Here is a 288,358-nt window from a genome sequence, read left to right as displayed (position 1 = left end):
TTCCTCTCTTTTTAATTTCCCAGCGGCCTCATTTTGGCTACAATTCTGTCAGCACATACCAAATGAGTTTGCTTTTAGAACTGATGGTGTTTATTAAGTGCTATTCATGAGTGTTGCGGCCTCTTTGAACGCCTAATTCTCCACAAGGCCAGTCTCCTTAAAACTTCTGCTTGGTTTCTTCAAACCAGAAAGGGAGGTGCCTTTAAAGCAGGGGGGGGATCACTTTCAGCCCAAGGGCCACATTCCCTTGTAAACAACCTTCTGAGGGCCACATTCCAGTCATGGGTGGGGCCAGAGGCAAAAGTAGGTGGAGCAATGAATGGCATTTTTGCCCCCTTTGTATAGTAGGTTATTTTTCACACCCATATTCACACATCCCTCTCTTATCCTCCAGGGCCAGTAAGAAATGTGGCCTTGAGAGAGCTGTTTGGGAGAGCCACATTTCGTTCCTGGGCCTAAGGTTCCCCACCCCTCTCTGAAAGATACATATTCAACAAAATCCAATTATCCTAACAACCACAGCACCACCACGAAATTGGTTGTGTGGTCTCTTTTCTGCCATAGTTCCTGATCCTGGCTAGGCAATGTCCACACCTCCAGAATGCAACATCAGAGGCTTTGTGGGAAATGTAAATGCTGCCTGGCCCCCGGGAGTCTGGGAGATCTCATTTAAATTTCCAACAATGCCCCATAGCAACACTATGTCACGAGATGGCAGAAAACCAGGGTTCAAATCTCCAAGCAGCTATGAAGTTCACAGAGCGGCCTTGGGGCCAGTCACTACTTGCATACACATGACTCTTTCCCCACCCCCTGCAAAAAAATTAATAAATCCTGGGGACTGTGGTTTACCCCTCACAAACCTACAGTTTCCAGCACCCTTAACAGATTACCCAGATTCTTTCAGGGGAGGCCATGCGCTTTAAATGTGTGTCAAATGCATGGTATGTATACAGCCACTGTCCCTCATCCTAACCTACTTCACAGGGTTGTTGTGAGGGGGATGCCCTGACGGGGGGGGGGCGGGGGGACGACGACCTTGTATGCGATGTTGTTTGCTCCTTGGACCAAAGCTGGGATACAAATGTAATAAGTAAATAAATAAATACCTGCCACTGGGATGTAAACCCACATGGCACCAGAGGGCCTTCTCAGATCTGGAGCCAGCCATCCTCTCCCACATCCTAGCTCCCAAACATTCTGCATCTTTAAGCAATCCTTGAGCAGAAAGCTGTTGTGTGTAACCCTTTTATAGACACCATGGATGGCGTGAGCCCATTGCTGGCAAGATAGGAAAACACACACACACACAAACACGCACGAAAGAGAGACCACCCATTAAGTGGGATTTACAAGATGCTTCTGGCGCAGGCTTTGGCTCCCAGCACGGACTGTTCCTGCCCCAGACAAGCGCAAGCAGTTTTGCCCCATAATTCTTTCTTCTTTCATCTCCCTTGACAGGTCTCGGCCATTCCTCTTCCCAAACCACATTTCTTTTGCATCATCAGGACAGTTTAAAGACTTGGAAAAGGTGGGATTTGCTTAGTCTTCCAATTAGCAGCGCTGAAGGAGTTTTTGTGTGCAGGGGAGTGAATGAGGGGGCCTCTCCCTGCTGTATCTACCGGTTGCTTTGTGACCTTTCTAGATCACTCCCTGCCCAGCAAACAAAAGGAATTTCTTTTCAAAGTACCCTAAGTGTGCCTCAAACCATTTTGTCTTTTCTTCATCCGTTTATGTGATGCTTTGTAGAGTGGAAGAGAATAGGTCCCTGTCCCAAGGAGGTCACAATCTAAATATCTGAACAGGGCAAACTAGAGCTAGAGAGGAGACTTGGAGAAAGGGTAAAGTAAGAGAGTGCATTGGTTGGGGGGGGAGAGAGAGAGAGCAATGTGCAGCTGTTTCCTTTTCACATGCTTAGCCTTAGAGCAGATGTGGGGAACCTCTGGCCTTCCAGATTGCTGCTGAGCCACAATTCTCATCATCCCTGGCCACTGGCCATGCTTGCTGGGGCTAATGGGGGTTGTAATTCAGCAGTATCTGGCGGGCCAAAGGTTCCCCACACCTGGCTTACATACAGATTCATTTCAAACAGAGAATGGAAACATTGAGCACCATTGTTTATTGACTGCTGGGATAGCTCAATTGGTAAAGCATGAGACTCTTGAGGTCAGAGTTGAGAGTTCAAGCGCCGCGTGGGCACAAGATTCCAGGGAGCTGGAGTTTGTCCACCGACAGCTTTCCAGGTCATGGGGCCAGCAAGACTAAACCACTTATGGCACAACGGAACACCGTGACGGAAGCCAGAGCACATGGAAACGCCGTTTACCTTCCCGCCGCAGCGGTACCTATTTATCTACTTGCACCAGCGTGCTTTCAAACTGCTAGGTTGGCAGGAACTGGGACAGAGCAACAGGAGCTCACTCCATCGTGGGGATTCGAACCGCCAACCTTCCAATCAGTTTAGACCATAGCACCACCTGCGTCCCAGTATAAAACACTGCTAGTGTGTTTGTTGGGGGGACGGGGACTGGCTGGTTTCTCACAAACAAATGAAAAGAATAGTGACTGTAACTTGTTGCCTAAATATAGCTCAGGTTCTACAGATGCTAAACATGCACTCTCTCTTAAAAAAGGGAAGGAAGGAAGAAACCAGGGAATCTGGAGATTATGGTTCATCCAAGGGGGATTCCCTCCCCCCCCATACACATACACCATATCACCCTGTGGACACCCATGATTCCTGATAGTAATGTGTTTTATGAAGAACTCATTCCCAGATTTGCTTGTGTTCCTATTTCTTCCTCCCTCCCATTTTGCTCTTATCTTGTAACTATTACATTTTAACCCTGAAGGCAGGGACTGTATAGTTGTCGTTTTAACCTTTGTAGAACACTTAGCCTGCGTGCACATTACCAACCTAAAAAACAGCAAAGTCATCGTTTTTCTCAATTTGGATTGAAGCTGGTTTGTTAGGGGAACTCATAAAAATGCAGTATTTCATAAGAAACAAGAGGTATGGATTTTGGTTAATGTGCGCACTCCACTTTCCAAACTGATGGTGGGAACGCAATGAGTGTAAACAGGAACCTGTAAACAGGACCCTTAGAAAACTTAAAGCAAGAAAGAAGGAATGCCAGTGCAACAATCTGCAACAGAGGGACAATATGATGACATGGGCAACTCTCCTGCAACACAGCTGTATCCAAATGGCTTAGTGTCTAAAGGAGATAGCAGTCTGTGTCCAAATGGGAATTTTCTCAAGTGTAGAGTGCCATTTCATGATGATGAAATTCCCTCTGCCGTGCAAACTAATTGAAGTACACAACCAAATTCTTGCTATGCAGGGGTCATATTTGCAGATCTACATTCGGCCACTGGTCCATCTAACTCAGTATTGTCTTCACTGACTGCCAGCAGCTCTCCAACATCTCAGGCAGAGATCCCTTTCCCAACCCTGGTGCAAAGACCCCTTTTTCTTATCTTTTGAAGTGGGGGCCTGATGGAGTCAGCTGTCAATAAAATAGCACCTCCTTCATTTATAGTCAATAGCCGAACAACACCATTATTGTTACTAGCATTAGTAGTAGTATTAGTCTGATTTGCAACTTTATAGTGCACAATTTATGCACCTGAGTTATCATCATATAAAATAATACATGTGCATGCATGGATCTGATAACCATGCCACACGTTGTTTGTCAGATGGGCACCAATGCTACACCTTCTTTCACAAAGGAAAAAGGAAAAGAAAGCGAATGCCAGTTTTCAGAGGAAGAATCTTCTATGAAACTAATGAAGCTTAAGCTTTGGGGATGCTAATCCTGGAGAGGCCCAAGTAATGACTTTAGCCCACATTGCCTTAAAAATTTGCTTTAAAAAGTGCCTAATGCATGTATATAACACTTCCCTAATTCCCCCCCCCCATACCTCAAAAACTGTAAGGCATAGGGAGTTTTTTATCCACACCAGTGTCTTGGACATGTAAGATAATCCAAGACAATTTCAATCAAAATCTTAATTGTAGTAGTTACTATCAGGGGTGTCTTACCCATAGAGGCTAGTGGTGCAGGGTGCCAGGGTTCCAAGTTCTGGAGGGCGCCAGGGAAGAGGTGGAGGCTGGACGCGGCGTCTCCTGGCATCAGCTCGTTGCCCTCGCCTGCCTCCGCCATGCCGAAGCAGCGCCACACCCGGAGCCTCCGTCTGCCGTGGCCACCATGGCATGAAGCGGCCAGCCTCCACCTCTTCCCCACAGGAGGAGCCGCCCTCCAGCCGATGTCCGCCTCCTCCAGCCCCACCAGCAGCACCGCCCTCCCTAGAAAACTCTGGGAAATGGGGGGGGCAGGGCGGAGGGAACTTTGTACCATGGCGCCGGATATTCTTAAAATGGCCCTGGTTACTATTTTTTAAAAAAATTATGGTGGTCTGTCATGGAACAACCCCATTGAAGGAGATAACAGTGGTTGCCCAGACCTTGCTGCTGGTTGTGAAGGGGCCCCCGTAACAGTGCAAACTTCAGGGCCCCCCAAAATGTAGGTCCGCCCCTGCCAGTGTGGCCAGCTTTACAAGGAAACTGTTCATGCTACCAGTTTCGGCTGCTGAGTAAATATTTGAGGAGACAGCCTGTGATAAGTACGCTCCCCTGCTGAGTCTGGTGCCCTAGGTCAAATCCCTGGCATCTTCAGGTAAGGCAGGGAGAGAACCTTGGTCTGAATCCCTGGAGGTCCCATCCACACTTCCGTTTGTCCCTTAATGTCAAGTCACAGGTCTGAGAGGTGTTCCACCTCTGTGGAATCATAGAATTGTAGAGTTGGAAGGGACCCCCAGGGGCTATCTAGTCCAACCCCCCTGATGTGCAGGAATCTTTTGCTGAATGTGGGGCTATAGAACCCACAAGACTGAGATTAAGAGTCTCATGCTCTGCCGACTGAGCTATCCCAGGTACGTCCAGCTGCTTTCCCTGGAAACCCCAAAGTTTACTGCTTTATTGGAACAAACATAACTCAGTTGGTTGGATCATGGTGCTGATAATGCCAAGGTTGCAGGTTCGATTCTCGTATGGGACAACTGCATATTCCTGCATTGCAGAGGGTTGGACTCACTAGATCAGCACTTCTCAACCTGTGGGTCCCCAGATGTTGGACTACAACTCCCATCACCCCTAGCTAGCAAGGCCAGAGCTCAGGGATGATGGGAGTTGTAGTCCAACAACATCTGGGGACCCACAGATTGAGAACCGCTGCGCTAGATGATCCTCAGGGTTCCTTCCAACTCTACAATTCTATGATTCCGTCAACCCAGACTGCTGAGGCACAGGTAGAAGAAAGAATTCAGCGTACCTCAGCAGAGCATCCACCCAAGCTACCGAAGGAGACAGGTGAGTAGCCCGCCTCTGCAGATTTACCTGTGTTCCATGGTGTTCATCCTCATCACACGCCAAAAAAGGACCGGACCATCACAAGATCTCTGCTCCATTCAGCTACAGCCTGAAGAAGGGAAGAGAGGCAGCCCCGACACTTGCTTCCTCACTCACTGGAAGGAAAGCTACGCTGTGGGAGTGGCAAGACAGGAGGGCTGGGGGAGGTGGCTGTCGGAGGAGCAAACACTCCTTTCCAGACACCCACGCAGGAAGGGAAGGCAGAAAGCAGGAGGGAAGATGCAAGCCGGGGGAGTCAGGTGGTGCCAGGCCCAGCCACCCATCTCTGCCTGGTGGTGCAGTGTGGAAATAGGAAACTGCCACATGGAGCAGGAAGCGGACACATTTCAAGCACATCAAAGAGATAGACATGATTATATTATTGGTTTTCGCAATCACACTTTTTACATGTGTCTGATTTTCCCAAATTAAATTAATTTTATTGTATTTGAACATCACTCACTCTAATAAAATGATAGAAAGGCAGGAGTTGGAGGGGACCACAAGGGCCATTTAGTTCAATCCCCTGCAGTGCAGGAATCTTTTGCCCAACACGGGGCTCAAACCCACAACCCTGAGATCAAGAGTCTCACGCTCTACCGACAGAGCTATTCCAGTGTCCTAGTTAAGTCAGGCTGTGAATTCTGCCAAAGATTATAGTGAAAATGGCGGCACTGATATGTTGCTGGACTACAACTCCCATCAACTCCACCCAATGGTTGAAGTCCATTGGAGTGTAGTTCAAAATTGGGAGGGTACCTAGCTGAGGAAGGCTGAAACAGAGCCTAGAGAGAGTCCAACTTCTCCCACGTATTTCCAATTGAAAATCGTTTTTTATCTTTTCTTCCCATAAGGGCTTGAAATGACAAAACGAAACGAAACTGACACTCCATTGATTTGCACCGCATGCAAATAGGCGTATGTGCATGAGAGCAGTAGAGAGAACTGTGTCACATTCCAGTTGACAATCAAGACAACGTCAACATTTCCAGTGACAGCCTTTGGCCCTCTCGGATTACCACGCTGTTCTCAGCAGAGGGCTTCACAGCACAGAATTAGGAGACAGAGGCGGCGCAGTGCAGGTGTGTGACCTTTCAGGCCCAAAGCGAAATGACCCATTGGAGACCCCTCCTCCGGGGCCAAGCAAGCCCACACGTGGTGAGCCAGAGTCCTGCATTTCCTGTCTCAGCGCCAAGGCACGCTTCCTCTCTGCCAAAACCCACACCCCTTGGGCTGCCCATTGGACCAGAGCCTGCAATCTGGAAGTGATTTTCTTGCTCGGCTCAGCCTGGCCTGCTTGGGAACGAGCCTCTGGCCCCCACAAATTCCACTTGGATGGAAAGATCTTCTTGCTTTCCCTCCAGTTGGAATCCACAGCCAGCCACGGATAACAAAACATGTTTCTGGGCAGAACTGCAAGCATAGTACAGCACCAAGTCATGTAGTACGTTTATTGCAGATTTGTTTTGTCCCCTTACGAATAGAAAAATAAGCATGACATGCTTCAGTACGGGATATTGGGAGACACAAGACTTGAAACATACTGAAAATTACAGTAGTTATTTCTAAAAGAAGCATCCATATGTTCACATGCACAAAATGGGCAGGGCCAGAGGAAAAAGGGAGCCGAGCAATTAATGCAGTTGTTGCTTCTCTACAGACCTCTCTCTCTTACCAACTTCAATGTGACCAGAGTTCAAGGCCACATTCCAGCCAAGTGAAAACATTTAATGAGGTAGTTAGTAGGGCCTTCAAGGGGTGTGGCCTGGGGGAGGGGGTGTGGCCTGCCAATTCCAAGAGTCTGACAGAGAGGCCTAGATAGCTGCATTTGGCCCCTGTGCCAGAGGTTCCTCACTTCTGCTTTTTAAGCTACTTTCACCCAATACAAGCCCCCTCTCCCAAGCCCAACACATAAGGCGAGTTTGTATTGCATCCTTATTTATTCAAGAACTGCACTGGAGCATTTGGGGAATAAAACAGCCTGTGGTTTGCATAGGTCAGGGAAATGGGAATCAGTCCAATTTGTATCAAAATCTGCAAAGATCAAATTCCTCAAAGTTCTCCAATAAGGAAGCATTTCCAGCCTTTAGCCTTCTTCAAGTGTTTCCCTAGTTCAGGCCCTTCAGTGCCTTTTGAAACGTTTCAAGGGAAGGCACAAAAAAAGAAATAAAAATGTAGTATAAACACCAACAACTGGGAAACACTGGCTGCAAGCGCTCCAATTGGAGAACAGCCTTTACCAAAGGTGTCATGGGCTTTGGAGAAGCTCGAACTCAGGACGAAAGGGAGAAACGGAAGGGGAAGGCACATTTGGCAAACCCTCACCGTGATCAACTCCTGCCTGGAAATCTATGTCCCCACTGCGGAAGGATGTGTGGATTCAGAACTGGCCTCTGCAGTCACTTATGGACTCACTGTTAGAACCGTGTTCATGGAAGACAATCTTACTCAGCTACGAGTGATCGCCAAAGAAGAAGAAAAGTGCCTAAAGGAAGGAACCAACCTCCCTGGGGAGAACATTCCACATTCAACAAATGGAATATTTTACAATAATTTATTTTAAATACCATCACTCCCTTATGCCACAGGTCCTCAAGGAGGCTTACATACCAAACCTAAAAAGCAAAACAAAAAAACCCTCACCAAATTGTTAAAATGCAGGAAGCAGATTAAACCATGAAACAGGGTACCACCACAGAATAGGCCCTGCTCATGGAGGTTTTGTTTCTCACAGCTGGAACAGGACCACCAATGATAATCTGGGCAACCAGGTGCATTCATGCAGGAGGAGATAGTTCTTGCTTTTCTCTAGCATATCAAGATCTGCAAAGCTTGCCTAAGATCCCAAGAGCTGAATTGCCTAAATTCAGAGCAAAACGTTTTTGCTTCAGTTAATGGTGCTTTGTAAATCAAAGTGTTTTCGGAAGGACCTCAGCTGTGTGGGAAAGAGCTTTGCATAGCTCCTGCAAATCACTACTGTGATCTCTCAGCCAGGCTTGCTGCCTAGAATGAAGATCTACAGAGTGTGACCTAGCGCTCAAATTAAGAGGAAGCCTTGCTGAACTGAGCTGCTTTGTCTTGAACCTTATTGTGGGAGACACTCAGGGCTTATCCACACTTACCTTTCTTCCATGATTTCCAGGCACACTCCACACTTTAAAGCTCTTTTTTCTTTTGCTCTGGAGCTTTTCCCGCAAAAACCTGCTCTTTAAATCTGAATCAGAGCAAACAGCAATCCACAAAAAAACCAAATCGCAGTTTGTTGTGCTTCACCTGTGTCTGGAAAGAGCAGAGCAAAATTTAAGTGTGGATAAGCCCTCAGCCCACAATGCACACATCCAAAGCATTATTCTGACTGCTTTGATCCTTTTGCTGTTAGCATGAGCCTGAAAATTTGTCATGAACTCGAGCTACATCCTGCTTGGAAGTAACTTAATTCAAGCTGCACGCCCATAGTATAGACCATGTTTGGAAAATGCAGCTGACTCCTTTATTCCCTCTTGTTTGTTCCAGACCTCAAGCCTGCAAAGTCAGAGGGCACGGAACGGCTGGATTTTTGCCACTAAACACCAGTAAACAGTTTATTTCAAAGAAGGCGTGGAATAGGCTTCTGAATCCAGTGCTAGGAGCAAAGGAGATTGACTCATGCAGAATTAGCTGTTCTTTTCAGAGTGGGGTGCAAGAGGAGGAGGAGTGCTTTTTCAGCCAAAATGCAATTTTGAAGATGGTGGGAGTCTTCTTCTGTGGGTGGGATGTGCAATAAATTAGGGATATGTGGGGGAGAAACCTGCAACCAAATATTGCAGTGCATCACCATCCTCAAACAAGAATGCTCCTGTTCGGGGGTCCAGCCAGCTTTGAACCCCTATAGCAATAGTCATGCCTTGAAGGAGAAAAGAGAGACTGTTCTTGGAATGGTAGAAGGGATGGACAATATGTTCATTTCAGGTGGGGGTTTTGTCCAGTTTCACATTCCTCTTCCACCCCAGTTTTAAATTCAGTCCTCCACATTTCTGCATAGGTTTGTTTTTATTTACCCCAAAAAATCACCAAAATATTAGTGCATTTCCCCCTAATATACTGTTGTATATGCAGCTTTGCTTAATATAGTTTTTCATTTTATGGAAGCACATATAACATAATCCAGAAATGCAAAATTGAGAAGAACAGAGGAAGTGGCAGACTCTGAGTCCACCTAGCTCAGTACTGATCGCACCAGTGTCTTCCACCTTGGGTCCCAAAATGTTGTTGGACTCACCCATCATCGCTAACCATTGGGCAAGCTGGCAGTGGAACGTGGGATCTATAGACCAACAACATCTGGGCACCCAAGATTGAAGAACCCTGGCCTATGATGACTGCAATAGTACTCCAGGGTCTCGGTCAGAGAAAATTCTATCACCTGATTGTTTTTAAACCAGAGATGCCAAGGACTGAACTTGTGTCTTCTGCACACAAAGCATGAGCTCTGCTACTGAGCTACAGCCTTGATCCCTATGCATACAGGGCACCACAAAGATCTCCACGGCATTTCAGAGTATGCTGCACACCTCTGTTCCTTGCATAGGTAAAGGGACCCCTGACCATTAGGTCCAGTTGTGACCGACTCTGGGGCTGCGGCGCTCATCTCGCTTTATTGGCCGAGGGAGCCGCCATACAGCTTCCGGGTCATGTGGCCTGCATGACTAAGCCGCTTCTGGCGAACCAGAGCAGTGCACGGAAACGCCGTTTACCTTCCTGCCAGTGCGGTACCTATTTATCTACTTGCACTTTGACGTGCTTTCGAACTGCTAGGTTGGCAGGAGCAGGGACTGAGCAACGGGAGCTCACCCCATCGTGGGGATTCAAACCGTCGACCTTCTGATCAGCAAGTCCTAGGCTCTGTGGTTTAACCCACAGCGCCACCCACGTCCCGTTCCTTGCATACAGCGGTCCATTTATGACCTCTCTGCCAGGGGGCCTTCAGATCCTGGGACCAGCAGAGCTAGGGAGATTCCCAAATTTGCCCCCCCCCCCCACATTCTGGCTCAGCCTGCTGCAAGCAAGAGTGTCAGGCTGCTGCTTTTTAAAACTGCTTTCCCACCCCCACCAGAAACCTCCCCACTGCCATGCAGGTTGGAAAGCAGGCAAATCTCTCCAGAACGAGCATCCACTCACGGCATACAGAACTCACCCAGGATGCAGAGCCAAAAGTTCCACTCTGACTCAAACAGTTACAAGGGGAAGGAAAATAAAAGAGACAGCACAATAAGCAAAGTCAGCACCTTTTTTCCGCCTCGCAGCATCCTGCCTTCACCAAGGCCTTTTAAGCAGCGGGAGAGCTTCATCCTGTAACACTGTATTTGTTCTGGCCTTCAGGAGGGACAAGGCATCCTACTGACTAGGACCAGGAGTACCTAGTTTCCAATTCAAGCACAGAAACCCTCCTTTCCATAGAATGTCAAGGGCAAGGGAGAGGGTGAGAATCTGTTGGCCATCAGCCTCTGTGCCAAAACAGCTTTTCTACAACTGGTGCAAACTGAGCCCTGCTTGAGTCTTGTCTGCACTATTCATTTAAAGCAGTATTTTGTCGGCATCCATCTGTCTTGAGAAACAGTGGAGTGCACCTCTGGGGGTGGAGTCAAACCTCTCTGTGTTAGCAGCACCGCAAGTGACCGCCCTGGGGGCCGCAAGGCTGGGCAGTGTGTGTGGAAGTTATGGACCTGCTTCTCAGCCTCGCTGAGAAGAAAGAAAAGCAGAGCAATTATGTTTGGCACCAGCTTGGCTGAAGGAGTTGCTGGAAAGGAGGCGTACAAGGTGCTATTCAACTGGATTTGTGTAGGGTTTCCTCCTTAGCCTTTCCTTCCTGTGAAAATACCCTGCAAGGCCACCGAAGTTTAGGATCAGAGTTGTCTTCCTCCTAGATGGGCTACCTTTCCAGGTTGACAAGCCCCTCAATTCTCTCTACGGCATGTGTAGAAACTGCCTTTTTGAACCCACTATTGGTCTTGTCCACTCAATCTACTAGTGCCTATCTTTGCATACAGGGGAATATGACACCACTTAAAAGAGTCATGGTTTCCCCCAAGTAATCCTGGGAGCTGTACTCAGAGTTGTTAAGAGACACACACACCCCAGTCTGTACCCCCTACTTCATTATTCTTAACAATATTTAAAAATGAAAACATCAGTTTGAGATACAAAGTACTGATTCCTTTTCAGGGGTGCCAACTTGAATAAAATATTGTGGGGGCCTAGGTCTTCTTCTTCTTCTTCTTTGGCGATCACTCATAGCTGAGTAAGATTGTCTTCCACAAACACGGTTTTAACAATGAGACCTTAAGTGACTGTGGAGGCCAATTCTGGATCCACACGTCCTTCCACAGTGGAGACATAGGTTTCCAGGCAGGAGTTGATCACGGTGTGGATTTACCAAGTGTGTCTTCCTCCTCAATCACATGACACGGTGCACACACACCATTTGAATGGCAATGCCCATCAACCGGGGGGGGGGGGCGTGGGGGCTCAGATATTTTATTGCAGGGGCCAAAGCCCCACAAGCCCCTCTGGGGGTTGGCTCCTATGTTTCTTTTAGTAGCAGTTCAACAACTTGTCGCCCAAAACTTTTGAGCATTTGCAAATGTCACCATGGCAACAGAAAGTTTGGACTGCAGCACATTCAGAACAACTGACCAAGGAAGTTAAAGCCTTAGCAAGAAAGAGAGAGGAGGATGGTTTTATAGAGGCATTGCGTCCTTTCATCACATACTCAACAGAACATCAAATACAGTGGACTCACATCGGAAACTTTGCAGTAACGTTTTCCCTTAGGATTCTGTGCTTTGAGGGAGGGTGGGAGGGTAAATGTATGTTAATAGGGGTTATGTTCTCATGTTCCTTTTGAAAAACCAATTAAAAACATTTATTTTAAAAGTGCTACTCCCCCAGGATGGCCTCACGATGCATTATGACTTGCTAATTTTATTCCGATACAAAACATTTTATTTCACTGTACTAAAAAAAATAAATCCATCTTTTTCAAAGCTAAAAGAAAAGAAGCACGAACGCAAGAAGGGTCCTGCATTTTCAGACCAAAGGCCTGTTTAGTCCAGCATCTTGTTTCTCATGCTGGCCAACCAGATGCTGATGTGAAGCCCAGAAACAGGACTTCATCGCAAACAGCTGTCTTCTCTGGTGAACAGTATTCAGAGGCGTGTGGTGTTTGAACGCTGAGCTACAGAGGGGTGAATTAGATTAGGATAACAGCCAGGAGTTTAAACACCCGCTTCCTTGGCTCTGATCAAAGTGATCCATTCCTGACCAGCTGCTGTACAATGAGTAATTAAATAATTAAAAAGATGGGAGATAGGTCTTATAGGTCTATGACATTGTGCCTGGCTTTGCCCACAGCAAAAGTTCTTCACATCTGGAATGCCCTTCTCAAACAGATCCAGCAGTCTCATTTTGGTTCATTTTTCTCATGCAAACAAATACATCTTCTTCAAAAAGGAAGATTGGTGTTTTTATAAAGTTGGCTTATGGATGTTTTGTTTGATGTTGTTTTATTTTAAACAGAATAGGTTGTTTCATGTGTCCCAAGTTTTATTGTTTCAGCTGTCGGCTGATTGGAGGTATCTTCTTGAAAGAGAAATATAAATTATGTAAAGAAATAATTTTGAGCCAGTGCTCAGCGGAGGTTATCCCCTAATCTGCTTCACAGTTCCAAGGCTCAGATTATATAAAACAAAAGGGAAGAAGAGTGCCTTTAAGCATATACAGAATGTTCTGGGGGGAGGCATGGTTTGGGTCTTCCAGATTGTCCACTGCCCCAGAAACTCCTGTTTCAACAGTGGGGTTGACTGAACCAAAATGAAATACTTTTGGAGGCTGCGTACACACAATACGTATATTTAAAGCACATTTAAACTACATGACTTCCCCCAAATAATTATTGGAATGGTAGTTTACCCTCTAACAGAACTACAGTTCCCAGCAACCATAACAAACTACCTGATCCTTTGGGTGATACCATGTGCTTTAAATGTATGGTTGTGTACATAGCCTAGTCTCATTGATTTATGTAGGTGAGTTTTTAGCACATAGCTTGTTTTCCAACCAAAGTGAAAAGGACTTAAAAGTGCTGGAACTTAAGCTGGATCATGTCCTACATGCTTTGCAGTCTTTGTATGATTTTATTCTCTAACTGCCCTGTGGAATTGCTTGACATTGTTCCCATTCTACAGATGGATCCTCTCCAATCCAGCTCCCTGTCTCCACATGGCTGACTTCACAGTTTTGCAGCGGACTGTGTATGCAGGCTCAGGGGAATAAGGGATTCACTTTCCCATTTCCTGTAGTTCATTCCCAGACTCCAAAAATTTAAAAATCTCCTCCAGTTTGTTTCCAAAGCCGTAGTCCAAAGCTGGAAACTCATCCACTCTCTGCCCTGTGTGAAAACAGTTCCTTCCTGTATGTTGGATCCAATTTTAAATGGTGTTCTTGCTTTAGATTTCACATTTGCTCCCACTCATAACTTCCTGAATCTGAAAACCTATGAATCAACCCAAACCTCTTACACCCCTATATTCCAGAAAAGCAAAAGGGAGGATCCAATTACAAGAGCAGACATTTGGCCTTATACATGCACAGCCCAGCCTGAGCCATGGCACATCACTGCTTGTTTCCAGAAATAATTTATAACATCCAGGTTTCAATCAAACAGAGCCGTCCCTACCATTAGGCAAGATGTGGGGAACCTTTGGCCCTCCAAATGCTGCCGAACAGCAAGTCCCATCAGCTCCAGCAAGCATAGACAATGATGGACATTGTAACAGTCCAGCAATAATCTGGAGGACAAAAGATTCCCTACACCTGGTATTTAGACCCCGTTCCCTCCGAGGCCTGTTTCTGTCATTCCCACCTTGTCTAGGAGACCTATTTTGTCTAAAAAAACACCACTCCCATTTGCTCCATCAGTAGATCTCTTTGGTAGAGCTGTAGAGTTCCTCTGTTCTTGGTGTGTGTGTGGGGGGGGGGTTAGCTATCTCATTTGGGGACAACCTGAGCTAGCCAAGCCAGGAGCTTGAGGGCTTTACGTCCTGGTTGGCCCCTGCCATGTCGTACACCAATGGAGGCTGGGACTGAAGGTCCGCATCTATGCATTTGAATGAGCCTCCAGACATCCTCTTGCCAACTAGACATTTTGGAGAGAAGGACCGCAAATGTGGCCCTGCCTTGGCCCCATTGTGAGCATCCTTCCCAGCCAATCTGTTTCTTAGTGTTTCTAATCTTTCCAAAATTTCAGCTTGTGCTGAATGACCAAAATCGGCTTATTACAGCATTTTCTTCTGTAGGGAAAATGTCCTTTCGCTCGCTCATAGGGTATTGCGAGTCATATAGGGATGTGCCTTTCCTTTTTTATTTTGGTGACTCTTGTTTATGATGGTCAAGCTGGACCTTTTGAGGTCAGTTTTCCTTTTTAGATTTTTTTCTGATCCTCATTTGCCATTGGCTTGTTGCCCTTGGCATCAAAGAGGGAGATCTTTGGTACCCTATTTTCGAAAAATCTTAGTATTACTATCCTTTTCTTTATGAGTAGATGTCTTGCTCTGTGGATAAGGTTGGTCAGGTTTTGATCATGGAAGGTGATCATTGCTTGTCCCGAGTGACCATCATAGTATAAATACTCTATAGAAGCTATATCAGTTGGCTTTACTACACCTGGCTGTGTATCATTTAAGATGTTCAAGAGATGCTTTATGCGATCTATCCGTGGGACGAAGCCCTTCGGTTTTGGGTAGTTGGCAAATACAAGTTTTTGGGGAATTAATATCTAGCTTTAGCCTTTTTTCTGGCTCAAAACTTGCCGGACCTGTAGTATGTTCCCATCAATGTTATGGGTCACCACCTCTCTACTACTCGTGTTGCCGTTTGGTATCCTTCCAGGGCTCTGGGAAGTTACTTCCATCGTTACGTTTGTTTCAGAACTCTGGTTCGAGTTTTCCTTCCTAGATATAGACTGGGGCTTTGCCTAAATCCAGCCCTGCCCAAACTTCATGGAGGAAGGAGGGTTTTCAGCTCTAAGGCTCATTTCAAGGCAAGTTTTTGCTTTATAACCAACCCTCAGTACTTGTTTTTATCCCTCTCTTCTATTTTACTTTTTAACTTCTTTTAGTGCTTCCTCTAGTGCTGTGTCTTGTTGTTTTAACATTGTTTTATCTCGTTATTTTACTGCTCTAACTCCCCCATATTGCAAGGCTGCAAGAAGCTGGGCCAGGCTGGGTTGAGCACTTCACCAGGCACTGCTGAACGAAAGGTCATGTCAAACTTTATAAGATACAAGCTATAAATTAAGGAAGATAAACACCCTAATTGTCAGAGTTGCTGATGAGCCCAAGTGGCAGATACAGTGAACCCTCAAAGTGTTTTTTTTTTCCTGCTGGATGGCACTGACTGGCCCTGCAAATTCAAGGCCAATGTATTTGGAGATAATTGACTTCAGCAAACCGTTGATAACCAACTATATTTACTCATGCCAGTCCCGTTAATCAGTTCCCCAGAACCCCAAAGGAGGCAGAGTAAAATTACAGTGGTACCTCGGGTTACATACGCTTCAGGTTACAGACTCCGCTAACCCAGATATATTACCTCGGGTTAAGAACTTTGCTTCAGGATGAGAACAGAAATTGTGCGGCGGCGGCGCGGCAGCAATGGGAGGCCCCATTAGCTAAAGTGGTCTTCAGGTTAAGAAGAGTTTCAGGTTAAGAACGGACCTCCAGAACGAATTAAGTACTTAACCCGAGGTACCACTGTACTCATTATTTTCTCCAAAAGGAAGAGAGAAAGAGGGACCTGAATGGGTTAATCTTAGATGAGGTTATTCCTCCATCTTCCACTGTGCTGGATTGGTCAGCTCATCTCAAAGAGCTCAGACAAGATCCCGATAAGTTTTTGAATGTTGGAAATTCAAATTGGCTGCCGCTGTTTTAAAAAATGGCTATCCTTCAGGGACTAAAGATGACCTCCAGCAACTACATCTACAAGAAACACTGACAGAATGTTTCTGTGCTTCATTTAGCAGCTCATATTATTCAAGAACTGCAGTGTTTAATTGTAACTCTGTGAAGGGTAAACTATAGTTCCCAGGATTCTTCAAGGAAGCCATAATTTTTAAAGTGGTATAAATCTGGGGTCAGGGTTATTTTATTTGAAGACTTACGGTCTTCAAATAAAAACATCTTGAAGGTCCCAGGCCACAGAGAAGTTAGGCTGGCCTCAACTAGAGCCAGGGCTTTTTCGGCTGTGGCTCCGACCTGGTGGAACACTCTGTCACAAGAGACCAGGGCCCTGCGGGACTTGATATCTTTCCCCAGGGCCTGCAAGACAGAGCTGTTCCACCAGCCCTTTGGCCAGGGCACAGCCTGACTCCCTCCCTCGGCAATCTTCGCGGAGCTCTGGCCCAATGGTGGCCAGTGGCTTGAATTTAATTAATTTTATAATGAATGATTTTAGAGTGTTGTTTGTGTTGTACTTTTGTACTGTTTTATTGTTGTTAGCTGCCCTGAGCCCGGCTTCGGCTGGGGAGGGCGGGATATAAATAAAATTTATTATTATTATTATTATGTCACAAAATTGTTTTGAATTACTTGCTTAGTTTTATGAATTTTTGATCAAAAATATTTTGATCTCTCTTTGGGCATAGTTTCATTCTCAGTGAGCCAAAATAGTGTAAGGTGGTAGAGTTCCAGACCAGGCCCAGAGAGGCCTGAGTTCAAATCTCCCATCAAACATGAAGTTCATTGGATGATCGTCTTAAGCCAGCCTCTCTCAGCCTAGCCTGCTTCACAGAGTTTCTGTAAGGATGAAAACAGGGAATTGGGGGACCTGCTTTTCGGAGCAGAAGGCATAGTTCACAAGTATGCAGACCACTTTTACCCCATTTGCAGATGTGGAACAAATGCTGAGAAAGAAAACTCCACAGGGAATAGGCCCATAAGTCCATGACCTTGTAGGTCCATTCAACTCTTTATTCAATGTTTGCTTTCAACCCCAGTTAAATGGCTAAACAATCCAATGTGTGACTCTTAGAACTTCAGCAGTACTCCATTGACTTAATCTCTCAATACACTGGTTTGATATTTTTATGGAACTGTTATTAAAAACACATTGGTGCAAGAAGATTGATCATGACCAAAATAACAGCAGCATTAAAGGTATAAGTGATGGGAAATCCAATTGCGCACTCTAGTACATTTTAAAATACAGTGGTACCTTGGTTCTCAAATGCCTTGGTACTCAAAGAACTTGGAACCCAAACACTGTAAACCCGGTAGTAAGTGTTCTGGTTTGCGAACTTTTTTCAGAAGCTGAACATGCTCCATTCTGAGTGTTAGGCTTCCGATTTGAATGCCACACTTCCGATTTGAGTGTTATGCTGAGGTCTGTTTGTTTTTGCTATTTATTTTGCATTTTTGTTTTTGCGGCTCTTTTTGTTTTGTTTTTGTGACTGGGTGAAACCCAGTTCAGCTACTGAATATATTGATTGTGTGACTGCAGTACATTGTTTATTACTTTCATTTTATGGATCAATGGTCTTGTTAGATAGTAAAATTCATGTTAAATTGCTGTTTTAGGGGTTGTTTTTAAAAGTCTGGAATGGATTAATCCATTTTGCATTACTTTCTATGGGAAAGTGCACCTTGGATTTGGAACGCTTTGGTTTTGGAATGGACTTTCGGAATGGATTAAGTTTGAGAACCAAGGTACCACTGTACACTTGGCATAGTTTGTTCAATACTGGAATAATGCTAAGTCACAAGAAAATGCTTTTTGGTCTACAGAATAAAAGCTCATCCCTAAAAGTTGCTTTTGGCTCACTCTTGACATGCGCGGGGGGGGGGGGGGGAATGGCAGCCCAGAGCAGATGGAGAAGCAAATGGCAACAGCAGGAGAGCTTGCTGGGCACTGTCAGAACAGTTGAAAACACCCTGCAGTTACACCGGAACTGTTCTCTAAGAAGGCATACTTTTTAAAGGGTCCTTTAAAAAAACACACCTTTGCTGAGAAATCTGAAACACAGGCCCCATGATTCTTTTTCAAACCCCTCTGGTCAGAAAACCCAGCGGAAAACATACCAGAAACCAACAACAGATTGAGGGGAAGGGGGAGGGGAATAGACAACAAACTGTAAATTACACAATCAGTTGGAGGGGTTTTATAAGATCATCTTGCCAGTGGCGTAGCGTGGGGGGTGCAGGGGGGGCCGGCCGCACTGGGCGCAACATCTGGGGGTTAGGGTTAGGGGGCGCAAATCCACGGGTTAGGGGGCGCAAATTACTTGCCTTGCCCCGGGTGCTGACAACCCACGCTACACCACTGCATCTTGCCAACCTCTGCTAGAGTTCCCCCAGCAGACGGCTCCCTAGCTTCTGGCTGGAGACCTTCAGCAAGGGACACCCTTAGGCAATTGGTTCCACTGTCAAATTCCTCTTGATATATTTCCTAACGTTCAACCAGAATCTTACCTTTCCGTAGCTTAAGCTCATTAGATGTTGTTTTGTCCTCTGAGGAATTAAGAATACAAGGCTATGAACACATTAGTGGTTTAAATCACAGCAAGGTCATTTCTCCCTACTGCATTTTAGATCTCATTTGGCACCCTGCTGTACACACCAGAGAAAAGCAGGTGGTCACCTGATGCCCATTACCTCTCCCCTTGCAACCCCCCTCCCCCAAACTCCTATCACAAAGCCTTCACCTGAGCATATGCTGCCACCCACGCAAGTGCAATGGCTGTGAAGGGAACATGGCTTAAGCTATCCTTTCAGGTAAGATGCTGGTTTGAGAAGAAAAAGTATGATGCAACAATATTTCTCCAGAAACTACAGGGTAGCTTTAATCTGAGCCTTTGAAGCTGATATCTTTCCTTGTCTGCATCTGTGCTGGAATTGTTTTAAGCTTAAGATGTTTTACATATTACTGGCCACTCTGGGCTCCTTTCAGAGGAAGGGCGGGTTATAAATTTACTATTTTATTATTAATATCATGAGTAACATCAGAGCCGGCAAAGCCATTAGGCAGGGTGAAGCTACTGCTTCAGGCAGCAGAAGCCCCCCCCCCCAATACCCATGGGAGAAGCCCGCTGCCATCACAGTGCTGATTTGGGGGGCAAGAGCATGTCCGTTTTGGGCAGTATCTCACCTGAAATTGTGCAAGATCTTCCCATTTTTCCACAAGTGGTGAAATGGGACACATCAGCCCTGTGTAACATGTAAATGTAAAGGCAAATGTACCCCTGACCGTTAGGTCAAGTCGCGGACGACTCTGGGGTTGCGGCGCTCATCTCGCTCTATAGACCAAGGGAGCCAGCATTTGTCCGCAGGCAGCTTCCAGGTCATGTAGCCAACATGACTAAGCCACTTCTGGCAAAACCAGAGCAGCGCATGGAAACATCATTTACCTTCCTGCTGGAGTGGTACGTGTTTATCTACTTGCACTTTGACATGCTTTTGAACTGCTAGGTTGGGAGGAACAGGGACCGAGCAACAGGAGCTCACCTCCTCACGGGGATTTGAACTGCCAACCTTCTGATCGGCAAGCCCTAGGCTCAGTGGTTTAACCCACAGCGCCACCCGTGTCCCTTGTGTAACATGTACGTGGATTCAGATGCTAACAGTGGGAGTGCATTGGAGCCAGAGTAGAAGTCCAATATGTAAACAGTCCACGTTTTCCCTTCTCCAGGCTAAACAGTTGCAGTTGCAGCCAGTTCCTTCAGCTCCCTTCCCCACAGGAGACATTTTCCTGCCTGTGGGCTTCTTGAAGTCATGTGCTGGACCACAGTAAGAACAGGAGGATGGACTAGATGTGCCTTTGGCCTGATCCAGCTGGGCTCTTCTTTCGTTCTTATATTCCCTACACCTGATCATCTTCACTGGCCTACTCCAAACCTGTTCCAATTTGTTTTCAGCATCTTAAAGTTTGGGACCCAGAACTGGGTGAGGCCTAAATACCAGATAAAGTTGGCTATTGAGGCCTAAATACCAGATAAAGTGGGCTATTACTTCACCATGATTTAGAAACTATTGTTCTATTCACACATCATTATCCTGCTGCCTGGGGCCTTTGGATCCTGCCTCTCTACAGAAATGCCTGTGGATTAGCAGCTATTGCTATCAGCCAAGAAGGCACATAACTTCCCCCAAAGAATCCTGGGCGCTGTACTTTGTCTGGGGTTCTGCGAACTTGTAGCTCCATGAAAGGGTAAACTATAGTTCTCATTATTCTTTGGGGAAAGCCATGTGTTTCCAACATGCCAAATGTGTCAGAATCGCATCCCCCCCACCCCCGCAAGTGCATCTTGTTTCGAACCATTTTAAATTTTGTGCGTATCATCTTCTTCCAGCTACGTGACCTATCTTTAAAAATATAAGAAGAGCTCTGCTGAACCAGCCCAAATGCCTGTCTAGTCCAGCTTTCCATTATCACAATGGACAACCAGAAGTCTGTCCACAACCAGGTAAACAGAAGCACTACTGCCTTTGACAATGAAGGTGGAGCGTGGCTGCGAAGTTGCAGCAAGTAAGCAGGGTCAGCAAAACCACCACCACTGTCATGTTAGCAAGCCCATCGGAAGCCTTTGCATTTCCAAACTAGGAAGAAAAAGCCGGGGAAAGAGACAATTCTTTTCTTTAAAAATGCCTCTGAGCATGGGCAAAGGGCCTATTCTCTTTTTTTTCATCACAGGATGTCCAGGACATAAATGGTGGATTTCAGAAAGGATTGAGACTGACATCTGACTCTTTTGAGAGTTAACCCCTTCCTTGACACCCCCACCCTCTGGGTCTGCAGAGAGATACTTGGGCAGACTGGCTACCTACTCTACTCTACAGAGTAGACCCCTCCATTCAAATGGCTGTGAAAGGACAAGTCCTCTATTTCAAGGAGTCCTCTGCTTGAAACACTGAGCTCCTGTCCGACCCCTGCTTTCTACGCAGGGCACAAGGAAAGTGTGGATGAACCCACGGTCCGACTCAAGTCTGGTTTTATGATAAGAGAACTTAAGGAGGGAGAGAAGTATTGAAGTTGCCCGTCACAGTGACTGCCACCCAGAGAACACACCGACCAGGCACAGGCAGGTCACCTGCTCGCAGTCTTCACCACTAGCGTAAGCTGCATTGCATTTGGGTGACGCCTTTCCTCTTTTAGTGTGGGGGGGGGGGGGTAAGTAGCTGCCTTACAGCAAATCCCTCCCGCCTTCTCCGCCTTGGAAACAATCCGCGCGCCCTTCTAGGAGCGGCCCACGTGCTATTCCCAAAGAGCGCGGTGGCCCTGCCTCGACGGGGCGGGCGATGACTTTTCTTTCTTACCTGCCTCTCGAGACGCCCCGGGGCGCATTAGCCCGTGGACTCTGCAGAGGCGGCTTCGAAGCCGGTGGGCGCGGCGGGCCAGTTCCAGCAAGCGACCCTCTAGGTCCGCGAGCAACGCCGCCGAGTGTCCGCAGAGATCGGCCAGCTGCCGGAGCAGCGCCAGCGTCGCCAGGCAGCACACGTCGTGGAGCTGGGCCAGCGGCAGAGCAGCCAAGCGAGGGGCGACGGCAGCGGAGGGGAGCAGCCGGCGAGGTTCCACCGTGCGCTTCCAGAAGGGCATCTTGTTGCCCTGGTTGCCCTCCGGAGAGGAGCCGCTGCTGTCCGGCCGTCCCTCGGAGAGGATCTGCTGCCTGGAGGTCGGTCGGCGCCAGGCTGCTGCTGCTTTTCTAGACAAGGAGGGACGGCCGCTCGTCCGACGGGGCTTCCCAGGAGCGCTCCGGTTCTTCCTCCGCTTGCCCGGGACTTTGAGGCAGTAGAAGTCGAGTGCTCCTGAGCTGCTTCCCGAGCCTGACCAGCCTGGGGAACGCCTCGCCTCGACGGGGAACCCCGAGGAGGAGCTGCTAGTATAACCCCAAGGGATTAGAAGGGGCGGCTCTCCTATTTTCCCGAGCAGATTTATTTTGGAACCGGCCGACTGTCGGTGGTAGCAGAGTTAGCAAGAGAGAAGCGAGAGGCTGTACTGACATCATCAGTTTGGTTTTGCAGCCTCAGTTCGTGAGTTGCTCTCTCAGGCCCACCCTGAGAGCGCGACCGTCCCCTTGCCGGAGCTCAGAGCCAGCCGGATCCGATGCTATGTCACTTCAGAAAAAAGTCCTCCTTGAATGGGGCTCCACTCCGGTCAGGATGGCGAAGCCTTACTGGGCGCGTGTTCCTCACACACGAATGCCAAACCGAGTGTACATTAATGGATGGGTGGGGGAATTCTCCTCTGTTTGGCTTTCCGCCCCGCGTGAAGAGCAACGTGCACAAGAAAACGTGCACAGTTCCACCACAGATAGTTATGCTTCTCCCATTGTTTTCACCGGGAGAGTTAGTTAAAACACCTGCGCTTTTGCCAAAGGCAAACATGAGAGGGAGAGAGAGGTGTTATTTTCATCAGAAGAGAAGTGTTAGGCTCCCATGCATTCCGGTCCTGGTCCTGCACTAACCTTCGCTAACTACTTGCACTTCACATTCAAAGACACATTAACTTAGGTTTGACTGCAAACTGTTTACACTTCACCTGAGACTATAAGTCCGTGTTCACATTAAAACCTTAGGGTGCAGAGAAGTTGTCCGCCACCCAGTGCTTGCTAGCCTTTCAGATTATCATGATTTCATTAGTGTCCGATTCGTTTCTGTTTGTGTACATAGTGTTGATGGGGCAGGGATACTTTTACCCTATGCAAAGGTGTTCACACCTTGGTTACAGGTGAATTAGGAAGAGCTTAAGGACGCCTGCCAATGTTAAGCTCGTTTTAGAAAGGAAAACATCAAACAGTAATATTTTATAGCAAAATACAGGATACATAATGCGTTTTGAATAACATCATGTGAAAGCTTAACCCAGCACTGGAAGCATTGTGATTGTACAGTAAATGTGAGTGTGGACACAGCCTAAATACCATTGACCCAAGTTGGACTAAATGCTGAATAAAGATGCACAGGACTGAGCTGTGTGTGTGTGTGGAAAGCAACTATAGGGTTGCACTCTGTCACCTCAGCTTTTGGCTGAAGGCAGACTGGGAAGCTGTGGTGGGAAAGATGTGTGAACTTAACTTCCCCTTAAGATCTGTCCCCGCCCCCAACTGCAGAAAAAAAGCTAGAAACCCTCTTGAGGGTTCCTTCCTAGAAACTGTAGGCATCTTTAATTTGAAGAAGAACGCCCCACTGTAATCAATGAACTATTATTCCCAAAGAAGTATATATCTGATTGCAGAAACATGGCATTTCCAAACTCCTAAAGTTCTTATATCTCTTCCCCTCTAAAACAAAAAAGAGCTAGTAGGATTTTCAGAGTTTGTCTACCCTGGAATTTAATGTGTATTTGTAGCTATTTGCACTCCCATTTAATTTGTGTCATTCACATGACGTTACCCTCAGACAACACCAATCTCGATGCTTTGTCAATTCAGATTTTATCTGATGCAGGGATAATCCAATAAATTGGAGAAAAGCATCTTGAACACACTACTCTCGTTTGTTTCCATGGCTTTCAGTGAGTGGATCAAATGTCACTTATAACTGATGTATTGAGCAGCAATCTGAAAAGTATGGTACGTGCTGAGAATTTACAAATGTTCTCATTTCTTTTCCAGCATGCTAGTAAGGGCAGGGCAGGAGCTCAGATAAGCACACTTTTGATCCCTTAAAGGTAAAGGTACCCCTGACCATTAGGTCCAGTCACGGATGACTCTGGGGTTGGAGTGCTCATCTCGCTTTATTGTCCGAGGGAGCCGGCGTACAGCTTCCAGGTCATGCGGCCAGCATGACTAAGCCACTTCTGGCAAACCAGAGCAGCACATGGAAACGCCGTTTACCTTCCCGCCAGAGGGGTACCTATTTATCTACTTGCACTTTGACATGCTTTCTAACTGCTAGGTTGGCAGGAGCAGGGACCGAGCAATGGGAGCTCACCCCGTTGCGGGGATTCAAACCACCGACTTTCTGATCGGGAAGCCCTAGGCCTAGGCTCAGTGGTTTAACCCACAGCGCCACCTGCGTCCCTTTTAGTTGCACAAAAGTTGCAGAAAACAGTACAAGTAAATATACAATGACTGGTATACAATTGCCTGACTACAGTATGTGCTTTAGCACACTTCTTGAGTGGAGAGTGTGTTTTTATATATTTAAAAAGAAAAAGACAAGGTGCATGCACAGCTCTCTCTTTTTTTGCACACATGCCCTGCCAGTACTTAATTGGCATCATAGAATCAACAACCAAGAAGGCAGCAGACACAAAGGAGAATGCCTGCTGATATGAACGGGAAAGAATGGAGTTGCTTTTTGTACACAAATTCAAATACATATTAGTGTCAACTACTCTAGTCTAATTTGAATGGTGGGGGAAATGGTTCAACATGGTCAAAATGGTCAAATGTGGAGCAGCAATAAAAAGTTAAAACTTCTCTCTCACACACACTACCTGCTGGGTGCTCACCTGCCCCCTGAAGTGAAAATGCTCTAATGTTGAAAACCACCTTTGTTTTTAGAGAAAATTATATGGTAGAAGGAACACTGTAATTCCCCAGAACCTGCTACCTTTCCTCATTCAGCAGGCACTTCCAGGCAGTCACCATTTTTCATTGGGATTCAGTCACATACTGGCAAATTAAAGTGGCACAAGTAAAGTTTATTTAAAGCGCTTAATGTAACAAACCCACCCACCTGAACTGGGACTGTTGGCAACAAGAAGGTGATGGAGGAGATGCACTGACTGAATGTTCAATAGATGACATCATCTGAGCTCCCCACAAATGTGCGAACAAGGATGAATGTTCAATAGACGGGACATCTGCGAGTAGCCACTATAGTAATTAATTTTGCATGTGAGCCTACTCCCACAGGCATATCCTAACTGGGTGTGTATGTGTGTGCTGTGCTCTTTCTTAGTTGTAGCACATTGTTATGTGAGCAGGTGTTAACACAAAACACACCATCATTTGCACATACTCTGGTAACACCAGATCCTTGATATATCTCAAAAGCATACATAATGGGACTGCTGATGGGTCATAAGATGAACTTCATTTACTATTACACTTCAGAAAAATAACTATTTTAGGGCAGGACCATGTCAGCATTTGGTGCTTTGCAGTTCTATGCTATATTATCAGTTCTCTATACAGTATACAAGTTTCTAACAGGTGAACTACTTATTGAGCATCCATCCTGATCTGCTTGCACAAAGCTTATGCAGGGGTTAGATTATGCCCAGACTTGATTGAGGATTACCACTCCCACCCCCAATTTGTTTCCAGGGAGCTAATGCATCAATTAACACCCATTCTAATTTGCTTTTGTGCTATTTCTACACCTTCCTAATAATCATTTATTCATCACACACTTTTCAGAGCATTTTCCCATTGCTTTCCTGACATCAAAAAGTCCATTAAAAAAAAGGATTTGCTGCACTAAGCTGATAGAGCACTTTTAATATGCTTTAATTGTGCAAACCTAGATATCTGGTATGCACTTGAATCCCTCCCACAAAATATTGACCAGCTGGAGGCTTGCAGGTGTCAAATACCAGCAAGCTATCAATTTATAAAAGCTTTCCTTGAGATTCATGCTCACAATTTGTTGCTGGATACGTTGACAGGTCCAGTTCCTAATGTCTGTGGGGATATATTGTCCCAATTCCTTATCCTACCAATATTAATAGGCATAGTCTTCATAATGATGCTATATACTTTAATCACTATTTTTTTGGTTTCTGTTCTTTCGTCATTCTGTTATTTCTGAAAGACTGCTGTATTTCCTTATCAGGCAATAGGCCTGACTTGAAAATATTGGAGCAAATAATAACATTGCCCTATTCTGTTACTTACTTCATTGGATTTGAAAACACCTGTAATCTTCAAGGGCAGTGAATTCCAGTAAGTAGGTGCCACAACCCAAAAGGCTGATTCCTATGTTATGTGATACAGACCTTCTGATAAGATGGTATCTACAAGAGGCCCTCATCTGCAAAGTGCAGTGATCAATTGGGTCTGCAAGGGGTGAGGGAGAATCTTTCAGATATCCTTGTCCCAAGCTGTATAAGGCTTTTCATACCAAAACCAGCACCTTGAACTTAGCCCAGTATTTCTGCTCCAAATGTTGGATTTGTCAGATTGTTCAAAATCTTTTATCTGCCATTCTTTAGTTAAGCTACTTTCTGAAGAATGAAACATCCTGCTTCATTTTTAAAGACTCCCATTTTGGTAATTTCAGGAGGCATGTTTAAAAAAACTCAAAAACTTGTGCACATAGGAGCCAACTCCTAAGGGCTGTGGGGGCTTCAGCCCCCCCATAACATATTTGAGGAGGATACCGCCCCAAGTGGATGTGCATTGCCATTCAAATAGTATGTGTGCACTGTGTCATGTGATCAATTATGCAGGGTGGGTCTCTGCTCCCGGAATCTTTTGTTCAAGTTGGCGCCCCTGCTTGTTCAGTATGACAGTTAAATATAGCATGCTGCCTAATTTATGTAACTTCAGTAAATTATTTAATTGTCTGTTTCCAAATTGCATATTGCCATACCTTCATTCTATTGGTTGAATAAGACACAATAATGCACGCACACACACACGCACACACACACACACACACACACACACATTGTTGGGGTATAATGTTCTGCACCACCTCCACTGAAGACTCCAGGTGTAAATATGTGTACAATAAGCCATATTTCTTCGAGACACTAGCCTCTGCTGTGCCTTGATTTTCCCAATGGAAACACAACCCTGTGTGAGCACCTGGAACTTCTTGGATCTTGCTATGACTCAATGGAGATTGTGAGTGGTACACAACCTTTGTAACTTTGTATTATTTATGTGTACTTGCTGTGTGCTTTGTACTTGTAGTATGCTTTGATAAATGAGTAAAAAGGCTACAACAGAGCATGTGCAAAGTACAGTGGTGCCCCGCAAGACAAATGCCTCACAAGACAAAAAACTTGCAAGACCAAAGAGTTTTCCGTTTTTTGAGGTGCTTCGCAAGACGAATTTCCCTATGGGCTTGCTTCGCAAGACAAAAACGTCTTGCGGGTTTGCTTCCTTTTTCGTAAAACCGTTAATACCTGGGGAATCCGCACTCCGCAAGACGAAAAAATTGCAAGACGAAGCAACTCGCGGAACGAATTAATTTCGTCTTGCGAGGCACCACTGTACCCCCCCCCCTCTCTCTCTCTGTACAGTTCCCAATGCTCACAATTAACCCTCATGGCCACAATTCTTTGATAATTTTGTGATGATTTTTAGCAGGTTTTGTCACATTGGCTCAAGCAGCCATATGGCTGCTGCTGCAATGGGCACATCTGGAAATGTGAGTGTGGATCTGATTTTAGCACTCTAGTGCCTCTGCACAAGTTGCATTTGTGACTGAGGGTGCCCATCAAGAGCTGCATGGCCTGAGAGCCAATGCAATGTCAGAGTGTTGATGAGGACTGGGTTCAAATCACCACTCAGCCATGCAGTCATTAGGTGACCTTGGGCTAGCCATTACAGGTTAAGAACTTAATTTGCTCTGGAGGTCCGTTCTTAACCTGAAACTGTTCTTAACCTGAGGAACCACTTTAGCTAATGGGGCCTCCTGCTGCCGCCGCTGTGCAATTTCATCCTGAAGCAAAGTTCTTAACCAGAGGTACTATTTCTGGGTTAGCAGTGTCTGTAACCTGAAGCGCCTGTAACCTGAGGTACCACTGTATTTCTCATTCTAACCTTCTTCACCACTCCCTCTGTGTGCCCCTTGAGCCCTCTGAAATTGGCTGGGGGGAGGGGGGAGGTGTTCAGAAAAACCCCAGAACTTGCATGGGAGTCAGCTCCTAGCAGCCAAGGGGTCTTTGCCTTCCCCATAAAATATTTGAGGGGGCTATCCCCCCCCCAAATAAGTTGATGGACATTGCCATTCAAATGGTGTGTGTGCACCGCGTCACATGATTGATTGTGTGGGGGCCCCAATATTTTATTCAAGTTGGCCCCCCTGCCCAGTGTAGGGCAAGGAGAGCGGGGGATTGTTCCATCTGACAAATGGAAACGCTTGCTCAGACAAAATAATGAGAAGAGCGCAGCATTGAATTCCGCCCATAGTAATTAAAGTTCACTTCAGATTGAGACTGTGCAGCTAAAAGCATTACTGAGGAAATGTGGGTGCCACATTATGAGGTAATTCTGTGAAGGGTGGTACTGTGGTCTAAACCACTGAGCCTCTCGGGCTTGCTGATCAGAAGGTCAGCGGTTCGAATCCCCACGAAGGGGTGAGCTCCCGTTGCTCGGTCCCTGCTTCTTCCCACCTAGCAGTTCGAAAGCACATCAAAGTGCAAGTAGATAAATACGTAGGTGGCGCTCTGGTGGGAAGGTAAACAGAGTTTCCGTGCGCTGCTCTGGTTCACCAGAAGCAGCTTAGTCATGCTGGCCACGTGACCCAGAAACTGTCTGCGCACAAACACCGGCTTCCTCGGCCTATAGAGCGAGATGAGCGTGCAACCCCAGAGTTGTCCGCAATTGGACCTAAAGGTCAGGGGTACCTTTACTTTTACCTTTACCACCAGTTAGCACTTTGTATGTGCTCAGAATTCCAAGTCCCTTTTTGTTCTTCTTTCTGCTGTCATTCAGATAGGGGGTGTCGATGGGGGCCTGTCCTCTTATACTCCTTAAAGCACCAAGCACATTCATGGTGATACACAAATACTAAGTGAAAAACAACAGTGGCCTTGTTTCTTTTCACATTTCCTAACCTCAGCGTGGCGGGGGAGGGCGGTGGTGGTATAGGGGGAGGGCAGTGGTGGTATATCATTTCAATAGGTCCTTCCACTGCTATTTCTGCTGGATCCTTCCTTTTCCTCCACATCCAGCCACCTGCAGGTTGACTTCCAGCGTGATACTTTTAGAACAATGCATACTCGGGAGACAAAAATGCAATCTTCCAGTGCACAAAGTGAAATGAAATGAGAGGGCGATGGTTATAATTTATTGAACAGTTTTAGATTGCCGTCTGCTGGCCATTAATATTAAGGCAAGTGGTACCTTGGGTTAAGAACTTAATTCGTTCCGGAGGTCCGTTCTTAACCTGAAACTGTTCTAAACCTGAGGTACCACTTTAGCTAATGGGGCCTCCTGCTGCTGCCATGCTGCCGGAGCACAATTTCTGTTCTCATCTTGAAGCACAATTCTTAACCCGAGGTACTATTTCTGGGTTAGCGGAGTCTGTAACCTGAAGCGTCTGTAACCTGAAGCATCTGTAACCCGAGGTACCACTGTATCCCAAACAGCCTGGCTGGCTAGCTGAGAGCTGAATAACACCCCCCCCTCTTTATTTCATTATTCACATGATTAGGGATTAGGAAGAAATTCAGTTAAGTTCACATTGAAAGGCGAATCTATCTAGGGGCTCATCCAGACTTCATTTTGTGGTGTGTTTCTAGGAACAGGTCCCATACCCTCCAACATTCCTCAGACGAAAATAGGGACATTTTTCACTCCACCTCCCAACAGACCCTCCTCAACCACCCTTCGTTTTGTGTCCTCCCCCTCTGAGCATTTCCTATCGGAATAAGGACAAATGACACCAACACTTCACCAATGGGACATGCACACACATCCTCCACCATTGTGGATCCATGAAATCTCCTAAACAGGTGACAGTCAAATACTAATAATGCTAGCTTTGATTTCAGCACTTAGAGGCCTAGGGCAAGGGTACCTGGCTCCCCCCACACCCTGCAAACACCTACAAGGTGTTGCTAGTAGGATAAAAAGCTCTCAACAGCTTGGGACTGGTTTACTTGTGGGATCAACTTGCCCGATGTATGCCCACTGAAACACTTCAGTCTGTGGAACTGGCACTGTTATGGATGCCAGACAATGCTAATTCCACGCTTGTAATAAATACATCTTTTTGAGTGGCAGCACCTACACTTTGGAACTCCCTACCCATTGAATTAGACACACACCTTCACTGCATGCTTTTCAGTGCCTGCTTAAAGCAGTTTTTGTTTAGGCAAGGCTATCCAGACCTATAGAAGTTACATATATTTTATTTCTTTTTTAGCTACTGTTGGTTTTACTCATCTTTTGAATATTTTAAAATGCCTACTTTTCCTTTTGTTTTAAAAAAACACATTTTAACATCTTATTTTATATTTTTGTAAACAGCTAAAAGGTTTTTTTATAGAAGCAGTATATATGTGCATGTGTGTGTTTTAAATAAATAAAATAAAAAATACATCTCCAAGTGAATTCAGTGCCTGCACTGAGAATTTATATTGCAGTAGTAAATTTGAATTTTACCCAAAACTATCACCCATCTAGGGATGCGGGTGGTGCTGTGGGTTAAACCACAGAGATTAGGGCTTGCCAATCAGAAGGTCGGCAGTTCGAATCCCCGTGCCGGGGTGAGTTCCCATTGCTCAGTCCTTGCTCCTGCCAACCTAGCAGTTCAAAAGCATGTCAAAGTGCAAGTACATAAATAGGTACCGCTCCAGCGGGAAGGTAAAGGACGTTTCCGTGTGCTGCTCTGGTTTGCCAGAAGCAGCTTAGTCATGCTGGCCACATGACCCGGAAGTTGTACGCCGGCTCCCTCGGCCAATAAAGCGAGATGAGTGCTGCCACCCCAGAGTCGGTCACGACTGGACCTAATGGTCAGGGGTCCCTTTACCTTAACCTATCACCCATCTATTCCTCAAGGCAGATCTTATGAAGAATAATTTGAATTATTCTGCACCAATAATTAAACATGCTAACATGCAGTAGGCCAGAAATCTCTTCAACACTTTACTCTAGTTAAATAAACAGGGTAGATTGTAATACATCTAAAAACATACACAGAAGGTGCTTTTCACTGTTGTGATGTTTACAAGGCCCTGAATTTCTGCACCCAAAATTAGCATTGCTCTAAAGGCATTTAAAATTGGGCAAATTGATCCCATGAGCTTAAATTCTGAGAGTCTATTTAAGGCAATTTAAATATGCAAGCAACTGGTTTCTGTAGAAAAACTGTATACCAAGACAGAAGTACAATTTCACCTGCTCTATTTCTTTAGAGCATTTACCATTTGTGCAAAGTTTTTTCTCTTACCAAAGACCACTACTTTGGATTTAGCACCATTAATATCTAGAATCGGTTTTGTACAGAAAGCAATAAATGTCTCAATAACTTTCTCATGCCGTCTTAAGATGTCAAAAATAAAATAATATCATCAACACAAAGTACGTAGTACATTTACAAGTCTGTCCAGAATCTTGGGCGTATGGATTTTTTTATACGAATGTAGAATTATATTTTTTCATATAAAAATGAAAAGACAATGGATTTAAAATCCAGCCTTGTTGAACTCATTTACATGCAGGAAGCTCTGCAAGAACACATTTCCAGCCTGTTTGAACTGTCAAACATGTTTCTACACAAAGCACCCTTATTTTAGAAAGGAAGACTCAAATCAATATTTGCTTTTAAAAAATAATTCCTCCTAGAGACAACTTCTATTTATAGAATCAAAACTGCGCTTAAATCAATAAATGCAGCCGGGCTGCCTTTTGCCGTATATTAGTTATAAAGTGGAATACTGTAAAACAATCATCTTGCTATTTTGGAGTCAAGCCTGCTGTTCAACATATAGGATTCTCTTCTGCCCAGGTCAGTAATACTTGAAGGACATTCTTCACATCGTGTTTAGATGATTTATCAGTTAGGCTGATTTGTCTGTAATTTCTAGGATCTTGAGAGTTCTTAAGTGTTGGTACAATGCGGCCTGCCAGGAGTGGACAGCATGGAGATCCACTCCCCTGACCTCTGGTCATTTGTGTCTCTGTTGCTTACCAGGAAGTAGAGAGCAATTGTCAAGGTGGTGGCAAGGTGCGAACACAGCAGCAGAACCAATCCTGTTCTCCTGCTGCTGCTTTTGCAACCCTCTGCTTCCTCATACTAAGTAGCAGCAATGTGACCGACTGGAGGTTAGTTGCGTGGTGGTACCCTACCATGCTGCCCACGACTGGTCCTGACTCATTCAAGAACCCTCGTCAAGAAGAGAAGAACCCTCTGTTTGGCACTCCAGTTCCTTTCCTACAACTAGTTAAGTCTGTGTGTTGGGAGTGAAAAAATACAGTAGGTGCTTCCAAAAACCCAGATCTCCAACAGGTGGAAGAATAATGAATTGCACCCCCTTATTTAGAAATTCACCATCTTGTCCCTTAGAAGGAAACAGGGAGTAGGCACTAATATAAGCTCCTCCTCCCAAGACTTCGAGCCTCTCCACATCATCCATGATGATACAGTATGTGATATCAGGATGGTTTTTACACTACCCCACTTTCAATATGGTTTGTGCCCTGCAAATGTTTTGGAGGTGGGCATACTGCTTTGTTCCTAACTGGTGAACATCCCATAGCTTCCTGCTGATCACCACCCACCACTAATCATAGAATTGTAGACTTGGAAGGGACCACTAGGGTCATCTAGTCCAACCCTCTGCAATGCAGGAATCTTTTGCCCAATGTAGGGCTTAAACCCACAACCCTGATATCAAGAGTCTCACGCTCTACCAACTGAGCTATGCACTGTTATTGCATTAATCTGTTGCAGAATGCACCTGCAAAAACACACCAGTGTGGTGGGATATTTTTTTTTATCTGATCCCAATCACTCTCAGGCATTGACCTGAGATGCCATTTAAAGTGTGTAAACGTAAGTGCACTTGAATCCCTCCTGCAAAATACTGACAGTCTGGAGGTCATTTTGAGGAATCTTTGGAAAAGGACAAATTGCTGGATGACCTGATGCAAGAAGTAGATCTCTGAGCTGTCTCACAACTTACCAAATATAAAGGAGGAAGTGATAATTAATCAATGGAGACAAACAAAGTGAGTGACTTACCAACTGAGGGTAAGTCATTATGATAATGAAGGACCTGGAACTTGTTAAAAACCTTTTTGTCTGAATGTAAGGAGCTGTTCACTACACAAATGGAAAGTTGTAAAAATAAGGGTTTGTGCATGGATCAGGAGGAGACTCTTCCCAAGACAAGCTGCTGATTTATAAATCCTCCGACAAATGTCTACAAAAGAGTTGATGGGAGGAAGGGGAGTAGCAAGGGGGAAAACATTTAAAAAATGTAAAGAAGGATGAAAAATAATCACAGCACTATAAGAAAATTATGTTGGGGGAAAAAACATTTAAAATCTGTTAGAGGGAACTCCAAATTCTGGTGAACAGAAGCAGTTTAGAAAAGAGAAAAGGGAAGATAAGAGAGAATAAAACCAGAGTCCAGAAATATGGACAGGCCTTATCTGTGTGTGCTTGATAAAAATCTGGAGACACAAATGCAGGATCCTTGGACATGTGCACTTCTGGGAAGTAACTCAAGGAGTAAACAGGAAGGTTCAACTGCAGGGCACAAAAGATCTGGAACGTGCCACAGGGAAGGTGTATGCAGTTCTGCAGCCTATGTGGTGAGGCACAGCCACCCTCCTGAGACTAAGGTCATTGCAACTTACCTGGATGGTGCAAGCAAGCGCTGAAATGGAAAGAATCAACATATACCAAGCATTTGCAGGAGGTCGTCTACAACTCCAAGGAAAGCGTTCTTTTAGGCTCCTTTTTATTATTATCTTTCTCCCTCTAGAAGCGCAGAATTAGTTTTTAGAGAGACTTGGAATCCAGGGGAATCATTTAGATACAGCTGCAACTTGGGTTTGGATTTGGTGGCAAAAGATAAGCTATTACATGGGCAGAGTTTAAATGCTGGGTCAACATACTTTATTTTTTTGCATCTATCCTTCCTCAAAGACTCTAGGGCAGCTTCCAGGGCCCTCCAGTTGTAGCTGGACTGCACCTCCCACCAGCCTGTGTATGCATCATGCACCCAAAGCTCATTTTAAGCACACCCCCACAAGAATCCTGGGAACTGTAGTTTGTTCAGGGTGCTGGGAATTGTAGTTTTGTAATGGGTAAATTATGCTTCTCAGTATTCCAGTGAGCTTCATGGCTGAGTCAGGATCTGAATTTAGCTGTCACTCTAAATCAGGTATCTTTGATCTGATTCCTTTTCTTTTCAATTTTTCTTTGGCTAGCAATATTTTTTGCAAAGGCTTCTGTTTTGAATTCACATAGACAATGCCTATTAATGTGAGTGGTTCCTTGGGATGTCAGAGAAGGACAGAAATCTAAATGGGAGTGGAAATTGCTGGTGTTGACCTATTCATCTCTCCTCCAGAACGGAAACCAATCCAGCAAATATGATCAGTATTTGCTGTAGTTGTTGCTTTCAGTCCCCAAATGACACATAATAAATTACTTTTACCCACATTTGTGTTGCTTTCCCTTTGAAATGAATGGGATGGAATAACGTAATGACAACCTAAGTTATGTAATTAATTATGGAAATCGTGTAGGTTGTGTAATTTTGCCCCATCGGAGAGCAAGACAAATTATATAATTTCTGGTGGAATACAAACTGCAGCAGAACGGAAATAGCTCTGCATGCAACAACTGTGGAAAAGGAAACAAAGCTTTATCAGTATTTGAAAACTGGTGTATCCATGCAAGAGCATTATGCTGGTTTCTACTTGCAGAGAAAAGAAAGGAAAACCTTATGTTATAAAAGCAGCAGCCTCTTCCATAGCTCAGTGCAAGACAGACGACCAAGCCTCAGTGAAATGTGATCACTGTTCCTGCGTCTGGGGCCCAGGCAGGAACAGCACCTTTTGCTGCAGCCTCCTTTGAGCACTACTTTGATTTTCTCTCATTAGCATGCGGAAGGGAGAGAAGTGTCACTCAATGGTGATCAATCAGTGTCAGTTCTGCTTATGGTGATTGAATGCAAGTCAAGTGAGCACCTGGGTCCCACAGGCTTTTTTTAAAGCACGATGAGCGCATTTAGAGGTTGGAGCACTGCATGGTGTGCCACGTGGGGCTCCCCTTGAGGAATGCTGACACGCTTCGGCAGCGAGACCACAGGAGCACATTACACTGATGGGCCAATATTTGCATTAGCCTCAGACAGGCACCAGTGAGAGAACTGGTTTTGATTTGCTAAAAGCTTAAATCAGGGGTGAGGAGCCTTTGGCCCATGGGCCAAATCTGGCCTGGCACAGGTCCTGATTTGGCTCGTGATGTGCTTTCCTCCAAACAACGACCCACCTTCCCTTCAACTGATATAATATGTGACGGCAGAGATGCAGCGGAAAGTCAGGGTGAGGGGGGTCAATTCAAGCTGCTGATCAACAGTTGATGGTCAATGACTTCCTGCAAGGAACCCCATTGCACAGCTGATCCCTGTAGTCCACAGGCTGCACTATAGTTCCCAAGCACCCAACATTTAACTGGTTGTCGGGTGTTTGGAAAATACTGCACAGAGGACAGGCTTTCAAAGTTGGCCTGCACCAACCCCTATTCTAAATGATTGGCACCTGACTATTGGCAGAGTACCTGCTTTGCATGCAGAAGGTCCTTGGTTCAATCCCTGACATCTCTAGTAGGACCTGAAGCCTTGGGAAGCTGCTGCCAGTCAGTGTACACAATATTGACCTTCTCTGACAAGGCAGCATCCTTTGTTCTTCTTTCCACCATCTGTAAGGGTAGCATCAGACAGAGTGCCTATGTGGAAGTAACTGCGGCCAGCTCACCCATGTAAATAACTGGTTATGAAAGGAATCTAATCACATCAGTTAGGAAATGCCTGGAGGTGGAGACACAGAAGATTGCACTTCCTATGCCACAATTAGGGGGGGGGGGACTGCATCTTCGAAGTTCCGTAATATTTCAGGGTACCCACATTTCACACAAAGAAATTCACCTTCTACCTGATCAACCTCTATGTCCATTAACCAGATCAGCCTCTTTCCATCCTGATGCCATCAGCTCTGACTGACAGGTGGTTCAGCAGGGTTTCAAGAGGAGGCCTTTCTCAGCAGTTGCTACTGATATTTCATTCTGACTCAAGATGGCAGAAATGGGAGCTTCTGCATGGAAAAGGTAAAAGCTAAAAGAACCCTGCATGGTTAAGCCCAGTTAAGGGCGACTATGGGGTTGCAGCGCTCATCTCGCTTTCAGGCCGAGGGAGCCAGCATTTGTCCACAGACAGCTTTCCGGGTCATGTGGCCAGCATGACTAAACTGCTTCTGGCACAATGGAACACCATGATGGAAACCAGAGGTCACGGAAATACCGTTTCCCTTCCCGCCACAGTGGTACCTATTTATCTACTTGCACTGGCATGCTTTTGAAATCCTAGGTTGGCAGGAGCTGGGACAGAGCAACAGGAGCTTACTCCATTGCGGGGATTCAAACCGCTGACCTTCTGATCAGCAAGCTCAAGAGGCTCAGTGGTTTAGACCACAGCACCACCCGCATCCCATACTGATCAGTTTCCCTAAACTTTCATGTTATAATTTTGCTGCAGGTTTTTTTCCCCTTGGGAAACTTATATTTCAGTTTCGAAGGTTTACTGGCCTGGCAATCCAATGAAGTTAAAATTACGTCCTCTTCAGGTATTGCTTCTCCCATGGCAAGAGGAAGAACAGGGATGTGCTGACTAGTTCTGCACTCTTTGGTGCACTGTTCTAATTCATGCAGGGAACCTCAATAAATACAGCAGACTCTCCACATTTGTCCTCCAGTACAGGAATCGGGGTAGGAGGAAGAATCAAACAGGGAGATTGGGGAGATCACGACCACCCTCCTCCCTGCCAGCTTCTGCTGCCTCCCCCACAATCACTGTCCAGCAAAACCTCTTGTGAACAGCACTGACTGCTGTTGTTACAAAAAACAGCCTGGAGTAACCTTTTTTTGGGAAGATTGGCATTACTGTTTGGTTCTCAGAGGATGTTTGAATGGATATTCCTGTACCGGCCAGTAGGTGGTGCTGGCCATCTATTCACGAAATCACCTTGCGCATTTCACAAACAGGTTTTTTGGGGGGAGATTAAGTGTTTCCCCCGACGTACCATATGTAGTTGCCGTTTGAGCCAACATTTTATGGAGGGAATTTGTAGCTCTGTACCTGTGGTCGCACGTAGCGGCTATTAGAGAGTTGTGTTTTGATTCCTACACGAGTGGTTGCTTGTGTCTGAACTGAGAAAAGTTCTGTGGCTGTAGGCACACCGCTCAGGTACCCAGGTATTCCTCCAGCCAGTAAACGTCAGCATTATGAGTATGCACGCAAGGATAGCCTTTCTATATCTTCTTTCCCTGTTTGTATTTAATGCCCAGTGCTCTAAAGAGGAACAGAGTGTTTGTCCGAGCTATGGCAAACCTGGTTATTGTGATGTAATTCTGTTGGAATCTGTAATTCTGCAGATAACGCTTGCTATCGTGAGCAGTGCTTTGATCTAGTTGCCGTCGCCTCTGTCTGCCACATCTCTCCTCTGAATTGAGCTCGCAAACTGACAGCCCAGACCTGTGAGAGGGAAGTAGCATGAAACAGGTGTTTCCAAAACACACCCACCAATCCAAAAACAAAAAACAAAAACAAAAACAAAAACCAACCAGGACAGTGTTTGTATACATGCCACTCAAATGAAAGCACTGAGGATCCATTCCAGATCTTTCACAAAATTTGGATTTTTTGGTGCTAGAAGAAAAAGCTGCTTTTTTATTTTTTTAAATCACATTATTCCAGATTATTATATTAATAGATATGATGTCACATGACAGCGTACCAGAAAGAAAACCTGGGGAGAAACAGCAGCTATACCACTCTTAAAGGTAATAATAATAATTTTTTTATATACCCTGCCCATCTGGTAAGTGTGGAAAAGTCCACTGGCTATGTTTTATATCTCAAAACAGTGACAAAAGCATATTCTATGAGTTTTATTCAGACCTGTAGTGCATAAAACCACTCTGTGGAAAAAATGGCAATGCTCAAACTTTTTTTTTTTTTTAAGGTGGGGGGAATCAAACATTCAAACTTTTTTTGGCCACAACGTATCTTGAATTGCACTTAAATGCAAAGTGTTTTATATTAATTTGAAGCTTGAGATATGTATTCTGGATGGTGTTGGGTATGTTTTTCAAATATTTCATAGGCAACCATTCCTGCTCTTGAGACTTGGAATGAAATTTTTGCAAACAGTGCAAAATTGGACAGAACTTCATTCAGGATTTGAACCGACATCTGATGCATGAAATTTTTGTTTTGTTAAAAAGAAAAGAAAAGAAAATCCAGTTTTAAAACAGTTGAAACGTAAGAACATAATCCCATCAAAATAACACATATTCATTAAGCCCCGTTTTATTTTGGTGGGCATATTAAGCACATGCCTTCTCCTTTGCCATCATAAGAGCCCTCAATCAGCACCTGAGCACAGCAGCACTCTCTGCACTTTCAGTTCCAGCAACTGGTGTTCAAACCATACTGCCTCTGACAACAGAGAGAGCATAGCTGATAGCCTTATCTTCCATCAATAGAATGCATTGGAGCTTCACACTTTATTTACAGGATTTACTGCTACAATGTCATGGGCTGGTTGAACTCAGAGGAACGATGGGAGGATCCAGCTGGGAACCCCATGGGAAGAAGGGTCAGTGCGTGGGGACTGACGGTGGGACAACCATGTGTGATCAGAGGGAGAAGACTGGGAAGAGGACGTGTCCGAAGCTGAAGAAGGAACAGGGCTAAGTGAGCAGGGGGAGCCTGTGTTAGAGAGCAGTCTAGAAGCAGGAGAGTCAGAGGAGGGAGGCCAAGAGGAGTCAGGCTGGTGAAGAGTCAGAGGTGTTTCCCCCTCCTGCTACAACAAGCTCCTTTCCCCCTGATCTCCCAGAACTAGGCAAGGCATGAAAAGGGTGGAGGAAAGATTGGCAACGTGCAGACACAGTTTCTGATTGCTTACAGAAAACCCCAGAGAGGAAGAGACTTAGGCAGTTGTGGGAGGACTTTGCAACTGCCTCATAGGAGGCAAGATCTACTGGGAAGATTTGCTGAGCACATCCTGTTTTTTTTCTAATAAAGAGTTAACGTCTCCTACGCCATGTGATTTACTGCTGGCTAGTTTCTGACATACAAATATCAACATGTATCAAACAGCCTGGACCATGTAAAGTGTGACTTGGTCCCAGAACATATTGACTCCTAAGCAGGTTAGAATCCATTCCTTTTATCAGACAGGGGTCAACAAACTTTTTCAGCAGGGAGCTGGTCCACTGTCCCTCAGACCTTGTGGGGGGGCTGGACTATATTTTGGAAAAACGAAAGAAAGAACAAATTCCTATGCCCCACAAATAACCCAGAGATGTATTTTAAATAAAAGCACACATTCTACTCATTTAAAAACACCAGGCAGGCCCACAAATAACCCAGAGGTGCAATTTAAATAAAAGGACACGGTCTACTCATGTAAAAGCACTCTGATCCCCGGACCATCTGTGGGCCAGATTTAGAAGGCTATTGGGCCGGATCTGGCCCCCGGGCCTTAGTTTGCCTACCCATGAGATAGAGCATTGCCACTTCCCCACTCTTAGATTAGAGATGCCTGCAGGGTAGGGATGGGCAAGAAATTTGATTCAGTTTGCATTTAAAGGTGAGCTTATGCATCTGCATTTTTTGAAACACTAACTAGCCTTCAAAATAAGCTAGCTTTCAAAATGCTCCCCGCCCCTGAATTTTGCAATGCAGTTCTCCAGCCAAGGAAAGTGTAAAAAATAATAATGCATGTGCTGAAGTAAAGTGTGCATATAAATGCATATATTCATGAAAACAATATATAGAAATGTATTATATTAGAGAAGATTGCTTTGCAAAAAATGTGTAGTCAAAACTGCATATAAAACTGTATAGTAGGAAAATGTCACTAAAATGCTGATGAATTTTCATGAGCGCTTTAAAAAAAAATATATGCAAACTGATATGGAGAACAGAACTGGAAAAATGAGAAACTAAGAGAAACTGAAACTGACAGATTCTTCCAGCCCTAGCTATACTTCTTCAGGTAGGACTGGAAAAGATTCCTGCCACCCAGAGTAGACACTATTGGCATAAGTGATCTGACTCAGTATAGCATACTTTCATACGTTTGCTTAAACTCATCTTAGTAGTTTAGTGGTATAGCACATATTTTACATGCAGAAGGTCTTGGGTTCAATTCCTGGCATCTTCTGGTGGGTCCTGGAGTCAGTAAAATGACCAAACAATGCTTCCAGATCACCTGTCCATTGAGCATTCATTTTGATTGGTTTGCATAGAGGTTACACAGCATTGCATCTGGCAGCTGCTACCCCATATTTCCCAGTGTGCATTTCTCTTACCATTTTCCTCATTGTAAAAAGCCTACCTTTTTATGGGTGGGTTTCTGGTGCAAGGAAGGGAGAGAAACCCAAACTGACACATTTGCTGATCCCTCCTAGAGGTGGGCATTTGGTCCCTGAGCTGAAACTTCTGTACCCCGGATCTGAGTGTTCTTCATGAAAGCTCGTTGCAGACAGATTATCTTGAGATGAGAAGAAGGGGAAAATACATCTTGGTAATGTCTCTTGGCTGGCTCACCCTGAAGAAATGTATGTTCTATGCCTTTGCTAGAACGTTTTCTGTTTCACTGGTGGAGGGAGGATGGCGAAGCATAAGGCAACTCTGACGACGATGACAACTGGAGAAATGAAATGCATTATCTCGCTTCCTTCTCTCTTTTCAGTCAGTATTAATGCTGCCTGATCTTCCTTGGAGGTGGGGGAAGGGGCGGGAGCGGAGCCGTCCTCCCAATATAGAAGCATTTGATGGTTATCTCTGGAATTGAATAGGACTCCGTCAATCCTCATTAATGTTCAGTAATGAGAGATTATACAAGCTCTCGACTTACCTAACAGAAAAACTGCAATTTTCATTTCCTCCCCCTTTTTCTCTTTTCCGGTAGATGAACTGCAAAATGTTATTGTTTCTGTAATCTATTCTTATTCCATTATTGGGTGCTAATTATCTTCCCAGCGCTGATCGTTTACCAGGTTTAATGAGCTCTGCACAGCACTGAATGCAAAGCAAATGGGTTTCGTCAAAAGTATGCCAGGCCCCAAACAAACATAAGAGACCCCCTGAAAGTTACATTTTCAAACCATTTGCACCCAGCATCCTGCACACAGATTAGCCAAGCATAGCATCAGGGATGCCATATATTCCGGAGCTGGGATAAACTTTTATTTATTTATTATATTATATTCATATACCGCCTTTCTTCCAAGGGACCCAAGGTGGTTTACAATTTTAAAATGGCAAAGCAAAATGCTTGATATGAAATATAAACTTGACTCTGAGGATAGGGTGGGGGACATTGTGACTGGATCACGTTCAAATGTGTATTATTATTATTATTATTATTTTAAAAAATTATTAAAGATTTTCCTCAAAGCACGTGCATTGTCTCTTTCTCTTGTGTTTTCTACAGATCAGTTACATTTGTTGTGAGACATTGGTGTTATATGCAGTATAGGGTTGGGGAGAAAAGAGGGAGGGTACAGGAGAGAGTGGGTGGGGTGGTAAAGCTTATGTTCTTTTACTTAGTGTATGCATTGGGTTTTTGTGTCAGCGTTACTTGGGTAGGTGTTCTTTTTATTCGCTTGTTATGTTTCCTTGGTGATGAGAGAGGTTGGGGTGGCCTGGGGTGTGGCTGATTGTCTTTGGCTGGCTGCAGTGGGATTTGTTTGTGCGTGGGGTGGATTGTTGCGTTAAGTTGTTGTTTAGTCGTTTAGTCGTGTCCAACTCTTCGTGACTCCATGGACCGGAGCACGCCAGGCACTCCTGTCTTCCACTGCCTCCCATAGTTTGGTCAAACTCATGCTGGTAGCTTCGAGAACACTGTCCAACCATCTCGTCCTCTGTCGTCCCCTTCTCCTTGTGCCCTCCATCTTTCCCAACATCAAGGTCTTTTCCAGGGAGCCTTCTCTTTTCATGAGGTAGCCAAAGTATTGGAGCCTCAGCTTCATGGTCTGTCCTTCATGGTCTGTCCAATGAGCACTCAGGGCTGATTTCCTTAAGAATGGATAGGTTTGATCTTCTTGCAGTCCATGGGACTCTCAAGAGTCTGCCATATCAAATCATATGCTATCAGTGGATTTGTGCTGTTGTCTTGTTGGGCTGTGCATGTGATAAAGGGGAGCCATGCTGAAGTGAAGGCATCCTCTTCTATTTCTCCCCATGTCAGTTTCAGTCAACTGGTTAGCTTTTCTAGTAAAGCTGTTTCCCATACTACTTGACATCAGTGTTCCATGTTTATTCCTGACAGGTCCTTCCAGTATCTGGCTATGATGTTTCTTGCTGTTGATAGTAGGTGGCTTATGAGATCTTTATAGTGGGCATTGTTATCTTGGAAGATGTCCAGTAAGGCCAGTACTGGGGAGACTTCTATTACCTGTTTAGTTATTTTGCTTATTTCTTGTATGATTGCTGTCCAGAAGAGTTGAATTTGGGGACATTTCCACCACATGTGGAGGTAAGTGCCTGTAGAGGTGCAGCCTCTCCAGTGTTTGGTGAGGTTCCTGGGCATATCAACGCCAGTTTCTGTGGTGTTAGGCACTATCTGTAAGTGAGTTTCAGAGGCTTGTGTGTGTGTTTGCCTTTCTTTAGGGGAAGGTAGGGAATGCAATTCAGTTTGCGTTTGAAGGATAACTTACCCAATTCTCATTTTCTGAAAGACTTTATGAATTGAAACATAGCTATCCTTCAAAATCTATTCTGACCTAAATCTTGCAGTGCAATGTACAAGAATGCATACACTATGGCAATGCACATATTAGTGGACATAACTTACAAAAAATGCATTATATTAGGGGAAATTGCTTTGCAAAAATGTGTATTTCAGTCAGATTGCATATAAAATTGTGCATAGCAGGAGAACTTTTCAGAAAAATGCTGGGGCATCTTCATGAGAACTGGAAAAAGAAAAACTGATGCAGAAATGTGGAGTACTGAACTTAAGCTTGGAAAAACAAGAAATTTCAGTAAACTGAAATTGATGTATTTGACCATTCCTTCTCAGAGGTAACCTCAGCCTGGAGATGTCCCAGGTGCTTCCTTCTCAAAAAGCTGCCAGAATGTGGATGGGGAATGTTTTGCTCTCTGCACATGTTGCTGGGACTCCAACTCCCACCAGTTCTTTCCAGCTTGGCCAGTTGTCAGGGATGATGGGATTTGTAGTCCAGCAAAATCCAGAGGGCCACCGGCTCACTATCTCTATGCTTAAAGGCACCAGAAAGCCAGAAATGCGAACACAATGCACACCTTCTCCAACATCAGGTGTGGCTCTGAGAACTGAGGTTTTGATCTCAAAACTGAGGTTTTGATCTTCATATGGTACGCTGGGTACTTTCCACCTTCTTTAGATGTGCCTGGCTACTCTGCTCTCCTTCCACCACTGGGCACAGAGGAGGCTGCTGAACCAGTGTTATTAATGTCTCTCCCTGAAGACTGAGCAGAGGTAATAGTTTAATGTTAAGATCAAAATTAATTAACTGCCCATTTATGTGTGTTGGCAGCTTGATTTAGAACGCACAAATGTTATGGAGAGCCAATGACTGGACTATTAGTGTCCTTTACAAGTGGAATGGGGAGGGGATGCAATTTAAGGCATTTAAGTTGCCAATTAGCCTCTCCAGAACCTACTGAAGGATTCTTTTCCTCACACGGTGGTGCTGGGGGACTCCAATATCCATGCCAAAGTTGCCTCAAATGGGCTGGCTTGGGACTTCATGGCATCCATAGCAATCATGAAGCTGCCTCAGTTCAGCAATAGTCCAGCACACCCTCAATCTAGAGCCATGGACACAAACGCTCCTGAATACCCTTGTGTCACAGGAGCCTGCTGGTCAGTAATCACACAATTAAAAGTTGGAGTTAACTCTTCATTAGCAAAAACATGATCTCCACAGACTTCTCTGAGTGTCAGGTCTAATGAGCACAGCAGCTCATTATTACTCCATGAAATCCGTTGCCAAGACTGGAAGCCTCTGCCTCCTCACAGCCATCTAAGTGTTCGCCTCTCCAGGGCTTTCCCCAAGCAATCAGAAACTGCACCTGTGTGCAGTCAACCTCTGCTCCACCCTTTTCATGCCTCTCTGGTTGTGGGTGACCAGGTGGGAAGGGAGCTTGTTACAGCAGGGAAAGGAGAGACACCCATGACTTTTCACCATCCTAACCCATCTCTGCCTCTTAACATCCCTCTTCCCATCCTCCTGCTCCAGCTTCTGATTCTCTGCCTTCTCTCTGCCACAGACTCTCCTAGCTCACTAAGCCCTGTTACCTCTTCAGCTTCCAAGACCTCCTCTTCCCAATCCTTTCCCCTCTGACCACTCATTGTTGCCCCACCAATCCCCGGGTTCTAATGGTAGCCTTATTTCCTTGAGAGTTCCCAAGCTGGTTCCTCCCATCATTCCTCTGCATCCAGCCAGTCCATGACACCTTGCCATTGCCATTGCCTGTGGACTACCTTCCTTTCTGGGTGCCTAGATAAAAGTGTGTTCCCAAGAGGCAAGAGAGAGGCCAATACAAGCCAAATAGGGGCCAGAGGTTTGGGCCAGACTGGCATAGCCATGGCTCTAAAGATAAGTATAGAACAAGGATGCTGGTGCTGCTCTTAGCAACCGACAACTCAGCTCCAGCTCAGAAGTCAGGATGCTATATGCATACATAAACTGGGATTGGCTTGTGTGCTCAGCTGATAATTAATAGCTGGCACCTTTGCACTGCTTCACTTTGTGAGCTATGCAGTGAGGCAAAACCCTGGTTGTCTGCAGTGAGCAATTAGTGTGGTGCACACCAGTCTGGACTGTCCAAGACGAAATGCTCAGAGGCACTGGAGGGTGGCCTTTTAGGGCAAATCACGTCACTGCCCCGCCAACCTCAGTCTGCCCTTAGCCAGACCCCACCTGCCTGCCTTCCTGCTTACAACCTGTCCAGGAGGTGTCCCCAGCTGCAAGCTTCCTCCTCCTTTGTCTCAGTGTTGTCTTTGTAGAACTCAGGGCAGGAGGTTGCAGCAAAGGGAACAGTTCCTTTCCTTTTCTGGCAATTGCACTGGGGAGCAGTGGACACTGGGATTTGGCTTGGGTGTATGGGCTAATTTCAGAAATTTTGAAACGAAAGTGTCACTGAAGGCAGGTGCCATTAGGACAAAAATGGGGCCAGTGTCCCAGCTCCTTGAAGCCCACCTGCCTTCCTATTTACAAGCTAGCCCGCAGGTAGCCTTGCCAATCAGTTTCCTCCTCTGCAATCTTTTTGTAGAACTCAGCAGGGACGAGGATTTGGGCAAAAGAAGAATTAGTCGACTCCATTTGCTGTTGGCTCAGCCTACCACTGCTGGCCAGCCTCTCCTTTCAGCCTACCATTAGGCACTGGCCACCAATGGAAGGGACGCGGGTGGCGCTGTGGGTTAAACCACAGAGCCTAGGACTTGCCAAACAGAAGGTTGGTGGTTCGAATCCCCTCGACGGGGTGAGCTCCCATTGCTCAGTCCCTGCTCCTGCCAACCTAGCAGTTCAAAAGCACGTCAAAGTGCAAGTAGATAAATAGGTACCAGGTCTCTGGCGGGAAGGTAAACGGTGTTTCCGTGCGCTGCTCTGGTTCGCCAGAAGCGGCTTAGTCATGCTGGCCACATGACCCGGAAGCTGTACACCAGCTCCCTCAGCCTATAGAGTGAGATGAGCGCCACGACCCCAGAGTCAGCCACAGCTGGATCTAATGGTCAGGGGTCCCTTTACCTTTACCAATGGAACCTGTGCAAGGTTTTGTGACAGAGACTGCTGCCACAATACCCAACTCTACATTAGTTCATCTCTCCATCTGAAAGGAAGTTGGTCTCCAGGCTTAGGGTCAAATCAAGCATAACATGTGAGATGCTCTGACCTTTTAATCTCCTTTTATTTATTTAAAGCATCCAGAGGGGGTCAAGGCGTGACAAAAGGGGAAGGGATGTTTAACCCTTTTACCCCTGTCAAGACTAAATCACCACACCTGCAAAAACTGCTTTTAACCTTTTGGGGGTGCAAGTACAGGCATGGCACAGCAAGGCAGCAAAATACAAATGCATAATATAATATTCAATCTAATGCAGAATATAAGTAACAATGACAACTGTGTAAGAAACATAGCTAAATGAATATTTAATGCGAGAAGATATCAGACAAAGCATTAAAATAACTGGATGTCAGGAGACATTCGTTTTTAAGTACATTCCTTTCCTTACGACTTAAAAAAAAAAAAAAAAGGAGAAGCACTTTTCATAGAAGACTCTGTTTGACAGTCCCTGATGGCATTAGCTGTCAGGAAGGAGATCAGTCCTTTACCGCAGTGTCTAAACCATGCTCTTGTCATGGTTTGATCCTTTTTCTCAAAATATAACATGGAAAGATGGATGAGGAGTAGAGCCAGGCTGGTGTCAGCAGTGCAGGGAGTGAGTGAGGGAAAGGGGACAGCAAAATAAAATGGAAGCTGATCGGTGGGTTTTGTTTTTTTTTTTAATGCACACATAGCCTCAGCTCTTATATTGTGATATAAGATATTGTGCAGCGGATCCTTCACCAAATGGATTTTTGAGCTCCTACTTCTCGTTTTGTCCTGCGGATCCACACCCACACCCACATACCTCTCCCATATGAGCACAGTAAACATTTTACGTATTTATTTGATTCCAAACTAGATGAGGCATTGAGTGTCTCTTTGCATTTAATGTGTGTATTATATTGTTACATGCCACCCCAATATCCACAGCAGTACAAGATTCTGGGAAGTTCCAGATGCTTATCTGGGGTTTGCGTTTTCTGTTGGACAACGAGGGACACCAGAGACTTAATGATATATTGTTTATTCACACATATATACAACCTGAGCCTACAAGGCAGGGGCTCACAGCACTCACATTCCAAGTGGTTCTAGCTTTTCCCATAGAAGCAGAAGAATCCCTGTTCTGCAGCTTGCCTTCCTAGGTCACATTATGTGCAGTTTACTCTAACTTTGCTGAGCCTAAGCTCTAGTCTTTTCTAACATAGGGAGAGGCCCCACTCCTTTAATCCTTTATGTTTCTAATGGATCCTTATCCCAGGCTATTACCTCAAGCGAAATTAGTCTGACTCAATTAACACTTAACGCATGTTGATTCCCTAGGATTAAAGAGGTGTCTAATAAACAGTTTAGGAAGTTTGTCCAGCTTCATAAGCCCTCCACGCACGATAATTCCAGAGGCTTAGGAGTGGGTCCAAACAAACTGCTTAATACACATGGGTCTAGTTAACGTTCTGACACTTGGTAGTCTGACACGCAATTTTAACACACAAGCCCTGATTAAATTCTAACAATTACTGGACCCAAGAAAGCACCTACAAACCCATAACTAGATTATAGAGACAGAGAGAGAGAAGCTGATGGAGTGTGATAGTTCTTGGAATAACAGTAGATGTGGAAGGGAAAAACTAACCCTGCCCTAATTTGATATGGTTCAGATGAACCTCCACAGCTGCTATTTCAGGCTGATGGGAGATTTCATCCTAATGTAGATAAGAGTTTCTGGAGAGGAATTTGCAACACAACCAAACCAACAGAAGCAATGTTTAAACTTCCCCTGCCTGTCTGCTACAATCCCAGTTAAATGTTAAATGCAAATACAGTGGCACCTCTGGTTACGTACTTAATTCGTTCCGGAGGTCTGTTCTTAACCTGAAACTGACCCGGAAAAACTGTCTGCGGATAAATGTCAGCTCCCTCAGCCAGTAAAGTGAGATGAGCACCACAACCCCAGAGTCATTCGCAACTGGACTTAACTGTCAGGGGTCCTTTATCTTTACCTTTACCTAGTCTGGGGTATACATAAACAAGAAGAACATTCAGTTCAGTGCCAGCAGCTTGAAAGGTAGGCTATGATCTGCATTCCAGGTTCTAGGAATATAAATTGGCCAGCACTGCCCATCAGGCAAGCATCTCCAGCTATCAAGCTCTACCAAAGCCTAGCAAGATGGCCATTTTGCTTTGCTTTGCTTTGCTTTGCTTTGCTTTGCTTTGCTTTGCTTTGCTTTGCTTTGCTTTGCTTTGCTTTGCTTTGCTTTGCTTTGCTTTGCTTTGCTTTGCTTTGCTTTGCTTTGCACAACAGAGCAGCACAGTTATGATAGGGCATGGATTAAGTTGTCACCAATTAGCTTGCCAGGCACACACTTTTAAAGTAAGAACTTTGGTAGTTTGGCTGCACAAAACACATTTTGTACTTATTATAACTAACTAAAACTACATACATACAGTGTTCTTGCCAAACTCCATTGGATCTTACTCATGTGAATATTAGTTCATAGAATCATAGAGTTGGGAGGGATGCCAAGGGTTCAACCCCCTGCAATGCTGGAATCTTAACCCATGGTCTCTCATCCAATTTGAAACCATACTGAACACTGCTTAGCTTTGAAAATGTGCCAGCAATTTTCTTGCTGCACCACATGAGCAAGATTAAACTGCCCTTTAATTATTAGGCATTGCCAATGGTGACTGGGTCATTAGGACCAATGGGGTACTGCCCCATCAACCTCAGCCAGCCTCAGCCAGCTCCCACCCACTGGCCTTCTTATTTTTATCTAGTCCAGGGTGGGGGTGGCTGCCAGCTTCCTCCTCTTCAGTCTCAGTGCTGCCATTGTAGGACTCGATAGGGAAGACCAGTGTTAGATGGATCCGTTTGCCATTGGTTCTGCCTTTATCTATGGTTGGGCAGTCTACTTTCTGCCCCACCTTGGCACCCACTCCAGGGGTCAGCAACCTTTTTCAGCCATGAGCCGGTCCACCATCCCTCAGACCATGTGGTGGGCTGGACTATATTTTTTGGGGGGGAGGAAGAAATGAACGAATTCCTATGCCCCACAAATAACCCAAAGATGCATTTTAAATAAAAGCACACATTCTACTTATGTAAGAACACCAGGCAGGCCCCACAAATAACTCAGAGATGCATATTAAATAAAAGCACACATTCTACTCATGTAAAAACACACTGATTCCCGGACCGTCTGCAGGCCGGATTGAGAAGGCGATTGGGCCAACATTGAGTATTCTCTCTGGCATGGAGTGGTGGTGACTTTCCAACACCAAGCGGAAGGGATCTTCTGCTAGCTGGTTCTGGAGATGAGGCACAGGAGGAGAAATTGGTCTTGTCATTCTTAAGCACCCAAATTTGCTCAGTCTGATCAATGACAGATTTAAGGGAAGTAAGTGATTTGTCCAATAAGTGTCTGCAAAGAGGGGGAACGTCTCCCAGCCCTCAAAGATGATCACAGGGAAGAGGATTTAGATGCTTTAACTGGATTCAGATGGATTATTTTGGCCAGATTAAGCAGCGAAAGCACTTTGGCAAGACTGCAAATGGGAGAAGCATCTGTTAAATCAGACATTATACAAACTCTATCATGCGTTTGTGGGTTGGATCCAGGTTAAACATAGGCCTGTTTATTCATAATGACAGCCTGCCAAGTTTAGCCTGTGTTTTTAAGAGAAAGTGTGGGAAATGCTTAAATGGACACAACGTTTATGCAAATTGCATCCACATTTCAAGGCTGATTTCTTGGGGGGAACTAGTTCACCTTTCTGGTATATGTTGACTTATGTAATGAAATGTTGGTTAATGTATTGCTCTTTGCCATTGAAAAAATAATAATCAAATAAAATCCCCCTGAAACCAACACTTCTTAAATGGCAATCCTATATTTGCTTACTAGGAGCAAGCCACATTGAACTAACAAGACTTCCTTTTGATGGAGCAGACATATATAGGGTTGCACTGTCAGGCTTAGAGCTTATGTCTCTCTCTCTCCCCCTCCCCCCATTAATTGCAAAGGAACTTGAGGCAGTACACACATTAAACTTTTTAAAACAAGAAAAAGAAATTTGCAATAAATCTGCAGTGTTTGTGCATGGGAAATGTAGGTTCTCAGCTAACTGTAGCATACTGGTAGACATCCCAGCGAGATGGGCTAAAATATTTCCTCCTCCTTTACGAGTTGTTGGCATCTGTCTGTCTCGGGAGACAATGGAAGAATTCGCCTTTGGGGCTGAAGTCAAACTGTTGGAAGGTTACAACACCTGCTGTGGCTGTAAAGAGGGATACAGGAGAGACATGTCTTGTGGCAGATGAAGGTGTCTGGTTGTGCTGCTGCACAGCTTTTCTTCTCTCTGCACTCTTCCCAGCTGTTATTCCTTCTCTAGTCACTGCCAGGGATGCACAACCTATCTGTCTATCATTTGCAGACATCTTTGTAATGCAGAGATGGTCTGGCAATGGTCCTGGTGCCTGAAGCCAGCTCCCCGTAGAGCACGTCCTTAGGGCAGAGCACGCCCTTAGAAGTAAACAAATATACTTACAAACATACTTAGGACACTGTGTGGTACTGTTGCTGGCTTGTACCACCATGGCCTTTCCAGAGTAGCAAGTTGGTGCTTGCAAGGGCAATTATTGAAGTCATGCAATGTTTTTGCAGAAGTGCAAAGATTGATAAAAGGGAAAACCACACATTCCAATGCCTAAACATTTCCAGATGAAAAGTAGTCTCCAAGGGCTACACTTTTTATTTTATTTATTTAAATAAGTTGATGTTTTCAAGGACGATGGTTGAAGTCACAATTTTTCTGGAAGTGCAAAAGCTGATAAGTGTGAAATGCATTCTACTGCATGGCACTCCAATCTTAGAGTGGTGTGAGATCCCAGGGGTTCCAGTTTCCTCAGAATGACAGACAGCAGAGACTGTGGTGTCTTTATGATATATAGTTTATTTACACATATATACAGCCTGAGCATACAGTGGAATGGCTCACAGTATTAACACCCCAGAGAAGGTCTTGCTTCTCCCACAGTCACAGCCTTGGATTCAAACAGAAACCATGCATGACTTTGTCTCTCTGACTTCTGCCTGCTTCTAGGTCACCTCACATACACTCAAGCTCCAACGTTTTCCCAGTGAAAATGCGGATGTCCTAAGGAAAAGAGGGACATTCCAGGATCAAATCAGAAACCGGGACGGCTTCTCTAAATCAGGGACATCCCTGGAAAATAGGGACACTTGGAGAGTCTGTTCACATTGCAGTGATGAAATTAAAGCCATACCAGGACTGCAAGGAGCTGTTCCTTGTTTGATTGAACAGGTAGACTTATTCCAGCCCAGACAAGAGAGCTGGCAGAGGCTGTGGTGCGGGACCACTGAGGAGTATGGCCTGGGGAAAGAGTGTATCACCTGAGGAAAGTCCTGAGAGTCAGACTGAGAGGCACAGAGGGATTAATTACCCCACCACACAAGACCTGAAGTTCCCCATCCCTAGTCTAGGGAATGGGTGGACAACCTACAGTTCTATGGCTCTTTTCAACCAATCAGTCTAGCAAAAGCCACATGTCTTTCACCTGGTAGTCTGTTGGATGGAGGGAAAGAGGGGTGGGGGAGGGATGGCTCTCTCCACCTTGGTCTCTGACTTTGGCCCTCCGCACCACTGGCACATGGGCATCCGTCCCGCCCCCCAACACAAATTGCACATATGTATGCACACCTGGGAATGCATCTCTCAACAGGATAAAAAGGTTTTCCCACTGCTGGTCTTGGAAGACTAACTCTTGCCTGCCAGTAGTTCATTTATATGGGGCTCAGTGCCTGTTTGCAAAAGTGAGCTGACAGTTTATGCTTGTTGTTGTTTGTTGTTTTTACTTTCTCTCGCACTCTTGCTTTTTAGTTCTTCTACCCTCCTCTCTGCAATTAATCAAATCAATACATGGAGATGGTGGAGCATCGCAGCAAAACAGTACAGTGCCCTCCTACTCTCAGGGGATTCCAGGAGCAGATATTTTATTAAACTGTTTTCAGAAGGTTATTGGAGTTATGAACAAGAGAAGTGCCAAGATGTGAAAAATGGCCCTGTTTTTCCAATACAGCTTTTCGCTACTTGCCTGTTTATAAGAACTCTGGGTTTCTGTTCATGCTTAAATACACACACACACACACACACACACACACACACACACACAAACGGCAAAATGCATTGCAGAAGCCCAGAGATTTTGTTTAAATATAAATCAGCCCCCTAGGGCTGCAATTATTCTTTTTTTGTGGGATGAAGAAAGCAGGTTGGCTGGCCCAAGACCATCCAGAAACCATCAAGTCAGAGCAGGGATTTGAGCTCAGGTTTCCTATGTCCATCGCCAAAACTACATCTATGTTGCACTTAAAAAACTAAATGATTGTTACCTTTCAGCAGGACTACAAGAAGTAGTAGCATAAAATAATTGTCCTGCTTAACCAGTTGCTTAACTATTGGAAGTTTTGGTGAAATTCTTCTTCTTCTTCTTCTTCTTCTTCTTCTTCTTCTTCTTCTTCTTCTTCTTCTTCTTCTTCTTCTTCTTCATTACATACCCTTCACCTTAAAGTCCAGGGGTGGGTTCCACTATTAAAAACAATATTAAAAACAATTAAAAACAATTTGCATGAGGGGTTATAAAAGATAGAGCAAGGGACCTCCAGATTCCCAGGCTATCCCTGTACCTTTGGCCTCTTTGCTGACTTTAAAGGCATCTTTAAAGTTAGGCTGGTGCCTCTTAGGTTGTAGCCTCCTTACAACTCCCCCCCCCCCTCCTCCTCACACTTCTCTCTTAGACGTCAAGTTAAGAGGTCAAAGAGGTCACTTTTGATCGATCCTGGGAGAACGAAGGCGCAAGCATGGCTGCATTTGTCTAAAGCAGATTGTCTGGCCATCTGTTCCAGATGCTTTATCTGAGATCTCCACCCCCACATTGCAGGGGGTTGGACTAGATGACTCTTGGGGTCCCTTCTAGGTCTACGATTCTATGATTCTATTCAGCTCAGTTTCAGTATTAACTCTTTCCCCAATACCCGTTTTCTGCTTCCAGCTCCCTTCCCCCACCCCTGAGTATTGCACTAGATACCTTAACTAGCCCTGTATCTGAGGAGAGCCAGCTTGTGTTATATTTTGATCAGAAAAGTGACAGGGAGAAAAATGATTAAGCACCTCTTAATCCTCCCTCCACGACTCCTCTATGCCACCAGCTTAAAAAATTCTTGATTAGGTGAGCCTACCCAGATATTCAATTTTGTTAGATAAATCAGTTGAATATATTATTTAAGAAACAAGAAAATGCACCATAATATAGAGACTAGAAATGTGTCTTTAAGGAAATCAATGAAGAATTTAAACAGAAGATGACAGGAATTCAAATTATCTGTATGATCCAAGGTTATCGACTGCAGATACTGAGCAGCAATTAAGAGACTGGTAAAAGTAGAAAATTATGTTTCTTTTCTTATAAGTGACCACAAGTGTATAAGAAATGTTATGCACTCCATTTCTACTCCAGTTTGCCATTAAAACAGCCACGACTTGAATTATAGCTATATTTTGATATTATGTCTACTGTTTTTAATAGCTATTTTTATTGCTATTTTTAAATGAACATTTTAAAATGATTTCAGTGAACTGCTTAGAGATATTCTTTTGATCAAGCTGCATATAAGCAAATAAAATAAAATTTGCAGTCTCCAGAGGGTGCTTTTTATCTAGAAATGTTGGGGCATTTATATTGTGAGGAGGGTTTTTAAAAGGGGGTTAGGGTTGCTTGCATCATGCACGAGTCCTTTGTAATTCTTGGGGTCTCGGAACCAACAGGGGTTAAAACCTAAAGGAGGTCTCCATTGTTGAACTAGCTAGGCAAGCTTCTTCATGAGTTAATGGCCTATGTATGGGTTGTTAGTATAACAAAGGAAGCTGTTCTGTACTGGAATGGCCCCCTCCCTGATGGTTAGTGAGAAAGACCCTCCAAGTGTCCATATTTTCCAGGGACAGTATCCCTATTTTCACTGGAGAAATGTTGGAGGGTATGGAATTATCCGACCCCTGAGCCGTCTGAAGGCAATGCTCCACAGGGAAGGATTTTTTTAATGTTTAATGTTTTATTATGTTTTTATGTTTGTTGGAAGCTGCCCAGAGTGGCTGAGGCAACCCAGTAAGATGTGTGGGGTATAAATAGTAAAATTATCCCTATGGAATGGGACGTCCCTATTTTCATCGGAGAAATGTTGGAGGGTATGTGTGAAGACAGATTTAATAATAAGAATGGTGACGGCAAAACATTACTATGCAATGGCACCACCTTCCCTAGAATTACGAAAGAGTAAAGGAAAGTGAGAAGCAAGCATTGCGAAATCAGGACAGTTATGCTGGGTTTGGCAAAATGCAGTTTTGCTTTATTAGTTTATATAAATATACAGGCTGGTGTCAGAAGGCTGCCAGCTACCCTTGAGTCTTTCAAGACAGAATTGACCTGACATGACTGGATATTTTGTGGGACTAATGGAGCTGCTCTGTGGACTGAAGAAACAGCATGAAATGTCGAAACAGTTGCTGAAGAAGATGGGCAGGAATGGAGCTCTATTTCTTGTTCCTTTTGTTGATGTATTGTTGTTATATCTATACATAAAAAAGCAATACAATTTTATATAAAGAAAGAAAGAAACCGAAAGAAATAAGTTTCACATACAAGTAATTACATTTCTGCAGCCAGGTTCCTCTATGTGCTGCTTCAACATTTTGACCATTCTTCCTTTCATTTTGTCTGCCCTGAGCTCTCTTGATCTCCATTGGGCATAGGGAGAATGTGCCCCCACCTACCCACCCTAGCTTTTGTTACCATGTGGATAGCGGCAGTGAACAGTCTTGGCTTTTTAATAAACTCCAATGTGTGTTTATTCAGTGCTTTTCCAGCCCTTGACAAATGCAATTTTTGAGCTTTCTTGCAGCAGCTAAGAGCACTGTTTCCCCAATTATGAGCATTGCCCTTTCAAGCTTGGCATACTTTGCTGCTGGGCTTTGACCAATTCTAAGCCGCCCTCAGATAAGCAATTTTACAATGCATTTGCTCTATTTATCACATTAGTATCCTGCCATTTGACCAAGGGACACAGGAAGAGATACATGCCATTGACCCACTTCATCCCATGGTACAGTCTGTACACTTTGGAGACATACGATAGAAGTAGCTTTGCCAAAGCTAAGCAGATTTGGTCTGCTCAGTGCCTGGGTAGGAGAGTACATGGGAAATTCGTGAACAGCATTATGAATTCCTTGGTAGAAGGAAAGAAGGGTGTGAATGAATTAAACAATTTTAAATAGTGTTGAGGGTGCTGGGCATTTTGCTCCTGCCAGACATTTCTGGGTGTGACCTGGGGGTCTCCTGGGATTCTCTTGCAGCTGTTCCATAATTCTGAGATCTCCTGCATATGCTTGAAAATCCCCAAGATCTTCATTCAGCCTTTATTACTAGATCTGGAGAGTGTTAAGCTGGCTGGCTTGAATTTATCTGGTTGGTGTCCAGATGGGAGATTGCCTGGGAAACCCTTGAGTTCCATGGAAGAAAGGTGGGATTTAAATGTAATAAATCTATACCGCCATCCTGCAGAAGTAGGTCAGGTTGAGAAACAATGGCTGGCTCAAGACCTTCCAGCAGCCTTCAAGCCAGAGCAGGAATTTGAGCCCAGGTTTCCCTGGCAAATGGCCAAATCTAAACCTGCTCTCTCACACTTAAAGAACAAAATGATTGTTACGATTCCTTCCAACAGGACTACAAGATGAGGTAGTATAACCTAGTTGGCCTCTCCTGCCCCAGCTAGCTCTGAGCTTTTAGGAAAGTGAGCTACGTTTGCAGCATCTCTTGACTAAGTAACCTAGCAGCAGATGCATTAGAGTCATATTCAGGCAGGTGAACTTCCAACAGGTAAAGCAGGTCCAGACTTGGCACGTAGAGCAGAATGAGGCTAGACGTAGACAGGGCTAATTAGATCCTTGGTGGGGAGTTAGGGAAAGTTTGATTCAGTTCCCATTTAATGATAAACTTACCAAAATTCACACTTTTTTAAAAAATTGGAAAAAACGAGACACTGAAAGAAAGTTATACAGCAGAAATTCCCTACCTTCCTGCTGAAATCCTAAAACATTTTATGCCGCAAATGTTCTGAGGTGTGCAAGAGTACCTCTCCAAACTGCAATAATGCAGAAAAAGATAGGAGAATAATTAATAAAGCAGAACGACATGTGGACAGTCCAGAATAAACCTGCCACTGATGCACTATTATTGCATCAGTGACACTTTGCAGAATACACCCATTGAAATACAGAAGTCTAGAAGGGCCTGTGCTGTGGGAGATGTGGGCTTTGGCTATCTGTTGGAATTTCAAGCTGTGTCTCTCTCCATCAAAGCTTAAGCTGTATATTCGTTCACATATGCAAATATCACAAAGAGACAATAAGCCTCCAGTGATCTCCTTCCACAGGAAACCTAACTTCATCAGGTGACAACTCCTGGAATTTTTCACTGCTTGTGGTGCTGTGCAAACAATATTCTGTGTTTGTAAAACTGCTCTGTTAACACTGCAATTTTGTGACTGCTTTACTAGCAAGGAAAGCACACACACACACACACACACACACACACACACCACTTACATCCTTCTCCTTGAGAACAAAGAGGGAGAACCAAACAGAGGAGATCAAAGGTGCAGTAGATAACAGCCAGGACAGATGGGAGGAGTGACGCTGGCCGTTTTCAAAATGGAAAGAAGGAATGGGGTCCTGTCTGATGTTTGGATCATAAACCCTTCCCAGCAGCCTTTTGAATGGGGACTGAAAGAACTCGAGAATGCCCACCAAAGCCAAGACTGTACTTGGATTCCTCTGATCTCACCTGAGCATCAAATTCAAGAAGGATGCTGACAAACTGAAAAGGATGCTAAGAAGATGATAAGGGATCTACAAAGCTAAATCCAATGAGAAAGGGCTAAAGAAGCTGGATAAGATTGTCCTTCAGACTGAAACTCAGCTGTCAGAGAATATGAGTTTTTTTGCTTCTTCTTTTAAACACAGCGGAAGAAGACTTCAAAAGACATGGAAGTACTTGCTTCAGCCTCGCAAACTGAAGAGGGGATGAGGGCTAACCCTCCCCACTTAAGATGCAGGACAAGGCTGTAGAAATATACAATTCTTCTCAAAATATCTAATAGGGGGAAAAAATCCAAAATAAGGGGAACACACACACACACACACAGCCATAGGGCTTCTTTGGCTGTAATCATGCTGGAGACTGCCAGCATAAGAGAACAAGGGAGACGTTCATGGTGAGTTCTGGCACCGCTTTTTTTTAGAAAAACAGCACTGAATGGCACCCATTCTAAATATGTCCTCTGGCATAAAAGGTGTGGCAACCGATGCTCTATGCTAATCTCTTACAAACAATAGTAAAACTTGAAAGCCATTCATTTACCAGAGCAAGGTGGCTTTTGTCAGTTATCCTTGTGATTACGCAGAAGAAGTAAGAAGATAATAAAGGCCTGGAGTTATTCTCTCCCCCACATTTCCCCTCCACTACAGAACTGCCAATATTCCTTCCAAGAGAAATAAGGAGATGGACATACACACTCATTGCAGACATCCTTCGATAGTTCAAAAGCAACTCTCGCTGCAAGATGCTCACACAAGAGAATTATCTATTTCCTTGTCGACAAACTCATTCCTTCCGCCCCCATGAAGCATGGTCAGCTACTCCTTCCCATGCCTCAGTATCCTCAATTTAATAAGAAGTCCACATAACATCTTCAAAAGGTATGGCATCCCTGGGGGAATTAAAATTCATCCCCTTGCTGACAACACAAGAGGCAGCAGGTTTAATCAAGACTGGGGATTTCTGGGTCACTACAACTAGCTCTGGAATTCAACATGTAAATGCAAAATGCTTTGCAAAATGTCCATTAGCTGCAAAGTCAACATTTTCAGCCATGCACCTGTAATGTAGCTGGGCAAACATCCCATTATCAATGGAACAGATGTTTTCCGCTTTGTAAATTGGCCTATTATCAGCACGGTAAAGAGGTTCAGTCACTGCTCACTCAATAATTCTGCTGCGTTTCCAGTCAGCCCCTAAGAACTATGTCTGAGGACTTCATGGGGGACTCATATAGTCAGGTGCATAGAACAAATCTGTGGGCGGAAAGAAGGCAAGAAAAGGAAATCAAGGACCCTTACTAGTGACCAGAGCTGTATCAAAGTATAACATATTGGTTAGGTTTTTATTGAAGTGGCTATAAGAGAACTGCACTGACATCTTTGTCAATATGTGCTTGTAATGCCCTGCCAGTTGGAAGTTGCAACAATGGAGACATTAGCAGGCTCACATGCTGCGTTGTTCAAAACAAAACAGAAACCAAACATAATAATTTATCCTAGAAAATGGTGGAGCAAATCAGAGCATTCCATGGCAGACTTCAGGGCACTGGAAAACCCCAACTTCATGCACTAATGTAAACTTAATGAATATCTCTGACATTCCTATCCTAAAACATAGTTTAGCATTACGCAAAGTTTGGAAGCTTTTGCTTCCACTTTTTATTCGCCTCACCTTGCCATGTAATTTAAACAAGCTGGACAAAATGTGGTTGATCTTAATGATGGTTGGCGGAAACAAGCCAATTTCAAATCACAATTTGCAAAGCTTTCCTGCTTTACATTAACCATAGCTAAGATAAACTTCAGTTTATCTCTTCCAAAGGAAGATTTCCTTTTCTCTGTTTTTATACTTGCATCAAATATTTTTTTTTAAAAAAAATTGTAATGCATGTGTATTAAAATTATTCATTGAAAGTTTTGTCAGAAATTGGTGCAGGGCCTCAGCAAATTCATTGCTCACTATTAGGTTTTACAGCAGCAAAAGTGGCTTGTTAATCTTTCCAATTTTCCTTTCACCAAAGTCAGCAGTTGAACCATAGGTTCCAGCAGGTTGATGCTCAGTGAAAAGAGGGCAACTTTGTTCCTAGACATTTCAGGAAGGAAACCTCACATGAACATGTTGCAAATTGGCCAAGATTCAAGTTAATGGAGGATATCAAATACAGGTCTCCAACCTTGCAGCAACAGGCCAGAGGACACTCAGCTGACCTAGTTTTCAGTTCTGTGCCTGGCAGCTTCCTCTCGGGGACAAAATTGTATTTGTGGTAAATTTGCTGCACCTCCCTGCTGATGCTTTTAGGCACTCAAAGCCAGCTCAGAGGCTGCTGGATGTTATAGAAGTGACTAAGAAGTTAATTTTTCTCAAGACTAAGTGATGGAACTAGAATCTGGGACCCAGAAACAGCATGTTCAATTAAGCAGACTCAACCCCCACCCCTCCAGAGAATTCTGTGGTGCTGTCCGCTAAAGCAGGCACAAACACACTGGCATGCTTCTAGAGTTGCTGGTTCGAATCCCCACCCCTTTCAGGACAAAACATGAGGGAAGGGTTGTAGTGGAGTAGCAGAGCACATTCTTTGCATGCAAAATGTCCAGGCAGGACTGGAAAGGCCTTCTGCCTGACACCTTGGAGAGCAGTTGCCAGCAGTAGCCAGATGTCAGGGACTGCCTGGATGAAGAGGAGTGGTGGGAGGGCAAAGAACATCCTAAGGAAGCAGCAGTGGTGGAAGACTCACAGCCAGGATCAGGGTGCACTGGCAGAGAAAGAGGGGTGCGGGGGGAGCACACCGCCCCCCGCAGCGCGATCCCGGTGGGGTGGCTATTGGCACACCTGCCTGCTCTCCGCTCCCCGGTGCCGGTGCATGAAGGTTCGTCACTGTCAGGGTGGTGGGATTCTGAAGACAGGTCAGAGGAGGAGGAAGTCTGGGAGGCGGAAGAGGTGACAGGCTCAAAGGAAAGAGAAGAGCCAGAGGCAGAAAGCCCTTCTAGGGCAGCACAGAGTGCAGAGGGAGACCTGAAAGAGAGGAGATGGGGACAGAAGCTGCAACAGCTTTGCAGCAGCTGCCTAGTCCCACTGTAGTAAGCTGCTCTCTCCATTTGACTCCAAGGTCCCACAGGACTTTGCATGTAGCTGAACAGAAAGCTCAAGAAGCCTATGGGGGAGGTTCTCCCCACCAGAGTTTATTCCAGCTTGGGATATATCTGGAGGAGGAGGAAGCAGGGGGCCCCAAGGGCAAGTCTTGGCAATGTCACAACTGAGTGCAGCCATGCCTGTGCACTCGCTTGTATACTATTTTCTTGAATGAAACACTGGCTTTCCTTTGAGTCTCTGAGGCTCCATTCTGCCCTGCCCTGACATCAGAGGGCACAATTTCATTAAGTGCCCACCCTGCATATCCAGCAGTAATAGGAGCATTGGCTGTGCAGCAAGTATGATTTCTGGAGTGGCGGGGGGCACCTCCCACTTGCCCAACTCATATATTTCTGGAAGAAGCAACGTGTAAGTGAGAACTACAGCAAAATGTGGTGGTGTGGAGGAGCGCTCATGTTCAGAATTCCAGGCCAATAGCCATGCTCTTTTTCGGGACATTCCATTCCACCATCACCACTACCAGTTTTCCATTGCCTTCCCCCAAGGTACATCATTCAATGCCTACCAAGCATGCTTGGTTCTCATCCAGCTGTTCTGGTCCCCACCCCACCCCACTGGGACTCCCCAAACTCAAATATTTTGTGTGTGGTATGTCTCCAAACCATGGTAGTCCTCATAGCCTGCTGCTATGGATGTATCACGGATGGTGCCATTTTGATTATATAAGGGGTGCATTCAGACGTAGCAATCTAGGATAGCTCAGTTGGTAGAGCATGAGACTCAGAGTTGTGGGTTCAAGCCCCATATTCAGCAAAAGTTTCCTGCATTTCAGGGGGTTGGACTAGATAGCCCTTGTAGTATCTTCCAACTCTACAATTTTGTGATTCATATATGCCAATAAAGGTTTGAGAATGCGAGATTCCATGATTCTATTATTACTGTGATAGTTTTCCTGAATATACTGCTAGTGCTCCTATCCCAAATTCTAACTTTCCTTCCAGAATGTAGTTCCTGTTGAATGATGGAACTTTGACTTTTCAGTTGATATACTGTGCCATCATATCACACTAAATTTTAATTCGTGGGAAGGAACTGTGTGCTGGAATACTGTACCAAATTTCAGCACGTGAAAATACAGTGCAAAAATATATATACTGTATGCGGTTTTGTGGGTTAATGGGCTTTGCATGCTATTTTTGTGTCTTCTGGAAGCAAATAACACAGAAATAAGTATTTAACCTCCTGCTAGATTCAGCTTGTTCTCCAGAAGTGTTTGTGTGAAAGAACACATAAAACATGGAAATTATTATATAAGGAAATGTTGAGGAAAATATTGAGTCTTTTAATATAAAGGATATATGACTATCACCATAAAATTCCCATTATTCTTCCCTAGCAAGTAAGCTGACGTGCTAAAATATTAACTGAAACTTCACATAGTTTAGGGCAGGCATCGGGCAGGGCTTTTCCAGTCATGGTCCACATACCCTTCTGGCATGCTGGTGGTGGACAGTGCCAGAAGCAAAAGTGGGCAGTGCAGCCCACCTCAGTCATCCCCCCAAAGGCCTTAACTTCCGGAGGGGCCTGCACAACAGAGGACAACAGCAAAGACAATTCCAACAGCTTTTCCGTACCACAATATGGAGAAGAGTCAGCCAAACAATATTATTTTTGCATTCGCTTGGTGAGGCTAATGCTGACAGACAACCTATCATCTCCCCCTGATCTGTTAGCGTATTTTACTGTCTTGTTAAATCTCACAGATGTGTTTGCATGTCACTGTTAACAGAGGTTTCCTTCAGGTTCTGATGGGTTGAGGAAGAGTTTTGAGTTTTCACCCTGGCAGGTGGTTGAGGTTATTATATAACCTTGTGAGCCACAGAAGGTTGCTGAGAGGGTTTATGGTTTACCCTACAACGTCTTTCTTAGCTTCCCCTCAAAAACAAGAAAATAACACCAGTCCTTAACACACCCACACCCACACACCAATTTCTTTCAGTAATGACCCCCCTCCCATCCCTAACAATAGCTTTAACTACCTATTTAGCAGCAAACAGCAACTATAACGTATAAGTAAACCACTTACAACCCCTCCTGCAAACAAGAAGAATTCAGATAAAGGACAAGAAGGAGAAGCAAGGAGCAGCTGGGGGGGGGGGAGAGAAGTTAGATGTGTTGGAACATAAGAAGTTGGTAAAAGACTCTGCCAATCTAGCAGTTCAAAAGCACGCAGTGCAAGTAGATAAATAGGTACCGCTCCAGTGGGAAGGTAAACGGCGTTTCTGTGTGCTGCTCTGGTTTGCCAGAAGTGGCTTAGTCATGCTGGACACATGACCCGGAAGCTGTACGCTGGCTCCCTTGGCCAATAAAGCAAGATGAGCGCCGCAACCCCAGAGTCATCCGCAACTGGACCTAACGGTCAGGGGTCCCTTTACCCTTAGAAGACTCTGCAAAAATCCATAGCTGGGCAATATATGGATTCTTTCCCTCAAATAATTCTGGACACTGCACTTCGCCCTTCATAGAGTTTCAAATCCTAGCAACACTTAACAAGCAATAGTGCTCAGATTTTTTTTTTTTGAGGGAAATAATGTGCTTTAAAGGTTTACAGTGGTACCTCGGGTTAAGAACTTAATTCGTTCTGGAGACCCGTTCTTAACCTGAAACTGTTTTTAACCTGAAGCACCACTTTAGCTAATGGGGCCTCCAGCTGCCACCGCACCACCACCGCATGATTTCTGTTCTCATGCTGAAGCAAAGTTCTTAACCCGAGGTACTATTTCTGGGTTAGCGGAGTCTGTAACCTGAAGTGTCTGTAACCTGAAGCGCCTGTAACCCGAGGTACCGCTTTAGTGTGTATGCAGACTTTTCTAACACCAGCTAAAGGCAGACACCATAGCTTCTCTGTCACTCTTCCAGCTTTTTCTCCCTCCCCCGCCTCCTCCCTCTCCTCTTCTTTGCTCTGATGAAGTGTTGTGGAGGACTCAATGTCTTGCTTAGCATTTTGTGACATTTTGATTGGCTCTGAGTTAGGTCCTGACTCATATTTAGGAGGGGGGATAGGGCATTCAGAAGTGGAACAAATGGAGGGGGCGGATGGCAGGAGGTGCCCCTCACTTTGAGTACCAATCGGTCAAGTGCTAGCTTTGTGTGACAACATTTGCTATGCTGGGACCCTACAGAGTTCGATAGTGGCCCACCATAAGATATTATTATAAGCAGCCATATCCTGGATGGCATAGCAGCACCCACACAGCTTTCTTAATTACTTATATCTTCTTTATTAAAGGCACCATTGCCCACCTGGAGATTTAAGCCCTCCACCTGCCACCTGAAGGTAGCCAAGCTGACCTCAAGACTTAATTTACAGAGCCTCCAAGTGTCCCTATTTTGCAGGGACGTCCATGATTTAGAGAAGCTGTTCCTGTTTCTGATTTGATCCCAGAAAGTCTCGCTTTTCCTTAGGATGTCCCTATTTTCATGGGAGAAATGTTGGAGGGTATGGAGTTATCCGACCCCCGAGCCATCTGAAGGCAATCCTGTATAGTAGTGGTGTCCAAACTTTTTCAAAAAGGGCCAGATTTGATTAAGTGAAGGGCCGGGAAGGCCAACCAAATGGCCAACTAAAGTTGTCAACCTTTTAACCTTTTTTTAGGATTGAAGTAGTTGAGGTTTAGGATTTTACCCCAGGAAATAAACTGCCACAGGGGTCAGATTAAACCAACCGGCGGGCCAGATTAGGCCCCTGAAACGGACTTTGGACATGCCTGCTCTAGGTTGCTCTTTTTGTCCCAGCCAGGCAGAGAAACGTGACAATAGGCAGACAGCAAGGAGTACATCTTTGTAAGAAGAAGCAAAACATGAAAATTAAGTGAAGAATTAACATCGGAATAGTTTATTGACTAATTAAGAAATGCAATGTGATATTAGATTATTAGCACTCTGCGAAATTCAGAGCTTAGGAAGCCAGCCAAAGATATAGAATTTGGCATTTATATTTGGCTTTTTTATTGTGTTGTAATTTGGAATGTTTTAATGTGGTTCTTTTTGGATTATTAAAATGGAAAACTTAATAAATATTATATACAAAAATAAATAAATAAATAAAATAAATACTCAATGACCTGCCTTTCAAATAAGCAGAAATGAAGCAGCTGGTTGCCATGGTGAAATTGTGATGACACTGTCACTCTGTAGTGGCAGTGATGAAGTCATAAGTCAGATCAAGGGGGAATTTTCCTCCAAGACCCTGCCTACCAGTTAACAGTGACATGAAATGGTGCACACGCTATATCTTGTTCATGTGCTTAGTTCATAACTTTTCTCTTAGTTAAATAAATAATAATGATATTTTATTACTTATCCCCAGCTACTATGGGCGGCTTCCAGCAAAATATAAAAAATAATGTCAAACATAAAAAACTACCTGATACAGGCTGCCTTCAGGTATCTTCTAAAAAAGTTCTGTGGTTCTTTATCTCCTTGACATCTGATGGGGGGGGGGAGCATTCCACAAGGAGAGCGCTGCCACTGAGGAGGCCCTCTGCCTGGTTCCATGTAAACTCACTTCTCGCAGTGAGGCAACTGCCAGAAGGCCCTTGGCGCTGGACCTCAGTGTCTGGGCAGAACCTGATGGGGGTGGAGACGCTCCTTCAGGTATCCTGGGCCAAGGCCGTTTAGGGCTTTAAAGGTCAGCACCAACACTTTGAATTGTGCTTGGCAATATACTGGGAGCCTTTAGGATTGGTGCTATATGGTCCCGGTGGCCAGTCCAGTGCTGCATTCTGGATTAGTTGTAGTTTCCAAATCACCTTCAAAGGTAGCTCCACGTAGAGCGCATGGCAGTAGTCCAAGCAGGAGATCCTGCTTGTCATCCTAAGAGCTGTGCTTCTTTCTTCCAGTTCTATGCGGTGAAAGCGGACTATGGCAAGCTGAAAAAGGAGCACCCAGATTTCTGAAGAGCAAATGTTCCCCCTCTACAAGCTGCACAAGATGAAGTGGTTTAGATCTTCCAGAAGCCATCCGCACAACTCATATGCTTAAATCATCCAGGAAATCTTAAAATTGATTGCACAATTTGCTTAAAGTCAAAGAGTTCAAGAGAAGCAGAGAAGGGGGTGCTGGATACTGAGTGCTGGATACCCCCCCATGCCGCTTCCGTTGGAAAAGGGGCATGGTTTAAGTAGCCCAGTCGCCCCGCCCCTTCCCATTGTGCCCTGCCCCTTTCCCTGCAAGGGTTCAGGTGAGTGCAAATCGCCTTGGGGTGCAGCAATCTTTGGGGGAGGGGAGGATGCAATGCCAGTGGGATGATGGAGGGGGAGATAGCAGGCAGGGAAGCTGCTGGGTAGGTGGGGGAGGGAGAGCGACCCTCCCCCCCCACCAAAAAATGAAGGGAGGTGGAAACAGTAAGAAAGACTTTGTATCTCATGCCATTTTGAAATGTCTTAACTTGAAATGCCAATAAAGGTATTTGTATTGTATTGTATTGTATTGTATTGTATTGTATTGTATTGTATTATGATTAACATGGGAAGTGGAATGGTAAAATGTTAATGAGGCGGACATGATACTTCTGTAAACTGGCATGCCCCTTCTTGTGGGCGTGGAAGGAGGGACTTGCGGGTGGACAAGCAACTTTATAAGATTTGTTTTTTCTGATGAAGCTGTGCCTGATCTTGGGTTACCCCACTTGCAAGTGTGTATAATAAAAAGGTTTCCTAATTCACCCATTTTGTCCAGATCACTTTATTTAAAAGGATCCAGAGACCTTAAGTCAAAGGAACCAGTTTATTTATCTCTCACAAAGGGCAAAATAAATAAATAATACCAATCCCTCAACTGCCAAAACAAACAGTCTTGCAGCACTGTAAAAACTAACAGATTTTGGGAAAACTTTTTAAAAATGGGTCAGGGGGCCTGGGTGGGTGCTAAGGAGGGTTTCTGAGGGTGCCATGGAGTCCACATGCCACACGTGTCATAACGGGGGAGGGGCTCCTCAGTCATCATTTCTTTATTAACAAGTGCCGCCCCCACCCTTGAGGCCTAGTTTCCCCAGCCCTGTCTATGTATGGTCTCCTGTGATGTCACAAACAGACATAGCAACTGAGGGGAAAGAAGCAGTTTCTTATTCTAGAATTTCAAACACAGGAGGGCAGGAGGGGGACATTTTTCAGCCCAGTGGTTGCATTTCCCTCCACACAACACTAGTCAAATGTACAAATGAACAGAGCAATGAAAGCAAGCCTTATCTTTGCACAGGAAGGTGTTCAAGGAATGACATGCAGAGAGAAAGCACCAAACCCAATTAAACCTATTAAGAAATAGGTTGTCCAACCCCCTGAAATTCAGGAAACTCAGCTGAAATTTATGAAACGCTTGTATTTCTGCATGTGTTTATAGCATCCATATTGCTATTCGGAATACTCTAAATGGGGGTGGGGACCTCAGCTGCACACCCACCTCCCTTCATTTTTTTGGGGGGGGTCCTCCCTCCCCCACTTGCCCAGGAGCTTCCCTGGCTGCTATCTCCCCATCCATCATCCCACTAGCATTGCACCCTCCACCAGACCCCCCCAAGATTGCTGCGCCCCAAGGCATTTTGCACTCGCCTGAACCCTTGCAGGGAAAGGGGCAGGGCACAATGGGAAGGGACGGGGCGATCAGGCTGCTTAAACCACACCTCTTTTCCAACGGAAGTGGCATGGGGGGGTCAGTATCTAGCACCCCCTTCTCTGCTTCTCTTGAACTCTTTGTCTTTAATAGGGAAGTTTTATTACAAAAAAGTTTAATGTTTTATTATGTTTTTATATATGTTGGTGCAACCCAGTAAGATGTGTGGCGTATAAATAGTAAAATTATCCTTATGGGATGGGACGTCCCTATTTTCATCAGAGAAATGTTGGAGGGTATACATTTCAGACCCGGAGGCTTGGCAACCCTAGTTCCCTCAAAGACTTTCGTCTTCACCTGTGTATTGGGGAGGTCAGGAAAATGACAAAATGGCACAGCACTCCCAAGCGCAGAAGCAAACCTTTCTAATCTTGGGTGGCAAGTGAGCTGGGGAGGCCACCTTTCATGGGGGCGAAGATCACAATTGAATCACACAGTTAGCTGGCCAGCCTGAAAGGAAGGCACAGAGAAAACCTCAAGACATTAACGATAACTAACCCCAACCCAGTGATCATTAATTTATTCCCTCAGATGCTCTCCCCGCTTCCCTGCCCCAACTGTGGGAAAGAAATGGCCTCATCTGCATGACAAAAGGAGTTTGTGTGTTTTGTGTTTGTGTGTAAGGGCATCCAAGCAAGAGGGGTAGAATTAAAATAGTGTGACATAAGCTCAGCTTTCATAATTGGCGAACTTGGCGTTGTTGGGGCCTGACAAGCTGGCAACGTGTGAGTAATTATCTCATTAACCTCAACCAAGCGAAGGCAGTGAAGGGGAATCAGGAGCACATTCCTCCTCCTTTAACTAAAGATTCCCTCCTTTTTCCCAGCAGGTTTTTGAAGGGCAAGTGGCTTGCAGGGTGTGTGAGAGAGGGAGAGGAAGACAGTTCAAGAACCCAGAAAGTCAAGGGACAGCTGACTACCTTTTCTGGTGTGTGTGCTGTTTTGGGGTGGGGGGTGGGGAAGGCAAGAGGCCTCACAGGGAGCAACCCACAAGGGCAAGTTGGGAACCCGGATGAGGCGCCTCAGGGCATGTTGACTGCGCAGGAGGGTTTTATTTGTTCGCTTGCTTGTTTCGAATACTTGACATCCCAAAAAGAAAACTTCCAGGGTGACTTACTCTACCTCGTTGTTAAAACAGTAAATGGATATAACACTAGTAAAATAACGGTGAAAAACAGCAGTGTCTGCCTTATGGCTTTGTGTGCCTGCGTGTAAAATGATCCAACAGCATTAAACAGCTCTGGGGTTTACCTCATCTCATCTCCAGTTAGATTACAATGACATATATGGGTCTTTTTTCCTCCTGTTTTTTCTTCACAACTACCCTGTGAGGGAGAGTAGGTTGAGAGTAACAGGTCACTCAGAAAGCTTGGTGGCTATTTGAGCTCGGGTTTCCCCGGTCTTTAGGTTATCCGCACATTATATGGCTTGAAACACAGTGAGGTTGCTTTTCCGTTGTGTGTTTCAAGTTCCATTTTTGTGTTTCCTGGGGGGGGGCAGAGTATGCGTGTCTTCAACTGATGCCCATTACTTGCATTGCTTCCCCATGCTGAACTGTAATTCACTGAAGCTGAGCATGTGCGATGGCTGATTTGAAATGTTACACATCTCATAGAATCATAGAATTGGAAGGGACACTGAGGACCATCTAATCCAACCCCCTGCAATGCAGGAATATGCAGCTGTCCATTATGGGGAATCGAACCTGCAACCTTGGCGTTATCAGTACCATGCTCTAACCAACCGAGCTATCTGGTTTCTACTTTACCACAGCTTATATTATATTATCGTAGTGAATGGAAGCTGCTATGAAGGGAAACGCAACAAATAGCAGCATATCTCAAGAAGCCACATCTGGATGGTTGGCTAATGTCATGTGTATCTCACTGCAAACACCAGTGGTGGCAGCACACTGGAGTTAACAGTAATGTGTACACAACCACAGCTCAACACTCTTAATTGCTACACCATATTGGCTATAACGTAAGATTTGGTGCCATGCAAGCCTCTCTGAGGAGAACATATCAGAGCTGAAAAGCATATTACACTCAAAACGAGTCACCACTTGCTTCACCTGTGTGAATGTACCTTCCAGGGGAAAGCCTCTGGAGATCACCAGGTTGGACAGGTTTATGGATAGTAGGTTGTATCATTTGGGCATTGCAACACTGGGAAGCTGCCTTCGGCTTTAATAATCCACTATAAAAAACAGTGTGACATAGTGGTTAGAGTGCTGTGTTAAGTGTCTGGGAGACCAGGGTTTAAACCCCCCATTTAAACCCTAGCCCCTGGCCCAGATAAGCTCATGATTGGGGGAACCTGGTTTTGCCTCACTAACCAGCAATCTTCCTTTCCAAGTTTCTGAGACATTTGAGGGTTCGAAGTACCACAAATACATATGATTCACATTGTGGCTGTTAAATGTTCAGAAAAAGTCAGAAGCCCAAGGCAGTATAAGTTCCTCAACTAAGTTTATTCAACATTTGTCACTGACAACAGCTCACTCATAGGAAAACAAGAACCAAACTGACTGGACAACGCAATAATGATGCCAAGCATGAACTGACCGTCAGTTGACAGTTGACAGTTGAAAGAGCATGCGCTTGCCATTAGAATGTTCATCTACCAATGTTTCTACGATTGGTTAGAACGCGCCTTGTGACATAAAATGTGTTAAACCCAATACATAACAGGGGCTACAGCTGCACACTAAGCATTCAGTTCGCATGCAAAGCTATGTGCATACCAGCCCCATAGCCTGCAAGTGTCCTGGAAAAAGCAAGATATCCAAGTTTTTTCCTTCAAGAGCACAGCAGCCATTTGGGATGCCATGTTTTTGCACCGAGATCTTTCCCACCCACCCCAAAAAAGCACTTTTCAGAGCCGCAATATCATGGAGCACTCCAAAACAAATGTTTTGGGGCAATGTGAGAGCATGCCCCCTCCACAAAGTGTGCCTTTTGGGCTCTATTATCTCACATGGGTCATGTGACTTGTGCAGGAGCACGGACAGAAAGACATGAGTCCCAGTTTTGGAATTCAACATGTTAGGAGGGTTCTCTGATGTGAAGTTGTACACATATGCATCAGTAAACACAAGGAGCCCCTTCACACACCAGCCGACTGTGTAGATCAGAGCTTTCAACATTCTTCATGTTGGTGACACACTTTTTAAACATGCGTCATTTTGTGACGCAGTAATTCAGTTTTACTAGCAAAACAGAGGTTAAACGAACCCCTTTCCTGCCCCGGGAGGAGCGTGGGGAGTGTTTGCACGATGTAGCTACACACTGCAGCTGACACACTAATGTGTCGTGAAAGCTCTGCAGTAGATGGTGGTTGGTGTTGCCACTGCAAACACTGGTGACAAAGGTGATCCACCCCCCACAAAACCACCCACATTTTATTTTGTTACAGTAAATCTGGGTGCGAGGCTGCTCTGCCACCCAGCTCGTCGGACTAAGTCCACGGGTCCCTGCGGAGGAAAATGAGCTCAGCCAGAGACAGGAGCAAGCTGCAGAAGATCCAAGTTTATTGCGCAACAGGTTCAAGGCGAGATTGAACAGCGAGAAAGGGGTGACATGAACTTTTGAAACTTCCCTCCATGTCCCAGAATACAGTGCAAAATACATCATGGTTACATCATGAATACATTAAAGAGAGGTTGGGTTACACAGATTACATCATGAATACATTAAGAAGAGGTTGGGTTACACAGATTAACATATGGAGGAGGGAGGGGGGAATATGCAGAGCTGGAGATATGCGCAGATAAGCACATCCTGAGTACCGGTGATGAGAAGACAATGGTCCATGTGCGCATAGTCTGTCACCTGGCATTGCCCGGAGGAAAGGCTTGGCAGAGTGATTTGACAGGATTAGGGTCTTGACACCTTGCTTGAGGGATTATGGAGGACAGGGGAGGTGTCATGGAGTCCTAGAGAAATTGAGCAAATTGGCACATTGAGTTTCTATGAATTTTATAGATTTTAGTCCCTTTTGACATTGACAATTGGAAATAAATGGATATATTGTAGCGAAGAAGAAGGTGAGGAAGGCATGCCCCCCCTTCCGTATCAATTTTATTGTATGCTGAGCGGTCACTGGACTCCCCCACTGCAGTAAAATGTAGTGATGGCAACACTATTTGTGCCAGGTCAACTCCTTAGGACAGTTTCCCCTTCCTTGCCCCAGACAGCAGCCATCTTGGATCTAGTAAAATGGCTACCAATGCTTCAGGAACCTAAGCACTGTGTATGGCATCACCCCCACCCCACCCCACTTCCCCAAACACTCATTTAGAAAAACAGAACAAATCTAACCTTCTCTTTTCCATACTGGGCCCGGCATCATTAGCACACAGTGCAGTGTCCTGCAATAATTGAGTCATGCATTTTGTGTTATGAGTAATTCTTTTCCCAATTAAGAGAGCTGTGTGTTTGCAGCTTGTTATTGGGGGTAATTAGCACCTTTCCCTGACTTGGCTTAATTAACTTCTCATGCTTGCTTCCATGTTGAGTATTTTTTTGCTTGAGAGACAGACAGTATTGGGGCTCCCTGCAGCATTTAATTACCTCTCTTACTGCTCTTCAGAACGGTCCATTCAATAGTTACCTTCCTCGCAATAGTCCTTGTTCCTTTTTATGTACTTTAATCTTCATTTTTCTTTTCACCCTATAAAATGGTAGATGTGACATTCTTAAGGGCACATAAACATGAAATATTGGGATGTGCATAATCTGGATCAGTGTGATGTCATAATAGAGACATGCTAAATTTAAAAACAGATTGTAAGTGTCTCTGTGGAAGCAGCTTAAGGCTTGAGACAATAGCTCTGTCTCTTGATTTATTTACAAGAGTCTTTAATCACCTCATGGCTCATGTATTGTAAACAACTGTTTGATGTATAAAACCAGGGATGCAAACACGAGCATGAAAACTGCACAGCAAATTAATAAATCCAGATTAAACAGCCAGCACGTGAACCTTTTGTTTCTAAAGCAGTCAGCCCTATTTTAAAGTTTTTTCTACATGTAGCTACATTTTAAAGTGTTCCCCTGAAAGCGGGGCCATGGAGAATAAGTGAAGTTGGAAATGACCTAAAAGGTCATCCAGCCAAGCCCCTCCCGGTGCAGAAAACCTGCTCCTACAACATCCCTGATAGGCAGCCATCCACCTTCTTATTAAAACCCTTTAAAAAAAAACCCAATAAGAATCCATAACTTTTTGAGGCAGTCTGTTCCACAGTTCCCCAGCTCCTACTATCAGGAAAGTCTTCCTAACGTTCAGCTGAAATCCCCTTTCGTCATTTGAACCTGTGATTCGGGTCCTAGGCTCAGGAAAGCCAAAGGAAATCCATTTTGCTATGTGACAGCCTTTGGGATTTTGAGTATTGTGACTCTGCCCTGCAATGTCTAGTCAATCAGTCCAGGCAGATTAATCAGTGTTAAAACTTGATAAATGATAAATGTGCCCCTAGTTAATCAAGCATCTACCTACCTACCTATCTATGATAAAAATTGCAAAGGGCAGGATTTTCCTCAGAATAAGCATTCCTCATATTTTCACACACAGGAGGCAACCGTGCTTGGTTCAAATGGGCAAGAAAGATTTCCCATTGGGAGCTTTTCTTTGAACATCGAAGCCCTGCAGAAAGCTGAATTGACCTCCCCATGCATTATCAAATATGTGGGGAGGTCAATCCTGCATTGTTTTGGGTGCAGAAGATTCCCAAGCACCCAACAGCCAGCTGGCACCCCTTGGAGTTTCTTACTGCTTGTGTAGCGTGCAACAACAATTTTATTGTTGCAACTGCTTCCCTTTCATTGTGCCTGCATTTGCTTGGCCATGATGATACTGCCAGCAGCTCTTTTATTCCCTGCTTCCTGTCCAGCCTACCTCTGCCAGCAGCATAAGGATTTGTAGGGCCAGGGCTCCCCCCCTACCCCCCGCTAGAATGCCCTGGAGCGCAGTTCTGGCGCTCTTTTTTTACCCTGCTTTGTCCAAGAAGTCCACTCACCCAGCAAAGAAAATCCCCGAGGTCACATGGTCACAAGGGGGGGCGGCTGAAGTGGCCTGAGCAAGGGGGGGAGCAGTTAGCCCAGCGTCTTTGGTTTCAAGATGGCGCCGTTGTCTGGGTTGGCAGCTGAGGCAGTGAGTTCAAGCCAGGGATGTGGGCCGTGATGAACCAACTGCTTTAGAGGGTTGGCCCTCTGAGTCCTGGGGCAACTGTACTGTTAGGTTACTCCACTCATTCTCGCCAACCCCGGCCGTTCACCAGACATCACACTGTATTTCCTCTTATCTGATACGGATAGTCAGATAACAGAGAAGGTCGCGAGGTACATCGAGAGAGCTATGAAATTGAGGGCCACCATCTGAGTGACAGACTTGTTCATCTGACGGACCTCCTTTTGCTCGTTCTTTTCTCCCTTTTATCCTTATTTCTATTTTTAATTCTTGTATAGCTGTGGCCTGTTGGCTTTGCTAATAAAGTTTTGATTTGATTTGTACTGTTAGGTACAGTCATACCTCGCGTTGAAGTAGCTTCGGGATGAATATTCTTGGGTTGCACTCTGTGGCGACCCGGAAGTAACGGAGCGCATCACTTCCGGGTTTCACCACTCGTGCATGCGCAGACACTCAAAATTATATCATGTGCATGCGTGGAAGCGCTGAATCGCAACACGCACAGATGCACAGACACAGGTTGCGTTCACTTCTGGATGCGAACGGGCCTCCACAACAGATCCCGTTCGCATCCAGACGTACCACTGTACTAAGCTTGGATCCAAGAACAATAGGCAAGTAGGGTCCTAGAATGCAACAACTGAATGCCTTGCAGGAATAAACCAATCAGGCTCCAGGAGGGAAGCAGAATCAGCCAATCAGACAGAACTCATTTTGTAAATAATGTATATAAAAGCCTGAGGTTTGGGTGGGAATTAAAATCACTGTTTACAAGCTGCAATAAAGAGCATGAAATCATTACAGGACTCTGAGTATATTTCATGTACATTGTTTCCTACTCCATCTACAGGAGCAGAATGACTGTACCTCTCCATTACAGTGCGAGTGCTTTCCAGGGAACCCCCTGACAGCGTGGCACTGAGTCTTTTGAACGGATGGTTCTAAATGGGGCAAAATAACGGTGGGACATCAGATGTTTCCAAATGCCACTTGATTGCACAGCCCTGCTTCATTTGCTGTGGGCAAACTTTGAGCTTTAATTACCTTTCTTCAGAATCGCCTCTCTCCCTCATGTATATCTTTTTATTTAAATTCTTGCTGGCCAGGATTAAGTGCTGCTGGATTCTGCTCCCAGCTTGGGGGGGGGGGGGAATGCACAGGAAATGCTGGTCATGGAATCCTCATGAAATACCACCCTCTGTATACCAACAGGAAACCGAATTCTATGAGTTCCAGTCCTTAGGTAGCTGAAACAGCGCTATCCACAGAGAAGCAGGTTTGGGGGAGAACCCAAAGAGTACAAAGGAAATATGTAGGAAACAGACTGTGGGGATGTGGGGCTAAGGCAACAGACCAGTGGGGACTGGTCTTGCTCAGTGGAAACTTAATGCTGACTTTTGGTGATTGTAAAATGGTGACAAACAGGGAGGGAGGAGGAAATGTAATGGAGAATCCTTAGCAGAAGCATACCACAGCTGCAACATTTTGTTGCAGATCTGGCTTGTTCCCTCTATTTCCAGTTTCCAGGATGCAACTGCCATTGGTTGGGTTTTTTTTAAAGCAAAAAAGCACATGGATCAATAGGCTTTGGGGATCACTGAGGTCTGTTGAAGTACTAGAAAGCTTTAAGAAAGCTTTAACACTTCAGGCAAAGTGATACACCAAAAACGGCTCATAAAGGACTGAGTTTGCTCAGTGGGAGTGGGGAGGAAAACTAAGATGTAGGGGGAATGGGGTTGAGCAGACAGGGTGGAATCCTGAACAGGGGCTTCTGGGTGCAACTGGGAAGAGAAGGAGGTGGATAGACCCTGAGCTCGTTTTGCACAAGTCCCACCATAGTGCTGGCCCCAGGTTGTGTGAATTGCACAGCGACAACATTTCCAGGAACTCTGAGTCCCGCCAGCAGGCTCTCCTGGCAAACCTGACACTGGAATCCTGAAGCTTAAACAACTCGCTCCTTTGGCATGGCTTCCTTGCCCTCACCTTGCGCTCAATTCCATTAAGTAAATACTCCCTTCACAGCCCGCTGGCTGAGGGTGACATGCATTTAATGAACAGCTGCAGGGCCCCTAATCACATTGGCAATTAGGGTTGTAATTAGAGCAACTTGCAAATGGTTTCCATGCTGATAAAACATGACAGAACGGAACATTTTCACTCACTGTCAGCTGCCAGACAATCTGCTATCCATCTAATGGCAATTTAATTACTATTCCATCACTACCTTTGTTTTCGACTGCCCTGCTCTATGGCTTGGGTGGGCCTGCATGAGCACAATCCTATCTGACAGCAGGGCTAATAGCTGTGAATGAGAAGCACTGGACCCCCTCTTTGCAGAAAGCTAGGTCAGCAGCTTAGGTTGGGGATGGTGATTAGATCTATCAAGATGCCTGTGCTCAGACATCAATGAGGGCTGTAGAAATGCAGCGTTCTCCAGAAGGGTGAATTAAAGAGCAAGGGGAGGGATTCTGAAATGTCCTTGAAAGCAACCCAGTTGGAAGGCGGTGTAATGTAATGACCAGTTAAGGCCAGGTAAGGTTACTAATGGACACCTATGTTTTTAGGAAGCAGCATTAGCTTTTGGAACACATTATGATCAATGCCACAAGAACCACCAGTTGAAAATTTCAGGGAAAGCCAAGTTGAGGAGACATTTCCTAACACTGAAAGCTTTCCAACAGTGGAATAAACTAACACCAAAGCTGCCAATAATAGCAGCAGCAGCAGCAGTAGTAGTGGTAGTAGTAGTAGTAGTAGTAGTAGTAGTAGTAGTAATAATAATAATAATAATAATAATAATAATAATAATAATAATAATTTATTTATACCCCGCCCATCTGGCTAGATTTCCCCAGCCACTCTGGGCGGCTTCCAACAAAGTATTAAAATATAGTAGTCTGTTAAACCTTAACAACTTCCCTAAAGAGGGCTGCCTTCAGATGTCTTCTAAAAGTCTGATTGTTTATTTCTTTGACATCTGATGGGAGGGCATTCCACAGGGTGGGTGCCACTACCAAGAAGGCCCTCTGCCTGGTTCCCTGTAACTTGGCTTCTTGCAGTGAGGGAACTGCCAGAAGGCCCTCGGCGCTAGACCTCAGTGTCCAGGCAGAACGATGGGGGTGGAGACGCTCCTTCAGGAATACAGGACCGAGGCTGTTTAGGGCTTTAAAGGTCAGCACCAACACTTTGAATTGTGCTCGGAAACATACTGGGAGCCTTTCAAATTCTTCAATCCAATTATTCTAATACTTACCAGGAGAACCGGGCAATGCTGTTTCCTGCCATCATCTATTCTCACTCCACCCCTTTGGTGGTCAAATTCCAAACCTGTTTTACTGCAGCTGGAACATTTGCAGAAGCAAGCAATGGGGTTTATCACTTGAGCCTGAAGCTGCTGCCATCAAAGATTGATGGTGTGTGTGTGTGTGTGTGTGTGTGTGTGTGTGTGTGAGGGTGGGTGGGTGGGTGGGTGGGTGTGTTTGGGAGAAAGAGCTTTCTCCTGTCAGGACAATAAGCCACAGCAAGTTTTTCTTTTCTAGACAAAAACTGCTGCTAACAAACATCAGCCCAGTCCTTCTGTTCCATTGCAAAAGCCCAGTGGGGGCATCTGTCAGAAAGCCAGTCAGAGTGTGTGAAAAGATTTAAAAACCAGGGACGTGAAGAAGCCACAGGGAAGACAGCGGAGGGATTGAAGAGGAGCGATGCCTTTAACTGACATCAGTCTCACTGTATCATCCCCCCAGTCTTCTTCACTTCCTCCTCCAAGCTTAGGTCTGCTCCAAGTTCAGTGGGCAGATTTGGAATTAGACTTGCTTTGACAAATTAACAACCATTATAGGCGCAACTCAGAGAAGAGGATGGGTTCTTCCATTTGCAGAGCTGTGCTTTATATAAAAAAAGCTGCCATATGCTCAGTGCTATATGGATCATCCAACAGAAAGTTCAGGAAAGGGCAACCCAAATGATGGGAGTGACTTCCCTGTGAAGAAAGGTTGCAGCTTCTCAGTCTATTTAGTTTAGGGGGAAAGTGAGGAAGATGCGACAGGGTAGAAATGTGTAAACATTTGCATGGCAAGGAGAAAGTGGATAGAGAAAAGTGTCCCCCCCCCCTCTAAAAACACCAGAGCAGGGTTCAGCAACCTTTTCCAGCTGTGGGCAGGTCCACCGTCCCTCAGAGCATGTGGTTGGCCGGACTATATTTTTTTTTGGGGGGGGGGGAATGAACAAATTTCTGTGCCCCACAAATAACCCAGAGATGCATTTTAAATAAAAGCACACATTCTACTCATGTAAAAACGCTAGGCAGGCTCCACATATAACCCAGAGATACATTTTAAATAAAAGCACACATTCTACTCATGTAAAAGCACTCTGATTCCCGGACTGTCCGCAGGCCGGATTTAGAAGGCAATTGGGCCGCATCTGGCCCATGGGCCTTAGGTTGCCTACCCCTGCACTAGAACTTGTGGACTTCTAATGAAGTTGCATGCTGGAAGATTCAGGACAGACAAATGAAAGGACTTCTTCATGCAGTGAGAAGTTAAACTATGGAACTCTCACATGAGGGAGTGATAGCCACCAACCTAGAAGGCTTCAAAAGCAAATTAAACAAATTCCGGGAAGAGAAACCTATTGATGACTACAGTGGTACCTCTGGATGCGAATGGGATCCGTTCCGGAGCCCCGTTCGCATCCAGAAGCAAACGCAACCTGCATCTGCGCATCTGCACGTGCGCAGGTTGCAATTGGCTGCTTCCGCGCATGTGCATGACATCGTTTTTACTGTCTGCACATGCACGAGCAGCGAAACCCAGAAGTAATGTGTTCCATTACTTCCGGGTCGCTGCAGCGTGCAACCCAAAAATACTTATCCCGAAGCTACTGCAACCCGAGGTATGACTGTACTAGCAATGATGGCTATGTTCTGCCTCCATTGTTGGACACAGTAATGCTTCTGAATACCAGTTTCTGGAAATCACAGAAGGGAAGAGTGCTGGACTCCACTGGACTCCAGCAAAACTATACCAGAAGAAAATAACAAGTGCAAACAACTGCTGGAGATGTGGGAGTAAAAATGTGAACTTAGTACATATGTTGATTAACTGCCTGATGATAAGATCATTTTGGTGCAAGGTGAGTATATTTATAGCAAGAGTAATAAAAAGAAATTGTTATTTAGGGAACTGAATTTAATTCTAAATTATATTCCGGAAGCATGGGAGATCTCAAGGGGTCAAAAAAAATGGATGTTCTGTTCTATATTAGAAGCAAAAAAAGCTTGTTTTGATGAATTGGAAGAGCCGCAAAAAGATTCCATTGAGCACATGGATTGATAATATGGACAGATTAGCTACATAAGAACGAATTGCATGTTGACGCAAAATATAAATGGATAAATATGAAGAAATCTGGAAGGAATATTTAAGCGGTAAGGCGGATAGTGGTGGGAAGTAGGGGGAGGAGAGAGAGGCAGGAAAATATTGTTAAAAAAGGTGTAGTCATAGGTATATCAGTGTATTCAAATCTGAATTGTCAAATTGTGTTATTAGTGTTATTATGGTTTTTGTTGTATGTGTCTTTTGAGGGTGATGTTTGAATCGAAAAGATGATGAAACAAATTTTAAAAAGAAGAAGGGGAGAGGGCTGTGATTTCCCCTCGGGGCATTTGGTCAGCTACTGTGAGAACAGGATGCTGGACTAGATGGGCCTTTGGCCTGATCCAGCAGTGCTCTTCTTACATTCTTATGTTAACAGGCATGGGGTGCTTCCAGATGACTTATTTATTGAGCTTTTTTTATGTTTGCAGGGAGATTATATGATGTTGGCTATTTATCCTTATTTGTTTCTGGGGAGGTTAGATTATGTTGTGTCAAAGCAAGTGTTATGCAGTCATCCCCAATGAATTTCCCTATCATTTTCTTTACCACAAAAATATTTTTTGGGGAAGTGGGTATGTTGTGCCAGGCTGTCATAAGCAACATTAATTGCACAATGTGAGCTTGCTGACAAGTGATGGAATCCCACCTCAAAATAGTGACAGTTTGGAAGCGCCCATGCTGTGTGCAGATGGAACCAAGGAAACTCTGCTCACCCCATGTCAAAAGCACAAGTTCCTACTGTTCCTACAGTATAAGTTCCTACAGTATAAATGTGAAGGGGAAATGGAGTCACCAGAAGACTCCAACATTTCTGTTGGGCCGCCACTGAACAGTGGAACAAACTAAGGAGTACATACTAGATAAGAAGAGTTACTAGAGCAGGGGTCGGCAACCTAAGGCCCATGGGCCACAAGCGGGCCATGGGGGTCGTTTAACCGGCCCCCAAGCCGCACCTGAACCGAGCTGACCACTCGGCGAGTCCCCACTAAACTAGCGCAGCACGGCGCAGGGACTTGCTTTCACGGCGCTGAAAATTGCGCCTGCACAGATGCCGAAAATCGCATCTGCACAGACGCAGATGCCGGAAATTGCAGGTGCGCATGTGCTCACGATCCGGTCCACGGAGGGATCTCCGCTAGAGTGAACAGGCCCAAGCAAGGTAAACCATGTCGATCCCTGTACTAGAGATGTCCATTCTTACAGTTTAAGGCAGGAGCCAGAGGTGTAGGGCTGCATGTCACCTCTTGAGGATATTTATTTATTTAAGTTTAGTTCTTTAAGTTTCTGAAGATATGCTTGCAAATGTATGAGCCAGTTCCTGGTGGAGCTAGCTTAAGGACCAAACAGACAATGATGGGATGTCATTGTTCCATGCAGTTCTTGGTTGTGGTCCCTGAAATCCATTACATAAGAGATGCCAGGAAATGAGCCTTGGGCCTTCCTTTCAGAAGGAAAGCATGTTCTCTGGCACTTAAGTAAGCAGCATGCTGTTTGCTATGCCCATCGTCCAGCATTTGGCCTGGGTCCAAAACACAGAAGCTGCCACTTGCACACAAGAGGCGACTGCTTTCTGATGTCCCTCAATAGCTTTGTTGGAGGACTGATTTGCTTGACCTATTGTGCAAGGCAACAGCAGCCAGTTGCAAAAAATGCATTGCTTCAGAATGTCAGAAGAATGAGAACAAGCACTCCCTCCTTAGAGCAGAGACAGATTGCAGGAGTTGAATCATTCATGCCAAACTGTTAGGCTACTCTGAGTACAGACCAAGCCTGAGAATGCATAGTAACTGGGAAGCTGGCTTTAAGGGCCTGGGATATTATGGAAGGTCATATGAAGCTGCCTTGAGTCAGAACATTTGCCCCTCTATCTCTGTATTGTCTACATTGACTTTTCAGGGCCTGGAGATGCTGAAAACCCAGTCATAGAAACTTCATGCATGTTGCCTTGAGCTCAACTGTGGAATAAAAGAGGAGCAGTAGCTCAGTAGTAGAGCATATTTTTATTAGCTTGACATGATAGGCTTGTTCACACATTACACTCAACACAGGTACCACCTGTCTTAACACATCTACAGGTATTTGTGTGAAAGAGTTTGCACTTACGTATATAGTTCAACCGTTGTGCACACTTGTTGAATGCTACATATGAATAACTATTTTCATATGCAGGTACACAAATTGTGCACTCAGTAAATGTAATGTGTGAACATTCTTATGTGGCACATACAAACAAGGACACTGAGAGAGGTCTCTGCAGTGGCATGAGGTAGCAACTTTCCCTTATACACCTGAGTTTTCTAATCTTAGGAGTGAAAATTGGTTTCCTTGTAGTCAGTGCCAGGCCTCTTGCCAGGAACTCATGAAATAATGGGTGCCCCAAAGCTTATTTAGAGTTCTTTTTGCTTTTGCTGAAGAACCTCCAGTCCCCAAGCTTAAGCAGAGATGGGCAAAGGGAAGAGATCCCTCTGCCACCTTTGGGAAGGGCTGCAGGTCAGTGGTAGAGAATGTCTCACACGCAGAACTTACCAGGTTTAGTTCCCAGCATTTCCTGATAGGGCTTTCCCAGCTGAAACCCTGCAAAACCATTGCCAGACTGTATAGACATCTATTCCTGAGATCATTGGTCCAATGGTCTGTTTCATAAGGCAACTTCCTATATTCCTATGTTCACCTCTTACTTTTAGAAAGAAAGTTTGGACATGGCTCAAAGTTACCTGGCTTTTTCTATATTAATCCTTCTTTGCCCATCCCCAACCAGAGAGAAAGGGGTAACCCCTAACATCTTGCCATCCCTATTCAAAATGTGCAGTTGGGTTCTTCATAGCACAGGAGCCTCAGTTGCTGCTGTTCTGAGCTCAGCCCTACAAACAGCCTTTGAAAATGCCGTGGATTCATCCCAATAATAGCAGCAGCTATTTGATCCTTCGCCTCATCTCAGAGATTAATGTTTCATGGGAGAAAGCCCTGAGCAAAGAATAAAGAAGAAAAAAAATGTTTTATATTTTGTGTGGGTTTGCACCATATGTTCCCAACTTTATAAATATTTTACAAACTTAAGTTCAACCAGGCTTAGGTGGCATCAGAGCATCTCATTCCCCAAAACAGCAGGAGCACCACTTCTCCCTCCCTCCCTCCCTGCTAGCCAGCCAGCCAGCCAATGTCTCATCCAGGGAAGACAAAGTTCCTTTCACTGATTGCTTGCATGGCAGCCACAGCCCAAACAGTGCCTGGATGGTTTGGGAATGCCATCCAAGAATATTTGACTGAGCAGGGATGTGAGCCAGGAACAGCACCATCTGCATCCCCAAACACCTGCATACCTGTGAGGAGGACAGGATCCTGTTAATCAGGTCAAGAATCTTTATTAAGCAAAGGTCTCCTTGTTGCTCAGAACAGCCTGACAGGATCTTTTATAGTGAAAGTGGAGAGTTACTCCTTATCATATATCTTTCTCTGGCCTATGTCCTTCCTCCTCTGTGGCCAAGGAATGGTGGTGGCACTCTGATGGGATTACAGACAATTGTGGGCTCAAGAACTAACTCTGGCTGGTCTAGGTGTGTGTGTGTGTTGCCGTACCTGCTCTGGCTCTCATATGACTTTCTGGGGCACCTCAAGCTCAAGAGCTCAGATGCTGTTCTTTGTGGTTATGCTGGTGTATACATGGGACAGTACATTAAGCAAGGTGGAATGTTCAGCCGGGTCAGGGATGGGGGACCTGTGGCTAACCAGTGCTGTGGGATTTCAACTCCGATCATTCTCAGCCAGCATGGCCAGTGGTCAGGGATGCTGGAAACTGTACTTCAAACAGCATCTGGAGCACCAGAGTTTTCCTGTCCCTGAACTAGGTGAACGGAGAGGAGGAATAAAAAATTAAAAAAATAGTCCAGTGGCACCTTAGAGACCAACTAGGTTTGTTCTAGGTATAAGCTTTTGTGTGCATGCACACTTCTTCAGATACGAGAGAGAAGGGTTCATCCTTGGATTAGGATGGGCGAATAAGTCAATTTTGGTTTTTCATTTTTCTAATCTTAAATTCAGTTCTCCACTTTTCACATAAAAGACATAAAAAGGCCATGAAAAATCATCAGTATTTTAATGTGGATTTCTCCTAATATACACATTTGTACATAATTTTGTCTGATATACTCATTTTTCCCCCGGTGTCATTTTCCCTAAAATAATGCACTTTTGTATGTTACTTTCACCAATATGGGTATTTTAATGCAAATTTTACCCTAGTAAATGCATTTTGCAAGTGCACATTGCAAGGCTGGAGAACAACATAGCAAAATCCAGAGAGGTACAAGTTTTGAAGGATGGCTGTGTTTCAATACTTGTATTGTTTAAGAAAGTGTGGAACAGGTAGGCTTGCCTTTAAATGCAAAGTGAAACAAATTTCCCCACCATTCCTCTCTTGGATTAGAGACAAGTGAAATCATGCATCCACTTTCTTGTGCAGTGGCTGTTATTACAGAGGGTGGCGATGCCAGGTATGATTTGACACTTGCAGAGCCAGAAATGCCCAAAAGCTTTTAGTGACACCACCCATCTTTGGGCACCCATTAGTCACCTTCATCCCAGCAGGAAATCAAGGAAGGATACATGGAGTAATGTACATTTCAGTGGCGAGTCTGAGATGGAGGCACACTCAATATGTCTATGAAACGTATCATGTTTTCCTCTGGATCAAGCTTAAGTGGAACCTGTTTTTGTGCTACAAGCGAGATGGATTTGCACAGCTGACCAACCCTTGCATCAGTCCTGAAACTTTCTACTCTTGTCCTCTGACTAGGGCTGTGCACCCTGTTGATAGGCTGGCTCTTCTGTCAGTCATGGTTCCAAATGCCCCTCCTTCTGCGAGAGGTTGTGAAAGTGTAACCAAAACCCATGCACATTCTCTGTCTCTCCCTCTTGTGTGTGAAGCCCTTTTAAAAAAGCACTAAACAAAAACATGGATGCAAATAACCAGTGCATGGAAATAAAGCAAGCATAGCAAATAACCCCCCTGGAACATGAAATGGTGTGTGTGTGACATCTTTTGATCTTGAGGCTGTACATGTGTCAGTACAAGAGGGAAGAGAGGGAAAGGCAAATGTCTTCCCATAGGAACAAACCTACACCTATTCCTGTCTCCAGGTAAGCCTGCATGTAGGCTGTTTCTGCCAGCAAGATCCAATCCCTCTTCTCCTCTGTGGCTCTCCTATGTGTGCATGAACAGGACTCTGAGACTGATGGTGAGGATTTTTGAGCATGCATCTCTTGATGTGTGAAAATGTACACTAGGCTTTGCGAAAAAGAAGACCAAAACGACTCCTCTGCCCTCATTCTGTTCTTATATGAGGAGCTTCTCTGAAATTACGATCCAGCTATGGAGAGCACATTAAAAGAAACATTTCTTGGGAGAGACATATCCTTTCCCGGCCCCTCCCACCCATCCTGTAAGTTCCAAAGTACCCAAAAAGAGATCACTTTGAGCAACCCTCACACTTTACCTATGGGCTTCCCTGGGGCACCCTGGCTGGCCACTGCATGAGATGGGATGCTGGACTAGATAGGTCTTTGGGCTAATTCTGCAAGCCTTTCTTAAGGTGGGCAGAGAACACAGCTTCAGGTATCAATGCTAGGGGAATTCAGATAACCACACACCCTTGCAGGATGTGTGCTTGGGCTAGCCCTGCACCCAGTAGCGCTTGGTGTGGAGGGGCAGTGGCACATACTTAATGGTCCCATCACTGCGATGTTCTAGGAGGGAGAATTGATGGGGTGGGAAGTGCATGGTGCAAACATGTGAAAGGGAGTACTGTGCCAAAATCCCTACCACCTCACCTCTGACAGAAAGGACTAGTGACTCCAGTAATGGGAGGTCACGTAAGCGCTGCTGCCCTTGCACACCAGCTGCTACTGCCAGCACCCTCTCACCCTTGGTTGCTGTGCTTCTACAATCCAAAGCATGTCAGGAGCAGTTCAGTGTGTGCACCAATGTAGAGCTTCTCAGCACAAGTGGGGAAGCAGGTGGATGCCCTCTCCTGCAGAGGAATTCTACATGTGCGTACATCAAAGCAGGGCGGCTTAGGGAGCTTTATCCAGCAGGCCCTAAATCTCTTGCCCCTTCTCCTTTTTTAAACTTAATTGTATGTGTGTGTATTTTACTCTGCCATATGGAGCAGTTGGGGACATACTGCAAAGTGCAGTGCCCCAGGCATTCACCATATTAATTTTCCCAGAAACATCTATAATATAAAATAGTACATGCAAATTTGTCTCATGGGCATTGTGCCCTTTAAGTATTTAGCAGCTCTTCTGCATCAGTCCAAACATGGAGCCCCTTCTGACATGCTCAAAATAGGCTGTGCTGCCACAGGTCACATTGAGCCAGCATGAAAAAAAAACAGAGTTGTTGTTGATTTCAACACGAGAGAGGCCTGTGAATCATCTCTCCTGTTTGGATACTATCAGATGTTGACTGTGGCTAGGGGTTGACAGAGGCTTGATGTAGCTGGATTGGGGCCCTCTCTTCCTCCTTAGAAGCTGGAGAGGGGGCAGCAGCCACGGCAGCAGTGTAATAGTTGAAAAATCAAGGGGAGGAGGGAAAGGAGAAGGAAATTTGCAGAGTACTCCAGGAAAGGCTCAATGATGAGAAAAGTCCCAATACTCCTATACTAAGAGGTAAGGGCTCACTAAGACCTCTTTGAAGGAAAAAGATTTGGTGCTCTGAGGACATTCCTAGTTGCCTGCTCTGATCTGGAGATGGGGAGTCTGGAACAAGAAGGATGCTATGGATATTTAGGAAGCTGCTTTAAACCCAGAGCTGTCTATTTACCTCTTTGATCCCGCCAACGTGGAGTGGGCAGAAGAACACAGGAAGTGTTGGGAACCAATTGGCGAATGTGTGTGTGTGCGCGTGTGCTTGTGTCCACACAGTCCCATTTAACACTGGTTAATCTTGGGCATGCCTTTTGCCATCAGGGGATGAAATGTCTGCACCCGAAATATAACCACACAATTTAGCCCAAATGCCCAATGTTCTGCTGCACACAAAGACACACCTGGAACGTATACATATATATTATATATTTTATGTATATATATATATATATATATTTATATTTTATATATACACATTAACAAAAAAAGCTGCAAAACCCCCGATTATGTTACATATGAAAAGAAAGTCCGACAGGTTTCACGGTAACCAAAATTTCACCACATCCCCAAAATCAGATTACAATGCAGCTAACATGATACAAGTAGCCAAGTGCACCACAGGGTCAGGGGTCAGGGAAGAGCCAACAGATGTCTCCAGGGGGAAAAGCTCTTTAAGGGGGCTCCATATTACTCCACTTCTTTGACCCCACCGAAGTAAGCAGGGGTTGAATGCAGAAGTGCACCCTGTTATGACTGCAGGAAGCACTGAGGGCCTTGCTATTGGCCGGGGTGGGGTGGTGTGGTGGTGCTGTTTCATGTTTAACGCTGGGCTGTTTCCACCAATCAGACAGCTCCCTAAAGAGTGGGCTATGCACTGCTTGATCAATAGCATGAGTCACTTTCCAGTGGTTCTGCTACATGGAAACGCCATGCAATAGTTCCCCCCCCCCATGCCAATAGTACACAGCCCTCTGGTCCCAGGGATTTCTGTCATGGACACAGACTCTCTCATAATCACCACTGGGTGTTTCCACATCAAGAGGATGCTACATGTTAGGTGTGGAGCAATTAACATGCAGGCTGGCTGTTAGGGACTGAGGTTGCATCCACATTTAAAGCACATTTAACATGGTTTCCCCCCCCCCCCAAATAATTCTGGGAACTATAGGGTGCTGATAACTGTAGCTCTGTGAGGAGGGGTAATCAAGAACTTCCAGGATTATTTAGGGGAAACCACATGCTTTAAATGCATGGTGCAGATTTGGCCTGAAGCTGTAAAGCCAAAAGCCGTTGGAGAAATAGTGATGGAGGAAGTCGCAGGTACCTTTCCCTTTCCCTCATATATTTGCTGGTACAAAACACAGCTGCAGCTTGGATCCTAGCAGACAAGGCAAAGGAAATAGACATTTCCTACTAGCTGGACTAAAGTCATAAGCATCACCACTCAGCCATCACCACCCGTTGCCTCTTCCCTTCTGCTACCTGCCAGAAGACTGGCTCTATCCAGTGCCACTTTAATCAGTGAAAAACTGATCAAGTGCCATGCTAAATGGTCCTTCTGCTCAGCCCCTAATGGAGGCCATGTGCCCTCTCTGGTAGTCCTCATCAGTGCCGCTGGGGCGATCAGAAAACAAGCCCGCCCTGTCACCGCAACCTCAGCCAGCCACACATGCAGGCATTTTGAGCTGGAATGTTGTGACCAGGCACTCCAAGAGAGAGAGAGATAGAAGACTTGAAGCACCAGGTGATGATTTTTATTTGTTCTCACTGCATTTGGCTGGAGAAGGAAAGAGGAAGTCAGGGTGCAAATGCCTGTGTGACTGGCTTGTGATGCTCTCAGACGCCCAGCCTGTTCCTTCTCACCAGTGGTCTGAGCAGATGTTTATTTCCCAAAGATGCTTGCACACAGAAACACAATTTCCCAACACATGACAGGGAGGTGTCATTTGCTTGCAGCTGCAGTGTGCTCTCCTGCTTTCATTAAAGTAGCCAGCCTCAAAAACTCTTTAAGAGATGTAGAAAACACTGTGCTAGGGAAGCGCTCCAGCTCGTTCTGATCTCCTGCTCCCAGGAGAAGCTATTATCACCCTGCTGCCATTAGCACAGGCAATTCAGAGTTGATGAAAAAGCATCCCTCACTGCAACCACAGCAGCCAGCTTCAGAAAAACATTCCCCCCTTGCCCCGAGAGCTGGAATCAGTCAAGGCCCTGGGTTGGACTCTTGGACCCTTTGGAGGTGCTCAAAGGCCTTCACAGCCAAAACCCCAAGAGCAGCTGCATGGGCTGTGAGATGCTGCAATGGACAAAAGAGGCAGAAGGACAGAATGACAAAAATGGGGTCCCAAATAAAAGTGCCTGCGATGTAGGGAATCGAGCCTCTTGGATGGCAGAGGGAAGACAGGCAGTGCAAAACAGTCCAGACAGGTTGCAAAAGGTCATGTCAGGCCCCCCATCACCGGTCACCTCTTGACTTTAGAGCATGCATTATCTATAGCAGCAGTCATCTACATTGCCTATTTTCTTGTAAGCCCAAGCCTTCAGTAAAGCAGCTCTAGTGTTTAGGTAGGGGGCTGTGGCTCCCCAAATACTGCTTGACACCATTCCATCAACCTAGACCATTGGCTCTGAGGTTGATGGAGTCCAATGTTTAGAGTCCTGCATCCACCACCACCCCTCTGCGCAAAGAACCATTCATTGAGGTTGTGAAAACCAAGCAAAATACAGACTGGGGCTTTCTTTAGGATGACTCTCCCTTCCCCCAAACCCTCCCCTCCCCAACCCGGGAAACCTGCCGGTCTGATTAATCATATTTTTCAAAAAAAAAGAAAGAAAGAAAAAGTTAAATAAATGTTAAAGAATATCTTTTCCTGTAAAGGCCTTTAGTGTTAATCTGCTCTTACTGGGCAGATAATTCCTTCTCCCCACTGCAGTGACAGGCTGCTTGCTGTCTGAGCTGCATACTGTGGGCCTCAGGTAGGCAATCCACAAAACAAAACAGAAAACAACAAAAAGAAAACAAAACCAAAAGAAAAAACCAAAACAAGCATGTTAGAGAGACAAGTTCTGGCACATTTGTTGTGCACATCCAGGGAATTTGTATGGAGGAGCATTTAGTCCATGGACTCACCTTCCAAAGTGGTACTGCCTTAGTTAGGATTGCCATATTTCAAAAAGTGAAAATCTGCTGTTGAGCTTTTTCTTTCTTTCTTTCTTTCTTTCTTTCTTTCTTTTTTGACAAAGCTGTTGAGCTTCCAAATGCAGTATTCCAGGTATGTCTGCGAAATTCCGGGTGCATGGCAATCCTATCTTAGGGAGGTCACTAATCCATTCCCCCTGGGAGCCAAGGATGGATGAGCTGGAGGTCACTCCTGAATCCTCCAACTTGGTCTGCTGGCAAACAGAACACTCACTTCTCCCATCATGCCTGACACACACCTGGAACGCCATATTGTGTTAACACACAGTAGAAGGGGAGGGGCAGGGAAAGAGAGCAAATTCTTCCCTTCAAGAAGAGAAAATTTTCAGGGGATGGATGAAAAGGAGAGGAGTGGAACACCCCCCCAGCACAGATGCTGCTGTTCAGATAAGATATCCAACTCCCTCCCCACAAACTCTGCATAATTTACTCTGACTTTAGATTGTGCTGTTTCTTGATGCAAATGCATTATTACGTTTGAACAGAGCGCTTCCTTATCTTGCATAATGTCCCAGCTTTAGTAGCTCAATCCTAGCACTGGGAATTTCCAGAAGGTGTTATTTTCTTTTTGGTGTGTGTGTGTGTGTGTGTGGCAGGGGAGGGGAATGTTCCCAGAAAGTGGGTAATGCAAGGAGACATGAGGATCTGTTGTGGTCCAGAAGCACAATTGGAGGACACACGGCAGAGAAAGAAAAGCCAAGAATGAGTATTCTACCTCTCAAATTGTGGCAATCTCTGTAGATTTTTTTCGCTCCCATGCTTTCAAATGTTTCTGTGACTATTATTTGGTGACTAGTTACCCTTTTATCCCCCTTTCTCAAAGAAAGCTGAGATACTCAGAAATTCAAGCCAGATTATTGGATTCTGTGCAAAACCATGCACCATGGAATTGAAGGTGATAAAAGAAGAACTATATATTAGCATTAAGGAAGGTGATCCTGGATTTCTAAATGCAAAATCATTATGAGGATGTGGATTCTTTTCTTCTTCTTTTGGCGGTCGCGTGTGTGTGTGTGTGTGTGTTTTCTAGGTTCACTTGTTCCCTAGGTAAGTAGTCTTCACCTTTTCCAGACCCAGGACCCATCTTAACCCAAACATGCATTTGGGGATTTAAAAAATAATAATCTATATATATCTATATACACTGTCATTTATTTGCATGGTACTGGTGCTGCTGTTGTGACCCATCTTAGATCTGATCCAAAAGGGAATCTCAACCCACCAGCTGAAAACCAATGCTCTAGGTCTCCTTTCTGGAGTAAGCAAAAAACAAAACAAAACAAAACAAAACAAAACAAAACAAAACAAAACAAAACAAAACAAAACACACCTCTGTTTTTAAAGCTGAGGTCCATATCAATAATACAATTGAAAGAAAAACTTGGAAGGCAGTCATGCCTTGTGAATCTGGCAGATAAATTCAGCAGCAAACACAAGAGCGTGCCTCAGGATCCTGCCAGTAGCCCTGAGGCAACAAAAACTAAATTTACTTAAGCCCACTTTAAGGCCATCTAAGCACCGTTGCTACCATCTTGCAGTTACCAATTTCGCAGAGAGGAATGCCACTCACTTGCTGGGCACAGGGTCTGAAACTGACAGGAGTTGAGCCTGTACATTCCACTCCTAGGATTTGTTTGCTTTCTTCTACTGCTACAGGCCACAGAACCAACACCAGCCACTCCCGAAAAGAAAGCATAAACAGTGCCATCTTCCCTCCGCTTACGCTGGGCAAAGGGGGAATACCTTTCACTCTGCTCCATCCAGTGCTTTTGCCTAGAATTCCCACCCAAAGCCCCTTCTTTGGGTTGCTGTGTCATCTGGCACAACGTCTCTGGAAACAATAAGGAGCTCCTGGCTGTGCTCTAAAGGCTCTAGTTTACTCTTTGCAGACTGAAAGCCAATGACGACATTTGCTACACACAGGATATGGTCTTGAAAGAAGCAGGTGCCACTGGACAAAGAAGTAGCCTCTACCGGTTGGGATCCCATATTAACAAGTAAACCACTGGACTACAGTGTGCGCTAAACTTTCCTTCTTATGTTTTAAATGTGCGCGGGTTTTTTAAAACAACCACCCCCTTCCCCTGTGATGAAGCTCCTGCCAAACTCAGACAGATGCTTGAAATAGTCCCTGTTGTCCAGGGAGCAAAGGGAGACACCACTGCATCTCAGAAGCCAGATATGGCACAGTAGTCATGGTCTTTCAGGCTTCGTGGACTGCGCCACCCCTTTTCTGAACGTAGCATGTTCCTTGTGATACTATGGACTGTTTCATACGTTCACAAAACCCTTACAGGAAAGGCACTTCTGCTCAGGGAACAAAATAAATCTGCCAGTAAAATGCCACATGGGATCACCAGAGCCTACTCGGGGTGAACATGCATGGACTTGCTGCGACTCGCCAAGGCTTTCCAGCATGTACACGTTCCATTTATACAATAATCCTCTGCAGATGATGCCTCCATGTCTTTTATCACAGTGATGAGGAAACTGTGGCTTCGCAGAGGTCGTTGGATCCCAGCTCCCATCAGTCCCAGCCAGCATGGGCAGGGATGTTGTGAGCTGTCATCCACCAACTTCTGCAGAGCCACAGGATTCTTATCCTCACAGCACAGAGCTCTTTCAGATGACTGGGTGATGTGTGGAGGATTGTATGTAGGACTTTGCTTGTTGGTTCCGGCCCTGAAATGGTGCACCCCAGGGAGGTGCTTGCCATATGCATGCTCAGTGCAATGCCTGAGGAGCCAACACAGCAGTACTTGTGTAGGTCCTCACGTGATCAGAGCTCCAATGGCGTAGAAGGCCTATGGCCCTTTGCAGACCATGTGCTGAGTTCCCAGACTCAGGTATATAGTATTGTGAGTGGGTATATCAGCTGTGGTCCCGTTTCCTCCTCCACACACAGTCCAAACGCATGGAGGCAACACCTGCAGGTGGGCAAGACGACCCATCTCTAAGATACCTGTGACGCTAAAAATGTGTGACAATCTTGTCTTTTCTAGGTAACAGCTTGGGTTCCAATTCTGTTTGGCACCCTCTCAAAATGGCGGGCTGGGAACTACTAGGTGTTCCAAGAACACTCTTTCCACACAAAAGAAAAAAGAAAAGAAAAAAAGGGTCTTGCTTTTCAACTTCCTGGCAACCAAGAAGGGACCGACCCACCCAAAGCCCTGCCATGACACCCTTTTCCCCACCAGAAATGAACAAGGCATGCCAACTCCCATCGGAGAAAATTCAGTAGTGCTACCAAACAAAAACAAAAACAAAATCCAGTTCACAAAACACCACCCACACTCCTCCAAGAGGGTGTGCCAAAGAGGTGGGTTTTCCTTAGGATATAAGCTAGCCCAGGGTGGCAAGATGCTGCTCACCACGATAGGAAGCAGAAGCCCACCTTCCAGCCTAGTTGCACAGAAGTTCCTGAGGCTTGGGCTGGAAGGGAAGGGCCTTTCTGACTCAATGGCAGGTTTTCATCCCTGATACGTATGGGGACTCTTGCGGTCGGCAGTTGCATTCTTGCTGCCCGGGGTAGTCTATGAAGTCTGGGGCGGGCAGACCTGATATGACCATTAAAGATTTGTTCCAAATCGTGAAGGTGGGGCAGACCGGCAGGATGAAAGATATCTCGAAGGTGTGCAGGTGGAGAGAGTTGGCTGGGTCGTAGAAGGACAGCACATTGTTGTCATAGTCCAGGAGGATGCCCAGGCGCTTCATCTGCGGGTGAACGTCCACCAGCATCTCCTTGTTGTTGTGCCGCACCACAAAGTTGTTGTTGCAGCGGGAGAAGACCCAGGAGGAAGAGTTCTTGCCAATCCACTCATTCTTGGGGGCTGATTTGTAGGCGATGCCAATTGCATACCTGGAGAGGCAGAAAAACAAACAAACAGTGGCATTCAAGAGACTAGCTGAAACAAGAGATAAGAACCACCATGGGCTGGTGGTGCAATCTTAAAATTAACCATGTCTACCCAGAAGTAAGCCCATTCAAGTTACCTGGTTTACTTCCAGGTAAGTGAGTAGGGTACTGCTGTCTAAATCAATTCAATCAGTCTGGCATAGAGTCTAAGGCTGTGTACACACCTTACAGTTAAAGCATATGATTTCCCTTGGAGAATTCTGGAGATTGCTGTTTACCCCTCATGGAGCTATAATTCTCAGCACCCTTAACAAACTACAATTCCAAAGATTCTTTGGGAGAAGTCACGTGCTTTAAATATATGCTGTGCATGCAACCCAGGTGCTGGACTTCAACCAGGGAAGACCAGATTCTAAATCTCCACTCTCTTTTTGAAAATGGAGAACCATCTCAATCGTGCAACTCAAATAAGCTGCTTGCTTTCATCCAACTGTACTGTTGTCGTCTCACCCGGCCCTACCTGGAGATGCCGGTAAGTGAACCTGGGAACTTCTCCATGCAAAGAAGACGCTCTGCCACTGAGCTGCAGTCCTTTCCCACTCTAAGCCTTTGTAGGAAGGTTACAAATCAAAACCCATTGATCAAACTTACCACTGAAGCACCTAGCTAAGGCTCAGTGACAATACATGCAATGAGAAGCCAGCCCTTAAGTCAGCAAAGTGTAAACAATGGGCTTGCGCAAAATTTGAAGTGGTTCTCTGGCCATGGACCAACCAGGTAGAACCCAGCGCTTTTTGTTTCGGGTGGGGACAAAAGAAGAATGGCTGCTGGCTCAGAGGAGGGCAATTCAATTGGAAAACTGGTGTGTGTGTGTGTGTGTGTGTGTGTGAGAGAGAGAGAGAGAGAGAGAGAGAGAGAGAGAGAGAGAGAGACTATGTTTCAGTGGTAACCATTGGAAGATGCAAGTCCACCCCCTGCCCACCCCCCACTGTGCCTTTGATCAATGCATTTCTGTGTGACACATGCCCCGAGGCTCACTTTGAATCACAGCAGCCGTTCCCTGGCTCAATTATATGTGCCCTCCCTCCCTGCAGCGCAGAGTGAGCAGCGCCGAGGCTCACGTACCTGGAAGAGTACACACACAGCCTGCGCTGCTCTCGCTGCCGACGTGTACTTTTAAATGAAGCCCTTCAGCAAAAGAGACTTGATGAAAACGGCATTCTTAGAGGTACACGTTTTCAAAGCAAGAGCAGTTCCCAACAGCTTCTGCTGCCCCTATGCAGGTGTTGCAAAGGGGACTTGGCTGGCAGGGCCGTTGGGAAGTAGCAGGTTCCTTGCTGATGGGCACAATAAACCAACAATCTATGCCTCGACTATAAGCCTGGGGACTCAGCTCTCCGAGTAAACGAAAGGGAGACAGGCCCACTCCTTCTTCCTCCCGGGCACCGTGCCCATGCTTATTCTAGTTTAGGCTCAGCACCAACAGCAGAGCCACTTACCAGGTGGAGGAGCCGACTGTCACCTCCCAGTAATGGCAGCCGCTGTCAATGAAAATGTTGCCTGCGGCACCATAGCATCCTGTCCCGCTGAACCTCTCGGGAGTGTGGCTTTTTTTCAGGGAGCTCTCGTCCTTCTCCATTTGGAGCCCATCGTTGGAGATCTTCAGCTTCTTGTGTGCCATTTTGGGGTCCAGTTTGAAGGGCTGGCCTACGAGGACCAGAAAGAGAACGAAGGTGACGCAGGGCAAAGAGAAACTGTAAAAAGGTACAGAGGCCCCCACCCCTCCCAGCAGCTTGCTTGTTTTGCTTATTTCCCACTTTCAGAGCCCAAAAGAGGAACCCAGAGCTGCTTACAACCATAGTAATAATTGTAATGATAAGTTTTGTTTTAATTGATTGTAAGCTACTCAGGGAGCCTTTTTGGCTGAAGAGTGGTGTACAAATATTCTAAACATACATGCATACATACATACATACATACATACATACAAAAAACAAAACCAATTTAAGAGAAGATAGCTTAGTAAAGGTTGAATAATCATAAACATGCTCTGGGGATAAGACAGTAGCATAAATAAATATGGGTAATGCAGTATTTCTGGAGGCTGGCTGAGAAGGCGTATGAGCCTCCTAAGACAACGAGTTCCAAAACTCCCAGGTTTGTTTGTTTGTTTCATTTCCAATCAGAACTATTGTCCCTGTTGGCTTGGCTTTAAGGAAGGGAATGCAAGTGCCCACTTTAGGACTATAGAAGGCTCCCTATAACCAGCCCTGGTCAACAATCTGGCTACAGCTCTTTGAGCCAGCTGAAGTTTCTGAGCACTTTTAAAAGGCGGCTCCACATGTTACAGTAGACCAAAAGGATGTAACTAAGGCATGCTGGGATACCTCAAGTCAGTAGAGCATGACACTCTTAATCTCAGGGTCATGGGTTCGAGTCTCACGTTGGGCAAAAGATTCTTGCATTGCAGCAGGTTGGACTAGATGACCCTCGTGGTCCCTTCCAACTCTACAATTCTATGTGTCAATGTGGCCAAATCAGGCATCTCAAGAAATGAGTGCAGCTGGCACACCAGCTTTAACTGTACAAGTGCATTCCCAGCCACCACAGAAACCTAGGCATCCGTGCTCAGGGCTGAGTCCTGGAGCAAGCCCAAATTGCAAGCCTGTGTCTTCAGGGGGAGGGCTACCCCATCCAGCCTAGGCTGAATCCCTATTCCCTGCTCTGCCTTCCAGCTGACCAAGAGCACCCATCCTGTTTGGATTAAGTTTACATTTGTTCTCACATTTCTAAGGATCCTGTCCACATCCTCAGGCTGTACAAATTGGAATGTATCATTAACACTGGACAAGCAGAGGCCAAAGTTACATCCACCAGACCTGTATCAACTATAGTGTCCAAGCCAGAAGAAGAAGAAGAAGAGTTTGGATTTGATATCTCGCCTTTCACTCCCCTTCAGGAGTCTCAAAGTGGCTAACATTCTCCTTTCCCTTCCTCCCCCACAACAAACACTCTGTGAGGTGAGTGGGGCTGAGAGACTTCAAAGAAGTGTGACTGACCCAAGGTCACCCAGCAGCTGCATGTGGAGGAGCAGAGATGCGAACCCGGTTCCCCAGATTACAAGACTACCGCTCTGATTTTGTCAGAGAAGTGCTGAGCAAATTGTTCACAGCAGGCCTTTGAGTGGTCTAAATTCTCCTTATGTGGGCCAGAGTGTAAAAGATCCCTGAGCACTGAAAACAGCTGTGCTGGACAGCTCCTCACTGATGCAATGGAGGCATAGAGAAAAAGGTTTATTCACAGTTCACACTGCTACAGAACAGGTCTTCAAAGATACTCCAGCCTGCATTCAGTTGGACTCATTCTGAGTTTTCCACCAACATCACTCTAGTTGCCGTCTCATGCAATTCATTGTCACTAGCTCCCCAGAGAACCAGGAGGCTGGTTTGGATCCACTTCATGAGAGGGGATGATCAGAAGCGATCATGTCCACCATCCTGGTCATTTCTCCATTCCAGAGATGCAACAGGGCTAATATATCTATCAAATCTTGCATGTGGTCTAAGCTTCATCCAGGTGGTCCACATGTGTCTGTTGATTTGTAGCTGAAGAAGGGAGATGGCACACGTCCATTGTATTAAACATTAATGTTGATTTTCAATTGTATTTCTATTGCTTCTTTTATTTCTTCCTGGAAGAAGTCTCTCCCCACCTGGAGATGCTGGGGACTGAACCTGGGACCTTCTGCATTGCAAAGCAGATGCTCTGCCACTGAGCTACAGCCTCCTCACATTTTTAAAGACAGATCTTTCTGCTCTGGGGTTGCTAACAGACAGCCAGGGAGATATTTGTGCAAGGGACAGAAATGGAGATGGAGACCCAGCAAAGCAGGGGAAAGTCGGATCTAAGTGAGTTCCTTAAGGGCTTTATTCTCTATTAACATTAATGGGAGTTATTCAGGCACATTGCAGGGAGAGCACAGCCCCCTTAAGTGCTGGTGTAATAGTCTTACAAAGCGGCAGAGACCATCAATGCATCATTTAGTCGTTCTCGCCCACATCCACAGTCACTCCCCACAACAGACGCTCTGTTATTACATCCTACAGGAAAGCACGCCTTCGCGGCTTCACAGTAATTTTTCCAGCACCGATGGAAGGTCTCGCCTTCAAGGGACTTTTCCTCACACGCAGGCTCAGGCTGCAGAAACCAATCAAAGGCAGAAAATGAGGGGCTTTTTTTGTAGATTCTGCCAGGCGACCGTGGCAAGACTCAGCCCTCAGCCATCAAAGTACACACTTTTCAAACCTGTGCAGAACACTGGGAGGGGGGAATACTCCATTGCTTAAGACAGTGGCCCCGTCTGCACTACACATTTAAAGCAGAATAATGCCACTTCAAACTGCCGTGGCTTCCTCCAAAGAATCCTGGGAACTGTAGTCTGCAAAGAGACTATGAAGAGTCCCTTCATGGAGTTAAAATTCTCAGTGTGGCTTAACCCCTCTTCCTCAGCCTCTCTGCTTCTAGGTTGTTCCTTTGCTGCATGCCTAGCATCCTTTCTACTTCCAAGTACCTGCTTCATCTCCAGCCACTGGGAGCTGAACCTCTTGAGCACTCAGATCCAGGCTCCTAACAGGTGAACCACATCACTTGCAGAACATTCCCTTACCGGTTCACTCATAAGAGCAGCTTGGCTGGATTAGGCCAAAGGCTCATCTAAGCCCAGCATCTTATTCTCACAGTGGTCAACCTATGGGAAGTCTACAAGTAGGATCCGAGATCAATACAGCTCTCCTCACTTGTCGAAACAAAATAAAAAAATTCCTTCCAGTAGCACCTTAGAGACCAACTAAGTTTGTTATTGGTATGAGCTTTGTGATTACCAAGCTTTGTGGTATGAGCCTTGTGATCACTTGTGATTACCAGCAACCAGCATTCAGAGACATACTGCCTACCACAGTGCAGGTAGAACGTAAGCATCATGGCTAGTAGACAGGTGACCATATTCTTCATGAATTTCTCTAGCCCTCTTTTTAAAGCCTTCCATTAAGAGACAGAATGCAACACGGGTTGGAACTTTGGTCAGCTCCAGTAAAAGAAATTCTCATGACAGCAGTGGGGAATCTCCAGCGCATGAGTCTAAACTATGCCCACCTGCCCCCTAAGGATGTAAGACAACATCATTTTCAGGTGTCCTGTATTCATGGCATGTGGCACAGTTTCCATGCCTCTGCAGTTCGTCCTCCATAAAAATCCACTTTATTCATCTTGTTGCCTGCTGTGGCAAAGTTACCTAACCTATGCAACTTATTATAGAAATTCTGTTAAGTTACATTGCCATTACGTTATTCCACCACACTCATTTTAATGCAAAGGAAACACAATGCAAAATATATATATATATATATTGTATTGTTTGGAGGCAGAAGGCAGCAACCATAAATACCAACTCTTGTTTCCATCAGAATTCTATCTGCTCCACACCTGACGTTGGTTCATGGGGGTGGGGCTGTTGGGCAGATCTATTTCTCCACCCACTTCACAAGATTCATTGCAGCCACCATCTCCACTGCAATCACTTTGGGAAAGACTGTGCAACCTGAGGAAAGCACCACCAGACAGGCTGTTCTGAGGGGGAGGGCAGGGCTGCCGCCCATCTGCCGGTTTGGGCCATCTGCAGCTGCACATCTCAAGAGTTCCTCAGAACCTATCCTGGTTAATATGCCGCTGATGATAACAGGCAGGTCTCTAAGCCCAGCTGGCACTGCAACATGCCGGCTCCCCCTCGAGGGTGTTCTTGAGCTTTGTGGAGTTACTGACTTCAGTTGTAGCCAAGTTCTGCAAATTCTTGAACAATTATATGACAGGAGAGTGTACATGTGCATTTTCTGGAGGGGCAGAAACAGAATACTTCTATTGCTCAACAGAAGCAGATGTGCAGACAAAGCCCACCTGAGCATATTTCTGTTGGTTTTCTGTGGGGGTGGGGAGCTGTCAGACTCATCTACGGAGGGTGGGGGGCTTTTGAGCATTAAAGCTGTTGAATGTTTATTTTATGTGTTTTTTTCTTCCTGTTATCAATGGCTTTTACAGACTTTTGACATTGCAAGAGTGCTTGTGCTCACACTCTTCCCTGGAGTGCAGAGAAGACAATATTTTAGGAAAAGATGAAAAATACTAAACACATAAATGAATGCAAGCCACAAGTACAAAAACAGGAGATATGTGGCAGGATTGGATGACAGTGATTTATTTCAAGGAGGGGGAAACATATCTTCTAAATATGATGAAAACTAGGTATCCTACTCTCCCAATTACCAATGGCAAGAAAGATGTGGTGGTTCAGCAATAGTCACAAGGTGGCATGCAGAGAACAGTTCAAAGTGCCCTGCCAATTGCCCATGCATAATTCAAATCCTGCCTTCTGGGAAAAGCAAGCACTGGGAGTGCTTGAAAATAAGGCGCAGGCAAGCTTTGGGCGGGGTATGAATGGCTCAGTTGAGCAAATCTTGCTCCTTGAGTTCAGAATGGTCTCAGTGGAACAACTACTCTTTGCTTTCTATCCAGTTACCCCGACAAAAAATCAAATGCAAGCATCTGCAGCCCACCTAGGAACATCATCCCAAAGGAAAATGGCCAAGCTACCTATCACAAGATCCTGGCATCTGGCAAAGTACCCTTCTGGTTTGTGGAACTCTTTCTTGCAGATGTGTCCTGCAGGACCCCTTGGAACAACTTTAATTAAGAGGCCGGGTAACATTAATTAAGAGGCCACAATAGTGACTGTGCATCTCTCCATTCGAATGCCCTTCTACTCATCCCCTCGGGGGCTGGAAGATGCCAGTACAGTTTCAATGGCCAAGCAATCTTCCTGGCGTGACAGCGGGGTGGGGTGGGGGTGAGGAGCAGCGCTGTTTCTGCAACAAGACTCTTTATTTCAAATCAGCAATATAATCGCTAGGCTTGGAATTTCAGCAGCACGTTCTTGAAATCTCTTGCTCCTTATTTGACAAGCGTAGGAAGTCAAAAGCTGACAGATCCACAGCAAAGAATCTGAACCAAGCCTTTGATTGCGTGCTCAGTTAATCTAGCAAATGGAGTTTCTCTGTGCAGAGCACTTAGCTGCATCCTAATCTCTCAGCTGACTGGCAGAAAAGGCGGTTGGCCTAGCCACCCCACCTTACCCATATCCTTAATTCTCAGCAATTTATTGACGCATGTTTACTCCCCTCCGACGGAGGTGGTCTGTTAGCACTCAGCTTATCTGTCAAGCTAACAATTCAATCCTCTTTGGAGCCCACACAAAAATCCAAGTGATTAAAATCATAAAAAGAGAGTGAGGTCTATGGTTTGGTTTTTCATCAAAGCTGAGCCATTTGTCTCCAACATGCGGGGCAAGTTTTGTTTGGTATTTATATCCACGCAATGTGCCTTCTCAGGGAGTGATGGGAGTGGTAGGAAGCAATAAATCATTTTAAAACACCCAGTCAAGTACAGCAGGTAGGACAGGATTGAAACATCAAGCAAAACAGAGAGAGGCAGAGCTTCTGGAAAATTGGGGGGGGGGGGGTTCCCCACAGAAAATTCAGCTTCTGCTGGCCGTGCAAGGCTGTGCCAAATTATAAGACAGAGCATGGCGCACCAGAATTTCTTGTACAACCTTACACCTTCCATTGCTGCCTCTGTTCTCCCTACATGCATCACCTTCCTTCACACTACTGTCAAAAGTCTAGTGACTTGGATCCTCTTATAGAAATTCATAGAAGAAAAGCTTCCTGTCTCCTCTTCCCCAATGCAGCCAGCTGTGACACCCCAAATGCCTCTGTGGAAGAACTGGGGTTCCTATTGAGTAAAGTGAGATGGGGAATGGGGGAATTTCTGGAAAGGAAGGAGAAGAGGAAGGGCCAGAGCTCTGTGGTTGAGCTTTGCATGCAGAAGGTTCCAGCTTCAATTCCTGACATCTCCAGGTAGGACTTGGAATGTCAATACTGAACTAGGTGGGTCAATGGTCTAATCCAGTGTAAGGCAGCTTCCTACACCCCATGGGAAACGTCCCTCCCATGAACTTCCTTAATTTGAGGAAGTCAATGTCATAATAATGGCACAATTACTGCATCCATCTAGCTATGTGCAGAGACCCTTGAACTCAGCCTTGCCCAACTTGGATGTTTTCGACTACAACTCCTATTAGCCTAAGCCAGCACTGCCACTGAATGGTTCAGAGTCTGGAACCTAGAATGTTCCAACTGGAAATTTATGGAGAAGCAGCACTATTTTCACCATCCATTTACTCATGCCCAGTGTATTTCAGGCCCTTGGTTGTCACCATGTGTCTCTGTTCCCCTGGCCATTTCATCCCAACACTGCCTTCCCATCCCCTTTTGCAGCCAGCAGGGGTATCTTCGCCCTTGTCCCCACCTTGCTTTCGTCTACCATAAAAGAACTAGCAAGCCAGCAATTGGGGGCCACAACAATCCTGCCAACAGAAGGAGCCCAATGCAGCCTAAATCAAGACACTAAGTGAGCCCAGCATCCCTACACAGAGATCCATTGTTCATGGAGCCTCAGTAGCGGCCAAATATCCAGGGACCAGGGCATCTCTAGGAATGAGTTCTGAATAACTGGCCACTTTGTAGAAATTGCCGAGATGGACAGGGTTCCCCAAAGGTGACACACACTGCAGGGGGGTTCCTGGGCTAAGACTACAGCCCTGAGCAAAGCATACATCTGTAAAGGAGCTTTGAATGCAACCCATTCACACCATGACTTCCCCTCCTCATTTGCTGCTTGGAAGAAAGGCATGCCTGGAGACACGTACTGTTTGTCTTGAGCCTGGCGGGTTCGCTGTTCCGGCTGCCAGCCTGGTTTATCGCCTTGACGAGGAAGATATATCTCGTGCCACTCTGCAGCCCATGCACTGTGTAGTGATTCTGCTTGATGTTGGGGACGATCATCCAGCTGTCCATAGAATTGTAGAGGCCTGCAGGAGGGAGCACAGAGGATATCAGAAAAGGTCTGCAAAAGGCCCATTGAGAGTAGCATCCTGCCTCCCACAAGGGGCGACAAGGTGGCTCTTGGAAGCAAGCAAGCAAGCAAGCAAGCACCAGATGCTCCTCAGCGCTCATTCCCCAGCAACTGGAATTCCAAAGCATCCTCTCTCAGGATACAGAAGTTCCAATTAGCTAGAGAGGGACAGATCAACCAATTTCCGGACCATGTCAGTTTTGCAGGTGTTCAACCGTTAAGTTATTTCTAACCTGTTTCCCACCCATCCCCATCCTGCTTTTAAGCCTGCACAAAAGCGAGCATTTAAATGGCACACATTTTGCCCCAAAACGTGCATTTTGTACACATTTCTCCCTCAATGATACATTTAGCCTGCAAGATATGCATTTTGGAACACTTTGTTTTTGTTGTTTAAAAAACCTGATACCTGCATTGCAAAATGTGAAGAGTGCCTGCATTGTCAGTATGGGAAGTGTAGATTAAGGCTGGTTCACTTAAAAACATGGACCAAATTACATTATCACCAGCATCCCTACAGTTAGCTATCATGGCCACTGCCTGTTGCTGGAACCTACCCCCCCCCCAATAAATCTGTCTAATCCGGAGAGTGGGCTAACATCTGGTAACAGAGACAGAAAGCAATGGAGGAGGCAAGTGCAAGGCAGGCTGGGAGTGCGCATCTTTTCAGTTGATTTAATCTCTTGCCTGGCAGGTTCAGAGGAGCCTGCAGGAGGGAGAGCAAAAGAAGCAGCAGAGAGTGGCTCGTTTCATTATGCCATGGGAACTAAGCTCATTAAGGCCAAGCTGGCCCAGCCAAGAGGGCCCCTTGGTGGCCAAACGGGCTGGAGGTCACATCATTGGCAGCCTGTTGTCGTAACTCTTGCTTGAGAAGAAAACATGCAAGAGTTCTGGAGACGGATCAAAAAACATTCCAGGGAGGGCTGCTGTTTCCATGCCCTGCTTGGGAGGCTCCCAGAAACATCTGGCTGGCTACTTTTGGAAACAGGATGCTGGCCTGATCTAGCAGGACAGTGAAGCATCTATGAAAGTCGGCAGGGAGATAACAAAGCCAAGAAGAAGATAAGATGTGCAGGCTAAATGCAGGAAGTGGATTATCTGGCTCTGCCTACAACCTGAAGGGCCCTGGAAGAAGTGCAGCAATAGGAGATAACAGCTGTATTATTTTTAACTGCCTGGGTCAGCAGACCCAGCAATACTAATTTCTTCCTTCCCATTGTAACTCTGGATCATGTAACCCAGTGAGACCCAGAGGGTGATACAGCCATCAAGCAATGTATGCACCTAAAGGAATCCAAGATCTGGGTGAGTTCTTAGACACACACACACACAAAAAAAGGGGACATGCAAAAAACGTACAATATTTTAAACTGCAAAATGGAAATTTCATTACGATTGTTTGTTTGTTTGTTTGTTTGTTTGTTTGTTTGTTTGAAAAAAGCAACATCTGCATCAGTAGTATCTTAGTGTTAGGCAGCAAAAGATCCAGTAGTAGCTTAATACTGATTTCCCTGTCAAAGGTAGAAATACTAATGATGTAGGTATCTTGAAAAGAGTGTGATTCTTCAATTCTATTCCCATTTATCTAGGATTAAGTCCCACTGCACTCAATAGGGCTTAGTAGACATGATGCATAGGGTTGTACTGTATCTCCCTCTGTCCTCCTGGGCACAAATGGATGAGTGCAGCGTCCTATGTAGAAGTGATGCTGCTCATACTTTCTCAAAGCAAAGGGATATGGGATAGACACATGTTCGCTTTTCAGCCTGGGTGCAAAATTGTTTTTATCTAATTCCCAGAGCCTGTATCTAATTCCCAGAGGCATGGCTGCAGGAACTGTACATAAGTGAAGCACTTTATTCCTTAAGTTAAAGGTAAAGGTAAAGAGACCCCTGACCATTAAGTCCAGTCGCGGACGATTCTTGGGTTGCAGCGCTTATCTCACTCTATAGGCCGAGGGAGCCGGCGTACAGCTTCCGGGTCATGTGGTTAGCATGACTAAGCTGTTTCTGGCGAACCAGAGCAGCGCATGGAAACAGCATTTACCTTCCCGCCGGAGTGGTACCTATTTATCTACTTGCACTTTGACGTGCTTTCGAACTGCTAGGTGGGCAGGAGCTGGGACCGAACAATGGGAGCTCACCCCGGTACGGGGATTCAAACCGCCGACATTCCGATCGGCAAGCCCTAGGCTCTGTGGTTTACAGAGCGCCACCCACGCCCCATTCCTTAAATTAGGGTGGCATAAACACTCATGCAGGGTGTTTGAAAGGTTGCTGCAAATATAACCTGGGTTAATAATGAGAGGGTGTACAAGCTGGAAGAGTTCAGCCTTGGCAAGGAGACAAGCCTTAACCCAAAAGTAGGTAGTCCAAAGCTGTGTATTCAGATAACACAATGCTGGGCTCCAAAGCAGACTGGCAAACGCCCCACTGTAGTCGTGATCCAGAACTGCTATGTCCTATCTGGGAGGCAGCGCTTGTGTGGCAGAAAGGCCTGCATGGAAAAGTGCTGCTTTTGTCTAGCACAGCATTGCTCTGTGTAAAAGAAGAAAGTATTTCTAGAGAGACTTGATGTTTGCTAATGTGCGCCCACACCTAGGAACTGTAGTTTGTTAAGGATGTTGGGAACTGTAGCTCTGCAAGGCTTTAAACTACAGTTCCTAAGATGGTTTTGTTTTGTTTGTTTTTTTGAGGAGGGATATGCTTGAAATGTGATCTATATGTATGCTATGGGTATTAAAAGTTAATGGAGCTGCAACCCAATTATCGGAATGTTAACAGTTATATCAATTAAATTAGTTATCAATTAAATTGCACAAATTTGCATGCTAATAGAAACAATATTTCTGAAGTATTTTCTTTGTTTTCAGGTGGTGTGCATGTACGCCATGCATTGCCTTACAGGAGGCAGTTGCTTGTCTGGCAACAGCTGAGAGGTTGCCTCTAAAGATGGCACTAGCTACTTCCAGTTTTTATAAGCACTTGCTTAAAACATTTTTCTAAAGTCCCTGCTACTTGATTAAACAGGAACACCTTTTCAGCCATTCCAAAGGTTTTTTAAAAATTGATTAACCCAACTGGTAGGACACCGAAGTCCCTTGTTATATATTGGGTTTGAACTAGCTTTGCGGCTGGCTCTCTTGCAAAGATCAAGTAGTAAAACAAAATAAAGGGGCAGATGTCGAATTCTGTTAAGGGATCTGCTTTTTTTAGTCAATTAGACTAGCTAATTAACAAACTGATAATTGTACACACCAGTGTGCCTGGAGTAAGCTTAGTGGCTCACAAACGGGGTGGGGAGAGATTCATTGCCTTTCCTACAGTCCTGGCAGGGCAAGTCACAGCTTTAAGTGGAAACAAAGAACTTGGCTTGGCTTGTGCGTATATTTTCTGAAAATTCTCACCAAGCCCTGCTGAGGTCTTCTTGGGGTTCTGTTGCAATATGGCATGAGATTTCTCGGAGGGTGAAGCTGGGTTCCACAACAGTACCACCATTTTTTATTTTGCTCTAGGCTAGGAATTTGAAACCTGGGGGCTTCCAGATGCTGTTGACTACATTTCCCACCATCCCTGGCCATAGGATTGGCACACTAAGGGAGTTGCAATCCAATAACATCTGGAGGTTCACAGGTTCTCCATTCCTGCTCTACAAGGCTGTGGGCTCAAGAGACCCAACGGGAAATTTCACACAGGTAAGTGAGTGGCAGAGAAAGACGGAGTGCTCTGTTTCTTCCAGAGAGGCACAAGTTCCCCATCCCTACTCTAGGTCAGTCTTCCTCAACCTGGTGTCCTCCAGATGTTTTGGGCTACAACTCCCATAAACCCTGACACCATGTCCAAGGGTCAGTTACAGATCATTCTCTGTGCCAGGCTGAGAAAAGCTACAGTGGCCAGAACCCTTAAAAAAACCAACTACAATTCCCAGGATTCACCATGATGGTTAAAGGTATGAGAGTGCTTTCAATGGTGTGGATATGACCCGAGCTTCAGAACAGGATGGAAAATGGGTTTCCTGGCCTGACAAGGTAGAAGATGACTGTGGTCAAAATTTGGGGCTACAGAAGTAGAGCAAAGTCAGCCAATGAAACAGTCCTGTAAATGGAACTACTGGCCATACTTTTTGCATACCTGCCTTTCTGCCTCCCCAAATATAGGATACAGAGATCAAGACATGGAACCATAAGGTGCTAATTCCTTGCTCACAGGCTACACAGTATGTTAAGCGATGAGGCATTGGCAGTTGTCACTTGCAACCTCTTGTTAATCCCTTCCCTGCCAAACAAAGTTTCCGCAGGAGTAATTAGACAAGAGAGACGTTTTCTATAAGAATTGTGATGTGATTCGGGGAGAAAAAGTAAATCGATCCTAGTATTATTAGCTGACTGTAAGCGCACCTCTAAATGGGCTGTAATGCATGCTTGCTGGTACAACTCCCTGGACGGCTGGTCTCCAGAGACTAGGTTTCATTACATGGAGTGATTCACTGGACCACCCACCACTGTGTACATGCAACAATTAAATTGGGTTGTCAACCCTTCAAGAAGCAGAGTGAAGAGCAGAACTTCAGACTCTTTCCTCCTCTTCATCTTTTTTCCCCTGGCTGCCTGGATTTGTGCTCCCTGGAACCCTTATTGAAGCTTCTTCCAACCTCACACTTCCCCTCACTAACACACCCTCTCTGCTAAGGTTGCCTTGGGAGTGGCCAATCGTCAACGGAACAGAAGGTATGCAATCTTCCCACTGGTTGAAAGAGAGAAAGGACAAGGAAAGCATAGAAGAGGGTCTGTTCATTCCCACAAGTCCCAAGTACGATCTGTTCCCAAATATTGTAACCATTATTTCCTCGCACTAAATTGGTGTACTGCTCTACAATGTTATGTCTGCACCACAATGGCCACATGCACACCATACAGTTAAAGCACATTCCCACCTCCACCCCCAAAGGGAAGTGGTGCCGGGAATCGCGTGATTCTTTGGTGTATGCACAACGGATACCTAGTCAATGTTTCAGCCAGCCAGCCACACAAGCGTTCAGGAAAAGACGGTACAGACATTTCAAGAATGTGCCATTTCAGAATGCAGATAGGAATTCACATGTTCAAACACTTCTCCATGTTGAACCTCTCCTTGAATACAGGAATATAGCAGATTGGGGTGAGGCTTCAACCATGTGGTTTACTCTACCTAGGTATATTCTAAAGCAATATATTCTTTTGAGGACGACACTATATTAATTTCCTCCTGAACATCTGAACTGACTTTTTTTTAAAAAATAGTTTTTATTAAAGATTTTCTTGTATAACAAAGAAAGAAAAATACATATGGCGTCTTTTCACGTTATCTAAAGTGACTTTTAACTAGCAAATGAAAAGTTTGCTTGTTTGCTTAACGAAAAAGATTTTTAACTGATGAGAGACAGGCAAGGAAGGGGAGGGATAAAAGGGATATGCAATAATAGAGTTTGAAGCTGGCTGTTCTGTGGACATGTTTCATTACCGATAAACAACAACTGTCTTGGGAAATCAGTGTTCCTGCCCTAACTCCATCACATCCTGTTAACCTGCGGCCGCTACACTTCTCTGCCCAGCAGTTTAACTCCATTACTTTCTTGATGGGCTATCTTGGAGACAAACTATTACAGACCAGAAATAAAGCAAGCTACTCAGAGATTTGCCTTTACAATATTAAGTTTAAATTCTCACGAACAACACCATCTTCTTTCCACTCTGTAATCACAGTCATGCAATATTCTGGCCTTGCTAAGGGGCCGATTCACAATCAAATTGCTGTGCTGAGAGTCTTGAGTTGAGTGCAGAAGCCACTGAATGATGCCAGCTTCTCCAAGCGCCAACAGAACTGTGTTTACCACAGCACCACTCAAGTTTTCAGAAGCTCAGTGATGGTACAGAAGGCCCAGGTCAAATAGCAAGCCTCCGACAATCCCTTTTCCATGTGTCAAACTTTGCATGCACCCCCCTCAATCCACTTTCAACATGCTGATATTGTTGGGTGAATTTCCTCTGGTTTACACAGCACAGAATGTAGTTAGGAAAAAAAATATAGACAGCTTAATAAAGAATACCTCATGCATTTTTAGGTTTGCTTCAGATATTTGTTCTAGTCATGCGGTTGCTCTGCGGGCTTTGCTCAGAATTGATATCTGCTTGTATAAAGCAGGAGAGACATGGCTCAAAGCCAATTTTAACCATGGTAAGTAAAGATTCTCATAGGCAACCATGTTGAGCAGATAACCTTCAAGCAGATCCTGTCATTGGGACATTAAGGCTAAAGGTTTACTTGGTAGTCTTGCTAACACTCACCCTTATAGCCTGACCCAGGGCTTCCTCCGAGTTTATATACTCCAAACCTTTCAGTGTGTTCCCCCATCATCATCATCATCATCATCATTATCATCGCCACCACCAAAGGTTCACCCACACTTCCTTTTATGTTGCATTTCTAGGCGCAGGTCTGGGTTTCCCAGGTCCACATCTAAGTGAGGTATGGTTTCTTCTTGTTTTTTTGATCCCAGAACTTTCTCTGGGAAAACCTGTGTTTTACCACTGACTGAGAGCAAATGGAAATCAGGTTTTGAGTGGGTTGCTGTTGCTCCAATTCAGTGGCAAAACACAGCTTTTCTGCTCTAACTACTCAAACACAGGCCTGGAAAGCCTTTGCCTAGGAAGTGCAGAGCAAAGCTAAGTGTGGCTGAGCAGCAGGACTTGAACTACTTAGGGGTGGGGGAGAGAAAGACTTTTCTACTTAAGACCCCTCGGGACGTCCTTTTTATTGTGCATTCATGATTATTTGTTTTCATGGTTGCATTGGGTCAGTTATACATGAAGCCACGTTCGATACTGTTTGTTCCTGCAAAGGTTTTTGGGGTGCACATACAGTATTACTTCCAACTGCTGCATGCCACATAGCCTCCTGCTGAAATCCTGACACACTTCATTCCACAAATGTTGTGGGGTTTTGAGGGGGCGGGGTTATATCTGTTGTATTACAGTGCAAGAGCATCCTTCTAGATTACAATAATGTGGCAACACTGAGTAGTCACTTAAGAAAAAAATGTGGACATTCCAGTATAAATCCACCACTAATTTACTATTAGTCAATGGTACGTTGCAGAATATACCTACAGAAAAATCAGTCTGGAGGGGCCCTTAAAGAAAAGAGTCACACATATTCCATATACCCTTTCTCTCCTTAGGAATCCCTAGTCACTTACTGAATCTCTTACTGGACCTCTGTCATTTCAACAGCTGTTTGCTTCAGCAACAGCAGTCCTGACCTATCTCAGTTTTCTGAATTATAGCCTTGGTTGCTCTGGATCCAGAGGATTTGCAAAAGGTGTGAAAAGGTGAAAGTATAAAACACAGGAAAATACTGCAGGCCCATCTACAATGAGTTGAACTTCATGTCCAGGAAATAGATGCTAGCCAACAGCTACTTACTGATGAAGTTTGCCTGGCCAGTGAAGATGGTGTACTGGAGCTCATACGAGCTGACGCTGAACTCATCATCTGAGATCCAGTGGACAGTGATGGTGTCATGAGAGGCAGTGCAAAGCTCTTCACGAACCGATGGTGGGTTGGGTGCTGTGGGGGCAACAGTTGACATAAGAGGCAGAAAGTTAGCAGCTTCAGAGATGCCTTAAAGAAGTCATGTTAGCCACCAGAAAATATAGAAAGCACTAGAAATGGCGAAAAAAGGTTAGAAGTGATCCACTTAGATTAAGTATGTTATTTGAACAGCCCAGCACTGTTGAAATTGTAATCAATGAGTCAAAATTCAGGTGAGCAGTTTACTCTTGCAGACTGAGTTCACGGAAGACTTGTTCTGTCAGACTGCAACAGAAGCTAGTTTGGTATAGCACTGATTGGCTTGCAACCATTCCATAGCAAACCACCACCTCCCCGCTCTGCAACTCTTTTAACATAACTTTTCCTTTTTTAAAAAAATAAAATGATGGACAAACATTTAACAAAATACATGAAGGACTAAAATAAAATATAAGGGGTGTCCACAGGAAGTATATAGAGGTGGGGAGGAAAACAGAGGAGTAAACCATCATGATGGTGGGGGAAGAATGGGGCTGCCCTCTCAACAATTCTTCAGAAGGCTGCAGGTAGCTGGGAATTTTAAGTTCTCACAGGATGTCACTTTCATTCACAATGATAAAAAAGACTCATTTAAGCAATGCTGCTCTATGTAATTACATGCTCCTTTAATCAGTTAATTGACAGGCTCTTCAGCTTCTAAAGCTAGACATCTAATTTGCTTAAAGTTGTTTAACGGGCAGATTTCCAAACATATCATTTCCCCAAAGACCTTATCTTATGCCATTGTTACCTGTGATATGTAGGGATAACACAGGGCATTCAGACACCAGAGGAGAAAAATCCTAATGGCACCCTGTATGTCCTACTAGTTAAAAACAGAGCACAATGCCCTGGGAAGTTCTCCTGTGAAAGTCTTAGTGAAATGAACAAGAGCTGTGCCAGAGTACCATTGAGCAGACCGGCTTGTAGCTCAGTTTAACATGTGGAAGGTCCCATATTCAAGCTCTGGCATCTCCAGTTTAAAAAACAAACCCCAAAATCAGATAGCAGGTGATATGAAAGACCCTCACCTGAAAACTTGGAAAGTTACTGTCAGCCAGAGGAGCAAATACTGCATAAGGTAGGCCAGGTATAATGTAATTCCTCTGTTCCCAAAAGATTGTGTCCTTGCCTCAGCATTGTCTGAATTTCTTAATAAAGGGGGTGAAGAATTTGGGGCTTCCCATATGGATTACTGCAATGCATTTCATGTGGGGCTTCCCCTGCACTTGACCCAGGAGCTGCAGTTAGTAAAGAATGCTGCAGCACAGTTGTTGAAGAGCAAGACCCTTTAACATCTGTGCTCAGAGACCTGCACTAGTTGCCTATTTGCTACTGAGCCAAGTTCAGTGTGTTACTCTTGGTATATAAAGTCCTTAGGGAAGTGGATGGCGCTGTGGTCTAAACCACTGAACCTCTTGGACTCGCCGATCAGAAGGTCGGCAGTTCGAATCCGCGCGAGGGGGTGAGCTCCCATTGCTCTGTCCCAGCTCCTGCCAACCTAGCAGTTCGAAAGCATGCCAGTGCAAGTAGATAAATAGGTACCACTGTGGCTGGAAGGTGAATGGCGTTTCCGTGCACTCTGGTTTCCGTCACAGTGTTCTGTTGCACCAGAAGCAGTTTAGTCATGCTGGCCACATGACCTGGAAAGCTGTCTGTGGACAAATGCCGGCTCTCTCAGCCTGAAAGCAAGATGAGTGCCGCAACACCATAGTCACCTTTGACTGGACTTAACCATCCAGGGGTCCTTTACCTTTATATATACCATATTTTTTGCACTATAAGATGCACTTTTTTCCTGCTAAAAAGTAAGGGGAAATGTGTGTGCATCTTATGGAGCGAATACAGGCTGCGCAGCTATCGCTGAAGCCAGCAGAGCAAGAGCAAGAGCTGTGCAGCACCTCTTGTTCTGCTGGCTTCCCAGCAAAGCGGGATGAGGGATGGAAGGCGCTCCGTAAGGGCTCCCTTCCATTCCTCATCCCTCTTGCTCTTGCTCTGCTGGTTTCAGCGATAGCAGCGCAGTGCCTCTTCAGCGAAACGGGAGGAGGAATGGAAGGGAGCTCTTACATATCCCTTCCATCCCTCATCCCGATTTGCTGGGAAGCCAGCAGAACAAGAGGCGCTGCGCAGCTCTTGCTCTGCTAGCTTCAGCGATAGCTGTGCAGCTTGCTCTGGCTTTTCAGGGAGGTGGGAGAAGGGACGGAGGGCAGCCCGTCAGTCCCTTCTCCCACCTCCCGGAAAAGCCAGCAAGAGCCACTCTATCTTTAAAGAGCTGCGCCGAGTGAGCGTGTCTGTGGCTCTTTCTGGCTTTTCTTGTTTTCCTCCTCTATAAAATAGGTGCATCTTATGATTGGGTGCATCTTATAGAGCGAAAAATATGGTATATATAAAGTCCTTAATAGCCTGGGACCAGATCACTTGCCTTACCCCATATATGCTACCTTGACCCCTTTGATCTGTAGAGCTGGCATTTTGACAGGTGCCACATAGTACTTTTTGTCTACCACATTGTCATCAGGCAGGCTTTATTTTCTGGCTTTCCCTGGATAATGCCAGCTCTCTTAGCCACTTGCTTCCTTTCCCAACCCCTCTTTGGTGGATCTACTACTATCCATTTAACTCCAGATATTAACACACTGCTTAATTTTCTCTCTCTGCAGCTTCAGTCCACTGGGAAATTTCACCAGAATCAATCCGTGGCCCCTTGCATAATGCGACAGATGGCTGGGAGGGCCTCCTGTCCACGAAAGACAGAGAGATCACATATTAAGGCTGAAACAATGAAATACGACTCAAGACATTTGGACATAATCAGGTTAATAAACTAATTAAAGCCAAGCTGTCCTGTCAAAACTTGTGTGTGAATGTCTCTCTCTGTGTGAATGTGTGTGTTTTAATAAAAGGAATTTTAAAAAACCCAGATTTTTTTAATTGAAACCCTGGGAACAAGTCACATTCCTCTGCACTATGCCAATTTTTACATGCCCTGCTACAATAAACAATTGGATTTACAGACTGAGAGGCCTAAGGGCTTCTGTAGAATTTCTCCTAAAAGATGCATGCTTCTAAGGGAGCCATAGAGAGGCTGCACTGACTAGCAGTGGCTCTTCAGTGTCTCAGGCAATGAGCCCTAGGAGATGTCTTTGACTGAATATGCGACATTCTGCATGCAAACAGGTGCTCTGTCAGTGAGCTATGGCCTTGGTCAATGTCCAACAGAATGAGGTGATATGGTAGACTGAGCACAGGCCCCCTCAGAGGCCCAGAGAGACCCGGGGCCACGTACAGTTTTGGAGGCCCCTGATCATAATAAAAGCTTTTTTAAAAATGGCAGCACTTGAAAACAAAATAAGGCACCAAAAAAGAGTAAATAGCTTGCTTACATAATCAGCTGATTGAGAAGACATGCTCATCACAATCTTGTGCCATTGGAAGTGACTTTTCAGATCAAAATTTAGAGACGTTTTTAGCTCTTTAACACGACAAATTCTACATCAGTTTACAAAAAACATGTATGTTTTTTACCAAATTAAAATGTTTGCTTAAAGCATTTGCTCATATTTACAGTTCTAAGCTGACAGAACACATAATGTTTTAGCTTGATATGCATAAAAACAGGTTGCAAAACTTATTAAATCCCCCCACATTAAGAAGTGTCTAAATTTGAGGACCCCTTTGAGGTTGAAACCTAGGACAAATGACCCTCTTGTCCCCTTTGAGTTGGCCCTAACTCTACCATCTCAAGATGAAAGTGAGGAAAGCCCCATTTTGAAATGCTCCTATGCAGAAACCCAGCACAGCAAGAAGAGGACTTTGCTTATATTCTACTTGCAGGAAGTATTATATGTAGGGAAGCATTCAAAAACACCATATGCCCACCCATCACCTCAAGTGGATGCAGGACATTTGCATACATGGACCAGGTCCTGCAGGCCTGGATAATGAACTTAAGTGGCACCTGCTGTTTGGAGTAAACATCACCCACCTACTCCATTTCTTGGCTAACAAATACAGCAAAGGTGTGTGGCTATGAAGCTGCTGATGTTACCAGCTCCGCAGGTAAGCAAGCCTCCTCTGCTTACCAGAAACCTATTGCTACTATGGCTGCCAGGAAGCAGAACAGAGTCTCCTCTTAAGGATGAGTCAAAAGACATTGTTAGCCAGCCCCTGGGACTCTCTTTCTCTCTCCATTTGTGCTTGAGTCTGGTGGAAGGGAATCTTGCCCCCTTCCACAGGATTTCAAAATAAGCAGAAGACGAGTCAGATAACATTGTGTTCTGCACTTGGTGGAATCAGAGCCCCCGTGAAATGCCAACTGAGCTGTAATATTGGTATTACCCAAAAAGCATAAGAAACAAATGATAAGGAAGCCATATCCCGCCCCCCAGCCCCCAAATTTCCACTGACAGGTTTACAAAGAAAGCAGGTCAAATTGGGAGCAGGGGAAAGTTTGGGGATGTGCGGAGGGTGAGCTGGGATTGCAGAATCGGCACAAACCTGTTAGATAATCCAGCCCCTCCAGCAGTTTCTTCTCTCTGGAAAAATCTAAAGCAAAGTTTTCAAAGGCATCATTTAAATTGATATCGGGTATCAAAACTTGAGAGGATGCTGTTGCCATGGCGACCCTGAAAGACAGAAGAGAGCATCAATATACATTAGGTGGTGTTTGTAACTCCCAGGCGGCACTTTGATTTTTGATTAAAGAGCTGAAAACAGCCTGGCAGTGATATAACCACCAGCAGGAAGAGGAGGGGAGGAGAGACGCCCAGGCTTCAAATGCAGGACCTCAATTGCCCGTGCAAGAGTCTGGTAGCTGGAAGATTGTGTAATGAGCTCCCCTCCCCAATTCCCAAATCTTTCCTTGATCTCCACAAGAGCCATATGCATCCCATTTGCTTGGAGAGGTGGTAGAAATCAGAAGCCCTTGGAGGCTCAAATCCTCCAGATCAGTAACCATCACCTTTTCAGATCCTGGTACCACATTTAACTTCAACCTATAATACTTCACTTTTAATATTTTTACCCTACTTCCTTTTGCTTCTCCTTCTCTCTCTCTCTACCACAATCTTTCCCACTGTTCCCCCATCTTTATGTCTCCCTTCCTCTCCTTCACTTAAAAACTTTATAAAAGAATATAAAAGAAGAGAGTGACCATGGTGGAACTCATCTTAGAGCAGGTTATGACCCAGTTTATTTAGGCATTTAGACTAGATGACTCTCAAAATTTATAGCAATGTCAAATACTTGTCATGTTCCCCTTCCCCACCAAGCTCCCAATACCTTAACCCTCACTATGGGATGTTTTGAATCCCTATATTTGAGTCCTAGCATTGACTATAGGGGGAGGGGCACCTTCCTTGCATTCAGAAAGTCATAAGCTCAACCCCCTGGCATTGCCAGTTAAAAAGGATCTCGAGTGCTGGCAAAGCATCTGCCCGGAGCCAGAGGAACCTACCACCAGTTAGAGTAGAATAACTTTTTCCAACTTGGTACCCTCTGATTATTTTTTTTTAACTACAATGACCATCATTTCTGAGCACTGGTCATGCTGGTTGGAGCTGATGGGAATTGGAGTCCAACAGCCCCTGGAGGGTACCAGGCTAGGGAAGGCTGGAATAGATATTGCTGGATTTGATGGGCCAGTGCTCTGGGCTTCACACATAGGCTCCATCTGTGCTGAACATTTAAAGCTGCATGTGCTGCTTTAAAGAGCCATGGCTTCCCTTCAAAGTATCCTGGGAACTGTTGTTGGTTAAGGGTGCTGAAAACTGCTAGGAAGCCCCTATTCCCCATCCCGGAACTACAATTCCCAGAGTTCCCTGGGAAGAAAGAGAGATTGATTGTTTAACTATCTGAGAACTGTAGCTCTGGGAGAGGAACAGGGGGCTCCTGTCAACTCTCAGCATCCATAGCAGACTAGATTTATTTTTATTCTTTTGTGGGGGAAGAAGCCATGACTGTTTAAAGTGTTTGATACTGCTTTAAATGTATAGTGCAGATGAAGCCATATTTTACATCCAGGGCCTGGGACTGATTCAAGAGTGAACCATGTCTCAAACTAACCCATGCTTCAAAGAAGAACTGCAATCCAGTGGACAGCAAGAGTAGCCATCCCAAAATCTGTGAACATATGAAGTTAGAAGGAAAAGGAACTCTCAGAGCATTTACCTTCTCACAACACAGGATAACTAAAAATAACTCCTATGTTCCAGGGGTATAAGGCAGGGTTTCCCTGTCCCCTAACAGCCTCCCAGAAGGTGTTGAGCCCCTACACCCTTTTTGTTTTTAGATACTACCCAGCGACTACTGTGGCTTGCTCATGGGATGACAGTGAAGAGTCTGATCCTGTTTGGCAGCAATCAGCCTAGCATATTTGCACTAGCGCTTGCGGTCTCTTTCCCTGGCCTGATGGGGGGATGGCCCACTTCTGCATTCTCTCTGATCTCTTTGGCGTTTTGACGCTGCTGCAAAAGCAGCTCCCGCTCCAAGCTGTTAATTTGGCCGAGCTGGAGGCGCTCTCGTGTACTTAAAGAAAGTTCACATTAAATCTGTAAATAATTGAAAGCAACAAAACCCAAAACTCCTCCTTCCCTTGTGTGATAGAGTCTGGGGGGAAAGGAGAAGAACTGAAAATAAACCGAAGTGCTTGAAAAGATTCAAGGTCATGTACAGACATCCGTGCAAAGGTGGATACCTGCCCAGAGGAGCCCTCTACTGCCACTGGAGGAAACTCTTGTTGCTATAGTAAGGATCACTAACACTAGTGCCTGCCCTCTATGCAGCTTCCTCCCCATCCTTCTTCAGATTCAGTCCTTTATTTCTCTAGCAAACAGATGAAATCCGCCAGGGCCCCTGGGGGAGGTAGTCTCTGGTGGGTCTCCTCTGCTGTCATTGGGCCTGGGTGGGTCTTGTGGGACACTTAAAGGGTGGTTAGATGTAGCTGCCTGATGCTGCTGAGTTCTGGGCCATTGGGGGGCAGGGCAGGCAACCAGCGGTGAGTCCTGGCAGCTGCCCAAGGATGGCATGTGCTGATGCTGGTTCTGAATCCCTCTAAAGAACACCTGCAGCTGCAGCTGTCATCCCAAGACCATTGTGCTTTGAACCCTAAGAAAAGCTTTAGGCCCTGGGGCAGGCAGATGAAACACAAACATTGAGGCCGCCGTCACCCAAACAGCTGCTTTCAGTTTTAACGGATCTTGAGCATTGCTTTAATTCCTGTGACATTCTGTCTGAGGCACTGGGTCAAGGTGCGGAGACAGCAGGAGTATGGGATTCTCATTAAATCAACCATTAAATCCTGAATCGATTTGCAAATACCTGCCAGATTCTGCCACTTCCACTCCCTCCATCTATGGTGGTTCCATCCACAGAAAAGGGGCTGTAGGCTCAGTGTTTGAGTGCATATTTTTCATGTAGAAGGTCCCTAGTTTGATCCTTGGTCAACTCAGGTAGTGCTGAGAAAAACCCCGTCTTGAAACTCTAGACTAAGAGCAGCCAACATGGTGCCTGATCACAGGCTAAGTATCTTCAACCTTTTCAGACCCACTTTTAACACAAATGTCCACTTGGGGACCCATTTCTTAATCCTTCGCCATATATCTGTAGGGTGCTAGTGCTCCTGTTGCGACCCACCTTGGATCAGGCCGCAACCCACTAGTGCAGCGGTTCTCAACCTGTGGGTCCCCAGATGTTGTTGGACTACAACTCCCATCATCCCTGAGCTCTGGCCTTGCTAGCTAGGGGTGATGGGAAGTGTAGTTCAACAACATCTGGGGACACACAGGTTGAGAAAGGCTGCACTAGTGGGTCCCAACCCACCAGGGGAAGACCAGTGTCATAGGCCAAGCCAGCTGAGACTGATGGAAGTTGTGGCTATATTTGATTTTTATTTGATTTATTAGATTTATATACTGCCCAAAGATCCCAGGGTGGTGTTCAATACAGCCTCGCCAGCTGGGGCTGATGGGAACTGCATTCCAGTAACATTTGCAGACCAATACACTGGTTATCCCTGCCCTAGGCACTGTGTACTGAGCTAGATAAATTAGTGGTCTGACTTGAGGTAAAGACTATTTCTATGTTCAACAAGAGGGACAAAGCTCACTGGTAGAGCATGTGGGCATTATTTTGTGGGCCAGATAGGTCTGCATGCTGTCCCAGTCATTTTAAGGAGTAAAAGGCCATACCTCTCTGCCACGTTCTTTGCTGTCTGCAGGAACCGTGCATGGTCATTCTCCTTCAGGATGTGGTCAGCCTGGTTGATGAGGACAGTCGACCGCTCCAGGCACTGCCGGCAATTGGCTACCTGCTGGGCCAGCTTTCTCAGCTTCATCACCTTGGAGAAATGGGCAGACGGGGAAAAAACAACAGGTTTTGCTGAAGAAACAACTGAAGCCTCATTAGTGCACAGGGAAGCAGGCAGGTGACATTCAAAGGCAGTGGCTTATATCACTGAAATACTGGCAAGCACATCAAAAGTAAAAACCATGGGATGGGGAGAGAGAAATGAAGTGACCTCACAAGGGAGGTTGCAGAATGAACAAGCAGATGAAAAGAACTACCATGGGAAGAGGGGAAGTATTGTGGTATCCCCAGGCAAGGTCTTTCTCTGTGAGGAATTTAGGCCTTGGAGGTCCTACTGGAAAGAACAGCTCTTAGAGGCTCTGAGGATATCCACATCTATATGCTTGGAATCAGAATAGGCCGCCTCAGCCCCCTGCTGCTCACTCAGTGTTCATCTCTCCAGCATCTTCAATGGCAAAGCAAGTCAATAGGACCAAAATTGTATAGGACACAGCTACTCCACCACTGGAAATCAACAAGAAGAAATACATTGAAATGGTTGCTGTATAAGACTGGTTTCCTTTGCCCATTTCATGCCAAGCTTAAGGCCAAAGAAAACATGGAACTATTCATGCACCTAAGAACCCTCACCTCACACTTGCAATTTACATTAAAAATAAAGCAGTTCAAGTGATTGCTAATTGTGTGAATGGTACCACATCCTAGTCTAGCCTTCTGCCAGCCTGTTCAGACTGACTGACCTTCAAGTTTCATCCTTCCTTGGCTGCCTTAAGCTCAAGCAACGTAGCTGGATCTCTATCGTTTTGTCTCTCCCTTTTAGGCTGTGTCTTCTGTGTTAATTATTCATTATGCTCAATTAATTATGTACATGTGCCCAGAGGCAGCTGCACATGAAGTCCATTTCAAGGAAATATGGTTTAAAAAGAGAAAAGTTCTGGACACACACCTGCTGGAAAATAGCTACAGGTGCACATACACCGCATGATTTTTTTAAAAAAGTACTGACACTAGAAAGTGGACAAAGGTTGGACATGAGCTGTCCAGTCATGTCCCTGGGAGAAAAACATGAGAATTCTCTTCCTGCTGCAAAAGAACTCTTGTCCCATTCATACAGCAGAGCCAGTGTGGCACATTGGTCAGAGGGCTGGGCTTGGAACAGTGGAGACACAGCTTCAAAATCACCCCTTGGTCATGAAGATTCCTGGGTGGCCTTGGGCCAGTCACTACTATCGCGTATGCCACTTTCAGCTCCTTGAAGGAAAAGCAGGATCTAAAACAGGTGGAGAAGCTATTTCAGCCCATGGTCTGCATTTCCTTATGCAAACTTTTCCAGTGTCCTCATATCAATGGTGGGCAGGACGAGAACTGCCCTACACCCTCCCTTTCTTACACACGCATGCCCCCTCCCCATTCAATTATTTCTCTTGTCCCCTTCTCTCAATAAATCCATCCTAATGCTGTCTATTTTTCAGACTGCAGTAGCAGCTGGACAGTCTGAATGCTGAAAAGGGATGCGCTGCTTGACCCACACAGATGGCTTGTTCTGATTCCCTCCCCTGAATTATTTGGGTACTTCTGTGTGCCGTGCAGAGCCCAACCAAGCCCAAATGACAGCAGCTCTCAGCGCTCTTCCTTGTCAGCTTCTAAATCAGAGCTGGAGTAGCTGCCCTGGGGCAGCCTGTCAGTTTGAAGCCCTTCTCTGACAAGTGAAGGGAAGATGGCAGAGCCCCCACCGATGATGGGCAGAAATGCTGCAGTATTTCTCTCTCCCATCCTCCCCACCCCACCGTCTCTCTGGATGCCTGTCACTTCCATCAAGAAAGGGTATAATTAACCCCTACCCTGATGCCAACCTCATCACCAGCAATCCATTCCAAGGATGCACTTCCGCTGCACTGATCCAGCCTTCTCTCCTACTTTTTTTGCAATCTCCTGTTCAGGAATTTACATTCAGGTACCCAACATTTGCTAAAGCAAGAATGAACCACCAACATTTCCAACTTCAGAAGAGTAAAGGGCAAGAAAGCATGCTATATCCGATCCTTCCTCACCAGTCCTCAAGGGGCCCACCCTGTAACAAGAAATGAATCATAGAATCATAGAATCATAGAATCATAGAGTTGGAAGAGACCACAAGGGCCATCGAGTCCAACCCCCTGCCAAGCAGGAAACACCATCAGAGCACTCCTGACATATGGTTGTCAAGCCTCTGCTTAAAGACCTCCAAAGAAGGAGACTCCACCACACTCCTTGGCAGCAAATTCCACTGTCGAACAGCTCTTACTGTCAGGAAGTTCTTCCTAATGTTTAGGTGGAATCTTTTTTCTTGTAGTTTGGAACCATTGCTCTGTGTCCGCTTCTCTGGAGCAGCAGAAAACAACCTTTCTCCCTCCTCTATGGTGCTCCTCTAAATGCTGTCTACCTATTACAGCAGGTGGGGAACCTCTGACCCAAGGGTCATATGTGGTGCTCCAGGCCTCTCTACCCTGGGGCTCTCTGCTGGTCACACTCCTTACACAGCCTCACTCTAGATGCTCCAGGAGTGTTTTTGCCTGGCTGGAATGTGTCCTTGAACACTGATCATGCCTCATGCTTACCTGGATGGAAGTATGAGAGTCTGAGAGGTATGTATAGGTGTGCATACAAAACCCGTGACTTTTGCATGGCTGGAATGTAGTCTGCTGTATAGAGGCAAGAAGCGCATCTATTGCCCTGCCTGCTTTTACTGCTGGCTCCAGATAATGGTCATGGGGGGAAACAGCCCTCAGAACAGAAAAGGTTTCCCAGCCCTGAATTATAGAGAATGAAATCCCCAATGCAACAGTAGCACAATACATTTTTTAGGCTGAATAAGTATGTCACAAAACAGTGAACAGACTTTAGAATTCACAAATATGCCACCATCACATTGTGATAGTTTATTGTCTAGCCTGAAAAAAAGTGCTGCTGAACTCAAAACTTGCTTAAGTGTCTGGCTCTGATAAAAGAACCAACGAGTGCTGTTTTTGGATTAGCTCTAAAAACAGAGATGGGGAACTTGTGGCCCTGCAGATGCTGCAGGAATACAATTCCCACCATTCTGACTACTGGCTATGCTGGGGCCTATTGCTTATGCAGAGGTAGCTGTTAGAGCACAAGTCATGGTTGGAGGCTCAATAAATCCAGTGGGCGGGGGGCAGGGAGCTAGAAAACCAACAACTAAAATGTCAAGAAGCATTTAGTACGGGGAGAGAAATAAATGATATAAGGGGGGGAAATACATTAAACAATTGATTAAACACTAAAATCACAAACACCCAAAGAGTGCAGGCAACACATAAACTAAGAATCTTACACAGATGTAGAATTTAAGTGGGGAAACCTCAAATCTGTGAACTTCTTCTAGGCAAAATAGCCCTGAAGCCAACAGACTCAGGTTCGACCTAGAGAAACTTCCAAATTACAGTTCAGGTTTTGTAAAGGTCTCATCTGGTTTGAGTCTCTCTTCTCACACACATCAAAAGAACAGAGGTTGAACTATATCGAAACCAGGAATAAACCACCACCAAGGCATGGCACCAGTGTTAAAAGACCTGCTACTGGGCTCCATTCAAGGTTCTTGTACCAGTGTACTAAGTCCTGAACAACTTAGACCAGAATATCTTAAGGGCTGTTGTAATTAAAACTGGGATATAAATTCTTTAAATAAATAGATTTGCCGATGATGATGATGATGATGATGATGATGATGATGATGGATGGGACCAAACCTTTGTTTTTACTGCATGGGTTCATCCCACAGTTTCAACTTCCAGTTCAAAACAGGGACCATACTACCGGGGAATTCTAAGATGTGATTAAATAAATAAGCAAGCCTCACATGCTGCCTGAATCCTTCTCTTTCAGAGTGAAGGATGCATGGAAGCAGGCACAGGTTGTGCTGATAGCGGATGTGCTCTGGGAGCGAGCTGTGTTCACACCAGATGACAAGTTTGATTTATGACTGATATTTCTGCCATTACTTTGGCCTGGGGTAACAGTGCTGCCCAGTAATAGCCCTGCCAAACTCAACTAGCAAGAATTTCATACATGCAGAGTCACTGGCTGTTAAGTCAGAGCTGTCTTGTTCGAGCTCTGAGATGGAATGAACGCTGGTGTCAAATGCGCTGTGAATTCGTAACTGCGTACTGCAACACCCCTGGAGGGTTACGGAGGAAGCAGCACAATGGCAGGCTCCCAAGAAAATGCTTGCCGGCCACAGGACCGTACGTCCTCCACCACTGCAATGCATTCCAGCTCAGCAACAGCACATGCAGTGATGGTTTTCTTCCTGGAAGAGCAATTCCTTTGCAGGAAGGAAGGTGATAGGGAGGACCTCTGCTGGACAGCTACTGTCAGTCACTGTAGGCAACCCTGGGCTGGATGGACAAAATAGTCTAGTGTGGTATAAGGAGAAGACTGAATTTACAGGGAGCAGGGCTGTACTTAAGAGCTTGGGCTTTCCTTTCCTAGGATATGACCTGATTTTATATCCTGCAGCCATCCCAGCTTGAAGGTGCCTTTGCATTAGCAATCACCACTGGAACCACTACTGAATGTTGTCTCTACTACAATAGGGTTCCAATGATTTTGGGGGGGGTGCAGCTCCCCTTTCTGAGATGACAGAATGGGGAGGAAAAAACCAAAGCTAGCTAAGTGCAGAGGTGCAGAGCAATTAATGCCTTTCCCATCTCCTTGCTGCCACGCTTTGCTCCTGCCAATCTTCCCCTGCTCACCTTCATTCATCATTACTGGAAATGTCAAAGCCGATGCCAAGCAGGAGCGAGAGGGAGTGAGAGAGACGCTCATTCCAGCTAGCAGTAGGCAGACCAGAACTTCAAATGGTTGTTTGCACAAGGAAATGACTCTCCTGCTGGGATTTAATGGGCTGATGGATGGTTCGTTTATGCCCAGACTCATCAAGAAAACGATCAGAAGGAAAGAAGGGGGAAGGAGGGCTTCCAAAAAGCAGAGGCTGCAAACACCTGGCATGGTGAGGAGGTGAGTGGCACAGTGCCCAGCTCTCCCTCCTCCTCAGAGTTGGGTTGCTGGGCAGGGAAGGCCCTGCAAGAAAGGTAACAGGGGCAGAAGCAAGAGTTTTTGCCTTGTCATTTCTGGAGCATCATAGGATTAAGTGTTGGACATTGCAAAGTTCAGTCTTCTAAGAATTGAGGTCCAGATTCCTCACTAAAAGGCAGCTTCTTAACTCAGCAAGTTGCTACTCAAATCAAAGCCAAAGCACATTAACCCCAACCAATCTCTCACTCTGTTTTTTTTTCCCTTTGCACCATCTTCACATATCAGAGCTATTTTGCTATGAAACACTACTCAGCAATCTCACTGAGCCTCTTGGGATTCCGATCAGAAGGTTGACAGTTCGAATCCCCACAATGGGGTGAGCTCCCGTTGCTCGGTCCCTGCTCCTGCCAACTTAGTAGTTCGAAAGCACGTCAAAGTGCAAGTAGGTAAATAGGTACCGCTCCGGCAGGAAGGTAAATGGCGTTTCCATGCACTGCTCTGGTTTTGCCAGAAGCGGTTTAGTCATGCCAGGCACATGAACCAGAAGCTGTCTGCGGACAAATGACGGCTCCCTCGACCAGTAATGCGAGATGAGGGCCACAACCCCAGAGTCGTTTGCGACTGGACTTAACGGTCAGGGGTCCCTTTATCTTTACCCAAGGCCAGGTTGATGTATGCATTCCCAGCTAAAAGACAACATAAAAATCCTGTGCCAACTCTACCCCCCACCCCACCCCAGCTGAATTCTGCAACCTGGATAAATTATGCATTTTTTTCTTAATTCTTTGTAGACTTTATTTAATTCATTTTGGCTTTGCTAGTCATGGCAGGGAGATAATAATGGGAGCTGAAGCCTAGCTCATGACCACTGTCAATCTTATTTAGCCAACTCTCTGGCTCCTGAGATTCTACTGGAAATTCACATGTAATTTCAATCAAATCTTTGCATTCATAAGGAGTGTGTGTGTGTGTGTGTGTGTGTAGATGATATAGATATAGATATAGATATAGATATAGATGATATAGATATAGATATGAGAGAAAGTGATGAGAGAAAAAAACAGAGTTCTTTTCCAATACACAATCTGCGATTTTTGGGTACTGTCTATATAATTAGGACACACACAGACCCACACCCACACACACCCCTCTGCTCAAGGCCTCTAAAAGCACTGTCCATGGTGGGGGGAACAACCTGTGGCAGGGCTTTTATGTTCCTCTCCTCATCCTTGTCATAAATTCACAATTTTAGACTCTGCAACATATGAGGTGTAATGTCCACCCAATATTGCACAAGGATTAAAGGAAGAATAAGATGTTTCATGGACTGTAAGCAGCTACTCTTCTATGAAGAAAAGGGTCCTGTGCACTTAATTAATAAATATGCACCTTCTTTCTTTCTTTGACTTGCAGCCCACTCCATCACAATGGGTTGATGTGGGTCTCAGAATGCTCATTATTTGCTACCTCAACCCACCCTTATCTCTGGCCATCAAAGGCAAGTTTGATAGAAAAGATCTGCTTCCCTAAATATGAGTCTGAAATGCTGTGTACACACCATATATTTAAAGAATCCTGGGAACTGTATTTTTTAAAAAATAACTGTTATTGGTAAACTACAGCCCCCAAGATTCTTTGGGGGAATCCATGTATGGTGTATCTTCTTCTTCTTTGGCGATCACTCATAGCCAAGTAAGATTGTCTTCCCTGAAAAAAAGTCTTAACCATGTGTCCGTAAATGACTGTGGAGGTCAATTCTGGATGATGAATACACAGCATTTTATTCCCATCTCAGTGGGAAATTTGGAAAGATATACAGCCACTGAAAAATAAAGAAATTAATTACACAAGCAAATGGTTCACAGAATTAAGGGTGACGTAACAGGTCATACCAGAGTGCAGAGGGGCAACAGTAAATTAGGCAGCATGGTCCTACCTTTGTCTCTTTGATCTTGACGGCAATCACTTGCTTGCGCTGACGGATGATCTCCATTAGCTCGTCACACTCCTCCATCAGTTTGGCCTCATGCATGGCTGTGTTCACCTAGCCGAAAAACAAGCCAAATGGGAAGAATGGAACAGGATTTTGTTTCTCATCTTCATGGAGCAAATGCTTCAAGGAAGAAAGCCTTGACTTCAGGTGTTATCCAATGCACTCATTCTATTAGCGCAAGGATTTATGCTTGCTGAGCAGAACTTTCACCCACTCTCCAAATCTGCTCCATAGGATTGGTATTGGGGAACCAGAACAGACTGGTTGTGTGCCTGTACAGGGGTAGGAAGTTCCACTGCACAAGTGTGAATCATTGTTGATTTGGTCTTCTGCTAGAGTCACAGTCTTTTGGTTAGAGGCCATCAGCAGCATAAATATGGATCTGGATACCTCCTTGATATTTAGGGCTTATCCACACTTACAATTTGCCCTGCTACTTTCAGGCACATGTCCATGCTTAAACGTTCTGTGTCTGAGCATTGTTCCTTTTTTGCCCTGGAACTTTCCCTGCGAAAACCTGTTCTTTAGCGCTCAATCGAAACAAATGTCAATTTGGGTTTTCTGCAGATTGCCATTTGCACTGACTGAGATTTAAAGAGTGAGTTTCCATGGTAAAAGCTCTGGAGGGGGAAAAAAAAAAGGGTACTCAGGCACGGAGCTTTAAAGTGCAGATTGTGCCTGGAAAGAGTGGAGGGAAGGTAACTGGGCATAAGTCCTTACAGATGTTACTACACTACTGAGTTACATACCAGTCCTTTGGAACTTGTCTTCTAAGGGACTGGCTTGTAAGAGCACTCATGGTCTAACAACTAACCATTAAAGATAACAAGAAAGAGCCTATTGCTGTGATTGTGCAGCGCACAGAGGACAGGACTCAGCTGGCAGCATATGAGGAGGTGACCTTCTGTAAACACAAGAAAATGGGAAGATATATGGACTTCTTATACAAAGCTATTTGCTTGAATGTCTGAGTACTGGGGTGGGGTGGGCCACCAGCCATTCCCCCCTTCTCCCCCTAACTCACATGCATAGTACACATTGTCTTGATTTATTCAGTTTGTATTTTTTGACTGCAATTGTTTCTGTTTCCTTTTTGGAAAATTCAGTTTAAAACTATTAATAAAAAAAGGGGAGAAATCCTTGTGCCAATGGAATGAGTTACTTAGTGCTACATGGGATAAAGTCTCTTCCTCCGACTTTTTGGAATGGATGGACAAACAGACAGCTAGGGAAACAAACAGCCTACATAAGCCTTGGCTTGCCACTGATGCATCACCACAAAAGGGGAATATATCAATAGGACAAAAGAGTGTGTACATTTGGATGATATTTGCATGTATTTATTTTAAATGTATTGATGCAAATTTAGAAGAATTATAATTTAAATAGAAATACAACATATCTCACCATATTGGCGAAGATTTTGACCAGGTGACCTGTTTTGCTTGCTCAGTTTGCTGTCCAGGTGCTGTTGATCGAGAACTTCAAGACTCTTTATTTTTAAACCAGATTTGGAGCAGACTGCTCTTCAAACAGAGGATTGTCCTCAATAAAGCAGGACTCATGGCCACCCTAGATAAGGCTCAGGAGGTGGTTATTTTGAGCAGAGGAGTGGTGGGGGAGAGAGAACTCTTCACTCTTTCTCTACTAGCTGTTTTCCACACTCAAAGCTGTGCAATGGTACCCCTGTGGTATATTCCAGAAGTATGTGTGAGAGTGATTTTATTTGTTTATTCGGCACTGTTACAGGTGCCACAAAACATTCATCTGGCTTACACGAAGTCAGTTTTTTAGTGTGGCAGTAACTGCACTTTCTAAGTTCCTGAAATTTTGTCTCCCTGCACACACTTTTGCTGCACCTGCTGAAATCCCATTTTTATTTAGGTAAGTCTATCCAGCTACCGTATGTAGAAGTTGCGTGTGTTTCATTTCTTTGAATTACTGTTGATTCTAATCATCTTTTGAATGCCTGATTTTAACTGTTTCTTATCGATAATTTAAATGTTCTATTTAACATTTGAGGGTGTCTTACAACTTTGAGGATGTCTTACAACACTAAAATGGTATATAAATTTAGCTAGGCAAATAAACAAATGAAATTTAAGGTATTCATAAGCTGCTTTTCAGGCAACCCTAACATCAATTTTTAGTGTAGTTTTTTTTAAATATATATATATATATTTTTATAAGAATGTTTAAAGCATCAATCAAAACTGTATAATAAAGCAGCAAGATGAGGTACAATGAAAAGAGCCGGGCTCTCTCTGCCCCTTGAGGAAAGGTGCTTCTGGAGTAGCCCTGTGGCAGGAGTTGGGGAAGTCAGAGGCCACCAAAGAGCCCCTTGTTTTATTGTAGGTGCATCCTGCGACAAATTCTTGACACAATAATAGTGCATTCGTGGCGGATTATTTCTGTTTTAGTTTGCTTGCTTGCTTGCTTATTTATTTAATGTATCTATATCCCTTCTTTCTCCCGAAATGGGATTCATGGCGGCTTACAGCATTTAAAAATGACATTATAAACTGCAAAGTAATAAAAATAAACTAGATAAAAACAATAATTAAAATACACCAGAACACATTTAGAACCAGAAATTAAAATACAGTTTGCCCTGACAGCAACCCAGTGATCAGCACCGCCTGCACCTTTCATTTTCAAAAGCCTGTCTGAATAGGAAGGTCTTAGCCTGCTGGCAAAGGGATAACAAAGAGGGAGCCATCTAAACTCTCTTGGGAAGGAATTCCACAATATGGGAGCAGCCACAGATAAGGCTCTCTCTTGTGTCACCACCAACAGTGATGCTGATGTTGGTGGGATTAAGAGAAGGTGCTTGCCCAAGGACCTTAGCACCCTGGAAGATTTGTATAAGGAGATGTGATTTTTCAGGTAGTTTGTTCTTCAAGGCATCCCCAATGCTACCATATTATTGGTGTCTGGAGGGGCGATAGTGCAAAAAAAGTGGGGCAACACCGCCACCAGGAACTTTTCTGGTATGGTTAAGTCACAGGAAGTTACAGGATATGCACTAAATGAAAATGAAGCAGTGTGACTACCTCAGAACTTTTGCAGTCACCAATAGTGTGACCCAAATAGCATCATGACCACATATCATGAATACAGATAGGTAGCCGTGTTGGTCTGCCATGGTCAAAACAAAATAAAAAAATTCCTTCCAGTAGCACCTTAAAGACCAACTGAGTTAGTTCTAGGTATGAGCTTTCTAGGTATGAGGTATCTGAAGAAGTGTGCATGCACACGAAAGCTCATACCTAGAACTAACTCAGTTGGTCTTTAAGGTGCTACTGGAAGGAATTTTTTTATTTTGTTTTGAACATATCATGAATGCACAGTAAAATAAACCTCTACGGGGGCCTTCCATATGAACAGCATAAGTGAGACAGGGGGCCAATCTCTATGCTGTTCTTTCTATCTTCCCCCACAGGGCAATAGATTTTTGAGCCATTGGGAACATCCCCTTGTCCCCCACTGCCAATCTGCTCAAAACTGCACTCCCCCATGGCTGCTTTTCATTGAAAATCAATTTGTGCTTTGTTAGACAAATTGCTATGTAATGTTTAGTTTGCCTCTTAGCCAGCTTTTCATTGGTCTTCTTGTCAAAAGTTGAGTGCTGAGGGGAAATGAGAAGGCAGTTACACAAAAGAGGTTATTTTTGTTGTTGTTGTTTTGTAGTCATTTCTGCAAAATGTGAGAGAAGAGAGGGTTTTTTTAATGAACACTGTGGGCTATGGTTCTGGCTCTTACACAAGTGCACTGCAACATGTCTGAACCTCTTCTACCCCACTTACATGACTGCTGAAAATTTCATTCATTCATTACATTTTTAGGAGCAATCCCTTTTACGAGGTATCCCTGGTGTCTATCCTACATTTTGTCCTCCCAACAGCCCTGTGGGTAGGTTAATCCAAGACACAACATCTGATATGAGATCACCCAGTGAGCTTCATGGTTTGCTCAGGTCTCCCAGGGGTAAGTCCAAAACTTCATCCACTACACTGAATTGACCCTGTTTCCCAGACATAATGTTCCTGGTTATTTTTCCAATTTCTCAACAATGATTATTCAAATGTGAATATGTGAAGTTCCCTGTCGCAGCCCATGCACAGCTTTGCATGTTCTCTGCTGGTGCTCTAGCTTCAGTGGCAGCTAGAAAGCCATAGTTTTATATGGGTAAAACATGGATGGCTCCTGACATCACATTTGGAGCCAAATTAGCTGCAGGAAAACAGGAAGGTGCCTTAAACCAAGACAGACCATTAGCTCAGTAGTGTCTACACTGACAGTTTCAGGCAATGATCATTCCTAGCTCTGCCTTGAGATGCTGAGAATTGAACCCACAGCCTTCTGCTTATAAGGCAGATGCTCTACCACTAAGCTACAGTCCACCCCCACCCCACCCCCCGGCAGGTGTGCATTAACATGGCTAAGTTTGCTGATGACACCCAGTTATTCAAGCTGGTAAATATAAAGTGGGATTGCAAAGAGCTCCAACAAATATAAAGTAGGATTGCAAAGAGCTCTGTCCAAATGGAGTGAATGAACCTTAAAATGGCAAATGGGATTTAATGTACAGTGCAAATAAAAAATACTTCCTGATGCCATGACAATAAAAGCATCTTTGAATTTAACATGCCCCTGCTGTGTGTACTCACACACTGATAATTATCGGGACTGGAGCAGGCAGAGAAGTGGAGTAATCTTAAGTGTGGTATTGATGAAAATTGCTCATTTGAAGCTTCTGTTTGCATCAGGAGGTAATCCCACACTGACCTTTCATTATATGCTGTGCTTAATTGACCAGTGGACAAAAAATTAAATGCCAAGGCAATACTAATCTGGAATAGAGAAGGTGCAGCAAAGAAGGGAAACCAGGTGAGAGGAAGCAGGAAGAAAGGGGGCAGGAGAAAAATAATAGCATAGCTTTGTGCAATGGAACAGAGAAGGAGCAGACTGGGCATTAAGGCTTCACCTTCTCTGCAAAGGGTGCCTAAATCCAAAGTCAGGTGTGGTTGTCGGGTAAAAAGCAGTAGGGGAAATAAGAGAATTAAATCATTTTAAACTGTTATTGCACCTTTCCTCCAAGTGGCTCAAGGTGGCACATATGGTTCTCTTCTTTTTACCCTGATAACAACCCTGTGAGGTAGGCTAGGCTGACAGAATCTGACCAGCCCAAGGCCACCTAGTTAGCTTTATGGCTGAGCAGCAATTAGAACCCAAGTCTCTCAGGTCCTAGTTTTAACCACTACACCACCAAAGAAGCAGAGATACGTAGTAGGGTTTCTCCCCAGCTTTTGAAGATATTTCCTGCTGCCTCATTTTCTGCTGGCTTTCAGGCCTTTGCATCCGACAACTGGCAAGATACAAGCTCCCTAAGACGGAAAATGTGCATTTCCTTGGCTGCACAGGCTGGAAGGCGTGATTGGCAGAGCTTAAAGCTTCTAAATGAAATGGAAAAATGCAGCCTGGGGTTGGAAGGGATTCTGAAACTTCCCAACTGAAAGAAAATAGCAAATCAAATCCCATTTGGTGTGCTTCTTATAGGTCTTGAGGCAACATGCAGCATCTGGTGCATGGGAAGAAGCGGGGGAACATGCATGCATGTGCTCTCTTTCAATGTAAGTGCCCAGAAGTATGAAATGTTAAGGGCTAAAGAGAGATTTGGCTGCCTATTACTTACAGAGGGAGAGTCAGATATTCAAGTGATGCTTGATGAGCAGCATGGGCCCTGTATCTTCTCAGGAAGGGCCTCTCCATCACCCCTGTGCGGAAGGACAGTGACACAGTGGCAGAGCATCTCTTTTGCAAGGTCCCAGGTTCAATATCTGGCATTTCCAGGTAGAACTGGGAGAGAACCCCGGAGAGTCACTGCCACTCTGTGTATGCAGTGCTAAGCTAGATGGATCAATGGTCTGACTTGATATATGGCAGCGTCCTATACTCTCTGCTTCTGCAATTAGGCCAAGTATCCTAGGAAATTCGGCAGAGGGCTTCAGGTTGCACATCCCTGGAGTAAGTAGTCCTTTAGACCAGTGATGGAGAGTCTCAGTTCCTGGAATCAAATGTGGCCCTCAGGCCTCTCTGCCTGGCCCCTGGGACTCTCCACAGGCCACACCCCTCAGCAGTCCTGTTTTGTACCCCCTTTGAGTGTTTCTGCCTGGCTGGAACGTGTCATTGAGCTCTGGTAATGGTCTTGCTTGCTTGGATGGAGGATAGAGAGCAGTCTGTGAAAATGGGTTAAAACTACCTTATTGCACAAAGAGAAAAAGTATGTTCTTTGCTCTGTCCACTTTTGCCTCTGCCCCACTCACTACTGGCATGCAGCCCCCTAGGGGGCTGCCCAGGAAAAAGTTTCCCCACCCCTGCTATAGATGCTACAGTGTTTTGTGGTCTGGAGGGCAAACTCTGTCACTGGAAAGCTGATTCCAGAGTAGAACTCTGATGCTCAAATCAATCCTACCTTGCTAGCCTTCCCTTCTCTTTGTCTGCCACAAGTGACACGGGAAAGCAAAGGGCTAGCACTGTTGCCAGAATGAAAACAGCTTCAGAAGCACAGCTAAAAGCCAGAAGCAGTTAAGAGGGGGAACTGTTTCCCCTTTGGCTAGGCTGCCCTCTCAGCAAGACTAACGAGAGGAAAAGGCTGCTTGGATCCCTTTCATCTGCTTCGCTTTTGATCAAGTTGCTGGGTAAGCAGAAACACAAAGTGCGGCAGCCGCTTTCAGTGGCAGTTCATGGCCCAGGACTCAGAGCCACTGGAAGATGATGCCTCAGCAGGAGGAAGATGAATCTCACAGGTGGCTTGGAAAGCAGCTGAGTAGGAGGCAGTATGATCATATATATACACACACACACCAGGAGATGCAGATGGAAGGAACCAGCAAGTTTTAGTGGCAAGAATGTTGAAATCTGGGTGGCAGTAGCCAGGGTTGAAATCTTGATCAGCTGCCAGGCCAGAGGTGAGCCAATGTTCCTTAGCCTGGTGCAACATAATGTTAAGGGTTTGTGGGCACCCTGACCTCTTCTAGGCTCCTGGGCGCTGGGGCTTAATCAGTGCTTTGAGAATTAAGGTGAGATGACAGGTGTTGGCTTTAGCAATGTAGAAATGCAGACTAAGCTGGCCTTTCCTGCTGGAGCAACACCTGGGCATAAACCATTAAGAAATGCAAAGATGTTGATGCCCAGTCTTCAGCACATCAAGGGAGGACCCTAGAATCTGTGAGTTGCCAGGGTTACAGTGGGCAGAGAAAGGTTTAGGATTCCAGCTTGCATGACATAGGCTGAAGGAAAAAGAAGAGTGGCTGCATGGAGCCTGGGCTGCGTTTCGCAAGGGCTTTTGGGAAGAGGATGAATGCAGCGAGAACAAAATGTGTGCTGGGTGGGAGAGGCTGCACCACTGTGCCTTGACTTTCTAACAAACCACAGTCTTGGGTAAGCACCTGGACTCTCAGCAGAGATTGAGGATGGAGTGCAACAGCAATATCTTATGTTAAAACAGCCTTCCACCAACTTGCTCTCCTCCAGGTATTTGGGGCTATATTAAAGTGTTGTCTGGGGCTGATGGGAGTTGTAGTCAAAAACATTTGGAGGGCAGTGGAAGTGGGGATTGGTCCATTGGTACGAATGGAGCACCATCCCACCAATCTCAGTCCGCCCTCGGCTGGTCCTCACATGTTTCTTACTTGCAACTAGACCAAGAGGTGGCATTGCCTGTTAGCTTCCTTCACCGTAGTCCCAATGTTAACTTAGCAGTGTGTAGGAGGATGGGGATGAAACTTGAATGTTTAGTTGCCTTGCCTTGGTTCTGGCTACACCAGCTGCCGCCCTGCCTCTGGGTACCAGCCACTACTGACACCTAGTTAGAGGAGGCTGTTTTAAAGAAACCGCTGTACCTCTGTGAACAACTACCCTGTCCAGTATGTCCAGAACCGCAGATTGAAGCATCTTCTAGGCTAAGGCACTGAAGTATTCTCAGCCTCTGGATCTGTGCCCTCCACCCAGGTTGGCTATTGAACCTTTCTGGACAGGAAGGGCTATAATAAGACTTCCCGTCTGGGATAGGACTTTGCTTGAGAAACAATGGTCTTCCTAGATGTGATGGTGTTTTGATGTGCTCTTTGACTCTGGCTTGGCTCTGACTTCTGAACTGGTCCCTCAACTCTTGACACCCCAGCACAACTCTTGGCTCCTGGTTTCCAGCTCCTGGATTCCTAAGTCTATGACTTAATCCTTATACTTTACAGATCCTTTATCTGGGATTCTGAAGTCTTCCTCTCTCCTTGCTTCTACTCATCTCTTTTTCTGAGTGATGCCCATCCAATATGGAAAAAACCCATAAGAATTACAAAAAATACTAAATAATAAAACCCATTCAATTGCAAATTTTAAAACCCATTGGCCAGTAAAACATACGATAACCAATTCTACCTGCAATCCAGCCAGGGGGAAAAAAAGAAAGTATTCAATGGAAGCCAACTGAAAGAGACCTTCCAAATGTCTGGAGTCTAGCAACTCACTGCAAATCTACAGGGGAGGAATTCCAACACTGTGGGGCCATGACATCAAATGTCCTGTTTCTCATGGCCACCAATTCCACACATCTAGGAGATGAGCACAGGATGGTACAGGTGCAGACAGCTTAACAAATAATTGAGGTCCAAAATGTTTAGGGCTGACCATTGGCCTTAGCTAGCTGGGACTGAAGGGAGTTATAGTCTACAACATTTGGAAGGCACAATTTTGCTTACCCCTGGGCACACCTTTCAGGTGCAGCAGCTGTCATGGAGGATATTCTTATCCTCCATGAATTTATCTCATAGTCTTTTACAGCCACTCAAATTGGTGGTCATCACTGCCTTCTATGCGAGAAAGTTCTATAGTTTTATCTATGTGAAAGCGTGAAGTACTTTCCTTTTATCTGTCCCGAATCTTCCAACATTCAGGTTCATTGGATATCCACAAATTCTAGTATTGTGCGAGAGGGGAAAGCTTTTATCTCCCCCCTTTCCCCATGCAACGCATAATTTTACGCAACACTACGATGTTGCCTGTTGCTTGCCTTTTATCTAAAGTAAAAAGCCCAAAATGCTTCAAATGTTCAAAAAAATAATAATTAAACAAACAGAAAGCACGAAGGGCAGGTGTAAAGATACATGTCGGGGAATGCAAGTGAGCAGCTGAATTTAAGTGTGGGCAGTGCACAGGAGTTAAAACAGCACAGAAGGTTTATTAAACTGAAATAAGCAGGGAAATGTTGCCAAAGACCAGTAGGCTGGCTCAATATAAGGCATTTCCTTATGTTTCTATAAACCACACCACTTCAATGGCACATAACTGCCCTCCTGTCAGTAGCCTCTTGGGGCCAATAAATTCGTTTGTGAGATTTGAAACTGCGTGTCCTTCCCTCCTGCTTTGGGCTGGCACTTAACGATTATTTCATTTACTGTATTTAGCTTTACAGCCTGCCGAAGGGTCTCGGGACACACATTTTGACCACTTTATGGTGAGAAGTTGGAGAGAGTTGGTGATGGGGAAATGAGACTTATACCTCTTCCACGACGAGCTTTGTCTGAAAATGAAATTGCTGCAAATATTAAATCCTTTCCCAGAGGACAGAGTGGCAGAAACTGGGAGATTTTTACTAGGAGGGGACTGGCATTGCTTTACAAGCACAAGGCATTCCTCAAGGGAGTGGTGGGCAGAGACAGTAAAAACTGCAGTGGTGGCAGAGATAGCACTGACATCCAAGAGTCTTGTGGAACTCCCATTTATTTTGCACCCACTGCACTCCCAGCACTGATTTGGGAAGCAGTGTTCACCCAACATGAGTCGCAATCCATATCCATCCTGCAGTTACCTGGGTGTTTCTTAGGAAATATACAGATGCACCCTAACTGCATTTTAAGGCAGGAACGCGTACATAGCCAAACACATAACACATTTATTGAGGCATAAGGTTTTGTGAACTACAGCCCATTTCATCAGATGAATGAAGTGCTATCCTGAGTTGCAGATATAGTACATACTATAAGTGGGGAATTGTAAACAGCGAAGTCAGAAGTAAATGCAAAAAGAGTAAAGACAGCAATAATTACATTATTTACGTGTTTACCTAGAAAGAAGCCCAACTGTGTTTAATGAGGCTTACTCCCAGTTAAATGAGCTGAAAACTGCAATTTATGTTGATTAATCCATTAGATTAATAGCTTTTTGACCAACTAAAAAGGCATCCTGATTAAATATATATATATATATATATATATTAATACAACTTATAAAGCTGCATGTAGAACAAGTATCATTTTAAGGAGCGTTCTGTCCTGTGCTAAAGAGAACATGCCAATGCCTCTGCTAACAGGATCTTGGCTGAAACAAATATGTGCATTGTTTAAAAAGTATGCTATCTTCAGAGCTATTAGTTTTGCCCTGCTGCATGTAAATCATCAAAATACCTACAACCAAACTGATTTAAGATTTCTTTAATTGTGTGTCAATCCCTAGGTGTTATTTTAAGAGTGCTATCATTGCACACTGAGCTTTACAGGGCAAGGGAAGACAATGTTTTTTGCTACTGGACTCCAAATCCCATCAACCCCTGCCAGCATGGCCAATGACATGGGATAATGGGAGTTGTAGTCCAACAACATCCAGAGGGATGCTTACTACCCTAGTTATTGGGTAGGTTAGAAGTGGAACAGCAGGAACTTAAAATTTAAATGTTGACAATAAACAACAACAACAAAGGAGAAGAAGGAATGGGATCAAACTAGGTTAGAATGTATTGTGGTTTTTGTTCCTGTTGGGAAGAAGGATTAATTGGTCACGACAAAGACTTTTCAGGAAAGTTGTGTTCTGAGGAAGGATTTGGGCAGAGAGAAACGTGGAATCACGTCAATCAGCCCACTATCCGCCAACTGTTCTTTAAAATTTACAAAGTGAAAATGAAGACTCTGGATCTCTTGACAGTTAAGGTATTATTGGTCTCTGTTAAAGTGATCATGTGTACACACGCCCTTGGCATAGAACCTGTGGGGCCGTCCAGACTCAACTCCCATCAGATCCCAGCAGCATGGCCCAATGGTCAGAGGTGATGGGAGCTGGAGTCCAGTAACATCTGAAGGGCAACAGATTCCTCATCCTTCTAAGGAGGATCAGACAAAGAGCATTTTTTACCACAGCCCCAGCAACCAACAGGCATTGGGTAGCCTACTGGAAACTGACCAGTGGCTGACCACTGGACCACAGGCTACTTACTTTCTTTCTTTATTTATTTGCAGGTTTATAAACTGCTTCACAACCAAAGGTCACTGAACAAGCAAGATCACAGCGCAGCTTCATTTGATATACCTCCGGTTACAGATGCTTCGGGTTGTGTGATTTCGGGTTGCGCACCGCGCCAAACCCGGAAGTACCAGAACGGGTTACTTCTGGGTTTCAGCGCCTGTGCAGAAGCGCTAAATCGTGACCCGTGCGTGTGCAGACGCGGCGCTGCACTGCGGGTTGTGGATGCTGTGGGGTGCGAATGTGCTTCCTGCACGGATCACATTGGCAACCTGAGCGACCACTGTATATATTTTCTCTATCCACTTTCTTGATGCTATGTATGCTTTTACGAACATCTATTATGTCACCTCTTACTTGCCTTTTTCCTCTAGCACCTCTCCTTCCTGCTTATCCCACACCCAAGTATCTGCCACTTGAGGCAGCCGCCTCACCCTGCTTAATGGTTGGGCTGGCCTTGTTAGGAAGATAACAGGTGGGTGTGCATGCAGAGGTGGGGAAGGTGGCTTCTCCAGAGGAAACTAATTCAAGTAAACTAAATAACCAGTTATCGAACTGGATTCCACTGCAATAGATCAGTATCTCTACTTCCATTATTAAAAAGAAGAAGAAGAAGAAGCTTGTTCAAGGAACCGCTTCTTAATTTAGTAACTGAAAATCAATAGCCCATTAAGAAGAAACTAATTGCTATGGCTTCTCCCAGTGTACTGCCTTGGTAAACAAAGCAGCGAACTAATTCACTATTAATTGTTCTGCCTTTGGAAATAGTACAGCATTAAAGTGCTCTCTTGCCTTCAGATGTACTGGATGAGGGTTCATTGTTGATGAAGTCATGGCTCTTGCTGCTTAATAGCTACAGGGAAGTATTAATCTGTTGGCATCTGGTTTTTACAGGGTGTAATGAGAGGGCTGGGAGCAGCTAGAAAAGGCATGTGGTAGGGGAGACAAGACACCCTTAGAAAACCAAACAAAAGGTGCCTGATTGGCATCTTCTGAGACATAAAGGCTTTCAGAGGCTGGCTCCCAGAGCCCTCACACCTCCTTCCCAAGGCCAATGATACCCACTCTCCATTTATGTATTTGTTCCCCCACCTTACCCCCGTAAACCTGAGATCATGTAAGTGAAAACGGTGCAAGTTCCAAGTTTACTATAATAATAAAAATTTTAAGATGTTCTTATCATGTCCATATTTTATTTTAAATTGCATTGTTTTGCTGCTCTACTGTCTGCTGCCTTGGGCTCCTTTGGGAGGAAGGGTGGGATAGAAATTTAATAAAGAGTAAGAATTTCCTCTTTCCTCCCTTCCTGCTTCGCATGCTGCTGCTTCCCTCTTGCCTTGCTGTCTAACCAAACTTCCACTCCCATCTGAGCCTACACACTGTGTAAAAGGGAAGGTTCTGCTTCTTGCATCTGTTGGTAGCACAACTTTGTGCTTTGCATGCCAAGGTCCCTAGTGTACTCTGCAGGGTTGTTGTGAGAAACGTACAGTATTTTTCGCCCTATAGGACGCACCAGCCCATAGGACGCACCTAGTTTTTTGGGGGGGAAATAAAGAAAAAAAATTTATTCCGCTACCCAGCTGTGGCTTCAGCGCGCCCCGCACTCCGGGCAGCAGGCTGCTATCCGCAGCCTAGGGAGCCCTGCGGGAACTCCCACGGGCTCCCCAGGCTTGCTGATAGCTTCCTGAAGCCTGGAGAGCGAGAGGGGTCGGTGGGCACCGACCCCTCTCGCTCTCCAAGCTTCAGCGAAAGTCTGCATTCGCCCCATAGGACACACACACATTTCCCCTTCATTTTTAGAGGGGAAAAAGTGCGTCCTATAGGGCGGAAAATACGGTAACTTCTACCCTGAGCTCCCTGGAGCAAAGGAGGAGATATAAACGTAATATATTTACATAGGGACCGCCAGCAATGGTAGGAGCGGAGCAGCAGCTCTACAACTATAGAGCAGGCAAACTTTCGCCTTCTCTTCCTGTTCTACATTTGCTGCTGCTCTCCCTGCAGGGAGAGGACAGCCCATGGATCATCCCTGGATGAGGACCCCCCCCCCCATGCTGATTCACAGCAGCTGGACTTGCAGCATGTGGGTTGTTTTGTTTTATTTTATATATTTACTTACTCTTCCATAACGGAACCTGAAGCGAGGCACAGGTCCATCCAGACATTGAACAGACCTGCTAAGCTTCAGCAAAGGTGCTGGCCTTACACCCTGGGTTACGTGGAATATGTTCAACAGTTGTCCATGATGGTGGAACCAGCTTGGAAGGGTGCCGCTGCATACTCTTGCATCACACTGCAGAAAGTCTGGTGAGTGGTCTACAGTGTAGTTTTATCACCCCCCCCCCCAAGCAACTGCTCTTCCACCTGATCCCCAACACACATACAAGACACACCAACATACCCTCACCATCGCAAATTTGCAACCAACACATACCTCCACCTGCTGGCAGATCTGTATCAGTTTGGCCATCTGATTTTCTAGTTCGCTATTGCGTTTAACGAGGTTGGTGAGGTTCATCTCCAGTGTTTGCTGCAGGCACAGAAAGGAGAGGGGAGACAAAAGGTGGGGGGGGGGGACAGAACAAAGAATAAACATCAATAAGCCACAAGCAACAAGATCAATGAAACAATGGGCCCTGGAGACTCAAATACAGGGCAGCGAAATATGGGCAGTTATATATAACAAAAATATGCATGTCTTCTTAAAGCTCCACTTTCTCCTGCTATTGGCTGAGCTGCTGTAATGGAATATTCTTTGGATGTGCTAACTTCTGAGGGTAAAGGTTTTACAGCATTAAACAATTTCAGTTCTGGAAGGAAGTGAGGGGTCAGTTGGCAAAGGAGGGAAACAAAAACCTACACAATGTCATATGAACTGTGGGCTGAGTGCTAGGAAGCTATGTAAAAATGGTCCAGGAAGAGGACAGGGATGTCAGAAGTGAGGAAAGGAAACAGAGTAGACAAAGCTTTGAGAAGAATTTAAGAACTCCTTACAAAAAAGAAGTAGTCAAGATGACTGAACTACGTAGCCCCCCACTGTCTATTCTGATGGTTAGTATCAGCAGAAGTTCTTTTCAACCCTGATTAGTCCCCTTCTGACCTACAGACTTCAGATTCTCCCTGGATCAAAAGATGTGATGAAATTACATGGTGTAAAAATACAACGTAATAATAAATGGATCTGAGATATGCTTAATTGGTAAGATTGAGGGAAAGAGGGAAGGACAGGCAAAGGAGAAAGGTGGTCTGAACTTTCTTTTTTTAAGACTTCTCAAAAGAACTAAGAGCAGAAATAGGGAACCTTTGGCCCTCCAAAAGTTGCTTTCCTACAATTCCAAGCATAGACAACGACCAGTTGTAATTCAGCAACATCAGGAGGGCCACAGGTCCCCCAGATGGGGCCAAGAAACAAGAAGGAGTACCCCACAACCTGACAAGGCCCAACACTGATACCTGCCTTGGGTCCCCATTTCAGCCTTCCTCCCCCACAACACACACCAGGTAGCTGAGTTTAGGAGTGGCCATTTTCATTTCCCACAATGCCCCAGACAAGGCTTCTCCTCAAGAGAGTCTGGGACTTGCCAGTTAAGTTTTCTCACAATCCCCTTGATGCTATGTCATGTCTGCTCCATTAGGGTCCTTCCGCTGCCTGCCACTTCTGAGCCACAATGTACGCAGAGTTAAAGGAGATTAACAGAGGGCAGTTTACTGAGAGCTCCCTCAAAATTTAGAGTCAGCCCTGCTTTGATGCCTGTGAGTCAGGAAGCCACAGGAATCAGAGGGACCCAAGGGAGATAAAAGGTGAATCTAGTTTTTGATCTCAGTCCAAGGCTGCAAACACACCATTCTGTGAAAGTGCAGTTATAGCATACCCCCCCCCCAAATCCTGGGAACTGTAAAGGTAAAGATACCCCTGACCGTTAGGTCCAGTCACGGACGACTCTGGGGTTGCGTGCTCATCTCGCTCTATAGGCCAAGGGAGCCGGCGTCCCGCTTCCGGGTCATGTGGCCAGCATGACTAAGCCGCTTCTGGCGAACCAGAGCAGCGCACGGAAACACCGTTTACCTTCCTACTGGAGTGGTACCTATTTATCTACTTGCACTTCGTGCTTTCAAACTGCTAGGTTGGTAGGAGCAGGAACCGAGCAACAGGAGCTCACCCCGTCATGGGGATTCGAACTGCCGACCTTCCAATTGGCAAGCCCTAGTCTCTGTGGTTTAGACCACAGCACCACCCGCATCCTCTGGGAACTGTAGTTTAGCCCTAATAGAGCTGCAATTTCCAGGATCTTTAACAAACTACAGTTCCTAGGATTCTTGGGAGGGGGGTGCATAGTATGTACAAAGCCCAAGCTAAGCCTTCTTTAGGTGCGGAAAATCCACATGTAAATGGGTGGGGGCATGTAGGCCTCAGCCTCTCTCCATCACTCCGGAGCGGGTGGGGATCAGGAGTTTGATTTTACTTGTGCGAAGTAAAAACAGTGACATGGGGTAGGGGTGGGGAATCATCACCCCCCTCCCCAGTTCTTTAACTCTTTCCACAGAAAATGTTCCATTTACATGTAAAAGAAAGGAAACATATCAAACTTGAGGATGTGGGAAAGAAACAGATTTCAGGGTTTTTAGGCACCTCCCTTCTCCTGTGTTACCATCAAAAATGTTGGAAGTCGGTTAAGACACAAGAACTTTTGAGTTGGTTAGGAAACCTGGCTGTGATTCCTATGTTTAAATAAGGGGTTATGTGTGGTTCTAGTGCTGTAAAATATAATTGCCTCCCATTTGTTGCTGCAGAAATTGCTTAGCATTCATGCTTTGTTGCACCAGTAAATATTCAGATTATGCATTTTATTCCTGTTTGCCCCCCAGCTACCAGAATGTGGTCTTTGCATTCCTGTTATCTCCAGTCAGGGATGTATACACAGTGTGCTAAAAAGAAAATAAATTCTGCGCCAAGGCAGCACAGCCTTTGGTTTCCGCCTTGTTAAATTGTTTTCTTTTCTTCCACAAAGCCATAACCCATCAACCTTCGCAAATCAACATCACAAATCTGATAAAGCAGAGTATTACCTAGGAAACTTCACACTACAATGAACCAGCTAGCTTCCTCCTTTTTTATTTTTGAGATTATTAATTGTAACGCAAACACATCAACCAGAAGAAAACCTGCAAGGTTTTTCTATCCATCTTTTACAGCTCTGATCTTCTTCCATAAAGAAGCTCCTCCCTGTTAAGATACTTTGAACCTTTCATATATTTAGGCACACACATCTGTCTCTATAAACACAACAAGAGTTAATTTAATGTGTGGAAAAGAAGAAGAAAGACGGAAGGGCAGAAGAAAAGTAGAGAAGAACAGAAAGAAAGAAAGAAAGAAAGAAAGAAAGAAAGAAAGAAAGGAAGGAAGGAAGGAAGGAAGGAAGGAAGGAAGGTAGGTAGGTAGGTATTACCAGATGGTCTTCAATATACTACAACTTTTATTCATTCACATATTGAGTTAACATTGATAAAATATTAAAAAGCCAGCTTCAATTGCCATGACTGCAAGAAATCCAGCATCTGTCAGGGACTGGGCAGAGGAGAAATGGTGGAGACAGCCTCCACAGCCTGAACCTTCCAGAGAAGAGGAATACAGTATAGATTTACAACAGTGGTTTGCAGGAGGTCACAGCTCAGAGGTAGATGAGGGGCAAAGATGGGAGAGGAGGAGGGGGAGGCAGAGCCGGAGCAGCTGGCTGACATGTTACCACTAGAAAGCATTCCAGACGCCCCTTCTCCCAGAACCCGGGGAGCAATAAAAGTAGGAGAGCAAAGGGCTTGGAGACAAATGTCCCTATGTGGCCACCATAAGGTGAGTGGTGCTGTTGACGATTGAGGAGAGAAGTGGTGGTGGTGATTACTCGGAGCATCATCATTACTCCAAGAGGCTGCATTTCTAAACCTCTCTGTGTGAATATTGAATAAAATACCTTGGTAAGAACTTTCCTTGTCTATCTATTTCTGGCAACCTATCATGGAGGGATCCGATTCCCTGACGCCTGACAGCATCACATGGATCTGCCGTCTTGTTCATATTCATTACAAAGGGGATAGCCATCTTGGAGCCCTCCAGGTAGATAGTGCTAAACTGCAACACCGACCCATCAGCCCCAGACAGCCAGGTCAGTTGTTGGGGTGATGACACATACATCCCAAATTAATTTTGCTTTTAGCTCAACAGATGTTACTACTGAAAGCATTGTCAATCTAACAAAGCATTTGGGTCTGGGTAGAAACAAAATGCCGACAAACTATAAAACAAAGCAAGGTGTGAAGATGAGACATGCAGAACCACCCAAGAACCTAAATAATCTATCACAGATGATTTTGAAAGGGTAGAAAAGAAAGAGCAGAATGACTGACTGGCTAAAGCAGGGTGATTTCGGCTCTGACTGGTGAGGAAGACCAAAGCAGCCTACATAAAAGCTCCAAAATGGAATCATCAAGGGGTGGGGTGTCTAGAGAATCAGCGTGTTACATATTCTCCCTGTCCTTCGTCTTCCGTTCCATCCAGCACTTCCTTTATATCAACCTAACAGCATCAGCAGATGGGGATGAAGGCACACACACACACACACACACACACACACACACTGGAACAGGGAAGGTTGGATAAGGATAGCCAGACCGAAAGTTCCCCTGAAAAGGTTTGTGCATTTGATTGCTGCTCTAATACCACATTCCACAAAGCTCCTTCGTTAAAAAGCAAAAGCAAAAGCTTTTATCCCTTCAGGTGGTGCTGGGTGTCATAAGTAGGATGAGTGCTATTGCATTCAAGTTCTGCTTCTGAGTTTCCCGTAGGTGTTTGGACACCATGAGAACAGGAAGCTGGACTAGATCTAGAAGGACTCATCTGACATTCTTAACTGGGAGACAGACATTGCAGCGAAAGGGAGTGTGCATTTGGCCTGTACAAAGAACCCCCAAGCATAGTTTCTATGGGGTGCTGAAGTGTGGCAAAGTGCGCTCCTGAATGCCAGCTGTTGGGAATCACAACTGCACTCAGGTCTTGTCTGTGGGCATCCAAAAGGCATCTATTTGGCCACTAAGGTAACAAGGATGCTGTACTTAGATGGGTCTTTGGCCTCATCAGGCAGGGTTCTTAGGTTCTTACGTAAAGCATGTCCAGTTGAGGATGGCTCCAATAGCCAAAACATGGACCAATAAGATGACTGCTGTCAGAAAAGATAGGGAAGGCTGGAACCAACTCTCCCTGACACAAACTGTACTTGAATAACAAAAAAACATTTCAGTGTTATTTAAACACTGGAAGAAGCAAAAGGAAGATGACATTTGACTCCCTTCTGCAGCTCACTGTCCAAGTAAGCCAGGCATGTAGAGAAAACGAGAGCTGTGCATTCTGGGTGCTATGTCTTCCCTGATGTCCTTCCACTTTCAGTATAGAGCTGTGTCTCCAGTAAGGAGCAACTCTGGGACAGATTCAGACCAGCAACTGAGGGGGTAAAATAGACGTATGCAAGTGGTGGTCATTCAAGGGAAACAGAGCCCTGCATTTACTCAAGTACAAACAAGAAATATGGCTTGTTGCCGATGTCTTCCTGCCTAGCCAGACCATTCTTTACTCATGTTTCCATGGAAAACATGAATATCAGACTACTTTTAGGAGGACACCCATAAATAAAATATTCACAGGGCCCCTCCATTTGTTGTGCATTCATGATGATTTGTGCTCATGATGGTATTGAGGTAGTTAGACGTGAACCTACGTTTGATACTGTTTGTGTCTGCAAAAAAATTGGGGCGGTCAAATGGATTTAATTCCTATCAGTGCATTTAGTCTACTTCTTGCTGAAATCTTGCAACTTTTCTTGCCAGTTTGGGTTTTTGACACCACTTCATATACTGTTAACATTTGGTGGAGGTGGTCTGTCTGTTTGCTTGCTTGTTCTAAAGCAGGGGTCAGCAAATGTTTTCAGCAGGGGGCTGGTCCACTGTCCCTCAGACCTTGGGGGGGGGGGAGAGACTATATTTGAAAAAAAATATATGAATGAATTCCTATGCCTCACAGATAAACCAGAGATGCATTTTAAATAAAAGCACACATTCTACACATGTTAAAACATGCTGATTCCTAAACCACCCACAGGCCTGATTTAGAAGGCGATTGGGCCGGATCCGGCCCCCGGGCCTTAGTTTGCCTACCCATGTTCTAAAGCTTGCATTTGACACAGGTGAACACTGCTACCTGCACCATCTTTCTGAAACCAGTTTACTGAATGTGCACTGGTGTGGGCTCCCTCCAAAACAAACTACATATAACTGTGCAGTAGAATGTGAGTCCCACCAACATGGAGAATGCAAGGGAACCATTTAAAGCAAGAAGGAATGGACAGGAGGAGGTGCTGAACCCTGTTTCCCTTCAGACATTTTTCTCCCCCCCCCAAAAAAAAAACGAGAGAAAAAATAGCAGGGGGAGACTATTTCGGGGTGAAAAGCAGAGCCCCCCCCCATTTTGCCTCATACCACCTGTTTTGTAGGAACTTGTCACCAACCCAATTCTAATATATGGCCTTGCTATCCTTCAATCTAATTAGCTGGTGAGTGAGTGGGTGGGTGTAATTACTCAGATCCCCACATCTGGGCTTTCCAACCTGGTTCCATATTTCAAGGAATGACTTCCTTATTTATGAAGCTTCTTTATTTCTGAGATGAATCATATCTGCAAAAAGCAACTTTAATTTAATATGTTACTAGGATTGCATTTTCTAATGAAGTGCTGTTAAAGTTCTGAAACAAGTAATAGTAATGCATCGTTTTCTTGCATTGACACGAAGTATTTCTTATTTTGGAGCTCTTCAAGTAACAAGCCTGAACACCCCTCTAAACTTATAATATTTTTCTTCTTTGTAAACTAGTGACTTTTCATTAATTACAGGAAAGCTAAGATTCAAGCAGGTGCAAATAGAAATCAAGATTTTTTTATGTTGCACCTGTGTTTTACGAAGTCCAAATAAAGTTGTTTTAAAAACAAAAGCAATCATTTTTTGATAATGTGAGCCTGAATAAGCTTTGCTTAGAGTTAATCCATCAAAATGAATGGACCTAAGTTAATTATGTCCATTAATTTCAGTGGATCTACTCTGAGTACGATTTGGGATTGGGTACAGCCCTGCTTTTTTATCTAGCTTTGCTTAGCTACATTGGTCCATATATTGGTAGCCATGTGACTGGATTACTGCACTATGTTTTGTCTGAAAGCTGCAACTACTGCAGAATGCAACAGCACACCTTTTGTATATAATGTCTGTGGGATAACCAGTCTCACATAACCAACAGGCTTAAATCTGATTAATGCACAAAGGGATTAATACCTTTCACGGCTTGACTAGGTCACTCCTCCTCACCTTGGGAGGAAGGTAATCAAGGCCTTTGTTTGTTCACCCTCAGTCAATGCTTCCCCCCTAGAAAAATAGATGCTGGTACTCACCATGAAGTTGTTACAGTAAGTGTCACACTTTGTAACAACAACAACAACAACAACAAGAGGTGCTGGTACTGGATACCCTTGAGTACCCCCTGAAAAAAGCACTGCCCTCAGTTCTACCCGAGAAGCGCTCTGTGTAAACAGATCTGAGCTGGTTGCTTCAAGCTCAGACCACATGGCTCTAACAAGCCACTATTGAGTTCCTATACCAATAATTTAGGAACTTTCACCACTTTGTAACTAAGCCAAGATTTATTGCTTATGAAACTTTTTCTGAATGCTGTACAGAAATGCACATAGGAGAGTTTGTAAGTAAATCATTTTTAACTTACTAAATGTGTGTGGGGTTTCTTTTTCTGTGCTAAGGGAAGAGGGGGACTTTGGAAGGAACTTAGAATGGGCCATTTTATAAGTCTAACAGCCTATATTTCCATGCTTCAATTTGCTGCAATATTTTGTTATTTTAAATCTCTGCTAGTGCTCTCTCACCAAAACGTACTTGCCCCAAACTTGGATCTAGGCATCCAGGAACTCTCCTTTTACCTATTTTTCCGCTTGCCACCAACAATCTGGGGATTGCACTGGCTTCCTACACATTACCAGTCCAAATTTAAGATTTTATAGTTAGAGCATAAAGTCCGAAAAAAAAATTAATTGGAACAGATTACACGTTACTTGGCCTTTCTCACAAACCTTGTCTCCATAACAACTCAAGGCCCTACATGGCTTTCATCGCACTTATTTCTCTTCTTTTATATATCCCTCCCTGCTTTTATATCTTCACTCTTGAAACCTCACCACCTTCCATTCATCGAAGGTCTCTTGCTCTGTCAAATGGCATTTTCTTCCTTGCTCCTCTACATACTTTGAGCTACCCCACAGAACACTCTTGAGATCCCTCCTCCAAAGCCTGTGGCACAGCCCTCTTAGATCTCATGCCTTACTATAACTCAGACTGTAACTAAGTCTAAGCCAGAGGTTGGCAAAGTTTTTGTGGCTTGGGACAGTACACGGTCCCGCATATGCCGTGGCGGGCCGGAGTGTGTGTGTACACACATGCGCAAACGCTATTTTCGGCACTCGTTCCGGTGCGGAAAAGGCGTGCACAGCTTCCCATTGGCTGCAGGAGCTTCCTGCAGCCAATGGGAAGCCGGCCAGCATCGCGGAAGGCAGTCCCTGCTCTGTTCCGCACCGGTTTAGCGCGGCACACAGAAGCTGACTGAGTGGGCAGCGGGGGTCCCTGAGCAGGTGTCGGGGGTCCATGGACCGGTTAAACAACCCCCATGGGCCGCTTGTGGCCCATGGGCCTTAGGTTGCCCACCCCTGGTCTAAGCACATGCAACTGAAACAAGCTTCGTTGTTTGCCCTTGCCTCCACCTCCATTCCTCTGTTATGTCCCCTGTACTGAATTTGAGACTGTAAGCTCTTCGTGACAGGGAGCATGCCCTCTTGAACGCTGTAAGCACCATGCTGACTGATGGCACCAAATAAAGAATTAATAACTACACACAGACACACTGGGGATCATAGAATCATATGATTCTCCTCCAGTGAAGGAGAGGTCACCATCTTCTGAGGGAGTCCATTCCACTTGTCAAACAGCTCTTACCATCAGAAAGTTCCTCCAGAGATTTAGTTGGAATCTCCCTTATTGTATTCTGAAGTCATTGGTTTGGGTCCTACCCCCCCCCAAAAGAGTAAACAAGCTTGCTTCATCCTCCATGCGACAGCCCTTTATGTACAGTCATACCTCATGTTACATTTGCTTCAGGTTGCACGTTTTCAGGTTGTGTCCCGCGGAGACCCGAAAGTACCGGAAAGGGTTACTTCCGGGTTTCGCTGCTCGCGCATGCGCAGACGTGCAAAATGACATCACACACATGCACAGAAGCAGTGAATCATGACCCACGCGTGTGCAGACATGGGTTGCGTTCTTTTCAGATGTACCACTGTACTTGAAGATGCCTATCACATATCCTTTCATAAGGCATACACTCCAACTTTCTGTCTCTCTCTCTCCCCCCCCCTTTCTCTGACACACACATATACACACCTACAAACCATGACAATTGCATTTCTCCACAAAAAGGGAGCCTGGAGGTATGAGATGTTTGTGACTCATACCCCTCCTGGCTCAAAGTGGCTTAAGCAGAAAACACTAAGTAAGTCTTGCGCTGTTTTATTCCAGCCTTCCGTCCTGAGTGACTAATCAGAATAAAGAGTCAGTCTCAGGTAAGGAGTGTGGGGGGGGGGATATATATTCAGTTCACGTTCAAAGGCAAACCAACCTAATTTGCACTTCCTGAAACAATACACAAAAGAAAACACAGCCGTCATATGAAATATGCACTTTGTGGTTTTCTCATGCAGTTCTACAGCCAAGCGGTATGCATAAACATACACATACCATGGTCTGGTGTACACAAAGAGGCATGTATTAGCAAACATGCTATACAAAAATGCATTATATTGGGGGGTGGGGCTGCTTGGCAAAAACATGTGTATTAGGGAAAACTGCATACAAAAATGTGCGCATTAGGAGAATTTCATATTAACATACAGATAAATTTTCATGAGGGGTATTTAAAAATCAGTCTGCAAACTGGTGTGGAAATGGGGGGAACTGAACTTAGGACGGGGAAAAGCGAGAAACTAAGAGAAACCAAATGGTAAGCATGATAATAAACTCTGGGGGAAAAGCACAAAGCAATCTGTTGTCAATAAAAGGTCCAGGGCGATCCACCTTCAGGAGATGGAAGGCAGATTCCAGGCTCGCTTCTCTCTAGCGCCTTTTGTGCGAACCACTGGTCGGCTGCCATCTTTCCCATGGAGTGCTCCTTTATGCAGTATTAATGAAGCAAAAATGCAGCCCAGACTAGCATGGGAACAGCCCATTTGAAACAATTTAAACTATCTGCGGACACACAGTGGACGTGTATTTCTAGCTATCAATAATTAAAGTGACATTACATTTCCATTTTTAAAAAATACACATTCCACTCAGAGAGAGAGAGAGAGAGAGAAATACATTTTATAAGAAACCACTCGCAACCTGTTGTGCCATGTGTCATGAAAACGATCTCTCATTAATATTGCATTGTCCAGAGGCAAAGGAGGATTTCCCTGTGGAGGTTTTTTATTTTAATATACTCAAGTTTGTATAGAATGGAGGCTTTTCAGTTATGCCTCCCAGCCTCCTAGCAAGGAGACTCCATAAAGCAAGGTGGACTGTAGCTTCAATTCCTGGCATCTCCTGCTATATTAAGTAGGAGAGCTATAGGCCTGCTCTCCTGCCTCTATAATTAGGGGTCTTGGCGATGGATCACATGCATAAAGAAGGTTCCAGGTTTAATCCTGGGGTTTTATAACCTCTGATTATGAAAGAATAAGGTAATGAAAAAGATCTGCATCTACTGGAGAGCCACTGTCAGTCTGAGCTTACAGGACTGAGATAGACAAATCCAGGACTGCTCCAGAAAGTTGCTGTTTTGCAGGTTCTATTCCAGGCATAGGCAAACTCAGCCCTCCAGATGTTTTGGGACTACAACTCCCATCATTCCTGACCACTGGTCCTGTTAGCTAGGGATGATGAGAGTTGTAGTCCCAAAACATCTGGAGGGCTGAGTTTGCCTATGCCTGCTGTATTCAATCGTATACCAGCCAATTCAGGTTGCACAATTAAAGTGGATTTGGTGCTCTTGTGCAACAAACCATTCTATCCCCACCGCTCACCCCAGGACTGTTTGCAGAAAAGAATGTGATATGATAATGCCCTCCCATCATATGTCAATGAAATAAATAACTATATGACTTTTAAGAAGACATTGAAGGCAGCCCTGTACAGTGGTACCTCGGGTTAAGTACCTAATTCGTTCCGGAGGTCTATTCTTAACCTGAAGCACCACTTTAGCTAATGGGGCCTCCTGCTGCTGCCGGAGCCCGATTTCTGTTCTCATCCTGAAGCAAAGTTCTTAACCCGAGGTACTATTTCTGGGTTAGCGGAGTCTGTAACCTGAAGCATATGTAACCTGAAGCGTATGTAACCTGAGATACCACTGTATAGGGACGTTTTTAATGTTTGATGCTTTACTGTGCTTGATGTTTTAATTTGTTGGAAGCCTCTCAGAGTGGAAGGCGCAACCCAGTCAGATGGGCAGCATCTAAATAATAAATGATGATGATGATGATGATGATGATGGTGATGATGATGCAGTGAGCAATGTGGAAGTGCCTCCCATTAGCTCTGGTTCCATCTACTTCTGGTCTCCCTACCGTCCACCCCACCAGTCACAAAATACCCTGGTATACAGTGTCGGCCTATGTGCACACCTAACAACTGAAAGTAGTGCACTAGGGTGGGGACGGGGACATCAATCCTTTTCCAAGGCTGCTAATAGGGTTGGGAACACTGTAGTACTCCAAGCAAAATCCTGCCAGCCCAAAAATATCAATGTCAAGTCTACACCAGATTCAGGAGGCATGAGTCATGACCTGTCACCACCCTGGAGAAAGAAGCGAGGTCTCCATGTCCCTAGGCAAACTGTTGTGTCAAACTTCAGAGGTGGGGCAGGAGAAGAGAGGAATACACTGGGCTCTGAAACCTTCTACAGTAGCTTTCCCCATCCTGTTTCTCCCACCTGCCAATAAGTTTTGGACTCATCAGGTCAAGCTAGTATAGTGAATGGTCAGAGATAATGGGAGCTGCAGTTGAACATCTGGAGGGCATCAAATTAGGACAGGTTGGTCAAGAAGACAATACATCATTTGTGTAATTATCAGGATTCTCTCTGATCCTTGTTCCTGTTGTAATATGAATTATTTAAAGACTTTGCCAACTCTTTGACAATGTTTAACCAAGTGTATTTATTTAAACATGCCCCACGCAAGCAAAGGGGTACATAGTATGTTTGCTGTTTTCACTGAGTTGAATCTGCTGTTAAAAACAAACCAATATTGATCTTTCCCCCCCTTTTTTAAAAGCCAGCTGGTTACGGTCCTTTGCAATCATGTTTTCTTACAACTCAATGTTATTAAGTGCATAATTTGACTAAAAACACTGAACATTTCACTTGCTAATTATCTCTCTCATCGCCAGCTTGGCAGCTCAGAAGTTTCAGCTTTGAAACAGGGACAGATATTCTTTAATGTTCTAATGCAGCTAATGAAACAAAATTCGTGGGGAGCATTCTCCAAGAAGCAACATACCCAGGCAAGCACACAAAAATTTGCAAGGGACCTGCTTTTCTTCATGAATGGCTTAGTGCAAAGCAGCCTGTTTTATGCTGAACAGCAATTCACTGCAAGCTAACAGCCGTTTTAATGAAAAACAGATTCCTCCAAGTTGTTTGAGGCTCATCAAAATCAGAAACAACAACAAATCTCTCTTTGGGAGTTTGTCTCACTGCTCCACATATAGTACAATTCTCCTTGCCCAAGCACAAGGAGGGGGAGGGGGAATTCTGTCACCAACTATCACAAATCTAGGGTGACCAGATGTAAAAGAGAACAGAGCTCATCTGCATTTGAGATAATTTCAGTGTGAGATTGCTTAATTGAAATTGCTAGTGCAGTGGAATTGCTTGTGCAGAATTCTACGGCCAGATTGTTGACTGGGACCAGAAGGTCTGAACATATTCCACCAATTATGTTCTGATAGCACTCGGTACTGATTAGCATCTGGTTCAATTCAAAGTGCTAATTTTGACCTTTGAAATCCTATACAGCTCAGGATTGTAATACCTCGAGGACTGTGTCTTCCCATATGATATGAACCAGCCTGACCTCTACAGTCTTGATCAGAGGCTCTTTATCCATGTGCCATACATGAGGGAAGTTTGAAGCGTGGCAACATAAGAAGGGGCCTTTCCAGTGGTGCCCCCTCCCCTGTATGCATAATTGTTCTCCTGAAGGAGATGAACATGGCACCATCCTTGTCAGTCTTCAGGCATCAGGCTAAGCTCTTTTTGTTCCCCATGGCTTTCTTTGCCTCCTTGGTGGTGTTTACCTTTTAGAGGAGTGGGTAAGACTTGTCCTTATTTATGTCATTGGGCAAACGTTTTATGTACAGTCATACCTCAGGTTGAATGTGCTTCAGGTTGAGCACTTTCAGGTTACGCTTTGCGGCAACCCAGAAGTAATGGAGCACATTACTTCCGGGTTTCGCCGCTTGCGCATGCGCAGACGCTCAAAATGACATCACGCACATGCGCGAAAGCGGCAAAACACAACCCGCGCACATGCAGATGCACCGTCGCATCTTACATTCCATTCAGGATGTGAACAGGGCTCCGGAACGGATCCTGTTCCCATCCCGAAGTACTACTGTATTGTGCATTACTCACAGTTTTAACCCCCCCCCCCCGTTTCAAATTGCTTTTGTTGTACAGGCAACTCCTGTTTCGTGCGCATTCAAAGAATGTGCAGCCATACATGTGCGGGACATTTTTGGACATTTTCGAGGGTGTAACGAGGGCAGAAGACTCCCCACTGCAGACTGTCGCCAATTCATGGAAGGCACTTGAGACAATTGGGGGGAGGAGCAGAACTAGCGCTCTCACCCCCACTGTGATTACTCGCACTAGGATTGTAATGCCTGTGTAGGGCTACAGTCGCCTCATAAACAGAACTCTAAAAACTGACAATGCTACTTGACCCATTTCACCCCAGAGGCTTGCTGCAATGTGAATTCTCGAAGCCGTTCTAATTCTCCCAGCCATCTTTCAAGGTGCTTCCTCAAAAAAAGAAAAGAAAAGACACTGTAATAATGAGAATCAACATTTAGTTCTCAAAAAGGGCTCTAGGTTCTCCTGATTGCATATAAAAACTCAAAAGCACTGTTCCAGTAACACCTAGAGGCAAGTAAAAAGAAGACTGATATCTGTTTCTGAAATCTCATTATTTTGGGCGGCAGGGTGCGGGAGTCTGCCTTGGGGGTTTGGAGCTTTCAAGAGCGATAGTGCTAAAGACTTCTCTGCGTGCTGAGGAAGGCAAAGAGATAAGAAAATATATTCAAATCCTTGAGACTGTACTCAGGTTTTTAAAAATAAAGGGGCACCTAAATATTATTTAAAAGAGCTCCACTGGACTGGCGACCAATTTATTCCCAAGCTCCAACTTGCTGTTTCCTTCATAGCCCTGAACAGTTTGGGGCCAGGATATCTTAGAAGATCACCTCTTCACTTATGAACATGCCGATCCCCCTTAACATCAGCTGGTGACCTTCCTCTTGCATTTCCCGCCTATGTCTGAAGCACGTTTGGCTAGAACATCCAGGTTCCTGTCAGAATTATTTTTATTTTATTTTATTATACCATATTTATATGTTCACTCACAATACAGCAATCCAATACTGTATTTTCTCTAGGTGGCACAAAGAAAATTAAAGTAATAAAATACAGTTTCAAAACACCATAAAGCGGTTCTTTTTCATAAGGAAGAAATAAAATGGGAACGCAAGAATAGACAGAGAAGCCAAGGCTATAAAAACATAGGTTACATGAAAAATTTGGGTGAATAAAATTGCCTTGGCCTGGTGCCAAAAACATAGCAATGACACCAAGTTAAACCCTATGCGATGGCAATTCTAAAGCTGGGATGCCATCACTGAGAAGGCCCTGTCCCTAACAGCTATCTGCTTTACTTCACTTCCTGCCATCTAACACCATGGGCTGGTTCAGACAGAAACCCAAAACAAATAGCAGATTCCAATTTTGGCACGCTGGGAAAGCAACGAATCAGTTGGCCAGTTTTAATGAAATACAGTGGTACTTCTGTTTACGAACTTAATCCGCACCGGAAGTCTGTTCTTGAACCGAAGCCATTCTTAAACCAAGGTGCGCTTTCCCTAATGAGGCCTCCCGCCGCCAGTGCCCTTCTACCATTCGGATTCCATTCTTAGACTGAGGTAAAGTTCGCAAACCAGGACACTATTTCCAGTTTTGCGGAGGTCGTAAACTGAATAGTTCGTAAACAGGGCTGTTCTTAAACTGAGGTACCACTGTATTAGATTATATTTTCCGGCTTTCTTAGAAACCAGGAAGGGAGACAGGGAACTGTGGCTTACAAGAGCATGTGAGCCTAGGGTTCCTTAAAGAATCATTCACATAACCATGGTTTGGCACTCATGTCTGAACCACCTCTGTAAGTATTTTGTCCTCAAATGCTCACAGGGGTGGGGAACAATTATCAGGCTGCATTAATCTACAGGAAGTCCCATTCCAGTAGCCGGCAGGGTCAGAACCACACCCACATACAATCACAAGCAATCACACAAATATACTATATCCGATGCACATAGAAGTCCATGTTTAATTATTATAATCTCCACTCAAGCTTCACCTTCCATTTTCTTCATATGCTTTTTATGGAGTTTGTGGTTTGTTTATTCCTTTAAAAAAAACCTCTCCTTTTTTCTGCATCAATTGTGCAAGAGGCAAAAAGAAGGCAAACTCCAAAATGCAATTGTATCCCGAAAATTGCATGCATCAAATTACAAAATGCATGGGCAATTTTTGCATATTTGCAAGGAACCTAGGTCTCTGCTGAGGCATTTCACTATTGCAGAGGAAGGAGCTACATTTGAACACTTTGCACAGCATCAAAGGCCTTCTCCTTCTCAGCTGCTGACCGCTGAACAGCTGACGGGCAGGAAGGGGCTCTGAGGGCACAACAATCCTAATAGTTTTATCCCACCAAAAGTGATTCCTGACAGTCTACAGACACTTAGGGACACCATGAGAACCTGCATCAAGCTTTGTCACTTATAAATAAAGGAGCACCTCATCTGCTGGGTGTTAAGCACACATTTAGCACATCACAGCAGACTGTTTGGAAGCAAAGAGTTGTAGCCAACATATAACACTTCTGAGTTGGGAGACCGGCAGGAGGGACCAACATTAATAAACTGCCAGTAACTAAAGCAATGGAGGTTAAAGAGAAATGCCAGGACTACAGCTGAGAAGGACTCCAAGGGGACTGTCGGCCAAGCCTTTCCAGCAGAATGTCTGGGAGGAAAAATATGGCTTTAATAAATGCAATGACATGGCCAGAGGATGCTCCAGTAAGTAAGACCAATCATTTTTCAGGAGCAGAAAGAAGGGGCCTCCAATATATCACTGGCTCGTAATTTAAAGAAAGGGAAGAGCGCTTTTGTACATTCTCCTAAAGCCCTTTTGGGAGAGGCTAAATGCACAAAAGAGGGAGACCAAATGCCTTGTGTGCTGTGAGGCAAGTCTGTGCACATTACACCCTGTGCTTTAAACATATAAATTGGGGGCACTGGGGGGTGGGGAGTTACACCTAGGAAACCCAAGCTGTGTGCAAACGAAATACAGGTCAAGTTCTGCCATGGGTAGAATTAAGACACAGTAAACCAAGGATAGATTTGTTCTCTCTCACTGCACTACTCTGCTTATTCCGAGGTATGGGGAGTGGTCAATTTATTGCAGGATATTAAATAGCTCTCTGCCTCCTGTCCATTGAAAATCCTGCTCAGGCTCCATTTGGCGTCTGACATTTACAGTGCCTCCATATTCCAACCTCTCATCATGAACTTCAAGACAATATCCATGGGGGTTCCTATGTGGTTTCTCATCCAGGCAGTGATCAGACCGAGGCCTAATAAATTTCACAAAGGTAATTTTAACATGTGCTCTCAGACCATGTGGCCAGAAGCAGCTCACACCACTTCAATCCTAGGGACTAGAAATTAGTATGAGAAGAGAGTTTCTCAGGACTTTGAATTAGGTACCCCTTATCATTTTCTGTACTTGGGTGGTACAATCACAGAGTACATGTAAGCCTGGCTTATGGGCTTGATGCTTGCTGAGCAACATCCAGCTCCTTTCATTGCTTTTCTTTAGTGCTTGGCAGTAACAAGCTCTTTCCCCCAGTAGTTGCTCCACTTAGAGCTTCTCCCTAGTTTGTTTCTCACTTGAATGCACATGCTGGAAGCAAAGAGAGTGCACACACACACACACAAACCAAGAAGGAATCAGATCCAGGACAGCCAGCTCAAAATGTGACTACATATTTCAGCACCCAAACCAGAGAGGTATACCCCCGCCCTCCTACTAAAGCCAATAGTTTATCTCCATTTCCCTGACATTAGGGATGGGGAGAAATAATTCACTTTGCATTTAAAGGCGAACTTATTGAATTTGCACTTCCTGAAACAATATGTGAACCAAATTGCTGCCACCTTCTCCGAATTTTGCACCTTCTCCAGCCAAGTAATGTATACAAAGATGCATATCCTAGGGGAAAGTGTGCATATTGTTATAAACCACCCCACTCTCTATATAGTGGTAGCAAGATTCCAGTAGTCTTGACACTTAACCAGGGTTTGTGTTTCTTTCGAATGAGGCATGGCAGATACAGCTGTGTCTTTATAAAATATGGTTTATTCATACATATTTACGTCTGAAGAAGTGGAGAACTTTACACCCAAAGAGCGTCTCTTGTTGTTCCTCTCATAGCTTCAGCAGGCTTAGTTTCAGAGTGGAAGGCACCTATGCTACTCAGCCTCTCCCAGACAGAATTGAATAGAGTTCTGGCTCCTCCCCCCTTCTTCCCAAAAACCCTTGCTCAAAAACCTCTGTTTAAAAGGGCACATTTTTTCCTGTGGTGACATCACACCCGCTGTCACCCTGGCAACTGACCCCTCCCAGCTCTACTATTGCATTTTGCTAACTAACATTGCAGCTGGGGGAGGAACTCCACACACCCCTATTGTCTGATGCTGAAAGTCTCAACTTTTGTCAGGGTAATGAATCTGTCATCACCTGTCTTTGCTCTTTGATGACACCTCCCTAAGCCAAACTCCTGCGGAAGCTGCCTTGACTTATTTTTTTAGGCCTTGCTAAATCGGTTGATCAAACCCCACCTTTATTAATTTCAGAAATTATGGGGAGAACTCGGCACCCAGGAATTTTCAGGTATTCTTGCTCCCCTACAAACCCAATACAATACAAATGCATGTTACCGAAAATAAGATTAAAAATGCATTTGGGAAACTTTGCAAAAAAAAATGTGCATATTAGGAGAAATGCTGAAATAGTGCTGAACAACAACACAAACTGAACTGGAAAAATGAGAAAGCAAAATCTCTACCAAACACGGGCAAAGTCTGCTGTAGCAACTAGACATGGGAAACAATTCTTAATGAAAAGGCAACTCCATCTGCACTCCAATGCAGTTATGTTTACACATGTGAAGTAGAAGGACAAAGGCTGTGGCTTAGTGGAACAGCACCAAGGTGCTTTTTTTTCATGCAAAAGGTCCCAGGTTCAGTCCCCAGCATCTCCAGGTATGGGTGCAAGAGATTCCCTGCCTGAAACCCTGCAGAGCTGCTGGTCAGTGCAGTGCAGAAAACTGAGCTGGATGAACCAATGGTCTGACTCAGTATAAGGCAGCTTCCTATGTTCTTACAAGCATTGCAAGGGATGCTGTCAGTATGTGCTTCATGTCACTGGGGCATTTGCCAGTCAATGTGCTACCCATCTAGGGCTGCTTACCCATATGTACAATGTAGCTGCACTGGAATGCAGAATGAAGCAGGAATTATTCTGTGATTTATTTATTTTTTTAATCAGCTCTGGAATGGACAACATTTCTCAGCTATTTTTGCTGTGATCTTAAGCACCACTCAAGAGGGCATCTAGGACCACAGGTTAAAGAAGAACAGTAGCTGATTCAAACCAAATTCGCACCTCAGCAGGTAGCCACAGGTGTTGCGGTATCTTGGGAATTAAGACTTCCCCATAATTTTTGGAGGCACTTGTGAATCTTGTCATGTCAATGAAGTGCCTTTGAATTGAAATTGATTTTAACAGGGCAAACAGGAGAGACAAAGAGTGAGAAGCCAAAGCGTTCTACAGAATGGCAATGTTGTACAGGGTGCCTCATTGAGCTTTTGACTAATTAGCACATATTGGATTTTTGTCCCATTAGTGCTTTCCATACAGTTTCTGCCAGAGAGCTACCCAGCAGTTCCATTCCTCATCCTGCTTAAGTCAGAAAATGCATGCCCTTCTTGATATTGGGTCCAGGTGGGGAAGTGGGGAGATAACAGACTCTAGAGCAGGAATAGGAAACTCATGACTGTTCAGACATTGCTGTACTACAATTCGCAGCATCCCGAATTACTGACCAGGCTGTCTGAGGCTGGCGGGCACTGCAGTCCAACATCTTGAGGTCCACATACTCCCCACCCTTGATAAGAACGTAAGAGCCAGTGGCTTGATCAGGCCAGGACTCACTCCTAGCCCAACCTCCTGTTCTCCAGTGTCTGAGTGCAACAGCAATACCCTGACATGCATTCTAATAAGCTGTGCTTATTTACTGAATTTATGTTTTTACCACTGGGTTTTGTTTGCTTTCAACACCATATTTTTCAGATTCATGGATTATTTTCTAGATTTCTGGATGACCTGCTCTGTGACCATCTATGGTGAAAAGCACTTGGAAACGAGTAACTCATAAAATAGATCTTCATCTCCTGCACCCCCCAGCCTACTTTACAAGATTGTTGGAAGGATTATTGAGATAGCGTATGTGTAGCATTTGGAAACAAGCTATGTAAATGCCAGGTATAAAGTCAACAACTGTCCTTATTTGCTGCTGCTGCTGCTGTTGTTGCTGCTGCTCTGGGAAGCGCAGAGCAGTGTTAACCCTCCTTTCCAACCCCAACCCCCCAAAGTGGCAACTTCTTAGGCATTCTATCGGGGCATTCGGCTAATTAACTGCACAGCTCCCAAACCATGTCAATGAAAGCAGATGGGTTGGGAAAGCCAGATGGAGCAGTTCCCAAAGTGCAAAACCCGATTTATCTCCTCCTCACGTGGCAGCGAAACTGAGTAGTTCTCCTGAGCACCGTTTCCTTCTCTTTTCCTCCCCCCTGCCGCCCACTCTGGCCCCGTTTTTCATTTTAATGTTGTGCCTTGCAGTCTCCCACACCCTCCACCCACCCACCCAAATTAGCAGCAGAGAAAATGACATATCGATCCACCTGAGTCTCACAGACGGAGGGGTCAATTTGATGCAGGCTTATTTTTTTTCCCCCTAGTCAGATTCCCCAGCTACTCGGAAGAAAGCCAAATGCTGATATAAACCACGGCATCAATAATCTTGCTTCCTTTCCAGTTAAAGCCCGACACTGAGCAACAGTTTGCTGCCTTTCTGCGTGACTGGCTCTTACAGGATACAGAATTAAAACAACACACCACAAAACTGGAGGAAAGCTCCAAATGCAGGCAGAGATTAAGGGTCCCTCCAGACATCGCTTTTATTGTGCATTCACAATGGTTTGCGCTCATGATGATATCGGGGCAGTTATACACGGCAGTGATTTCAAAATTTATTTGCACCTGCAAAGGTTTAGGGGTGGTCATGCGCCTGTTTCCAATCAGTTCGTGTCTGTTCCCTTTTTATACCACAAATGTTCCAGTTTATCTTCTGCCCTGCTATAGTACAGGAGTGACCCTCCAGAAGACAATGATGGGGTAACATTGGAGAAGTATCACAGAACAACTAAGAAAGTCAAATGATGTATGGATGGGCCAACATAAATCCATGGCTAATGCACTTCTATTGCCCTCTATCAAGCACTCATGGTGAATACCTATTTATCCAGCTGGGAAAGCCTGTCGAAAGAAACTGTCTTCAACTGTTTCCAGAAAGTGCAGAGAGTGGGCCTCTCATATATCAACAGCAATACTATTCCACAGAACAGGGGCAGCCACACGTAAAGCCCTGCTCTGCGTTACTGCAGGAGATTTTTGGAACTTGCAGAGGAAACTCTCCAACAGACAGAAACAATCTACTGGGTTAATAAGGGATAATAAGGTGGGCTTATTATCCTGTACTTGGCTAAGCTGTACTTGGACTGCACTGGGACTTCTTTCATATTTCATAATGAAAATTTTCACAAGCCGAAATTTCATTCTGAAGTGTCAAGATGCTATGAGATCTTGAAACACCTTTGATTTGTGCTTGGAAAAAGCCTCCCACAACACTACAGTCCGAATCTTGTTCCCTACCGCCTGCCCACAGCTATTTTAAAGAAACGGGAGATTTTATCTTGAATTTCAAATGCCACATCTAATTCTGGCCTTGAACCTCATATATGCAAAGCATTTGCTGTGCAATGGCCATATGGTTGCATGCGTTCAATATAAATAAGGATGCCTTGCTTTCTGTACTTCCCATTCTTGTAGAATGAATTCAGGGTTATCAATGGCCCTTCCAGGTTTCTTTTGGACAACAGAAGGTTCAGGAAGGATCCTTGTGGCTGGAAGCACAAGCAAGGGAAAAGAAGCTGTAAGCCTTTTATGTTCAGATGCTGCTGCTGCTGCTGTAAGAGCAGCAGCAACAACAACAACTACTCTGGAGCTAAAACTTGTGAGCCAGAGCTGATGCTTTCATCAATGAGCAATCTCATCAGTGGGCTACTGAGCTGGCACATCTGCTGTTAAAGAAATTAGACCATCTTTGCACATCATGAAATATGGTTGATTGATCACCTCTCTAGAATCTGGCAGTTCTCCAAGGCTTAAGCACAAAAGAGCCTCATATTTGAATCAATCATTTGTGCAGGAATGAATACACAGTCATGAACACTTGAGAAGGTGAGAAACATAGGTCAATAGCAGAACATATGCTTTGCATGCCTTAGGTCCTAGGATCAATCTCCAGCATCTCCATGTAAGGGACCAAGTAGCAAGCAATGGAAAGACCTCTGTCCAAGACCCTGGCGAGCTGCTGGCAGTCAGAGCAGACACAACTGGCCTAGAAGGACAAATAGTCTGATCTAGTACTGTAGATGGCAGCTTCCCAACAGGGGACTCTGATTTTGAAACAGAGCAGATTGCTTTATGATGCCCCCATGCCCTAGTTCCCATGCGCATACATAACATGTCAGCAAGTTGCGTCTCACTTTCATCTACTAATTTGTTGAGACAAAGACTTTACTATGAGAATAGCTGAAAATGCACATTCATTCCAGGAAACACCATGACTCTGGCTGCTTCTCCTGCTGCGATTTCGGCAGTTCCAAGAGGATACTGTCAAGGATTGCAAAGACCTCACTCTGGAAGATGAAGGCAGTACTCACGCACATTAAAGCAATAAGCCACTTCAGACTCAGAGCACATCCTTTTTTGTTGTTGTTCAGCCAGGTCCACAACACTGTCAAGCTCTTTGCAGATAAATTTATTCTCCCTTCCAAAGCAGAACTCCAGATTTACACCTTAGAGGTCAGATCTAGAGACAGCCACAAATGGCATCCTGTCCTTAAAATTTCTTTGGAAGCCCCATCTTTTGTTAAGGTTTGTCTCATGGCCAGCTCTGGATAGTGATCTGATGATATTCCACAGTACAATTCCAGGTCACTGTCCTATGATATTCTGTAGGATGCAGTGCTATGAGCACAATTTTCCCCAATGTCCTAAGTGATTTTATAGGTCTCTACAAGTGCAAGCAGTCTTTTGGGTATCCTGGTCCTAAGTTGTTCAGGGTTTTGTATGTTAACAACAAGACCTTGAATACGGCCCAGTAGCTGATCTGCAGTCAGCACATTTTCCAGAGCACAGGTGCAATATGTGCAGACCAACAACCTGGCTGCTTATTACAATAATAGTAACACACAAATTTGATGTTTCCTCCTTTTGGCTACTGCAAGATCTGCTTACAACAACTTGGCCGAAAGACAGCAATGAAGCTATCAATAACAGCCTGATTCCAGGCAGCTGCAGTGCCTACCCAGAAACAAAGGTACAGGACACTGAACAACAAAATGAAAGCTAAATCCCACTTTAGGCAACATTTCTGCTGTGAGTTTACCCTGGACTTCTGCCTGAAGGCCTGGGCTAGGGGCCGAAGAACATATAGCCTTGCATTCTTTCCAACCACACACCCTCGGCAGTTAACAGAGTGTCCTGGGCAAGAAACACTTCATTAATCAGCTTGAGGGAGAGTTGGCTGGCAGCAACACAAGGGGACCAATTATGTTCCTCTTAAAGTCTGCTCATACTTTTGTTTATTGGGTGACACTTCAAGAATAGGGATGCCCAAGGGGTGCTTAGCAGAATCTCATTACCCAAAGTGTGGCAGTTCGGATAGCAAGGACCTCCAACCTTCTTCCTCAAACAGTTGGTATTTTTTCCTTTATGTTTTGGAGTGTCTTTTTGCTGGGGAGGGGGCATGCATGGGATTTTTTTTTAAATCATTATAAGGAGAGAAAAACAAGACACAATTCAGCAATAAGGGGAGGGGGGAAAACAGGCTGTGGAGCAACGATAAGCAGAACATTCAGCTGCCGCCACAAAATCTCCTGAGGTTCTGGAGAACTTGACAAAGTGCTCAAGTTTTGTCAGAAGGATCAAAAGAGATGCCAGCTACAAGATTTACTTAGAAAATAAATCCCCTGGCTTGGCTACTCCAAACACACCTCTAGGGACCCTGTTCTATCCCATTTGAATATAAGCGCATAAGAACAACTCTGCCAGATCAAACCAGTGGCTCTTTATCCTGTTCTCCAGCAGACGTTCACCCTACATACCCCCTAAAATCTGTTCTGGGGGTTCCCTCGAACCCTCTGGAGTAGATCTGGGGAGGGCACAGGGTGCATACGTGGAGAGGGATGGGAAGGGGGAGTATGGGTTGTGAAAGCATAACTCCTTGTGCTAACAGAACCAATACACTGGCTGACACCCTGAAGCAGAGAGTCTCTCTATTGGTGGAGGCTGCCCACATTATATACGATCTCAATTTTGCAGGGTTCTAAATCAGGTGGGGTGCCTCCACAGACAGAGGAGGCTCCATGTTTCAGACTTTGCAGTCCAACTTATGTAGAGTGATGGGCATAGCAACATGGGGCAAAGTTGAGCATGCTATTCCTGCCTTGCCCTGTTCATGAATAGGACATTTGCAAGTCCCAGACTTTCCCAGGGCTTTGGAGCTATATACTTTTCTCCCCGACACATCAAGCAGGTCCTGCTAGCCTTGGAGCAAAAAGACTAGCAAGTCATAGAGTAACTCCACAAGAGTTCTAGGGTATATTTTCAAAAACAAGCAGCTGCTCTGTTGGGACTGTAGAGAAATTATTCTGTTAAAAAAAAGATATCTTGGAAAATTAGTAGTGGGTGCCTTGAAAGTCATTGCAGTGGGGTGTTGTTTTGAATGTTGATAGGCCTCAAGAAGGCTCAGAGACTCCAAAACCAGGAGAAGAAGGGAAACTGAAACTTTGTAAAAGAGATCAAAACCACATTTGCGTAGTTTAAAATGCACACAATGAATTGGAGAGCATGGAATCAAAGATACGAATAAGACAGCTGGAAGGAACCAGGCAACGATGAAAAAGTTTGTAATGAAAGTGAAAATCATCTTGGCAGGTGAAGTCAATGAAATATTTAAAGGGTTTATGTCAAGACTATGAGAATTTGCATGCACGTGACAAAGAAACCAAGGCTGCATCCGCCGTGCCTATTTATTGTGACATACCCATATTTAGTTCACTCAGTTTTTACAAGGCAATTACACGAAGCTGTGAAAAAAACACTCCGCCTCTTATCCCCCCCCCATTCAGCTTCCTTCCTCCTCTATGCCCCCAAGCTCAGAAAATCCAACCTTTTTTGTTTTAACACAATGGGACAGCTGCAAAATCTCCCCAGATGTAGCTGACCACTTGAATCACAGAATCATAGAATCACAGAATTGTAGAGTTGGAAGGGATCCCACATGGGTCATCTAGTCCAACCTCTGCAATGTTATTTGGATTCCAAAAGTCTAGAAGCAAGAGTTGCTATTCCACTTGCAGATTAAAGCGCAACAGCAATGCTCAACTGTGCCTGCTAAACTGATAAATTGTCCACCTCTGGAAACAGGGATGCTATCTAGAAGAGAAAGGCTGCTTTGAAAATTAATAGCCTCTACAGCCAGAAACTCGGCAAGTTGAAGATGTTCACCTCCTCCAGGGGAAGCCTGGAAATTTTGCTAAGAAAACAGAAGACCAATTCGGCAGCTACTCTGAGCAGGAAGATTCACTTGGAAAAAACAGTCCCATTGATTAGTACACTTGGGAGTCTGTGTTATGTACATGCAAATCTATTTCACAGCTATAGAAGAATTCATGGCAGATTCTGCAAAACACAAATCTGACAAGGTAGCTCAACAAGCACAATCTAAGACCACATTTGCCGCAGCAAAAACAAGCTAAAAGAACAAGGTTGTGCAAGGCTTGCAAGAGGGCTTAACTGTTAAGGTACAACAGCATTACCTTCCCAAACCTTCTGTGGCCAAGATAAAGAGAAGTGATTAACCAATCCCAGACTCAAATCTCCCCTGGAACAAGGCCAAATGGGAGAAAGGGGGCCACATTTCCAGACTCAAAGCCAACCTTGTGGGCAGGGACATTACTTGCAGGGGAGAATCAGCAAGTTAGCAAGGCTAATAAATGGGGATTTGCAGGAGAGCATTGGTGGGTGGACGGACCCACTCATTTGCCCCCTGCAAATCTCCATCACCAATCCATCACTCATCATTCGCCTTACAAAGCAAAGACTACAATCAGGTGCTCTGTGACACATTATTCTGCCCCAAGAAGTATAAAGTTTTTGAGTGGTCATGGGCCAGATGACAGCTGCAGTAATGTCCAGGGGATCAATTTTATGTTATTTTAAATTTTATTTCATTTTGCTCCTGCTGCTACTCTTGAAATTTGCGAGACATTTGTGGTAAAGGAAGGTGGTACATTCTGCAGATCAATCATGCTTGGGCTATTAGGAGCTAGACAGTCGACTGACAATTTTTAGTGTTACAGTTTGGCTTTAAAATATGGCTTTATAGCATGATTGTTACTACTTAGGCTTTTTGTTTTTTTGGCACTGTCCCTGCCTTCTCTAGTTTTACTGGATTTTTAAAATTCATGCATTACAGCTTATAAATTGGCATTTCTTTCTTTTTATGGTATTTTAATATGATGGCCTTGTGACTTGCACCATTAATAAACTGAACCAAACAGCCTCTCCTCCAGAACAGAGACTGAGCCAATAACAGAGTTGGAACTTCTTCTTTAATCAAAAAGTACTTCTGGGTTGGTTGGTTGGTTGGTTGGTTGGTTGGTTGGTTTGCTGTTGTTGTTATTGTTGTTTTTTGCCAATGCCCAGTTTTGCTCCCCTACAGCAAGGAGTCAAGGAGGAATTCTTCACCCCTTGCACACAATATCTCTGCCCCATCCAACTCATATCCTTTGGGGCATTAGGAGCTGACACACAGGTGTGGGGGTAGGTGAAGGGGACTTACTTCTCATGCATCCAAAGACAGGCTGTGGCGGATTGAGTGGACAAGACCAACAGTGGGTAGAACGATCAAGAAGGTGCTTTCTGCAAATGCCGTAGAGGGAAGTGAGGGGCAGATGGGGCTCATCAACCTGGGAAGGTAGTCCATCTAGGATAAGGAAAACTCTGATCCTAAACCTTTGCAGCTAAGGACTTCCATGCACACTGCCCAGGCTTCCTAATGCAGTGGTTTGACTTCACCCCCAGAGGCACACTCCATTGTCTCTTGTGACAGACAGGTGTGAACAATATTGGCTAGCTAATATGCTGGCTGAATAAATGGTGCTCCTTTCCTAAAGCCATGAGTGCAGCAATCAAAGGCCCCCTCCCACCTGAAGAGGCATTTCATGAAGGGCTCTGATGTTATACATTTGCTTGTCAACATGTGATGTGCCCACTGTGCTTTTTCAAAAACCAAAAAGGAAAAAAAGAAAGAAAGAAAAGAAAAGAAATCCTGGAAGATGACTCAGAAAGTACAATCTTCTCATAAACAATAGGAAGCCGCTCTGAATTAAATACACAAATTTAGCATGGGGGAAAATGTAAAACTCATGCATTTTAAGTAGATTGGGTTGAGCGTCAATGAACAGCGACAAAAAAAGTCACCCTGTGATCTGGTTGCAGATGCTTTGAAGGAAGCTTCCTTGCCAGGGGAACCAAGGCTCCTCTTACTACCGTGCCCCAAAATTCACCTTTCTTGGATTCAGCATGGCATACCTTGAATTAGTCTTTCATACACTAATTAGCAACTGATGGCACCATGATAGTTCCTGACTGACTTTTCCTTAATGTTACTCATTAACTGCAGACTGGGGGGAAGAACAGAAGCCAGCCGCAACCTCACCTCTTCTAATAAAAATGACTGCTTCATAGCTGGAAACAGGTTATAGTGCCCATGCAATTCAGAACCAGCAGGATTCCCTGCAACGTCTGAAAAATGACTTTGCATAAGCCAAGAGAATGGTCAAGCTATGCAGGCTCCTAATATATTTATTTATCTCTTATTTAAAACAGGCTGGATTGCATAAAGGGTGGACCTCCCTCTTTGCCAATTCCCCAGAAACAAACTGCCCTACGCACACACAAGCTGCTATCTGCCATGGCATTAGCAGTTGCATGGTCTGTATTTGGCTAATAGCTGATTACTGCGGGGGCTTGCAATGGGATATTGGCACAGGGGAAAGAGTAAAAGCAAAAACCCATTCCTGCTTGAAATCCTGGTGAGTCTGGTGAGCTGGTCAGTGTAGACAGCAATAAACTAGATGGACCAATATTCATATAAGGCAGCTTATTGTGCAAAGTGAAGGACACATTTTTGCGCAGATAGCCATACAAGTGGGTTTGAAAAGGAAGGAAAAACACACAAGTCAAAAAGCGTGGCCCATCTGCAGGGGGAGGTCCAGCTCAGAATCCATACATGCATCAGGACTTCCGGGTTGGCGCCTCCGACAATGGCAGAATTCCTCTGATCGGGAGGAATTTGCTCCGTGGAAATCAGGGTCTGGCCACCACGGCGAAGGCGGAGACCCACTAAAAATCACAGGCGGGAGAAGCCTGTGAACGTGGGATTCGGCTGGCACCTTTTGCGCCTCCCCTACTTGCGGGGAAACCCGGTTTCGGGGATCCGGAGCGACGTGGGGTGAGCGGCGCGGTGCTTCGAATTGACTGCTTCTTTCACGGAGTGAAGCCGCACTGCTGTTGCCGGAGAGCGCTGACTTTTTCCTGTGGACAATTTGATCCTAAACAACTACCCGTGAGTAGAACGGAAAACTGGATTTTTAAACGTCTTAATTTGGCACCGAAACGGGGAGGTTTCAAACAGGAAGTCCACCTCCCCCTTTTGTAAATAGATTGAAGCAAAGAGCTTGCAAGCTAAAGTCTTGGAAAGTCCTCTGTAAAGGATTAAACTTCCATCGGCTAAAATCATTAACCCCCCCTTGGAAGCAGGAGAAGGGGGGGGGGAATTTGGGATCATGTAAGCCTGCAGGAGAGAGTGAAGAAAGTTAAATTACCACCGCTCTGAACCTGGAAACGGGCTGCTAGTAAGACTGACGTTTTGGGAAAGTTCATTGACTGTGAATAAAACGTATCTTGACAGCTAGTTAAATAAGAGAAATACATTGTTTCCATTGTCTCCTTCTGCGTTTAAAAAGGAGTAAAAGTAACTGAAAATTGAAACGGACATAAATCTGACATCAGGAATCACAAGACAGAGAAACCAGTAGGAGAACACTTCAATCTCCCAGGACATTCTATACAAGATCTCAAAGTAGCTGTTCTATTACAAAGGAATTTCAGAAATAGACTGGAAAGAGAAGCTGCTGAATTGCAACTTATTACCAAACTTAAAACCATGGAGAGACCTGGTCTGAACAAAGACATTGGATTCTTATCTCATTATACATGACAAAGCCATTTTTCACCTTCTCACCCCTTGCTTTTTCCTGTAAGACCTATTGCAGTCGTTAAGAGTCGTCAACAGGCTCATCACAGCTATCTGCCAATCACCCATTCCCACCCCCCTCCTGAATAATACCCCTCCCCACCTTCTCACTATATAGAAGGGTCTGGTGACTTCTGTTTCAGTGTATCTGAAGAAGTGTGCATGCACACGAAAGCTCATACCAAGAACTAACTGAGTTGGTCTTTAAGGTGCTACTGGAAGGAATTTTTTTATTTTGTTTTGAAAATTGAAACTAATTTTATTGCTTGAACTGTGCTTAAAAGGATTGATACAAATAGAAATTGTTTCCCTCTAGAGGGAGCCTTTGAAACTGTTACAAGAGTTGAGCTGGTGGAATCTCCAGCTGCAAGATAAAAAACCGTGAGAACCAGGGATTGACCTTGGATAGGTTAAGAATGTCGACAGAAGAAGCCTTAGTGATTGCATTATGTAAGATAAGTGATTCATTGGAACAGCTCCACAAGAAGACGGATTTGATGACTATTAAAATTGATAACTTGGGACAAAAAGTGACTAATTTGGGACAAAGAGTGAACATCTATACAGAAGCCGTTCAGGAATCGATGCATGAATCTACTTTGGCGTGGCAGGCTGTGGAGAAGGCGAGGGAGAAAGTTGTTGTTGTTGAACCTAAAGTAATACGGGTGGAGAGGGAGAGAGCCCCAGCTTTACAGAGGCAATTTGATGACTATAAGTTGTTGCCTTCTATGACTGAATTCAGAGAAGGTCAGATTTTGAGGATTGGAGCCCTGCTTGGACTGGAGAAGGAAAGTTGGATAGATCACCTCATGCAGGGATTTACTGACCTTTGGGACCTGGAACTGGGTCAGGAGGAGTTTGGAGTTGTGAGGACTTTCAGATTTGGAGGGATTTTGAAACACGTCCTGAAATATCTTTTGGATTTTAGTTTTAATTACGGAGATTTGGCTGACCTGTCGAGAAGGAATAAAAACATTGCTAGGTCGGAGCTTCCCCGAGATCTACTCTTCAGCATCAAAGGAAGGAAATTAAGAACAAGATCAGCAGAAGACAAAGTAAAGTGCATGTATAAATATGAAGAAGACCTGCAGAAGGGACTTGGAAAAGAGTTAAGAGCCTTGAACAGAAGATCACCAAGTTGATGAACTATATGGAATTGACGGAAATGACTGGCAGAATCCGAGACCAGGGAGAAGAGACGGTGGAAGAAGATTGGAAAAAGTTTAAAGTTTATTTATAGAAATACTGTAAAATTAATGAGTGTCAGAAAAATGTTGGAATGAAATTATAAGGCTTTAGTAGAAATGTTATAAGGAGTTAAGCATAAATAAGTATTATAGTATTAATGGAAAATAAGGTTAAAATAAGATAATTATATGACAGAAAATATAGAAAGATGGAAAGGAATTGCTGAAACAATAGAAGTGGAATACAAAAAGGGAGGTGAGAGGAGGTCGATGAAACAAGGGAATGAAAGATAAGGCATTGAAATGGTATGATGTATGTTTTTAAATTGTTTTTGCTTTGTTTTGTTTAGTCTAATGTGTTAATGTTGTGTTGTGTACTGTTTATATATTGTATCGTATTGTTTTTTTCCCTTTCTTTTGCTTCTTCTTTTTTTCCTTTCTTTTTCTTCTTTATTGTAAGGTGTAAAAGTAATAAATATTATTTTTTTTAAAAAAACAGAATCCATACATGCATCAATTGAGAGGCAAGGGCAGAGAAGGCAGAAAAACCCACATCTGTGCACAGCCTTAGAAGCCAATTGTGTGGTGATGTGGGAACACCTGGAGATCTCTCCCAAGCATAAGCAGCTCCCACAATCCCCACTCTTTTGTTTGTTAATTGTTTTAAACTCTGGTGAAAATTGCACCATTGCTCATTCTGGAATGCAACTGAGTCCCGCTTCCTTTTGTTCTATAAATATGCAACCTTTGCATTTTATATTGTCAGCGCTCCCACAGCAAGAATGGATGGGTGAAAAAAGCAGGAGGGGAGGGTCCAACCAACCAGGTGGCTCTGACAAACTCCATTCACAAGTAAAAGCCCTAAGCCCGATGGGCAGGATTCTGCTCACACAGCTTTTTCTTCTTCTTGGTAGCAAGAGGATCAGTTTTAACAAGGAAGTTTGCCCCTCTTCAGTCTGGATCCATTTCAGCAGAGCGATGCTAGGCTTTTGTGGACCCAGATGCTGTTTGTGGACACAGATGCTATTCTTGTGCTTTTGACGGGCAACGTTAGGATTGCGTCTAGCTCAGACCCTGTAGGCCCTGCAGAGAACACACAGCAGTGCAAAGCCAACCCAAAGAGACCCATCTCAGGAATGCTTTGTCTGAGTACCCCAAGAAACACTTGGACCCCATTCCAAGCCGTGCCTTGATCCCTGATGCTCATCTATTCCCCTGCCCCTGGATTTCAGCAGCAAAGAAACACAGGAAGCTGCCTTATACTGATTCAGAGCACTGGTCCATCTACCTTGGTACTGGTAGTGGCTGTCCATGGTTTCACGCAGGACATTCCATGACCTACCTGGAGATCCCGGGGATTGAACTTGGGACCCTCTATATGCAAAGCAGATGCTCTTCCACGGAGCTACAACCCATCCACTCCAAAACTTATTGAAATTCAGACTTACTGAAGTAACCAGACAGCTCTGTTGCCACGGGTCTACTTGGGATGGCAGGTCTATACTCTGAAGGAGGAGGAAGACCCACACAATGACCCAGCAGAAGACTAGGCAGAGGCAGAATTAGCAGTGGCTATATAAATCTCTGTTTCCTCCGAATCTTTGCTAGGTTAACAGCTCCCTTTTGAGGTTATTACTAATCTCCAGCACCTTTGAACCAGTTTTCCCCAGCTCAGTTTCTGCTCCTGCTCCACCTTCAGCACCTGATCGTGAACATGAGGCAGTCCACCTCCCACCATCACTTTCCAGAGTGTGGATTTTTTCTCTTCCCTCTAACTAGGTGATCCAAAGAATCTGATTTGTAGGAGATTCAGGACACACAAAAGGAAAGCCCTCCTTTTCACAATGCATCATCAACTTATGGAACTCACAGTCACAAGATTTGGTGATGGTGGACTTTAAAGGCAGGGGTTAGATAAATTCATGGAGGAGGGTAGGTTGAATCCATCCAGGCTTTTAAGTGCCTATAACGACCCTTCAAACCTCAATTCCTTCCTGCCCATCACTGCTGTCTCTGCTCGTTTCTCTGCTGTTACTGTGGTTGGCATCCCTCTGTCTCAGGAGACAATGGAAGAATGTGCCTTCAGGGGTGCAGATACTCAAACCGTACCCTCATCAGCAGATGTCAGCATCTTAAGAAAACACAGCAGCTGCAATTGGGACTGCACATTCCACAGGTGATATAACCTGCCGCCCCGCCCCCCAGGCTGCAAGTGAAACAGGTGTGCTGAGGTGACTTGCCTGAAGTTGAGCAATGTTTCCCAACACTGGCAGAAAGAGCAGTGGTGGGTTTTAAGAGAAGCTCAGAGTGTCCACAGAGCAGGTCCCCCTGCCCGCTAGGTGGCCTCTTGCATCTGTATCAGGAGAGAGGCTTTGCTCAAATGGGCAGCAATCACAGCTCAATCTGAGTGCACATGTATGTAGGAGGCCCCAAATTATATCCAAAGCATCTTTAGTTTGGGCAAGTGAGTGTGTGCTTCTGTATTTCATTGTACCTGCAGTGGTTTATGGCTACAAGCAGCAAATATTTATCATACTATAATCCTTCATCTACTGTACCCCACACTGTTCAGTGAACTTCCCCGTCACTGAAAAGCCCCTCTCTTTTTTTTAAAAAAAATGTGAATTTGTGCACAGGGACAACAGAGCGCTTTAATCCACTTTAATTGCAGAAACCTACGTTTCCTGGTATGTGCTTGAATCCATGCTGCAAAATATTGACAGGCCAGAGATGACCTGATTCACTTGGTATAAGACAAGCTTCCTGCATCCTTTAAATGCCTAGCTATCTAGGAGGGCAAACATGTCCTTTCCTGGCACGCAGCAAATAAGCATAGTGGCAAGGATAATGTCAAACGAAATTACGCCAGTTTTTAAAACAGCAGAGAGAGACGTGTAATTACAACTGTGGCGCCTTGATCAGATTATTAGCAGTGCTAATTAAGCAGATATAAATAGCAACATCAGGCTCAGTTTTCCAGGGGCAGGGAAGGGGGGGCAGTCCTCCCCTTCTATGTGGAGACATTCCATGCTACATAAGAATAGAGACATACGCTTTCCTTTGAGCACCAGAGATTACCAGAGAGGCACTGACTGTGCCAAGTGCAGGCTCCCACCAAGTGCCAAGTGCAGGCAATAAAGGCTCCCACACGCTGCTGCAGCTCAACATCATCACTTATTCTAGTCGGAGGAAATACCACAGAGCTTGCGCCTATCTGGGGCTCCCCACCCCACCGCCCTGCAAGACTCTGCTAATCTCAGAAACTGTAATGAGATAGATAATGACCTGATGTGATCTGGAGCTAGCTAATGTGCAATAGGAATTTTGCCTGATGTGCAGTGGAGCGGAGACAGAATGCTAGCTCCCTGGCATTACTGGATAAATCCAGTAGGGGCATTTCGGCACCCACTTCCAGGCTACATTCGTCCTGCGATGTACACTGTATATAGAATCAGACGCCTACTTCCCAAAAATTCACCCAGTGTAAATGTGGCCACCCTACACAAAATAACACAGGCTGGGGGCCCATCAGCAAATGCACAGAGGAAGTGAACCCAAAGCTATCTCCTCTTCCTCACTCCTATAAGCAGCCTTTATATGGGGGGGGGGGAATGGTGGGTTGAGATGGACTCTTTCTCATATACTTATTTAAAGCATTTTTGCCTTGCCAAAAGGAACACAGACAAGTTTATAGATCAATAAAAACTGCAAGCACCAGGCTTACAATCTAAAATAGACAGCACAAAAGGAAAAGGGGATCAGGAGGGAGGAGGAGAAAAAGAAGCACCAAACTCCGCCCTTGCAGAGGAGTGACTGTATCCCTCAGCTGGAAACCAGCTACAGTTTATTTATTTTAAAGAATTCTGAATGACCCTTCATCCAGACAGATTCCAGGAGGGCGATGGACGGAATAATGAAATGAAAACAAAGAGCTAGAGCTAAAAAGCAGGCAGACAAAGGTAACCCCCAATTGTAGGGGTGGGAAATCAGTTCCAATTGACGAGCCAGATGCTCCCTCTGCTGCTGCCGCTGCCAAACACACGGTGGGCCAAGTATGAGAGGTGGGCAGAGCCACCTGCCTGCCAATCCCCTGGCATCACATTGACATCAGGGGAGATGCTTTCATCAATGTGGTTTGAAATTAAGCCACACAGGGACAAGCTCCAACAACCAGCTGATCACTAGGGTTTTGCAAATGCCACAGATCAGACAGCCCAACCCTGTTTTTACCTGCTCCACAGTTTATGTTCTTCGCCTTAGTGCCTGGGCAAGCAAGCAAGTATTAACCTGGTGCCAGAAATATTCATGATAGCAGCTAATAGCAGAGCCACCTTTTTTTTTGTTTGTTTAACTAATTTATATCCCACTTTTTCAAGAGATGTTCCTCGGACACTAAAAAGAAAAAAAAGAACCAAAGCAAAAGAAACCTAATTAAATGTAATTCAGAATTTTAAAAACGGGCCCCTCCCCAAGCTGAAACTGACTTTCCTTTGTAGCCGACAAAACAAACTGTGGTGTGTGCTTGGTTGCAGCAGGGCACATGTGTGATGCCCATGACAATTTCTCTGGTTTCCAGATGTGTCCATGGGCTCGGAAGAGTTGGTGATCTTTGACTTAAGCGTACAAAATTTCTAAAGCTCCCTTTACAGTTAGCTGTGAAGGCTGCGACATGGAAATGGTCTCCAAGGCCCATTTAAAAAGTATTGAGGGTTGGGGCTTGCCTGATCACACAAGGGACTGAATGCCTCAACTGTAGGGCCACTACCAAGAAGGCTCTATTCCATGTGGCCACCAGACAACCACCCAGGAACCTAGGCAGAGCCTCTGAGGGCCCAGGCAGGCTGATATAAGTGCAGGCAGTTCTAAAGTACCCTGGTTCCAAACCATTCAGGAGTTTAATCAAGCCCATACAGGCACTGGCAACCAGAATTACTAGTACAATGTAAATGCACTATGCTCCAAATGCCCAGCCCCAACCAGCAGCCAGGCAGCTGCATTTTGTTCTAGGTTACATTTCCAAACTATCTTTGAAGGCAGCCCCATATTGCAGAGCACATTGCAGTAGTTCAGACTAGGTTCCACTAGTCCATGGAAAGCAGACACAAGGTCAGTTCTCTCCAAACAGGGTTGCAGCTTGGACTGTTATATACTCTACCATTATGTAATGAAAAGGCAAAACTCAGCACTCTGAGAATCCTGGATTCCAAAAGTAAGAAGAGCAAGATGGCAAAGGTGGTGTCAAATGAACCCAGGCATCTCAGAAGTAAGGCTTCTTTCTAAAAGTCATCAGGGAACAAGGCTCCAGTACCCTACTTAATTTCTGTTGTCCTCCCCCTCACTCCCTTTAATTCGTAGAAATAGAAATACGAACAATAAGCAAACAAAACTGCATTTGCTAGGTGGAAAATGTAAATGTCTTCAACTTGTTTCAGTCCAGAATGTTTCTTTATTTGTACTAAACAGAGGTGTGCACAGCTAGACCTGGCAAAAAAAAGGAGATGGGGGCTTTCAGCTGCAGAGACAACTCTGCTACCCTCATTTGGATCTTTCCAGATTGTTTATTGCTGCCTGATCTCCGATCCAAAAACAAGAGTGCCTTTTAGTAAAACCTCCCTGCTACACACAGTGGCTCAGGAGAACCCCAAGAATGAGTTAAGAAGAGGATGGATTCCTGTTTGTTAATTAGTGCCCTGCAAGAAATAAGACTATGACAAAGAGGAACAATTATGCCTAAACTATTGAAGGCCCCCCCTGGGAACACAGCCTCAAATATGCTCTTGCCTCCGCAAGGCTACCCTACTACGTGCTGGGAACTGTTGGTTCATCCCAGATGCAAAACACCACATTAGCCTAATTTGTGTGCAGACAAGTATCCCCTGCAAAGTAGCTCCAATGAAGTTGTTTCAGATATTGCACAACAGGGAATCTAGGCTTGCCATGGAGTGGGCTCTTGACAGTGACTCGCAGGACCCGCTAGAGACTGGAGTTGCTTTTTGTCCCCCCCGCCCCTGCCACTACACTATGCAACATGTCACTGATGAAGTAATCATGTGTTAGCAGCAGATTCAGATTAGCAATGGGCAGTGCATTAATGGTGGACAACCCATGCGTCTTATTCTACTTTGTGAGCTGTTGTACGATGCCTCCCCCAACAGATGCTGGACCAAAAAATAATAATAAACATGGACATTTGTGATGTTAAATAAACATGGACATTTGTGATGTTAAATGATTTCAGCAGGAAGTGACACAACATGTCCCCGACTGGAAACAAAGCAGCATATCTGCCCCCAAACCTTTTTCAGGTGCAAACAGCATTGGAAGAGGTTTCGTATCCTCACTCTAATACCACCATGACAACAAATCATGACGGATGTACAATAAAAAGGGCATCAGGAGGGGTGCTCCCTTACATTTTTGCATTATATACTTGCTTGCTGCACTCACACGTTACACATTTCTGGTGAATATTTAAACAATGTAATGTGTGAAGAGGCCATAGGAAGCAATTAGAACTCTTATGCCACCATCTCCTCATAGAATTGTAGAGTTGGAAGGAACCCCGAGGGTCATCAAGTCCAAGCCTTGGCAATGCAGGAATCTCAACTAGTTCATACATGGCAGATAAGCATCCAACCTCTGCTTAAAAATCTCCAAGGAAGGAGAGTCCACCAACTAAAAATCTGTAATAAAGGCCATATACGTGCTGATGCCAAACAAAGTTTCCTCTGTAATAGAGCAATTCCAACATGTCAATCCAATTCAATAAATCCTCTTATTTTTGCATTATTTATGCTTCTCAGGATGAAGTTGCATGAACTGGCCTTCTGGATTACAGGATGCTGTGTTCAGATTTGTGGCAAACTAAAGCCCTTGCTTGGGACACGGGTGGCACTGTGGGTTAAACCACTGAGCCTAGGACTTGCCGATCAGAAGGTCGGCAGTTCGAATCCCCGCGACAGAGTGAGCTCCAGTTGCTCGGTCCCTGCTCCTGCCCACCTAGCAGTTCGAAAGCACGTCAAAGTGCAAGTAGATAAATAGGTATCGCTCTAGTGGGAAGGTAAACGGCGTTTCTGTGCGCTGCTCTGGTTCACCAGAAGCGGCTTAGTCATGCTGGCCACATGACCCGGAAGCTGTACGCTGGCTCCCTCAGCCAATAAAGCGAGATGAGCGCCATAACCCCAGAGTCGGTCACGACTGGACCTAATGGTCAGGGGTCCCTTTACCTTTCAAGGCCCTTGCTTACAGTAGTAGGGTGGTACGGAGGCTATTGGCAGATCTTCAAATGGTAAAGCCCAGCATGCTTCAATCCTGAGCATCTGGGCATCTTAAATGCAACAGCAGAACATTCAGTTGTGCTGACTGCACCAATCAGATCTGGCCTTGCTATTCTTGCATTGTCTTCTATTGAAATCTCTATCCTGACAGACAGCCAAATTGGGGGAAAAAATGAATTCTTTATACCAGAGGCAAGGAAGCTTTTCTGTGCTTTTCATGGGTTATGTATGAAGCCAAGTTTGTGGTTTGTCTCACTCTCAACAGACAATGAACTGTAACCAGGTTTTTCTTGCTTTATCCCTCATCGTGTCTGGGCATAAACCAGGAGCCCATGTTTGCATGCAATGCTAAGGCAAGCCATGGCTTAACTCTGTGCAGTCCAGCAGCAGAAGGATTAGGGGAAGAGGGAAGTGGTCATGATTTTCATTCTGAATACCCACACGTTTGCTTGTTCTCACTAAGTCACAGTTTAGCTTAGTATTACGTGTGAAAGAGACCACTGTTCCTTTCCCTCTTTGAGCATCAGGAGGCATTGGACAGAAACAAAGACTCTAAGGATGTACTGTCCCTCTGCAAAGCTAGCAAAGTCAGGAGGCTCAGGCCAAACTTGGCTGGTGTAATTTAACACAGTTTTGTCATTTTCTGGGCAGCCACCCTTGAAATCCAGACCATTCCAGGCAATACGGCTGCCCAGCTCCAGTGCCACTTCCCATCCCCATGCACTGCAGGAGTGATGGCTGCAGGTGGACAGGTTTGCCGCCAGCCTAGGATGAAACCAAGTGTGCCTGCTCACTCGTGCGCACGCTCACAGTGTTCTTTTGCTGCTGCATAAGAGACTTGTCAGCACAGGAGCGTCAAGAGCAGGGAGAGGAGCCCCGAGGCTGCATGCCGTTCGTGCAGAGCCTTGCCTCTTCCACCCTGCTTTGCGGATATGCTACAGAAGCACACTTGGCAAACACCCCAGTAGGAACTCATTCAAAGTGTAGAGATGGCACTGGCACTTCCTGAAACCAGGGACCCTTGATCACCTAGGGCTGTACCCAGGCTGCTGCCACCTTCTTCCTCCTTTAAGGCATTATGCCCTGCAACAAAAACTATCTAGTCCAGAGGTGAACATACCTTCTTCTATTGACAGCTACATTCCCCCAGGGGTATTGTGCTACATCCACAGAGGACATAGCTGTCAGCTTACAGACTTGAAAATAAGGGACCAGCAGCCTCAAAATAAGGGATCAGCAGCCAAAATAAGGGATTTTAGTCAACCAGCAGCCAGACGAAGCCTTAAGCAGTGGTTCCCACAGCGCAGCAACCCGGCAAAGGGGATGCAGCAAGGAAAACCACCGTCACCTCTCCGCTGGGAAGTGCTGAGCAAAGGCGAGTCCCCAGGCAACGTGGCCAATTTGATCGGCACAAGGCATGCAAGCTCCACCACCCAGTCGTTCTTAGACTCCTTATTAGGTGAGCAACGCAGCCAAGCAACACAGTTGGAGCCTCCCTCCTCCCTGGCTGGCAGGGAGGGAGAGGAGCTGCTTCCTTTGAATCCCGGGAAATTTAAGGGACATCATCAATCTGGGGCAGAAGCAGGAAATGGCGCTGGGATAAGGGAGTTTCCCGCCAAATAAGGGACGGTTGACAGCTATAATGGAGGATGAGGCCACCCATGTTCCCCTCTCTCGTTCTGCAATCCCCTTCCTGCCTCCTTACCATCCCCATGAAAGCAGGCCATTGCCTGCTCCTAATTTACTCCCCAGGTACACCACCACTAGAAAGAAGTTCTATAACACCCTGCAGTTCCTCCCCAACAACCCCCATGAGCGATGGCACAATAACCTCCTAGCTGATGCCACAAAGAAGAAGTCATTCACATCTGGATGTGGCAGGTATACCTTGATGTTGACCTCAGTCTCTCCGCACAGCTGGACGGCCTTCTCTCCTGAGGCGGGAATGGCCTTATGATGTCCAAATAATGAGGGGAGGAACTCTGAAAATGAGTTTCTAGCCTGCTAGGGGGGTGAGGGGCACGTCTGCGGCAAATATGGTTTATTAAGCAACAGCTCTCAGGCCTGCAACCATTTATCTTGACAAAGTCTCCTGGAAAGCAATTAGGCAGGATGCCTTCTAATTCATGCAGCATCACTTTCCATTACCCATGTTGCTTTAATGGCCCACTGATGCATACAATGAAGGAGCCAAGCGGAGGAGGGAAGTTCAGCTCCCGCTGCAGCATCCCACCACCACCCAGGCATAGCCCAGAGGAGTGCCAGAGTGATTTCCAGGATGCCAAGCCCTGGAGTCCATGGGCCTCATCCCCTGCAAGGGACACCAGCTCTTATTGGGAGAGGCGTTTCCTAAATATCCCAGAAGTTAAAACAATATTATATGGGCTGGCACAGTAAGATGCTAATAAGAAAACAAGAGCAAAACTGTATATATGCAACACGTTAAGCGGACCCAGGTTTCTCTTTTCAGCATAGTTGTGTTTTTATCCCGCGCTTCCTCCAAGTTGCTCAAGGCAGGGTACATGATGATGTTGCCCCCCCCCGGTACAATTTAATCCTAATTACAGCCTGTGAGGCTGAGAGAGTGACTGTCCCAAGACCAATGAGTATGTTTCATAGCTGAGCAATGATATGAACCCAAGTATTCTAAGTCCACAAGCAAGCCAACACCATGTTTGATGCTCACTACAGAAAAAGAACAGGTTGGATTGTCTTCCTTCAGAAAGAAATCAAGAATAGGTAATGTAGCACAATGGTCTAAGAAGATGAGCTCTCAACCAGGGAGACATGACCATGTTGGGTGCATTCAGGAATCATTCTAAACCATAGTTTAGTTAGCATGATAAAAACAAGGAGAAGTGAACCTCGGGCATTCATGCTGCTGCCTTTTTCTAGTGCAGCTGCAAAGAGAAGTTCAGAAGCTTTCTGTTCCATCTCAGATTAATTGCAACCTGTCATGTCATCCAAAACTGACAAAATATGATTAATCTTAACTATGGTTTATTCTAAAGAAGCAAAGTTAAATCTATGGGTTATGGATCTGGCCTGACACACTAAACTGTGGTTAATTGTATGTACTGGCAGATATGAAAGGATGAGGAATTTGATTCACTTGGCATTTAAAGGTAACTTAATCCAATTTTCACTTTCTTAAACAGTATGCAAACCAAACCAAAGACATCCTTTTAAATTCATACTTCTCCAAATTTTACAGTGCAGTTCTTCAACCAATTACGTATACAAAAATACATATACTGGGGTTAAGTGTGCATATTAATACATATATTAGTGAAAATAGCATGCATATTTGCATTACATTAAGGAAAACTGGTTTACATAAATGTGTGTATTAAGATGAAATTGCATGCAGATGTGCGCACAAAAATCTGATGAATTTCCATGGGGATTTTAAATAAATTGCTAACTAATGTGGAAATGTGGAGAATTGAAGACTGGAAAGATGAGAAACAGTGAGAAAACCAGCACTGACATATTCGCCCATCCCTACCAGCAAAGTGAAATCTGACAGCAAGTAGCCAGTCCATCTCCTGAGACATGGAGAGACCGTCATTTCAAGGTACGTCTCCTCTTGACTAACCAGTGCAATTTCTCAATGCAGAAGCTGCTGTGGATTTCCTCTCAGTAGGGAAATTGATCAACAGAATTACTCTACACAAAATATAATCTTCATTTGTTCGGAGTTAATCTTTGCTAGCAGGGATTTTTTTTGTTTTCTCAGGCGGCACGCTAATGTGCACATTGGCAAGCGGGCATGCGATTCTCTGTCTTTTGTTGAAATAATAAGAATAAAAACCTAGTGAGGCTTTACAAAGCAAGTCCCTTGTTCAAGAAGTCAGCTTTCATATTTTTTTCTTTGGGAAATACTTGAAATCTTTTTTCTTTTCTTTTTTTGTAAGAACACTATGGAATATATCTCTTGCATTAGGGATACATCTGCACCACAAATGCAAATTGGTTTTATGGTTGTGTCTTCTCCTAAAGGAGGTGGGAAAATAGTTCCTGCAGCTTCCTCAGCTGAAATGTTCATGATGGTTGTATAAGGCCTCCCAGATATGTATACCCTGCAGACCTGCCCTTTAGTGCTGTTTATTAAAATAAAACCAGGAGTCTATGAAGGCGGAAGCTGTTCAGGATCTGCTTAAAGGAACAAGCAACTTAAGAAAGAGAGAGGGTTGTGACTTTTCATTGACTCCATCCCTCCTTAAAAAGAGACATCTTTCCCTCCCAAAATCCGCTGAAAACTTAATACAACACACACACACACGCACCTCAAATCCCATAGCTTGGAGAACAGAATTCAAATCTAAAAGAATAGTCCATCATTGGAGATTCTGAGCCTAACTTTTGAGATGATGAAGAGGAGGAGAAATGAATGAGGCCCCATCTGTACTACAAACTTAAAGAAGTATCACACCACTTTAAACAGTAATAGGTTGCTCTGAAGAATCCTGGGAGCTGTAGTTTAAGGGTGCTAAGAAGTTAGAAGACTGCCATTTCCTCACAGAGCTACAACTCTCAGAGTTCTCTAGGAAGAGGTGTTGATTGTTAAGCCACTCTGGGAATTGTAGCTCTGTGATGGAAACAGGGGTCTCCAATAACTCTCAGCACCCTTCACAAACTACAGTTCCCATAACTCACTTTCTAGTAGAGAAGCAAGAAGCCCTTCTTTTGCACAATCCAATTTGATCTTCCAATATGGCCTGCGTTAATCAGCTAATGCCTCTTTGCAGTGAAAAGAAGAGTATATGCTTTCTAAGCTAGTGAGTTTGCAATGCACAACTGTTTGCTGAGCTGGTTTTACATAAGAACGTAGAACCCTGCTTTCTTCTAGTTCAGTACAGTCTACACGGACTGGCAGCAGCTCTCCAGGGTTCCCAGTACCCCCTGGAGATGTCAGGGACTGAGCAAAGGAACTACCTGCATGCAAAGCACAAGCTCAATCACTGAATTACTGCCCTTCCTCATTTTGGGGGAGCTCTGTGCTGGCTCCAAAACTTGGGGAGCCCTCAGGCATAGCATCTACAGTGATTCCCCACCTGTAACCTGGGGGAGGGTATGGAAAGTGAAAATTTACTTCAGCAAATTTACTTTCTTTAATACTCTGTGTGACGTGGAAACGACAGCACTGTCAGGGCAGTGAATCCTCTGCAAATGATCCACCTTCACCCTCTAAAACCAGGCCCAACAGCTAGAGTGAGGAAAACTGAGTGTGCTGAGGTTGAAACAGTGTTCTCTAACCTGGTGCCCTCCAGATGTCATTGGACTACAGCTCCTATCACCTTTGACCACTGGCCATACTGGCTGGATCTTATGGCCACTGTAGTCCCAAACATCTGGAAGGCACCAGGATGGGGAAGGCAGAGTTAAAATAGCTCTCTTCCCTGAGCACTGCGCCTCCCTGCTTAGCTGTGAAATGCACAGGCAAATCTTTTGTTGCCATCCCAAAAACAACATTCTCCAGACTACCCACAACAAGGACTGCCAAACCTCTAATCCAAGAATCCAACCCTGCCAGATCCCTTTTTTGGGGGTGGGGTGGGGGGGACGTGTTTTTATTTTCACTTGCTAATACACAAAAAGCAGTAACAACAACAGCAAAGAAGAACAAAGAAACAGAAAAGATTGGAGCAAGAAAGGAAGGAGAGGTGTTGCGCGGTCCCTTAGAGGTTCAAAAATGTCTGTTGAAGAGCTCCTATCTCCCTTATGCACAGGTCTGTTTATATTCTGTGCCTGTGACTCACAAGCACAGATCCAGCATAAATTCAGCGTTAACCCTTTGGTTCCTTTTGGAATTTTTTAATGATCTGTTTACACATGTAAGTTTGTCCTGTTTAGATAATCAGACAGGCACACTCACTATGGTTGGTGTGTATGTGTGTGTGTGTGTGTGTGTGTGTGTGAGATATTATATTATTTCTGTTTATAACTCTGCAAAGAAGTCCGTGGAGTTACTACCTCACTTGCATCTGCAATTTGTGCCATGTAGAACAGGTAAACAAACAGAAGAACAAAAGAACCTGACCACTGCCAAAAAATAAATATATCCCAAAATAGGCACCATGAGTGATTTGGGGCTGATTAATATTCCAAAGCCTTTTAAATGTGCATGTTTTTTTTGGGGGGGGGGTTATATTGTTTTGTTGTTTCTGTTTTAACTATTTATTTGTGCTTTTATCTTGTGAACTTCCCTGAGATCTTTTGATGAAGGTATATAAATCCAAAAAATAATTTTTTATTTTAACCATATAACAATTTGCAAGCTGGATCCAGCATTCTTCCGGAATTCCTTGCTTTCCAATTCTGCAACTGACATTGATTTCCAATGAAACAACAATGCCTATTATTGCCACGTATGCTCCAGATAAAAACTCCTGAAAGGTGTTTTTTTCCTCTGCTACACTAAAAGAAAGAAAAAATGCTGGAGGGGATCCACTTTGGCCACTGCTAGGCTCAAAAGTCGTTCTCCAGCCTTTTTCCTGATGTTCTTGATCAAAGTTGAAAAGTGTGTTTCGGGAGGAGGGGAGAAGTTGCGTTTACAAAACTCGTTTTCCTCCCTGAGCTGCCAGCAAGCAAGTGAACCGTTTCCACTAACATCCTTGAATTTGGATACAGTGAGAAGAATTTTGGGCCAATCAATTAATTCCCCTGCATTCCGCAGATTGCTTGCAGTGCTCAGAATGCTTAATGCAGGAGACACAAGTCTGCTGAGAAGTCTGCCATGCTCTGAGTGGAGGCAATGTGCCTCAGTGTGCTCATGAACAGACACACTGCCCATCTTTTTGCTTGATTACACCTCAAGCCAAGCTGCCTGTCAAATCAGTTAACTATTAACTGAAAGGTGCCTACACTACCAGAAACAGACAGACAGACAGACAGACAGACAAATGACTGCTTTGCATGCATCCACAGGAAAACCTAATACAGATGCATGTTTTAACAACCTGTCCCATGCATTTCAACAAGCTTTATTCTCAGTTTCTGGGCAACCATGGCAAATTAGCTGGTGTGTTAATCATTTGGTTTCAGAACGTTAACACCACCATATACAGTTCTTTCCTTTAGTCAAATCTAGATTCTGAATATAATATTGTTGTATGTTGATACGTTCTGATGTCCTTCAACAAACCAGTCATGTGTTGAATGAAATCAGAACCAAATCATCAATATGCAACAACAATTCTCAGTTCCTGAGAAATTCTGTATACTAAATTTAGTATGAGCAAGAGATGGGACCTACATACAGATAAATATGGTCATAATTTTCATCACACTCTAAAGCAGGAATAGGGAACCTATGGTCCTCCAGATGTTGGACCCCCAGCTTCCATCATCTCTGACTGTTGTCAATGCTGGCCGGGACTGATGAGAATAGGAATTCAACAACATCTGGATGGTTACAGGTATCTCACCCCTGCTTTAAATCATATTAATGTTAATGCCTGATCCTATTTATTATAGTCTTAGCCCCTTCCTCTAAAGACCTTATGGACCCCACATACTATCCACACAGTGGTGTAGGTTCTGCTGAGAAACAGTGGCCTGGTTCATATATCATAGTGTGAACACAGCAGCATGCAGGCTCCAGGAGAGGAAATCACTGCCATTTTTCTCTTTCCCAGTCATTCTGCTGTTGTGCTGCTTTGAGCTAAGCCATGGTTTGGCTTAGGGAACTGTCGAAACCTGGGCTCATGGCTTATTATTCCAGGACAAATTCTGAGCTCTTAACCATAGGGCAAACTTTTCTTAAAGCTCATGGTTAGGCAGGAAAGGACTAAACCATAAGCCTGGAATTGGCCAATATGCTAAGCCATAAAATGCTTTAGCACAGCAGAGCAACAGAATGACCAGGGAACAGAAAAAGCTGCTCTGATTTCCTCTCCCAGAGCATACGCATTTGTGCTAAGCTGTGGTTTGGCTTAGCATGATGTGTGAACCAGATCACAGAGGTCATCCAGTAAATCTCATGGCTGAATGAGGATTTGAACCCAGGTATCCCCTGTCCACATCCAACCCTTGATTGCAGGATTCTTGGCTCCTGGCTCTTTCTACATGCAGGGAAAATATCCATGCCAATTTACTAACCCTTCCAGGTGTCCATTTGGTGTCTTCCATCAACTTTGGCCACCTGGCTCTGCCGATGCTTGTCTGGCAGACAGAAGGTAGGGAGGGAAGAAAGAAAGAAAGAAGAAAAGAGAATGCTGGTTGCGTTGATAATTTATGAGTCAATTTATTCCAATGATGCGCTTGACTGCAGCACCTCACAGAGGGCTCTCCTATCAGCAGAGAAGCACCAAGCCTGATGTATGAAACCGCAGCAAAGGACTTCTTGAAAATAAAATGCAAATATAGCTGTAAAGACGATGGAAATGGCAAAGCGAAGGCAGCACAGCTTGGCGGTTTCTGATGTGCTGTAATGGGAACAGGCGGTTCCAGCTGCTTAAAATGAAAAGATTGACCCACATTAGCCGTGAGTGAAAGTCGGAAGCTGCCCAGTGCACCTAGCTCAGTACTACTGTCTTCAATAATCCACAGTCTTGGGTATTTCAGACAGAGGTCTTTCCCAGCCTGGAAATACCAGGGTTTAAACCTGAGACCTTTTGCATGTGACACATGTACTAAAAACCACTATGACCTTCCCTCCTTGTTTGTCTTGAGGAGGAGTGTGGATGAGTGAACAGCAGCTGGATTATCTCAGCCTATCTAACGCTATTTCTCTAGAAAAAGAGGTGCCGGAACTCAGCATGAAGACCTCCCTTGTTCTCTTTTAATGGCAATGGTGTCTACCTGGGAGGTGCTGGAACTGAGTTCCGGCTGAAAAAAAGCCTTGCTCCTAAGATGGGGAAAAGTTGGTTTCTCCACCTTAGCAAAGCAGCACTGACATAGGAGACCTCGTCTATGAACAAAGCTGTTTCTATCTGGTGATTCTCCATACCCAGCTGGTTAACAACTAGCGTGTGGGGCGTCCCAATCACAGGCAATTTTCCACGTCGGTGGCAGATGTGCCCACAAACACCCAAGCACCCCAAAACTCTCCATGCAATCGGGTCAAGCAGCAAAGAAAAGGTCAATTAGGCCTGGGGCTTTCATTTGAAGCAGGCTACATGGGATGGGTACTAAGCCAATTGTATGCCATGCAAAGGGTACCCAGCAGGTACCTTCATATGGTTCTGGATCCAATCTTCATTTAAAAAGATCTCAGATAACAAGGCTGGGAAGAACTTAAAAGGACAACTCACGATCAGACTAGATAAAACAAGACTGCATTGCAGGGGCTGGAGTAGATGACCCCTTGGGTCCCTTCCAACTCTACAATTCTATGACTCTAGTCTAGACAGATGAATGATCCAGATCAGGACAATTTATGTATTTAGTTAAACTTTAAATTTTTAAGTGTTGTAACCCCGCTTTTTAAACTCAAAGGCTCCCAGAAGGCCTTACACCAGGCATAGGCAAACTCGGCCCTCCAGATGTTTTGGGACTACAACTCCCATCATCCCTAGCTAACAGGACCAGTGGTCAGGGATGGTGGGAATTGTAGTCCCAAAACATCTGGAGCGCCGAGTTTGCCTATGCCTGCCTTACACTTCCACCCAAAATGATACTGTCCCAGCACTCAGCCTCATTATATTAAAAACACAACGTGAGAGGAAAAGGAAAAAAATCAAGCTTGGGCTTGCAATTCTTATAATAACCAGCTGGGGTGGAAACTGTTCAAGGAAGGCAGATAAAATATGTTCTTGAGTGACAGATGAGGGAGAGAGTAGAAAGCAGCTAGTCTTTCAGCAAAGCTGATGGAATAGTCCTGGTTCTTTTTCCTTCTTCCGCTCTGCAACCTGATGGAATAGCTGCTACTCGGTGACAGATGGAGAGCCAAAAGCAGCTGGCTTCTTGGCACAGCCAATGGAACAAGCCTGCTTCTTTCTTCTCCATCCGTTCTGCAGCCTGATGGAACGGCCTCTGCTAAGCACAAGGCAGCTTCATATGCTCTAATTACAGTCAGACTGGAGATGTGTCATGTAGGATACAGTTAGCATGTGTAACTCACCCTTGAGAGACAAGGAGTTAGCAGAATTCCTCAGACAAGGCCTCAACAGCTCCAGTTGCTGGGAATACAGCAAAGGGAACTGAGTGCTTACATACTAATGCGGCCTGAAGCACATGAACAACAGCTGGAAAACTGCTAAGTGAGAGCACTGGGAGAACTCCTGTTTTACACACACACATCATCTGTTTAAAGTTCATCAAACCACAGACACTCTGGTCATACTCCAGTTAAAAAAACAAAAATCAATTAAGGCACTTTAATTTGCTTGGTGAGCATGTTTATTTTGATTGTAAAACCAAGCCATTCTGCTTGGAGAATCTAGTATTTCCCAGTGCAGAAATCTAACGCTTCTGCTCTGGCCTTCGAATGGCAGAAACAGAAGCAGGATGCCAACCAGTGCATGATATAATGTGAACCCCTGAAGGAACCACTCCTTGTATTTTGATGGTGAGGAAAGAGGTGCTTGGAGAAGCTGTTTGCTATTTCCAGTTTTATGTTCGCAGGGCCTTCACCAAGTCTATGCTTTGGAAAGCCACGCTTCTCAGAAAGACATGGAAAGACAGGAGAAAGTGTTGAAGGGGAAAGAAAGAAAATCAGAGCAGAGAAGAGCCGCCTCCCCGAAGTCAAATCCAAAGGGCTGTTTCCAGCATGCTTACAGAAATAGGCATCACCGGAGTCAGTTCCCATTTCGTTGCACTCTTGAATTTCTGGGGCTGCTCCATTCCTACCACCATGTCAAGAGAAAGAAGAGATCCTCGTAGTCTTACCAAAAGGTGACAAAACAAAATGAAAACAAAAAGGTGGCTACAGCCAAACCTAGAGATTCGCCTCCAATCAGCCAATCCTTCTGTGAGGACAATCTCCTGGCTATTCCCAGGAAGGACCCAAGCAGAGAAATAGTTGATTTTATGCACATTTCTGGTGCCAATGAACAAACCATAGACAGCCCACCAAGTTTCTGCACCCTATTAAGAGCTGAAATATGTGATGAAGAAAATTTACTCTCTTGCCAAACTGTACTATTTCAAATCACAAGTGGGAAGAGATGGCATGCTTGACTGCTTCCCACAGAAGAACCTTGCTGGATCATGCCAGTGGCCTACCAGTGGCCATGCAGAGGCTTATAGGAAACTCAAAAGACGGACCTCAGCACAACAGCACTCTTCCCACTTGCGACTCCCAGAAACTGACATTCACAGGCACACTGCCTCCGCCGGTGGAGATAAAACAGTCTCATTTCACAACAAGCAAAACAGGGGGGAAAATATATCCTGCACTTGCAAAACTAAGATGCTGAGGAGAAAGAAGGTCGAGCAATGTAGCCTCCCTCCTGATATGCTAGCTCACTATGTGCAAGGAACTGGACCAAGATTGGGGAGTTTCCAACCCACAGATGGGATGCAACCCTCTGGATTTCCCTATCCAATCCCCCAGGCCACACCCCTCACTGCCCAGCTCTGTGCCCTCCTTGAGGCCTTTTGTGTCCTTGAACTGTGATAGTGTTCAGCGTCCTTGAACTGTGACAGTGCTGTGATAAGGCTTGCCTGAATGGAAAAAGAACAGGTGTTGTTACTGAAAAGCTCAGTGCAGGTGGAACTTTGCACATGCCCAGTAACCATGTGCATCGTTTACCTTTGCTCTGAGCCATAATGCTAGTAAACCTTTGGCCCTCCAAATGCTCCTGACCGTGCTTTCTGGAACTGATGAGAGTTGTAATTCAGCAGCATCTGGTGGGACAAAGGTTCTGCACACCTGCAGTAGACGATCACCGTGATGGACAAAGAAAGCTCAAGTGCGTATGCTAGCAATAATTTCAGCTGAGCAATGCAAGCAGGGGATTGCAACCTGGCCTGCTTACACCAGATAGCAGGTGCAACAGGTGTTGGCAAACTGATATCACCATCCCAGAGGCAACAGGCCTCTGTGCCCCTGAGCTTCACACCCAGAGGAGTTCTCTTCAGCAAAGTGCTTTCACCCGCCCTGCCAGCTCAGCTGAACGTCCTCCTGTGCTAATATCAGAGGAGCAACACATTGCTAGAGTGAGACTAGCCCTCCAGACTATAGCCTGTGCCGGGAGATGCATGTGTGCATTTGAGGGCAGCGGTTGCCCCTGGGCTGTCAGTTCCCATCACAGGCAGCTGTTACTAGGCATGTGGGAGATGCAACAGAGATGAATGCAACAAACACGCTCTCTGCTCCTAAGTAATCACTCAAGTCAGTCTCGCTGTAGCAAACAGAAAAGAAACACAAGCTAAAGTGCCCACCGATTCTTCTGTGCATGATGGGAACACTTTGCTCACCCACACGCACACCTTGCACCACAAAGAAAACAGTAGTCTCATAGGAGACCAAAGGTTTGCAGAAGTACAAGAACAAAACTTTTTAAAAGTGTGGGGGGAGGGAAAACCTAAACACCCACTGAAGACTAAGCATGCTCCTGGCTTGCTGGGACCCTGAACAGGAGCACTTTTCACTCCTGACAAAACAAAGTGTTATATCACTGTGAAATGCACACTGCCAGCATTGACTTACAAGAAGTCAGAGTAGTGCTTCAATCAACACCATTCATCATTTAATCTGATCTGGACCACACCAGGTTGGCAGAGTTCAAAGAACTGGAGGCTGGTTCATTTGGTCAGATAGGGGCACTGCCTCACCAACCTTCACCTGCCCTCGGCCAACCCCTACCTGCCTGCCTTCTTACATACCACCAGCTCAGGGGCGCCACTGGCTTATCAACTTCAGTCTTGCTGTTGTGGAACTCAGGAGAGAGAAGGATGGGGGCAAAACTACAATCAACTGGCTCTGCCCGTCATTGGCTCTGGCTCCACCTACTGTGGGGCTGCCCACTTCTGAACCTAGCAGTCCCAAGAAGGGCCTGTCACCCCGGTTCAAAGAGGTGAATGAGAAAACACCACTGCTCTGCACATGAGGTTGCCAGACTGCCAAGCTTATCACCTTGATTCAAATGGCACTGAAATGATGGAGGATTGCCATCCTCCATCATCTCAGGGTGCTGAAAACCAGCCTTAAAGCCTCAACGGCTGTCATGAATCCCTCCTCTCTGCAACTTCTACTTTGGAACTAAAGTCAGTGGAATTTGGGCTGATCTTTCTATTTACCTGGCTGAGGGAAAGGGAGGGGGAAACACACCAAACAAAGGAGCAGAGCAGAGCACTTGACGTATCGATTTTCTGTCCCAATAATTCTGAGAATAAAGGCTTTAAGGAATCATTTTTTGAAGCTGCCCACACGGACATGTTTTAAACCATAACAGCAAGCTGCTTTTCCAAACGCCAACCAGGCAGTGAAGAATGACTACACAGCAAGAGGCAGGTTGAAAGTCAACAGGCAAAGCAGGTTTGCTTGGGTATAACCTTAAGGACACACACTGTGTCATTCGTTAGCACAGAGTGAAAAGATGGGGCAGAGGAAGACAAATTATGCTACCATAGCTATCAATGGTTTTAAACAAACAGCCTATGCAACCATCCAGATATTATTGGACTACGATTCTCATCATCCCTGACTACTGGCCTTTCTAGCTGGGACTGATGGGAATCAGAGTCCAAAAACATCTGAAATGAATAGGTCTCTAACATGGGTGTCTTCTTCTTATATTATTTTCCCCAACTGGTTTGCTGTTTTTTTTGTGTGCAGTTTTGAACTGTTATTAGCTGCTTTTGTTATACTGTGTGCATTGCCTTGAGATATATATCATTACCCGAGAAGGACTCCATAAGAGTAACTATTCCACTGGAGGGCTAGAAACCTATTTTAAAATTCCTTGGCACAAGCATCCTTAGCCTTCACAATACTGAGTAAGGCTTAACCTACACTAAGAACTAATCACAAAGGTTAAAATGCTCAAGAACTGTACTACTTTAGGACCCGTTCTCTTTGGATATTTGCAGGCTGCTACATAGCTGTTTCGAATGGGACATGGGTGGCGCTGTGGGTTAAACCACAGAGCCTAGGACTTGCCGATCAGAAGGCCGGCGGTTTGAATCCCCACGACGGGGTGAGCTCCCATCGCATGGTTCCTGCTCCTGCCAACCTAGCAGTTCAAAAGCACGTCAAAGTGCAAGTAGATAAATAGGTACCGCTCCGGCGGGAAGGTAAATGGCGTTTCCGTGCGCTGCTCTGGTTCGCCAGAAGTGGCTTAGTCATGCTGGCCACATGACCCAGAAGCTGTACGCTGGCTCTCTCGGCCAATAAAGCAAGATGAGCGCCGCAACCCCAGTCACCCGCGACTGGACCTAATGGTCAGGGGTCCCTTTACCTTTACTTTACACAGCTGTTTCAGATAATGTGAGAAGCCTCCTGTCGCATGGTCCACCGTTCCCATGGCAGTATCGCCCCTCTAGCCAAGGCTACCAAGGGCAGAAGCCACAAACGGGTTTCCCCAACATAGCCTAGTTCTTCTCAGGAGAAAAGGTGCCATGTTGCAGAAGCTCCCACACTGCCAACACAAGAGGAAAACATGGCTGGGGGAACTCTTTAGGCACGGGAAACTGAATCTGATGTTGCTGAGTATACCCAGGAGTTACCTTTTCCAATTAAGCAAGAGATATGAAAATCCTACCTGTTTCAGAGAGTCCATACCCATGCCAAATCCAACACCACTTTACAAAAATAAGTTTGCTTGTTAAAGGGTTCTATGAGCAGGTTTGGCAAAACCAAATGTTTTCCAAAACAAGGGCGTGTACTCATCCCTAGGAACTAGCATGACATTTCTCAGTATTCCAGCAACCAGGTCCTTAGGGCTTTTCCAGACCTATTGCTGTAGCTCACTTTTTTTTTTTTTTGCATGACCCCTTTTTACACAAGAGTAGAACTGCTTTGATGAAAACTGCAACAGAGCAGATGGCAATGATAGGTAGTCCACGGTGTCCACTTGGCAGGGAATGAGAAGGTAGACTTGGTAGATTTTCTACTTTTGCTGAAAGGTAACATGCCTACAACGAGATTGATTATATAGCAGCAAAACAACTGGTTGGCAGAGTAAAGCCTTAACAAAAATGTATGTATTCTTCTCATTTACCTACTTTCGGAGCAGAGATCACAGGCAGGCGAGAAAAATAAAAATATTTGATTAAATTTCACTGTGCTGTGATTTCTTTTGGCAGGTGCTCTCCGCTAGATGTTGGGAGCCAAAGCACCCCGCACGCTCAGGCTCCCTTGTTTCCCCACTGCTCAGCATGCAAACACACAAACACCGATCAAAGCTCCACATGTCTTTGGGGAACTTTTACCCTACATTTCCCAGCTGGCTCAGAATCCATAGAACAACTGATTGGTTTCTAAAATGAATGCAGCTGAAGGATAACACAACTTTAAATAGCATAAGACTTTTCAAAAAAAGAGAGATGAGAAATCTTGAAGGTGGTGCATTTCAAGATGGCATGAGGAAGGGGTAGAAGGAAAAGTGAGAAAAATAATGCCAAATGTTCCAAGGCAGGACTCCTGCAAGAGGACGCCTGGATATTTTATTCCCAGTACCCCCACCAGGTAGGTAATTTTTTTAAGCATCCACTACTCCAACCCTCACCAGTGAGAAATTCTAGGAACAGGTTTGGCTTCCTCTTGAAGAGGAGATCACTGCCAACTTATGAAACTGCTGTAATATTTATTTAATCAGATTTATACACCATTTAATAAAACAACATATTCTGAACAGCTTACCTTAAAAATATTAAATATACAGAAGAAAATACAGATAAAAGTCAACTCTGAAAACAAGCATGCATAAAATTCATCAAAATATAGATAAAAGCAACAGGTTTTAAAAAAGATACACATATGAAAATTATCTGTATTTTGCCTAAAGATTATTTCTCCCAGCAGGTAAGGAAAACAATACAGCAAAGGGGCAAATATTAACTTGGCAGGGAGTTCTAAAGAGTACTGAATGAGGAGTTCCTTGCAAGTGAAAGAAAAATTGCAAATCTTGAAAATTGCTTGTAATATTTGGTTTATTTACAAATACACTAGGAGATCGAAGGTAAGAGGCATGCAATATAAATACACCCCCAGCAGACCCTCTATCAGATTCCATCAGATTCCTGCAGCAATACTTGCCTAATTATTAGTTCATGAAGCAAGTGCAGTGGCGTAGCGTGGGGGGTGCAGGGGGGGCCGGCCGCACCGGGCGCAACATCTGGGGGTTAGGGTTAGGGGGCGCAAATCCACGGGTTAGGGGGCGCAAATCCATGGGTTAGGGGGCGCAAATTACTTGCCTTGCCCCGGGTGCTCACAACCCACGCTACGCCACTGAGCAAGTGATGTCCCCAATGTTTAAATGGGCTTTCTCAGGATACAGAGCAGTGCTGGCCAAACCAGGAAGAAGAAGAAGAAGAAGAAGAAGAAGAAGAAGAAGAAGAAGAAGAAGAAGAAGAAGAAGAAGAAGGAGCACACCTAGACAGATATTCAGCTGGTAACACTGATTGGTGACTCGGTGGGCACCTTAAGCGCCCTCCCCGACCCACGAAGAGCCTTTTTAAAGGCTGCGGAGAGGGTACGGAGAGTGGCGTGGTGCTGAGAGTAGACCGCTACCTCAGTAGAGCGAAGCCGCAAGCCATGGCCGGAGAGCGCTGACTTTCTTCCCAAAATTTGGACTGGATAACAAAGGACCCGTGAGTAGTGGAATTTGGACTTTAAAAATTTTATCCTGTGAATTCGGCACGATCGGGGGATGTGTTAAAGGGAAGTCCGCACCCCCTCTACTTATAGACGTTTCAAAGCAAGGAACGGAGATTTAAGGCGGAATGAATACTGTCTTGATGATTTAAAAGTTTCTCACAAATTTGATAGAACAAGATTTTTGTGCTGGAGAGAAAGGGAATTTGGAACTTTGTGTGTATCCCCCCCAAAAAACCCGGGAGTGTCCTATTTGGGTCCCGGAGGAAGAAGTGAAAGGAGTTTGACAGCTGTCAAAGAAGCTGTCAAACGGGCGGACAAAGTAAAGAATTTTGCTATTTAATAACTCTTGGAATTAAAGCTGATACATTTGGACTGAGGCGATTGGAAACAAAGTATTGATAATAACAAAGTAACAGATTATTGGAAAAGGACTACTAAATAACTGAAAGCCCCCTAGGGGGAATTAGTGACATTACAATGGCTGCAGAGGGAAAATTACTGGCGGAGATAGAAAAAATGTTCTTTCTCGTGGGAATCCTGCAGGAGCAGAGTATGGCTCTGAGTAAAGTTTTTATGACCTTGAATCCTGAAACAAACAACTCTGCTGAATGCACAAAGGAGATGTATGATAAAAATTCTGCAGCTGAGCAGGAAGAGATGCCTTTGGAATTGACAGAGAAAAAAGAAGGAGTTCAGACATTACAAGTGGAAAACATCAACCAGGAATCTGCAGCGTTAGAGTATGAGCAAGAAGACTTCTGGATTACAGACCTGCGAAAGATGAGAAAGAAGAAGAGAGAAGCCCCTGGAGTACTTGGAATATTAAAACTAGAAAGAACAAAGCAATATGATTGGGACTTTTCTCTTGAGTATGGAAAACTAGATGGCCTTTCGCAGCAAACACTCTTCAACATTCTGAATGAAAGAAAATATGATCTGACTCTGACTGAACTCCTTCGGGGTCTTAGGACCATCAAAGAGGACTACCAATATAGCTGGCAGAGAGGGACTGACAGAGAATCAGACGCCTCGGACGTGAGGAATCCGGGCTAGAAATATTTTTTGTTTGTTTTCTGGACATTTGTCTAGGAAGGGACAGAAACCGGGGCAGGGGGGGGAGAGAATAGAATTATAAAATGTTATGTTTTGTTTTACTTGGTCAATGTGACCTATAATTAATATAATAAAGGGAAAATTTGTGAAGGGGAAGTTAGATCGACCTTAAAAAAAAAAAGAAATTAATGATTATAAAAGAATTGGATAGTTGAATATAGATAAACAAAAGAATTTAATTTTTAAAAGCAATGTGAATATCTTTAAGAGGTTAGACAAGAACTTGCTGAATTAATTGTGGAATTGGGATGTAAGAGGAGGGGGTGGGGGGAAGTCAACGAAAGTGGGTAAAGAAACTTAGGGTATGTAATTGTATTTGTGTGTTTGTCTGTCTTTGTCTTTGTGTGTGTGTCTGTTGTTATAAAATGTAAAAACCCAATAAAAATTATTTAAAAAAAAAAAAAAACAGCTGGTAACACTGAAGGTGCCTCAAGACAATAACCAGGAGACCTTTAACTAGAGCTTAAAAAAAAATTAGATTGCAAGTCATCTGTTCAACAGGGGTGAAGGAGGAGCTGCTCAGCCCCAGAGAGAGTGTGAGAGGCAAACAGAAGACCTCAGGCAGGAAATACAAAAAAACTGGGCATCTGTCCATCTCTGGTAATATTTGCATCAATCAGGAGGACTCTTGTAATATAGAATACGAACTATTCAAAAAAGGCAAGTCATAACATTAGGAGAGGCAAAGATGGAAATCAATGTGAGTGACAGGATAATTTTGATCCTGCATAATCAGACGATAGTATTATTCCCTCCACAAAAGAGCACTAGAGGATGGAAACGTAACTCCAGAGAAGGAAGGAACTCTTAAACAGAATAACATTCTCCTTGGGCTAAACATCCCTCAGATCAACAGAACAAACAACCCAACCCAAAGGATGCTCTTTTTGCCTAATGTGGGATGCCAAACAAAAAAGCTGGAGTGAAGCTACACATTGGAAAACATCAGTGCTCAGACTGGCTACAGAAAACTAAGGCAGACTCTCTCAAAATACAGGGTCAGGAACTGCAAATTAAAAAGGTGGAACTTGCAAAGTGAACTGACAAAGCATCTGAGAAGGGAGTGAAAGAGGCAGACCTGAGAGAGGAAATCACCAAACAGGATTTGTTTATTTAATAACCTAACCTTATTCCAAGGAAGTCAAGACTGTGTATGCAGTTCTTTCCTTCCCCACCCCTTTTATCCTCACAACAATTCTTTAGAGGCATCCATCCATCCATAGATCACAGGGCAGTTTGCCAAGTTTGTGTGACTGGTCTAAGATCACGCTGTGAGCATTTTGACTGACAAGGGATATGAATCCAAGCCTCCCTGGTTCTAGACCAACACTCCAACCACTATGGAGTGTATCCAAATTGCCCTCAGGGTAGGCCCTCCAGCTGCTTTAGAACTACAACTCCCATCATCCCTAGCTAACAGGACCAGTGATCAGGGATGATGGGAATTGTAGTCCCAAAACAGCTGGAGGGCCAAGTTTGGCCATGCCTGGTTTAGGATTAAGACAAATTCATGGAGGATAGGGATATCGGTGGTTATGTTCTCTCTCAACCGCTGGAGGCAGTATGCTTCTGAATGTCAGTTGCTGGAAACTGCAGGAGGGGAGAGTCCACATCACTGCTTGTGGGTGTCAGCAGTGCGGGCCCTGCTGGGGTTCAGGTCTCAGCCAATGCCAATTCTGGCCACTGGCCCTGTCTTTTTGTCTTCAGTTCAAAGCATTCTTCAGATGCCATGGCTGTCAAACTTCAAGATCTAGATTTTCTTCCCGTGCAAAACCTAGATTGCAAGAGCTCACTAAAGCCAAGAGAGCATACTCATTAGGAAATGAATCATGGGGTAAAAAGATTGGCCTTGCAATGGAAGTTCTCAGAATCCAATCTGAGCCATTAGCCATGCAGAATTCAAATAGCTCCCTAGACAGGGCTACACTATCAAGGTTTCCTTTACGCTTCTACCACTTGATCTGAGAGACCTCAAATATCTCCCAGTGGTCCAAACTTTTGAGTCTCATAGTCTTAATTTGCTTTTCCCCAGTCAAGCGTAATATATAAAATTCAGTAAAACAAATAGCACCAATGAGTAAACACGGCACTGAAAGCACTGAAATGTGTACATTAAAAATTACCAATCCTATTTTTTCTCCTTCTGAAATTTAAACAGGGTTATCATAATTACCTGCCAAAGCTTCCCAAGTTACTAAAGCTGGGATAAACTAGAGTGAGATTTTGCCCTACTAAGGTAGAGAAAATACAGCAGACATATAACTTTATAGAAACTTTCCTAAAATTTAATTAAAACCTTCCTTAGTTGGTTCTCCACAGCTGAGAGATTGCAGAGCCCAGGAAGAACAAATACAAAAGTTCATATTGAGTTCTGTTTGCTTGCCTCAGACGAAGCATAAAAGCAGAACACCCAAAACAATAAAATAACTGATCGGCCAGTAAGCAAAAGAAATGCACACAAAGGAACCCCAGAGAGAAACCACAAAAGCAAGCAATGCTCAGTGACAAACATCATCAATTCAATGTACAATACGAGAATCAAAAGTGTATTTCATGTTCCTTTGCAGCGGCCCAAAGAAAAATAGCTGCATCCAATTGCATGAAGCGGACAGCCCCAAATTTCAGCTAGCCAAACCTTTAAGATTCCCCGCTGTTATGCTCACGGGCTACAGCATGCGGTATAAGAGGGAGAAGGAAGCATAGCTCTCCTGTGGTTTTTGCTGCTGCCGCCACCAAGTAAACCCTCTTTAGCTTCCCTGCATGCCTTCACTAAAACAGCTCTTTTATCCTCTGCTAACTTTCTTACTGACCCAGCCAAGCCTGGGGAGTGTGGTGAAGCAATTAGGTGAAAATAAAGGCACCAGAACAAGGTTAAACCAATAATGAATTTAGTTTGCATTCTAACAGTTTTTGTAAAGCAGCACAGCTTTTCTGAAATATTATTTCTAAGTGGGTGAGTGTGGGGAACAGTTTTTTTTTAAAAAAAGAACAGTTCTAGCTGTTAATTGTAGGACCAATGTTTATTTATTTACTGCATTTATGTATTGCCTTTCTGCCAAGGAGGCTTACCAAAGGGATTTTGGCAGGTGGGAAAGACAAAAGCCACCTGTCAATCACATGATGGCATAAGATGGACTGGTGGGTTGTCTCGCCCAACTAACAAGATTGTCCCATGGGATGGGGTCAGATTTGGCTCTTGGAGAAAGAAAAAAAAAGGTTCCCCACCTGTATACCACAGATTACCTTAAAGGTAAAGGTAAAGGGACCCCTGAACATTAGGTCCATTTGTGGCCAACTCTGGGGTTACGGCGCTCATCCTGCTTTACTGGCCGAGGGAGCCGGCGTACAGCTTCTGGGTCATGTGGCCAGCATGACTAAGCCGCTTCTGGCGAACCAGAGCAGTGCACGGAAACGCCGTTTACCTTCCCGCCGGAGTGGTACCTATTTATCTACTTGCACTTTGACATGCTTTCAAACTGCTAGGTTGGCAGGAGCAGGGAACGAGCAACGGGAGCTCACCCTGTCGCGGTGATTCGAACCGCCGACCTTCTGATCGGCAAGTCCTAGGCTCTGTGGTTTAACAGACATGCAAAAGCCAGAGGTTTCTACACACATGAACCATCCAACCAACCAATCACCCTCCTTCCAGGCAAGGAGAAGTGATCATCACAGGTCAAGGACAAGTTCCAGCCATGCAAAGAACTCCTGGAGGGTGTGGCCTGTGGGAGGGGCTGTGGTGCGGTGGAGAGTCCCAAAGGCCATAAAGAGAGGCATGGAGGGCCGCATTTGGCCTCTAGGCCTGAGGTTCTTCACCCCTGCTACTAGTAAACATATTCATAGCTGCATACAACACTCAACCAGCAGTAAAAGAGCTGACAGATGCATCCCTAAAGGAAGGAACACAGAGAAAAGGACAAACAATGAAGATACATCAAGTATCAGCAGGAGATCATGCAGAGTTTCATTTACAGCAACATTTAAATTGCATTATTTATTGTAAGCCATTCAAAGAAAAGACAGGTGGAATGTTGTAAATGGAAAAACCAACACAAACTTGACAGGGGAGTGTCAATCTGGCTCTGAACCCCTTGGATTGGAATAACTACCAACCAATCACAAACACGGGATGCGGGTGGCGCTGTGGGTTAAACCACAGAGCCTAGGACTTGCCGATCAGAAGGTTGGCGGTTCGAATCCCCGTGATGGGGTGAGCTCCCGTTGCTCGGTCCCTGCTCCTGCCAACCTAGCAGTTCGAAAGCACGTCAAAGTGCAAGTAGATAAATAGGTACCGCTCCGGCGGGAAGGTAAACGGCATTTCCGTGTGCTGCTCTGGTTCGCCAGAAGCGGCTTAGTCCTGCTGGCCACATGAGCCGGAAGCTGTACGCCGGCTCCCTCGGCCAATAAAATGGGATGAGTGCCGCAACCCCAGAGTCGGCCACGACTGGACCTAATGGTCAGGGGTCCCTTTACCTTTACCTAATCACAAACACCCTCTTTTTTGGGGGGGGGGAAGGTGGTGGACAGAGTGGTGGCAGAGCAGCTGCAAGCATCCTGGCATGACATGGATTATTGAGATCCTTTCCAACTTCTGTTCAGGCCTGCCCATGACTGCCTTTACAGAGAGCAGGACAAGGGAAGTGAGACCTAGCTGCTTTTGCTTCTTGATCTCTGCGAGAGTTTCAATACCCTTGACCACTGCATCCTCCTGGACCGTCTCTATGGCATGGGAACTAGGGCCACTGTTGTTACAGAGGTTCTAGTCCTACTCATGGAACGAAGTTCAGATGAAAGCACTGGGAGAATGCTTCTCAGTCTCTTGGTGGTTACATTATGGGATGCTGCTGGGCCCCATTTGATCCCCAATGCTATTTAATATCTATATGAAGTCACTGGGAACAGCCACAGGAGCTTTGGGGGTGGTTGCCATCAATATGCTGCTGACACTCAACTCTACTTCCTCATAACATCTGAATCAGGAGAGGCCACATGGGCCCTGGACCAGTGCCTGAAGACAGTGGTGGGACAAATGAGGAAAATAAATTAGCTTGAATCCTGGAAAGATGGGAGATGCTGTGGGCGAGTGATTCCCATGTCTGAGAAAGTGGTCAGCTGCCCACTCTGGACAGGGTTTCACTCCCCATGAAGGAGGAGGTATGCAGTCCAAGGGATGCTTCTAGATCCAGCTTTGTCACTGGAGGTCCAGGTATCTCCAATGGCTAAAAGCACCTTTTACCAGCTGTGACCTATCTTGGACTGGGGGAGCTTGACCATTGTAGTTCAGCCACTGGTGACTTCAATATTGGATTACTGCAGTGTACTCTTCATGCAGTTTCCCTTGAGTTTGACCTGGTGCAGAATGCTGCAGTGTGTTTGCTGGCAGGAGTGAGACCCTGTCAGCATGTAATAGCTCAAAGATCTCTGCAGGTTGCCCATTTGCTACAGGGCCAAGTTCAAGGTGTCACTATTAGAATATAGAGCCCTTAACAGCTTAGGAGAAGAGAACTTGCAAGATCGCCTTAACCCCATAGGTGCCTCCTCGACTGCTTTGATCTGTGGAACATGCTCTGTTGCAGGTGCAACACACAACTCATTCCACCCATGTAAGAAATTCTTTCAGTATGGTAGTACCTACAGTTTGCCTACTGATAACCATGCAACTGCCATCATTGTGTTATTTTCAGTGCCTGATTAAAGTATTTTTTTCCTAGCCAAACATATCCAGACATGTACATATTGACATGTTTTGATCTCTTTCAATTTAATGCTGATTGTAATTGTTTTTAAAGCAATTAGTGATGACTTTAATATTTCCTGTAAACCACTTATCGAGGTTTTGTTCCAATCAAGCAGTACAGTATATACATTTTGTTAAATAAAATAAATAAATTAATATCCCCATAGCAGCAGTAACACAATTCTCCACTATAAAAGCGTTCTTTTTCTTTTTAAACTTGCAGGAAGTGAAGAAGAAGTAGCAGTGGCAAGAAGAGAAAGGTGAGCCTTTAACATCTCAAGAGAAGTATGGAAAGTCAGATTAATCAAGGCTACAAGGTTTAAAGTAGTGCCAGCACCTTGGTCATAGCCATAATTAAGCAGACCGAGTTCAGGATGCCCAGTTAAGGTGCAAAGCTAAAAAGCAAACATCATCCTGCTTTGTGACCCATGCAGAGAGAGCTGCTCTTGAAAGGCAGTCCTCTACAACAGCATGGGCGGGTGGGGAATCTGAAGGGACTATTGCTTTCAACAGATACAGGAATGGTCGCTCTCTCACAAGACTCCCTGTCCAGCTGAGTATGGTTCTAGGTCTAGAGCTGTGGTTCCCAACGTGCGGCACACGCTCCACAGAGGGGGGACAATTTGATTTTTAAGGGGGACAACTTGGAAGCTTGTTTAGACCAACTTAATGGCCTTTTAGGCTTCCTCCAGGTGAACAGGAGTTCACTTTCTGAATAATAAGAATTATATGTCACGGGGGGGGGGGGTCAGGATTTTAGAGATGCTTAGGTGGGGCATGACCAAAAAAAGGTTGGGAACTACTGGTCTAGTGCATGGAAGACAATCTTACTTGGCTATGAGTGATTGCCAAAGAAGAAGAAGAAGGGTCTAGAGCAGTGTTTTTCAACCTTAGGGCCCCAGGTGTTGGACTTCAACTCTCATTGCCTTGAGAAGAAAACAAATTCATTCCAGTAGCACCTTAAAGACCAACTAAGTCAGTTCTTGGTATGAGCTTTCGTGTGCATGCACACTTCTTCAGATACACTTCAGATATTCTTCTTCAGATGCATGCACACGAAAGCTCATACCAAGAACTGACTTAGTTGGTCTTTAAGGTGCTACTGGAAGGAATTTGTTTTGTTTTGACTATGGCAGACCAACACGGCTACCTATCTGTAACTGCCTTGAGAAGGTTAGCCAGTGGGAGTAGTCCAACAACGTCCAGGGACCAAAGGCTGAAAAACACTTGGTCTAGAGCAGGCATGTCCAACTCCCAAGAGACTGCGATCTACTCCCACTATAAAAAACTGGCAGTGTTGAGCTTTTTTGGGGCAGGGTTGATCAGTTGTTGAGCTTCTTTTGGGGAGGCTTCATCAAAGCTGTTGAGCTTCTTTGGGGGGAGCGATCCATCAGGATCACACGATCAACCACGATCGACCAGGCACGCCCCACGATCGACTGGTAGATCGCGATCAAACGGTTGGACAGACATGGCATAGAGAATGTATGTCCAACACGTCGACCACAATAGACTCAGGGATCATGCGATGATTTTGGTTGATTGCGGCCGCCTCAAGCACCCCACTCGGCCGCCGGCTTTGCCCAACACCCGGTCAGCTGGCTGGCCAGAAAGGCATAAGGCGCCTGCCTCCAACCCCTGCAAGCTGCAGCCCCTGCAGGGAGGTAAAAGTAAGCCGCTCTCCCTCCTAGTTCTGCATGGATGCTTAACTTTCCCCACCTTTCCAGCTCCAGCCTAGCTGCATTTATTTGAAATTAAGCCGCTACCCCCCCCCCCCACACATGGAGTTCTTCCATCCAGTAAAGGGGGAATTGGACGCTTTGGGGCATGTTGGCTTCCAGTGTGCACCAGTGGTCCTGAGAGGGGACTGGTGTGGGGGTAATAATTTGTTATTATTTTTATCATAATTTATTATTTATACTCCACCCATCTGGCTGGGTTTCCCCATTGAAATATAATATGTTTAAGTTGAAGAATGACAAAGAGAGAGTGTGGTAGATCACTGCCAGTTTTTGATATTGGATGGTGGATCGCAACCTGTTGGGTGTTGGATGTGCCTGGTTGAGAGTGTTTCTAGAAAGATTAGGGATTCTGCTGCTTTAAAGACCATCTCTCTTGCCCAGCAGTCTCCCTGATAAAGTGTGAGCCCCCCACCCCATATAAAACTGGTATATATGCAAGTCAGATAGGAGCTAGGTTAGAATTTTCTCCCTGGTATGGTTATTTTAAACAAACATACATACACTCATTTTCTTGCTAAGCTGACCTTGTCTGGATTTTACCCTCTCCTGCCCCCAAGTAATTATCTTCCCCTCCTGTAGATTCCACGAAGGTAAGCAAGAGACCAATAAATTAATGTCCACAGAGCTTGACCAAGTTGCAGAAAGGCTTCTGAAGTCGTGCCACTCTCCACATGAGCACAGACCATCTCCCAAGGGCATTTGCTAATTGCGCCACTTAAAAGGAGATTCACAGCATGGAACAACCAATTATCCCAGTCATCCTCTCTGGAGGCAACCCCCCCCCCCTACATATCTGGTTCTTCTGCCATTATGGAAGAATCCTTGACCACCACCCAACGCATACATGCATGCATGCATGTGCGCGTGCCCGTGCGCGCCCACACACACACACTTTCCAAATGCATACCTGTTATTCTTATCCTTGTCCCATCACCAGCACTGCCCAACCCCACATCAGCCACGGGCTGAAAAGAATGCAGTGTGCCAGAACATAAATATATATGGCTTCAGCCAAAAACCACCTGACAGTTTAACTACTGTTCTGCAAACATTCTTCCAAGCCTCCTTTCTCAATTGCTGTGTACAACTGACAAATTCCGCCCTACCTGCCAGCAATGATATGGGTCAGAGGGGAAATAAGAATGTTTGAAACCAACATCCATAAACCGGGCTTGAAGCTGTTGTAAGCCATGCCAGGTTATCTGTACTGTACAGAATAGTATTTACAGGTTGTGTTGTAAGAGTGATCAATGGAGCCAGCTTTGTAAGAAAGCCAACTAAAGTTACTAGCCTACTAAGAAGCTAATAACCTTTGCCTCCATACTGCCTGCAGAGGAGCAGCCACCTATGAATTGCAGGCTACTAACCTCTTAGCAAGCTATTAAAAATCGGTGGACTAGCAAAGGAGATATGGAGCACTGCATCCAGGTTGCTGCATTTCCATGCTAGCTGCAGAGGAAGCAACTTTATTTCCTCTGAGGCAAGCATGGAAACAAAGTCAGGCAAAGGAAGGGTGGAGGAATCCTTTGAAAGCCTGCTCAATCACATGGAATTCCAGTCTGCCAGGCTGGATCGAGCAAGCATCCTAACTGCAGAGACTCCAATAACCATCTTAGATGCACCTGGTGTGAAAGTCTGAAAATGTGGGCAGAGACCTGTGAATGTGAACCATTATTTTGTAAACCAGAGGTATCAGCAAGAAAAAAATTAGACACATACAAATGTCATTGCAAATTTAACATTAGCTGAGGGTATCTTCATGTAGGAAACTATTTGTGAAATGCTTGCTTTGTGGAAATTTACCTTTCACCAAAACTATTCTACGTGGCAGTGCAGTGCAGCGCAGCGGAAAGTGACGGAAATCAGAGATTATGTGCAGTGCACATCTCCAAACTAATGGCCTACTTGTATCCGTCACTCCTTAGACTTGCAAATTCTAACAATGTCGGGTAGCCACTTATGCAACAATACTGGAGGGGGAAAGAAACGCATCCTTCAACATGCAACTTGGGTCTCTTTTCCCTGCCAAACAGTACAAGAATGAGATTTTTGCCTAGCCTTCAATTGTTCCAGCTGCTGGTTTCTCTCACAGATTAATGACCCTATTACTGTTTGGTTTCCTCTTTCTTGTAAAGATACTTATGCATCATAATCAAGTTGCCTCTTATCCTTTTCTCAAGACTTTTTCTCAGCCCTTGCACTTGCAACTTCTCTTAGCAACCTTTTGACACTCATAGCATAGTGGCTTAGAGATTCAGCTGTGAATCAGGAACTCCATGATACAAATCTCGCCTCTGCCATAAACTCACTGCGTGGTGTTAGGCTTTCCCAACCCTCTGCCACCATCTGTAGTAAAGGAAATAATAACACTAACCTGCCTTATAGTGTTACTATAGGGCAGGGTGGGGAATCTGAAGCTTACCAGATCTTGTTGGACCACAACTACCATCATCTATTGTTCATGCTGGTTGGGGCTGATGGGAGTTGGCATCTAACACCATCTGGAGGACCACAGGTTGCCCATATCTTCTGTAATAATTACAACTAGAAAATATATGCAAAGTGCTTTGAGCATGCAAAGCTTCACACCAAAGTTGAATATTAAGCATTATCAGAGGAACTTAGGAATCTGTCTTACAGTAAATCAGACTGTCCAAGATACCGGTCTTGAAAGACCTACATTGGCTCCCAGTACGTTTCCGAGCACAATTCAAAGTGTTGGTGCTGACCTTTAAAGCCCTAAACAGCCTCGGTCCAGTATACCTGAAGGAGCGTCTCCACCCCCATCATTCTGCCTGGACACTGAGATCCAGCGCTGAGGGCCTTCTGGCAGTTCCCTTGCTGCAAGAAGCCAAGTTACAGGGAACCAGGCAGAGGGCCTTCTCGGTAGTGGCACCCGCCCTGTGGAATGCCCTCCTACCAGATGTCAAAGAGAAGAAGAACTACCAAACTTTTAGAAGACATCCGAAGGCAGCCCAGTTTAGGGAAGCTTTTATTGTTTAATAGGTTATTGTATTTTAGTGTTATGTTGGAAGCCGCCCAGAGTGGCTGGGGAAACCCAGCCAGATGGGCAGGGTATAAATAAATAAATAAATTATTATCATCATCATCATCATCATCATCATCATCAACATCAACATCCATAAGAAGAGCCTTTTTGATCAGGCCAATGGCCCATCTCAACTAGCATCATGTTCTCATGGTGGCCAATCAGATGCCATGGGGAAGCCCAAAAGCAAGCTTGAGCACAACAGCACTTTCCACACTGCTGATTCCCAGTAACTGACATTCAGAGGAATGATGCCTCTGACGGTGGAGGTATAACAAAAGCTTCATTCTCCATGAATTTGTCTAATCCTCTTTTGAAGCTTTCCCAGCTGGTGGCCATCACTACTTCTTGTGTGAGCGAATCCCACAGCTTGACTGCTCACTGTGTGAAGAAGTAATTTCTTTCATCTGCCCTGAATCTTCCAACCTTCAGCTTAATTGGATGTCCCCAAGTTCTAAAGTTATGGGAGAGATCGGTGTCGTTTACACTGATTAGAAGTAGCTCTCCAAGGTTTCAGCCCTACCAAAAAAAAGCTGTAGATGCACAGCACTGCTCTGCATACAAAGCAGGTGCTGGAGCAATGAGCTATGGCCCCTTCCCCTCTTACTGTGGATATCAGACTCAAGGATACCCAGCCCTGGTAGAAGGAGCCCATCAACAGCATTTGAATCTGTTTCTTCTCCCTTTTTCATGCATTCCAAGATCAAATCTCCTAGTAACCTCATGCAGCTCTTAGCTTCTGGGCAATCACAGATACGAAACAGAGCAAAACAAGCAAGTCTACTAAGTAATACAGATCAATATCTCAAGATCAATGGAGCAGAACAAACAAGGCCAAACATCACCAAGGGGGAAAAAAAAGGAATGCAGCACAGGATGTAGTTAACACTCATAAAAATAATATTGTGTCACCTTAAAGGCTTAATAGATTTATTGCGGTATCCGTTTTTATGGGCTACAGCCCACGTCATTGGAAGTGGAAGCTCTGGTGTTTTCAGTTGACTGTCTCCACACACACACACACACACACACACACACACACACACTTTCTTTCTTCTCTCTCTCCCCCTCCCTCTTTCACACACACAAAAAAATAGAAAGTGGAGGGAATGTACATTGTGAGCCCCAAAGGTCTGGAAATGAAAGAGGTACAGGCTGCGACAATTCTGTTCAAATGTTTGCATGATAAGAACCTAAGAAGAGCCTTCCTGGATCAGGCCCATGGCCCATCAAGTCTAGCATCCAGTTTTGAGAAGAGATGCCTGTGGGAAGCCGAAAAGCAGGATCTGAGTGTAACAGCACTCTCCCCATTTGTGATTCCCAACAATAGGTATTCAGGGTCATACTGCCTTTGACAATGGAAGCGGAACAAGGCCATCATGACTATTAGCCGTGAGTCTAAAAACGTTAGTTGAAAAATGAGCATTTATGAGAGCAGTCATTGATGACAGAGTTTCTAGCCTTGCTAAGTAAATTCAGTACCTATTCAGCGCAGCGGGGGAAACGCCACACCACGTCACGCCACACCTGAAGGCTTAGTTCCCACTTACCTGGCTCTACCCCTTACTTTGATTCACCACTGCATCAGCTCAACCTGCTCTCCCACAAACCATAGCCCAATTTTGACACCAACCACCACAGGTTCTGGCACATGTGCATGCATGCCCTATACTAGTTTGGGGAAACCCTTCACAAATTCACTGCTGGAGTGGGCCAAAAAGAACATTTAGTCTTAACTCCTTTCCCTGTGTATTCTCCAAGGATTCTTCATCACATTCCCTGAGATCATTGCAACAAACCGAACTAGGTGTGTGTGATGATTTCAAGTGAGGGGGCCTGAGCTATATGCTACAGTTTTTGGGGGGCGGGAATTAAAATGTGCTAGGTGCAAATTCATGCAATCCTTTCTCCAGAAGCTTTATCAATTGTGGATTTACAATATCTAAACCCAAATTGGGAGAGGGGGGAGTGGGAAGCAGAGGTTTTACCTCCTCTTGTGCTGTGCAAGAAATTCTTTTAAAAGCATGTCAATTTATCTGTCAAAATGACATTCAAATTACACTTTTTAAAGATGCATGTCACTGTCAGACAAGTCCCCCAATGTCACCTGCAAATCTGGAATGGCACAATAAGAGCCCTTGCTAGCAATTCAAAGCCCTGAACATGAAAACCAGGCTGTACTAACAAGTGGGGGGGGAGTGGGGGGGTTGCATATTGATGAGATTTCCCCCTTCCTGATCCTCCACACTCCAAGTGCACAACAGTCCTGGGCAACTCTGTACCTCAGTGATGATTCTCAAGAATGTGGTGGTTTTCGGAATGCCTCCAGTTGCGACCCATTGCAGAATGAACTGCAGCATGCTAATTTGCATGCTGAATATTCATCATTGCCAGCAAAGAAGCATCTTGAATATTAAATCTCATCTATTTATGGCAGGAATATTAAATGCTTTATCAAAAGCTGAAGGTGGTAAGGCAGCCCAGAACACCTGGTGGCCTCATGGTCTGATTAGGAATCCCCGCCCTGCTGCAGAGCAAGAACGAATTTCCTGCATTGCATTCTTCAGTCTCTGCAGATTCTTTTACCCTTGCAGATATGAACTGGGGACGGAGGAGAAGAAATTTGTTTGGTCTGCATTTTAAAGCAAACCAATTTAATTTGCCAGCCCGACTTATGTGTGGATTCGAACACATAGATTATGCACTTTTCCTAATTTTGGAGAGGGGTGGTTTATGTGCACAAAAATGCCTGTTTTGTGGTTTTCCTTCCTTTCTTTTTTTAACAAAAATGCTGATTTTTTAGAGGGAAATGCTTTGAAAAGTATTTTTTAAGTGTGTATTGTTATTGTTAGCATTTATAACAAAAATGGTTTCAAAGCTACTTCATAGTAAGATATAAAGCAAACATTAAATCCAAAAAGAAAGCAATGTACAACACAAAACTTCTATATACAACAAGAAAATGAGGACAAGTCCTCCCAACCTCTCCAAAAATAGGTCACCAGAGCAGAAGGTAACTTAAGCTACTAAAGGTAAAGTAAAGGTAAAGGGACCCCTGACCATTAGGTCTAGTCGTGACCGACTCTGGGGTTGCGGCGCTCATCTCGCTTTATTGGCCGAGGGAGCCGGCGTTTGTCTGAAGACAGCTTCCGGATCATGTGGCCAGCATGACTAAGCTGCTTCTGGCGAACCAGAGCAGCACACAGAAACGCCATTTACCTTCCCGCCGGAGCGGTACCTATTTATCTACTTGCACTTTGACATGCTTTCGAACTGCTAGGTTGACAGGAGCAGGGACCGAGCAATGGGAGCTCACCCCCTCGCGGGGATTCGAACCGCCAACCTTCTGATCGGCAAGTCCTAGGCTCTGTGGTTTAACACACAGCGCCACCCGCGTCCCAACCTACCAAAAGCCTGGGTTAAAAAGACAACAAAACTTAGCCTGGCACCTACAAATTGACAATGATAGTGACAGCAAAACTTTCTTAGGGAGAACATTTTACACATGGCAGGGAGATGAAGCCTGTTCTTGGGTAGCCAGCCTCCACACATCCCTCCGATGAAGCACACAGACAACAGCCTCTTACAAAGACAGCAGTATTTTAGGGAAAGGTTGAATGCAAACTTTAAGCATACTTTAAGGGAAAGCATATCTATACAGTGGTGCCTCGCAAGATGAAAAGAATCCGTTCCGCGAGTCTCTTCGTCTTGCGGTTTTTTCGTCTTGCGAAGCAACCCTATTAGCGGCTTAGCGCTATTAGCGGCTTAGCGGCTATTAGCGGCTGTTAGCGGCTTAGCGGCAAAGTGGCTATTAGCGGCTTAGCAGCTTAGAAAAAGGGGGGGGGGGAGCAGAAAAAATCGCAAGACTCGCAAGACGTTTTCGTCTTGCGAAGCAAGCCCATAGAGAAATTCGTCTTGCGAAGCGCCTTGAAAAACCCTTTCGTCTAGCAGGTTTTTTGTCTTGCGAGGCATTCGTCTTGCAGGGCACCACTGTATTAAATACAAATTTACCAAGCTTTTTTTAAATAAGAAAATAATCAGCAAAAACAGAACAGACTTATGACTGAGTGCACACACAACTGACATGGAACAGAAAACAGACTGATCCATCCTTAATGTGAACCCAGCTTTCCTATTTTTTATTCTAGGGCTCAGCAGGCGTTTGTTACCAATCTGACAAACATAAAATGCAGGATCAGCTCTCTAGTCTTGACTCTTGCCCCCTTCTCTTCGAACTTCAGACAAACTGGTCCGTCTTGTTGATTTTTCTAAATAACATCTGAAAGAAGCGTATGCAAATGTACATACATATATGTAAATATCTGCATTACAACAAACAGCGAATATTAGAAACAAGCGCAAAATTATTTCAGAACTTGGGGGAAGAGCAGGATGTGACACCGCAGGCACCAGCCAATAGGCACGCAGCTGGCTTTTCTTCCCCGATATGCTAGAAACTCCAGTATCATTTACCCCTTCGCGCATGTGCATGCGTGCACGCACATGCACGTGCACACATGCATCCCTCGCACCATAATAGCAAAATCTACGGGTGGCATTGGAGCAGCAAATGAGTTGTTTTCAGCCTACCTCCACTGCTTTCCAGGACATTTATTCCCAAGCAACCACCTGCAGTTCTGTATCTCACAATTCAGAAGAAAAGCCCACATTCTAAACCTGAGGAGGCTAACCGATGGTCCCCCATATATTTCTGAACTACAACTCCCATCTGCCCCTCCCAGCATAGCCAACAGCCAGAGAGATGGTGGATGTTGTAGTTCAGCAACATCTGGGCTGAACTTAGCTAGGCCAAGCTAAGTGAAATTACCATGTAAAATGGAGGCAAACTGTGCTTCCCGCTCACCTGGCTTAGAAAGACATGAACAATGCAAGAGTATTAAGTACTGAAGGGTATGGCACAGCAGCAACAAAGTCACACTGGGCCATTATGCTAGACAGCACAAGTGATGGCATATTCCTCCACATCCTCGTTTTTGCCATAAACCCTTCAGAGCAGGACATTCTTTTTACTCCTGGGTTCCTGCTCCCACTCTTCCCAAAAAGAATCAAGGGGTCCTAATCTCCCTCAAGTCTGCCAAGAATTTAAAGCTGGGGTGGGGGAACATTTGGCTCTCAAGCATATTATTGGACTGCAACTCCCTGCTGCCTTGACTACTGGCTATGTTGGCTGGGGATGATGGCAGAGGTGGTTCAGAAGCATCTGGAGGGTCAAATGTTCACCACCTGGATTTAAAGATAGAAGGAGTCAGGGAAGGGGGGCAATTTTCACACAAGGCACTTCCAAAATCAATCAATCAGTAAGTAAGACACAGTAGTCAGAAGATGCAAAAACTGTGCCAGAAGTCTAATTGCTTAGGAAACGGAGCTCCTAGCATCAAAACTCCCTTGCTCTTCACTTACTTCCCTAAATTTTCCAGAACAGGAAATTTAACCCAACCAAAACCTGGCTGTTTTGCCTGTCTCCTGACCCTTACCGCTGACTCCCACATTCCTGAGAGGTCTTGCTCTCATCATCTGTTCAAAAAAAGAAAGCATCAACTCAGTCTTCTCTCACAGCCAACACACACACACACACACACACACACACACACAGGCTTTGCCCCCAACTTGACCTGGAAATCAGGACTTGAAATTCCACCCCAAAACAATCCCCCCCCCAGAGATGCAGGGCCTTAGTTGCTGCCAGCATCAGAGCAAGCGTGGGATAGGAACAGACCCGGAATAATACCCAATCAGGGAGAAGTTGGTACACTATACTACACAAACACCACAAGGGATTAGAAAAATATAACAGGAAATAGCATTATTATCACCATAGAAAATTAACAGCATAACAAAAAGCAAGTTGGCTGCAGTCAAAGCCTATAAAAATTTACCAGCGGCTGCTCAAACATTTCCCAGCGGAAGGCATTGTTGGTACTTTGCCAGAAAGCAAGGGCTGAAAATATACCCAGCTTCCTGGTTGCTCAGAATCCCCAAAAACCGAGTTAGGCAATTTGAAATTTGATATATATTTTCAGCACTGTACAGGTGTGGGTGCTAAATATTTCAAGTTGGCCACTACAGAAAACGATGCTGATATCTAGGTTTTTGAAATAGGTCTTTGGGTCTTTCAAAACCGCACACAGCAGCCCCCTGACCCCCTGACACTCAGGCTCATCCAGATTGGTGTTTTATTGCAAGTGTATACTGCAACATGCTATTGACACAATAATAATGTATTACTGGTGGATTTATCCTGCTTTATTAGTTGTTCTGTGATGCTTCCCCAATGTTATGAAAAGTTACAGGATATGCACTGATTGGAAATGACGCAGGGCGCCCACCTCCAAACTTCTGCAAGCACAAACAGCCCTGAAAGAGGAATCATGTGTGACCGTCCTGAAAGCATCATGGACACAAGTTGTCATGCACGCGCAATACGCTGTTTGTGTGGTCAAGCAAAGAATGCTAACTCAGGACGGAAAGCAGAAGGCAATCGCTTTAGAATGAAGTCTGAGTTTCAGTAAATGCAGCCTGAGATACGCATTACAGGCACAAGAAATGCTGGATCCATTATAAAGGGTGAAGTTAAACATCACACACAAACACATCTAGAATCCCCAAAGTTCTTTGAAATGAAAAGGAGCTTAAGAAAGTGGCAATTTTTAGTGGGAAACAGTGACAAACTGCTTGGCTGACATAGGATTCCCAATGCACATTTCTAACAGTAAACTAAATATACAGTACATTTAGGGTCTGAGAAAGGGTGAACTGCAGCCTAGGGGAGATTTTCAGCAGAAAGTCAGCAGGGAAAGCAGTGTTTCTCAAACCTGAATCCCCAGCTGTTGTTGGACTACAACTCCCATCATCCTTGACCACTGGCCCTGCTAGCTAGGGATTATGGGAGTTGTAGTCCCAAAACAGCTGGCAACCCAAGTATGAGAAACACTGGATGAGAAGTTAGGAAGAGTGTTTCCTTGTCAGGGTATCTTTTGCATATGTCTTGGTGTGCTTGGTCTATCCCCACTCCTTCAAACTTTCTGGCACTGCTCATATTTGACGAAGTCATAAAGACTTCCTGTATTGCAGCGGGGTTGAGGTTCCTTCCAATTCTACAGTTCTATTATTCAATTACTAGGTGCCTAATAAACAAACAAAACCCCTCAAAACTTCTCACAACACAGCTTGGTATATAACCTGCTAGCAATTAATGACATCACTTTCTACTGATATTCAATCCCTATTCAGAAGTTACTACATTCTTTGCCACAGCGTCTTCTTTGCCATAAGCAGTTAAAGTTAAATACAGTGGCACCTCTAGCTACGGATTCGATCCGTTCTGGGGTGCCATTCACACCCCCAAAAGTCTGTAACTAGTGTGCTGCTTCTGCGCATGCGTGGTGCGATAGAACGCTTCTGCACATGTGCGAAGTGTGCAGACCGCTTCTGCGCAAAGAACGTTTCTGTGCACGCATGCGTAGCGGAACTTGGAAGTATACACTTCTGGGTTTGCTGTGTTCACAAGCCGAAAAGACGCAACATGATCCTAACGAAACACGAGGTATGATTGTGTAGACATTTGCACCTTTACTCAGGACGTAAGGGGTTGCTGGTGTCTCTATTGGTCCAACCAAAAGTCTCAGACATCTGGTCAGACACATGGTTCAAAGAGAAGAGGAAGAGAGGAAGAGAAAGGAGGGGGGCAGACAAGAATCAGCCCTTACTTTCTCCCTTCTCAAAGGTGAGGGGGCATGACCTAGCCTAGCCTTCTCTAGAAATGTAGAGATCTAGAGTCCCTAACGTCTTCTTTTGCCAACTAGCATAGATATGCATTGTTAAATTTGAGGGCAAAATCTTCCACAAAATTTACATGACTGCAGGCTTGCTTAAAACAAAACACTTCTACGCAGGCAAAAAATAAAATAAAAATAATGGGAGTATACAGTAAGTAATAAAGCTTTTGTCAATAGTTCAATTTAATATCTGTGTACATCACTTCATTGTCATTGCAATAAATCTGTTGTACTGCAGGAAGTCTAAATGAGTTGCAGACAGCTTCAGGAACCAACAAGTAGGCTATAAATGAGATCCCGCGTTTCTATAACATACCAAAAGCTGATTTCTGGAGTTTTCATCTATTTTGTTATTTTGAACTCCTGAGGCTTAGCGAGTCTTCAGGTTAGACATACAGATTAAAAGGACACTGCCATATTTGTTATCTGAAAACTCTCTGTAGCAAATAAGGCATTTATAAACAGACATTCATACATTATTCTGAAAAAAATAAAAGAAAACCTCAAGACAGTCCCCGCCCCCCCCCCCTTGAGCAAAGTTTATGTTTATTCTTTGTGAAGAAGTTCTCCTGGTTATGAAGGATGACTGAGAAGACGAAGGAAGCAAACTCAGAGCAAGTTTTGTCTCTACAAGCAAAGGGAAATTGGACAGGGAAGAGAAGAGAAGCCAAACAGATGGCATTGGCTACCTTCTCTCAATACTAGTAACTGTATTTACAAAGGCTGTTCTTAAAAAGTTCCACTATTCCCAAAGTGAACATGGAATTTGTGTGCCCAAAGTGCTTCTGTTATGATGCCTAGGCTTAAGCAAGCCCTCCCCAACCTTCTAAATGTTTTCGACTCCCAACTTCCATCAGCCCCAGCAAGCATGACAAGAGCCGTTTTCCAAAACATCTGGAAGGCACCAGGCTCAGGAAGGTCAACTCTGGAGCAGCCATGTACACTTGCTGGAACTCTGGCTTCAGGTCTTGCACTTCTACATTTAGGGCCCATTCACGCTTTAGCTGGTACCGCTGCTTTCCCCCAGGGAAAACCTGCTCCTTACTGCTGAATTGGAGCAAACATCAATCCACAGGAAACCCTATTGACATTTGCTCCAATTCAGCAGTAAGGAGCAGGTTTTCCCAGGGTGAAAGCAGCAGGGCAAATGGAAAACCACTCAGACCTGTGCCTTGAAAGCATGGGACAAGCAAAATAAAAAGTGCTTTCTAGGTGCAGGACAAGCAAAGGGTGGTCGAGCCCTTTGGCCAACTAGATGGTTTGTGAGTTGTAAGCATAAGTGTGGTTAGGAGATTAATTTAAACATATTGTTCTTTCTGGGGTTTATACCTGAAAGTTTGGTGACTGATATGTTGTAGGGCTCATTCAGCATGATCCCTTCCCAGCCTTGAGGTCTGAGCCACCGAGTGTCACAAGTAAGATAATTGGGGACCTTTACTGGTCACACTGGACTAAGCTCTGGGCCTGTGCTTATTCCGGTGCTGGTTAGGGACCTTTTTTCAGAAATCCTGGCCTGATGTTGCTCAGGTCATGTCTGGGGAAAATTTAGGTGTGTGGCAAAGGTGATAATAGCCCCAAAGGGAAATGGTGAAGAATGGAAACAAACTTCAGTCAAGAAACTCTGGCTTATGGCTAAGCAGGTATGGATTCTTAAGAGCAGAAATCTCTCTCTAGATGGACTATGGAATTTGAGAATGTGCCCTTGTCAAGCTAAGGCAATGCTTGACAATGTGAAAAAGATATGCCTAGCGGGTAGCAGTTCTAAGTGAACATCATGGGCTGAGATGTTTCCTGATAAGGTTCAAGAACATTTCAATTCCCTAAAACAATGAAAAATGGGTTTTACTGGTTTCTGTCACTTGGGATGTCGTTTACCAATGGACGATCAAATTTTGGTTGTGAGTGAAGAGAGGGATAAACATAACACAAATGCAGTGTTATTTTTCTAGAAAAAGAGGTCCCGGAACTCACTATGAACGCCTCCCTTATTCTCTTATAATGGCAATGGTGCTCACCTGAGTGGTGCTGGAATTGAGTTGGTGAGTTCCGGCTGAAAAAATCCCTGCAAATCAGGGAGCATCAGTTTCTTCACTTGCCTGTATCTTAAAGCTTCATCCCTTTTTCACACAAGCTGGGTTTTGGCTTTTTTTTTTGTATTGTAACTTATCTCTTATCTGGAAGACTTTTTCATTTCATTCTTGCTGCTTGTAAGAATTTTATACTGGGTTGAGTTTTCCTGTGCTTCAATAGACTTTTTTGTACAGTTTTGATTAATCTTTTTGTACAGTTTTGATTAATTTTTTGGGGAAAAAATTTACTTCTCCTTTATGAGAACAGTTTCTGATAATTGTTACATAGAGATAGCTTTTTCTCTAGAGTATTGGATTTTTAGTTGTTGCTGGCATCCATCTGTCTCAAGCATAGCTGTCAACATTTCCCATTTTTTAAGGGAAATTCCCTTATTCCGAATAGGATTCCTCGCAAGAAAAAGGAAAAGCTGACAGCTGTGGTCTCAAGAGACAATGGAGTGCGCCTCCAAGAGGGAAGCCAAACAGCTGCATTTGCAGCACCAAAGTGATCTTCCCAAGGTGCAAGCCTGGGCAGTGTGTATGGAAGTCCATGGCTGCCCAGACAACAAGGCCCCTCTCTCAGCCTTGCTGATGTGGTCCAAACAAAAGCAGAGCAGTATGTTTGGCACCAGCTTGGCTGCAGGAGTTGCCTGAAGAAGGCGTACAAAGCGCCATCCAACCGTCTTAGGAACTCTACTCCAGATTTGTATAGAGTTTATGCCTTAGCCTTTTCTTCTCTGAAGATATCCTGCAAGGCAGCGGAGGTTTAGGATCAGAGTTTTCCTTCTCCTAGATGGGCTACCTCTCCAGGTTGACAAGCCCCACCTGTCCTTCAATTCTCTCTACGGCATGTGTAGAAATTGCCTTCTTGACCATTGAATCCACTCATGGTTTGTTCTTGAAGGCATGTCTCATGGTTTGTTCTTGAAGGCATATACATTGTTTGAGCATAGATCCTAATGCAGAAGCCCACTCCCTAGATTTTGTATACCTTTTTCTTTTAAGGGTTAAATTAATGAGAAACTTGGTGGGAAGTACACAGCACTGATTGGCTGATTCCCTGTGACATCACAAAGCTTCTTCCCCTAGTTTCTCAACTTTGAAAGAAGCATGTATGGGTATGTGCTTTAAATAAGGCAAGGAATATTTTCATATGAATGAACGTATGTATTGCACTTTAAAAATAAAAAAAATGAGCAGCCTGCCTGAAGCAAGGGTAGGGGGAGAGAATTGACAGTCACTATTCAATTTTTCAGTTTGAATACCTGTCAATGGCATTCCAGATGCAAAAGAAACAAAGACTCAGCCCCTGGGAAAATATGTACCATAATTATTGTTTTTGCCCCATCTGTGTGCACCCAAACTGTGCCAAAGCCTACAGTCCAATCGGTCCGGTTTGTCCTCATCTAGCAGCAGAAATCACCTGAGGCCTCCAGTAGGAACAAAAGGCCTGGAGACAAAAAGGTATCTGCCATTCACCCTTCCAAGCTAACAAGTTATTCCTGCTACTCAAGGCTTGTGCCCTCCAGCAGGATGGCTGGCTGTTCTCCCTCAAAGCGTTTGACCTCACTATTCAGCTTGGCGCAGCTCTTTTCTACTACAGGGGCAATGTTTTGACTTTGAAAACTTTGTGAGAAGTTCAAGCCGGGCAAGCAAGCAAAAACAAAAACACAGAGACCACTAGCCTGTAGCAAAGCAAGAGGCAACAACCTCAGTTGCCTTTGCAAGAAAGGAGGGTAACACACATCACCCCTGAAAATAAAACTATAGCATGGCTTCTTCCATAGCACGCTAAGTACATGCAGCTTAACTACCTTGACACTGTCATACTGGCATACTTACAATAAAAATGGGTAAGAATAAAGAGGAAAGTAGATTATCAGCCTACACTCAACAAATGCTTAAAGTGGGAATTTAAGTCACTCAAAGCTGCTATGCATAGGTATGTCAGAGAATTCGAATGGAAATGGAAATGGAAGCAGAAATTGCTGCTGTTCATATGTTCTTCTGCAAACTGGAACAGAAATCAGTCTAGCGAGTATGATAGGTCTTTGTTCACATTGTTGCTGATGTTTTAAAGTCCCCAAACGATACTTAAATAATGACAGGGTGGTTGTTTTTGTTTACGTGTTTTGACATTTCTTTTACATGGAATGTAAGTTATGTAAACAGTTACATAATTTACCTAACTCACACTAAATGGCAGACAGCAAGACACAGTATTTGGCAGAAACCAAACTGCAGTGGAATGGAAATAGCGGTGATCATGACAAGCACAGGTCAGAGCAGGTATTGCTGCCTTCTTGTATCTCATGATATGCAACTGCTGGGTTTATGGCCCAGACATCAAGCCTGGCTCTGCGCACACCCTTTGGACAAAGCAGCATCTTCACATGGGTCACGTATCGATGACCTTCCTGGCATTTTGAAGGCCACTGCTATTGTGGAAATGCCACTCTGCCTCTTCGTCCGAAGGAAACAAGGGACCCTGGCATCAAGGGTGACACCTGGCACCTGCTCCTAAGCCTTAAGGCCCTGCAAACTATTGGCTGAAATTAAAAATCAAGTAACAGCCAGTGACAGCTTTATTTTTCACAGGCTAGGGACATATTAAGCCATGTCCTGAATTTATTTCTATCCCAAGCCCCCTTCAAGCTATCTAGGCCAGCGAAATTCTAATTTGAATATGACTCACGATGTTAAATAAATTAAAGCCGATGGGTGTCCTCCCCAACAACTTTTCCAGCTTTTGTTGCTTAATGTCAGAGCTTCAAAGGCCAGCTTTCGAATGTACTTTGGGAGGTGGCGTTTTGCCACATTAACCCACTGGCTATGAAAGAATCACAAAATCATTGCAGTGCCTGGAGAGAGGCTCAGGCTTAAGACACACTGAAGTCTCCTGCTGCAGAATTGTACTATAATTGCTGTGCATGCAATCACTCTCTTTCGCTCTCCCGCTCCTCTTTTCATGGTGCATAGAGTTGGTGGTTTCATAGTTCCCTATATCTGCAATTCTCATGGGTTCCTGTGCAATATAAAGTTGGCTCCCTGCAAACCAAGGTTTGTAGGTTGGGAGTCCACCTCGGGAATGAACACTCTCTCCATCAACTCTAGCGTGAATTCCCCTCTCCTTTCTTTAGAACTACAAACACGGTTCCCTAAACGTTTACACTCATGTTAAGCACAGCAACATTAATCAGGTTCCACTTTTATCCAGAATTTGAATTCAAGGACTGAAGCAGCTTTGCAAAATCTAGTCAGAATTTTTCACGGGTTACCATCAGTGCAGACATAACACTGAATCGTGGTTAGAGCCCTCGAAAGAGAAAGGGGTTGGCAAAGAGGGCATGTATTCTAATTCGCTAACTGCGGTTTGCACCAAGCCAGCTTTATGTCTCCACCAGGACAGGACCAGCTCATACATACATGTTCCTCAAGTGGTGATCTGCATGCATGAATGAGCCAACATAGATTTAACTCCGAAAGGAGCAGCTTTCATATCTCCTAACATCCCATTAATTGCAATATACTTCCATGCAGATGTGCCATACAACCCACTGCCCATGGCTACTTGTTAGGCAGCCAAGCAATAAGAATGTAAGAAGTGTCTGCTGGATCAGACCAGTGGCCCATGCAGTCCAGCATCCTGTTCTCACAGTGGCCAACCAGCAATGAACACAACCAGGTACCTGTAGCTGGCACCTGCATTTCAGTATTTACCACCACCACAGTTCAAACAGGATGCGACATTCGACGCTTGGTCCTCACTGGATCTTGTAGCACAAGCCATGCCCAATAATGTTTCCTTGCCATTTACTCCATTAACGGAAGCCCAGAAGGCACTTTCCCTGATTGCCACCATGGGACTACACAGGCTGCTGAATTTCCGGCTTTGCACTGGATGGGCACACACCTGAATCATCCTGAGTCAGACCAACCACAAGGCAATGTGAGGAAGCTGCTTCAGGCAGAACATTCTAAGTGAGAAGAGCCTGAGACAAGCCATGGAAGACATGAGGCAGAATAATTGTCCTATTCAAGTTTCGTTGGAAGACTACTGAGAAACTGCCATTAGTCATTGTTTGGCCTTTAGTTCGCTCCAGACATTTCCCCCTCTGCCCAGCTCTCTTCCAGTATTAAGAAAGTCAGGAAAAGCGGAAAGGGAGAAATAACTGAGCTGTTGATAGTCAAGGAGAAAATAGGGAACTACAGTGGTACCTCGGGTTAAGTACTTAATTCGTTCCAGAGGTCCCTTCTTAACCTGAAACTGTTCTTAACCTGAAGCACCACTTTAGCTAATGGGGCCTCCTGCTGCCACTGCGCCGCCAGAGCACGATTTCTGTTCTCAACCTGAAGCAAAGTTCTTAACCTGAGGTAATATTTCTGGGTTAGCGGAGTCTGTAACCTGAAGCGTATGTAACCTGAAGCGTATGTAACCCGAGGTACTACTGTAGATGGAACAGCGGTCTCACTTGCCAGGCAACTTCCCTTGTCCTATGTTTTGTGTATTATTACACTTATATTTCACCTTTCCCACCCCCCTCCAAGGTGGTTCTCCCACTCTGAGAAAAAGAGACTGGCCCAAGGCACTCAGTGAGTGTCAATACAGTGGTACCGTGGGTTACAGATGCTGCAGGTTACAGACGCTTCAGGTTACAGACTCCGCTAACCCAGAAATAGTACCTCGGGTTAAGAACTTTGCTTCAGGTTGAGAACAGAAATTGGGCGGCGATGCAACAGCAGCAGGAGGACCCATTAGCTAAAGTGGTACCTCGGGTTAAAAAAAGTTTCAGGTTAAGAACGGACCTCCAGAACAAATTAAGTTCTTAACCCGAGGTACCGCTGTACTGAGTGGGGATATAAACACTGATCTCCCAGGTCTAACATGGCTGGCACTGTACCACACTGGCCCAGTCACATCTTCTCATTTGGTCCATGCTAGTTTTTTTAGGGGGAGTGGGGGGGGGGAGAACAATGTGTGTCTCTTCTTTCCTTGCCTGGCTCCTTTTTTCCCTTTTCTTTTTCTTTTTGCATGCTCAGCAAATAGCTGAGCATTGAAAGCAACCCCTCTCACAGTAGAAAGGAAGAAAAGCCGGTTCCTGTTCAGAGTTGCTAAAGAATTAGGACTAAAGATCAAATTAAAAATTAATGTAGATTATGAGTAAAAGTAATAGCTTGACCTAGATAAAAGAAATGCAGGGGAATCACAGCAGGGGCGGGGTTGGGGAAATCTAGGCTGGCAAAAAAAACCAAAAAACAGCTGGGGAACTTGAAACTCTCGCTGCCGCTTCCTTCTGTGGAAAGTCATGCCAGCTCTGAATACAACAGGTGGCACCCCGCTGATGCCTTTGGAAGCAACCCTTTCTCATGCTACCCCCCCTCCTGTAAGTGTTCAAAACTGAAATCTTACTATTTGGTACCATTGGTCCATGCTTACTCCTGACAGGTCTCTCCAGTGTCTGGTTATGATGTTTCTGGTTGCTGAGAGCAGGTGGGTTATAATTTCTTTGTGGTGTAAATGGGCATTGTTGTCTTGGAAGATGTTTAGTAGGGCCAATTCTGGGGTGATGTCTATTACTTGCTTAGTTATTTTACATATTTCTTGTATGGCTGTGCCCTACTAGAAAAATTAACTAATAAACTGAAACTGACACGGGGACAAACAGAAGAAGACGCCTTCACCCCGGTATGGCTCCCCTTTATCACATACACAGCCCAACAGGACAACGACAATAATCCACCAACAGCATACAAATCAATATGGCTAACCTGATCCAAAACACCCACCCACCTCACTCATACACGAAAACAAAGATCACCACAGCCAATCACAAGCAAACAATCACACCCTAAGCCAACCCCAACCTCTCTCACCACCAAAGGAACACAAGTGAACAACACAAGCAACGCTGACACCAAACTCTACATACATTAAACATAATAGAAACACCGCCACCCGACCCCACCCCCATCCATCCTCCCTCTCCCCACCCCCCCTTTCTTTTTTCTTTCTGTTTTCTTCTCCCCCTAATGCCTCAACAAATGAAACGGATTTGTAAAAACGTTACATGGAAGAAGAAGAAGAAGAAGAAAAAAACGAGGCAAAAAAAACCAAAAACTGAAATCTTACCTCTAGAGTTCTATAAGCCATCTTTAGTAGAGGGCTTTAAAACAAAACCGCCAATATCACCAAGCCATTAATCAAATCTATGGTGCAACTCGACTTGGAATGTTGTGTATGGTTCCCCTGGCTGTCTTGTCTGAATGGTGAATTGCTAGAAAACACTGAGAAAAGGGCAGGCCAAATGATGATGGAGGTACTCAGGAAAATGGGTTGCAGCTTACCCAATCCTATTCAGAGTACACCCACTGAAATGAACGTAAGAAGAGTCTTTCTGGATCAGGACAGCGGCTCATCTAGCAAAGCATTCTGTTCTCAACATGACCGATCAGATGCTTTGGAAAGCCCACAAGCAAGATGTGAGCCAAATATCCTTCTCCCAACCTGCACTTTCTAGGAATTGGAATTGAGAAGCAGTGGAACAACATGCGGGGGGCAAGAGGGGCGGTTGCCCCAGGTTAAAAATTCATAGGAGCACAATGGGTGCCCGCATGATAGGCTCCCACATCAAGGCCACATGGCTGAACTCCTCTCACCTTCCAGAGCTGTGGGGAGGCAAGCTATGCCTAAGCTGGGCTTCAGGGCTGGGATAGTGGTGATGCCTCCCTCTCCCTTGTGGCCAGCAAAGGGACACACTTACGCACCCCACCCCTGGGCTGGCCAAGAGGCAAGGTGAAGCCAGCTTGGCCTTGTGCACTGTGCAACCTGCCAGACCTGTGGGCAGGAAGGCGGGCACTCCAGAGACACACCAGTGCCAGAGCACAAGCAGCTCGCTCAGATGGGCACTAGTTGCCTGCCCACCTGCCTTGGCTCCAAGGCAGCCACTCTCCTCTCTTCCCCACCATGTGGCCTGGTGCTGCATGCCTTGGCCATGTTCTGCGCTCTGTGACAGGGACCCCACAGCCCCCTATGACCCCCTACTTCTCCGATGACACCATCATCTCCCAAAACACCACCAACCAGCTGTGAGCACTGACCGTCATTTCTCTCTCTCCACAAACACACCCTGAGAGTCGGGAGGAAGTTAGCATGATGGTTTGGCACCTCCTTCCCAAATGTATCAGATCATTTACTTCTTTTTCCAGGCATGGATTAAGACTCTTTTGCACTCTCTCTTCCTATTCCCCCTTGCTCTCTCTCGCACTGGCAACCCACACTACGCCACTGCCATCATTGATAGTCTTACCTCCATAAATTTGCCTCGTTATTTCTTAAAAGCCATCCAAATCAGTGGCCATCACTGCCTCTTGTGGCAGCAAATTTCATATTTTTAAGAAGTATTTTCTTTGGTCTGTCCTGAATCTTTCAACATTCAGTTTCAGTAGATGTCCATGGGTTCTCCTGTTGAGAGGAAAACTTTTCTCTCTTCGCTTTCTCAGCACCATGCATAATTCCATACACATCTATCATGCCAAATTAGTCATATCCTTTAAGTTCAGTGGGTCTGGTCCAAAAAGAACTAACAATGGATACAGCCCAATGAATTCTACACTCAGTACCAATTTCTGCACTGCCACTGTAAAATCAGAGAATGCACAGAATCTGGCTCAAATCCAGCCAGCTTTCACAAGTGATGCAAGACAGACTTTTACTCAGAACTGCATGGGCATATTTTTAGTATTTTCAATAATTCTACTTGATTCATCGTGACCTTTTTTAAAAATACTACCAAATCCGAAGTCTCAGAAATAGAGCTGGTTATCAATATGAATTAACACATCACTTTGCCATACTGATCCCTTCGGAGGGCAGGAGCTGACAGACACCTCCGCTGAGTCATATAGAATTCATCCTTAGGCTGAGATGTTCAAAGGAAGCAAAGGAAAAATTCAAGTTGCATTGTTAAGCTGATGTTTACCCAGGCAGTTTTGCCTGCTCCCTCCTCAAAGGACAAAGAGGCAGAAAACCCATGTCAATGCAAACGCTGCTAATTAGATTAAAAAAGGAGACTCTGCTGGGAAGAGTCACTAAGTTACAAAAATCCCCTCTGCAGGATAAAGCAGTGTGTGTGTGTGTGTGTGTGTGTGTGTGTGTGTGTGTGTGTTGCCCCCTCAAGACACAGTCTCCAAGAATAAGCCATGACTGTACTGTCAGTACCCCTGAGCTACACAGACCCTTGGAAAAGGATATTAATATGCCCACTCTTTAGCTGGCTATTAAAGCTTGTTTTATCTAGGCAGGCATTCTTTTTTATTTAAAGCCAATAGCAATATTTTGTTGGGAATTTTTTGTTATGATCCTGCTATTGCTGCATATGTGCATTTTTCCTTTTTCTTTTTAGTGCGGCAGTTTTATTTTATTTCCTTGTTTATATTTTTATTCCACAAGTGGTTTGAGTGTGCTTGCACAAAAAGGTGGGATGTAAGTGTTAAAAACAAACAAGATTCCCAAATCCATATTAGGGCAATACTTTTACTAGCCTGATGAGAGCATTGCAAAACTTTGTGCAAACTTTTAAGTTCTCAAAAGCATCTTCATCAGTTTGCACATTATTTAGTATCATTTTGATTGGCCTTATGTGGATGTTGGAGTTTTTCTTATGGACCAACCCATCTACTTCCTCATTTTGGTCACAAGCACATCATACATTTAAAGCACTTTTATGCCACTTTAACAGGCATAGCTTCCCCCAAAGAATTCTGGGAAGTGAAGTTTGTTAAGGTTGCTAAGAATGGTTAGGAAAGGAGACCCCAATTTCCCTCACAGAGCTACATTTATCAGAGTCTGAAGGGAAGAGAGACTGATTCCTAAACCACTTTCAGAACTGTAGCTCTGTAAGAATAGGGATCTCCTAACAACTCTCAACAACTCTTAACAAACTACACTTCCCAGAATTCTTTGGGGGAAGTCAGGTGCTTTCAATATATGGTGTGGGTGTGCCCTTTTGTGTGTGAAACAAAACAGCTGCATGTTGGAGACAGCTGTCCTGTAAAGCAGTAACCATCTTCGACCTTTTCATACCCAGGATGCACCTTTAACTCAAACATGCATTTGGGGACCCATTTCTTAATTTCTCACCATATATTTGCATGGTGGCAGTGCTGCTGTTGTGACTTGCCCTTGGATCAGGAAGTGACCTAGTCGTGGGTCCCGACCCACCATTGAAGACCAATGTAGTAAAGTACTACAAGGTCACCCTCACTTTCAATATCCTCAGTCCTGACAACTATACTTGCTCAAGAACTTCACACGTCATAAAGCTATACTATGACAACTTATGTTGGGTTCCCAAAGAATCTTGGGAATTTCAGTTTGGGAGAAATAACTGAGAATCCTTGACCAAAAACCCTTCATAGAATTCCAGTTTCCAGTATCAGCTTGAGGTTGCTGAAGAGTAAGTAAAGGTATTATTGTGTTAATTAACATAAGTTATAATGCATGGGTGCCCCCTACCCTGTAATAACGCATGTGTGACCATCAGATGCTCTGATTGTTTGATTGCAACTCCCAACATCCCTCGCCATTAGTCACACTAGCTGAGGCAGATGGGAGTTGGGTCCATCAACATCAGTAGGGGTTCCCCATTCTTGTTATAATATGCGAGGTTTTTTGGATAGGGTTTTATATACACACACACACACACACACACACACACACACACATACCGTAAGTCACTTTGAGAGCTTGTTTAGCTGGAAAGTGACAAGTAAAAATACCAGTTTTAAGGCCTCATCAGCAGTATACATAGCAGTTATCATACCACAGTCATGGCTTCCTTCAAAGAATCTTGGAGGTCTGTAGTTTGTTAAGGGTGCTGAGAGCTACTAGGAAGGGAACTCCCCTCAAACAGCTACAATTCTCAGAATTCTGTGGGAAAAGGGATTGACCATTCTGGAAATGATAACTGTGAGGGGAATTCAGCAGCATCTGAAGGGCATCAAGCTGCATGGCTATTTTTATAATATTTCATGACAGCAACAACTAAGTTTTATATGAATTCTTGCTCATGTTATATTTTTGACTCATCTAAGTGATAAATGGAATCCAATGTCTCTCATTTTTTCTTGTCTCATATTGCGGCTTCTAATCCAGACCATTCTCTCCTGCAGTTTTATCCTCCCAATTCATCACATAACTCTTCTGTCGAAACAAACCTCCTCCCAGCATTTTATACTACCAAAGTAAATTTGCAGAAGAAGCTCAACCCAGACTTGTATAACCAGTTTACAAGGCAAATCCCTCTAAAGCCAGTGAGAGTTTTGTTCTTTGCTTTATGCATATCTCTCTCTCTCTTCTCTCTCTCTTCTCTCTGTCTCTCTCTCTTTTTCACATCCCTGGTATTTGAGATGAAAATCCACAGCATAAAGTCCTTTTTATGATTGAAATGACATGCCTGTCGATGTAAAACCCAGCATGAATATTTCAGAGTGTTTTGCTAGTTTAAGGTGAACAAAAATTATTTGAAACTGGTAGTGACTGGAAACTTTAGTTTGAAATGGGTAATGAGTGGAAGTCAGGGGGTGGCTGTTAGATTTATTGCCCACTGTTCAGCAGAAGGCAGCAGGATGGGTTACAACAATATACTCCTATGTCTGATAACTTGCAGCAAAATCCAAACCATGTCTGCTCAGAACTAAATCCCACTGAATTCAATGAGGCTTACTCCCAGTTTAAAAACAGTTTAAAACAACTTACAATCACAGAAATAAAGTGTTTCCTAAGAATACAGTATGTCAGAAGCCAGGGTAAAGAGGTGTGCCTTCAGCATTCACCGAAACCTGTATAATGAAGACACACCTCTGTGCTAAGGGAGTTCCACAACTTAGAGGCTGCCACAGAGAATACCCTCTCCTGGTCTGCCACCAACCCAAGCCTCTGAGGTTAGAGGAACTATCAAGAAGTTCTCCTCTGCCAATGTCAGCATCCAAGAGGGAAAGAAGTGGTCTTTCAGGTATTTGGGGCCTGACCCGTTCTAGGGCTTTAAAACACTAATGTGAGTGCCTTGAATTAGGCCTGGAAACAAGCTGGCAATCAGTGCACTTATTTTAAAACTGGAGTTATGCAAGACTAAAAGTGAACCCAAGCCAGTAATCTGGCTGCTTCATTTTGTATTGCAATCTTAAGAGATGAAACCATGTGCTTGTCCACAGGTCCTAGCAGTTTTCCAGAAGTGTGGATGTGCCCTATGTTTGTTTAGATCAGAGGGGAGGAAGCTGTTCCCTTCCTGCTGCTCTTGGACTCCAACTTTCAACAGCCCCAAGCCAGCATGGCTGCTCTAATGTCCGCCTTTCCCGACTTCATTTGGGCAGAAGGATAAACAAAATATAGTCATGTTGAGCCAAAAGAAAAAGACCCAGAATCCAAAACTGGGCAATACATTCATTAGGAGGACCACCCAAAATATCACAAAGTTGTGGCATGCTTCCATGTTCTCCCGGACTCTTCATTAGGTGAGATGTTGCACAAAGCATGGGGGGCGGGGCAGAGAGAAAGAAGGAAACATACCAATAAATTAAAAACTACAAAAAATGTTTATTAGGCAACAAGCCCCTATTCCCCTCAGAGAGTTACAATTCCCATAGTTCCCTGCAAAGAAGCATCAGTTGTTAAAGCACTCTGGGAACAGTAGCTCTGTAAGAGGGGAAAGGTGTCTCCTGCAAATCTCAAAATAAACTATAGTTCCCAAGATTTTGTAGGGGGAGCCATGGCTGTTCAAAGTGGCACGACATTGTTTTAAATGTATAGTGCAGATGCAGCCTCAGTTCTAAGATGGGAGACTGCTGGCTGAATGGAACACACTGTCTGATGAAAAGTTCTGAGAAACTCAGAAGCATGCCACAAGTTTGTGACATCTTGATTAATCCTCCTAATAACACGCATTGCCCGACTATAGATTCTCTGGAGCTTGAAAATCCAGTAACTCAAAAATTTTCTTGCCTAGGCAAATGTTGTTGTCTATTACTAACAATATTTTCCTGTGCAATGAAGTTATTTTTCTAAGACAAATAAGAAACTTGTTTTCCCACCAGTATTTCAGCATCATAAAACTCAGGAAGAATTCTTATCTCTGGAGCGAGATACCAATTTGTTTCACTTAATGATAAAAAACTGTCTCAACTGTAGGACTGCCCTCTCATTTACAAGAAGGTCTAGCAGCCCTAACCAAGAATCCCCCTCCAAGCATGGGTAGCATTCCTTTCCCTCCAAGGGAAAGATGATGATGATTATTAATATTAATATTATTATTTATTACTTGTACCCCACCCATCTGACTGGGTTTCCCTAGCCATTCTGGATGGCTTCCAACAGATATAAAGACAGAAAGGCAAAGCATCCCTGAGCAGGTGCAAAGTGCATTTGCACATTCCCACTGAACACTGCACAAATTGGTGTCCCATGGTAAGGTTTCCACTGGGTAATTCTTCACATACCCATGAGTATCCAGAAAGCTTCCCAGTCACAAAAACTTGCTTTGAATCTGGCAAGATAACATAGCAGTTTGGGACAAGTCACAACTGCATGCTGAATAGTGGAAGGTGGGAGTGGGGATACCATATTACCTCATGGATTGGCACATCTCGAAAGAGCTTATTATAAACCCAAAATTGCTCGTTGCCATTCACATATTTCAGACAGGGGAAACTAAAAGGGGGAAAGGTAACAGGAAGAGAAAGGAAAAGAAGAAATGAAAGCACACAAATACAGTACAGTGGTACCTCAGGTTACAGATGCTTCAGGTTACAGACTCCGCTAACCCAGAAATAGTACCTCGGGTTAAGAACTTTGCTTCAGGATGAGAACAGAAATCGTGTGGCAGCAGCAGGAGGCCCCATGAGCTAAAGTGGTGCTTCAGGTTAAGAACAATTTCAGGTTAAGAACAGAACTCCAGAACGAATTAAGTTCTTAACCCGAGGTACCACTGTACTCCCCCCAAAAGTTAAGTACTTGCAAAGTTTTTTGCCCTCAGAGAGCTATCTGGGTGAGTGTTAAACCAATCCAGCAGGATTTTAATTACTTTTAATGATAACTATCACAGACAGAGATCTGGACTTGCATCTGAGGGACCTGGGATCAAGCCCTTGCCCAGCAATTGGTTCCCTCCCATCATCTTGGGCAGTACTAAATGTACTCATTGATTAAATGCACTCAGCATTTCATGAAAAATCTGCCCCTGGAAAAGCTGAACTCTGCGACCTGCCTAAATTATGCAAATCTAATGGGGCCGCAACCAAACTGAAGAAATCTTAGCTGATTAAACTGTGTGAGTGCCAGGAATCGATTCATTGATTACGCTTGCATGCAAGTTCAAACAGTAGCTTTGGATCAAAGCCCATCCTTTTGGATCATGCACCTGTGCATCGCAGGAGGCATCATCTTAGAAGAAGCATTCTCTCCTGTATGAGAAAAAAGGAGGGATGCCTCTGTAAAGATTGTACTTGCCACCTGCTATTCTTTGGAAGTACCTGTACTAAATAGTTATTATGAGTGCATATAGATTGTCACCACATTGTAAGCTGAGCAAAGGCTTTTAAGCCAATTTACTGACTGATCAGTCAAAACACTGCAGCCCTGAAATTTAATTGTGTTCACATATTTTGCACAAATTATTTAGCTCTGGTTAGCAAGGAGAGAGAGAGAGAGATGGAGAGAGAGCGAGAGCACAATGCAGGGCACTGTGCTTACGGTAGTTCTAGCTAGGCATAGTGAGAATTCAACATCATCTGCTCAGACGATTGCAAGTCTCAATGAGTTTCTTAAGAACCAGAAACTTGTCTCACTTTAGTTTTAGCTTTTCTATATATTTTTTAAAATTAAATGCTTGCACAGTGCAATTGTGTGCCAAACCAGTCCTTGCCTTAACCAAATTACTGTCTCTCCGATTCAGTTCTCTATCTCTGTGGAGAACTTGCAAATGAGACCTTCCCAGTGAATCATCCCATGTGAGTCAAATTCATCTCCCATTGTAACCTCCACCATGTGAGGCAGCTGCCTCATCTTACATCACACGGTCTACTTCCTGCCTGCACAAAGATTGTTTGATTCTTCCTGCCTGTTAAGCTATTATGGGAGACTCTGGGCTCTGACTTGCTACCATCCAAAGTGAAGTTGATGAGAACATGGAACAAGGCCTTCTCCGTGGTACTGCATAAGATCCTAAACTCCTCCTCCAGAAAGCTTTGTTTAGTTCATTCCCTTCCAGCCTTCAAAACAATTCACATTGTTTTGTTTAAAAGTACATTTGAGGCTGCCTCATCCCCAATTATTGTTTATAATGCTGTTGTTTTAATACTCCTGTTTTAAACTGAGGTGTGTCTTAAACTCTGGGAATTGTAGATCCCTCCATGAGCAGGTGCAAACCAAAAAACATTACTGAACCAAAGGAATCTACAAGGATCCTGTAATGCAGTCAGCAGTGAACCAGCTGCTTCCTGAAAACATGAAACTGTTTGGAAAAGCTCCGCCTCTTCACAATTTGAAAGCATCAGACATAAACTTTCCTCGACACGGATGGCTTAAAATGCTTATTATGCTGTGTAGCTTAAATCTGACTTGCAAACATTCCCAAGGAGCTGAAATAATACTAGGTCGTCTCATGGTGCAACTCCAGCATATTAATATAAAGTTGGTCTGAACCAAATGCTTCTTCCAGGACAGTTTGGCTCCAAAGACTCCTACAGAGTAGACTCTCTGTCTCCACAATGTGTTCTTTCCTATTTTTTACAAAATTCAGGTCATAGGACAGCCTGGGTTTCTCAAGAGACCTGGCCATCAAACCACCTTCTCTGATATGGCTGGGGAGCTCTTCCAGATTTTTCGGAACCTAGCATTATTTTGCAGATCCAGCCCCCTGTGCAATGCATAAGAAAGAAAGAGAGATGTCTCGTTTCGTATGGGTCAAGAACCAGACATTCTTCTGATTCCTGTCAGATTCAGCAGAGCCTCCATAACTGCGTAAAAAGTCAAGCATGAAAAGATTCCAATAGAGGCCCAGGAAGCACACAGAGATGTCTGATCCCTCTGTCTCAAGAAGCTCAGGGTAGTTCATAAATATGCACTGACAATGTTGGCTTGAGTGAAGGGAGAACAGAATCCTTTCTCACCCACACTCACCCCATAACAGAAGGATATATACACTTCAGGAAGAAATAAGGTTCTCGCAACAAGCACCAGAAGTTTCTCAATTAATACTGCCTCTCTATACTGGATTATCAGATAACTCTAATATTCTTTATGAGAAGACAACATTTATTCTCACTTCTTTATTACTTGGAATTTGTTACTTTAACCCACATGCAACTACTGCACTTATTATATGTGCCTACCTTATACTTTTGTTTTCCATCCTTTACTTTTATCTGCTTTTTAAAAAATAACTGTTCTCTCTGTTTTATATACATTATAGAATGAAATAAAAAATATTTACCCCCCACCCCCAAAACTAAAAAATCACTCTGCCTTTCTAGGAATGTTCACCTTGAAGATATAAGGCAGGGAAGGGATCCCTGATCCTGCAGGTGCCGTAGGACTACAACTCCCAACATCCCTGGCCATCCAACCTGCTGGCTGGGGCTAACGGGAGTCTCAGCCCGACAACTTCTGGTGGTAACATCAAAGTCCTGGCCAGCAAGGAATTTGTGGGCAATTCAAACCAGGATACAGATACACTGGACCAAGGAAAGCTTGCAATCAAAGCCAAGATGGCAACTGCCATCTCCAGTTATTCCCCCTCAGTATCTGATAATGAGAGATATGAGCACAAGAGGAGTCCCACTGGATCAGTCCAATGGCTCTTCTAGTCCATCATCCTCTTCTCACAGTGGACCACCAGATGCCCATGGGAACCCCTTTTTTCTGAACTTTCTTTTAATGTCATGATTTAAAGACACCAACAGAATGCCCAGTATATCTGAAGGAGTGTCTCCTCCCCCATCGTTCAGCCCGGACACTGAGGTCCAGCGCCGAGGGCCTTCTGGCGGTTCCCTCACTGCGAGAAGTGAGGTTACAGGGAACCAGGCAAAGGGCCTTCTTGGCACTACCACCCTCTCATCAGATGTCAAGGAGATAAAAAACTACACAACTTTTAGAAGACATCTGAAGGCAATCATGTTTAGGGAAGTTTTTAATGTTTGATGTTTTGTCATGATTTTAATTTTCTGTTGGGAGCTGCCCAGAGTGGCTGGGGAAACCCAGCCAGATGGTCAGGGTATAAATATATCTATTATTATTATTATTATTATTATTATTATTATTATTATTATTATTATTATTTCTATCATCTATCTTTGGCTGTGACTACCAAAACACCCTATCAAAACTTCTTCCATAGCTTATGTATTCCATAGTGGGACACTTCCTCTCACTTCATCCTGGACCAGGATAAACAACACTGAAAATACTAAAATTCCAGTGTTTTGACAGGGTGGAGAATTCCTCAAACAAAAAAAGCAACAACAAAGGAACCCTGGGCATTTGCTTATATCCCTTTACAGCTCCATCCCTCCCCTGGCTCATTCTCACACTGGGTGCACCTTGACCCACCATTCCCCATGAAGACCATCATATTTACCAAGTGTGAGGAACCTGTGACCCTTCAGGTTACTGGACTACAACTCCCATCAACCCTAGCAAGCATGGCCAACAGTAAACAACAGTAAACAACAGTATTTCATCTGATGTGTGGTTTCAACACTTTCCCCAGCTATACACACCCTCAAATACTGCTAATTCGAGTCCATCCCTCCCATTGAAGAATGACCATCTAGCTAGTTGGGATCCTGTTACGGAATCAGAGTGCCTACAGCTAATTAAAACATTAAAAAATGGCAAAGCTCCTGGTGAGGATATGATCCCCCCTGAGGTATTTAAATCAAATGCCCAATGGTGGGCCATCTTTTTGGCCAAACTTTTTACGGCAATAAACAACACATGTAAAATTCCAGCAAACTGGAAACTAAGTGTGGTAGCCCCCATCTACAAGAAGGGAGATATTCAAGATCCAGCAAACTACCGCCCTGTAAGCCTTCTGGACATCGCATACAAACTTTATACCCGGTACTTATTAAACAAGCTGGTAGACTAGGCGGACCACACTAACCTGTTCAACCAGGAACAGGCAGGATTTAGAAAGGGCCACAATACGATAGGTCACTGTATGGTACTACAGACCCTGGTAGCTAAATATTCAAAAGCGTATAAGAGCAGACTCTTTGTGGCCTTCGTAGACTTGACATCTGCCTTTGACTCAATCTGTAGAGATAGACTATGGAAAAAAATTATATGAAACGGACATTGATAGACAACTTTTAAAAATTCTCAGAGAGTTACACACAGATACTACAGTTAAAATCAGAACTGGGCCATCGGGAACTCTTACGGACCCACTGCCATTGGGGAAAGGGGTCAAACAGGGATGCCTGCTAGCCCCATTTCTTTTTAACTTTTATATAAACGACATTGTCCAGTACATGGCAAAGTACAAGTCATCGGCTCCAGCCCTCGAAGGTAAACGTCTGAATATATTGTTATATGCCGATGACATGGCTTTAATGGCACTTCACTCACCCGAAGAGGCTTACGCAGCATGTTGGAGGGGATCGCAGCCTACTGTTCCCATAACTCACTAAAGATAAACTATGACAAAACAAAAATTGTGGTGTTCACTAGAGCTCACCACACTTTTAGATGGTCTTTAGACGAACATGTGATTGAACAGTACCCTTTTTTTAAATATCTGGGTGTTAAATTCCAGGCTACATCTAGTTGGAATGATGGGAGTTATAGTGCAGCAACACTTGTAGGGCCAAAGATACCTCACACTCACACGGGCTATATACCCATAGTGAACTCAAATCCCTAAGTGCTGGTCCTTATCTATCCACACACAAAAGGGGGTAGCTACAGGCTGTGGAGAACACTAAGGTTTCCAGATGTACAAAAACACACACACACACTTTAAAAAACCTCAATCCAATTCAAGTCTCACCACCCACAAAATGGGTGACTGATTAACTGCTGGAGGGCAGAAAAAACACCAGAAAACTGGGGGGAAGAGGGGAGTGAAATGCAAAATCCTAGAGAAAGGCATAGCTGGTCTGGTGGAACTCTGAACAGCTGTGCTCCACCACTGCAGGCCCCACTTCAACCCTTTCTAAAGTCCAAATATTTTTGCTGCTTCCCACTCTTGTAGTCACTACTACATGCTGACTTTTAAGTGCCTGGAGGCTTACTCTTGTGTTTTGCGGTTTGATCTCACAAAGAAAAAGGGGCTTAAGGCTGGGTGTGAAGATCAGCATGAGGGAGATGACTAAGCTCAGAACCCTTAGTCTTATGGTTCTGTATAACTCATAAAGGGGAATACCATCACAAACCTTTAATAAGGCCTTTCACACAGCCAACATGCAGTGCTAACCAAGATTCCCACACCCACAAATAGTACAGATTCATCTCAGTTAAACAAGCCCCTGACAAACCATGCATCCATCCCACTTGCTTGCCTGCCTGCCTGTCTCCATCCAGGCCCTGCAGCTTCAGGCAACGTCTGCCACTGCAACCTAATAATGGAAGCCAACACCTATTGAAACAGTCTGCTTCGTTTCACACAGGAAAACCTTGCTTCCAGTTACGTGGTTAGTACCAAAGCCAATTCACATGACCAGATTGGTGTGGCAAGGAAAACGGGGGGTTGTGTTGTATTCATTGCTCCACCACAAAACCAATTTGAGTGCTTCTTCTGTTGTGGAGGGAGCGCGGCTCATAGGAAGAGACCATAGCTTTGTGGCAGAACTATGGGAATCCCCATTTCAGAAGCATCCAGTAGCAGATGATGGAAACGATCTTTTCTCAAGACCCTGGACAGCCAGCCACTGCCAGTCAATGGATACAACTGGGCTAGTTGAGTAAACAGCCTGAGTCAATTTACAACAGCCTCCTAGTGTTTTGATGCAAAAGATACTGAAAAGTGAGTTAAGAGATGACACAGTGGGTGAGGGATGCAACTGCGGTGAAACAGCAGCTCAGAGCACGTTCTCCATATGTCACTTTGGGGCGTGTGGTTTTTGCAATGAATGCTTACTTATAAACATACAGGAAGGAGCAAAACAGACACAAACCACACAACACACACAGCTGCTGCAGCTGCCTCAATCAGTGCCCCAAACCCCACCCTGCCCCTTCTTACCTTGAGCTTCTCAAACCGGTCACTCAGGGATGCCACCTGGTGATCCCGGTGCCGCCCCACCAGTTTGCATAAGGCACAGATGAGCTGGTCATCAGCCACACAGTACATGTTCACCTTCTCGTTCTCATGCTCAAGGCAAGTCAGCCCACGGAAGTGGGCGTCCGGCACAGGCTCCACCAAGCGGTGGCTGGTGAACGGCTTCTTGTTGGGGTGCGTGGCCCGCAGGCAGCGGTCGCAGTAGGACACCTCGCAGGTGATGCAGGTCTTGACAGCGTCGCGCGGAGGGTCCTGCTCACAGAACTGGCAGGCTATCCTGTCGCCCGCTGACATGGTTGGGCTGTGGCGGTATGGCCGCTCACGACAGTTCTCGCTGGGGGAATTTGGCCCGCTCAGGGAGGCCTTCTGGAAGCGGTCGATGATGTTCTGCAAGGTCACATTGCGCTTGAGGCCCTCCAGGCCCCGATGGTTGAGGGAGATGACATAGCGGCAGGTGGGGCACTGGAAGGCGGTGATGGGCTCAAGAGGCTCTCCGGCAGAGCAGTTGGAGACCAGGATGCGGTGGGCACAGCTGGAACAGAGGCTATGAGCGCACGGCAGAAGGAGGGGGTCTTCAAACAATTCCAAACAAATTGGGCAAGTCAGTTCCGACTCCAGTGTTTCCATCTTTAGTTAAAGCAATCTGGCTTCAGCACTAAAAACGAAGGAGGCAGGTTAGCCACCTGGGAAAGAAAGAAGGGCAAGAGGGGACAGTGAATTATTTATAGACTTTCATTTATCGCCCTTCCTCCAAGGAGCTCAGAACGGCATTTTTAGCCTCACAATGACCCCTGAGAGAGAGAGAGAGCACTCACATCTGTACTATACATTTAAAGCAGGATCATATATTTTAAGCAGTCATGGTTTCATCCCCCACAAAGGATCCTGGAAACTGTAGCTTGTTAAGGGTGCTGAGAATATTAGGGAACCCCTATTCCACCCACAGAGATACATTTCTCACGATGGTTTAACAGTTGATACCTTTGTGAGGTGAAGAGGGGTCTCTTCACAGGTTAGAGCAACAACAAAAAAAGAATTAAGACAACTTAAAATCACAATTAGAATATGCCCTATAAAAGATCTATTTCAAGTGTAGACGTACAGGGTAACAAAGTGCATGTTGGCCACCCCCAAATTTCTGAGTGGTGCAGCTCTTAAGAGGGCCCTCTCTGCTGAGATTAAAACCCAAGAGGGTATGCTGGGAAAGAGATTCCAGGGGCTGAACCTTCTGCATACAAACATATGTGCTCAGCTACTGGGTTGCAATTCATTTCCCTTTGAGCTGTGGTCCCTAACCTTCACTGTACATCAGTCCGTGTGGCTAAATACTTCCATGTGGATATTACACAAATTAAAGGATCTGAAGATTTTGAACTGACACATTTATGTAAGTTAGAGAAGGCCATTGATGGCCTACAAGAAAAAAACACAAATTTCCAATTCATATTAGCTCAATCATAATGTTATGAAACTGTTGAGTGCAAGCTTTTGAGTTCCGGAACATTTCATCAGATATTTAAAAGGCATTAGAGGGAAGAAGAGAGAGAAAGTCTGCTTCCCTTTATCAAGACACCTTAACCTGTTTTGCTGAAAGACTTAGGATATGGGAGGAAGTAGCAGACAACCAGGGGTACTTTTGCTTTCAAACAGAGCCCCAGCCATATGGAAAGTAGGAGCAAAAAAAAATGAATGATTTCCCATTTCTGCAAATGCAACACCCAGGAATTACTCAGATTTTTCTTGAAGTATGGAACAGGGGAGGGGGGAAATAAAGAGGGAAATTGGAAAGAGGTTATTCCACACATTCTGTGCAAATTGGCAAACTGTGTTTTGTTGTTGCTACTGCTACACGCCACCCCTAATCTCTGTCAAATGGAAGCAAGATTCCAGGGATTCCAAGCACTCACCGAGGGTTGTGTTTCCACTGCAAAATAAAGGCACAGTGGAATTTGCTGTGTCTTAGAAATGTGGTTTGTTCACACACATTGACACCTAAAGCCTTCCACAGAGGGGGCATAGAACATGACACCCCAAGAGTGTCTCTTGTTGCTCCTCTCGTGGCTTCAACTAGCTTGGGTCCAAAACAGCAGCCAGCCACGGCCCCCAGCCTCTCAGAAGAGTCTCTCCCAGCCAGCATGCATGGAGTTCTGCCCACTTCCGGCTGCTTCTTCCCAACAGCCTTTGCAGAAAACAACTCTTCCCCTTCCGCTTCCAGCATCCCTCGCAACCTCATTTAAAAAGTCTCCTGCAAAAATCACTTTTTTCTTTCTTTTTTTTTTACTGTGATGACATCTTGCCCCTGTACTAATTCTGGCAGCCTCCCCCTTTCTTGTCTGATGCTGAATGCCTCACCTTTTGGCAGGATAATGACTCTGCTATCTCCCCTCTAAGGAAGTCAAGCCAGAGAAGCCTAGCTCCTGAGGAAGCTGGCTTGACTTCAAACCCCATATTTACTAATTTCAGAAAATATGGGCAGAAACTCGCACCCAGGAATTTTAAGGGATCCTTGTCCCCTGCAAACCCAGAACACTATTTATTTGACTTGGTAGCATAGCTGTCAACTTTTCCCTTTGCTTGCGAGGAATCCTATTCGGAATAAGGGAATTTCCCTTAAAAAAGGGGGAAAGTTGACAGCTATGCTTGGTAGTCACTTGTTGCCCAAAGGTGTCTAAGTGGTTTACAATGTATTTAAAAACATAAATGCATTATACTCTGTGTGTGTGTGTGTGTGTGTGTGTGTGTGTTTGTCTGTGTCTGTGAAAGTATTGGGAAATAAATAAATTATTTATAGAGCGAGAGAGAGAGAGAGATAATTTATTTCCCAATACTTATATACCACTTAATTGTAATAAAACCTCAAAGCAGTTTACAAAAAATCAAAGCATTCAAAAATAATTAAGTCAATTATAAGTTTACATTGCATGTTGACATTCCACCCATCTGGGTAGTGTTGTCTAAGCAGAAATGTGTTTTAACAGGCTTAAAAAATAATGAAGGAGAAGGCAATAAGCAGGGAGTTTCAAAGTGTGGGTGCTACCACACTAAAATATCAATGGCTTACAAATGTGGAGTGAGCAAGCATTTTTTCCTAGCTGGAACTCACCAGAACTCCGGCACCTCCCAGGTGGGTGCAACTCCTGAACAAGGGAGGTGTTCATGGTGAATTCCAGCACCTCTTTTTCTAGAAAAATAGCACTGGGAATGAGCATTATGTGGTACCTGTACAAGTGACACTTCTGCAGATCAAAGTGGTTGAGTGAGCTTTTCGAAGACATCTGTATTGGGAAATTTTCAATGTCTAATATTTTACCATTTTTAATGTGCTGGAAGCCACCCAGAGTGGCTGGGGAAACCCAGCCAGATGGGCAGGGGTACAACAACAACAACAACAACAACAACAACAACAACAACAACACATATACACACATATACAAACACACATACCAGGTATTCAGATCTTGATACAACAACAACAACAACACATATACACACATATACAAACACACATACCAGGTATTCAGATCTTGATAAATGTGCCTTGGGTGCCAGACAAAATGTCTGCCACAGGCAGTAAAAAAAGGTAACAGTGCTCCATAACTGAGAGTACTATCACAAAAAGCGCTGCACAAACACACATATACAAAACGTACATACACCAACAGCAACATTAAGCTTAGGCAACCCTCCAACAGTACAGTGTCGGGGCACTCCCATGCAGAGGCATGCCAGTTCGACAGACCCACACCTGCAACCAGCTGGCTCAGGGATGAAGCCTGCTCTTCCAACTAGTTTCATAACCCTGTCATCTCTGCTTTGGTTTTTGCGGAAGCCACTTCCCATCCTTCAGGTCTACTGCACAACCAACAGTGCAGGAAGCTTCCGGGATTCATTCACTTGCTCTGGTGAGGGTCAATGACTCACTATGCTCATGTCCCACTTTGCAGCTGTGTGCAGATACTCTTCTCCACCAAGAAAATAAGTAACTGTTGGGAAGTAGACATTCCTCATGTCACATATGCACGGAAGGCCATACAGGAACATAGGAAGCTGCCTTCTACTTACCATGAATCCACCTAGCTGAGCAGTCTTCAGCCATGCCCTTTAACCCAAACATGCACTGAGGGACAACTTTCTTGTTTGTTTGTTTGTTCGACCATATATTTATATGGTGGAAATGTGCTGCTGCAACAACCCACCTTAGAATTCAACTATGACCACAGTGTTTCTCAAACCTGAGTCCCCAGCCGTTGTTGGACTACAACTCCCATCATCCCCGACCACTGGTCCTGCTAGCTAGGGATGGGAGTTGTAGTCCAACAACAGCTGGGGGCCAAAGTCTGAGAAACTGTCCTTTTGGGGGAGAATATCTACGATAAAAATGAATAAAAGATGTTATTCCTTTTCCAATCATTGCCGATAATCAAGGGGGCATCAATTTTTAAAGAATGGCAAAAAATAATTTCAAGATATATCTGGCAGGGCAAGAAGCCAAGGATTCAGTTTAAGTTATTAACAGATGCGAAAGAAAGAGGTGGCTTCGCCCTGCCAGACTTGAAATTATATTACGAAGCATCATGCCTCTGTTGGATAAAGGAATGGATTAAATTAGAGAATGGAGAGCTGTTAGATTTAGAAGGATTTGATAACAGATTTGGTTGGCATGCATATCTATGGTATGAAAAGGGGGGGGAAATCACAAAGGTTTCGAAAACCACATCTTTCGAAGATCATTGATAGAGGTGTGGGAGAGGTACAAAAATTTGTTGGAACCTAGACTCCCCCACTGGATTTCGCCATTAGAAGTGATGAGCGTGTATGAGGGGAGGTGGATAACATATGGAGAATTGGTAATAGGAGAGGGGGGGTAATGGAAAATGAAAACTTATGAAGAGGTGAAAGAATCTGTTTATGACTGGTTACATTACTATCAGATTAATGAAATGTTTAAAAAAGATTGTAAAATGGAGGTATTGAATAATGAGTATAAAAATCTGTCCAAAATGTATAAAATGTTGCTGGAGTGGCATACAAAAGATGAAGAGGTAAAATCAGTAATGATACATTGGGCAAGAGATTTTGGTTATAATATACAATATGATGACTGGATGAAATTATGGAATGAAAGGTTAAAATTTACGGCATGTACTACACTGAAAGAAAATGTAATGAAAATGGTTTACAGATGGTATATAACCCCAGTTAAACTGGCTAAAATGTACAAAACATGCAATAAGTGTTGGAAATGTAATGAAAAAGAAGGTACTTTCTATCATATGTGGTGGGAGTGTAAAAGGGTGAAAGGCTTCTGGGAAATGATATACAATGAATTGAAAAAGATGTTAAAATATACGTTTGTGAAAAAACCAGAGGCCTTCCTTCCTATTAGAAATGGTAGGAAACAAAATTAATAAGAGAGACTGTAAACTGTTTCAATACGCAGTGACTGCTGCAAGGATACTTCTGGCCCAAAGATGGAAGCAGGAAGAAATTCCAACAGTGGAAGAATGGAGAAGGAAATTGACTGAATATGCAGAATTGGATAAATTGACTGGGAAGATCCCATATCAGAAAGACCAAAAGTTTATCGAGGACCGGGGGAGATTTACAGAATATCTAAAAAACATATGTGATGTACAGACAACGCTTGTTGGTTTTGAAGAGACTCTGTGAGTTAGTAAGAAATATTGCAAAAAAGAGAGTAAGAGGAAAAGGAGTTCTAAAAGGCAATATTATGTTTAGAAATGCGTTAACAAATAGAAATTTTACGAAAGATTGACAGAGAAACTGAGGGAAGTCGAAAACTGAAGAATGAGTGTTAAATAATGTGTTGACTGTATAAAATTGTTTGGAAAATGAATAAAAATTATTTTTTTAAAAAAAGAGAAACACTACAATAGGGTGTCCACAACCCACCTACTGAAGCTCAGTGACCTAGTTCAGTATGGCCTACACTGACTGACAATGGGTCTCCAGCATTTTAGTCCGGGGTCTCTCTAACAGCCTAGCCTGAAGGTGCCGGGGTTTTAAACTAGAACTGCAGTGGTGGAACTGCAAAGTGTGTGTTCTACCACTGAACCCTCACAATCCTTATTCCCCCTCTTATCCCCATCTCCCACCTTTTTTTTAAATAATAATAATAATTCTTATTAAAGATTTCTTTCCATGCATTTCCAGGGACAGAGGGAGAAATTCGTTAAGAGGTCTCTGCTGCGCCGTCTCAACCCCTCCCCCTCCTTCCCATTCCAAGTTGTTGTCTTCAAGTACCTCCCACTCCTCTCTGAATCAGGGTGCTCAGAGGGAACCATGACAAACACAGCAGGCTGTTTGTTGCAAGTGGGACGGATCTCTCTGTCCCTCCTCTGCCAGTCTCAGCAGGCTAGTAGAATTTTTTTCAGGCTAATTGCTTTTTGTGGCTCTAATTACAAGACAGGGGATAGAAGAGCATAAGGCTGGCAGCAGCTTCCCAGGGTTTCAGAAATGAGGTCTTTCCCAGTCTTACTTGGATATGCCAGGGATTGAACCTGAGCATAGCTGTCGACCTTCCCTTTTTTGGCGGGAAATTCCCTTATTCTAGCGCCATTTCCCACTGCTTCCCCGAATTGTTAGATATCCCGTAGACTGTCCCCGGGACAGGTGAGACTGCTGATCCCTTATTTTCGAGGCTAAAGGTAAAGGTAAACGGACCCCTGACCATTAGGTCCAGTCGTGGCCGACTCTGGGGTTGCAGCACTCATCTCGCTTTATTGGCCGAGAGAGCCGGCATACAGCTTCTGGATCATGTGGCCAGCATGACTAAGCCGCTTCTGGTGAACCAGAGCAGTGCACGGAAACGCTGTCTACCTTCCCGCCAGAGCGGTACCTATTTATCTACTTGCACTTGACGTGCTTTCGAACTGCTAGGTTGGCAGGAGCAGGGACCGAGCAACGGGAGCTCACCCCGTCGCGGAGATTCGAACCGCCAACCTTCTGATTGGCAAGCCCTAGGCTCCTATATATCTACTTGCACTTCGTGCTTTCAACTGCTAGGTTGGCAGGAGCAGGGACTGAGCAACGGGAGCTCACCCTGTCGCGGGGATTCGAACTGCCAACCTTCTGATCGGCAAGTCCTAGGCTCTGTGGTTTAACCCACAGCGTCACCCGTGTCCCTCAATCCGCCACCCCCGTCCGACCTTCAATCTATGAAGTGGTGCATTTTAATCTATGAAGTGGTCCCATTTTCGAGGCTGCTGATCCCTTATTTTCAAATCTGAAAGTTGACAGCTATGAACCGGAGGCTTCATGCATGCATAGCTGTGTTCCACCATCAAGCTACAGCCATTTCCCCTTAATTTCCAAATTTCCTATTCAAGCCTCTTCAAAAAAGAAAGGAAAGACTTTCTTAAATCTTCTTCTATTGGTGGGAGGAAGGGGGCATAAGCTGTAATGCAGCCTTGGACAACGTGCCCCCCTCTAGATTGTTTGGGACTACATCTCCCATCAACCACAGCCAACTGGCTGGGGCTGAAACATCTGGAAGGCACCAGCTTGGCCAAGGCCAATGTGAGACTTACATCTAAGACACAGGCAGTGAAGTGGTTTATGGACTGCACCACTTCATAGATGGAAGGTCGGAGTTCATATACTGATTGCTTCCCCAGGCCAAATAAAACAATAGCAAAATCCCCACACGTAAAAATGAGACCAAAAAATATTCTAGCCTTGGTCTTCTCCTCAACACACTACTTCCTTATGCACAGAGATTTTAAATTTTTATCTTTGAATGGAGAAGCACTTTATCATGTGAGTCCCAAACTTGCACTCTCAAGTGATACGGTCAAGGAACAGACTTAAATCTTTTTCAGCTGATAATGAGCCCACAAAAACAAGCTCTGCTTGGAAGACCTGTTACATTTCACTTCCCTTACCTGGAAGAACAAGCATTCAGCGTTTCTCTCACAGCAAACTGCACAAGGGAAAAGGCCCTGCCTCTTTGATCTACCTCTGGTTCACAGCCAAGACGGATCTCTCCCTCCAGTATGCAAATATTAAAGGAGACTAGTCCTTCAAACACAAACCGAAGTGAAACCAATTGCACCACAAGCACATTTAACCACAGTTTTTAAACCCATCTTTGTACCTTTAATGATTGCAAATAACTGCTTTGCATGTTTGTTTTTAAGATAATAGAAGTTAAGAGTCTCACCAAAGTGAATCTTGCAACAACCCAACACCCATTTCAACAAGACATTCGTGCAAAAGATCCCAGTGAGGCACAGACCGTAGAGGCCTGAATGCTTCGGATGGTATAGGCCACAGATGTAAATAATCTGTAATAAATACGTAATGAATTTTGTGTATTAAAAATAAAAAGAATGAGGCATGTCATGATCTTAAGCCAATAAATCACTGTTTACTACAGGTTGGACAGAAAGTGGATTCGGATTAGTGGTTGGGGAGAAATCCGACTCTCATTTTAATGGTTGGCATTTTCCAAAACAATAAATGAACCAAGACAGCTAACCTTCAAAAGCCACACTTCTCTATTACAACGCAGTTCTCCAACCCCAAAAAAATAAAATTAAAAAGTGTATAAAGAGAAAGGGTGCATATAAATATATACATTAGTGAAAGAGGCCTGGTTGATGCACTTCCTTGCAAAGATGCACATATATGTGCAGTCACATACACCTGCCACCAAAACAAATGAACATGAACGCTGTACCTTTTTGAGGCTGGTTGTGACTGCACTTGGCTCCAGCTTTGCACCCTTTATTGATGAGAAAGCCCAATTAGACTGGGACAGGAGGCCTTTGTTTTTAAGAGCCCAGTGCTAATTAAATTCTCACCTCCTCCATCTTCTCAGAAAACCAGAAATACATAAACTGGCTGCCAAAGTAAGTAAGTGCCGCAAATAATTCATCCCACCAGACCTTTTTGCTCCCTTCCCTGTTGCTAAGCAAGGTAAACTACAGACAGAAGTACTCCATATGCCTGCCTTTCTTCCACCTATGCTAGGAAGATACTTCTAAAAGAAAAGAAAAAAAAGAATGAACAGGAAAGATAACTGCCACCTTCCCTACAGGTCCTTCTCTGGGACTATGGAACAGCATCAAACCCTGAAGCCACAGGAGTTGCTTCCTTCATAATTTATTTCAAGGATGTGAGGGAGACTACTTTTCACAGGGATTCCTGACACCATCTTCATCTGTTTTTAGGCACCAGAGAAAGACTCTTCTCTTTGCCCAGGTTTTTTGGCACTTTTGGCATTGAGCTGGGATCTGCAAGTTTTGCCTTTTATACATCTAGCTGTGTTTTTAGATTTCTATTGATTGTTCTCAATTAGTTTTAATGTAAGTCACTCTGGGTCATTCGGGGGGGGGGGAAGCATCCAACAAATATAATAAATAATAAAAATAACATACAAAATGCCTTTTATGTGTACATATAAAAGGGATGTCGGTGGCGCTGTGGGTTAAACCAGAGCCTAGGACTTGCCGATCAGAAGGTCTGCGGTTCGCATCCCTGCGACGGGGTGAGCTCCCGTTGCTCGGTCCCTGCTCCTGCCAACCTAGCAGTTCAAAAGCACGTCAAAGTACAAGTAGATAAATAGGTACCACTCTGGCGAGAAGGTAAATGGCGTTTCCGTGTGCCGCTCTGGTTCACCAGAAGTGACTTAGTCATGCAGGCCACATGACCCGGAAGCTGTACGCCGGCTCCCTCGGCCAATAAAGCGAGATGAGCGCCACAACCCCAGAGTCAGCCATGACTGGACCTAATGGTCAGGGGTCCCGGACCTAATGGTCAGGGGTCCCTTTACCTTTATATGTTAGTGAAAACATACAAAATGCATTATATTATAGAAGATAAGCATCAAACAGTACTTTGTGCAAACTTACTCTGGACACAGACACACACAAACACACACCCCTCTGCACAAGCCACAGGGTGGTTTACTAGGCAAATATGTAAAAAATTGATCCACAAAATATTGCACAATCCTTTAAACACACAGAACAAGTCACAAAACAATTACAAATAAAAAGCACCGTAGGAATCAGATCTTTCTTCCTCCAGCTTACCACTGAAAAGGGCACATTATTTAACTGCCTAAAACTACAATAGATTGGTAGTTCCATACACAAGGAGTGACCACTGTAAAGAGCCTTTACCAGGAATGCATATTAGGGAAAATTACTTGCAAAAATGTATATAGTATATAAGGTAAAATTACATGCAAAAATGTGTATATTAGCAGGAATGCATGTGGAAAATGCATACAAATTTTTGTGAGGTATTTCTTTTTAAAAAACTGATGTGGAAGTGGGGTGAACTGAATTTAAGAATGAGAAAAAATGAGAAGCAAAATTCACAGATTGGTCCAGTTATTATATAGTGTGTGTGTGTGTGTGTGCGCGTGTGTGTGTGTGCGCGCGCGCATGCACACGCACACACACACACACACACCAAGAGCAGCAGTACATGCATAGCGTACAAACCACTTTATTAAGACTACTATGGCTGCAATCCTATGCACTGTAAGCTCCACTAAACTCAGTGGCAATTACTGCAAAGGTCCAGCTTCAACAAAAGGCTTCAGCCAGATGAAATGCAGCCTTTAGCTTTTATAATCAGAAATGTAAAGCATATTACAGAAATGTAAAGCATATTGCCACCGCAGCAGTTAGCATAATGTAAGAAACTTATCAAAGGAAAGGGACTATTCAGCCTCTCTCTGCTTTATGGGCAGGAAACTCTTTTCAGCCCAAGGGCCACATTCCCGCCTTGACAACCTTCCAAGGACCATATACCAGTGGTAGGTAGGTGGGGGCCTGAGACAAAAGTGGGTGAACCAATAAAAGAAAATTTCACCTTCGTACACTAGTTTCCACACACACACACACAAACACCTCTGTTTTCGTTAGCTAGTTATTTAATGTATTAGTGACTTGTTACCTAAAATGTCTCTAAGCAATTTGCATTAATAAACATAAATGCAATACATTGTACCATGGGGAGCAGGGGAGGGGGGAAGCATATAAAATGTGAAGAGGCTGTGTGGCTTATGGTTAGTTCCAAGGACCAGAATAAAGAGATATAGAGGGCCAAATTTGCATACCTTCCAACGTTTCTCCGATGAAAATAGGGATATCCTATCCAACAACAACAACAACAACAACAACGATTTTATTGTTTATATCCCAGCCATCTTACTGAATTTGCACCAGCCACTCCGGGTGGCTTCCAACATACATATATAAAAACATAATAAAATTTTATTAAAAACTTCCCTATACAGGGCTGCCTTCAGATGCCTTCTAAATGTTCTGAACTTGGTTCAGGGGTCACATAAATCCATCTGTTCCAACATTTTTCCAGTGAAAATAGGTACCTCCTAAAGAAAAACAGGACATTCTGGGATCAAATCAGAAACCGGGACGGCTTCTGTAAATCTGAGACTGTCCCTGGAAAATAGGGACACTTGGAGGGTCTGTATGTGTCCCCTGCCCAAGGTTTCTCAACTCTATCCTACTTGATTTTCTTCATTCCCTCACTTCCTCTATGCTAATCTTCCACAAAGAACAATAAAACTTGAAAGCCTCTTTATCACCACCTTTATCTGCCAACGCAAGGAGAGTCTGCCAATTAGCATGGCATTCTGGCAGATATCATCATGGTCCACTCCTTTGCTTTTCCTGTCTGCTTCACCACCACAAGAAACCATACGGTGTAAGGCAACCGAAAGGGCTTGTGCCCTTCCCAAGGATTGGCTAGTGGCATCTGCAAGACTTGCTACATCTCCTCTGCTAAAGTAGCCTCACAAGATTCTGGTTTAGCGGACAATGCAGAGTTTGGTGTTTACAGAGGTTTTTTAAACAAACAAGCAAACTGTGCATGGACTCAAGCGCAACTAGATTCTTTCTTTGTTTCAAATATTAATATGCCGCCTTTTCAGAGCTAAGCCCTCCAAAGGCAGATTACATACTTAAATAAAATATAGAAACTAAAGCATTTCATTCCAACAAAACAAGAGTGCTGAAACAGTAGTCTAAAAAAATTTCACAGCCCAGCACACTCATCTCAAACCAGTTTACACAGTGTAAAATACATACTGTAGTTAAATAATAAAAGTCATCAAAATCTCTCATCTAAAAGCAGCTATAAATAAATGGCTTTTCAAAGTGCATTTAAAAGCCAATGCAGATGAGGACAAACATAGGGAGGTCCACAAATATGGGGCCACCATAAAGGCAGTCCTGCTCTCTAGCACCCACCAATCTAACTGATACAGTGATACCTCAGGTTACATACGCTTCAGGTTACAGACTCTGCTAACCCAGAAATAGTGCTTCAGGTTAAGAACAGTTTCAGGTTAAGTACGGACCTCCGGAACGAATTAAGTACTTAACCTGAGGTAACACTGTACTGAGGGCAGGCCCAGAAGCAGCCCTTGAAGGTCAATTTTAAGGTCTGGGTAGATTTGTATGGATACAAATAGTCCTTCAGTTCAGTGGCGTAGCGTGGGGGGTGCAGGGGAGGCCGGCCGCACTGGGCGCAACATCTGGGGGGGGGTGCGCTCGCACTCGCAGCTCTCTGCCCCTACCTGGCTCACTCAGGGTTAGGGGGCGCAAATTACTTGCCTTGCCCTGGGTGCTGACAACCCACGCTACGCCACTGCTTCAGTTGTTCCAATTCAATCAATTTTCTATGCTAAAAGCCAAACAATGGCAACACAGCACTCATAAGTGACCATGGTCACAAAATGCAGCAAAAGGTCTGAAGGAAATCAAAGTGTCACCTGATCCACCTGCCTCCACAGGGCTACCTAAAGACCATCACGCTCTGAGGGGAGGACAAGGAAAGAGAAGCCCAGAACAGCCTAGAGGGCTGTCCACCATCCAGCTCCCAGTGTCTCTGAGCGGATTCCAACATAATAAAAACACAGGAAAACGTCAAGCAGTGATCTATATTCATTTTCTGTGCAAGTCCCTTGATACTCTTATGCACACCTTTTAGAGGGGGAAAGCACTGGCCCACAAATACACCGAAATTAAGCAACTCATTTCTGCCCAAAATCAGTACATTCAACTCCACACGGCCATGTGAGTGTTTGCAGGTGTGGGTTGTGGCTGTTATTATCTGTACATTTTGGAAAGACATGTGCAGCTGCACACAACTATGAGGGAAGGCACAAGTATGGTGAGTCAGCACTCAGAATTGTGCCCAAACAGACTGGCAGCCAGTATTAGCTATTGTAACCCAAGAATCCTAATGTTGTGGGTCGTGGGGGTTGAGGGGTTAGGCTGTATGCCTGAGTCCCTTCTAATTTCTGGATCCAGCAAGGATTTGATCGTTGGATTAGCCAGGTTAGCTCCTTGTTGAGCTAATAGCCCTCTAAGTATGGGGCACCTGGCTATTAGTGAGAAGGATAAGGGTCAGATTTGAAATGTGTGAAAGAGCTAGAAGCTGGCTGCAGGCAGAATCCTGTGAGGCAGAGCCATGCTTGATTTCTGCTGGAATCCAAGGCTGTGGCTATGGGGGAAGCAAGACCTTCTAGGGGTATTAATGCTGTGAGCCTCTCCACTGTAGGCTCAGGCTGTATATGTGTAAATAGACCTTATATCAGAAAGACACCTCAGTCTCGGATGTCCCTCATTCCAAGGAAACCAAACCTTGGGTAAACCTGCCTGGAACCTCTGGAATCTTGGAGACTGGAGTGGGGTGCAACAATATGCTCCCTACATTTTCCCCTCAAAGTCAGCCCCACATAAACCATGTTAGATAGATAGATAGATGATAGATAGATAGATAGATAGATAGATAGATAGATAGATAAACTTTATTCACATTAGCCAACGGCCAAAGCAACATTAAACAAGCAATTTATACAATTAAAAAGACTACAATGGGTAAAAAGGACAATCAAATGATCAAGATTATCGTTCAGATAGTGGCCCTTAATCTCATTGCACCCTCGATAAACCTACAACACAGTATCTTTATATAGGCATAAACCATGTTGTAGTAATCCAGTTGTAACTAAGGCATCTGTACCTATGGCAAGAACCCCAAATTGACCAATGTGCATGGTCAATGGCTGGTGTTATCAGAAGGTCTCAGGGGTGGACAGCGGAAACAGCTGGGATTTACTGCCTTGCCTATCTTCTTGCACCCAACTTTTTGAACCAACCAACACCAGGGCTTTGACCCAGCCATGCTTGTTTCCTTCTTGCATGGCTGCATGCATGCAAAAAAAGTTTTTCAATCTGCTAAAAATCAAGTTCAAAAAAAAAAAAATGAAGTCAGGTTGAAACTGGTACTTGTTTACTGATTTAATGTCTTGTGCCAATTTCTTTTCCTGGGAAACTGCCAACCCTTCCAGGCACCATTGTATGTTTTAGCACTGGTAACGCCTCAAAAGATCCACCACCTGGGGAAGAACATACAGAAGAAGGAGGGCACGCCCAAGGATAGTATCCACGCAGGGTACCCTTGTGCATTAAGCTGCTTCTTGCTTGGAAAGCTCACAGAGCACTTTCATTCCCAACACTTTGATGCTGGCTTTGATGTCTGCAACCCGATGCGGTGTATGGAATAGCTGATTAGATTAAAATCTGCTCTGTTGACAGTAATTAATTCCCCGTGTATCAAAATGATAAAATATTAACAAGGCTTACAAGGCAGCAGGACGCATTGCGCACCAGAGATCAACCCCGGCAATAGCCCAGGCACAGAGTCATGCCGGAAAAATCCTCTTAAAGCAGCAGCTGAACATTTCGGGGAGCAGAGAGGGAGACAATTAGCAGAATTCCATGTACATTGTCACAAAAGCACCAACACCCCCCCCCCCGTATGTCTAACTCAAGTGGGATTACTTTGGGAAGGCTCCCCTACTGGGTGCACAGATTCCAGATGAGACTAAGCAGCCCTAAGAATATAGGAAGCTGTTCTATCCTGAGTCAGACCATTGGCTCATCTAGCTCAGTATTATCCACCCTGACTCTCCAGGGTTTCAAACAGGGGACATTCCCAACCCAATCTGGAGATAATAGGGACCCAGGACCTCCTGCATGCAAGACACATTCTGCCACTGAGGTACAGCCCATGTTGATAGCCTGCAGCCACCTGGCAGCAGGCAAGTCATTGCTGTACACTGAGTCAGACCACTGATCCATTTAGCAGAGTACAGTGGTACCTCGGGTTACAGGTGCTTCAGGTTACATATGCTTCAGGTTACAGACTCCGCTAACCCAAAAATAGTACCTTGGGTTAAGAACTTTGCTTCAGGATGAGAACAGAAATCGCGCTGCGGTGGGGTGGCGGCAGCAGGAGGGCCTATTAGCTAAAGTGGTACCTCAGGTTAAGAACAATTTCAGGTTAAGAACAGACCTCCAGAACGAATTAAGTTCTTAACCCGAGGTACCACTATATTACCGACAGTGACTTACCTGTTTTTCAAAAGCTCAGGCAGTAACTCATTCCTAGATCTGAGACCAGAGACCCTTTTCATCAGAGATGTCAGAATCCTGATGCCTGCAAGCTACCTATCCGGCTACCTCGTCCCGATTCTGAGGCCTTCTACAGCCAACTTACCTGATTTCCGACTCACAGAGCTTGCAAACCCAACTCCCCATGCACTGGCTATTTTGCTTCCAACCTTTTGCTGCCGGGGGCCTTTTCCATGACCTCAGCAATCTGACCTCTCTGATGGGAAAGTAGGGCAGGGTGTTTTTGTTTTTCTCAGATGTAGTCTGTCCCTAACGAATGAACCAGCTCAGCGATACCTTTACTGATACACATACAAAATAATGAATGTTTATCAATAGCTGCAATTACAGAACAGAGACTGCATGTCAGGGCACATCGCCAGGCAACACCACATCTGCTACAAAGGCTGTGTGCTGACTCCGGATTTTCCACTTTGTCTCAGCTGTCCCCAAGGGACCTGTCATAATCTCTCATAGTCTTCAGAAGTCTGCATCAGCAGCTGATCAGAGACATATTTTTTTGTTTTAAAAAGTGTGCTCCCTTTCCCTTTTTCCTCATTTGCATCCCTTTGCAGAATAGGTGAATTTCCCCCCCCCCCAACACATCATCATGCATACCTGTGTGTACCAGCTGCAAAAAAAAAATACTCCCCCTTTGCTGCACCAAATTACCTCTGCCTTGAGCTCGCTAATGGCCTTATGCAAGCCACCTTCGCCGAGCCTCAGCACCTCGGCCCCGTCATCCACCCCCCCCCCCCACATCTGAAATAGAGGGATACGAATTACTGACCTATTTTACAAGGTTGTTGCAATGGCTCCTGAGATAATGGCTACAAAGTGCTTTGATGAATGTAAAGTGCTATATAAATGCTAATCATCAATATTACGAAGGCAGGATCCTGCTCTCCCTTTGAGATATGCCAGGAAGCATAGCTGTCAACTTTTCCCTTTTATTGTGAGGAATCCTATTTGGAATAAGGGAATTTCCCTTAAAAAAGGGAAAACGTTGGCAGCTATGCCAGGGAGACTCTGCTCCCATTCTCTGTTGGTGGCTGCAAGAGGCAAATCCTTTGCAGTTGTGGTTCAAAGATTCCGGAAGGCCCCCCCCAAGAGACCTGACAGTAAGTCAGTCAGTCAATCTTTATTTTATTTTTCCAATCATAAGTCACAGCAGAAAAAGACCTGCCTGTCTAGCCCAGCACTGGGAAACTCATAGCCCTGGAAATGCTGCTGTAACTACCACCATCCCTGGCAATGGGCTAGGTCATCTAAGGGCTCCGCTAGAAGATCTGTTTATTCATCATGATTTGCTTGCATGAAGTTTACACAAAGGTTAGACTATGGCTGGGCTTTATTGAGCATTCGTTCTGATTTGTTTGCAGGGAGGTTATACAATAGTGAACATCCGTTCTGAATTGCTTGTGCAATGTGCTACATTTGTCCCACACTTTCTGGTGCCATTTCACCATCACTTTCCTGACCACAGGAAAAGTCTTGTGCTTTAACTGCAGAAAACCTGCAGGAGGCATCCTAAGGTTGATAGGAGCTGGAGTCCAGAAACATCTGGAGGGTCGCGGGTTCCTCATCTCCCCCCCCCCACCGGCCTATGCTTTCAAAAGTTAGCAAACACTGCATTATTTAAACTGTCCTTCCGTCTGGATTGATTTTGGTACCCCGTTGACAAAAGGCCAACTTTTTACTTGGCTTGACTGTTGATTGTTCTCTCCTTTTCGTTCTTGATCATTTTGCTCTTTTTTAAAATCACACATTAATTATAACTGTACAGTCATACCTCAGGTTGAATGCGCTTTGGATTAAGTGTTCGAGTTGCGCTCCGCGGCAACCTGTAAGTAACGGAGTGCATTACTTCCAGGTTTTGCCGCTTGCATATGTGCAGACACTCAAAATGACGTCACACGCATGCGGAGAAGCGGCGAAAAGCAATGCGCACGTGCTCAGATGTGCCGTCGCTAGTTACGTTTGCTTCTAGATGCGAACGGGGCTCCGGAACGGATATCCGGAACTCGTATCCAGAGGTACCACTGTATTCCACTTTGAAAGCAGCCTATACATTTTATTAAGTTAACTTAAAAATAAAATAAAATTATCCCTTCCTGGGGGGCGGGGAGACAACAAAGGGGGGGCATTAAAATATACTGTGAAACACTAGGTTCGTTCAAAATCCCATGAAGGAAAAGTATCTAGATACATATACCAAAAACAAAGAGTTCCATGGCTACATTTTTTTTACCCTTTAATGAATTTTTAAATTACTGCTTTACAGCATTTCAAGATTCTTTTGTACTTTTCAAAGATATATTGCTCTGTTTTTAGACTGCACACTGTATTTATTTATTTATTTATTTATGATTGATTGATTGATTGATTGATTGATTGAATAAATAAATCCAGATTTTGGTACCATAATTTTTATTTTAACCCTCCCTCCAAAAAAAAATCCTCTAATAAGAATAAGGAGATATACACAATTCCCCTCCCTGAGTTGCTACGCCCAAGACATGCAACCCGCTATACTCATTCTGCGTGGCCTTTATTCCAAAACCGAAAAATCCCCTAGACAGCTCACCATTAAAAAAATGAAACTAAAATTAGTACATAATCATGAGGAATAATGGTTTGGCTTGTTGTCTGAACTCTGAGCCTGTAACATGCAGTGCCATATTTCAAACGCAGGCCAAATCCAGACTTTTCTCCCTCTTGCAGCAGTTGTGCTATATGATTTTTAATTGTATTTTTATTGCTTTATTGTTTTTTGGGAGTATTGTATTTGATTGTATTTGAATCCCATTGGCTACAATATAAAATGCCATAATAAATAATACAATACAATTTAAGAGATAAAAGACGCACTAGAAAATGCATTTTAAAATATGAATAGTTAATGCATTGCACCTGGTGTTAACAGCTGCTGTTCCCACTGTTCTTCACTGGCACATTGCAAACCACCTGAAAGATACTTATGCACCAGTGGTGGCCTGCAGACCACAGTTTTGGGAAGCCCTGCTCTAAGAAACCCACAAGCGCGCATGAAGTAAACCAGCCCCCTCCTCCCCTGTTGTTTGTCCTCAGCATCTGATATTCACCGGTATTCTTCCTTGGTACGGCCAGACTCTGTTTAAGTATCCCAGCCATTGACAAACCTCACCTCCACGGATTATTCTACTCCCCTTTAAATGCAAAGCTACTGAGAAGTTCATTCAGATAATTTTTAAACCAACCAGCCTAATTCACACTTCCCAGATTAACACAGTTATCCCATGGACTGTGTTCATCTCTATGAATTTTGCAAACCGGTTGTTGGCACTAAAAAATGCATACTTTTTAAGGGGAGTATTTTAGGAAGTACACTGGGGGGAATTCAAATGCTGTGTGTGTGTGTGTGTGTGTGTGTGTGTGTGTGTGTGTGTGTGTGTGTTATTAAAAACAATGCAGAAAATGAGATGGAACAGACTTTTGTTTGAACATATGTGAAACTGACACAGACCTAGAAATACACCCAATCCATCCCCATTATAAAGTCATTTAAATAATGAGATCCAGGCTCACATAGCCTCAGCAATGTTGCTGCATCTGGTGTCCTCAGATCATTCAGTGTTCCCAGGCAGGTTTTTTACATTCCCAATTTGCCAACACACACAGTCACACAAAGCCTCTCTCATCAAACAAGGGGTCATACAATTACTGAAAAGCTCTTCAGTCTCGTTTTTTGCTCACAATGCCAGCCAGGCCACCTTTTTATCCACCATTTCATCCCCTCTTGCTCCAAAAGGATAACATATCATTTGTTTAGGAAAACATCATGGCGGAGATGACTGGCAGAATTTGAGACCTGGGAGAAGAAAGGATTGAAGAAGATTGGAAGAAATTTAAGATTTATCTACAAAAATATTGTGATTTAGAGGAATGTTAATAAGGATGCTTGGTTATAAATAATTGGCCATCACTAAATTGGATCGGAAATTGACGATAAATGAGATTAAGAGAAACAAAAATTTGTTGGAGAATTGTTACACTATATTGAATTGAGTGGTTATAAATTTGCAAATAAGATGATAATTTGCTTGAAAAAATTTATTAACGATGTAAGTGGGAGCGGGAGACGTGAGGAAGTGCAAAGAAGTTATGAAATTTTGTTAAAACAAAGCAATGCTGTTTATTATCTTTGTATTTCTTTTATAAAAAACCCTAATAAATATTTTATAAAAAAAAAAGGAAAACATTATACTGCATTATATACTGGGATATATGCTGTAAAGATCAAGTACGGTATGGTTGTACGTATTCTACTCTACTCAGAATTCTACTCTACGCATTCTACTCAGAATAGATGCACACTGAAATTTGTGGGCCTTAGTAAAGCAATGTGTACTAATTTTAACTGGGTCTACTCTGAGTAGGATCGGATGCAGCCAATTATAATTTGTTCCAAAAGGAAGTTGATTATGCTGTTTGTTCTGACAACATCAAACCTTTCCCCTGATGGCATGAAAACAAACACTTCTTTGACTTGGCAAATGTGCTTGCGAGGCAGGGCTCCTAACAATAAAATGTTTCGGCTAATGTTTAGCAGTGATGTTTAGTGTTCTGTTTGCTTAGTCTGATTGGATTAGCCCTTGCCGGGAAGCAAAGACTTTTTTTTTTTTAAGTAGGTCACACCACTCCAGATACAAGACATGCCACTTAGAAAGCCCAGGGAGCAATGCTCATCTGCGTTCAGTGGGTGCATAGAACACACACTCGCACACAAAAAAGCACTTTTTTTTTTACACGGCGTCAGGTGGTAAGATTCACAGTACATTTGTTAAGATTTAAAGAAAAGGCTGTAAAAGTCAAAACGGAGCAACATCCACAATCCGCGGCTCTCAGACAGACAGAGAACAGAATGGTACTTGACAGCAGTTACCTGTGCATGAAAGTTTTATGGGGAATGGGGAAAGGAGATTATGGGCTCCTTCCACCTTCTGATGCTTGCAACTGCCAAAACCAGGCAATCAAAACTTGTTAACTGCAGAAATCCTATGGATTCTACCATGCATTTGACAAAGCAGGCTCTTGTCCACAGTGGCTCATTAAGATGCCACAAGAGCATTTTCTGGTTTTGCTGGAACAGAGAGCACAGCTGCCCCACTAAACATTTCTAGATGTTGACATTAAGGGGCAAGCCAAGTGGCCACAGGGAGAGGACTCCCTGCCCAACAGACTTTACTGAGGTTCCCCAGAAGGATTCATTGAATAGAAACCAGCAGCTTTTACTCAAGTCTAAACTGGAGGTCAGCAACTGACAGCCCCTGAACCAAACCCAACCTTCATGGGAAATCCCTGTGTTGGATTCCCTGTACAAGCTTCCTATAGGCATCTGGCTGACTCCTTGTGAGAACAAGGTGCTGAATTTGAAGGACCACTGGCCTGATCCAGCAGTGCTCTATACATTGGGTTAGCTTGCTGTCTGATCTCTGGGCCTTTCAAACAGTGGTGGGGAATCCGTGGGTTTCTAGATGCGGCAGGACTACAACTCCCATCATTCCTGTCATGGCAGATGAGACCAATAAGAGTTGGAAGCCAACAACATCTGGAGGGCCACAAATCCACTACTGCTTGCTTTAGAACATACAGCTATTGTATTTCAGGCATACTTGCTGCAACCAAAGCTGCTACAGATGTGATTTAAACCAATTCAGGAGACTCTGAATTCTGCCAAGGAACATGGGGATAAACAGTAGTGAAGGAACTGATGTCTGTGGGTAAAAAACCTGTCCACAGATTACTTTACTGTGAAAATTATTGTTACTGGGTTGACTTCACCCCCAGAAGCAGGTAACATTGCCTCTCTAAACAGATAGATGCCAACAGCAAAATATGAGTAAACCCACAATTTACGCACATTAAGCATTCAACTTTACACATGTGGCAAAAAATTAAAAGGAGTGGAAAGAGGGCAGGATTCTGGGAAAGATGACTTTGGCAATCCCACCTACCATTGAACCCAATGGGTTCTAACTTTATGCTGTAGGTATGGGCCCTGGAAACAAGTTGTGGAACTTGGCCACATTTAAGAAGGGGCCCCCTCCCAAAAACTAGGTGCTGACCGTTAACTGCATTCTTGGGAGGCCTAAGGACGTGGGCTAACTCACAGATTTTTGTATTGCAACATTCAGGGCAAACTAACAGTAATAAAGATCTCCCAGTTTATCTGGCGTTTTCATTTCTTCTTTGAGGAGAGAGGAAGTGGTGCTTAATTATTATTACCCTTTCCCCAATCTAAATCCAAAACTGCTATTAGTTTGGGGGGGGGGGGAGAGAAGAATGAGAGGAAGAAAGAATACTGCAAAATATCTTTGAGCTACTCTGCTTTCACACACACACCCCGCCCCATGTCTACAAGCAGTTTGCGGGGTGGGGAGTTAAATTGGATAAAGCACAAAAGACCTTCCCCCTGTGTAGTCCTTTCTAGTTCTTTGCTTGGGGCTGGATTAGCATTTATTCCCCCCTCCTCAGCCACAAAAGTTCCTGGTGTGGCGTATATACTACTAAGCCTAGATGGTACCTGCCCACAGGTTTATAATAATAAAAAAGACACACAAGGTAAAATGGACAGGGAGGGAAGAGGAAAATTTCAAATCCCAAGTTCCAAACCACAGATCTCTCAACATTGCAATTCATTTGGCTCTTGAAAGACTGCTCCATGGCTGCTACTCCGTCTGCTTACTAAACACTTAAACTCAGTCTCCCTCCTCTCCCATCTAACACTCTCAAAAAAGCAATCCAAATACTTTAAAGTCTTTTTGCCAAGTTCTGCTTTCAAAACAAAAACATGAAAGCTGTACATAATGGACTTGCACCCTGACTAAGTTGCTAACTTGCACCCACCCCATTGATCTCAAAAGGATCTGAGTTCAACTAATTTACAAAACAATCTTAACCACGTTTATTCAGAGGTCCTGTTGAATTTAAAAGGGGCTTACCTCCAGGAAAGTAGAGTTAGGATTGCAGTCTTAGGCTGGATTCATTTCAATGTTGTGGGATGCGGAACATACAAATGCTGATACCAATTTGCACATCAGTGTTTGCAAGGATTATTTCTAGGAACATTTGCTTCATACAAGATATATATCTGTATATACATGGACACACGTTTTCAAATACAGTGGTACCTCAGGTTACATACACTTCAGGTTATAGACTCTGCTAACCCAGAAATAGTACCTCGGGTTAAGAACTTTGCTTCAGGATGAGAACAGAAATCGTGCTCCGGCAGCGTGGTGGCAGCAGGAGGCCCCATTAGCTAAAGTGGTATCTCAGGTTAAGAACAGTTTCAGGTTAAGAACGGACCTCTGGAACGAATTAAGTATGTAACCAGAGGTACAATTTTATATAAATCCAGTTAACACCAAACGGTGCATACAAGTTGGACCTACAACAAAATGTGGAATTTCAGCCAGTTATGCCCTTTTCCAGTATGTTCCATTCTCTTCCTCTCCTACTCTCTCTCTCTCTCTCTCTCTCTCTCTCACACACACACACACACAATTTCCAAACCCATTGAAAATGCTCAGTTCTCATGGGATGTTGTTGAGTATCTGCCTTCCCCCTTTGGGATTGTTTCTCCCTAAGGTTATTTTTTAGGACTTCTACAAACCTCAAGGTGCCCATATACCTGCTGAATCAGTGGAGGAGGATGCAACTGGTAGGGCAGGAGGGCAGAAAGGTCCACAGGGGACAGAGCCAAAGCCAAAGCCAGACGGAACTAACTCGTTCTGGTTTTCTCTCCATCCTCCTCCGAGCTGAGTTTTACCAAGTCAACACTAACACTGAGGCAAGGAGGGCACTGGCAACCAGGACCACCTTCTGAACAGGTTATAAGTGAGGAGGTAGACAGGTGGGGGTTTTCTGGGGGAGGACAGAGCTCCACTCACCCTAATAAATCAGCCTCCCAACTACAGGTTCCTCTTCCATCTTCTGTAGGGGTCAGCAAACTTTTATAGCAGGGGGCCGGTCCACTGTCCCGCAGAACGTGTGGGGGGCCAGACTATATTTTGAAGGGGGGGAAACGAACGAATTCCTATGCCACACAAATAACCCAGAGATGCATTTTAAATAAAATGACACATTCTACTCATGTAAAAACACGCTGATTCCCGGACTATCCGCGGGCCAGATTTAGAAGGCAATTGGGCCCAATCCGGCCCCCGGGCCTTAGTTTGCCTACCCATGATCTTGTGCATCAGCTGGGTTGTTTAGGCTCATTAGAACAAGAACTCAGATAATGTTTATTTCTGCAGTTCTTAATTCTCGTTGGTTTTTACGTCTTCATAAGGCCTTTATGATTCCTGTTATAACATGAAGAGTTTCATTTCTTCAAGCCACTTATTTATCATTTATTCAATTGCATTTCTGAATCACCTCCCATAAAATATCTTGAAGCGATTTCGCAGTGACAAAACACCAGGAATAAAAACAATTAAAAACAAAATGATTCCATTTATTTATATACATATATATATATAAAGCAATTCCAAATTTCATGCTGGTTTATTGATCTGGGACCGTATTTTATATTTTACTGTTTAAGTAGGGTCATTTTTTTACTGGAGCTAGTAGTAAGCTGCTTTGCGAGGGAGTTTTCTTTAAAAAAAGAAGAAGCAGGGTATACAGATTTAAATAAATAAATAAAGGATAGCTCCAGTTCACCATTTTACCTGCTATTCCAAAAAGAAGGGTGGGGAAGCAACACAAATTTAAATTGCAGCAGTTTGTTTTTAAAGAAACACAGGAAGCTGCCAGGGGTATTGTAGTGGTTAGAGTGTCAGTCTATGACCTCAGAGACCAGGGTTCAAATTGCCACTTGGCCATGAAGCTCTCTGGGTCACTTTGGGCCAGACACTATCTTCCCACAGCCTAATTTATCTCTCAGGATGAAATGGGGAAGAGGAAAACCATGTACACCACTTTAAGCTCCTTGAAGGAAAGGTGGGATTCAAATGTAATCAACCAATCAATCACTAAATACGTACCAAATCAGACTACATATTGGTTCAATTAGCCTAGTATAGTCTATACTGAGTGGCAGTGACTCTCCAGAGTATTAGACCGGGGGTGTCTCTTTACAACAACCCTGTAAGGTAGGCTAAACTGAAAGAGAGGGCTAAAGGTCTAAAGGTCTGAGTGGGCAGCTGAGTGGGCGCTTGAACTCAGGTCTCCTTCCCTTAAGTCTAACACGCTAGTCCATTAACAAGGAATACAAGCCAGATAATGTAAATTATGAACTTAGAAGGAACCACACAATCTCAAAATTGCGCACAGATCCTGTACCAAGGAAAGCTGAATTGTACAAGTGCAATCGGAGTTATTTTAACTAAGCAGCTTTCTGCACGCATGAGCTGTATCCATTTTCCCCATAAAGTGGTCTGAAGAAATAATCTTATTTGTTTGCCAAACACCCCAGCTTTCGACTTCAGCAGAAGCGCTCAAGCCATTGTGCAATATTTTAAAGACAAAACAAACAAAACACTAACAATCAGAGTATGCTAAAATAACGAAACAGCAGCAGAGAAAGATCACAGAACACACCCAATTGCTAATGGAATTCTAGGCTGCATCAACAGAAGTACTCAATAAAGGGAAATAATGGTCGCATTCTATACCGCCGGTATAGAATGACCCCATCCGAAGTACTGTGTCCAGTTCTGGGCACAACAGTTTAAAGAAGGATATTGGCAGGTGGGAACCTGTGCAGAGTAGAGCGACCAAGATGATAAAGTGTCTGGAAACCAAACCAGGTATGAGAAACAGCTGAGAGAGTTGGGAATGTACAGCCTGGAGAAGAGAAGACTGAGAGATTATATCAGGGGTCGGCAACCTAAGGCCCATGGGCCACAAGTGGCCCACGGGGGTCGTTTAACTGACCCACGAACTGCCCACGAACCAAGCCGCCCACTTGGCGAGTCCCCACCCACTGTGCTAAACCAGTGCAGTGCAGCGCGGGGACTCGTTTCCGCGGTGCTGGAAATTGCGTCTGCACAGACGCTGGAAATTGCGTTTGCGCAGACGCCAGAAATCACAGGCACACGCACGGTCCAGCCCACGGAGGGATCTCCGCTGGAGTGAACCAGCCCAGGCGAGGTAAACCTTGCCAACCCCTGGATTATATGATATTCCACTTCAAAGATCTGAAGGGATGTCACATGGAAGATGGAACAAGCATGCTTTTGCTGCTCTACAGGACCCAAAACAAAGGATTCAAATGGTAAGAAAGGAGATTTTGACTAAACATCAGGAAAAACTTTTTAACAAGAGCTGTTCAACAGTGGACCGGTCTCCCTTGGAAGGGGTGCACTCTCCTTCCTTGGAGGTTTCTGAGCAGAGGTTGGATGGCCATCTGTCATGGATGCTGTGATTCCTGCATTGCAATGGGGTTGGACTAGACAGCCCTTGGGATCCCTTCCAACTCGACAATTCTATGAGCAGGGGGACTAAAAGCAATCCAAACAGGTGTGCCCAATGCTTGCCTAAACAAACATTTCTTCGCACAGAAAGGCAAAATACCATATTAAATTAAATTAAATTAAATGACCAATTAATCATTAAACATAGAATATGTATTAGTTGAATAACCCCATCTGAACACAGGATTCAACCCACCCTCTGACATCTGTAACTCACTAGGCATTGCTATTTTTGCAAACTTAAGGACTAGACTCGGTGGGGGACGAGACGGGACTAAACTACATGTAGAACTCATGCCGGCTGTTGACCTACATCTTTTCCTGCATCTCCCTCGAAACAATTGAAAAACGATGCGTAACATGATGTCATTCTGCTCACTTCACTCACTCACACACACACACACACACAGAGAGAGAGAGAGAGAGAACTGGCAGGCAGTGAAGCAGAGTGGAGGTGGGAAACACGGAGACTCATGATGTCACATCACGTGAGATATCAGGGAAATGTCAGGGGGTGGGATACGATGTGGTAGCAGTCATGCATGTAAGGTAACACATGATCTATCCCCAAGTCCTAGGCCTGCTGCCAAATGCCTGCACTGAAGCAACGCAATTGCAGAATCATGGAGAGTGCAAGCAAGTGCTCCTATAGGGTGTACGCACCCCTTGGTCCCAGCTGTGAGGATCTTGTTGCTTCCAGCTGGCCAAGAACCACAACCTTTTATTATTGTTTTCCTCGTTGTCTTTTACATCAGCCGTTTGTCTCCTGGATGGGAAAGTGCAGAAACAAATCACAGCTCTCGAAACTCCTTTCTGCCAAAAGGGAGAGAGGCTTATAAACAGGCCTGTAAATCATCCAGCTGTGCGTAAGGACACTGCAACTAGAAACGGATTAGAAGCAGTATCATAAAAAATATTATCATTTGGAGGCAGAGTCATGATGGTGGCATGGGAAAGAAGAAGGGGGAAAAACACCTGCCACTTGCCAAAGAGCTCCAGAGGGCAGATGGTGAGAGAGGGGGCAGCAGAGTCCCATTCCCGCCCCGCCCCCCCCCCCATCTCCTGCCTTTTCCGTTGCACTATCCTCAGAAATCAGCCCTGAGTGCTCACTGGAAGGACAGATCCTGAAGCTGAGGCTCCAATACTTTGGCCACCTCATGAGAAGAGAAGACTCCCTGGAAAAGACCCTGATGTTGGGAAAGATAGAGGGCACAAGGAGAAGAGGACGACAGAGGACGAGATGGTTGGACAGTGTTCTCGAAGCTACGAGCATGAGTTTGACCAAACTGTGGGAGGCAGTGGGAGACAGGAGTGCCTGGCGTGCTCTGGTCCAGGGGGTCACGAAGAGTCAGACACGACTAAACGACTAAACAACAACAAACAATCTTGGCTCACCCCAGAGACAAGCCATCTCCAAATTCCCTCCCTACACTGCTTGATGTGATCGAGGGAAACCAGAACAGCAGAGTTTTGGGGTGGTGAAGAGGATATAGGAGAATGATTTGTCCCTTGGTGGTAGGTAGAGAATGTTGGAGAATTCGGACGAAAATGGAAAACATAGCAGAAGTTGCAGATGTCCTCCAATTCATCCCATAACCAGAATGGAAATCAATCCAGCGAACATGATCAAGATTTGCTTTTGTTGTCTGCAATGATTTGTAACTGATTGCATCCCCCACCCCTTTGCACTGTGTGTCTGTTGCACTGAAATGAATGCAGTGGAATAATTAATATATCTAATGAATCACATAACTTGCAGACAGCAAGACAAATAATGCAGTTTTTGATGGGAGGACAAACTGCAGTGAAATGGAAACATAAATAAATACAGTGCATTACAGGAAATGATACCTTCTTATCAGGGTTCGAAATTAGCAGGACGCCAGGCGTATTTTGCACCTAAAGATTCTCCATTTGTGAGCACCTCTAAAAGTCTGGGTGCTATTTTTTGCGCCTGGCTGACAAAGAAGGATTACTGAAATGTATGGTGCTTTGAAGCCTTGAAGTACCGTATATGTTAAGGATAGACAATATGTTAAGGAGTTTAAGAATAGAGAGTGGAGTGTTTTGAAAACTGAAGTATGGTACCAATATTTTTATTGTCAACACCAAATTAAAGATGTATTAATAATTTCTGCTAAAATGTGATATTAACAATGTGTCACTTATGTAACTTGCAAATTAATTCATGCTTATCAAAATAATAAATAAAACATGTTGCTGACCCCCCCCCCCGGTGTTTCAGCACCCAGAAGCCAGGTTCCAGAAGCCACTTGGCTCCTAGCTTTTCTATCCCAGTTTCTAACACTGCTTCTTATATCCCTAGGTTGGAGGAGAGAGAGGAGACGTGAGAATCCAAAGTGGGAGCTGCAACAAAATGTTGCAGTGCATCCTAGCCTCCTAACAGGAGTGTTCCTGTTCATGGCTGCAGCCGGCCTGCTATGCCTCCCTCCAAGATACTGTTAAGGAGTCTCTATCTGGGCATTCCACTCCTTGTTCCTGAGTTTCCAGATGATACACAACATGTCTTCGCTCTGGATGCTCAGTTCCCCATTAGGCTGTTTGCAGAGAGGAGGGTGGACACATTAATTTATTAAAAAAAAATAATTGTGTACTTCTGCCCATTTCGAGAGTTCTCTCAAGAAAGCTGACAGCCCACTTCTGTTTCACAGTGGCCCCATTTTGGCTCAGATCTTGTTGGCATTCATCACCCAAGTGTGCTATTAGAGGAAGCAATAGTTAAATGTTATGGAATTCACTGCTGCAGGATATAGTGTTGGAAAATACCTTAGCTGCCTATTTAAAATACATGGTAATGGAAGATGGTTCTATCAATGAAACTATGATAGCTAAAGCAGAACATCCAGGGTCAGCTGTAGTATACCTCTAAATACCAGAATCTAGGAACTAAGCAAGACTAAAGGAGCTCTTCCTGGAGGAATATTGCTGGCCATTGTTGGAAACAAAACGCTGGACTAGATTAACTCCTGGTCTGATTCTTACAGACTTGTCCACACTGGAGCAAAACGTGGATTTGTACCAACCTATCTCCCTATTAAATTAGGAGTATCCACATGGCATCCTCCCTATCCCAGTATCGTCCCACACCTTTCCACTTTAAATGCAGGGTTTTTGATCCTGGACATTTCACACTTTCCAATGACCAAAAAATCCCACACTTAAATGAGGAAAGGACCTGGGTAACACTGGGACGGAGAGGACATCATGTGAATGCTCCTAATTTAATAGGGAGATAGGCTGGTACAAATCCACATTTTGCTCCTGTGTGGACAAGCCCACTGTCCGTTGCATGGCCGGGGAACCTGTGGCCCTCCCAATGTTGCTGGACTACAACTCCCATCATCCCTGACAAGTAGTAGCCATGATGACTGGGGCTGATGCGAGTTGGAGTCCAACAATATCTGGAGGGCCACAGGCTTCCCAGGCCTGGTCTATTGGTGTAGGTCACAGCGTTGAGAGGTATGTACATGTCAACTTGCCCATCACACAGCATGGAGACTGAGAATTTTGTTACTCCAATTCACCACCAAAGAAATGAAGCTGCCTTCAGCCGATGCTGGAAAAATAAGAGGTAAGTAGCTAAAACTGGGCAAATATGCCCCCATCCAAGTTTGTGGCTACCGCTCAGTGGTAAAACATATGCCTTGCATGCAGCAGATCCTGGGTTCAAATGCTAGCACCTCCAGTTAAAAGGGTTCCCAAGAACGTTAAGAACCCAGGAGCCTGCTGGATCGAACCAGTGAGCGGCCCATGTAGTTCAGCATCCTATTTTCACTGTAGCCAATCAGATGCCTATAGGGAGCCCTCAAGGTGGTTCTGTACTCAACAGCACTCTCCCCTCATGCAGTTTCCAGCAACTGGCATTCAGAAGCATACTACTTTTTTAATCTATGGCTTTTCAAACTGCACTGGCTCCCGGTAGAGTACAGGGTCAGATTTAAGGTGCTGGTTTTGACCTTTAAAGCCCTTCACGGCCTAGGACCCTCGTACCTACAGGACCGCCTCACCCAGTATGCCCCACGGAGAGCCTCAAGGTCCATAAATAGCAACACCCTAGTGGTCCTGGGCCCTAAGTAAGTTAGATTGGCTTCAACCAGAGCCAGGGCCCTGCAGGATCTGATTTCTTTCCGCAGGGCCTGTAAGACAGAGTTGTTCCGCCTGGCCTTTGGCTTGGAGCCAATTTGATTCCCTCCCTCTCTTTTAATATTTTGATGTTTCAATATTTTAATGTTGCATGTTAATTTTGTTTTTAAGTTGTAATCATTCAACTTGTTTTATTATTGCTTGTACGCCGCTTTGAGCCCAGCCTTGGCTGGGCAGGGCGGGGTATAAATTATTATTATTATTATTATTATTATTATTATTATTATTATTATTATTATTATTATTTTCAGCAGTGGAGGTAGAACATAGCCATCGGGATTACTGGCCACTGACAGCCCCTGTGAATTTGTCAAATTCTCTTTTAAAGCCATCCAAGTAAGCGGTGAACACCACATCTTGTGGGAGCAAATTCCAGAGTTTAACTATGCACCATGTGTGGAGAAGTACCTTGTTTTCTTTCTCATGAATCATCCAGCATTCAACTTCATTGAATGTTCACAAGTTCTAATATTACGAGAGAAGAAGAAAAACTTTTCTCTTACCCCCACCACGCATAATTGCATCAACATCAAAAAAGTATCTAAACACTGCCCTCTCACAAAACATCAGGGTGGTGTATAAGTTTCAGGGTGAATCATAGAGCTGTTATCCTGAGGGTTACCGTATCTAATTGAACTTGCAATGCAGCAATCTCAACATGTGGTCCCCCATCCAACTTGAAACCATACCAGACCCTACTTAGCTTTAGCCAAGATGCTAGCCGTTTTATTGGAGCACCACTGACATAACAGATGATGTGAAAGACCTCTGCTCAAGACTCTAAAAAGCTGCTGCTAGACAATAATAATATTAGCCTAGGTGGGCAAAGACTGATCTGTTATAAGACAGCTTCCTGCATATTTAAGTTCGGATGGAGAACAGCAGCAGCTTGGTCAAATAACAGAATTCAATTATATCTACCCAGTGATAGCTCTCCCCATAGTCCCATTTCCTGGTGGATAATATCTGGCTTTGGATGTCATTGAAGTCAGAGTCTGGTTATTCTCTGCAAGAAACAACAAGACTAGAGCACACATTATGATGGAAAGTACAGGAGATTCTCTACCTTATTTCTGTATGTTATGATTTGATATTTTACACTGACTATCATCCATCCTGAGTCTCAGGGGGAAATATGTAGGAAAGGCTTTAAAAGTCTATGCTAAGCATAGAGATACAGAGCATTCCACTTGAATCAGGAAGACATGGGTTCAAATACAAGCTCAACTTTTTATTGGATAGGCTTAGGCAAGTAACCACTTCTGAGTCTGCCCACACAAATATAAAAATGAACTTCGCAGGGGGAGGAGGAGATAAAAATAAGACAAAATAATCTACCTTTTGCAAACCCAATAAAGGAAAACGAAGAAACCTCACAGAAGAAACAGTACTTTGGGCTTTGGTATTGATGGAGTTACACTCCCTCTGAAGGAGCAGGTACGTAGCCTGAGGCTCAGGTGGCCTTCTATCAAACTTGGGCTGGTTGCCCAGCTGTGTCCCTATCTGGACAGGTATAGCCTAACGTCTGTGGTCTATGCTCTGGTAACCTGTAGGTTAGATTACTGCAATGAGTTATACGTAGAGCTGTATCTGAAGGCAGTTCGGAAACTTCAGCTGGTGCCTAATTCAGTGGCCAGGTTGCTCACTGGGGCAAGATGGTTTGAGCATATTACACCAATTCTGGCCCGACTGTACTAGCTGCCAATTAGTTTCTGGGTCCAATTCAAAGTGCTGGCTTTGACATAGAAAGGCTTAAAAGGTTCAGAACCACAATACCTCAAGGATACTTCCTCATATGAAACAACCTAGATGCTGTGCCCATATTCTGAGGACCTTCTTCAACTGCCCCCTCCATCAAAGGTCTGGGTGGTTGGCATGACATGAGAATGAGCCTTTTCGGCAATGGCTCCCCATTTGGGGTGTGCTCTCCCCAGGGAGACTCACCTGGTTCCTTCATTACATCTCTTTATATGTTAAGCAAAAACACTCCTTTTCTCCCAGGCCTTTGGCTAATTAAGTAATCCATGGCCTTTTAAACTATGGGGGCATTCTTTTCATTTGTTACTATAGTATGCATGTTTGTGTTTTTATATTGTAATCCGTCCTGTGATCCTTGGATGAAGGGAGGTATAGAAATTTTATAAATATTTTATATATATATATATATATATATATATATATATATACACTACAACCCCCCCCCCCAAAAAAAAACACAGGGAGAAAATATGCAGTTGGGGCCATGGCTACTCTTTCTTAAGAAGGACACCGTATATCTCTACAATAATGCTTACAAGAGAGCAGTGTATAACTTCATTGATCCATGGGGAAGTGATGTCTTTTGGCAACTGGCGTTGCCATCCGATCTGTAACCTCGCCATTAATGATTTTACCATCAATTGTGGAGAGAACACAGCCTGGAAAAAAAATCGACCCTTCTTCCTCTCCAAGCCTATAATTCCTGTTTTCTGCTCAGCTGCCTACACAGTTCAAAATCTGAATTTCTTAGCAAGATCATTTGTTTTTCTGGAAAAATAGTCAATGGGTTCTTGTTTTGAAGAGCCTTCTCAATTCATTTTGTGTGAAAGAAATGTGTGAAGGTGTGTGCATGAGAACTGAGAGGGAGAGGAATAATATACACAAGAGTGTGTATATGTATATATATATATGTGTGTGTGTGTGTGTGTGTGCGTGCGTGCGTGTGTGTGTGTGTGTGTGTGAGAGAGAGAGAGAGAGAGAGAGAGAGAGAGAAAGAAAGATTAATGCTCTGTCCATTTCCAAGTTTTATGCACTGGTAGTTTGTCAAAAAATGCACAAGGTCACTCCAGTACTGGGTGGGGAGAAGAATTTTAAAAAGCTTTCAATTTCACTGTATCTTTGGAAAATTTCATCAGTACTTTTCATTATGAATACCGTATTTTTCGCCCCATAGGACGCACCGGCCCATAGGACGCACCTAGTTTTTTGGGGGGGAAATAAAGGGAAAAAAATTATTTCCCCCCCCCTCAGGTGCAGGGCTGGGGTGGGGGAAGCCCGAGTTTCCCTGGCCCCAGCCCCCAGAGCAGGCTGCTATCCGCAAGCCGTGGGAGAGCTGCGCGACTTCGCAAGCCGCGCAGCTCTCCCAAGGCTTGCGGATAGCTTCCTGAAGCCTGCATTCGCCCCATAGGATGCACACACATTTCCCCTTCATTTTTGGAGGGGGAAAAGTGCGTCTTATAGGGCGAAAAATACGGTAATTATGAGAAATAATTATTGAAAAATAATTAAGGCAAGCCTGTATGATATGTGTGGAACCCAGCCAAGCAACCAATGGGTTTTCAAAGCCCCTTGTCAGCATCATTTGATGCCAGACAAGACCTATGACCCAGTAGGGGGCTCTATGCCAAATCCTGGAGCCCCCTGCCCCGCTGCTGGTGCTCCTTGCAGTTGCTATCTGTTTTAGTGCTGTGCCAAAAAAATTCTCCTGCATTTTCCCCAACCATCTTCCTTCAATGAATTGAAGCACACACAGAGAGAGAAATTTGGTGAATTTCTCATGTGTGGGGTATGTGGTTATTATTGTGATTGCCATACTTTTGAGGCAGCCAAGGGGTGTTAGCAAGTCTCATTTCTTTCATTCTCACACTCCAATTAAAGTCCAGGGATGGACAGGAACTCCTCCCATGGGGCTTTTTTCAGATCAGAACCTGATCTGGGCAGCCGAGGAAGCTGCAAAGTGCCAGAGAAATATTCACTGGAAAGAAAGCAAGAGTGTGCATGCACACACAGCACTCTCTGTCACCTTGCAACAATACAGCGCATTCAAAACCTTGCACTGACCAGAAGGCTAAAGAAAAATTGAAAATTTCCCAGAGAGAATGAGGCAGAAAAATGTCTCCTTCACAGCGGAGGAAAGCTTTTGAGAAATTGGATGGCAGGTTTTAGCGCAGCACTGGTCTGTTTACCTGCCCTCTTAGAGCAAGCAGTGAGAGGTGCTAGAAAAAGGAGCAACAATCTCCGCACACTAAGGATTTACAGAATTACAATGAAAACAGAAACAGGTGTGGAAACTGCCAATGTTCGCTTCTTTGTTCCACGTCTGGTACAGAAATCAATCCAGCAAATATAATTACCATAGTCTTCATGGTTTTTGCTTTCAGGGTAAAATAATAATAATAGATTATGTCACTCCCCAATTTGCATAGTGTTCCTTCTGCACTGAAATTAATGGGGTGGAATAACATGACGGCAATGTAGCCTGCCTAATTAATGTAATAGATCGCAGAAATTACGTAAGCTATGTAATTTCACTACCGTGAACAATGAAACAAATAATGGGGTTTTTGGCCGAAGATGAACTGTAGCAGAACGGAAGCGACGCTGCATGCAATGAATACAGGATAGAAAAGGAAGCGATGCCTTCTAACATCCCTACCACACACCTTGACTTGTTCCTCTGCGAGGTGGTGCAGATTTGGCTAGAGGGAAAGGCAAGCAGATGTACAGTCACAAGAGTCACAAGGAGGATGTGTGGACACACTCAGGGAGGGAGACACCACTGATAACTGCTTCCCCTAGACCCTGTCTCCCCCCCCCCCATACAAATCCTAGATCCTGTACTGCAAATCCTAGATCCTGTACTGCCACTTCACTCTGCCCCTGAACTTGTGCTGTCCCAACCAAGGACATGGGAATAGTACCCAGCACGGGAACAGAGGCGGGTTATGAAGTTGATAGAAGTTTGAGCATCTGAACTTCTAATCAGGCAACATGCAAAGGCCTCAATCTGACCCCCAAAAAAGATGTTATCCCCAAGCAGGGTCACCTGTTTTCAGCCAGGGAAGTCACTCATTGGTCAATGCCGTAAGCATAGCAGTAAATCCTGAAGTGCTGGCACGCTTCATGACAATCCCCTTAGCTTCTAAGACTACACAATAATCAGAAGGAAGAAAAACTGGAAAAAGAAAATAATAACAATAACATTTATTTATTAAGAAGGAGTCCCAGCAAAAGAAGAATGGACATGGAATATGCAGAAATGGTGAAACCTACCAGAAAAATAAGAAATCAAGATAACAAATGTTTTATAAAAGAATGGAAATGATTTATTGAATATGTATAAACAAGCTGTAAACAGATAAGAACATTGGCAGGATGATTGTAATTACCTGCAGTTTCATAAGAGTATACAGCGGGCGCTCGGGTTGCGAACATGATCCGTGTGGGATACACGTTTGCAACCCGCAGTGTTCACAACCCGCAGCAGCGCGTCTGCGCATATGCGGGTTGCGATTCAGCGCTTCTGCACATACACGGCCGCCGAAACCCGGAAGTAACCCATTCCAGTACTTCCGGGTTTCGGCGGGTCCATAACCCGAAAAAACGCAAACTGAAGCGTCTGTAACCCAAGGTATGATTATATATTTAAAGTAGATGAATTAATGAACAAATTAATTTGGATATGCAGAAAATATTAAAAATAAATTTTAAAAACCGCAGAAAGAGGGTGAAGGAAGTCAAGTTTTGAAACGTTAAAATGTCTGTAAGATTATTGCAATGTTTAAAACTGAAAATCTTTCCAAACGAAGTAAGAAGATGTTTTCCTGAAGAAAAACAAGCAGGCCTTGCGAGGAGCAGAACCAAACCTGCCTGCCAGACCCTCCCTCCCTGAAACACCGCAGCCAACTTGGCTTGGCAAATGGAATTCCTCACAGCTTGTTCCCTTATCCTTTTTTGCACAGGGCAGGCCCCAGCATGTTAGAAGCAACAGGCAGAGGGAAAGTTTCTGAGCAGTGTGTCACACACTTTCTAGCCACTGAGGGTTTTTCCTTAAAAGTTCTGGCACAAACATCCCCGCTCCAGAGGAAGCAAACCCAGGCTTGCATTTTGCCTGTGTGTCAGATTCTCACAGAAAGGAACCAAAATAAGCCAGCTCTCAGGAAAACCAATAAAAGGGAGGGATACTTCACAGCCTTCGCCTAAATGAGCTTTCAAGGTTTACATATAAAGTTTAGGAGCGAGACAATGTGAGCAAACGCTGCTCCAGGGAGTGTTGCCTTGGAAGAATTTGAGAGGCTCTAAAGTGGGAGCTTTAAGTACTTGTCAGATGCCTGAGCATAAACAAAATGCTCTCATGCAGACGAGAGAGTGTGTTAATCTCCATCTTACAACAGCGACATGGGCCACCTGCTGTCACTCCAGGCCCATTCTGGGAAGCCCAACACAAGCAATGTACAGAGCAGTCAGTGTTCACCCAATATTCCCCCAGCTCATCTTCTCAGCCATGAACTGCGCTGGCTGCCACTGATCAGCTTCCGGGGCACATGTTCAAAGTGTGGCAGCTGGCATACAAAGTTCTTAATGCAACTTGGAGCCAGGTTACATGAAACTACATGCCCCCTGCAGAGGCCTTACCCTGCCAAGATCACTTAAATCATTTGTGGAAATTCCCCTCACAACACCACACTCCAAAAAACATCATAGAGTGGTGAACCAAAAATGGGCATTTTCTGCTATTGCCCCTGTACTATAGAACCTCCTTCCTCTCGTCATATGCAAAAGCAACAGCCTTCACTTGCTTCAGATGTTTTGTAAAGGTTTGTCTTTTTGTCCAGGCCTTCCCTGCTCCACAAGATCAGACCCTATTTTTATTTGTTTGAATTCCCTGAATTCCTGAGTTCTATCCAACTAATTTTTACTCAGAGCACATCCACACATAATAAAAACTTGCCTTTTACCAAGGCTTTCGCCCCTTAATTTAATGAGTTTTGGGTACTTGTGTCCTCTCTTAGTCGGGCACAATCTGTAAGACCTGTCTCTTATTTGTACAGATGTTTTTTTTAATCAGCTTTGGTTGTCGTAGTGGGTTTCAGTCTGAATTTCTGGTTTTAGCTTGAAAGCTGCCATTGGCCATGGTTCTCTAAGGGTGCAGTCTGGCATTGCTGTATACCTGGTGCCTCTATAGTAACCGAAAGCCCTCTGTACTCTGCATTGGAAGTCAGAGTGGAAAACACAGTTCAATTTAAGTCTATAGGAAAGAGCCAGACTTACGTCATGCTTAGAGCAGACCCCTGAACTTAAGGAGATGTAAGAAAAGTTTTGGTATTTCTCAGAGAAAAGGGCAAATTGTGGTCTCTACCTGCATTTAAGACTGCATATTAAGACAAACATTATAATAAGCATAAAAAAGAAGCATAGATGGATATACACAACCATGAAATTCTGAACTGTAATGACTGACAGACACAGCTGTCAACTTTTATCTTTTCTTGTGAGGAATCCTATTCAGAATAAGGGAATTTCCCTTTAAAAAAGGGAAACGTTGACAGCTATGCTGACAGACAAACTCATTTTGTTACTGAATCTCATGGGTGGGAGAACCTCAAGCCACTGAAAGCAGCCCTGTAGGGCTCTCCATCAGACCTTCAGGACTGTTCCCAGGTCATGACCAGCCTCAGTCCAAGCTTCCTATCCCCCTCAATGGTGCACCTTCTACAACAGCACTGGCTACAATAGTGGACAATGCCTCTTGCTTGTCTGGATGAAACAAGAGAGATGGTGGGTTGAGTGCACGTAGAAACCTCTGATTTTGGGGGCACTGTAATTGGAATACAGCCTAATGTATGAAGATAAGTCGCACCTCTTACTCTACCCAGTTTTGCATCTGGCGCCACCTATTTTTGTCACAAAGATCCCAAAAGGTCATCCATGAGGGGATAAGCTGTTTGGGCTAAAAAAAAAAAAAGGAAAAAGATCCCTCACCCCTGAACATCTGTGACTCTTTTATAAAAAGGATGAAGAACCTAGGGCCCTTTCCCAGACAGCATGGCCAACTGTCAGGGATAATGTGAGATGTATGGGACATCCACATCAGACATTTAAAGTTGATTCAACGCATTAATGACTTCCTCCCAAAGAATCCTGAGAACTACAGTTTATTGGTGGGGACTGTAGCTCAGTGAGGATGAAACTACTGTTCCCATTTAAACTGCTTTAAATGTATGACGTGGATTTGCCTGTTCTCCAGCAACATCTGGAGAACCGCAGGTTTTGTAATGTGCTAGTTTAATATTATACCAAAAAAAAAACCAAAACCCCACCTTAATATGTCCAGAGGACAGTACTGAGGATTCTCCAGCAGGATGCAACAGTCTTGATTGAAATAAGCACATGACTACCACCAAATCTTCATCAAGGATCATATACTTCTAGCATTCAAGCAGTACAGCTTTGGGAGTCATAAACACAATCATATCCAGCAATAACTTTTATTATGCCCAGTGCCATAAAGCAGAGCTTTCCAACCTGTGTGTCGCGACATGCTTCTGTGTCGGCTGCAGTGTGTAATGGTGTCACGCGAACACTCCTCGTGCTCCTCCCAGGAATGGAAAGGGGTTAGTTTAATCTCCGGTTTGCTAGTAAAACTGAATTGCTGTGTCGTGAAATGATGCATGTCTAAAAAGTGTGTCACCAACATGAAAAGTTTGGAAAGCTCTGCCATAAGGAGTGGAATTACTTCCAGTTTGCCCTAAAGGAAGCATTTCTCATTATGGTGAACTGGCAACCCTTGAGTATATAGGCTGAGCAAACCTCACCATGGTCATGACCCAACCAGGCAATTCTTATGCTCTTAAGCAAGAATCTCTTAAAACAGAATTGTCACCCCTTAACTGATCCTGCACATGCACTCCTGATGAAAAATGCAGACTGGAAGACCACATGGATTTATTTTTAAAGCAGACTGTGAGATTAAAGTCAACCCACCACAGCTCTACAACAAGGAGAGAAGAACTCTCATATCACTTATAGTGAAAGAGCTGGAGATCTATTTCTGTATGCAAGAGGAACGTGGGCAGCGCAGACAGTAAAGTATGCCCCATGAATAACCCATTGCAGAAATATTCAGGACCATTATTAGCCTTTCCAGTTGCCTGTGAATGCAGTCTAATTAGCTGCTCTTGGTCACCAAAATATTATTGGCAGAACTGAAAACCAGTTTTCAGGGTTATGCATCTGATGCATTATTTAAAAGACCCAGAAAATAATAGCATCAGTTCTCAAAAATGTTCAGATTTCATCTGCAATACTCCCTCTGTTGTTCTAGTCATTGCAGTTCAGTGTGGTGACAAGCTGCTGCATTCACACGACAATCCAGAGTGCCTACCTTACCATGATTTATCTGGAGAAACAGCATGCCCATGCATGCTTCTTGATCACTCTTACTTTGCTCCTCTTCTGCAAGCAGGATAAACAAATCAAGAAGCACTTGTGACAGTACTGTGACAACAGTATTGCAGAATGAACTGCCCATTGAAATATGAAATGCCCCAACTATATTGGCATGCCACCAGTTTCTGAAGATGCACCTGTTTACATTGGCGCTCCCTTGATCTCTTGACCCAAGTTTCCTGTTTTAATTGCTGTGCTGTTTTAATGTTTCATTGCATTTTAAAAGCATGGATATTTACACTGTAAATGGTTTAATGGGGTTGTTTTATTGTTCCCTGGAACTGTTATATAATTTAATTATTCCTTATTTGAACAACATTGTGCAATTTTTTTAATGTTTTGTAAGCCATTCAGAAGCTGTTTTGGCATTAAACGGTATATTAATTAATTATATCTGAACCAGGATCACAGTTTGCTGCTCTCCAAAGTCATGATCAGGAAGCCAATAAAAGCCATCAACAGCTTACTTGAAGGACTGCCTTATTCCATTCACACCCTTGTGCAAATTACTGGAAACAAACAATGTAGTTTATTGTACAAAACTCACATATACGTACATTACTAATGGATATGACCTCTGCTATTTTTAAGCAGCATTTGAACATGATTTGGCATAGAGTCTACTAGTTTCGAACAGTTACTGTTGATTTTCGGATTCCTGTACCACACTTGAATCGGCGCCTGAATGAGTTTCTCCATAGTCGTACAGTCTACAGCACAGAGGCTGCATGTAGCCCACAAATTCTCAATGGGATTTACGTCCAGGGAATTCCCTGGCCAATCAAGTACCTGTGTTTGCTGCTCTGTCATGAACTTCTTCCCCACTTTCGATGTGTGACAGGGAGCTAGGTCCTGCTGCAATATCCCAGTACCGCGAGGATACCTCTTTTCCAGCTCTGGAATAACTCTCTTTCGTAGAACAGCAATATATTGCAGCGAGTGCATCATTCCTTCTGTTGGCTGCAGGCTCCCAACACCATAATGATCAACTGACTTTTCATGTTTGTTTTGAGTACAGGATTACGAGTAAGATACAAAACATGCTTTGTTTCAATTAATTTGCACAAGGGTATATGCCCTATCATCCATTTTGATCTGAGGAACTATGGAAGAGCGAAATGCTTGTTCCACACTTGCAATGAATCAATCCCTTAGTGTGGCAGCCTTTATGCTCTGGAACTCCCTGAAATTGATATTAGGCAGATGCTTTGGTTGTACCTTTTTCAGCACCTGCTAAAAATCCTTTTCTTTAGGCAAGCCTTCCCAGGTTTATTAGATATATTTCTTTCAAAACTGCTGGTTTTATCCATACCTGGGTACTTCGTATGTCAATTTGTTTTTTATTTTATCAATATTGTTAATCAGTGTTTCATGTTGTTGTATGCCAGCCGCTTAGAAGGTTTCATTAAGAGCTATATAAACCTTGTATTTTATAATACTGCAGGATGAGTATTTTTAGTCAATACTGTTGTTTTATCCTGTTAAGGTTGTTATTATGTGGTTTGTATCCAGCGCTAGTTCTGCTCAAAGTAGACCCATGGAAATTAATAGACATGGCTAATTTAGGTCCCTTCCTTTCCATGAGTCTACTCTGAAACATTATCTGCAGTAAGTAAGTAAGTAGGTAAGTAAGTAAATAAATAACCAACTATAAACCATGTCCTCTGGTTGACTAGCAACCATGTTTTTTCTTAGAGAACAATAAACCACAACTCTGGTTAAGGCGTAATTGGAGCAAATACTTCTTAGTTTATTGATCCGCTTTGCATGAAGGCAGGAACAAAGTAGGAGAGATTGGCAGCCTGCACGAGTACACTGCCCATGCCAGATAAGCCAGCAAGTGTGTTGTACCAATAGGTGGAAATGCATCTGAAGTCTTCCAGCCTAGCTAACCACAATCCTGTAGCTACAGTCCACACCGTGGGAGCAAATGTAAGGTTTGGAAGCTAGGGAATATAACCATTCCCTGCCAGCCTCAGCAGAATTTCACCTGTGAAGTGCAAGAAGCAATCCCAGCTGCACTAAATTGGTTCTAATGCGATTATATAAAATGGTTGGGTTTTACATCCCCAGTGAAATACAGGGAAGTGTTTATGCAGGGAAATATTACTGTACAAACAGCGAAAACCTATCACAAATATATGTATTTGTGGTATCTCCTTACTGGCTTAATCCAGAATGGCTTTTCTTGCTTTTAGCACCACGCTGGCTTTCATCAGCACAAGCTTCTTACTGCGAAAATATAACCATTGTTCCGCTCACACTGGGCAAGCAAAAAAACAATTCTTGCTGCCTATAAATGGCTGTACAGTGCGGTTTGAATGGATGAGGGCTGAGTTCTGCTTTGTGCACATGGTGAAACCGTTACGTGATTATTTGTGTGAGATCCAGATTTACGCAAAGCTTTCGAAAGCACGTTAAACAGAAGCAGGGAAATGTAGTTATAGGACAAAGAGGGAAGGAAGGCCTGCGCAGAAAATCACCACATACCTTGAGGACAGCAAACAGCAATTCACCCAACCCTGAGAGTCAAAGTTTTGAACCTCACTGCATTTTAATTTAACATAGAAGTTCCACCATCAGCACATGCAATCTTTCCTCAATCTGGAGAGACAGCGAAAATAGCCCTCAGTTAATTTGTCTTCCTTCCTCAAATATCAGGATGCAAACAAAGCACTATCCTCTCAAACTACTCAAACATAGTACAAACTTGTTCTCTGCACCAAAAGTGCAAACAAAAAGCTGCAAGTGCAAAAGGTATCAGAGAAAGCTCTCTGGAAGCTGCTGTTATTCAGTGATAAGCCTGCATGTGAGAAAACAGCCTTTGAACGGCTCCTGTTTGCTTCAATGCATGGCTGTTGCAAGCCTCCTTTTATGCCGCTCATTCCGAAGCTTTCCAATTTTACCCATCCTGGCTTGTACTTTTACAGTTAGATCTCTCTCTCTCTCTCCCCGCACCCCGTCAAACACACACCCTCTGCCTGACTTTATTAAAAGGCGATTTTCTAGACCATTAGCAGCAGCACAGCCTAGCTAATACAGCTGCAAAATAGAGAATCAATGAGTGGACTCTGCGATTAACTTTGCTATTAAAAATGAATTTCAGTTCGTTATAACAGCTCACATGCTTATGAGAGCCAGGCAGGTATGCTTAATCCTTTTGCAGCAGTGAAAGGAGATAAGGTGCAGTCAATCTCCAATGAAGACTGCATCGCTGAGGATACCTGAAGGGACAGAAAAGAACCTCCAGGGGGAAAGACATGCCTACTAAAGAGATGTCATATCCGTCCAGAGTGGCAGGTCTGGAACACAGGAATCTGCCTTGTACCAAGTCAGACCACTGGCCCATCTAGCACAGTATTGTCTGGACTGAGTAGCAGCAGTTCTCCAGGGTGTCAGGGCAGAGGTCTCCCCCAGCCTTAGCTGGAGGTGCCAGGGATTGAACCTGGACCTTCTGCGTGCAAAGCAGATGTTCTGCCACTGAGCAACGACCCTTCCTGAGGTCTGCAGGGAGAGCTCTGTAAATCAAGCCAAGCCATCAAGGATGGCCATCTGTCACGAATGCTTTAGTTGAGATTCCTGCATGGCAGAGGGTTGGACAAGATGACCCTCAGGGTCCCTTCCAACTCTACAATTCCATGAATCTATGTCTCATTAATGCTACTGCCTTGAGCATCCCTCTACTGCTTCACAACATCTGTGATCAGTTTTCCCCATAATCTTGATCACCAATGCAGTGCCTGCAGGCACATATGAGCCCATAGAGGCCTTAGCTCGTGCCTGCAGGGTCATCACGCCACCACCACCACGACACACACTTAATTTAGGCTTGACCGAATCATTCTCTTACAGTCAATAAAGTAGGTTGCAGTGGCTTGCAACAGTAGTTACTTCTAAAAACACCTCTGGAAAATGCTTTTTTTGTGCAGCTTTCTCTCTACTGTATTCCAAAGCTTTCTGCTTGGTGTGTTAACCATTTCGTTGCTTTGTTTTGTGACTGGCCTTTGTATTTCGGTCATGCATATAAGGCGGCATAAAATAATATTTTTAATAAATAAATAACCGAGCAGCAATACGCAGAATCTGGGGCCTGAATCTTTCAATAGAAAGAATCCTTTACAATATCAAGAGAGCTTGGCCTTAGGCAGGTGGGAAATAAACAAAAAAAAACAAAAAACAAACCCAACTTTATTGGCTATTTATTTGTTAAGATTCCCTGCTTGCTCTTCTCCTTAAGAACCCAGGGCAGGTTACAAGAATGTAATGACACAATACTAAAATCAGTTAAATGAGATGACACAGCTCAGTTAGTTAGAAGGTGGTGCTGATAACACCAAGGTTGCAGGTTCAATCCCCGGGTGGGACAGCTGCATATTCTATGGTTCTATTATCTACTACGTAAAGAATAGGGTGAATCCTTAAAAAAACCATACAATTCTGATTTGTGATACTGAAGCAACTAAATAGTTGGGATTTTCCCACCTTTGGACTGACTATTTGGGGGTTCTTCATAACAAGCCAAGCTGAATCTATCTTCGGTGCCCCAAGTAGCTTTTCAATGTCCTCCAGAGAAATGCATGGGGGCAGGAGAGGTAGGGCACCCATATTTCTCTGGCTGTTTACCATCTACAGATTGCCACCCCTAGGGTTGCTGCCTGGAAAACCTCAGTTTAGCTCTAAGTAACAGATGCAAGCTTTTGTTGCAGAGCGTCTGCCAGGTCCCTTTGACTGCCTGCTAACTGGGAAGAGCCACGGCTCAGAGGCAGAGTATCTGCAGAAGGTCCTAGGTTCAGTTCCCAGCATTTCCAGGTTGGGCTACGTATATCCTCAGTCAGAAACCTGGAAAGCCAACTGCCAGTCAGCATGCAGAGAAAGAAAAGGGAACCTCACATAATGCAGCCCCTCAAGTTCTTCTATCTGGCCCTTCAATGCTGATGGTGCTGTTTGGTTGCTCAGATGATAGAGGAGAGTGCACAAATGAATGCAGAAACTAGCTGACGTTACAAAGCTTGAAAATATTAATTAATTTACTTACTTACATACTTACTTACTGACTTTTACTTACTTACTTACTTACTTACTTATTAAATCCATCCAAAAGCAGCCCAAGCTAGCATAAAAACAAGTGATGAAACAACTTTAAAACATCTTTGAAACAATTCCAATGCAGATGAAGACTGGGAAAGATCTCCACTTAAAAGGCTTGTTGAGAAAGAGGAAGGCCTTCAGCAGGGTGAAGGAAAGGCAGGAGAGATGGTACCTATCTAATCTTCAAGCAGAGGGACTTCCTCAGGCAGGTGCCACAACAATTAAAGCCCGATGAGGAATGGTTACCTGTTGGAGGTCCTCTCACCTGCAGAGTGCAGGGATAAATTGGGCATACAAGGGTTGAGTCATTATTTCAGCTATCCTGAAAGTTCACGTCTTTCATTGTGCCACTTTTGCCTCTGGCTCTGATCTCACCACTGGCAGGTGGCCCCCCAGAAGGTTGCACAGAAGCTGGAAAGGGTTTTGCACTTCAGTAGACAGTAGTGAGCTAGATGGACCACTGACCTGGCTATGCATAAGGCAGTTCCCTATGTTCTGACCAAAGAGACCCTACAAAGCTCCAAGGATAAGCTAAGAAACAGCTCTCCACCACCAGTGGCCACAGACTCAAATGGCCGACTCAGAATAGCCTGTGGGCTTAGTCTTTATATTCTCTTAGCCCAGGGGTCAGCAAACTTACCACACCTCAGGCCGGTGTCTCCAGCACCGATCGTGCAGCGGGCTGGAGGGCGGGGAAGCGCATGCCAATACACGTGCGCACACACTATTTCCGGCGCACTTCTGGCTCGGAGGAGCACTGGAAATAGTTTGTGTGCATGTGCATGGGCCTCCTCCGGCCCGGATGTGCACTGGAAATAACACTTGCGCATGTGCACAAGCTATTTCCAGTGCTCCTCCGACCCGGAAGTGGGCAGCTGCGCAGCGCAGCACCGGTAAGAGGGGGCGGCGGCAGCGGGCGGTGGGGGTCGCAGCAGGCCGGATAAACAAGTCCCGCGGGCCTTAGTTTGGGGACCCCTGTCCTAGCCACACTGGGAGGATGCTGAGCAGGGTGGTCCACTGCCCCATAGAAGACAGCAGCCCTCACGTCGCAAAGTCTTGCAGTCTATCTTTGCATCATCCAGACAGCGCAAGGGGAGGAGTCAGCATCGTAAGAGCCCTGCCAAATCAAACCAAACCACCTTCTGTTCCAATATCCTGTTTACCACAGCAGGCAATAAAATATATTTGGATGGGAAGCCCTCAAGAAGAACATGAGGACAACAGTCCTCTCCCTCTGCTGGCCATTCTGGTGGCAAATAACCATCTTGCCTTGTGGTCACCAGTAAACTTATCCTTGGTGCATTTATCTATGATTCCCTTTCATTTGTTTTATTTTATTTTAATTAATTTTTAAAAAAAAAATCTTATTTATTGATTTTTCACAAAAACAAAAAAACTACAAATTTTAACATAAACTGTAAGTTATTTTATCAATTGACTTCCCATCCTTCCCTTCCACGCTTTCCATATTTACCCTTGAATGCTGCATATTTCACCTGCACTATTCAATATATCCATTTAAACCTATTTATCTTTAAAAAATTAACGCTCATATTTCAAGTCCTGCTCACGTTTTCATCTCGCTTTAGCAACACTTGAAATGCTTAATAAAAGTTCCTTAGTCCCCAAGGAAGTTTTTATCATTTGGGTCTCTAATCTTTGCTGTTAATCTTGCCAGTTCCGTGTATTCCAACATTTTCCAAAGCTATTCTTCCTTTGTTGGGACTTCTCCTCCTTTCCATCTTTGGGAATTACAGTATTCGTGCTGCTGTCATTAAATACATAAATGTTAATAAAATGCTTTTAATTAAACTAAGCTATGTATAAACTATGTATAAGGCATTTCTAAACTGCTTAATACGCTTAAGCTGTGTACCGTATTAAAAAAAAAGATCACTATCATTAAGACCAAAATGCAACCTAAAACAAAAAAAAACACCTTAGAATAAAGGCACATAAAAGTAAGTAATAGAGGGATTCAGGAGATTTTGAAGCCATCTAAGCTTCAGCATCAGTAAAAAATGAATGGCGTGCTCTTGGATGTAAAATAATTAAGTTGCTGGATAGGATATTAAGATCCAGGGCCTCCATGTTAGCATTGTCAAGAAATACTACCTGTTCTGCATGCAAGGCCAGTAGGACAGGGAGAGCTCAGAAGCCTCAAATCGCAGACAAGACAGTGATGCCAGGAGAACAGGTTTAGATCTGCTAGATACTAGGAAACATTAAGGGACAATTATGATCTTTGGCCACCTGTGCTAAGTGATGCAGGTGCAGCCGGCTTTCATTCCCAGTCGGTGGACCAGAGTGAACACTCCTTGACTCTGGTCCTCCATCTATGCTCCATCTCCCAGCCTGCCCAATTGGCCAGTTCAAATATTGATGTGGGTGGGCTATCCAGCCGTCCAATGGCTGGCCACACCAAGAGGAATTTCACCCCCCAGGGATGGAGGGGAAGCCTGTGATAGGTCACAACTGCTGCCCACTCACGAGCAGGGTAAGCAGCCATTATGGGACAAAAGGCAAGTCTGTACAAAAGGGACAGGCTCCATGTGAACAGAATCGGAACCAAATTGCCAGAACTTGATATAAAAAATGGTTTGCAGAGCTTATTGCTCACCAAGGGTCAAGCTGTGCATAATGTTCAGGGAAGAGCAACATCGGAAGCAATTTTCAACAGTATGGAAAGAAAAGAGTTATTTAGTCCTTCCCCCGTGCCACAGTCCAATCTGGTTCGTGGTGGGGTGTGGCAGCAGCTTTTTAGGCTGGGTATAGACAGTTGTAAGCAGGTGCTCCATACAATGTATAGTTTGATCCTAAGTTCTCCGTTAGCTGGGAGGGAACACTAATGCCACACAGAGCTCTTGCATGACCAGGATTGTGCAAAGTACAAAATGATGCGTATTTGCTCAATTTGTATAGTTTACATGAAGCACTGGATATGGGTGGCGCTATAGTCTAGGGCTTGCCGAACAGAAGGTTGGCGGTTCGAATCCCTGCGATGTAGTGAGCTCCCGTTGCTTGGTCCCAGCTCCTGCCCACCTAGCAGTTCGAAAGCACGCCAAAAAGTGCAAGCAGATAAATAGGTACCGCTCCAGCGGGAAGGTAAACGGCGTTTCCGTGCACTGCTCTGGTTCGCCAGAAGCGACTTAGTCATGCTGGCCACATGACCCGGAAGCTGTCTGCGGACAAATGCCGGCTCCCTCGGCCTACAGAGTGAGATGAGCACACAACCCCAGAGTCGTTTGCAACTGGACCTAACGGTCAGGGGTCGCTTTACCTTTACATGGAGCTCAGGGGTCATCTTTCTTACTGGAGGATTTGCATTCTCTGGGTACAAAATCTTACTGTTTTATTGTCTCTGCACACAGCTCCGGTGAAGATCTGTGACAGGCACAGGGATGCAACTGGCGTCATAAAGCAAAGGGGAGAAGATTCAGTCTTTCTCTGCAACACTCACATTTAAAAACAGAAGCCAACGTTCAACTGCCGAGGCCTGAGAAATGCTGTGCGTAGCACCCACGCTGGCCTTTCTGTGTGGGTGCAACAGTCCACAAAGCCTATTCTCAGAAACACCCGTGAGCCTGGAAGCCAGAAAGAAAATGCTAGCCTATGCTGACTCCGGCCTGCAGCAAGCTAGTTGCGTGCCTTCACTGTGTGCACAAAGCACAACTCACAGTGCACCCTTACAAGTAACACTAAGAAAGGATTAGTAGTTGCACATCAAACACCTCTCCCAGCACACAGCAGTATGTGTACACAGTGCACTCACCAGGAAATGAAGGTGCAGAAATTCAGCATGGGGCAGCCTTTTCCCACATCTTTTCTTACTGCCATGAAAGGATTGTGGCAGAAACCATCACAGGGGCCTTCAAAAGATCTGGGTGAGTGTACCCTATCCCTGACATCTATGGATGATTGCAGTGCCAGATTTCCTTTCCCCACATTGACATGCATCTATTCCCACCCACCTATCTGCAGGCTTCAAGTTCCCAAGCTATGTTTTCGTGCTGTGCATACAAGACACAGCCATAAACACATACGGGAAGCTCAGACCTCTGCCTTCCCTACTGGGTTTTCTGCTCATTAATCAGCACAACTTAATGGAGCTGTTCGTTCAAACAGAATAAGCCAGAGCCCTCATTAAGCCAGAAGTGTATGAGTGCTCTCTAGGAGAAAAAAAAATTAAGAAAACAAAACACTAACTCATGCTGCAACCAGGCTTACAAATCAAGGAATTGGGGAGGGCAGGGCTGTGGTCCACACCCAAGCTTCTCTATCATTCAGGGAATTGCAAGGGGCTTGAAAGACCATCTGGCTCAAATGTCTACTGGCTTCAAATTCAGCACAGGAGATAATATCTTCTCAGTTGGGGAACATGGCCTGAGCCATTTTTCTGCCAGAATACAACACTAAACTAGGCAATTCCAAGAAGACTTTTGAGAAGCTACCACAGCTCAGTGGTAGAGCACAAGATTTGCATGCAGAAGGTCCCAGGTACAACCCTGAGCATCTCCAGTTAAAACTTTAAATGGAAGTTTAACCTCAGGAAGAAATTTGCATCAGAATCCACTTATTCAGGAAGTTTTACACGGAAACCCCTGCTAAACTGAAGGGGGTGGAAATGTCTCCATTTTAGCAGTGCCTTGCACCTGACATCATTAGGAGACTGACAGGTAGGCACGCCAATCATGAGCGAGGATTTCATCCCAGGTGCCTCCAGTCCAAGTTCAGTCCTCCTCCCCACTACATCACAACAACTTCTGCCAGCCTTGGTGACCCCAACCAAAGTCTGAGAGGGAAGGAAAAGAAAAAGGTGGTATCTGCATTGAAATCATTCTGAAACATATCTGATTCTACCTCAAACCTAGTGGGCTTCTTTGCTTCTGCTGCCCCCATAAGAAGTCTGTCCCCAGAATCTAACACCCAAGAAGGCATCAACGAGAGAAGCTAGAAGGTTTTAAACAGCCAGCCAGCCCCAGAGGCTGCCTTTATGGCTCTGGGTACCCATACAGATTCCTCTTCAGCAGGGATGGGGGAACTGTAGTTATCTAGATCAGAGTTCCCAAACTTGGGTCTCCATCTGTTTTTGGACTACAACTCCCATCATCCCTAGCTAGCAGGACCAGTCTTCAGGGATGATGGGAATGGTACTCCAAAAGCAGCTGGAGGCCCAAATTTGGGATTACAAATCCCACCATCCCAGACCACTAGCCATGCTGGCAGGGTCTGGTGTTCAACAACAGCTGTAGAACCACAGGTTCCCCATTCCCCTATCAACAAATGCAAGGCCATTAGCACCATGAGTGGAGCCGTTATGGGAAGCCAAAATGAAGAAAAGCTTGATTTTGCCTGAAAATCTAAATATTCTTCACCAAAAAAAAAGTGGTGCTCTGGGGAACTCCCACCCTTCTAAGCCAGAATTCACTCCACAGCTTCATTTTGGACTTGATCTTCAGCAAATGGTGAGATTCTACACGCATCAGCAGAAAACACCATTATTATTTTTTTCAAGTGTAACCAGAAGCACTCACAATCAAGAGCATTAGTCTCTCCCAGAAAATCCAGGACCTGGAAAGCACAGCCTGGAGGGAACTGTCAGCAAATCTTGCCTCAGGCTTGTAAGTACTGCATGAGGTTCCACTTTATTTTCTGGGACAATTCAAGTCTTCCCCCATCAAAATTGACCAAAAGCCCCGCTAGGGACCAGAAGCGTTTCTTTACAACCCTGCCTGATTGAGCAAATCAACTGCCTCGAGCTGGGAGCACACAACTGCCAAGGCAGAACAGGCGTGTTACACCATCTGCTGTTGACATGACAGTCCCAGGTCTTTAAATAGCCAAGGGTCAACCACAGGAGCTCCGAAAGCACGCATCTCTGTCCCAAGACACAGGCGTGCAATAGTAGCACAAAAGACTCATCCAGTTGTCACCTCGCCCATCCCTGTCAGCCAAGCAAGGAGGTTTCCATCATACTTGGCAAAGGGAATTGTTCCAAGAGAGATGTTGCAAATGAAGGGCCATAGCTCAGTGGCAGAGGACCTGCTTCGCAGGTAGGAGGTCCCTGATTCCATTTCTGGTGTGTCCAGGTAGGACTGGAAACAGCTCTATTCTGAAAACCTATACAGCTGCTGCCAGTCAATTCAGACAATACAATAGCTGGAATGACCTAACTTGGTATAAAACAGCTTCCTATGTCCCTAAGAATACTTATCAATAGCAACTTTTTTTATTTTTAAAAAAGCAGGTTTGCTAAACAACTTATCCCAGAAACCCTCACTGAGAGACTTGCTGTTGCCACAGACATGACTCTTTCATGAAAAGCAGAGGAAGCATCTCAGGATACACTACGAAAAAGAGTGACTCCACTTGCTGCCGGAGTTACAGAGATAATTTTCTGGAAATACACTGGTCTTTGCTAATTTCCGCACAATGATTTCTTCCTAATCTCCCCTTGAATGCCTAGGAATTTACACAGCCGACAGAATGGCAACCTTTCTCCAGCTCTGTTCTGTTCAGGTTTCAGAAATGATAAGAAAAGGCAACATGAAAAATCTAACAGTAAATCTAACACAGCCCTTGTCAGCCAGGTGTCCTCCAGATATATCGGTCTACAATTCACCACAGTAAGGGCTGGCGGAGAGCTACAGTCGAAAACATCTGGAAGACCCAGGTTGGCAGAGGCTAATCATACAGACACACCACTTTAAAGTTGTTCATCATCTTCCCCAGGGCCACTTTAAGACTCCACCTGCCATCATAAAGGCTTTCTGTAAAGGCAGCCCCAGAGCAAAGCACTGGACACACACTAGCCTATATCACTTGTACATCACAACAGCACAGCTTGCATTCTGGTTCCAATCAGTCAAAATAATTGCAAAATCACCCTTGAACTTCAACAAGACTCCTAGTGAATGCTGCAGTTTGTGAAGATTCAACTCAAAAAATGCTTTTGGGTCAGCAATGTTGCAGTGGGTGGGGAGTTAAGATGATGATGAAAGGATTCTTGTTAGGCTCTGGATCAAAGTTCAAATGCTCAGCACCAGCAACTCTCTGGACACTGCACTCTTGAGGAATGCAAAGCAGTTTGAGGCTCACAGAAATCTGTACGATATCCAGCTCCTTAGAAGCCGCAGCTGCTATTTTGGACTGTGAAGTCCAAGTTAAGTCACCATCCACTGAAGACTGCAAATTCCAAAGTTGTTGATGTAAAGATGTGTTCAGGGAAGACAGTGGCAAATTATACAAAGGCAAGAAGGATTGGGGGGGGGGGTTAGCACACTGTAACTCCCTCTCCTTACCTGCTGGGGTCAGGTAAGGCCACTGAGTGGCAGACAGAAGCTCTAACATGCAAACCTCTCTCCAAGCTTGCTGAATCTAAATAATCCAACAGCCCACAGCATCTGAGCTGCAAAAAATATCAGAGATGTCTGTCACTAAATACTAATATAAAATGTGGAGTGAAACACATCACAGGTAAATATTTTGTTTCAAGCCTAAGTAAACCTGATAGCTTCGGAGATTTCCAGCTCTTAGGTTAAACCCTGAATATTCTGCACCATATCAAGTTTCTGTCTTTAGCCCACAGAAAACATGATATGTGCCAAAGTCATTGGCACCGTTAGTGCAAGCAAAATCCCTAGAAGGCGACAGCTTAAATCTTCTCAATTGACATCAAGCCACAGACCCAGAAATTGATTCTTCCAAAGTCCTCCACGACAGCCTCACACATCCACCGTGCTTTCCTCTGTCCAGACAGAAAATACAGTGCCAAAGCAGAAAAAGAACTGGCTGTCTAAACTTCAGCCCAACCTGAAAATTTCACATTGCCCAAAACTGCAGAATTTAGTTAAGCTGCAGTTCAGTTTCCTACCCAAACCAGGAGAACAAGAATCTTAGACACCGTGGACCTTGCTTCAGTGACGCAACTGCGAACTTGCAAATGAAAGAGGACAGGATTAGATCTGAAGTGGGGAGGGCAGAGGAAGGATGCTGCAACCACATATTCTACTCAGGATGGAAAAAGCAGAGAAAGAACCCAAGGATGGTGTCTTTCCTCTACAGGGGCAGCCCGCTAGCCAAGGGTGGTAAGAGATGAAGCAAACCAACCAGTGGATGGCGTGCAATTATCTTTCTCCACCACCCCTTCCAATTTCAGTGTCTCAGGCTAGCACCTGGGAGAGAAAACTTGTTTCAACTGGTGTTACCTGGCGGTGCACCTGCCCTCCCGTTCGGCTCTGCTGGCAGCTCCATTAATCCCCCCTGGCAAACCACCCACAATATTGCTGCGCTCCCAAGAGTCAGATGTGCACCTGGAAGAGAGCCAGAAGCATTCAGATGTGGAACCACAGCCAGGAGAGGGGAGCTCAGGGTCAGCAGGGCCATGGCTGGGGACACACACCTGCCACCATGTCAGAAGTGCGTAGGCACAAGTGTTCCGAAGTCTGCAGTGCCAAAAGGGATTGGCGGGGTGGCAAAGGAAGGGGCCACCTTACTGCCATCTCAGCTCTTTGGCAGAAAACTCAACTCTGCAAAATACTGAGGAAAATTCTGAAGCGGGGGCGGGAGGGGGCCGGGAGAGGGTTGCCCCTCTGCCAAAAGGCGGGGGGCGCAGGTATATGCAAGGCCACTTCACGCTCACATCCTTACACATCACAAAGCAGCACATCCACGCTCCAAAATATGCACTTCTCTACCTTTCAAACAGTGCAGCCTAAAACTGACACCCTCCCCCCCCCCGCCCCGCGCGCCGCCCTACTAGCCATTCCTGCAGACCGGTTGTTAACCCCTTCCTTCCCTCTGCTTCTCCCAAGCCAAATCCAAGTACTCACAACCCGTGGGAGCCGATTCTTTCCCCGCCCGCCTGGAGGAAACCTACTTCCTCCGCTCTTGGTTATGCCCCCCTCAGTTAACCCCTTCTTGCCTGCACAAGAGGTTCAACACCTCTCTCCCATCCCTGGAGTGGGCCCGCCAGTCCGCGACGCCCAGCCTCCCCCCCCCCGACCACCACCACCCCAGTACCCCGCACGCCCTCCGCTCTTCTCTTGGGGCGATCGCCAGAGCGCAAATGCCAGCTCCTTTGCGCCGCGCTGCGCTAGCCCTCTCGTCGGGGCGGCGACCACCGCCCGCCCGTCCAGGGCTCGTTCCTTCGGCGGCGGCGTCCTTTCTACTTACCAGCCGGTGCGAGGAATCTCCGCGCCACCGCCGCTGCTGCCGCCCGGCTGTCATCTTGCTGGAAGCGCGGAGAGGAGGAGGAGGAGGAGCCGGCGCAGAGAGCGCGGAGCTGCCGGTCGGGGAGCGTGTGCGGGAAGATAGGGAGAGAGGGAGGGAGGCGAGGCTGGCCCGGCCGATGGGAGGAGAAAGGGAGGGCAGGAAGGAAGCCGGAGCCACAGCCGCGCACTCCTCCTCCTGCCCGCTGTTCCCTCCTCTTGGCCGGAGCGTCCCCCCCGAGCGAAGGCGAGACGCAGACCGTCCACTTCCAAGCGCGCACCGGCCGACGGACAATGGCAGCAGGGGAGCCGGCTGAGGGGCCGCCCTCCACGTGCTGGCTCTGAGGACGGCAGCCGTCGCTAGAGGGCCTTCGGGAGACCGCAGGAGGAGGAGGAGGAGGAAGAGAATCAGCGGACCGGGAGCCCTTCGTCGCGGCAGAAGCGGCGACGTCAAATCCTAAATCAAACTCGCGTCGCATAATCAGTCGGTAGCATGACCTGGCGGAGGCGGCGGCCCCCTTTCATAATTACACATAAAGCCGGTCTCGTGGCACCTTTCAGAGACAAGAAAGATTAACCACCTTATGCCAGATGAATTGTGGCATAAGCCTTTCCTAGACTGGAGTCCTGTCCAACAGAAGCAGGAAGGGCTTGTTATTACATTGATGTGCCACCTTTCTTCCAAACAACACAAGGTGGCCTACATAGTTCTCCTCTACATTCTATTCTCACAACAGCCCTGTGAGGTAGGTTTGGTTGAGAGACTCTGGCTCTGAACTCACCATACATTTAAAGCACATGACTGCCCCTAAGAATCCTGGGAACTGTCTACTGGGAATTGTGGCTCTACGAAAGTTTAACTAGTTAAAATATACAGCCGTACCTTGGATCCCGAACGCCTTGGTACTCGGATGTTTTGGCTCCTGAATGTCGCAAACCCAGAAGTGAGTGTTATGGTTTGCGAACATTCTTTGGAACCCGAACGTCCAACGGGGCTTCTGTAGCTTCCGATTGGCTGCAGGAGCTTCCTGCAGCCAATCAGAAGCCGCACTTTGGTTTCCGAATGTTTTGGAAGTCGGAACAGACTTCTAGAATGGATTCCGTTCGACTTCCAAGGTACGACTGTATGGCGTTTATGCAGCCTACAACTGCCCCAAAGTCACCCAGTGTGCTTCCTGGCCAAGCGGGGATTTGAACACTCGTCTCCCAGGTACCAGTCCAGTACTAACAACTGCAGCACACCGATTCTCATCATCGGCTAACCAGGCCCAACAAAGTATTGCCTTCAATTGGGCCAAAAGACCATGAAATGGAAAAGGCACAATAATCTGCAACTTCTGCCTATGGGCTCAAGTGAATATGAGATGACCAGAGTGACAGCTGTGGCCGTAAATTTTGTACAGTTCTTAAACTAAGGCTGCAATTCTCTACTCAATAGATTTCTGAGCAGACATTTATAGGATCGTTCTATTGGCTTCCAATCCTAAACACTCTTGCTAGGGCATTAAGTCCCATTGGAGACTTTTTTTATTTATTTAAAAATATTTATATGCTGCTCTACCTACATGCTTAAAAATATATACAGTCATACCTTGTTTTGTGTTGCATTTGCTTCAGGTTGAGCGTTTTCAGGTTGTGTCCCATGGCGACCCGGAAGTACCAGAAAGGTTACTTCCAGGTTTCACCGCTAGCGCATGCGCAGATGCTCAAAATGACACCACGTGCATGCGCAGAAGCAGCAAATTGCGACACATGCAGACGCGGGTTGCGTTCTGCTCAGGTTGCGAAGGAGGTTCCGGAATGGATCCCATTCGCAACCAGAGGTACCACTGTAGTGCCTTCACGCTGTGTGTCAGCGTGAGAAACAGCAGGCAGGCCCAGGCTAACTGCTTAACGAGATAAGGAGGTGTTGTGAAGTGCCTCCCCACCCACCCCCAACCCATTAAAAAACAGGCCTGCAACAAAGTTCAATGGCGGGTGAGGCCCTTCCCACAGCAATTTAGTAAGCCACTATGTAGAATCCCTCTGCATCTACCCCTCTATTAAACATGCATGCAGGAAGGGGAGGGGCTTGGGGTGGCTGTGGTGGGATAGACAAGGGGGTAGGTGAGGCTTAAAGGGGGAGGATATGGTCAGAGGATCAG

At 44.7% G+C, this 288,358-nt stretch overlaps 2 protein-coding genes and 2 long non-coding RNA genes across 4 annotated transcripts in view; 1 reads left to right on the top strand and 3 right to left on the bottom strand.

Annotated features, from left to right (window-relative positions):
- LOC309334056 overlaps nucleotides 1-6,840 on the top strand; it is a 12,579-nt gene extending 5,739 nt beyond the window's left edge. The window contains exons 3-4 of the long non-coding RNA XR_014152807.1: nucleotides 1,462-1,531; nucleotides 6,268-6,840. This is a non-coding gene — a long non-coding RNA (uncharacterized lncRNA). The remainder of the gene's footprint in view (nucleotides 1-1,461; nucleotides 1,532-6,267) is intronic.
- NHSL2 (NHS like 2) overlaps nucleotides 1-22,051 on the bottom strand; it is a 108,240-nt gene extending 86,189 nt beyond the window's left edge. The window contains exon 1 of the mRNA XM_081847897.1: nucleotides 21,757-22,051. Within this exon, the coding sequence (XP_081704023.1) occupies nucleotides 21,757-22,036 (280 nt within the window). The 5' untranslated portion in view covers nucleotides 22,037-22,051. The remainder of the gene's footprint in view (nucleotides 1-21,756) is intronic.
- Nucleotides 22,052-54,575: 32,524 nt separating this feature from the next.
- Nucleotides 54,576-64,753, bottom strand: LOC309334162. Its single transcript, XR_014152925.1, has 3 exons — nucleotides 64,657-64,753; nucleotides 56,335-56,403; nucleotides 54,576-54,835 (listed from the first exon to the last, which is right to left on the bottom strand). It is a non-coding gene; the product is annotated as an uncharacterized lncRNA (long non-coding RNA).
- A 23,183-nt stretch (nucleotides 64,754-87,936) lies between these two features.
- Nucleotides 87,937-286,564, bottom strand: MID2 (midline 2). Its single transcript, XM_081848037.1, has 10 exons — nucleotides 286,180-286,564; nucleotides 232,584-233,302; nucleotides 137,850-137,945; nucleotides 124,067-124,174; nucleotides 116,976-117,124; nucleotides 113,287-113,414; nucleotides 108,643-108,786; nucleotides 100,978-101,139; nucleotides 93,662-93,869; nucleotides 87,937-92,165 (listed from the first exon to the last, which is right to left on the bottom strand). Exons 2-10 carry the CDS (start codon nucleotides 233,244-233,246, stop codon nucleotides 91,763-91,765), a joined length of 2,061 nt encoding a protein of 686 aa, XP_081704163.1. The 5' UTR covers nucleotides 233,247-233,302; nucleotides 286,180-286,564; the 3' UTR covers nucleotides 87,937-91,762.
- Nucleotides 286,565-288,358: the final 1,794 nt, after the last annotated feature.

The sequence above is a fragment of the Podarcis erhardii genome (assembly GCF_964252035.2).
Source record: "Podarcis erhardii genome assembly, chromosome: Z".
Taxonomy (NCBI): domain Eukaryota; kingdom Metazoa; phylum Chordata; class Lepidosauria; order Squamata; family Lacertidae; genus Podarcis; species Podarcis erhardii.
The sequence above is the reverse complement of the archived record's forward strand: the minus strand, read 5'-3'. Positions and strand labels throughout refer to the sequence as shown.

Bases quoted from the DNA above. Each gene is read 5' to 3' on its own strand.
- MID2 (XM_081848037.1), bottom strand. From the start codon at position 233,246: ATGGAAACACTGGAGTCGGAACTGACTTGCCCAATTTGTTTGGAATTG. The intron at 124,175-137,849 runs GTATGTGTTGGT...TTTTTCGGCTAG, and splicing joins AGATCTGCCAGCAGGTGGAG to GTGAACACAGCCATGCATGA. The intron at 113,415-116,975 runs GTATGGCCTTTT...TCTGTCTTTCAG, and splicing joins GCAAAGAACGTGGCAGAGAG to GGTCGCCATGGCAACAGCAT.